The sequence below is a fragment of the Rhamphochromis sp. 'chilingali' genome (genome assembly GCF_963969265.1).
Source record: "Rhamphochromis sp. 'chilingali' genome assembly, chromosome: 2".
Classification (NCBI taxonomy): domain Eukaryota; kingdom Metazoa; phylum Chordata; class Actinopteri; order Cichliformes; family Cichlidae; genus Rhamphochromis; species Rhamphochromis sp. 'chilingali'.
This window is the reverse complement of record NC_137930.1, coordinates 14,100,030-14,388,387: the sequence shown is the minus strand read 5'-3', so window position 1 is coordinate 14,388,387 and position 288,358 is coordinate 14,100,030. Positions and strand designations below refer to the sequence as shown.

The 288,358-nt window shown below is 41.1% G+C and overlaps 9 protein-coding genes across 14 annotated transcripts in view; 5 read left to right on the top strand and 4 right to left on the bottom strand.

Moving 5' to 3' along the window:
* Nucleotides 1-815: 815 nt before the first annotated feature.
* Nucleotides 816-29,942, bottom strand: jmy (junction mediating and regulatory protein, p53 cofactor). Its single transcript, XM_080875125.1, has 10 exons — nucleotides 28,513-29,942; nucleotides 15,927-16,100; nucleotides 7,695-7,845; nucleotides 6,993-7,162; nucleotides 6,299-6,464; nucleotides 5,760-5,950; nucleotides 5,559-5,645; nucleotides 5,162-5,248; nucleotides 4,113-4,626; nucleotides 816-3,849 (listed from the first exon to the last, which is right to left on the bottom strand). The coding sequence occupies exons 1-10, from the start codon at nucleotides 29,380-29,382 to the stop codon at nucleotides 3,539-3,541; spliced, it is 2,721 nt and encodes a 906-aa protein (XP_080731251.1). The 5' UTR covers nucleotides 29,383-29,942; the 3' UTR covers nucleotides 816-3,538.
* Nucleotides 29,943-32,595: 2,653 nt separating this feature from the next.
* On the bottom strand, nucleotides 32,596-37,180 carry bhmt (betaine-homocysteine methyltransferase). The gene is made up of 8 exons (XM_080875511.1): nucleotides 37,037-37,180; nucleotides 36,699-36,831; nucleotides 36,500-36,612; nucleotides 36,179-36,370; nucleotides 35,323-35,470; nucleotides 33,535-33,717; nucleotides 33,196-33,424; nucleotides 32,596-33,109 (listed from the first exon to the last, which is right to left on the bottom strand). Exons 1-8 carry the CDS (start codon nucleotides 37,058-37,060, stop codon nucleotides 32,929-32,931), a joined length of 1,203 nt encoding a protein of 400 aa, XP_080731637.1. The 5' UTR covers nucleotides 37,061-37,180; the 3' UTR covers nucleotides 32,596-32,928.
* A 5,622-nt stretch (nucleotides 37,181-42,802) lies between these two features.
* Nucleotides 42,803-63,173, top strand: dmgdh (dimethylglycine dehydrogenase). The gene is made up of 16 exons (XM_080875294.1): nucleotides 42,803-42,984; nucleotides 43,290-43,458; nucleotides 45,253-45,351; nucleotides 45,431-45,595; nucleotides 47,884-48,088; nucleotides 54,674-54,922; nucleotides 55,010-55,208; nucleotides 55,505-55,674; nucleotides 55,780-55,933; nucleotides 58,088-58,253; nucleotides 58,384-58,514; nucleotides 59,415-59,632; nucleotides 60,735-60,892; nucleotides 62,213-62,272; nucleotides 62,356-62,490; nucleotides 62,588-63,173. Exons 1-16 carry the CDS (start codon nucleotides 42,866-42,868, stop codon nucleotides 62,798-62,800), a joined length of 2,610 nt encoding a protein of 869 aa, XP_080731420.1. The 5' UTR covers nucleotides 42,803-42,865; the 3' UTR covers nucleotides 62,801-63,173.
* Nucleotides 63,174-89,599: 26,426 nt separating this feature from the next.
* On the top strand, nucleotides 89,600-111,840 carry arsb (arylsulfatase B). Of its 2 annotated transcripts, XM_080875898.1 has the most exons (8): nucleotides 89,600-90,073; nucleotides 96,133-96,319; nucleotides 97,611-97,801; nucleotides 98,001-98,208; nucleotides 100,514-100,757; nucleotides 101,910-101,980; nucleotides 109,034-109,147; nucleotides 110,093-111,840. In XM_080875898.1, the coding sequence occupies exons 1-8, from the start codon at nucleotides 89,807-89,809 to the stop codon at nucleotides 110,356-110,358; spliced, it is 1,548 nt and encodes a 515-aa protein (XP_080732024.1). In that variant the 5' UTR covers nucleotides 89,600-89,806; the 3' UTR covers nucleotides 110,359-111,840. The 2 variants fall into 2 exon arrangements, with proteins under 2 accessions (XP_080732024.1, XP_080732025.1); XM_080875899.1 differs by lacking the exons at nucleotides 109,034-109,147; nucleotides 110,093-111,840 and adding an exon at nucleotides 104,535-106,224.
* Nucleotides 111,841-119,228: 7,388 nt separating this feature from the next.
* lhfpl2a (LHFPL tetraspan subfamily member 2a) lies at nucleotides 119,229-157,922 on the top strand. 4 transcript variants are annotated; one of them, XM_080868765.1, is made up of 5 exons: nucleotides 119,229-119,449; nucleotides 131,429-131,492; nucleotides 133,456-133,543; nucleotides 148,719-149,552; nucleotides 156,741-157,922. In XM_080868765.1, exons 4-5 carry the CDS (start codon nucleotides 149,135-149,137, stop codon nucleotides 156,995-156,997), a joined length of 675 nt encoding a protein of 224 aa, XP_080724891.1. In that variant the 5' UTR covers nucleotides 119,229-119,449; nucleotides 131,429-131,492; nucleotides 133,456-133,543; nucleotides 148,719-149,134; the 3' UTR covers nucleotides 156,998-157,922. The 4 variants fall into 4 exon arrangements, with proteins under 4 accessions (XP_080724891.1, XP_080724890.1, XP_080724892.1 ...); XM_080868764.1 differs by lacking the exon at nucleotides 131,429-131,492; XM_080868766.1 differs by lacking the exon at nucleotides 131,429-131,492 and having other exon boundaries at nucleotides 133,456-133,567.
* A 4,703-nt stretch (nucleotides 157,923-162,625) lies between these two features.
* On the bottom strand, nucleotides 162,626-176,133 carry LOC308389783 (secretory carrier-associated membrane protein 1-like). 2 transcript variants are annotated; one of them, XM_080871308.1, is made up of 10 exons: nucleotides 175,920-176,133; nucleotides 171,644-171,764; nucleotides 171,016-171,093; nucleotides 169,221-169,328; nucleotides 168,510-168,621; nucleotides 168,077-168,205; nucleotides 166,628-166,787; nucleotides 166,424-166,525; nucleotides 165,637-165,754; nucleotides 162,626-165,536 (listed from the first exon to the last, which is right to left on the bottom strand). In XM_080871308.1, exons 2-10 carry the CDS (start codon nucleotides 171,644-171,646, stop codon nucleotides 165,387-165,389), a joined length of 960 nt encoding a protein of 319 aa, XP_080727434.1. In that variant the 5' UTR covers nucleotides 171,647-171,764; nucleotides 175,920-176,133; the 3' UTR covers nucleotides 162,626-165,386. The 2 variants fall into 2 exon arrangements, with proteins under 2 accessions (XP_080727434.1, XP_080727433.1); XM_080871307.1 differs by lacking the exon at nucleotides 171,644-171,764.
* Nucleotides 176,134-176,706: 573 nt separating this feature from the next.
* Nucleotides 176,707-240,534, top strand: ap3b1a (adaptor related protein complex 3 subunit beta 1a). The gene is made up of 27 exons (XM_080874411.1): nucleotides 176,707-177,019; nucleotides 186,687-186,762; nucleotides 186,877-186,951; nucleotides 189,048-189,143; nucleotides 189,296-189,456; nucleotides 190,816-190,882; nucleotides 196,129-196,311; nucleotides 197,180-197,329; nucleotides 198,830-198,927; nucleotides 199,055-199,109; nucleotides 199,192-199,263; nucleotides 199,456-199,518; nucleotides 199,623-199,755; nucleotides 199,865-199,974; nucleotides 200,086-200,262; nucleotides 201,098-201,284; nucleotides 201,964-202,094; nucleotides 204,285-204,420; nucleotides 205,448-205,622; nucleotides 207,814-207,952; nucleotides 209,423-209,471; nucleotides 212,678-212,781; nucleotides 222,231-222,459; nucleotides 226,025-226,109; nucleotides 226,779-226,876; nucleotides 228,322-228,460; nucleotides 239,652-240,534. The coding sequence occupies exons 1-27, from the start codon at nucleotides 176,892-176,894 to the stop codon at nucleotides 239,803-239,805; spliced, it is 3,270 nt and encodes a 1,089-aa protein (XP_080730537.1). The 5' UTR covers nucleotides 176,707-176,891; the 3' UTR covers nucleotides 239,806-240,534.
* On the bottom strand, nucleotides 228,472-237,589 carry LOC308391715 (E3 SUMO-protein ligase ZBED1-like). The gene is made up of 3 exons (XM_080874412.1): nucleotides 234,279-237,589; nucleotides 233,850-234,102; nucleotides 228,472-233,679 (listed from the first exon to the last, which is right to left on the bottom strand). The coding sequence occupies exons 1-3, from the start codon at nucleotides 235,394-235,396 to the stop codon at nucleotides 233,263-233,265; spliced, it is 1,788 nt and encodes a 595-aa protein (XP_080730538.1). The 5' UTR covers nucleotides 235,397-237,589; the 3' UTR covers nucleotides 228,472-233,262.
* A 47,311-nt stretch (nucleotides 240,535-287,845) lies between the features above and the next one.
* Nucleotides 287,846-288,358, top strand: part of tbca (tubulin cofactor a) — a 16,727-nt gene continuing 16,214 nt past the window's right edge. The window contains exon 1 of the mRNA XM_080876361.1: nucleotides 287,846-288,001. Within this exon, the coding sequence (XP_080732487.1) occupies nucleotides 287,949-288,001 (53 nt within the window). The 5' untranslated portion in view covers nucleotides 287,846-287,948. The remainder of the gene's footprint in view (nucleotides 288,002-288,358) is intronic.

The following is a 288,358-nucleotide window of genomic DNA, read 5'->3' as shown; positions in this document are numbered from 1 at the left end:
AGCTCAATACGGGACGTGTACTTTTGTTTCTAAATACGGGACGATTCCGTATTTTAAGGGACGGTTGGCAACCCTAGCATATGTGAGAAGAAAAAAGAAGATATATATATATGACATGTTGCTCACTCAGTGCATGGCTTATCAAACAGGAAAATGTGGGATTAGTTTTTCAGTTAACAAGTTTTCTCAACAGATATTAAAAACCAAACCAAACCCCCCCCCCCCCACACACACACACACATCAACAACTCCAGTAAATAAGGTAAGGAAGCAAGCTCGGAAAACATCTTTCATAAAAGAAGGCAGTGGAAAGACAGCATCTCTCAGGTGAGGAAACTGACAGTAAAAACAACAAATGAGAACAGCACAATAAATAGAAACGTCACACATACTCCTAAAGCTCATCTATGAATCCCTGCCACACCGTGTAAAGCATCTGAATTATTACAAAATAATATGCTGGTTATTTTCATTGTGTGGAGATAATAGTAAAAAATAAAGACAAGAAGGAAGAACACCCATCACCGTTTCCTAAAGCCAAAAGCAATGTCTTCAAATGTGTCAAATATCTAGGTTACGGTTAGCTAATGTGCAGCTAACTATCACATGCTAAATGAAACAGAAAAAAAGAAACAAAACAAAAAACAAAAACAAATAAAATTCTAAAATTTCAACATATCAGCCAAATATCATTACACTACCAGCTGATATCGGCCCCTCTTGACTGACGCTACACCCCAAAAAAACAATTTTACCGATATTAATCAATATTTTCTTTTTGCCAGATCAATTTTGCACTGTTGAATTCTTTAAAAAAAAAAAAAAAAAAACACGATAAAGAGATTAAAAGGCAGTTATATTTTAAAATTAAGATGAATTTGTTTCTAGCACAAAAGCAGAAATAAACAAGAAAGAAATGTCAAATTCTTATTTTAGAGGATGTGAAATTCTAGACCGATAACAATCTGTGGATCTGTATCTAAAGAGCCGAGCTCCATTATAGTGATTCATATCTACTTTTTTTTGCTTTTTGGTTCTGCTATTTGTCAATGATGAATCAAGATCAAAGTAATAAATGAAAGGGAATCTGGTCCCAACAATATTTCCATCTGTAAGGTGGACAGTAAACTGCCAAACACAGAAAACATCCAAAGCTACATTCAAGAAATCATTTATACTTCAAATGGAGCTAAAATAGAAATGTCATACAGGTATACATCTGTCAAAATACTGACCTGGTGTTAACGGCATCCTTATAAAAGAAGTGGAGGATGCACAACAACAGATAAAGCTTGTTATGTAAAACCACAGCTCTTTGTGTGCTGATGATTACAGTGTTACAGTGTGACTATGACGGGAACACCAGGGGCCAGATGTGCTACTGGTCTACATCGGCACCAAGCTAAAAGACGCCGGCAGGTTTTCTTTGTGGCTGGCTTTATGTTTATGTATTAGACAGATTTTTCAGTTCAGAGTGCAAAGAAGAAAAAAATCGACAGATTTAAGAGAAAAACTAAAAAAATTGTGGCTTTTGTTTCAGTCAAAAAGCATCGCTTTACTTTTCAAGGTTCAGCTGATCTTCTGGGATCAATAACTCATTAGAACAACAACAACATCTTTTTTCCAGCATGTTCATGTTTTTCCAGTCATGCTCTGACCTGGACTAACAACACAGGGACCGTCTGCAAAGTGTAATGCCGAAACGTATAATACATAGATATCCCGTTAATCAAACCATATGTAAAAACGAGCTTCTATTGTTATCAATAATTGGCAATTTTTACAAGGGAAATTACTAAATGACTTTCAGTTAAGAGAACATTTAATATCATTTCCTTATAAGCTTTTTTATTTTTATTTTTTAACTATTTGCAGCAATGGAGCACCCAGAATCTACATGTTGGTGACATAAATGAGAACAAAGTTATTGCTGATATGAACGTCTTTTTTCAGTGTTGAACTTTATGATCCCAGTGCTGTCTGTACAGGTCAGAGGATGACTTTTAAATGCATGGAGTTGGTTTGGTATGCTTGAAAAAAGGCATACCGAACATATTTGTATGGCTTATTAGTCCCAGGAGTTCACATATCTGAATTTCTTCTAACTTAACCTGGAAACGTGTAACGACAGATTCCCTTTTCCGAGTTTTATTCTCGTAAATTTGTACTTTTTTTTTCTCCTCGTACATTTGACACTTTTTTCTAAAAAAAATGTACAACGTTTGTGTACATATATGAACCACCGTGACCCTAATACGCCTTTTAAGTTCAGGCATTTTTGAGTTGAATTTGTCATTTTATTGAACCTATTTGAGTCTTGTCTTTGTCCTGAATATGAGCAGCCTCACGCAGCATGCAGGAGTGAAACAGAGTCATGAGCACATTTACAGTTACAGTAAATTCGACAGACAGATGGTTTGGGGTTGGCCTTACTCTGGTCCTGCCTGAGACCATTATCCCAAGAACAGCTGTCCCAAACTCCAAGATCCCACGCAGACTTCATCGAGTTCTAACAGAAGAGTTTGTCTTTGTCTCAAAACATATAGATTCTCCTTCAGCTGTTTTAGAGTGAAAACCTACACTTGCTGGATTACTTGCTTCCTCGTCCGCTCTGCATGTTTTTGACCCACTCGTTTACACTGCCCTCAGGAGACTGCAATGGTTGAACTGGTGGTTAGATTTGCACATTATGAGCATTATCAGCACATTCTTGCATTAGTAGCATCACATCGAGTAAATCTGGCCCCAGGTCTGTTATTCTCACACATATTTAGAGCTGAAAAGCAGCAAATCTACAAGTTTGCGTTTGTCTTTGATGACCGGCCGAGTTGTCTCATCCTGTGTGAGGTGCAGGTAAACAGGGATTTTACACATTTGTAAGTTAACTGGATTATTTTCTAACAGCCCTCAGAGTATTTGGGGGCACTTTGTACTGCAATCAGGTGCTTTCACAGTTCTAAAGCCCTAAAACAGATGCTGGACGTTCAAATTGATTCCGATAAACTGCGTGGGTGATTACACAAAACCTCATCTCAAAGTCAAAGTTTGGCGATTTTGTAAATATGAATGTTAATACCACTCTCGTATGCACTCAGTCCAACTATTCCTTTAAAAAGATGTACAGTACAAATGCTTGTTGTGTAGTAAAATGTAAACGCTCAGACTGAAGGTTTACCATCACTGTGAGCAAAATTCGTGTCCTCAAACAAACCCGTCACAGCAAGCTACAGTACGACTCGGACGTGATGAGAGGTCAGAGGTTGTATCCTCGCCCAGAGAGCCACAGCAATGACATAAAAAAAAAAAAAGATTAGTGGTCCATCTTTACAAACAGCGTACATGAGTAAGAAAAAAATCCTCTAATATATATTAAAAAAAGAAAAATCGAGGGTTTTTGTTCAAATTGCACCAAGAAATCTCCAGGTGACTTAACCCTGGCTTGCCTGCTTAACTTGGTTTCACTTTGTTTAAACTCTTTGTGTTAAAAAAACAAAACAAAAAGGTGGGGGGGTTTAAAAGATTCCTTCGATGAACCGCATTAGTTTTCCCAGTCAGTGCAGGGAAGACCTTCATCCTCTGACTCTGACTCAGGAGAGGCCTCCTTGATTCTCCTCAGAGCCTCGTGAATGCTGCGGGTCAGAGCGTCGGCCGAGTGGGGGAAGCTTTTGGGATGACGCTGCTGCTCCGGTCTGGTCCGTACCTTCCTAAGCCGGACGCCCTGTCGGATTTGAGCCAGGATATTGTTGCTGTCGTCATCCGGATCCGGGCCCAAGACCCGCAGCTCAGCCTTCCTCAGGTGGAAACTGCCCCGCTTGAGTGATGCCAGCACCTCATCCATGGGAGAGCTCGCTGAGAACACAGGGCAGAGACAATTAGCTTCACAGTGTTTAGAGGCTTGGTTCGCCGTTTAGCACACAGCCAAACAACCTACTGCTGACACACAATTTAGCTCCAACCTCTGTTTAAATACACCATTTCCTGTGACTGATAAAATGCTTAAATTACCTCATTTAAAAGTAGGTACCGAATGAGTGTTATGTGCCTTACATTAAACATTTGTAGTATTAACCAACCATGAAGGTCTCTACTGCAATGAAAAGTTCCCTGCCCACCTCTCCTCCACTGCGACGAGTCCAGAGAAGCCGTCTTCCGCAGCTTTTTCCTCGCCGTTAACAGCTGGCTGCTGTCAAAGAATCGAGGGGAAAATGGAGCCAGCGGGAGCGAGGTGGAGTCAGACTCGCCTTTCTGGTGTTGAAGCGTGACGGCTGTGAGGTTCTTCTGCTGGTCGTCCTCTGAGGTGGGAAGTGGTGGAGGAGGCGGAGGAGGAGGCGGTGGAGGCGGGGGAGGGGGACCCAGTGAAAAGTTTGACGGCGTGGCTGAGAGTGGGGGCAGCGATAGGAAGGGAGGCGAGGGATCGAGGCCTTGGAGGTCGACCGCAGGTAAAGAGACGCTGTCGCAGCCGTACGCGTCCGGCGGGAGAGGAGCAGAGAGTTCTGGGAGATCTGAGATGCAGTCGGTCTGAACGCCGGCAGCCTGGGTGCTGGGCTGCTGCCCAGCACGCCTCCGACTGTGAGTCTGACTCAGGCGCAGGCGGCCTGACTTTAGAGTCACCTGGCCTGGATACCTCTGTGTGGGGAAGCAGCAAGAAAGAAAGTAAAGCTGAAGGACTGAGTGCAGTTTACGCAACATTACACACATGATTTTGCTTTAACCTCCTAGGACCTGGCGTACACATATGTGGACATCACAATTTGGGTTATTTAGACCAAAATACTACATTTTGCTCTACAAGTGCCTGATATCCACTTACGAGGACATTATACTGCCACTGTTTTATTGAAATTTTAAACAAATATCCTCATATGTGGCTCTCACTTTTCTTAGAAACAAAAATCAGGTTCTTTGTTTTTACATCCATCGGGTCCCAATCAGCCCAAATATCAAAGAGAAATTAAAAATGCATGCTGTGGAAGAGTTCGGGTCTTAGGAGGTTAATGTATCAAGACTATGTAGATGTCACTACAAGAACATAAAACACTGTGGACAAACACAAAATCATCTTTTAACTAAAAAAACGAAACGTTACTAATCATTGGTGTTTGAGGAGGATTCAGTGAAGGTTCCTCCTCAGATGACGTGTGTGTTTATGTTAAGTCCTCACCTGCTTGAGGCTGCGAAGCCTGTCAAGTGTCCTCTGCCTCTCCTGACTCACTCTGGCGTTTCGCTTAGCTTCATCATCTTCATCTCCCTTTTCACAGAAACAGCAAATGAGATGAATGTGTTGTAGCAGGGTGAGGAACAATTGCTGCTTTCACTGCTTTGGTATCGATATTTGAAATTTGTCTCGCAGCAAGCTCTAAATCAAAAAAGTTCGATCATTGCCACAGAATATTTGCCATGTCTGTGAGCATCAAAGTGGACTCCCTGTTTTCTTTCTGGTGCTATAAAAATAAAACTGCATTGAATTAACTGGTAATATCATCTCTTCATTTACTGACAGAGTAGAACAGTGAATATATAAATCCTATCCCTTGCAGCCACAGATAGAAGTTTCTTACCTGCTGCAGCTCCTGCAGGGATTTGCTGTCAGTATGGCTACCTTGGCGCTGTTGTATCTTCTGCTTGTGATTGATGATACAGATTTCCTATTTGAGGAAGAACAGAACACAAACATAATGTTATTATAGACAGACCTGTCAAACTGATCCTTAACCCACAGATAAAGCACACGACCGTATCTTTATCCATCGGTAATTCACCTTCTTATTTTTGAGGTAGACTTTCTTGGCAGTGATGCGGCCCCTGCGGGCCTCGAGCTGCCGGGTCCTCTGCTGCAGGGTGCAGAGTTCTTCTTCTCTGAGGGGTGACGGTGGGGTCGTGGGGTCTTCTACACCCTTCATGGCATCAGGACTCTCAAAGGTATCGTAGTACACCACCTCATCCTGTCGCTCTGGCAGAAAATCAGAAGACATTGAAGATCCAAATGCTGCTTGTGCAGCTTATACAGCTCGTAACAATGGCTCGAGGATTTGATCTCTGACTGACTATGAGTAGAAGAAAAAGTGGTACTGGTGATAAAGTCAAAGCAGGACAGCTGTGGTGCCACGGGATAAGCAAAGGACTTAACTGGAGGATGAGGTTGGAAACCAATGAGAAGCCAAAACATTTTGTTTTATACTTGAAAACCACATTTTTCAGCACATGTAAGCATCAGTCATGAGTCTGACACACTGAGCTATAACAGAAAAAGAGAAAGAAAAATAACAACCTGAACCAAACCATCTAAAGAGATGCTCACCTGTCATCTGCCTGCGCAGACTCTGCAGCTGGGCAGTGAGCAGCAGCTCCTCGCAGCGCAGCACCTCGGCCTGAATGTCATACAGCTGCAGCTGTAACTCATAGTACAGCGCCTCCAGCTGGTCCAGGCGAAGCATGGCATCCTCCCCACCCTGTAGACTCTGCATCTACAACAACAACCACAGAGACTATTTCAAAGGCCAAAGGGCACCGTCCACAGGATTTTCCAAAAGCTCTACCTGAGTGACTGTGCATTTATATTTCACATTAACAGATCCGGTGGAAGCTGAGCCAGTGTTTGTGTCTTCTCTAAGTGCTATGCTACAACACACTGACCAGGTACATTTTTAGTTTTAGTGTATTTTCAAATGCACAGCAAACATTTGACCTGACAGTCATTCCCAGTGAGTCATTTCCACTCCTGCAGACCAGGAAGTTGTTCCCTCCATTACAGGATGCCACAGCCATGAGCTCATTTTTCCAACACGGCTATTATCTCGAGTTCTTCTCTTCTGTTAACTTCACTATATCCATGTCCTCTTATTGTGGCTTCTTAAAAACAAACCTGACTGGACTGAGCACCACCTTTTCAGAACACACCCAGATACACTTCAGAATTTTGACACCGATCTTGGTCCACATGTGTGATTTGTTTTTGGGGGGTTTTTCAGCAGCATCAGCATGTTATGTTTTACCTCCTCCTTCAAGCCATGTTTCCTCTGTTCCAGGCAGATCTCTTTGGCCCTCATGAGCTGCAGAGTTTCTTTGGAAACGGCAAACTGCAGCCGCTCCATGCGTTCAACCGCCGCTGTCCACGCTGACTTCCCAAACTTTCTCTGGTCAGCTCGCATCCTCTCGTATAGAGCTATAACGCATACAGTAAAGAAGTAAGTGAAAAGGGCTAGAGCTGCAGAGATTAGTCAGCTAGTTATCTGGCAAATGATTAGACATTTAAACAGCAGTTTAATGACCATAATTGTGGTTAATAGTTTTGAATCATTTGGAGCAAAAAGAACATGTGAGAAAATGGTTTGGCCTAAACGCTATAGTTTATTTCTGGAGCGTTAAATGCCTAAAATGGACAAACCAGCAGTGCTTTGACTTGAAATCCGAAGTAAATAAAGCCCATTTGAGGAAAAACACATTTTTATTCCAATTCATAGCAGAGAAGGTTTGAGGATTAAAATGTGTCACGAGTCAGGGTGGAGTGTATGTTAATGACTTTGGTATGCCAGAGGTTGGAGATGAGAACAGAGCCAGAATGTTTTATTCTCACATGATCTCTAAGCGCTCTCTTATGAAGTAAACATACTTTTATAAAGGTTCAAAGGTCACCACAAAAACAACGCCACACATTGTTTTCTGAAGAGAGAAACTAGCCTCCTGTGTGTGTTTACCTTTCTGAGACCGAGTTGTGGTTTCAAAGAACTTGACAGTCAGGTCTTGAATGGAAAGCACTGCGGCGTGAGCCTTCTTCTGCCACTCCTCGTCCTCTTTTCTCAGGCTCTCCACACGACGAGGGCCGAGTCGCTCAGTCTCCAGAGAAATCTGGCAGGAGTTAAGGCAGCTTGTTAGAACAGCTTAAATGTACAGTACTTAGATCAGGTATCATCAGTGAGGTAACAAGAGTTTGTATAGGAAGATTTTGCAACACATGTTGGTATTTATGTCTTGGTCTTACTGTTCTTTAATAATGTTTTTTTTAGTCTATCTTTGTTTACATTTTGGCAAACAGGCTCCAATTAAATGATGCCAAACTAGCAGCTGTCGGTTCCTGTTTATGTATGTTTATGTATACTGGATTACTTTGAAACTGTAGAAAACTAAAAATATGTGTAAAGCACATTTCAGAGTTAGATGGAGATTCCCAGGCAGTTTTATGACCATCGTAGACTGTATATAAAAGATGGACGCAGCTTCCTGGTCTGAAACTTAAAGCAGACGAGGAAGCTCCTATTAGGCCACAGTTTTTTTTCCTGATGAGTTTATGGACTTGATAATTGAATTTCAAGCAAGAAGCAACATTCTTGTGCCAAAAACTTCAGCTCTAACCGCGATTTGAGCCAATCCCTCTAGACTCACACGTCACAAAACCCAACTTCAGAGCATCAGAGCATTAGAAGGCATGCACACACACACACACACACACACACACACACACACACACACACACACACACACACACACACACACACACACACACACACACACACACACACACACACACACACGTTTGTGTATATATAAATATAAAAGAGATCAATTTTTCAATCCCAGCTGGGCTAACTTGGCCCAAAGAGAAATCCATTGCCTTAACTGCCTCTTTGAGCTCCCTTTTGTTTGAAGAACACTGGCATGCACCTGTTCTGATCATTGTATGCCCCGCCTTCCTTTCTCCAAATGCCACTTCACCTCTGCCAGTTTGAAAACCACCACCAAAGACCATCTATAGCATTCTGAAATACCAGGAAGTCACAGCAGATGGTGATAACAAAAAGGAAATGGCTTAGGCGCGTCTGTGCACGCTTATACAGTGACACTGACCCAGTATACTTGTGAACAATAAATAAAACGATACATGCACAGAGGTCCTTTTTTTTCTTCCTCCTGCCATGTGAAAAAAAGAGTAAGAAAAAGAAAAGCGGTGTCACGTGGAGTTGTGTTCTGGGTGTTGAGGGAGAAATACAAGCCCCTCTAAGAGAGGGCAGGGAACAAAATGTACACACAATATAAGCTAAACTCCTTGCGAGGGCCTCCTGTGCATGCAGTCGTATTTCAATATCTTGATGCAAAACAGATGTGCGTAGGTGCTCAAAAATAAACAAGACTATAATAATCCCAATCAAAGCCCAAAGGCTTTGATTTATGTTAACCAGCATACTCTGTGCTTTTATTCTTGTACAAGTGAGGCACAAGAACAGGGAGTGGTTCGGGGGTGAAACCGGGAGCAAGCGGGGGAGGAGAGTCTACATCAAAAGAAAAGAAAAAGTCTGGCAGGAACAAATCTTAGAAAGTATATTATTTATTCACCTAAAAATTACAACAACATGAGGAAACAAGAGCAAGGTTGCCTTTTAGCAGGTCGATCCCACCTGGTGAGGATGGACAGACATTCACCAGCCTCCTTTCCTTTACCTCTTTGCATGCCATCACTGACTTTGTCCCTGCTGACCTCGGCAGCAAATCAAACTGAAGAAAACATCTCTGCATAAAGTTGGCTCTTGATCATCAGTCTGTTAGACTGGTTTTATGCAAAGCTGAAACGCATCCAGACAACTGACAAAATGCATCACCTGCTCTACAAGTAAAGCAGGCCAAAGCCTGTTGAAATGTAACACAAACACTAGCATTTGGGGAATTTCCTGAAATGTGCATTGTTTGAATATACTTTGTGTCTGATCAAAGTCTCAGTAAGTTATGGAAATAAAAGAAGTGCGGTGCAAACAAGTGATGATTCACACCTGTAAAGTTGCTCGGAAAAGGTGACACATTCCTATGACTAATATACATTTGGACTGTGAGCCAAACGTAGTAAAGGAGTTTTACATTTTAGTTACATGTCAGCTTTGAAATGCTTTCTGCATGTTTGGCTGTCTGAAAAACAGGCCAAGTAGCCACACAAATAAAATTAGCATCCTTTTTCCCCCAGCCTGCTCCCTTCTAGCATGCCATCACTCACTTCCTGCATACAGTTTAAAAATACAAAAAACAATGGTGGTGGGGGTTGGGGGGGAGTTACGTCTGTTAACACCTCTGGTCATGGTGTCATACAGTGATATGTCAGCCCTACTTAAAACAGAGGTGTGACGCCATTTCCCACGCTAAAGTGCTGGGATTACAGGACGGATGCTGTCATGGTCGCCCTTATCTCATTTGATTAAAATAGCATGACTGTGGTAGATACGAGGCAGTCTTCATCAAACAATTATTTATAATTATTTGAAAAACCTGCAGTTCCTTCAAAGAACCAATTTTAAACCGTATCGTGAGGCATTTTGTTACTAGCATCCTGTCGCAAAAACACAGGAGTGTGTGTATTAAAAAAAAAAAAAAAAAAAAAGACAACACAGTTAACCAGGGATAAAATATAATTTTTTGGACCAGGAAGGTGATTCTCAATCAGATATTAGCTGAAAACTTGACATGTGCAGCATGTCTTTCACATCTACAGGAAATGAACAGTATCTGAAAGTCACGTCCTGCAAAGAACTGACACAGGCCTGGGAAGTGCATCTGGCCTAACAGTTGATCAAGCAACTGTTTCCCGAAGCCTTATCAGAGATACTCTCAGTGGGAGGGTGGCCGCCAGGAATCAATCTTAAGGATGGGAAACAGGCCAAACTGCACAAGAACTGGATTGAAAATCAGTGCCAACATGTTTTATGAATTACTGGATCAAAATTTTACATCTTTAGTCATCAGTATGTATTGAGGAGGTAAAAACAGAAGTACAACAGTGAGTGTCTACAGTCATCTGTAAAACATGGTGGTGTCTTGGTCATGGTTTGGAGCTGCTGAGAAAGAAGTCCTTCAATATATGATTTATTTAATTAACTTTGAACTTAAACATTTAGACCACAAAGAAAAAATGAGGACTTCTATAACTAGTAAAAAAAACAATTAGATTAATTGCCTAATCAGCTAATTTATGTGCATAGAAATGTTTTCTCTTAGCCCCTTTCCAGTATTACCTACTCGGCTTGGCTCGGCTCAGTGTATAGGGTTTTCCATTAGATGGTATCAACAGACAGGCTTCCACACATTGGCGAGTCACTGACTTCACTCCATGAGTCATGAGAGCGACTACGTCACAAAACCCGCCATTTTTGAAAATGGCTACACAAAAAAAAAAAAAACCAACAACACCGCGGTCCCCAAGTTTGACGAAAAGCTGTACACCGAGCAGCAGGTATACCATCGCGTCGACGTCCTCCATTGTAGGGTTGTGTGTGTCGCATGCAAATGGCATCACAGGACTTTCAAGAGCATTGGTGTAATGACCCCAGGCACATTAGGTGACATTCATATGTAATGAAAGCCACCAAAACCGAGCCAAGTCGAGTCCCTTCGAGTCGAGTTGAGTAGGTACTAGTGGAAAATGGCTTTTTGAGTCACAGGAAATTAAAACAAAGCTGCCTCGGTGACACACTGAAGTAATGACAAAAGAAGTCGAGGAAATAAATGTTTTTCAGTGATGCAGGGCGGTGGAGAGGTGGAGCATAGATAAAAGAGCAGAAGAACTTAGCAGAGGTGAATCTAGTGTAGCATGTTGACAACTGTTGCCATGTTAGAATGAATACAATGTGAAACTGTAACTGGAGCTCACCATGGCACAAAACCATCTCTGCCATGCCACAGTGAAACCACATTTTTAATTCATGGCTGCCCTCTGACCTCCTGAGCAACAGGACACCCACGCTGGACTGCTCCGACATGCTACGGACAATGCACCGTTCACCAAAATGCCTGATGAGAGAACATTCATTCAATTTTCCATCAGCTTTTCGCTGTTTCTGGTAAGCTCAGATGTCTCCAGTTGAGAGCGTGAAACCCTTTAGCTGAAAATTCACAGCTGAGCAGTAACAATGGTCAAATTAATGATTAAACACATATATTCATACATCTCAGCTCCTAGTTTGTCAGCAATATTCACTGCTTTCTGACATTTTACAGGCTAAACCATTTTAAAGTTAATTTAGGAAAAATAATGATCTCCAAGAAGATTAACCTAACTTTTAAGTACCAAAAAATATATCATGCGAGTATTAAATAATTTTTTTCCAATTCTCTCTAATGTGTAATACCTCTACCTGACAAGATTACACCTTACTTAGATTACTTTCAGACAGTCATTTCCGCTTATGTGATTCCATCTGATTATGTTAGCTTCGTATATGAATGGCAGTCTGGTCACTTTTCAGTAAAGGTCAAACATGCATCACTTTAAACTTTCAATACATCCTGAGTCTGAATGCACGTAGTCACATTAACAGCATGCACAGAGCTCTCCTCTATCTTCAGTTGATTAGCTCACAAGGGGACAATTTTTTTTTTTAGAGAAATCATCATCATGTCAGGGGCAAAAAAGAAAGGAAAATAAACTGTTAGACTGTTTATTAAATATCCGGCTACTTCAACATTTGCAAACATATAAACAGAGTGAAAAAGATGGTTTGCTTGCTTTTAGTTGCCACATCCACTCACAGGCCTCTATTCTAACTATCACAGATTTAAGACGTTATCAAATAAAGCTTTACAATTTCAATAAGGAGAACAGAGTCTGGCTAATGAAACTCTTTCTGTTCTTTGGAATCTCATGTACAGAACATTATATACTGCAAGTACTATGCATGGTTACATTACTGTTGCAGGAACGCTTACATGAAGCCATAAAAGTGACATGTCTGAATAACAGGACGTCACCATTTAACAGACTGATGAAACCAGCATTGTTGTTTATTTAAAAGGGCTCCGCTGTAACATTGCAGCATGTAGGTCCTTGAAGCACTTTGGTCTTTTCACAATAACCTCATACATGCCATGTGTATTACTGCATTCACACTTGCAGATGAGGTCAGAACAGGTTATAATACTAGCACCCGTCTGCCTTTTTCCTCCTCATCTTTACGACAACAAGCAGGATGCAAACTGCATGTAAGTGACAATCTCCTATGTGCTGATTCCCTCTTACACCTCTTCCCCTTTCTTCACAAAGGAGAGAATCTCCACAAACCCCTGACTCATCAGTTTGAAAAAGGCCCGCTCCCTTTAGTCTGTGTCAAGGTATCATTTGCATACAGCTTTGTTTTCAGCCGTTGGATCGCCCTGAAGGGAGCAGGTGGTACAGCTGGAAAAACTTGGGCACATGAAGCACATGGAGAAAATAAAAAAGGTTTGAGGTAAAAGTTGAAATAGTTGCATTCATTAGACACTACATTAAAGTTCAGGTTTAACATCATACCACACACAGACTACCAAACAAATGCTGAAGGATTTGTTTTCAGCAATGTAGCAGATCTATAAAACCTGAGGAATTAAAAGAAAGTAACAGAAAGTCCGACTCTCAGACTCTCGCTGATTGTAAAACACCTGAAAAATCTTGGGGTAAAAAAAAAAAAAAAAAAGGAAGAAGAAGAAGAACAAGAAGAAGAACAAGAAGAACAAGAAGAGAGAAATGTAATCTTAGGAAAACATTTTGATGTTTACCTGTTTTTATTTATCTATTTTATTCACAATCACAAATTCTCTATTTCATATTTCAACAGTTAAAGCAATATTATAAACATTACTATGTAGTATATAAAAATGCTGTCATGGGCTAAGCTTGCCACATGCTGGACTACATTTCCCATAATGCAATTCATAAGCTCTTTAATTCAACAAAACGCCATGCTTTTACAGCCCCACCTACCCACCCACAGCACAACAGTTTGTATTGCAGCATTGTAGTAATCTACACAAAAATGTACAAAATGTCAGTGAAGGCTTCACACTTTGCACAGTTCATCAGAAACACATTGCTTATTTCTACTGATTTTTTTTTCCACAGCATAAACAAGACTGCTAATCTTAAAACATAAGACTGCCAACACAGCTTAAAGGATTAGTTAATCTGCATTAATGGGTTACACAACTTATAAGCAAAAAATATTCACTGGTCATGGCCGGTTGTGTCAAATGTAAAATATTCACAATTTTTACTATTTTCTACCTTTTTTTCCTTGGTGCTTTGCACTCTCTTGCTCAAAAGCAAGATACAAAAAATATAAATAACTAATTGGCTATAGCAAAATACCAGAAGCTTTGAAAGATAAAATACTTCTCTTAAATTTGAAAAAAGAAATCTGTAGATTTACTGATTCAGAAATATTTTTCTTATTGTCAATAAATAAAAAAGACCAACAATCAATGACGTGTTAGCCCTCCTCTAAAAACAGGTTGCGAAAAGAAAGATTTTTAGTAACACTAACTTTACACTTTATTTACAGGAAACTATTTTAGGTTATAGATAAATCCATAAAGCCTTTGGTAGCGAGACATTTATAACAACAAACTACAGTTTATATTTGACTCAGTTCCACTAAGTGCAACACTGATGTGTTTTTAATATATCTGACAACAGTGGAGCTTTGCGTACAGCGAGTAGAAAAATGTACTAACACTTAAAATTTAGATTTCTTTTTTCCTTTTTTCCTAACTATTGCAAATATTTAGACTTCTCCTTAAAAAAAAGTGCAAAGGGGAAAACAGTGAAATATCTCACTTAACATCAGCATCTGCCCAAGAACCATCATAACACACACACAGAAATCCCACCCAAGAGACACACACACACACACACACACACACACACACACACACACACACACACACACACACACACACACACACACACACGCACTTGTGTTGTTAGTGACAAGATGCCGAATAAGCATGCTGTGAAAGGCATGTTGACAATGTAAAATACTCACAGCCCAACTGTGGGTGAAAGACTGAGACAGTCTATGAAAGAGAACAAAAGACAGGTAGAGAGATAGTAATAGGGACTGTATGGGACATTATTTCTATTGTCCATTAAATTAATGTCCATGAAACGAAATGTGCTTATCAGTGTAGACTGACTCTGTTTAGAAATTAATGGCAATTATTTACAAACATTCACCAATCTGTCTGACAGTGTTTGCAATCAGTCTGAGCTAGACCACAACTATTTGGATACAGGATGACTCCCAAGAGACAACCCAGGCAGTCGCCTTGTGATCAAAAGTCAGGGATGCTGCATGACCAGTCTGTGGGCAATCAGGTGATCACCCTGACCACTTGCAATTTGTGGCTGAATGTAAAGAAATTCAATCACAGCAACCTGACCTAGTTGCAAGACAGTTGTTGTCCTATTTTTACTCTAGCTAACTTCTAGTCTGATTGTCTTGGTTGAAAATATGAACTATCATATTAGTGAGAAATCAGCTGACTTATCCAATTTTCTATTGAATTTCAATGTTATGTATATCACTTCTTATCCGCTGAGCTTTTGGACAAGTGTACGAGAAGCAGCTAGAACTCTGACCTACTGACTGAGCAGGCATGTGCCTCCTCCTCTCCATGAAGTCTGTGAGACAGTAGGGATTAGTCTGTGGATTTACTTCCCTTTCCAAGCCTAATGAAGAAAAGCAACAAAGACAGAGCAGAGAAAGAGAGTGGGAAACAGAAGGCTGTGCTGAGGCTGCAGAATTACTGAGTGGTTTAGTGACTGCTGCAATAATACTTATGCTGGTTAAGCTGCTCTGCGCTGGGGGAAAGCCTCTCTGCTGATCCTCTGACCTCCACAGCCCCCAGTAGCAAATGCATAGCGCAGAGCGGCTACTACCCAACCATCAATACCACTGCACCCAGCCTAAACACCTAACACTGCTGGTCAATGCACTTGGCTTAGAAGTGTAGGCTCATCATGCAGCGGTTCAGGGATCGTTTTCCAGCACTAATCAAACCATAGCAACAGCACTTTAACTGCTAACATGCACCACTGTAGAGCACGCCGACCAGTTAGTCGGCAATAGCTAGTGCTAAACCTACTTAAATCAAGCCCCTCAAACAGATGGTATTTGTATCAGTGTGCCTGTGTGTATTACCTTAATCTGCTGTCGGCGCAACATTGCCAGTTCCCTCATGTCCCTGAAGGGCTGAAGCAGGTAGTGATAGAGCTGAGTTGTGGCTTCCAGCAGCTCTCCATACGCTTCGTCCTCCTCCGGGTACACCTGCAGCAGCTCCACCATGCTGTCCATCGCTTTGTGTTTATCCAGCACCTGGAGGTAAAATGTGCATTGAACAGTATAGTCAGACAAACAGTCCACACAGTGAAAAATACTGCACTGGAGTAAAAGGTTGCTGATGCGAGAAATCTCTTTAATAAATTCCACAATAATAACCCAAAAGACTAAACATTTCAGGCTTTACAAAGCCCTAGTGGTTGCCAGTAAAGACCAAAATCTAGACTAAAAGTGCCACAAATAATAGTTTTATAGTTTTTACAGGCTTGTTAACCACTAATTACTGTACTCTGTAGCTTTTAGCTGGGTGTAAATACAGGGAGTGCAGAATTATTAGGCAAATGAGTATTTTGTCCACATCATCCTCTTCATGCATGTTGTCCTACTCCAAGCTGTATAGGCTCGAAAGCCTACTACCAATTAAGCATATTAGGTGATGTGCATCTCTGTAATGAGAAGGGGTGTGGTCTAATGACATCAACACCCTATATCAGGTGTGCATAATTATTAGGCAACGTCCTTTCCTTTGGCAAAATGGGTCAAAAGAAGGACTTGACAGGCTCAGAAAAGTCAAAAATAGTGAGATATCTTGCAGAGGGATGCAGCAGTCTCAAAATTGCAAAGCTTCTGAAGCGTGATCATCGAACAATCAAGCGTTTCATTCAAAATAGTCAACAGGGTCGCAAGAAGCGTGTGGAAAAACCAAGGCGCAAAATAACTGCCCATGAACTGAGAAAAGTCAAGCGTGCAGCTGCCAAGATGCCACTTGCCACCAGTTTGGCCATATTTCAGAGCTGCAACATCACTGGAGTGCCCAAAAGCACAAGGTGTGCAATACTCAGAGACATGGCCAAGGTAAGAAAGGCTGAAAGACGACCACCACTGAACAAGACACACAAGCTGAAACGTCAAGACTGGGCCAAGAAATATCTCAAGACTGGTTTTTCTAAGGTTTTATGGACTGATGAAATGAGAGTGAGTCTTGATGGGCCAGATGGATGGGCCCGTGGCTGGATTGGTAAAGGGCAGAGAGCTCCAGTCCGACTCAGATGCCAGCAAGGTGGAGGTGGAGTACTGGTTTGGGCTGGTATCATCAAAGATGAGCTTGTGGGGCCTTTTCGGGTTGAGGATGGAGTCAAGCTCAACTCCCAGTCCTACTGCCAGTTTCTGGAAGACACCTTCTTCAAGCAGTGGTACAGGAAGAAATCTGCATCCTTCAAGAAAAACATGATTTTCATGCAGGACAATGCTCCATCACACGCGTCCAAGTACTCCACAGCGTGGCTGGCAAGAAAGGGTATAAAAGAAGAAAAACTAATGACATGGCCTCCTTGTTCACCTGATCTGAACCCCATTGAGAACCTGTGGTCCATCATCAAATGTGAGATTTACAAGGAGGGAAAACAGTACACCTCTCTGAACAGTGTCTGGGAGGCTGTGGTTGCTGCTGCACGCAATGTTGATGGTGAACAGATCAAAACACTGACAGAATCCATGGATGGCAGGCTTTTGAGTGTCCTTGCAAAGAAAGGTGGCTATATTGGTCGCGGATTTGTTTTTGTTTTGTTTTTGAATGTCAGAAATTTATATTTGTGAATGTGGAGATGTTATATTGGTGTCACTGGTAAAAATAAATAATTGAAATGGGTATATATTTGTTTTTTGTTAAGTTGCCTAATAATTATGCACAGTAATAGTCACCTGCACACACAGATATCCCCCTAACATAGCTAAAACTAAAAACAAACTAAAAACTACTTCCAAAAACATTCAGCTTTGATATTAATGAGTTTTTTGGGTTCATTGTGGCATTGTAAAGCGCTTTGGGTGCCTTGAAAAGCGCTATATAAATCCAATCCATTATTATTATTATTATTATTATTGAGAACATGGTTGTTGTTCAATAATAATATTATTCCTCAAAAATACAACTTGCCTAATAATTCTGCACTCCCTGTATAGTTAAATCAATAGTTAGTCAATCAGCAACAGATTTAATGATTAAATAGTGACTTAAATCTTTTTTTTTTTAAGTAAAATTCTCTAAGTTGACTGGTTTCAGTTAAGGTGAATATTTGCTGGTTTCCTGATAGTAAAGTGAGTCTTTGGGGCCTTTAGCTCTATTACAGATCACCCAAAATACCTGAGAAAGTATCGGGCAGATATATTAGTAATGACACTGTTAGTCGTCCCTAATTTTCAGCAAGCATCACTCAAACCTGAGTGCATGGTGTATTTGTATTTGTTAAAGCTCTTAAGCTGTTTATCAGGTGCATGTTAGTGGGTGAAAAGAGCACCAGGACAGTGTATGAAAAATATCACCAGTGGGGTTTTTTTTTTTAATGACTGGATATGTGACCTATAAAATCAGCATGTGTATTAAATGGAGCAGGAGAAACCTGGTTATTCACATATCTATTTACATAGTAGATTTCTGATATTCTGTGTGCACCCATGTGTTGACTTCTCACCATCACAACCACTATCTTATTCACCCACAGAGACAGATCGGAACCAAGGATAAGAAGTTAATTATCCACTGTGTCCTGGTCCCGATTAGTACTACAAGTAACACAGGCACGTTTCTGAAAAGCAGAATGTGTACGTGTCTGCATGTTAGTCTGCTCAATAAAATACACAAAGATACCATGATTTCATATAACTAACATACTTGGAAAATATACCAACACACCTATTTGTCAGTCTACTTGTCCTGCAACTGGTGCATTGAGGACATTGGAAAGTTGTGTGAGCTCAGAAATATGTGCATGTTAGAAAAATTTGAACATTATCATTAAAAGCTTTAAATTGATTGTAATTTAATGCCAATGACATGCATCTTTTCATAATTAGGCATGTCATTTTGACTCTTTATAGATATTTTGGTCTAAGTAGTTTGAGTACTGAATTATTACTCAACTACAGTCCTGTGACAAAGTCTCAAATGACCCTAATTTCTGTATATTTTGCTAGGAGAATGGGAAATTGTTGCAAACATACATGGAAATACACTACAGAAGCAAATCGGAAAATCAAGATTGTATGACCATCTTTATTCAACATAGACTGAACTCGCTTATGCAAGCCTTCAGGTAATGTCTTCAAGAAATAGTTCTCTAGGCTTCTTGAAGGACATCCAAATCTCTTCTTTGGACCTTGACTGCCTTTTGTTGTGTTCAGAGCTGTGCAGCCAGTCAGACACTTTCCAGATAGTACTGCATGGTTTGATCAAAATATGGCACTTTACAATACTGATAAAAACCTGCTGCCACTGATTTTCAGTTCTTATGCAATTTCGCTTATCTCAGCCTTTCCTTCTAATTTACCTTAAGAAGGGCTTCTTGACAGTCACAACTGAGACCATTTCTGATATTCCGTTTCTGATATTCCGTTCACCAAGTTTCCAGCTAATAGCTCTTTGGGAATCATTGTTTTCTATATTCTATACCTATACTGGGAACAAATTCTGTGTTTTTGTGATAGTGTACTTGTAACAACAGTTTAAAATTGGCTCTTTGCTAGGTTATCTGTCATTTGTAGATAGGCTTTTTTGTCTGAAGGACAAGGATAAATGTAGTGGCTTAATAAACCAACACAAAAGAAAAACACTTCTCTGAAGTGGTCAAGTGCAAGGGCTGGACTGGAAAGAAGTGACAAAGCAGACAATGTCCAAGGAAAAACTTTGAAAGACCTTCAAAAAACTGGTAAAACTTTGTTCCAAAATACTTAACCTTCCTCTTGCATTAGGGTCGGCAGTGGCCCGTTTTTAGGTTTTAAATGCATAAAAGTGGATATTAAATTTGTTTATTTCAACAAGACATTAGACTTTGTCAGGAATCTCCATTTAAACAAAACAAAACAAAAAACTGAATTTAACTAAATTATAAAAAGTTCTGGTGAAAATGATGACCTTTGTGTGTTGGGGTTGGTTTCGACACAGTTATAATAGAAGACTATAAAACTAAAAAGTTTTATGATTTCGGTTTTAGTGCTAAAACTGAAATCATAAACACACTCTGAGCTCTCCCACACTATCAGAGAGAGAGAGAGTACACATCTCCAGTTTGTAGCATACAAAAATAAGAAGATTTACAATAAGCCAAACTCTTGATCGTATCTTTGCTAAAGATGAGAGGACACAAAAAGCATAGCAATATAATTGACCATCTTTCTGAGGACAATAGATTATCAACCAGAGGACAAAGATACATCTGATGATGTCGTCACATGTGCTAGAGCTGCTCTCACTTCTGCTGAAACATACAAATCCAGAAGTGTTGACATATCTCCATCCATCCATCTTCATCCGCTTTATCGGGGGCCGGGTCGCAGGGGCAGCAGCCTAAGCAGAGAAGCCCAGAACTCCCTCTCCCCAGCCACCTCCTCCAGCTTATCCGGGGGAACACCAAGGCGTTCCCAGGCCAGCCGAGAGATATAATCTCTCCAGCGTGTCCTGGGTCTGCCCCGGGGCCTCCTCCCGGTGGGACATGCCCGGAACACCAACCCCAGGAGGCATCCTTGTCAGATGCCCAAACCACCTCAGCTGGCTCCTTTCGATGTGGAGCAGCAGCTGCTCTACTCTGAGCCCCTCCCGGATGGCCAAACTTCTAACCCTATCTCTAAGGGAGAGGCCAGCCACCCTTCGGAGGAAGCTCATTTCCGCCTCTTGTATCCGCGAGTTCGTTCTTTCGGTCACTACCCACAGCTCGTGGCCATAGGTGAGGGTAGGGACGTAGATCGACCGGTAAATTGAGAGCTTTGCTTTTACACTCAGCTCCCTCTTCACCACGATGGACCGGTGTAGCGTCCGCATCACTGCAGCCGCCGCACCAATCCGTCTGTCGATCTCCGGCTCCCTTCTCCCATCACTCGCGAACAAGACCCCGAGATACTTGAACTCCTCCACTTGGGGCAGGAACTTGTCCTGACCTGGAGTGGGCACTCCACCCTTTTCCGGCTGAGAACCATGGCCTCAGATTTGGATGTGCTGATCCTCATTCCCGCTGCTTCACACTCGGCTGTGAACCGTTCCAGTGCGAGCTGGAGGCCATCACCCGATGAAGCCAACAGAACCACATCATCCGCGAAAAGCAGTTGTTGTTGACAAAAGCAGTTGTTGACATATCTTTTTAGTCCAATAACTCCTGGCTTACATGGTAGGGTAATTGCTACACATGTCATCAAAGTGACGCCTGGGATTACCTGGTTTGCTGTGACAAGAATAAGTGACATCAAGACACGTTTTGATCCGTTTATGCCATTGTCATTTTTTGAAGGAAAAAAAAGTCCATGGCAACATTTGGAATGGCATTGATGAGAATACCTGGATGCCTATAATGGTGTTCTTCTTGCTGGTGTGTACAGATCCAGCAATGAGAACACTGATAGTCTTAGGGACACATCAACAGGCAGAACTATTTTCCAGACTACAATGTCACTTCAGACCTTCGGAATAATATCAAGAGTCCTCAGACTTTACAACACCGATACTAGAGCAACATCTGACAAGCTTGTTCCCATTAGGAACGGATGCAGGTCTTTCCACTGACTGATGTTCAACCCTGAGGTGACAGTAGATGAACATTTTGCCCCTTCCCATGACAAATGCACCTTCTGGCAATACATGCCCAGTAAGTCAGGTAATATGACATTTTGTGATGTGATGCAAAAACTAGCTATGCATAGAACTGTGGAAGATGCGGAAAAGGAAAACCAGTGAGTGGCATCCCTGAGAAAATTCAGGGAAAACATCTAATCTTTGATACGATAACTGGACTGCAGGGGTCACAATGTGACAAATTCTTTACCATCTATGATACTGGACAAGAACTATCTGCCACAGATAAAAACAATACAGGTATAAAAGCTACTTTTGGCTGCTCCTTTATTCACCAGGGGTTGCCATAGGAGGTAGCTCCCATGTTTGATTTGGCAGATGTTTATACCAAATGCCCTTTCTGACACAACCCCCAAGAGGTTTGTGTTTCCCTTTGAAACAAAAAAAAGGTATAGGTATGATTACAACTAAGAGAGCCATTGAAAAGAAAAAAGAAATCCCTCTATAACATGTAATGTCAGTCATAAATTACACTACTTCATCACTGTAGTCACTAAAATAGTGTTCTCAGTTAAGGTTTATTGATTCTGGAGCTGCACAATTACACTGCAAGTTAGAAGAAAACAAAAAGAAACAAAAAAAACAAAAAACAAAACAAAACAAAAAAAAAACATTGTTGGTTTTAATTTGTTGACTTAAAATTTAAACACATCCTAAGAAGCTTTTGCACAGCTGACATTCAGACTTCAAAACACATGGCGGGGGATCCTATTACTATGCGTGCTGGTTCACCGTCAGGGCATACTGGGACACTCGGTGGAACTGGGTCATTATTAACATTAGTCACTCCACCCTTGTTTCCCTTCTGTCCGGCATATGTGATGTGAAAAAGGTCTATACTGTGGCTTATTCCATGACAACGTTAACCTTTGATTTTTTTTTTATTTTTTTTTTTACTAGAAACTATTGCCAAGTTAATTCTGTTATCTGTAGAAAAGGGCTAATGTTGCGACACTGGAGTCACTTGCTGCACCAAATGTGGGTCTAATTCTGATTCTTGATTACAGTCAGGTCCAAACAAAAGCCCTTTCAAAGCGCAAAGAAAAAAAATCCTAGTAATCATGTGTAAGTGCAGGCACACTAGTCTGCGTGGTCAGGAATGATGCCATAAAATACATTGTTTAAGTGCAGTACAAGATAAATTGGCCTCTACTGTTGCTGATGTCCAAGCGTCCACAGACACTTCATTGTTCCAGAGAAAATAACCATTAAAACAACTATTGTTCACAGGAAATACAATTCACCTCCCAGCTCTCAGAAGCCAGCAGCTTCAGTTCACACAGCATAATACTTCTCCTTCACGTCTGCCTCAGATAATATTGAAATGTACCACCACACCAATCGTCATCCAAAGTAGTGAATAAAGTGATCTCGCTCTGCAGAAACAGATAGATATGAATAGAGACTCCTATATTAACTGTGGGCTGAGTTTCCACAGCCCTCCACAGTGGGTACTGGGGTAGACACTACACGATTCAGCTCCAACACTGCTCCTACTGTTTACTTTAGCTCTGCGTAGCCCTGGAAACCAGTGCCCAGCCGTACACCCCCTGCAGCCACTGCTAGCCAGGAAAGCCCCTGAGCTAAATGAGCCGACTCTAATTCAGACTGGAGAATTTTAGAATAAATCGCTAAAGCTGGACTTGCACATTTTTCTTTTACAATTCCCATTTTTATAATGCAACAATTTCACTTCCTGCAGTGATGTCATTTTAATGGTCTGATATATTTGTTGGGAACAGTATAAGGCAAAGAGCTGCTGCTCTTGCCCTCCAAAGCCAACTGTATTACTTGTCTTAATTAGTTTTTGGGCAATTACCAATTAATCAATAAGTTAATGAACAGAAAAATACATGGGCTGCTGTTTTAATAACTGATTTTTCATCATTCATCATCACATTACAATCCTAGAATTAGGATTACAATACATTACAATCCTAGTATTGTAATGCTTATTTTTACCACAAGTGACATATTGATGATGAACTGAATGTTGTCAGGTGTGGGGTGTATAGGTGTGTTAAGCTTTTCTTTTTCTTTTTTTTTCTTTTTTAAACTGGGACCAGTAAAACAGTATACTGTGCAAGCTTTTTGGCCTGCTGCTGGCCTGTTTGGTGACTGACAGAAAAAAAGAAAAAGCAGGTGAACTGACAGATCTTAAGATTACTTGAGCTAACAGCTGCAACCCCGTTGCTTTCTAGTAGACATGCCTGTAGCATGCAGGGGTAAGTCTAAAGCTTATTTTATTGTACGGCACATGTGTCCTTAATTGTCTATAGTGAGCCTACCAAGAGGTGTTGTCAACCTACACAATCATGCTCCTGTGCAGTCCTCCAAAAACCCAACAGCATGTAGCTCAGGTGTCCTTACTGAGAGATATCTATTTCACTTCAGCTCTTTGTGTGTTATAACTTTACTCGTCTCCACAGCTGACTGAAGGGTCAAAAACATCAAAAGCTGAAGCAGCCCACAGACTGATTGTACCACATATTTTGGGGACTGCTTCCATCTGGCAACAGCCACTCTCTGCAGGTAGACGGGCTGTTCGTAGCTTCCTACAGCCTGCCAACACACCACCAATGGAAAGCCATGTTCACCCCATAAAAAAGGGGAACAACATTTACCCTACTGCATTTACTTTTAAGTTACTATTACCATGTTTTTTGCAGATACAGTTTTATAATATGAAATATAAATCTACTAATAAATTATGCTACATTCTTGTAGATTATGCTACCAGTATAACGTAATTACACATTTATAATGTAATTAAATGGGACTTTTTTGTGGGGGAAATAAATGGACTGGTATTCATATAACTACTACTCAAGTTGACCACTCAAAGCACTTTCTACTACAAGTCTCACTCACCCTATCACACACATTGATACAACGCTATTATCTATGCCGCTAAGTGCTTTGTCTAACACACGCACGCCACAATAAAAGCATGAACTACTGCTCCTGTGGGGAAAATAAATTATACTGAAAACTGCACAAATGAACTGGACTATTTGTTTGAACATCAGTCTGATATTGCCTAGTGTGATGTTGAGCATTTAGAATCCCCACGCACCGCATCCAAAAGCTCATCATTTAAGAACAATCCTATTAACTTTAATTTAAACTGTACTCAACTGCTGCGATCATAGTTTTTTGTTTTTTGACAAATTTAAAAGCTAACAATTATTATTTCACATTGTAAGACAAAATTACTGTAACCCCTGCTTGGTCCATTTTATTGTGTACCCAGACATCAAACACACAGCTGAAGGCACCATCCAGGATTTCAGGCATTGCTCTCTTTTAAGTGCCTCTTATTATTACTCTGACTAGTTTACATATCATTTGCTTATGCCTTATTAGTGTTCTGCTCTTACTCTTGTTATTCTATATCAGCCTGACAATAAGAGTATATTGTGTGTATGTTTGCTTGTCTGCTATGGATAAATATGCATGTTTTAAAGCAGTTTGCAAATGAATAAACATAAAACCTATGTTAAGCCTTGCTGTTAAACAGAAGGCCTTCCAATGTGAAATGAGTACATAATAATTACAGGGACATTCCTGGTAATATGCACTAGAGTATAGCTGCAGTATACCAGCTCTGTCATCAGGACTTACTCTTGCTGCTGCTACATCTGCTCAGTCTTGCTGAAGCAGTTTCCCTTCTGCCTTTTAATTGAGATGTGAGGCAGGAAGAGAACGCCCTGACTGAGCAGAGACTGGATTTTAAAGCTCATTTGAAACTGAATGCTGTTCAGGAGTCGTCAATCAACAGACCTCAGGCCTAAATCTTTCAGGCAACTTGATTGGTTCTGGCTTTCTCAGCACAAAAGTTTCATGTAGTGATAGATGAAAATAGTAATGCCACCTGTAATCAACAGAGGTAATGTCAACTGGTTAAACACAACGTTTAAGATGCATTTTTAATATCAATAATTTGCATATTGTAACTATTATTTTACTTATTTTTGAGGAGTTGCTCTGACAAAAAATTGTCAGAAAAGTACAGCTTCAGCTCTATGTGTTCCCATTTTTAGCTCCAACAAGACAATACCAGCAGGCAAAACAGCAATTGTTGTGAACGTATCAGTTTATGTACAACTAAAAAGATGTGAGTGACACAAAATATAAAATACCCCTATACATAAGTGTGAATGAAGTAAACTGCTCCGTTCAGTAACTGTACAGCAGACTAACAACACAGCTGTGCCTGAGGCAAACATGCAGACACACCATAACAAAAACTGTGGGCGTACACAAAACATGCAGAAGCCATGTTAACCTTCAACATACAAAGGTCAAGAGGTCGCCCAGCAAAGAAGAGAAACTTGATTATTGTACACATTTAGGCCTGAATTTCAAACCACCCAGAGGAGTAGTTTAACTGTCAAAAAATTTTACAATGGTTGTACAGATTTAAACGTCACAGAGAGAACGATTACAAAAGATGCTGCTTTTTCATATATATCACAACAATAATATATGTGATACATATATTTGCATTTATTCAAATGACAAGCATGTTGATTGCTGGATTCCTTCTTGACTGTTTTCTCAGACTACCAATCGCTACATAGACATTGGCAACTTGGGCATACAGGACTACACACATGAAACAAGCAACTAATCCCTTTTTCATTACTCTTTATTGTTTTGCTATATTTATTTGTACAAATGAAAAACTTTACATCAGTACTTTTGTCTTTGCCTCACAATATATTATAATCTAAACCTGACTTATAAAACTCTACTATTTTCACTGTTATAATTAGAGTATCATCTATAAACAACAGTCTAATTTCGATTGCACAATCTACTGATATTTTTGCTTTAATGGAAGAAATTGTCATATTTTTGTCATTTTGGTGACTACATATGGCTACATGGTTTATTTTGTCAAATATAACAGTTTACAATTCAGGAAATACTAAATTTTTAAGTATCTGAGAGGCCAGAGAAAATTTAAAGGTTTCATCTAGTCATGTTCAAATTGATCAAAACATACTGGAAGTGGGTCAATACACCTTTTTCCAAAAATAAACAAGTAAAACCTTTGAAATTATTTGATATATGGAGCTATAATTTCACAGCCTTATATATGTGCAAATTTTAAACCATAACATTTCCAGGCAAATCAGAGGTGCTTGAGCAGAAAATGTTCTGATCTGAGATAGAATGACTCTTATATGACCTTATATGACCTGTGGCTTAGATTTTATAGTAAACACTATAGCGTGGTTTTTTTTTTACGTATGCTTTCACTTTAATCTCTCTGCGCTACAATTGTAGTTAACCTCCCATCACCTTTTGTTCCCTTCACATCCTTGTCATCGCAGAACAAGAAACTATTAACTTGCAATATGTCAGGTCCCCTGGCAATAAGCTGGATTTCGTATGGCATCAGACCACAGATAAGGAAAAACTGGGAAAGTGTCAAAGTACAATTATTAAGAGCAGTGATTTTCAGTCTGAAGCTTTTCCAGACAATGGAAATTATCATTCTTGGCAAGGATTAAAAAGTAAAATTTTCTCTGTTTCTGTTGCTTGGATAGAGCAACGTAATTAGTGGAGTACGGAAGCACATTACTATAAGATCACCATATCTTTATGGTAAAAAACTGTAAATTTTACTTGAGGTAAAATGACATGCCCTCCTTTTCTCCCAATATCATCATGCAATTAAACCAACTACAGCCCTGAAAGTGTTGGAACCAGGTCAGCATACTTAAAGTCAAAGTTCATCATGACTGAACCTGGAAACTTGGGAACAAGTACAATCCAATAAAACAGAGTAAATATTACATCTGTTGTTGACACTATAGTGTTCCAACGTGAGGCTGCAGCTTATGATTTGAGCTAGATTATATTTTATTGTTATGTATTAGTAACTGAGTTCTTCCACATGAGTGTGTTGGATAAAATAACAAATAACACTAATTACACATCAAAGGAAGAGTCATCTTTGCTGCTACTAAGAGCTGCCCCATCTTTCACTTAGTTCCATTATCGATTAATCTAACAACTGTTTCCCCGACTAGATTTTAAACACCTGATGAGAGCTGTATGTAATGACTGCTGCTCTTTTTATAAAAACAAGTTCAAACAAAACTCATTCCTGTTTCCTCTGAAGATGTGCCCTGTCACATATGAATCACTAAAGTAATTAAGTATTCCTTGCTCCTTGATAACCAGCTGTTTACTGGTTTGGTGCATCAGTCAGTTAAAACACTCTGGAGGTTAACATTTTTTTCCTGAGGCTACAATTATGATCATAACTTACACCTTTAGAGTATCTGGCACTTCACCTTGCTTTGCCACTCACATCAGGCTACAGACATGAAATATAGCAACATAGCTGGGCTAAATATACACCTTCATCTGTGTAGGATTACACTGAAGCAATCTCGACAGCTGTGGTGACACATCATTCCTGTAACTCCACCTCTTTTTGTTCTCCTGTTTTTCTATGTAACTCCCTTCCAATGGTTCAGCCAACTGGAGTGTAATGTCTGGCCAGACCAGATCATATTACTGGCTTGTGAATGTGCAGCAACAGATGGTAGATCACAGGAGGGGAGGGGGACAAAGGAAGAGGAGGGAAGAGAACCAGCAGCCTTAAAATTATAAATGGACTTAAAATTAAACCAAAATTGCCCCGTTTATCAAAAAACAAAAAAAAAAAAAAAACTACCTTTCCATGTAATGTCAGGCTGCCATTAAGAGTGTACTTATCAGATCTCACATCATCAAGTACTAAAAAGCTTGATTCCCTGCTTTTATTTAAAAGCAAGTCAGACTTCATGACAACTGAATAAGTTACTTCACCTCTTGCATGCGTCTTTTGGCCCTCTCCAGAGCATCTTCATAGCCTTTCTGCCTCAGCTCACTCAGACTCTCGTAGTACTCCTCGGTGTCGTCGCTCTCTGAGAAAAGCACCTGTGAGAGGATCTTCCAGCCGCAGGTGTCCAGGGCATGACCCAGGTACACCTGCAACTGATAGCACAGGGCGTCCGTCTCCCGCTGTGACATCCCGGGCGGACCGAAAAGGACAGTCCACACGCCAGACTGCTCCTCCGGGAAAGAGGGCAAACAAGGCTCTAGGTCCGAGTTGACGGCGCATAGTTGGAGGTGGGCTGCTCTCAGTTCCTGGAAGGAGAACAGTCCAGCCCAGCTGAAGTCTTCGCGGTTACTGGCCTCGATGTCGCCTGGGTCTGCATCATCCGGAGACAGCGTGACATCCACTGGCTCCAGGATCTCCATATCCGTTATCTTGGGTGTCACAACGTCCCATGTCCCTAAAGTGTGACTTACGCACTCATATGACTTTGAACTACCGGCTTTTAAAGTCTTCCTGTCTGCGTTAGCATTTGTTGTGGGTTTCCCTTTGGGGACAGAGTGCGGTCTAACTTTACCCACTTGGCAGACTCCATCTTTCTTCGCCGTGACGGGACTTTTTGTGTGTTTTTCAGCCACGCAGGCACCGGTGGGAGGAAGCCCAGCGATTGGGCCACAGTCGACGTCCAGTAAAGTGCTCCGTCTCTGCACGGTTCTGTTGTGGCAGGTTATGGCGAACTTTCCCTCGACGTCGTTCCAGGCCACAATGAAAACAAATTTATGTCTCTCTTTTTCGTCGAAGACTTTGGGCCGGACGGACACCCATCCGGACTCTAAGTTATCCTCCATGATGAATGACATCTCATCCAGCCAGTAAAAAAAAGACACTTAGATATGCGTTAGCCAGAGGAAAAAAATCTTCCCTGATGTCGAGGCTAAATGCTACTCGTAGCCACCGACAGCAGACCCCACGTTTAAAAAAAACACAAAGTAAGATTTGGCAGAGCTACAGCGAACAAACCGACGAGCTAGATTAAGAGATGACACAAAGGCTTTCTTGCTTTGTTAACCCGCTGTCTGTTGCGTGTAAGCGGCCGAAAGCGCAGCCAACGTCGTTGTCCCTCCTCCAAATGGTCGGATTTGGGATTCCGACATGAAGAAGTTCAAGCAGCCAAACGCACTCGGACACCGCGGTCTAATCGAAGGAGAGAAGTCGGCTTCATATTGCGGCAGCTAATGTCCGTTGCCATGACACCTGGGCGCTCACCTGCCCGATGCTCGCGCTGTCTTGAATGTGCAGCTCTTTGTCCGCTCTCAGACAATGCCGTCGCGCGACGCACATCGGCTCTCGATGTCACGTGTGAGCTTCTGTTTACAAGCAGAAGGTGCGTGCGTGTTTGTCCGGGGAGGGATTTAACTGGTGACCCCCCCCCCCCCCCCTCCCTCCGGTGTTGCATTCCATCTCCACGATGAAAATGGTAAATATGATGCTCCTAGAAAATGTCGATACCGTACTGACATGCAAAACGATCTTTGAGCAAATTGTTAGTTAGTTGACTAATATTTCTTTATCTCTATAAAACTACAAAAATATCTCTTTATCTCCCAATAATATGCATTTTAAAAGACGTTTAATGATGCATATAATGTACAATATGCTAATGCTGGTTAACTATATCCGCTAGTCTCTCTTTATACCATGTGAACGTGAAATATATCAATTTATCATTAAAAAGCAATGCAAAGTCTAATATTTTATCAGATGCATTAAGCGTGACATGTCTTTCTATCACAAACTTTTATTCTTTTCACAATTCTTTTTATTTTTTGGATATTTTTAAACACAGTCCAGTTGTACATACTACATCCTTAAAATGTTTTGTTCATTACATTACAGTGTTTAACGTTTTTATTACGCGTACACTTTTTCCACATGAACCCTTGAAGGCAACATAACAGTCCGTTTCTTTTAACAGCTTAATAAACCAAACGGCACACAAAGACAGAAAACTGTTCCACGCAAACTACTTTTTAATTCAGTAACTTTACGTGTTTAATTTTTAAAAAGTGTTCATTACGAGTTGTACTCTTTTGTTTTTTTTTAATCTCTATTCCTCTGTCTCTTTTCCTCACTTGCATACGTGCACGAGGAGCATAAACATCTGCACGTGGGCAAATCCATGACGCAAATACGTACAGAACGTGTTTAGTGCCAGACTGCGTACGGTAAGCGAACTGGGTCAAAACAGGTTTATGCACCATTTATTCTCTAAGAAAGTTAATTTTCGCATGCAACTTTAAAATCAATCTAGCGACTAGAAAAAAAATGTAGAGTGGGGCAAAGATTACCTTTATGGTGCTTTTAAAGCTACTAGAAAAAACACCAAGTGGGTTAGTTTACTAAGGGCCTTTTCCAAAATCTTGCTGGTGCTTGACTTATATTTAGAATCTTTTCAACTTTTGATTTCCTCTGAGTGCAAACTTCAGTTCTGTTAGTCACTGCAGAGTATTTGTAGAAATATGCCAGCCTTTGTTGACAGTAAGCTTGAGATGGAAGATGTGCGAGGATTCAAAGTACGATGAGGCAAATCTCAAACGTGAATATGAATGTAAAATACAATCAACGGCAGAAATATTGGCATTGATTGTATTTTTTATATGTTTTGTTTTATTATTTTTTTTTATTATATTTGAGGGGGGAAAGTAATCTGAAAATAAATGCTTTTTAATTCTCTGCCTCTTCTGGTAAATCTTGTGAAAACACATTGAAAAGACATTTCAATGTAGTTCACCAGGTGAAGGTCATGCATTATTGCCATTAAAATTTGGATCAGTTGAGTCAGAGTGCGGAAAGAATACTTCAGCCTAATAAACACAGGAAACCAGAACTCCCTTTGGATTTCCATGGTTTAAAAACAGATAAGCTCTACAGAGCTTCGTAGATTGTTCCCTTATATGGAAATAGGCACATTGATGTCTGAGTAATAATCTGTTAAATTGACTCGATGTTTCACATTTGGTCTCACCCACTAAGGCATGTTCTCTTTCCAATAAAATAGCACCTCTCGTACACTGCCACATTCCCTGTTTTGACCTCACTTTATTTACTGCTCATTAATTTCCATAGTTAAGGTGTAAACAAAAAGAAAAACTTGTAATATTCCACTTTGAGACCAGTTTCATCATTTATCCTCTTGGAAAAGTAAGATGATTGAGAGATAGATAGAGATATATATATATATATATATATATATATATATATATATATATATATATATATATATATATATAAAACAAATAAATAGCCCTGCACCAACTTTGCACTTTGTCCTTGTTTTGCTGGTTTGTACTGAAGTTATTAACTGTTAAACCAAACTGATAAAACTTCTTAATTTTACTTCAAAGTCTGATTCCAAATATTTATGTGCACATCAAAAAGGGTGAAAAAGCACTTTAATTGCAACATAGCAACTTCAGACATTAAATTTGCACTATGGGAAGAAGGCAAACCAGCAGTGGCAGTGTGATGCTTTGGGTAATGTTCTGCTGGGAAACCTTGGGTCCTGCCATCCACGTGGATGTTACTTGCAGATCATGTACATGCAGACCATGTACACCCTTTTTAATGGAAATTGTACTCCCTGATGGCTGCGGAATCTTTCAGCAGGCTATATGCCCTGCCCCAAAAACAAACAAACAAACAAAAAAAAACAAAACAAAAAAAAAACAAAACAAAAAAAACAAAAAAAACAAAAAAACCCAAAGGTTTAGGAATGGATGAACAACAATTAATTTAAGGATTGACTGGGCCTCCGAACTCTTCAGACCTCAATCCAGTTGAGCATCTGTGCGACAAAAACAAAACCTATTTTAGGTGATAAGCAACACACCATTTCCTGAAGTTTGACTTTTATAGGTAAGGCTATGTCCATATTAATGCATTTTCGTTTGAAAACTCATTGTTTTCTCTCCGTTTTGGCCTCCCATCCACCCTGAGATGGCGTTTTCCCCTATCCGGGCTAGTGTGGACGTAGTCTAAATGACCCTTCCAAGGAACAAAACCACCAGTGCTGATTTCTTTGTTGCAGTTTGTCGTTTATTGCTGCCCACATCATTGTGACATTACTTGGGTGCTTTCACAAACAACTGTACATTTGTAATACAGTAATTTCACTTTTTTTCTTTAAACAGTTGTGATGGTCATAATAACACTGAAGGCTCAGTCTGGAAAGCCAGTTTCAAAGGTTAAGCATATGATGCCAGTCTTTCACATAGTAAAAATGGTCCTAAAAAAGAAAGAACTTCAGCATTTTAATCTTTTTTGGTACATAAACTTTGGGGAATGTGTGAGTATGCCTTCTCACGCCACCCCTTTGCTTCTCCTTGTCAAAGGCCTCAGACAGGAGCTCAGTGGCCTTGGCTGGCCTTGTCAAACAGAGCCTCCAGCTGCTCCTTGGAGGTAGCCTCCTTTTGCTGCATCAGGTCAGCGTGGCCTTTGGTGACTCCCCAGCTATCAGGTGTGGACATGGAGGGGCAGAAGGGGCGGCCAGAGGCGGGCTTCAGCTTCTCCCAGTAGTCACGGCGGGCCCTAAAAAGAGAAATGGCAAGCTGTCCTGAAAACAAAACAGTGGCAATAATCTTGAGGTGCTTTGAGAAAACTGAAATAACATCTACCTAGCTCTAACCCAAGGCTTGGTGTGCAATGACAGGCCACTACCCCAGCTGCCATGCTTCTCAGATCCAGCAGGAAGACAACCTCGCTCAGCTTCCAGCTCCTCAGCCAAGGCACGGATGTGATACGGTTCAAATCCGCAGCAGCCTCCAATGTAGCGAATCCCAGCATTATATGCTTCCCGGGCATATTTATGCATGTCCATTCTGGTCAGGATCCTTGGCTCCAGACCTGTTGGAAGAGGAGTTTATTTTTGAGGATTTCTTAAAAAAATGTTTTTATGTGGATTGAGAATTTTTAATTTTTTAAAACATTTTTTTTTTAAAAAGTAGGGTAATGACCAAACGGGAATTCCGGCAGGTCGATGAATCCTTGGCAGCCGCAGTCCGGAGTATGAAAGGCCAGTGGCTGGGACATGTAGTGAGCCTTCAGCCCAGCCTTCTCCACACCCTCCTTCATCAGTTTCACAGTCTTCACACAAGTCTCTGGGTCAAAGTGGCAGTTAATGCCAACAATATCAGCACCTACAGAGAAGATGTGCAGAACAGATCAGAACTGAGGCAATAAATTGTTGAGATTGTGGAAAATTCTTGTAAGAAATGGTAGCAATCCATGTTGGTTTCAGCTCAATGCTGGATGTATCAGTGCACATGGCTGATTACCTCAGCATCTGTTCATACCACCACTGGATGGCAGCAAAAATCTGATCTACACAGTGGCTTTAACAAGAAATCTAATGACTGAACATTAACACAGACTAAGACTTCAAATGAATACAAACTGCATGCATCGAGTTTAAGATGTCAGGTCCATACCACTAACATGCTAAAAATGCTTTCTTGGTGTATTTGGAGATTGTGACAAATGAAGTTTTGGACCACAAAAACACCAGAAGTCAAGATATTTTGAAACGTAGACACTTTGCAGACCTTGCAAGTCTTGATTTTTTTTTTCCCACATAACAAAACGAGATGTCCAAACACCCACATTTAGTTTTGCAGTGCTGTTGCGTAATAATATGCGCATTTGTATGACATACCCATGGTAGGCCTGATTGCATTGCTAGACTATATGCCATATGACATAGGACCCGAGCACTTCCCAAACCAACTAAAATTAGTCTTCTGGAAATGTGTAGATCAGCTAAATGTGAGCAAAAGATTGTCAGCATCTGATGTAGGAAACAAGAAAGATTGGTGCAAAGCTTCCACATGTGCCAATGGGAAAATTATACTGAATCCCACATGTCAGCTGAAGATAGCAGGTCCAAAAACAAGCTTGAGCGTAATGTAGCACTAAAACAGGGTGAACAGTTTCCCAGGAGGGTAAACAAGTGCAATGGATAATATTAATTACAGACCCACTGTGTCCCTCCAGTGTGCAGCATGCACTACACCCTGACTGGTCCAGCTACACAGAACAAGACCAGTTCATTTTAAACTGCTTGACCTGAATTTACCATAGTGTGACAAAAAAAAGCAGCTGTGAGGAGAGGTGCACTTAGCTCTGAATACGACATTGAAGCCCCATTAAGATACTGAATACACTGTATGTTGTCCACATGGTTCACCGTACCAGGAGGTGTGCGGACCACAAATGTGGGTTCTTACCAGACAGGGAGAGGGGAATGAAAGATGCTATAGAGTTTCATTACAGGAAACAACTTTAAGCACACAGGCTTTCTTTACAGAAGACGAATCGTAATACTCTAGGCCGAGTTAGCAGGAGAAGTCTGGAGTACGAACAAACCAGCCTTAAGTTCATAAGAGACATTTCAACATAGTTCATAGTTATTCATAGGCAGAACTGTGTGCAGCTGTTTGAGCTGATAATGAATTTGAAGTCTGCTTTTATCAGACCTGATCCAAGAGCTTCAATGACATGCAACAGGGTTCGCATCCTTTAGACAACAAGACATTCTGCAATTGTGACCACTGATGTGTGCATCCATTGCTCTGTAGTTACATTACCAAAACATTAGTTCTCAGGTAGTTTCTCTAAACTCTGCTGAGTTTCTTCATATACGTCAAACAATGGCGCCAAAATTAAATAATATTGTTGATTAAACATTTTTTTAAAGTCAACTTTTCTTAAATTCCTGTTACTCAACGTGCGGGAAATTGTCGTACCAGCTTTAACAAGTCTGACTGCACAGTCTCCAGGGCTGACGCCGTTCAGGTCCCCTTCAGGTCCAATGCACAGAGTCGCAGCGACTGGCTTACCGGAAGCCTTCAAAACCTGGACTGCCCACTCAGCCTCTTCCACGTGCTCAAAGTACTGCAAGGAAGCACAAAACGTAAAGACTGCTGAATTACTAAAACAGTTTAAAGCTGCTGTGGGAGCTCTTTGGGACCCCTCAACCTGAATTCAACATACCGGTCCATAAAGGCGTACAGTCATGAGTACAGTACAGAGTCATGAGAAACACATTCAAATACATTTTTTTGCAGGATACACTTATCTCAGTTACTTGTGCTATTTAAGCAAACAGAAGGGCCGTGTCTGCAACCAAGGGAGGTGACTTTGCTACTCACTGAGACGACTTTCTTTCTCAAGTCTAAGTGGAAAAAATATATAAAGTGGTCATTAGTAAACCTGGGCTCCAGCATTTAGATACTGAAATGTGAGCAGTTATACAATGACATGGTGTAACACCCCCTCCAGACTTCTTCAGAGTTCAGCACCTTACGAGAGGGGAATTACATGAATATATAGACATAAAATATATAAATGCATGAATAAATGCATTTCTAATTGCAAAAATGCCCAAGCTGAAAATGATTCATTATTAATAAAGTCATTCAGAGACAGGAGAAGAGATGATATTCTAACCTGCTGCAATGGTTTTGTTAACTTTGCTTTACTCCCAAATCTGCACTGAGACAGTTCTAGTTCAGGGACATCTCTTTAAATGTTGACCTAAGTGATCTCTTATCAAAAGTTGCTTTAAGTTTCCAGAAGGAAATGTTTAAGTTCACGGCATACCTCTGCAATCAAGAAGTCGACATTTTTCTGGACAAAGACATCGATCTGTTTCATGAAGATGGCCTTGACCTCCTCCTCGGTCTTGCCGCTGAGGTATGCCGGGGTCTGAGAGACTCCACCTGCCACCAGAGCGTCACCCTCATTGGCCACCTCTCTGGCCAGGTCACAAGCTGCTTCGTTTATTTGGCGTCCCTGTGGATGAAAGGAAATATTTTTTAAAACCACTTATAAATCAGTTCAACTTTCATGTTTTGAGTCCGTTTAAACCCCTCTGCATGCTTGATGAGAGCTCAGAGCAGCTGCACATGAAAACAAACTCACGGTGAAGCTCAGAGTCTGGCCCCTGTTCTCTAGTTTGTCATCGCTTGCGTAGAAAGTGAACGTCTGCATGACATTGGAACCAGCTCTCAGGAACTCTCTGTGCAGCTGCCGCACTGCAAACACAACACCCCCCATTCAGCACTCACAAAACTGGAACTTCAACATTTAAGCTTTAAATGGAGAGCAAGCAGAGTCCTACCCGCTTCGGGGTGCTCGGCAGCAGCTTCAGGTGTCCACGGCCCGGCTTTTACATAACCTCTCTTCTCGAGCGCGAAGACAAAGCCTCCGTCCCCAATAACGACCTCTCCTGCATCCAGGCGCTTCAAAATGTTCTGCCGTGAAGTTAACACGCAAATCAAATCAAAACAACACACAGAGCTGCACAACACCCATTTCATTGCATGAAGCGCGGACAAGCTGACTCAAGTTCAGAGCGCCCTTTACATTTTTTAATCATGCAACATGACGAGAAACATAATAAACAAAAACAAAATACAACGTGTGCATTATCCAGGACTGATCGGAGTGCACGCCTACCTTCTTTTCTCCCGCTGGTGCCATGATTACTGTAGCAGTGACCGCCTCACACTTCTCAGCAGCAGAGTCTTGAGTTTGGAAAAGGCTCGCTTACGGCACCCACGCTGCATTTATAATCCAAGATGGGTGTGTCGCTCCTGATGTCATCCGAATACCACCTCCCTCTTCCACTTCTGATCTTGTTGTTGTTGGTGACGGCGCAGAATCCGTAAAATCTCGGCTCTGTGGAGAGGCGTTGTTTGATCACTTTTGCGGAATAAAAGTACAGCATCTAACCTTTATAGGAAGTTTGAAACCATTACCTATAAAAAACTAAAAAACAAAAACCGTTTTCTAAAATGATTTTTCGCAGTGTTTGTGTAAGGACAGGTCAGGTAAGTGAACACACAGGGTCAGACAGCACTGCCTAATTTTTGTGTTTGTAGGTCAGTTATGCCTAAGAAAGAGCTGAATGAATTGTGTGTGTATGCTCACTGATGATGTTATGTCAATGGCAACTGGGAAAACAATTATGTGGTCACAAGGGAGTCACCAAGGGGGGCCAGGGGTGGCACTGCCCATCCCCCAAAATTTGCTGGCCCCTCCAGTGGCCTCCCCTGGCAAGGCTGTCCTATTTTGGTAATGATTCTAATAAACATGAGCACAAGAGAGAGGAAGACACCCCACAACGAGTTGAATGACATTAATTTGTTATTTATTCCTGCTTAAAACAGATTGTTATGGATTTCAAAATCTTATTAGATTTGTAATATGTACATGTTTTCAGTGATATCATCTTTGATAGCAGAAAATTAACTAGGCATATAATTCTTTTCTTTCTCCCTTTTTTTTTTTGCCATATTTTTCAAGTAGCCTATATTTGACAACATCATAATAAGACTGGAAATTCTGTTTTTGGTTTGCCACCCTAATATTTTTAGTGGCCCCCATACGGCCACCCCTATGTAAAAATTCTGGAGGCACCCCTGGTGATTACACCTTACAAACCAGTAAGGTGTAGGTTGTTTGGGTGTGACAGGGCTGAATATAGACAACAGTGATGTAAACTGGGGTCAGATCCTCAGGTTCAGGTCTTTGGCTCAAGTCTTCATTCGCCACACAACTGCCATGGTAACTGAGACCCTGTTCACCCAGCATGCCATGTTTTTAGGGTCCTAAACAGTTTTCTGTACTTGAATATGCAGTATTATATGAAAAGTCTAACTGTTTAGCAAAGTAATGAAAGAAGTATTTAAATCATTTACCTATGTAAAATAAGCAATACTCACATATTCACAGCAACCATCACCTCAAGGTGTTTATACTGCAAAGCACAGACCCTACATTATTTGTGAGAAAAATGCCAACAGCCAGATTCCCCATGAGCAAGTGCTTGGAGATGGTGGGAGAGAAAAACTCAATTTTAACAAGAAGAGACATACAGAAGAAATGCTCAGGGCATCACAGTGGAAGTAAAGTAGCAGTCTTGAGCATGTGGCAGCATGATTAAGAGATAGTTCAGGGTCACATGACCCAGCCCTAATGAGAAACGATAAAACAATAAAGTTTCATTCCAGTAAAATAAACTTGTGGACAAATGATGGAAAAATAGATCCACATATATCTGGGAATTTTTGAAATTGGAAAATATTGTTCTGTAAAGACAGAGTTAACTGATATTAGGCCGTAAATGACCAAAGAGATGATACCATATGTGGGGGGTGTAAGCTGGGTGGGGCTACTGCTCAGCTGCAGGAGGAGAGGTGGAGCAGTTGATTAAGGGACCAGAGAGGTTCAAGAACAATAGAGCAAATGTCTGTAAAAGCAAGAAATTACTGTTCCATCAATATAAAGAAAAACAGTAAATTGAGGATATGGATCAGTTACCAAAGTTTCGGTACAGGTCTGCTATTTCATGGTGATTTCTAGCCCTGGTTGCTATGGGTCTGATGTTGCCTGAGGAGTTTTATCTGTGTATGTTTGCATGTAGTAGAGTGGAGCCATCATTCCAGATCCAAAAAAACAAAACAAAAAAAACAATGGGAGGCAGCAACTCAAAGGCTTTGTCACATTGACAACACTAAAATCTATATGAATCTCTTCAGTCATTCAGCAGAATGACGTGTAATTGCTGTGCAGTGTGTGTTGTTTGGCAATTAGTTGCTAAATTTAAGAGCACCCTCACTGAAAAGTTGACAAAACCTCAAATCACAGGAAGAAAAAGAAAATGTCAGGCGCTACCACTGCCTTGGGCTTTCCATTATTGCCTTTACAAAAGAATCTGACCATAAAATAAACCCACCAGACATGGAGTTGGAGACTGAGACGGTATTCTCCTGGAGACAATTCTCTGGGTTTCTCAAGCCTTTAATTAACTGCCCTGTGCTCTTCAAATACCTGGTCTTCTATCTTGTCTCACTTTCCCATGCTACATTTATGCCACTGATCCCACATGCCTAGCTTATCTGATTGGCTTGTCGAGAGGAGTTGCCTGAGACTGAGACTCAACAGTGTGGGAGGCACAACCAGAGGCCTGCTTCTCTCTTACCTTAACTCAGGAGATGCAGAAAGTATTTGGCTAACCTTTCTATGAAAAACATGTGACTAAACTCCATCTCACTCTCTGCCAGGGCAAAATTAGTGGCTGAAATGACAAAGTCTTCAAAGCCAACTATATGATTGACTGCTGCTTGTTTCCTTGCCTTACCCATACTCCCCTCAGTGAATCAGAATCTTGGTCAATCACATCTTCATCTTTCATGGGATTCCATCATATTCTGTCTCTATAAAATGCATCTTTCATCTCATAAGTCTGGAAGACGTTGCATTTAGCCCTATGAGCCTCATACTGTACGTTCTCTGTTCTGGTTACCATCCTCATTCCTAAAGCTAACCAGGAGATGAGGACTGCCCTCTGACAATCCTTCCACCTGGAGTTCTCAGCTGCCCTGCCAATCTAATGTCTCCTTAAGTATTTCTCCTTTTTTGTCCTTTCTTGGCTATCAATCTCCCTCTACAGGGGTAAGAATTAGCTGTTGCATCAGCTAAACCTGCAGACATACACGAGCACAGGAAATGAGCCTGCACTGCCCCCCTCATCTCCTCAAGATCCAGAATCAAGCTAACTGCTGTTATATGCCTGTCCCCAGTTACAGACCAAAAGGTGCACATTCAAAAAGGACCAAAAGAGACAATCAGTGCTCTCTTAGTTGTCCTTGTATTTTTTTTTAATGTTCTTTAGGTCCTGTGATATGAAATCTGAGTTGTCCCTTGGAATTCACCCCAACAATTCCCACATCCGTGTAGTTTGTGTGTCCTTGTGAAGCAGAGCCACAGGAGGTGGACAGGAGGTGGCGGAGGCCATCAGCTTCTGCTGGGCTGCAACTTCTGCAGCCACAGCCATAAGTCTCTACCTCAGCAGACTGCCAGATTGTGTTTTACCACACTAATATCTTTTTTATTTATTCCTACTCATCAGCTCTTCTCTCTGAGCTCTGCTGCCCAGCCTTTCCTGCCTGATTATACTCTCTCCCCTGCCTGCAAAGTTTAAAAGAAAGAGATGAAATTATTACTTTTTTATATGTAAACAAAAGGCAACACATTTATTTAGTCACAAGCAAAACCAAAACTGCACAAATATTTTAGGTTAGTCTAGATCTCCATGGCACTCCTCTGGCAAACCAGCCCAGACTAACACAAGAGTCAACTAGGCCAAACAACCAGTGGAATGTTAATTCTGAGGGCGGCAGAGCAGACTTGTCATTATGAACTGAAGACAAAGCACACACAGGGAGAAATATATTTATATAATTTTCACTGTGTACAGATTACCATATAACATTTATTAAACACAAAAATTGCATGGATATGAAATCTGACTACATATTTACTCAATATATACAACTCAGGCACAGTCGGGGCCACAAGCCAGGTACTCCTAATGCCGATCCCTAGATCGGATAAATGGAGAGGGTTGCATCAGGAAGTGCATCCATCGTAACTAAAACATGTGGATCGCCATTAATGAGATTTCCATACTGGAAAATGTGTTAGAGGGCACCAAGAGAGAAGGACAGACAGGAGTATGATGGTGAGAGCAAAGATTTTAAATCTAGGGACTTTGACTGGTAAAGCGACAGAGCTGGCTGATATGGAGAATTTTGGTAAAGATGTATCACAGATATATCGTGTGTGCAGGAGACCAGATGAAAGAGAAGCAAGGCTGTGAAGCAAGGCTGTGAGCACTGGAGGTGGATTCAACCTGTTATGTTGATGGGAAGGCAAGTGGAGTAGGGGTAGTCTTGAAGGAAGATATGTGAAGATTGTTGTAAAGGTGAAGAGAGCCTGGAAGTCAAAGGTGTGAGGTTGAACACTGTCTGCCTTGGTGTATGCCCCAAAGTTGGATGTTAGTTAGAAGTGAAAGAATTATGAAGTAAGTTGAATTAAGTGGTAGAGAGTGTCGCCATTAAGGAAGAGATTGGCAAAGCAGACTTAAATGGATATGTAGGTGAAGGGAACAGAAGTGATGAGGAGGTAGTGTTAAGGAGAAGATAAGAAATGTAGATGGTGGTGGGTTTTGCAAAAAGAATGTGCAGCACATTATAGTCCAAACAGAAGCTGGCAGCCTATACACTGCTACAGTTTTATCTTCAGCACCATGTGTGGTGATGCCCAAAACCTGTCGTCCATGTTTGAGTTAATAATTAGTCCAGCAACAGCGGTGCTGTTCCTTTGTTGTTGTTATTTTGCAAGTGTTTGTGTAAAGTTATATATTTTTCCACTGCATGCGTTTGCGTAGACTCTGGCTTTTCTTTTTTGTGAGCTTAGCTATTACATGCACAACATGAATCAGTACTGTAGTGAATATCCTTTCTTCATTTCTGTGTTCATATAAAGCAGTTATCAGCACCCAGTTCAAACCTGCTGCAGCTGTCCCGCTTGGGTTACAGGCTCAAGGGCTACTCAGAGATAAATGCTTCTGAATGGATTGTTCAAACTGGATCTGACAGACATTTGTGAGTCGATTCTATTGACACAAAAAACCTGGTGATACAAACAACTGGTGCAAGGCTTTCTGTGAAAAACAGTGTTACTGTACTGCACTATGAATCAACAAGTTATGCACATTTTGGTATGTTTTATATCTCCCTAGAATCAGCAGCATTATAAGCATAATTTCTGCATGTTATGTTTTTGTGGCTTAAAGCGCTGCTGTCATTATGGCAGACCACAGGACTCTGTCACATTAATCACCTTTTCTGCAGAGCTTATGTAACCTCTGCAAACCTAAAGTGATTCCTGTTGTCTTCCTGTTCATAAAATAAACACATGGCACTGCTACATTTTTTTTAGATGTTGCTGAAAAAAACTGATCAAATGCTCACAATTTTTTTTTAAGTGCCATTAGTTTTTGTGCTAAAACGACATCCCTGTATAGATATAAAAACAGTCCTGCAACGGTTTTAACACCTACAAAAAAAACTCAGTGTGTGTTCAGAAACCAGTTACTGCAAAAACAAATACAGACTCTTACAGAATGTTAATGAGGGTTTTCTCTGACAGCACATTAGTTTAACCCTCAACAAAGTTTTTCTTCTTTCTTTCTTTCTTTCTTTTTTTTAAACCAGCCTAACTGACCTACATTTGAAGTCTCAGCACACAAAGCGTTAACTGCGTTAAACCTTCGTCCTGACTTGGTTCGCGAACTGTGGGCGTGCCAAAGCGGCTGTCAGTGCAAAAGTGGGATATTTGTAACTGCACTCGACAGTACAGGGACTCCGAGAGAGGGGGGCTGGTCATGCTTCGTGGTGCATTGGTAGTTTTTTTAAACATCAGTACTGTTTCTCAGTCATGGCTTGGATACTAAACCTCATCAGAGTTCAGTTGCGCAGAGATTTAGCCTCGTGTCGAGGCGTCGCTGGGCAGCCTCTGAGAACCATCAGCTGCACCTCAAGAAAACAAGAGGAGAGGTGAGACAGTTTAGTTTGATTCATTTTTAAGGATTCGTCTCATGCAGCCAGTTTTGGTCAGGGTAACGATCACAAATGAGGCTTTAAAAATGCCATGAAAGTGATCGATTTGTGCAGCAAAACTTAACGTGATATGCAAGCTTCACACAAAACTGTTGGACTTAACACACTTTAGTCTTATCTGACCTTAAAGTCTCAACTTGCTGACCTCAGTACATCATTATCAAGCTACTTTTGTAACTTGTGCATGTTGCATGGCGCTGTAGCTATTTTACCTGCAGTTAAATTTCTTCCTGTCCTGGCAGTGATGCATCTTCAGTTCTGGGAAAGCGGTGGAAGGACACTGCAGAGACTGTCATCATTGGTGGAGGGTGTGTGGGCGTCAGCTTGGCCTATCACCTGGCCAAAGCTGGGATGAAGGATGTGGTTCTGCTTGAGAAGACTGAGCTGACAGCTGGATCTACCTGGCATGCTGTAAGTTTACAAAAGTGCTGAGACCAAAGACCCTACAGGGGTCCGCAGGGTCCTGAATGTGAAGCCAGAGAAAGGCCAGGGTCACACATTTCAATTTCATGTTGGTTGGCGACCATTATTACCTTCATTAACGTTGAAAGGACCACAGCCCAAAGTCAATAAACCACTGCTCCCATTAAACTTGAATTTTACATCAGTTATTGAAAGAAATCTTTACATTTGGCTTCTTTCCTTCAGTTGAATTGTAATCTGACAGTTGGAGTTTTGCATAACAGAGAAGAATAAGCAAATGCTCAAAATTAAGAGACTGGAAAGAGGGTATATATGGCATTTGTGCTTGGAAAATGAGAAACAATTATTATTATTTTTTTCAAATTGCCTTTATTTTTATATTCTCTGAATGAGCTTTCTTAGCTTAATACTTAAGAAAAATATAATAAAATGACTCAATTTTGGGTCTTGGGTCAGTGATGTGGTGTAATGATAAGCATAACATGTCTCCAGAATAATTTGAAGGTACTGAGCCTTTAACCTCCTAAGACCTGAACTCTTTCACAGCATGCATTTTTAATTTCTCTTTGATATTTGGGCTGATTGAGGCCCGATGAATGTAAAAACAAAGAATTACCAGATTTTTTTTTACCTTATTTTTGTTTTTAAGAAAAATCAGAGCCACATATGAGGATATTTGTTTAAAATTTTGATAGAACAGTAGCAGTATAGTGTCCTCGTAAGAGGATATCAGGCCCATGTAGAGCAAAATTTAGTATTTTGGTCTAAATAACCCAAAATGTGATGTCCACATATGTGGACGCAGGGTCCTAGGAGGTTAATACTGCTAGAAAACTGAAGTCTGGCTCTTCCTTGACAGTGAAAGTGTTTAGATCGAGTACTGGCAAGTGGCTGTCATCCAGTTGTTACTCCCTTTCCAGTGAGAGCAACTGTTAAGTTTTCAAGGTACTTGTGGTCCTGATCCTCTTGCTCCTTACACTCCATGTTATTCATTTACAAAAACGCAACACTCCTATACTATTAATAGACATTTCACATGTCAGAGGGGAAACTTGCTCGTCACTTACTTGCCTCATTGGATGGGCAGGGACCCAGTGGACACTGGGTGAGGAATTAGGGTAGCTGCAGACTTATAATTGCCAACCAATATATGTAATTCGAATCAGAATCTGAATACTTTATTGATCCCTAGGGGAAATTATGTTGGTTACAGTGCTCCAGTACAAACGATAACAAAAATGGACAATACAAGAAGTAAGAAATAGCACAATATATAAAAAGGGTGTAGCTATAGCACTATACTGTGTATTAGGTGGATGAGTTGTACAGGGAGATGGCCACAGGCAGGAATGATTTCCTGTGTCGTTCAGTGGTTCAGTCTCTCACTGAACGTGCGCCTGTGGCTAGCCAGCACGTCATGGAGTGGGTGGGAGAAATTATCCAACACTGACTTTATCCTGGATAACATTCGCTTTTCCATCACCACCCCAAGAGAGTCCAGCTCCATCCCCACAACATTGCTGGCAGAAGTTGTGATTTCTTTTTTTAATGTTTAATGAAGAGCGATATTAGCGGTTCAGATTATGTATATTGCTATAATGCTCCTTAGAGCTCCCACAGCTTTAAGGAATATTTTAGTGTTTTGGCTCATTGATTTTTTTTTTTTTTTGCTGCCCCCAAGTGGCCAAAAAGCAGTTCTTGCAGCTTTAAGTTGGAATATGTGAAAGCAGTATCTTGCTGGGTGTATTTTCCAATTATCTTAATGGTGTGTTTGTATTTTAGGCTGGCTTGACAACATACTACCATCCAGGGATCAACCTCAAGAAAATCCATCATGACAGCATAAAATTATATGAGACCCTGGAGGCTGAAACTGGACAGGTGAGGTACTTTCCTTAGCTTTTACAAGCATAACTGTATTTGTATATTTGTATATCTTTTATATTGACTTTCTCTGCAGGCAGTGGGCTTGCACCAGCCTGGCAGCATTCGTATTGCTTCAACGCCGATTCGAGTGGATGAAATGAAGTACCAGATGACCCGCACACACTGGCATGTGACAGAACAGTACCTCATCGGACCAGAAAAAATCCAAGAACTCTTCCCTCTGCTTAATATGGATAAGGTCTGTATGCCTTTGTGGATTAGTCACATTAATGACTTCTGATAGCAAGAAGTCATAAATTCGATTGTTCTCAAACTTGTTCCTGCTCAATCTTTTTATTGTCTTGAAACAGAAACTGTGAAGAAGCACAGTGTTTATCTGAACCTTGACAGATGTGGTTTTTTGGTATTCAATTACCCAAAACTTTTAAAGCCAAATACTTGACTTCTTGACAAGAGTTAGAGAAGATAAATATCACTCTGCTAACTGTTCACTAATTATTACCTCTGCTATGGAGGATATGTTTTTTGCACACGTGCTTGCCATGCTTACTGTCTATAAGCGCAACAGCTCGAAAAGTTTTAGATTAATTTTGATAAAACTTTATAGGGGTGGAGAGTAAGTGCCTTAAAATTTTTCTTACATCCACCAAGGTCATTAAGGTCAGCGTAATAACCTATTGGTCAAGAAATAACCGTTTAACTTAGATGAGTCTTACAAGTGTGCTGTGTATTGTCAACATATAGAAAGTACTGTATAAAGATTTTAAGTATCACGTCACATTTGACCTCTGACCTTTTATAAAAGTCAGTAGATTAATCTGAAAGTCAGAGAGATGCTGTGCAGAGCTATTTAAAACCCTTTTTCCTTACTGCAGTTGTTTGTATTGACAGCATATAGAGAATGATATATGGGCATTCTAAATATCACATTACTTTTGGACTTCTGACTTCTTCTTCAACATCAAATATGGTCAAACTTTCATAAAATTATAAATAATAATGATATTATACAATAAGCTCTATATTGTATAAGTAATAATATTCATTCCCTGTTGATTACAAATCAATACCTATTATCCATTACCTTCTCCTGTTTGTGTAATTAAAGTAAACATTGGTCATGGTTTTTAGTGTGCTACAAACCTCTGAAAGCACGTTAAAAAAGATTAAAGAAAACAAAATAAATATAAATAAAATATAATGCTATTCCCTTAAAAGGAAACACTGCCCAGACAGTGAACTGCCTTGGCGGACATTTGCGTTCTTGGAGTGCTTCCTTTTCCATTATGAAACTACAGCAAGGAGATGTTTAACTTAGACTCCGACCAATACTGGATTTTTGCAGGCAATTCCAATACCAGCTTTTAGACAGTAAAAGGTTCTCATAACCCTCTATCAGCTGTTATATTGAAAATACAAGATAAAGTGATGAGCTCATTGTTTAACAGATTTCAAGCAATGTATTTCAAGAACTGGTTAGATACTTGCCATAAACATTCCCCCACTTAAGACCATGCATGCATCTGCTTAGTTGTAATGCTGCTCTGGTACATACTTTAAAAAGTGCTGAGAGTATTGTAACACTGGAGTGCTAGACTCTCAAATGGCACAAACTATGTGACATTTCTAAATGACTCTCTGCATCTTTTATTTGTAGCATGGTTTTGTAAACAAACTAGTTCCATCTAGTTCAGACATTTCAGATAATCATGTCAGTATAAATGTATCCCTGATCTATATCTGTATATCTATATCTATATTTAATGATTAAATTAGGTTTGTAGACTCTACAATAGAGAGAAAACCCCTACAGTAAGATGAACCCCATGTGAGCAAACACCTGGTGACAGTGGGAAGGAAAAACTCCCTTTTAACAGGAAGCAACCTCTGGCTTGGGGAAGGCCAGCCATCTGTCATGACCGGTTGGGAGTGATCCAAATCAAGAAATATGTAAAAATTATTACTTTATCTGAGCTTTAAACACGAGTAGAAATCTTGCTGAAAAATGGATGAGCTATTAAAGTTTAAAATAAATTTAGAAATGTTTTTATTATTATTTTATTGCTGAAACATGTCATTGTATGTTCCTGGTTTTGTGCTCTTGGCTCTGTCCAAAGTTCACAGTTTAGCATTAGATCCAAAGCTAAACATCTCGACGAGTGTTGTAAAGTTGGGCTTTAAAGTTGACCTGATCCAGCGCTCCTGAAATTTACCAAACACAGTTATGATAAGGGAATAATTAGTTGATCTAATATTAGGTTTTTGGTATGACATCAGCTTAGAAAGGTAAAACCTACAAACCTCTTAAGTTAAATGACCCAAAGAATGAGACATCTGTTGATATGTTGTTGACCTGCGTCTGCTTAAGTGCTTAGAGTCGATAGTTGAGTCGATAGAGTTGATATATTTCATTGTTAGCAATATATCTTCATGGAGCTGCTTGATCAGCTAATTATTAAGTTTATTATTATTATTATTGAATCACCATTTTGAATTTGTTGTGTGAAGGTTTCTGTTTAATCTTAGGTGTTGGCAGGTCTTTACACCCCAGGAGATGGCCACATCGACCCTTACTCTCTGACTATGGCTCTGGCTGCTGGAGCTCGTATGTATGGTGCCCAGATTTATAATAATGCCCCCGTGACGAGCCTCAAGCCAACGTCTGATGGCAAGTGGGACGTGCAGACCTCTCATGGAACAATTCGGGCAAACCGCATTGTCAACACAGCAGGTGAATATTCATAATCTCTATACGCATTTATTCAAAGGATAATAGGAGCGGTGATCCTGATATTTTAGATGGTAAACACTATATCCATGCAGAAAATGTAAGGAAAAGTACAAGGGAATAAGTGCAGTCTGCAACTCACATGTGAATATGTTCAAGTCCAGATTTTTCTTCTTTGTCTCAAGTTTCTTCGTGTGTATGTTGGTAAAAGAAGAATAGTTTTTGTTTTATTTGTTTCTTTTTTTGTGGGAAAAGGATAGATATCGGATTTCAGACCACAGCAAAACACCTTATCTATCTATAGATACTCTGGTAGGAGACCTTTGCCCACCCAGACCACTGGCTGAAAAGTTTAGAAAACAGAGTTTTTGGTCTGAACCGGGTCATACCAGTTCTTGGGGGATTTTGTTGGCCGCTGCTCTTTGCTGCTGTTGCCTGTTTTTCTGGCAGAAGTTCAAGAATGTGCTTCACTCTCTTTCTCCTGTCTGTGCTCCCCTGTGGAGTCATGCATTTCATTAGTCACCCTTTTTTTAATGTAATGCACAAACTTAGAAACAAATGGCAAATGAAATAGCGACTGTAGTCAAACAACCACCGCCAAAAAATAAATACAAGAATTTGAAAGATGTGCACAGTTTAAAAATAACAAACTAGAAACAAAACTATGTCTGTTCATGTGTTTTGGAGCACACACAAAGGTGTAAAGAAGCTGAAAATAGCAAATGTTTAGCAGCAGAGCATATTTACTACTTCATTCACATTTTCTTCCTTTCATATTTTCTTTACTCTGGTTGAATCCAGTTATGTTGAGGCCTTGCTGGCATTTCGCCATCACTGTAACAGCCAATCGACTTAGGGCAACAGGTCAGATTTCATCCAATCTTGAAGCAGCAGCACATGTAATCCTCCTCCTCCTGACATGCAGTTCTAAGCCTTTCACTACTGCTGTGCAGCTGCTCCTTCTTGCATGCAGGGACCTTGGGTTTGTGGTTTAGCTTTAACAAAAGGCAAAGTTTTACAAAATAAGTTTAAATTTATTCGATTAATATAATTTTTTGTGGTTCTTGAGTTTCTTCTGCTTCATGGGCAGTCTCACATAGCGTGGCAAAAAACTCCTTTACATTCTCAAACTCTATGCTTCTACAGCAAACATCTCTTTGTTGAAAACATCTCACAGTTGAAAGTGTGATCTGCAGTACAGCCTGTAAGTCCTCTTCCTATCAAAGCATCCTCCTTACCAAAGAGGGCTCAGTTGAAGCCAAAGCTCATGGTTGCCATGTGAACCTAATATACGAGGCGATCGTTTGATTATCTTCAGTGTTTTCTCAATGTTTCTGTCTGTAGTACTAGAGTCTGTTCATCATGTAAAATATGTGTGTACAGGCTGGTTTGGTTCTATTTACTTGGAATTTCATTTGTTGTTTCAGTGATTTTTGCATGTATTCATCTTCTTCACCATTGCATAACTTTCGATCTGTTATTAATAAAAACTGTTTCTAATACTTCACTAGTTATCATTTTTAGCTCTTACTTAATCGTTAGTCTTAAAAACTATTCATTAGCATTAGATCAGTAACTTGTAGCTCACCCTTTCATTTCCTTATCCATCCTTATTATAGCAGATCACATGATGAAATAGTGTAAATGTATGGCCAAACTAGCAAAGTTAAAACCTTGCTTTAGTTCATTGAGGTCTATGAGCGTTTGTTTTTGCACCACTCACTTAAGGCCCCGCCCACAGCCTTTCAGTCAGGAGTCTTGACTTTGATTGGGCCATTGCAGCAACTTGATTATTTTCTTTTTCGGTCATTCAGTTGCAGATTTTCTTATGTGCTTGGGATCACTGTCTTGTTGTATGACATAAATTTCAGCCAAGCACTAGCTGTTGAACAGATTGCCTCATGTTTGACTGTAGAAACTGCAATATGCAGAGGAATTCATGGTCGACTCAGGGACTGCAAGGTGCCCATGTCCTTTGGCTGCAAAACAAGCCCAGATTATTATCACCCCTCCACCTCCACAGTTGTTATGAGGTGTTTATGCTGTGACTACACTTTGTCTGTCCAAAGGACATTGTTGCAGAGGTCTTGTGGTTTGTTCATATGAGAAGAGAAGAGGCTTTCTTCTGGCAACCCTTCCAAACAAGTGATACCTGCTCAGTGGGGGTTTTTTTTGTTTTTTTTTTGTACTGTACTGTCATTAATTTTAAAATTTAGCATACTAACCAAGCCCTGTACAGTCTGAAATGTAGCTTTTGCTGGGGGGGTTCTTTTGCAGTCTATGCGAACATTGTAAATGGGCTGGTTCTTATATCTACTCTGAGCACTCAGAGCACTTCTGTTTAGCTCGCCTTAATCAATCATTCACACAAGCACTTTTTCTGTGCTTTTCTTATGTAAGTACTTTCTATCTAAAATTCATACACACTCATACTGCGATGGATACGTCGGAGAGCACCTTAGTATCTTAACCAAGTATATTTTGCATGCGGACTGGAACAGAGGGGCATCAAACCACCAAACTTCTAATTAGTAAGGGACCTGCTCTGCTTCCCGAGCCACAGCCACCCCAAAATGTACAATCTGACTTTGCAGCAATTGTGGCTTTGTGTTGACACAGCCCTGAATCTTCCAGACCAGCAAAATGCCAAAACTATATACAGGTGTTCACACTTTCTAATGATCCATAAATGAAGTGCATTTTTAGCAGCACCTGCTGCTACCTGCCCTCTGAATTCCTGTGGAAGCAGTAAGTGTGATTTGGCAGTTTTGCATTATGTTATCCTTTACATTTAGCTAATTATATAAACTACAGTCCATCACTTCTGGATATCTCTTCTGACCATTCAGTGCCTCACATTGTAACATATAAACTGGGTTAACCATTTTTTGTTTTGAATCGTTTAAGTATTACTTCTTGCTAACTTGAATCGCTCTCCCTCCAGTAGCTGATAATAAACTGAGTCTCTTCAAAGTTGTTTTACTCATACCACAGTTGACTAGCAGCACCCACTGAACTAGACATATTCTGAGCATGTGGCAAACAGCTGTTTAGCCTCTGATTTTACAGTAAATTGGTCTGACTATTATAATTCTCAGAGAAACAAACTTTACTCCATTAACCAATGTTTACTAGGTAACTCAGTAACTCTTAAAGTGTTGTGTATATGAAGCTCCAACCTGTAACCAACTGTAAATAGAATCTGCAATGTTATTATGCTGCAGACTTACATACGAGTACATAGATTGAATACAAATTCTTGTGAAGAGTTGCTGACAAGAGTATGTTGCAACACTTGGCTAAAGATAGCAGGGATCAACAGGTTTTTCTCTGGCTTTACACTCTGGGCCCCAGCAAAGGCATTAGTACACATCTGTGTTGCTTTCACGTGTCCCATCATATTTGTTTTGTGGCTATTAATTTATAAAACGGGTTATGCTGTACTTCAGGTGTATGCAAATTTATTTTTTTAAGAGAAAGAGTTGGGGAAACTCTAAGTGAACACATTCAAGTAAGCAACTTAACCAAAATGTTGTGATGTTGTAAATTAAGCTTAGTATTCCTTCTACACACTGAAGTGCCCTCTATGTGAAAAAACTGCTCTGGTGAATAATGTAGAGCTTTGAACCCTGAGGGTAACTTCTGATTCATGTCTGGTGTCATCTCATAACATGTGATTTTTATAGTTGTGACTTGTATTTTCTTTTTTGCTTCTAATGCTGTAATGCTTATACATTAGATTAGCGATAGGGCTCTTAAACTAGTTCCTCGTGGTTTATATTGAATCTATTTAATCTGTGCTGTCCTATTTATTCTTGCCTTCATTTTCGGGTCTTATGTGTGTCTGTCTTGCATATATCTATGTGTACACCTGTGTGTTTGCCCCTGTGATGTGACATTTTTATGAAATCTAATCCCTTAACCCTCCTTGCAAGTGATGAAATACTCCAGCAGTCAGTGTTATTAGAAATCCAGCTTGCACCAGTACTAGCACACCTTGCCAGTATTGGATTGGAGCACCTGCTGGTGGCATATTTTCAAAAACTGACCTCAGAGGTCAGTACTCACATTATAGCATCACATACAGTGGGGCAAAAAAGTATTTAGTCAGCCACCGATTGTGCAAGTTCCCCCACTTAAAATGATGACAGAGGTCAGTAATTTGCACCAGAGGTACACTTCAACTGTGAGAGACAGAATGTGAAAAAAAAATCCATGAATCCACATGGTAGGATTTGTAAAGAATTTATTCGTAAACTAGGGTGGAAAATAAGTATTTGGTCACCTCAAACAAGGAAAATCTCTGGCTCTCACAGACCTGTAACGTCTCCTGTAAGAAGCTTTTCTGTCCCCCACTCGTTACCTGTATGAATGGCACCTGTTTGAACTCATCATCTGTATAAAAGACACCTGTCCACAGCCTCAAACAGTCAGACTCCAAACTCCGCCATGGCCAAGACCAAAGAGCTTTGGAAGGACACCAGGAAAAGTATTGTAGACCTGCACCAGACTGGGAAGAGTGAATCTACAATAGGCAAGCAGCTTGGTGTGAAAAAATCAACTGTGGGAGCAATCATCAGAAAATGGAAGACATACAAGACCACTGATAATCTCCCTCGATCTGGGGCTCCACGCAAGATCTCATCCCGTGGGGTCAAAATGATCATGAGAACGGTGAGCAAAGATCCCAGAACCACACGGGGGGACCTGGTGAATGACCTGCAGAGAGCTGGGACCAAAGTAACAAAGGTCACCATCAGTAACACACTACAACGGCAGGGAATCAAATCCCGCAGTGCCAGACGTGTTCCGCTGCTGAAGCCAGTGCATGTCCAGGCCCGTCTGAAGTTTGCCAGAGAGCACATGGATGATACAGCAGAGGATTGGGAGAATGTCATGTGGTCAGATGAAACCAAAGTAGAACTTTTTGGTATAAACTCAACTCGTCGTGTTTGGAGGAAGAAGAATACTGAGTTGCATCCCAAGAACACCATACCTACTGTGAAGCATGGGGGTGGAAACATCATGCTATGGGGCTGTTTTTCTGCCAAGGGGACAGGACGACTGATCCGTGTTAAGGACAGAATGAATGGGGCCATGTATGGTGAGATTTTGAGCCAAAACCTCCTTCCATCAGTGAGAACTTTGAAGATGAAACGAGGCTGGGTCTTCCAACATGACAATGATCCAAAACACACCGCCCGGGCAACAAAGGAGTGGCTCCGTAAGAAGCATTTGAAAGTCCTGGAGTGGCCTAGCCAGTCTCCAGACCTCAACCCCATAGAAAATCTGTGGCGGGAGTTGAAAGTAGTTGGTGTAGATTTGTCAGCTGCACATCCTTTATATGAATTTCCCATTCTACCACATCCCAATGTTCTACTAGATTGAGATGTGGTGACTGTGGAGTACAATGAAATCATTGTCATGTTCAAGAAACCAGTTAGAGATGGACTTTCAACCTTGTGACCTGGTGTGTTATCCTGCTGAAAGCAGCCATCAGAAGATGGGTACAAATGTGATCATGACGGGATAGACGTGATCAGCGGCAATACTCAGGTAGACTGCCATTAAAACAATGCTTATTTGGTGTCAAAGTGCCAAATGTGTGCCAAGGAAATATTCCAGGAACCATTACACCACCGCTAGCATCAACCATTGTTTGATATAAAGCAGGATACATCCTTGTTTTCATGTTGTTTATGCAAAATTTGGATCTTACCCTCCAAATGTTGCAGCACTTCTATTGTCCAGTTTTGATTGTAGTTTCCTGGTCTTGGCTGACAGGAGTGGCAGCCAGACTCCCCCTGCTGCTGTAGCTCATGTGCTTCAAGTTTAGACACAATGAGCATTCAGGGATGCTCTTCTGCATATCTTGGTTGTAACAAATCGTTATTTGACTTGCTGTTACCTTCTTATCAGCTTGAAGCACTCTGGCCATTTTTCTTTCATCCTTCGCATGAACATTTTCACCCAAAGAACTGTTGCTCACTAGATATTCTTTTTCTGGATTATTGTCTGTAAACCCTAAAGATGGTTGTGTTGGAAAATCCCAGATAAGATACTCAGACCAGCCCATCTGGCAGTAACAACCATGCCCCATTCAAAGTCACTTAAATCACATTTCTTCCACAATCTGATCATGCCATGATAATGATAATAAATTGCTGTTTCAATTTAAAAACACAGAGACAACAGACCTTTTAAACATTCTGTAATCTGTTTGGTAGTTTTATAAAGAATCGAACAATAAAAGAAAAACATCCTTTAAAAAATGTTTCTTTAAATAGGAAGCCCAGTTTCATGCTGTGAGTAAGATGATTGTTACCACTCTGCTTCTGTAAATTTTTATGAGAAGCTACATTTTGGAAATGGCTGTTGTTTGCTAGCATCATGATTCCCCTTTATGCAAAGATAAGCTAGAAATCTTGAGCCTTCACCTTTAACTGACTGACATTTATGTTTTCATGAGACGACAATTCTGAACAAATATTTGTCAAAGATGCATTTAGAGATTGAGAGCGAGCCAACTCTATCTGTTGGCTGACTTCACCTCTTCAGCTGAACTGACTGCATCTAATTTGTTTTCAGGTTTCTGGGCCCGGGAGGTTGGCAAGATGATTGGGTTTGAACACCCTACTATTCCAGTGCATCACCAGTACATTGTGACAGCAACGATACCGGAGGTGAAGGCTCTGAAGGAGGAGCTGGCGGTCATCAGGGACCTGGAGGGGTCTTATTACCTGCGTCAGGAAAGAGATGGCCTGCTGTTTGGCCCCTATGAGAAGATGGAAAAGATGGTTTTACAGGACTCCTGGGTGAGAGATGGAGTACCACCAGGTCTGTCTGCCACATCAGATTTTCCAATCTAAATATTTCTACAAAGTTTTCATCTTCCTGTGCATGACTGTTTCTATCTGCCTGCAGGTTTTGGAAAGGAGCTGTTTGAGTCTGACTTGGACAGGATAATGGAGCATGTGGAAAAGGCCATGGAGATGGTCCCTGTACTAAAGAAAGCTGACATCATTAACATTGTTTCTGGACCAATCACATACACTCCTGACCTCCTGCCTATGGTTGGACCACACTGTGGAGTTCGCAACTACTGGACAGCGATTGGCTTTGGGTGTGTGTTTAGTCAGGTGTTGCTGAACCGTATCTATCTAAAATACTGCTAAGAGGTGAAAGACAGAAAAAATAGCTGATGTAGTATGAGTCATTGATTTGGCTAGCATTACAACATGCAGTTGGAGTTGCATCCCAACTATATGTAACTTACAAATGTGATGTGCATATTTTTAGATGCAGTGTGACTTAAACCTCTAGAAGACTTTGATTTTCTTTGAAAAGCTTTATTTTTTTTCTTAAAATCCATCAAAGCCAATCGATAGTACCTAAAGCTCTGATTTAATATTTGTTTAGGTATGGTATTATTCATGCTGGTGGCATAGGCAAGTTCCTGAGTGAATGGATCACGAACGGAGAACCTCCATACGACCTGATCGAATGTGACCCCAACCGCTATGGCAAGTGGACTGATGTACCCTTCATATGTGCCAAAGCTCGAGAATCCTATGGCTTCAACAATGTGGGTAAGAAGAACATGGGACAGCTGCACAGCATTTGTGGAACAGAGCCTTCTATTATATTGTTACTAAAAGCCTGCTGTGTCCTCCTCATGCTGTTGGTCACTGCAGTTGGTTACCCCAAGGAGGAGCGTTTTGCTGGCCGACCAACCTGCCGAACTAGCGGTGTTTATGAGCTGCTGAAAGACAAAGGATCTATGGGCTTTCATGCTGGCTGGGAGCAACCTCACTGGTTCTACAAACCTGGAGATGACATTGGATACAAGTAAGGTTTCTCTGTAAATTTCTAACAGTGTCTTTTTGATATGGAAAATCTGAATGCTAATTTTTTTCCACTTGAATCCACTGTGCATTACAACACCACATCCACCACCCTTCAAGCTCTTTCAGGTAGTACAGGTACAAGTTCGCCCGAGATCATCTAACAGGCTTTCTGACGATATTAGCACAAGAGGACCATTTAAATTCCCCACTGAAACTAAACAGCTGCTACTGTTCAAGAACACATGCAGCAGATGCACAAGTCTCTTTTACAAACCCACATGTCGATGAGCCTTTGGGTTGTCCAAACCTCAAACATATCCAGTTGGCCTTCTTGGCAGTTGCATATTTGGCTCTTTCTGAGACATAGTTATTTTAGTTTGTATGGAAGCTAAAAGCTGCGGTTATAATCTTGCAAAACCTTTATTGTGTCTTGCAATGCAACTTTCCGCTAGCCAGTTTTGCACAATAAAATGTATATTTTTAGCCAGACCGAATATCTCAAATAGTTGGACACACATTTTTTATTTTTTTTTTAGGCACTCTGGGTAATCTCATGATATCTCATGTAGAGCCTGACCGATCAGCCAGTTGATCCGAGCAGTCAGATCAGCTATAACATGGGAGTCTTTTAAAACATTATCTCTTTATCTGAATTGAGTGTAAATGAGTACTGGATAACTACACATGAGAAATGTTATGGAAAAAATATCAGCCTGTATATTGGAATACTCCGTTAAAAGACAGAATATTGGTAGTGGTATGAGTTTGTTTTGCTCAGGCTTTGTTCTCTAGTGTCAGCATGAGGTTATCATCAGCTGTGGGGGGTGGGGTTCTGCTTTGGACAACTTCTCTGATTTCATCCATGCTTCCATCCATCCATTTTCTTTAACACTTATCCAGTGGAGTGTAGTAGGGAGGTCAAAGATGTCACATGTCAAGAACATCTCACCTTTCCCTACTTGCTGAGCTTTCCTGCTGATATATTCATTTCTAATGCTGTCGATCATGGTCCCTCCCAATGAAAATCTGAGCACCTTCAACTCCACCTGTGTCCACCTGTGTGCCCCTGTCCTCCGCTCTTATATTTCACCCTCCTCTTCTTGAAACATATTCACCGCAGCTATTTCCATCCTTTTTGCAAAATCCACCACCATCCATATTCAACCACTACCCTTCCACATTTCTTTCCTGACGCCATACCTACCCAGGACCTCATGCTCTCTGTTCCTGGCACCTACATGTCCAGTGAATCTTTTGTCAGTCTCTCCTCCGTGGGAACACTCTACCACTAAATCCAACTTACTCCAGAATTCCTCTATCTCTTCCAACTATCCAACCTTTGGGGCATAAACACATTCAACAATTACCCCTTTGATTTCTAGTTTCAAACGCATGATCCTGTCTTGCACTCTCTTCACCTTTACAACCCTATTCACATAATCTTCCTTCAAAATTACCTCCAATGCTTCTGGCCTTGCTTCCCTTCCCCATAGTCCTCAGTCTTCACTTTCTCCATCATATCAGTCAGCTCTCTCTTTACCAGTCATAGTCCCTCCATTTAAAGTACTTATTCTCTCTGCCACACTCCTTCTCTTTCGCTGCCTCCAAACATGCCTTCCCTGTTTCCTTCTCTTTTATCTTCAGTCAACAGTAGCGCAGTTTTCACCAGCACCCTGTTGGCCAACAGCACTGCATGTGATTGTTGTTAAACTGGGCCTCAATCCATCTACTATGGTTTGGTCTGCCAATGATTTACCATTGGATGCCCTTCTTGATGCATTTATCCAGTCTTGGGGCCAGCAATGTGTTGGCTTGTATCAATTCTAACTAGAACTGCTTAAAAAGATTGTTGAATTTGCTCCAACATAAGCTTTGAACATTTTTCATGCAATAGCAATGGATAGTGTTGCTTTTTTTGATGTTACAGAATGCAGTGCCTGCACAGATGTTTGTATGTCTGCAAAACTTTAAAACTTTTATCAGTGTTTTTTTTTCTCTAGTCTTGTTTATATTTCATTCCCATTGGAACAATATTCACTCAGTGCACTGCCCTTTTACAGTGAAACGTATAACACTTTCAAATAGAAAAAGTAATAAAATAAGCAAATCACTAGTAAGTAAAATACATAGTTAACTGATTTTGTGTTGTGCTCAGACCCAGCTTCCAACGCACCAACTGGTTTGGACCAGTTGGAAGAGAGTGCAAGCTGGTGATGGAGAAGGTTGGAGTAATAGACCTGACACCTTTTGGCAAGTTCATAGTAAAGGGGAAGGACTCACACAAGCTTTTGGATCGCCTCTTTGCCAACACCATGCCCAAGGTAGAAGACCTAATGTAAACTGTTCAGCTCATAAAGTGATGATTGTGTTGGTCACATATCCAGTGCACTGTACTGCTGCACAAACGGTCCTGACCACACAGTTTTCTCAAACTCCATAACCTGTTTTCAGGTGGGCATGACCAACATCAGCCACATGCTGACACCCTCTGGGAAAGTATACGCTGAGGTTACCATCACCCAGCTGGCACCAGGAAGGTTTCTGCTCGTCACAGGTTCCGGTTCGGAGCTGCACGACCTCAGGTGAAATGGATCAAACCCTTTAAACTTTAAACTCTCTGTCAAATTCAGCCGTAGATAATTTAGCAGCAATAATTGTCCTGAATAGTTTCTTTAAATAAAAAATAGAAATTTAATTAAAAAGAATATTTTAAAACATTATCTCTTCATGCAGTTTCAGTGAACCTGGGCTCAATAGATTTTCCAGACTGGGTTCCTTATTACAGTCTTACTCAGAGAAATAAGGAGTTTTGTTGCATAGCACAGAAAAACACAGAGCTCTGTCTTAAGGCTGATACTTCAGATTTTCTCCAAGTTTGTGTTTTCCTTTCAGTTTGCTTTGGGTCAAAATACACCAATACCCATGAATCTCAGTTACTGAAGTGAGTTGCCAAGATGTGATTTAATATTGAAAATGAGTAAACTAATTAGCTCATCAAAAAAAATAACTCTGAAACTCTTTAAATGAAGTACTGCATCATACTAAGAGTAGCAGAACTGAATCAGTGCCGCATGTCTAAAACTCCACGCACATATTGATTTAGACTACATTTCAATATTTCAGTACCTGCACAGTGCTCATACTGTTAGCAGTTAAGCAAACACTGTTTTGCTCTCTGTCCTGCGCCCAGTTCAAGCTGTGCTGGCTTGCTGTCAGTTTTGTACTGCAGAAACTTAAAACCTATCTGCAGCTGTTAACACAACGCCCCTCGAGCTCCTCCAATCACGAGGCAGAATCGTAAACCATTTATTTTCATTCCTTCACTGTAATCAACTCTCTACCACAGTTTCAAAAAAGGAAGTTTTTTTTATGCCATGTAGCGACATCTAGTGGTAATTCACATATTTGCAAAGCCCATAAAATTTGTCTAGTCTATAAATGTATTAACGGCTCTTTGCCTTGTGGATTTGCACTTGCCACAGGTGGATAGAAACTGAAGTTGCACAAGGTGGATATGACGTTGACATTACAAATGTGACAGAAGACATAGGTGTGCTGGGCATTGCCGGACCAAACTCTCGCAAAGTTCTCCAGAAACTGACAAATGAGGATATGAGTGAAGCTGGATTTAAGTTTCTCCACTGCAAGTCCATCCAGCTTGCCGGCAAGCCTGTCCGTGCCATCAGGATCTCCTACACCGGTAGTGCAAGGCAGTTCATTTATTGCGTCTTGCAATGCAACTCTCCCTAGCTAGCTTTGCACAATAATATATATTTTTAGCCATGCCTAACAGCAGTGTTGGCCAGTGCTTCCTCCATACTGGTCCAGACCGAATATTTCAAATAGTGAAAAGAGTGAAATTTTCTACAGGCACTCTAGGTGAACCCCTGACATCTCATCTTTTGTGTCTAAACACAAAAGAAAAGAAATTCAAAAACATCAGTTTAGTGAATATAAAAAAATACGGAGGCTCATTTATCCCAAGAAACGAAAACTCCACGTGGATTTCGAGATACTTAGAATTATGAGATACCGAGTGAACATTTTTCACTTACTTTGACAAAAATGCAAGATTCTAATAAAGTAATGACATACTAAGTCAAATAATAAGTCATTATTATCTAGGGGAAAAAGAACAATGTCAAGTATTAAATATAAAATCAATATTATGAATTACTCAGACAAACTTATACCAAAACAAAAATTCTGACTTAATAATTCAAACTTTAGCCTAATTTATAAAATAAAATGCAAACTATGACTTATTACGAACAAAGTTTAGACATCAATTAAATATTATGACTTGCTAATGCAAAATTCTGAAATATTCATTAAGAGATTTTAGATGCAAACTCAATACGGGGACTTGTTATTTTTATAATTATTATCATTATTATTATTATTCGTAGTAGTAGTAGTAAAATTATGATAAGTCAAAATGATGGTTATTGGGTTAAAAGTAGAATTATGAGTTACTGAGATGTTTTATTTAAGAAAAATGTGAGCTGTTAAATAAAATTTTGAATTTACTCATTCAAACTAAAATCTTTCTTCAACTATTTCAACTACTTTAATTTTCATTTCATTAATTTTCCTTTTATTTTTATAAAACATGTACACTCCATGGTCTCAGTTCACGGTTTATGGATATTTTCTTTTATTTTTATGAATCTTTTACAGTGTGCATAGTCTCATAGTTTAGAGTTTATGACTGCCCCCATTCTTTTGTCTTTTCCTTTCAGTTGCATAGTTTTCAGTGCTGAGTATCGACATGCTCTTAAGTGTAAGTGTTTTGTGTCTAGGTGAGCTTGGCTGGGAGCTGTACACTGACCAGAAGGACTTGGCAGCTGTGTACCTGGCCATGATGGAAGCAGGAAAAGACGAGGGCATTGACAATTTCGGCACCTATGCCATGGCCTCGCTCCGACTGGAGAAGGGCTTTAGAGGGTGGGGAGCTGAGGTACATACATATATACATGAAGAAGAAAAAAAAAACTCCTTGTTTAAATGTGAAGCAGCATATTACGCAGTAACAGGGAGACAGAGGAAATGAAAACGTCACCTCTTGATAGCTGCGTCTTCCACAAAATCAGCTTCAGCAGGAAACTTTGAGTGTCATATTGTAACTTTTTATAACAATTTTGAATAAGTTTCTTGAAAGTATTCAACTGGTATAAAATATGCCTCGCAAAAAAGCAAGTCCTTGCAGCCATTCGGCCTCCTGTAATTCTCCTGTGAATCAAAGAGGCTTCGGTGTGGTAAGGCAGGCCACGCATGATGCTTTCTTCAGTATGAAGGCTGTCAAACTGTCGGGAATTCAAATCTTTGGCTGGGATGAAAATTACAGTTCACAAAACCTCACTCATGAATTCATCCACTTTTAAGGACAACACGGCGACACAAACAAACTACTTGTGACAAAATTCAAGAGAAAAATACAGGCTGCAAATGGAGGGATGCATTTTTTGGACTTTTCATAATGTTTTGGACGACAGCTGTCCTTTTTTGAAGTCAGGAGGGTGCTGCATCACCAGCCAGGCTGATTCAAAAAACACAAATCTTGTGGTTTTTCTCCATGATCTGTCTCATAGTGGTCCTTTAATATTATATTCCATCAGCGATGAAAACACCAAACGCACAGCTTCCCTTTTAGCCCAGTGAAAAACTATGATCTATGGTCCATTTTTTTCTCGCCAAACCCCAAACTGTGTCAATTTCTTCCTTTTATGATAAAGATATTTTCAAAAGAGGCCTCAAATAAACAGCAGCGTATGCTTCACAGTCTAACTTGTAGTGTTTATATTAGAATATCAGCCTTTGGCCTTGATACTGTCATTAGGAGAGTGTGACACCCAGTGGACCAATCGTGAATAGCATTGCATTGGAAGGGTTAGGGTTTTCACACTTTGCAAAGCCATCATGAGGGCTGGATTTCACTGTTCACTGGGGCCTTGGGTCATAAGATTGAAACCCCTGGATTAGAGGAACATCTGCAAAACAATGGAGATGAAAGAAAGACGTCTTTGTGTGACTTTGGAAAAGAATCTGAATCTTACAGAGTTGAATTTTTGAGAGAGAAGATGTTTTTTCTCTTATCTTTTTCACCTAGTCTGTATATGGTATACACTCCAAACACCTTTTATTAGACCCGCCTTAATAAAGTGAAGTTGCATTTCACTGTTTTTAATTTACAACAAATGACACAATTATATTGGTGAAAATATTACTTTATAAAGTACAGCTTATGATTTATTTATTTTTTAATCATTGATCTTTACAGATGAACTGTGACACTAACCCTCTGGAGGCAGGACTAGATTATTTTATTAAACTAAACAAGGTAACGTTGTTTCCTGCATGCATTCATATTCCAGTTTCAGTCATGCATTTCCTCTTTAACTGTTTGTGTCTGTGGTCCTGCAGCCTGCTGACTTCATCGGCAAAGCAGCTCTCCAGGAGATCAAAGCCAAGGGCCTGAACAGGAAGCTGTCCTACATTGCTGTGAACACAGATGATATCGACCCCGAAGGCAACGAGACTGTCTGGTACAATGGCAAGGTTAGCGACAACAGAAGATCAAAACTCAATTTCCAATTTAGCTTAGAGATTTGGTGATCATTCACACGACGCTGATGTCCCTTGACCTTCTCTTCAGGTGGTTGGCAACACAACCTCTGGAGCCTACAGCTACAGCAGCCAGCAGAGCCTGGCATTCGCTTATCTACCTCTGGACTTAAGCACTTTGGGCCAGAAGGTGGAGGTGGAACTGCTTGGGAAGAAGTACCCCGCCAACGTCATCCAAGAGCCCTTAATCCACACTGAGCCCACGCGGACCCGGCTGCAGAAGAAAGCTCAGAGCAAAGCATAAACACAGGCCGTCCTCTCATCAGTTTCCCACCAGTGAATGAAGAACAATCTTACTGTGAACAAGAGTCAGGGTGGTTCACATCCTGAGTTGCTTGTGTTCACGTCTGTGGCCAGTTCAGGTCAACTTTATTCCGTTTTCTTACAAGGAACAAGTCTGAAACAGGCGTGCGAAAGCTCAGCACAGTCTTATAAACTGGGGTGTTCCTGCACCACAGTGTCTTGCATTGTTGACGGAGTAATTTCATTTTTGTAATTTCATGAATGGTTGTCAAATGTTTACGCATCAACTGTTGTCTCTCTTATGAAGAAAAACTCATTTTCAGATTGAATGGTGCCCAAATAAGTCTTGACTTTTGTGCTTAAAAAAAGATCAGTGTTTGCAAAGCTGTACAAAGATTTAACCAAATGTGTTTTCTGTAAGTATAATTAAATGGATGTACATTGATAATTAAAGCACTCACTGTGTTCCCACTCCTTCCCTCTAACATTTAGTAGTTTACACAGTCAGCCGCGTATACTAACATTGCTTTACTGCATACTTTTAAGTATATAAAAATAAAAGTGCATCATAGTGAAGCATGTAAAATAAAATCATGATAAGTAATAATAGATTTTTAAATAGTAGCTCCATAGCAAAGTGGTTTACGCATCTGAACAACAAGTGAAAGACCCCGGGTTTGATCTGAGGAAAAGACACTGATACCTTCTGGGTTGGGTCGGGAGAGGCATCCAGTGTAAAAACTGCCAACTCGAACATGTTGTGGTGACCCCTTGTGACAGATGAGCACCAAAAAAGTAGCTTCTAATAGATAATTATAGTCCTATACCTGATATAAACTAATGCCAAATAATGGTTGATTTACTGCTAGTTAATAAACACAATGCAAATGCAGTACAAATTTTAAACTCAGCAGGAATTGAAAAAACAAAACAAAAAATGGGAATGTAGTTCTACAATCAAATAATCAACATTTAATATATTTCTACAGTGAAGTGGAACAGAGAAAATATATGAAATATATTTAGAAACCACTTAAAACACACAATTATTTTCAAGTCACAATTATCAGACAGGAACAACTAATATATACAAATAAATGACCATCCGTTCTCTTCTGCTTTTCCTTTTTCAGGGGGTCGCCAGTCTGTCGCAGGGCTAACACGTAGGAACAGACAACCATTCTCACTCACATTCACACCTGTGGGAAATTTAGAGTTACTAATTAACCTGACCCACTAACTGTGTTTCTAGTTTCGCTCCCCTGTCTCCTTAGGTCTCATTCCTCCCAGCTGTGTTCCCCTTCTGTCTCTAATTCCTTGATGACTTCCTCAGTGTATTTAAGCCCAGTGTTTCTTTGTGTCAGTGTTGTGTCATACCCTCAGATTGTACCTGTGTGTTTCTGTTCTCAGTATTCATTGTTCAGGACACAAACACAAGACTCACACGGTAAATGTAACTGAAAGTGGCAGCTTTATTGTTGGAAATTACTGCTATAAATGTAAAACAACTCAAAACTAGAAATAGGAAAACTCAAAGTAAGCCAGGAACCAGGAATTACTTAGAACACGGAGGGAAGAAACAGCATAGTGAGGATACGATGAGACCACCAACAGAGAGAAACACAGGTCTTAAGCAATGTCAGAAATCTTTCTCTACACAAATTTGTGTGTTTGTATTTTTCCATGCACACGTTCAAACACAGTCGCTGTAATTCTTTTTGTCTGTTTAGCCCCACCACACTGTCTTTGCCCTAATTTTGCCCTAAAATTCAAGTTTCTGGGTGTGCACATAGACACAGACCTCCAATGGAGCTCTAACACTTCTGCGGTCTTAAAGAAGGCCCAACAGCGTCTCCACTTTCTGAGAATCCTCAGAAAAATGGACCTGAAGAAGGAGCTGCTGACCGTCTTCTACCGCTGCTCCACTGAAAGTGTGCTGACATATTGCATCGGTGTGTGGTTCTCCAGCTGCACCACAGCACACAGAAAGGCACTCCAGAGGGTCATCAATATGGCCCAAAAAATCACAAATCCAACAACACAAAGCAAAGATGGTTTGGAGTGCATTACACACAACATTGAATATGATAGAGTTTAATTTGAGGCTTCATACTAAGTGATGCTGTTGAGCTGACCTCCTCTCCTTCTCTGTTGCTGCAGTGGGTAAGACGTGGACATGTCCCACATGCAATAAGAAATATCTGACAGAGTACATGCTGCAGAAGCACGTCCACCTGACCCATGAAAAGGTAGAGGCCCAGTCGTGTCACCTCTGCGGGACAAAGGTGTCCACTCGCGCTTCTATGAACCGACACCTGCGACGCAAACATCCCGAGGTGAGTGGGGTCAGACCTGAGAGGAAACAACCCATATTACAGCACCCTAAAGGCAGACTCGACCTGAAATGCTGTCCTTCTCCTATATGCCTACAGGTGGTGTCTGTGAGAATCGACGAGTTTGATGAACTTCAGGAAAATTTGTCAAAGGATGATTCATCTATCAGCATTGTGCAGGTTAGAATAAAATTCTGGATTTCTGACACCACAGACCAAAAACGATTCATTGTATTTGGTCTAGACCAGGCCTCCATCCATTGTCTTCAGATGGTCCAAAATGCAGCTGCTCGCCTGCTAACTGGTATCAAACGGAGAGAGCGTATAACCCTAGTTTTAGCTTCTTTACACTGGCTTCCTGTCTCTGACAGGATCCAATTTAAACTTTTACTTTTTGTTTTTAAGTCACTTAATGCCCGAGCGCCTTCTTACCTGTCTGAGCTCCTCTCTGTTTATGCTCCAGGAAAAACCATGAGGTCTAGCTCAAAATGAATGCTGTCCATCCCACGGACTTGTCTCCAATCTCGTGGTGATAGAGCCTTCTCTGTGACAGGTCCCAGACTCTGGAATAGTCTCCCCCTAAATATTAGATCTGCACAAACACTTGAGCAATTGAAATCACTACTAAAGACACATTTTATGCCCTGGCTTTTAACACACTATGACCCAAGCATTCTGGTCTTATTTTAAATAGTTTTAGTTATTGTTTTAATTCTTTTATTGTCCTATTATTGTTTTATATTGTTATTATTGTATTACATTGTTGCTTTTTATTGGCATTTTTATATTGTTAAGGACTTTGTGCAGCATCGGCTGTTTGAAATGTGCTACATAAATAGATTTGACCTTGACCTTGACCTTTGACCTTATTGACAAGTGAGGTGGTTTTAGGGAGGTGTAGCTATGGAAACACTGACAAACAACAAGAAACCATATTGGATTAAGTATGTCTGTGGTGTCAGCTGCCTTAAAATCTGCATTTTTCTGTACTCTAAAGATGTTTCACTTCCTTCTGCAGCCCTCTCTGACCATGGAAAAAGACGGGATGTGTCAGAAGCGGCCCAGTCGACCTTCCCGACACCCCAAGAAGAAGCAGAGAAGCTCAGCTGAGCCGGAGCTCTCTGAGTCCGATGAATACGTTGATTTTGCTGAATCAAGGCATTGTCGGTGATGAGACTGAGATGAGCTCTGCTGTACAGAGCATCCAGCAGGTACGTGTGCACATTTCCCCCAGAAGATTCTGTTTTGTTGCTACAATAACGTGTCCAACTTCTTTCCCCCCGAACACCACGATAAGTGGATAAAGGCAGGCGGCCTGATTAAAAAGGAAAACACAGACTGAAGTTTTTCTCCCTGAAGAGCCCTTAAGTCACCCACAGCGGCTGGCTCGACATTGCCGATGAAAGGCTGAATAAATCTGGATTTGCACTTGTTTTGTTGATTATTTGATATGAAATAACTGTGGCAGTTGTCTAATAAAGTTTTTTTGAATGGGCTATAATGTTACATAACCTAATAAATTGCTGACTTTGGTAATTGTTGACCTAGTAGTTATGACTTCATTGGGAATTGTAGGATAAAATGTGGATCTGTTGAGTAAAGCAGGTGTAAAATACACACAGTCAAACCACAAAATGATTACATTTATAATATCAAATTGTTTTCCTACTGTTAAGACAGTGTTATGAAATTACACAAATGCAGTGCAACGCTTGAAGCCACAATTGACAGCTAAGGCTTTGTGATTACAGATGTGCTCAAACACATTAGACCTTTAACAATTTTAATAATATAACTATACAAAGTGGCATGATGCTTAAATAGTTTGATTTAAAAATGTGAAATAAGACATAGTTTCTGATTTTATTTATTTATTTTTCAGATGTGTTTACTACATTATTTCTTGAGTCAATATAAGGCTGTTTTTCCAGCTGGAGTAATTTATATTTGGCCTCTGTTCTGGAACTTTCCTAACATGTGCAGTATGGAAAGCCAAGAGGCCGGGAGAGCGGCAGCATCAGTAACAACACGTTCCTTCCTGTTAAAAGGGAGTTTTTCCTTCCCGCTGTCACCGTGTACTTGATCACTGGGTGGTGTCTAATTGTTGGGGTTTTCTCTGCATTATTGTAAAGTCTTTACAATATAAATCACCTTGAAGTGACCGTTGTTGTCATTTCGTGCTATGTGAATGCAATAAAATTCAGTTCAGTTCAGTCAGCTGGTCTGCCAGGATCGCTGGCTGTGCTTGACTCACGGCCTCAGCCAGTTGCTGTTCCTTACAAACTTAGATTATAACAACAGTGTTGTGCTTTGGCACCAGATGAGCTGCTTTCATCATCAAGTTGCAATTGATTTCATTGTTGCCGTTTCAGGTGGTGGTTCTGACCGACCCCAGTGCTCCATCAGCCTCCTTCCCCAACAGCTCAGTGGGACTGGCCAACATCACAGTCACGCCCATCACCAGCCACGCCCCTGCCCAGTTTACCAGCCTGCAGCCTGTCGCCGTGGGCCACCTGACAGCCAGCGACCGGCCCCTCACACTGGACAACTCCATCCTCACGGTCACCTTTGACACAGTCAGTGGCTCCGCTGTGCTGCACAACCGGTCTGCAGAACTCATCCCAGAGACTGTAGGTCCTGCTGGAAGCGGGACACCCCAGTCCGTCGCCCATTTCATCAACTTCGCCACTCTGGTCAACCCCATGGGCCACCAGCTAGAGGCCCCGACTCTGGCATGGAGGCCTGTACCTGCAGCTGAGGGCAGCCAGGTCACTCCAGTGGTGGAGGGTGCACATGGGGAGAGTCAGGAGGCCCAGAGCCAGGGCCCAGATCCAGGCCGGCCCAGCCAGAGCCAGCCAGCCACCCCTCAGCAGCAAAGCAGTTCTGCGCAACAGATACTCAGCTACTGAGCAGACACTAGGGGTGCAGGTCACCTCACACAGATACTGTTACATAGTAGAGTAGATTTTTAACAAACTGTACAAAGTTGTGATCACTGTCACCCAGATGCCTCTCCAGCCCAATGGAAGCAAATGGTATTGTAATATTTTTTTAATAGTAAAACAGAAAACAAATTGACAGTTAGTGAATCTGTTTTTGAGAAAATAAGGGAAAAAAAAGTGCATTTAGCCACAATCACTGACGTCTGAAACCAAAGCAACGGTTGAATATTCTAACGCCTTACCAGCCTTGGGGGGAAAATGCATGTTTTCAAGATAAACCTGCTGCTTGAACAATGAGATGTGGAAATGCACCAACATGAAAAGCAGATGAACTTTGTGACAAATAAAGTGAAAATACGTTGACCACATTATAATAACACATGGTATTTGGTGTATTCCCTAAAACAGCTGAGTGGTGAACATAATTTTTGAAAGCTGTAAACTGTAATTATTGTCACACTGTCTGAAATAAATATTGGCAGCCATTTTTAAAAATGATATTTTTAAAGAAAATTCATCAGGTCGTCGTCCTTTTTGTATGTTGTCAGTTGTGACTGCAGCTGCAGAGAGAGAGCCTGATGGCTGGGCCTTTGCCCATGTGGCCTGGCCAAGTGCAGCCTAAAAAAGCTATATGGGCTCACCCTCCTGTAGGCCCATTTATTGTGGGCAGTCTAAGGCACACCTGTGCAATAGTCATGCTGTCTAATCAGCACCTTAATATGCCACACTTGTGAGGTGGGATGCAAAGGAGAAGTGCTCACTGACAGAGATTTAGACTGATTTGAGAGTAATGGGTGTTTTGTGCATGTAGAAAATGTTTCATATCTTTGAGTTCAGCTCATGAAAAATGGGAGCAAAAACCAAAGTGTTGCATTTATATTTTTGTTCAGTGTTTCTACAATTACACAACACATTTTGACACTCTGTTGAATGCTTTTATTTTCAAACTTGGCAATCCAGGAAGCCAAATGAAAAAGTTTAGATTTTATTTGAAGAACGGAGTCAGCGTCTAACGAATCAGAAGGTTTTTAGCCCATGAAGCAGTTCAGCAAACATGTAAAGCACCAAAAATGCACTTTAGGTAGAAAAGTGTTTAAAATAACTAATTACTGATGAAAGACTCGCTCTAGTTTCCTTAATTTAATTTAATATAATATAATTCAGCCAGAGAGGAAGCAGAAATCACGAGCCTGAATACTTTATGCAAAACACTCGTGGAGGGGTGTGAACAGAAACCAAACAGCCAACGGTATCAACTACGTGAAAAATGGCGCCATCTCGTGGCCTCTTTCTGTCACTATAATACCTTCAAAACTGTAAAAAAAAATGCTTCACCTGTAAAAGTTTCAAAGTGACGTTTTTTCACCAACAGAACGTTGAGCAGCTTCAATCGATGACGTCACCGAAGAGTCAGAACGCAAAACTAAAGTTAACCTGTAACGTTCATCTCATCGTCATTATATTTGAATAGTTGGTGGAGAAATATCAGTTACCAGTTGGCAGCGTTCCTCGCAGCATTCAGTGGCGATTAGTCTACATTTACTCCGCGTTTTTAAAGAGCTAAAAGATTTCACAGCATTTTAAGGACTGTGTCATAACTCTGGATAAGTTTGAGTCCGTAAAGTTTGAGAGCTGTACTGCTTTAGTTTCCTCCAGATTGTGTATCATCCCAGAAGAATGGACAGAGGAGACAGACTACCGATTCAAAGTAAGTGTGTGATAGTTTGGAAGACTACTGTTATTCCCCATAGGCAGTATCAAAAAGCTCAATACAGCTGTTATTCATAGGGTTTCACAACAAAGCAAAGGTGTATACAGTTAATACTAATTCATATTAGGTGCCATAAGCATAAAAACGATGTAAATACGATAAGAAAATTGTTATTATTTTTTTCATGTTGCATTAATGGTTGTCATTTTATTAGTCCATTACTAATCGCCTTTCTGGGATCAATTGTTAGTGACTCCATCCTCCACCAGGGGGCTTTCGCGCGCTCTCCTCTTTGCCGGTACCGGTCCGTGAGTCGTTTGGTACCGGGCCGCGAGAGTTGAGGCTGTGAAATTTATGGTTTTCAGGGTTTTTATCGGTTTTCCTGGGTCTTTTCCCCTGGTGTAGTTGTCTTATAGACGTCAATGGCAGTGAATGAGTTAATTATAACAAAATCCTAATAATTGAATTTAATAGTGCATTACAACAGTGAGTGAGGGCTGAGGAAAACTGACATGAGGACATTTACACGTTGCTGCTCATTGAATGAAGCCTTTTTTATTTGAAGGAGCAATCACACTGTAATAAGTGTAGTGGACGTATGTTTGTATGTTCCCTAAGTAGTTATTTTGCATAAATTGGAATTTGTGGACAGTTTTCTCATCATATGAATGATAACAATAATATATTTCTCTGTTTGTTGTTGTAGGGGTACCAGTCGATGAACTGGTTTTGGAACTGCAACAGCGTCCGGATTTTGAAGCGATTCGGCCGATGGTCCGCTGGCTTGAATACGGTGTGTTGAGCGGCCTCTTAACTGAGGAAAACCTCCGTGTTCTGGGCCAAGTTATTCATCAAGTGCAACAAAATGATGAGGAGGAGGACAGAGTTCAGGACAATGATCAAGAGGCTGATAACGAAGAGGAGGAACAGGCTGATGTTCCAGTAGCGGGGATAGAAATAAATCCACCTCAAGTTGAAGGACCCTGGGTCAATAACAGAGAAGAAATCCCAGCAGGAGAAATTGAAATACACCCGGCCCAGCAAGCAGAAGATCCCATTCCTGAAGAAATGAGGTGGTTCTGGGATGATGAGGAGGATGACAGCGACAATGAAAGTGACCCTGAGAGTGGTCCTGACAGTGACAGCGACCACAGTGACACTGATAACAACAACAATGATAACAATGACACTGATGAGAATGACGATGATGATGGCAGAGACAATGTTCAGGATGCCCCTGTGCCACTGCCCCCCAGCCCAGTACCAGGAGGTTCAAGGAGGAGACCAAGGGAGGAGGATGATGACGAAGAAGAAGATGGGGCACCTAGAAAACAACTCAAACTCTGAATTTTGCTCCTGGACATCTAGCAAACCCTTCAGAGTGTCATGGCGAGTGAGATGAGCCGTATAAAATAATAAATGAGGATCCAATCAGAATCATCAGAATCAGAATCAGAATACTTTATTGATCCCTGGGGGAAATTATTTTTTGTTACAGTGCTCCATTTTAAACCAACATTAAGACAAGACAGACAATACGCTAACTAAGAATAGTACAATATATACATATATATACATACATACATACATAAGTCACTTATAAATAAATATTTGGAAAAGAAACGTGTAGTTGTAGCAGCAAACAGTGTGTTAAGTGGATGCGTTGTACAGGGAGATGGCCACAGGCAGGAATGATTTCCTGTGTCGTTCAGTGGTGCTTTTCGGTAATCTCAGTCTCTCACTGAACGAGCTCCTGTGACTGACCAACATGTCATGGAGTGGGTGGGAGGTGTTATCCAACATTGTCTTTATCTTGGACAGCATCCGCCTCTCCGACACCACCTTGAGGGAGTCCAGCTCCATCCCCACAACATTGCTGGCCTTACGGATCAGTTTATTAAGTCTGTTGGCATCTGCGACCCTCAGCCTGCTCCCCCAGCATGCAACAGCATAGAGGATCGCACTGGCCACAACAGACTCATAGAAAATCCTCAGCATTTTCTGACGATTTTCTATGAGTCTGTTGTGGCCAGTGCGATCCTCTATGCTGTCGCAGGCACTCGCGAAGGTGAGGTGGTTTATTGAACACAAAAATAGACAAACGGCAAATGGAACAGAAGGCTATCTAAACTGAGAACAACTAAACTAGTGAACACAAACCAGGACATGAACATGAAGGAGGATGAGCAGCGGAGAATGACGACGGACAGCAGGGAGAACACACGGATGAAACATGGTGGATACACAGATGGACCAGCAACTACAAAGACAGAAGACACGACTTAAATGCACACAGAGAAACACAGGGAGATTACACACAGGTGGGGGACACAGCTGGGAGTAATCAACGGGACGAGACAAGAGGTAAAACTGAACACACTCACATGAGACGCAGACCTTCACAATAAAACAGGAACAAGAAACCATCACACAAAGACACAGACTTGACACTGAGAGACAGACAGAAAATGACACAACCGAAGAACAAATCCTAAACACAATTAAACAGAAACATGAAACTAATAATAAACATCATAATCATCATCATCATAAACACAACAAGAGAACAAGAAAACAGACCCTGATGCAAAATTAAACCAAAACACAATAAACTCAAAATACTGGGTAGAAACTGACCCAGAACCGTGACACAGAGGATTCAAAGATGTACGTTTCAGTGGCAGCTAAATCTGTGAGTCGTCTGCATAACAATGAAATGAGATGCCATGTTTTTAAAAAACTGAACCCATAGGGAGTATATAAATTGAAAAGAGAACTGGGCCAAGAATGGACCCCTAGGGGACCCCACAAGCGAGTGAGGTTTTTGAGGATTATGTATCCCCCAGTCTAACAGAAAAGCTTTGGTTGGACAGATAAGATTTAAACCACTCCAATGCAGTCCCTTTGACTCCGACAGTGTTCAAGCCGAGAGATAAGAATCCTATGATCTACGGTATCAAAGGCAGCACTGAGGTCTAATAGTATTAAAATGGCAGAATCTCCCAAGTCAGCAAAAGTGAAAAGGTCATTAAAACCTTTTTAAAAAGCAGTTTCAGTACAGTGGTGGGCTTTAAAACCAGACTGAAATACTTCACTAATGCCATTTTTATCTAGAAAGGTCTGGAGCTGTAGAATAGGTTCCACCACAGCATGTTTAAAGTCAGCAGGGACACACCCAGACTGAAGACTGCTATGGACAATAGACAGCAAACTCATACCCACAGTGTCGTAACATCTTTTAGTAAATGAAATGGAACAATATCCAGAGTACAAGTACAGTGAAGATTTTGAAGCAATTCACCCGATGGTCCACTGGCTTCAAATTGGTCTGCTGCGCGGCCTCTTAACTTAAGAAATTCTCTGTGTTCTGGGCCAAGTTATTAATCAACAGCAACAACATGATGTTGAGGAGGACAATCCTCAGAAGGATGAGGAAGAGGCTGATGAGGAAGAGGAGAAAGAGGCTGCTGTTCCAGCAGCTGGCACAGAAATAAATCCACCTCAAGTAGAAGGACCCTGGGTCAATAACAGAGCAGAGATCCCAGCAGGAGAAATTGAAATACACCCGGCCCAGCAAGCAGAAGATCCCATAGCTGAAGAAATGAGGTGGTTCTGGGATGATGAGGAGGCTGAGAGCAACAGTGACCCTGAGAGTGGTCCTCACAGTGACACCAATCACAGTGACACTGATGACAACGACAGTGATGATGATGGAGCCAAGAGTGTAAGAGAATGATGAAGAGACCCAGAAAACAATCCAAACACTGAATTTTGCTCCGGGACACTCAGTCTTGCACCCATCCTCCAAATGCACTGTCCCCCATCCTAACAAACTGAATCTCGGCTTTCCCTCCTCTGACGCACTGACTTAGTTTCCTGCCACCGGCGACCTGTTCACCTGACTGCCACGTACTACCTGTGGATATCTGTTCAGCCTGTGACCCACTATGATTGTGCATACAAGTGGAATACAACAAGTGTGTGTTTCATACCACTGGTACCTTTCATCTAATTAGAAATCCCAGTCTTCAATTAATTCAATACAAAATATTACATAGAGTGCACTATACAGGTCATCGGATGTTCAAGATGGGCTTTACGTCTACCAACAACTGCTCACACTGCCAAACCAATTCACCGGACAATTATATCCACGCTCTTTGGTTCTGTCCACCAGTTCAGAAGTTTTGGCGCGAGATATGTGAAGACTTATCGAAGTGTCTGAAATGTAACATTCCAACTTCCCCCTTAGTGTGTTTGTTGGGCAGCTTAGATAATGTCACTTCAGAAAAGAATATCGCCCATATGGTTTTCACTGCCCTATGCATAGCCAAGAAAACAGTCCTCATGAACTGGAAAAATAAAAATAATCTTAATTCTAACCAATATAGAAATTATCTATTAGATTACATTAGTCTTGATACAGCCTCTGCCACCACATCAGATCAATTGCTCTGGGCTCCTTTGATCAGCTCCATCACCTAGTGGGGGTGGGGGGTCATAGTTTGGTCCCGCCTTCACTGTTGTGATTGGTGTGGGGGTAGGGACAGGCTTAGGGCGTCGGGGGGTTCCCCGGAGGCATCTTCCTTGGGGGGCTCAACCCGGGGTAGCGGTCATGTCCGGTTAGGGGCTCTGTTGGCTCTCCGGTGACTGTTTCCTCGCGGCTGCGTGCAGCGGGGCTAGGGGAGGGTCTGTGCTGACGGACGTGGGTTACTGACCTGGTAGCCTGGCTGCCCCTGGGTGGGTCCGGGATGGGCGTGAGGTTCTGGGGGCGCTCCGTCTCTGGGCTGGGGCCCGGACCGGGCCTCGGGGGCATGGGTCCTGGTTGGTGTGTTGCCGGGGTTGTGGGCGGGTGGGTGCATGGGGGCCCAGCCCTGGAGCAGGGTGCCGCCGGTGCGTCGAGCCACCTGGGGGGCTCTTCAACTGGTGGGGGAGATTGTCACATCTTGCAGGAGCTTTCCTCTCCTCAGGAGCTCCCTCTGCAGGAGGGGGAGATACAGGAGAGGTGGAGGAAGATCTCAGCCTGGGTGTTTATTGTCTTATGTAGTCTGGAAGATGAGTGGATGGTGGGGTGGGTGCAGTTTTCTCTGTGGTGGGGTTGGGTGGACTGTCCCGGGCTCTGTGGGGCCGGGCGGCGCTGCTGCACTGGGCCCGGTCTGGATGGGCCTGGGCCCCCTTTCCCTGGCGGGTCGCGGAGTATGGGGGTGCCTACTGGGGTCAGCGGGGGAGCTGGCCCCAGGGAGGGGTCACTTGCCCCTCCCTTCCTTCCCTCCCCATCTCCAGCTGCCTCCCTCTTCCCGCTCCACCACAACCACCCACACATGCAGGGCCTTGGAGTAGGGGTATGTCACCAGGGTGCAGAGGAGGCTACCCCCCCCTCTGTCCCCTTCTGGCTGCCTCTGCCTCAATTTTATCCCACAACTTAGACATTCACATTACTCACACTCTCATTACACATACATATAGGATCTTGGGGGTGGGCACGATACACGGAGTCCAAAGTACCATCAGGGTGTACACCCCACCCCTGGCATCGTTGCCCACCTCTCAATTTTAAATACACGTAGACATTGAGGGCTAGCAGGAGGGACCATGCGCTTACCTGCTGCTCTCTGGCAGGTAGCTCCAAGCCCTCCTGGGTTTTAAATGCACCTTAGAACACACATGCATCAACATTACAATGAGCGGGTGGAGGGAGGTTCGGAGTCTTCTCTCACCCCCGTTCTCTGCGACCTGCTGGAGCAGGGGGGCTAGGACTAGGAGGAGGAGTTGGCCGTCCGACTGCGGTCTGGAGTGTGGAGCCTTCCTGCTGCTGCGGAGTCGGGGCGATCTGCCTCCCCCCACCGCAGGGAAAAGGGAAACACCACCTGGGTCTGGGTGCAGTTCCCCCCTCCAGGGGCGGGGGCACCTAGACCCGGTTTGTAGAGTACGCTTGGGGAGTGTGATCGTGTGTACAACGTCTCTTTATGTCTGTCTCCACGTTGGTTGAGTGTGGAGTAAGTGCATATGAGAGCATGAGGGGGGGGAATGGATGTTTGTATCTGTGTGTGCCTGTATGTCTGTGTCTATATGTCAGGTTGGGTGTCAGGCGCCACCTCTCTGGGGACATCTCAGGCCCTCCAAGGTTTGGAGGCCTATCTCCCCCTACCACCACTTCCCCTGCCAGTGGCGGACCCCCTCAGACATCGGTGCGTTGGTGGTTCTTTGTGTCCGGGGATGGGCGTCCAGGTACACACCGGCTCACTCCTTGGCGGCCGCTTATCGGGGCCTGGGGCTCGCTCGGGCCACTTCGGAGGTGGGGTGCCCCCGGCCTCTCGGCCTGGGGCTCGGTCACTCAGGCGCAGCTGGCTGCCGGCGGAGCTCACGGGCGCGTCACTGCAACTCCCCCTGGCTTCTGCTCCGCGGCTGCTGAGTGAGCCCTCATCTGGGACTCTCCTCAGCTCTTTCCGGGACAGTGGCGCAGCTGCCCCTCTGTTGGTCTTCCTTGGTCTCTTGTGTTCTGGGGGCCTCTGGATGTCTGGAGTTTTGATCTCCTCCACACCTGCTTCACGCCCTGGAGGACGGGGCTGTGGCCCCCCCACACCCTCTAGCAGATTATTACATGAAGGAACCTTTTAAAAACACAAAAAACAAGCGCATCCATGCTCACAGGTGTACACACGGGTGATCACACCCACAAACTACACCCTTTTTGGCTCCTACCTCAAAGCACACTGTGTTCTGTTGATCTTATGTGCTGCACAATAATGTTTAACATTTAGTATTTACTGTCATATTCCCATATATCATTGTGATGTTGTTTATTCTATTACTCTTGTTCTCTTCTGCTTGCTTTCTTTTTTCTTTCTCAGCAGGTGATCCAGGTGATTGATATATGCATTTTTTTTCTCTGCCCGTTCTGTTGGTTTTTGTCTTTTGGCCTTCTCCCCCGTCCCTCTTCTCAGCTGTTTCTCTTTCCCTCTTTCTTTCTCCCCTTCTTTCCCCCAGTCAAGTCTGTCCCGTATTCATTAAGTGAAAATAAAATAAACAAAAAAAAAAAGGAATACAACAAGTGTGTGTTTCATACCACTGGTACCTTGTTAGGTGGTGATGATCGTGCCCTTACTGGTCGCAGTTATGGAGTGAGTGGTCCTATTGGTTGGCTCCCACATTAGGAAGGCGGGGTTGGGGCCTTCCTATCATCATTAATATGGTTTGGTAAATGGCCTGTATTTGTATAGCGCTTTTCTAGTCCCTAATGACCCCAAAGCGCTTTACACAACCAGTCATCCACCCATTCACACACACATTCACACACTGGTGATGGCAAGCTACATTGTAGCCACAGCCACCCTGGGAGTGGTAGGGTCCCTGGGTCGTTGACCCAGTGATTTGTGTTTTTGGTTCTTTGATTTTGTTATTTCATTATATTCTAGCTTTGCTGTATGGGTTTTAGGATTATTCTTAGTTTAGGTTCTCTGGGTGGGGTTTGGTTAGAGTTTTTGTGTTCTGGTTTTCTGTCTGTGTTCCATGTTGCTGTCTCCCCTTTCTGCTGTATCCCCACATCCAGTCAGTGTCTGTGTCTGCCCTGGTCCCACGTCTCTGTTCCCTTTGCTATAGTGCCTGCCCGTGAGTCTGTGTTATGTTTCCTGTTTTACTTTGAAAGTCCATGTCTGATGTTAATGTGTCTGGTTTTGCTTCCCCTTGTCTCGTTAGGCCTGATTTGCCCCAGCTGTGTTTCCCTCCTGTTACCCATTCCCTGATTGCTCCCTCTGTGTATTTAAGCCCTGTGTTTCTCTGTGTCCATGTCGCGATCTACCGTTTATTTTGCTGTGTGTTTTGCCTGTCTACCGGTGTAAGTTTATTTTGAGTTTTTCTAGTTATGTCATGTTGCGTTCAGCATTAAAGCCTTTTTGAGTTCACGTCTGTCTCCGGAGTCTGCACCTTGGGTCCTATTCCTGACTGCACACAGCCTCACCTAACAGAAGATCACGACCAGAACATGGACCCTGCAGACTCTTCAGCTTTTGGATTCGATGCTGAGATGGAGCGGATGATTAGGCTCCTTGACCGCATTGCTCAGGCCAATGATTTGAGGACCATGGCAGTTGGGCTAAGTGCTGTGGATGCCATCATTCGGAGCAACCCTCGGCTTACTCAGTTTTCTATGGACACTGTGCTGGGCAGCTCCATAGCTGCCTGGAGGGAGCAAGTCAGGGCTGGCGAGCTTGCTCTCTCTACCTTCACTTCCACTTCTTCACCGCCGCCCCAGGACAACACACACTCACCACCTGCCTCGTCGCTACCTCAGACTGCCTCTCCTTCCTCACACCAGCCAGGACCTTGTTCGCCTGCCCATTCGCCTGCCTTTTTTCTGGCGGCCATGTGGTCGGATGAGGAGGAGGTCTCCGTATCTCCACCAGTTTCACTTCCCTCATCTAGAAGGAAGCAACGCCATCGTCACTCCTCTCCTCTGTCATCCGTCCAGCAATCTGCCTCCGCTGGAGGGTCCGAGGGACTGCTTCAGCCGTCTGTTCCCGCTGGAGGGTCCGAGGGGCCCGTTCAGCCTCCTGTCTCCGCTGGAGGGTCCGAGGGGCCCGTTCAGCCTCCTGTCTCCGCTGGAGGGTCCGAGGGGGGGCCCGTTCAGCCTCCTGTCTCCGCTGGAGGGCCCGAGGAGCCCGTTCAGCCACCTGTCTCGTCAGCTGGAGGGCCCGAGGAGCCCGTTCAGCCACCTGTCTCGTCAGCTGGAGGGCCCGAGGAGCCCGTTCAGCCTTCTGCCACGTCAGCTGGAGGGCCCGAGGAGCCCGTTCAGCCTCCTGCCACGTCAGCTGGAGGGCCCGAGGAGCCCGTTCAGCCTCCTGCCACGTCAGCTGGAGGGCCCGAGGAGCCCGTTCAGCCTCCTGCCACGTCAGCTGGAGGGCCCGAGGAGCCCGTTCAGCCACCTGTCTCGTCAGCTGGAGGGCCCGAGGAGCCCGTTCAGCCACCTGTCTCCGCTGGAGGGCCCGAGGAGCCCGTTCAGCCACCTGTCTCGTCAGCTGGAGGGCCCGAGGAGCCCGTTCAGCCTTCTGCCACGTCAGCTGGAGGGCCCGAGGAGTCCGTTCAGCCTCCTGCCACGTCAGCTGGAGGGCCCGAGGAGCCCGTTCAGCCACCTGTCTCCGCTGGAGGGCCCGAGGAGCCCGTTCAGCCACCTGTCTCGTCAGCTGGAGGGCCCGAGGAGCCCGTTCAGCCACCTGTCTCGTCAGCTGGAGGGCCCGAGGAGCCCGTTCAGCCTTCTGCCACGTCAGCTGGAGGGCCCGAGGAGCCCGTTCAGCCTCCTGCCACGTCAGCTGGAGGGCCCGAGGAGCCCGTTCAGCCTCCTGCCACGTCAGCTGGAGGGCCCGAGGAGCCCGTTCAGCCTCCTGCCACGTCAGCTGGAGGGCCCGAGGAGCCTGTTCAGCCTTCTGCCTCTGCTACGCCTGGTCCAGCCTCTGCCTCTGTTACGCCTGGTCCAGCCTCTGCCTCTGCAGCTCCGCCTGGTCCGGCCTCCGACTCTGCAGCTCCGCCTGGTCCGGCCTCTGACTCTGCAGCTCCGCCTGGTCCGGCCTCTGACTCTGCAGCTCCGCCTGGTCCAGCCTCCGAGGTTTCAGTTTTGTCTGCCCCTGAGGTCTCCAATCTGTCTGTTCCTGTCCGGCCTGCACGTCCTGTCCGGCCTGTCCGTCCTGCACGTCCTGCTCGGCCTGCACATCCTGCACGGCCTGCTCGTCCTGCACGGCCTGCACGTCCTGTCCAGCCTGCTCCTCCTGCACGGCCTGCACGTCCTGCCCGGCCTGCACGTCCTGCCCGGCCTGCACGTCCTGTCCGGCCTGCACGTCCTGTCCGGCCTGTCCGGCCTGCTCGTCCTGCACGTCCTGCTCGTCCTGCTCGTCCTGCTCGTCCTGTCCGGCCTGTACGTCCTGCTCGTCCTGCACGTTCTGTCCGGCCGATGACTGGACGTCGTTGCCGTCATGGACAGCCCACTGGACTACGCCGCCGTCAGTGCCTCCCGCCCGGCCGGCCTCCTGACCTGCTCCGCCGCCGTCGGTGCCTCCCGCCCGGCCGGCCTCCTGATCTGCTCCGCCGCCGTCGGTGCCTCCCGCCCGGCCGGCCTCCTGATCTGCTCCGTCGCCACCGGTGCCTTCTGCCCGGCCGGCCTCCTGAACTGTTTTCTGGGCTCTTGGACCATCAGCCTCCGGGCCGCCCCCCTGACCTACCCGGGTTTGGACTGTTGTGCCGTCAGCCTCCGGGCCGGCCCCCTAAACTTTTTTTTTTGAGACTATTGCCTGGGCCTCTGCGCCTTTCGTGAGCTCTTTTGTTTGTTTGCTTTTGGACTTTGCCTGGGCCTTGGTGCTGTTGTTTTGGACTTTGTTTCTGTGTTTTGTTCTGTTGCTTTCCGGGCTCCAGTGTTTGCACTTTTTTTTGTTTTGTTGTTTCTGGCTCCTTGTTTGGTTTTGTTTCGAGCCCTCCATCCTGTTTCCCCCACCGCCCGCCCTGGTTGGGTTGTTTTTTGTTTTTTAGTGTTCTGGTTTGGGCTGTCTGGAAGCCAGCCCTTAAGGGGGGGGGGAGGGGGGGGGGGGGTACTGTTAGGGTCCCTGGGTCGTTGACCCAGTGATTTGTGTTTTTGGTTCTTTGATTTTGTTATTTCATTATATTCTAGCTTTGCTGTATGGGTTTTAGGATTATTCTTAGTTTAGGTTCTCTGGGTGGGGTTTGGTTAGAGTTTTTGTGTTCTGGTTTTCTGTCTGTGTTCCATGTTGCTGTCTCCCCTTTCTGCTGTATCCCCACATCCAGTCAGTGTCTGTGTCTGCCCTGGTCCCACGTCTCTGTTCCCTTTGTTATAGTGCCTGCCCGTGAGTCTGTGTTATGTTTCCTGTTTTACTTTGAAAGTCCATGTCTGATGTTAATGTGTCTGGTTTTGCTTCCCCTTGTCTCGTTAGGCCTGATTTGCCCCAGCTGTGTTTCCCTCCTGTTACCCATTCCCTGATTGCTCCCTCTGTGTATTTAAGCCCTGTGTTTCTCTGTGTCCATGTCGCGATCTACCGTTTATTTTGCTGTGTGTTTTGCCTGTCCACCGGTGTAAGTTTATTTTGAGTTTTTCTAGTTATGTCATGTTGCGTTCAGCATTAAAGCCTTTTTGAGTTCACGTCTGTCTCCGGAGTCTGCACCTTGGGTCCTATTCCTGACTGCACACAGCCTCACCTAACAGGGAGGGCCCATACCAAGTGTTATTGACCACACCCACAGCCTGTAAAATAGCAGAGAGACCATCTTGGATTCATCAGAGCCACTGCAAGAAAGTAGAGCTTGAAGCCCAGACCACCAGAGATTCACAGAAGTGTAAAGGGGTGTTTCACCAGGTGTCAGTGAGTCCAGTGGCGAGGGAGGAGTGCTGATTGAGCTCAGCTCGCACTCTCATTCTCTCCAGCCACTGACCAACTTTAGGCTCACTGATACATTTGGGTGTGGCCAACCTCAAGCATGAAGTGTTCTCAGGTGATGACTGGCGTCTTACTACTGGCAACGGCTCTATTCATCAGACTATCCGACCTGGAAGACGGCAGAATCCCATACACGAGCCGAGATAAGAGACATGACAACTCACATCTACCGGACGTGACACAAGACCACATCCATCCTTGGATGAAAAATGCCTGATACAGATACGTGTTTAACAGAACCACAGAGAAAGACTGTTACGTCTGCTCGCACATGCCGAGCACATCGGTACAAACAACCATATATGGGAAACACCCTGGAACATGTGCACCAATTCTGATCTCTGACCACATCTTCAGAATGACTTGTGTAAAGTGCACATCAACATCACCATCCTCATCCAAGAAGAAACGCTCAACTTCAACAGTCAGACCACATGACTCAATCTGGGGAACCGACTGTACCTGAAGAGTTCAAGGCAGGCACAGAAATAAATCCACCTCAAGTTGAAGGAAACTGGGTCAATAACAGAGAAGAAATCCCAGCAGGAGAAATTGAAATACACCCGGCCCAGCAAGCAGAAGATCCCATTGCTGAAGAAATGAGGTGGTACTGGGATGATGAGGAGGATGAGAGTGACAACGAAAGTGTCCCTGAGAGTGGTCCTGACAGTGACGCCAATCACACTGACACTGACGACAACGACAGTGATGATGATGGAGCTAAGAGTGGAAGAGAATGATGAAGAGGAGGATGGGAGACCCAGAAAACAATCCAAACACTGAATTTTGCTCCGGGACACTCAGTCTTGCACCCATCCTCCAAACGCACTGTCCCCCATCCTAACAAACTGACTCTCGGCTTTCCCCCCTCTGACGCACTGACTTAGTTTCCTGCCACCGGCGACCTGTTCACCCGACTGCCACGTACTACCTGTGGATATCAGTTCAGCCTGTGACCCACTATGATTGTGCATACAAGTGGAATACAACAAGTGTGTGTTTCATACCACTGGTACCTTGTTAGGTGGTGATGATCGTGCCCTTACTGGTCGCAGTTATGGAGGGAGTGGTCCTATTGGTTGGCTCCCACATTAGGAAGGCGGGGTTGGGGCCTTCCTATCATCATTAATATGGTTTGGTAAATGGCCTGTATTTGTATAGCGCTTTTCTAGTCCCTAAGGACCCCAAAACGCTTTACACAACCAGTCATCCACCCATTCACACACACATTCACACACTGGTGATGGCAAGCTACATTGTAGCCACAGCCACCCTGGGAGGGCCCATACCAAGTGTTATTGACCACACCCACAGCCTGTAAAATAGCAGAGAGACCATCTTGGATTCATCAGAGCCACTGCAAGAAAGTAGAGCTTGAAGCCCAGACCACCAGAGATTCACAGAAGTGTAAAGGGGTGTTTCACCAGGTGTCAGTGAGTCCAGTGGCGAGGGAGGAGTGCTGATTGAGCTCAGCTCGCACTCTCATTCTCTCCAGCCACTGACCAACTTTAGGCTCACTGATACATTTGGGTGTGGCCAACCTCAAGCAATAAGTCTTCTCAGGTGATGACTGGTGTCTTACTACTGGCAACGGCTCTATTCATCAGACTATCCGACCTGGAAGACGGCAGAATCCCATACACGAGCCGAGATAAGAGACATGACAACTCACATCTACCGGACATGACACAAGACCACATCCAACCTATCTCTAATGATCGGCTATGTACCACAGGCCTTCAAGCTAGCTGTAGTTAAACCTTTACTCAAAAAGCCATCTCTAGACCCAGAAGTCTTAGCTAATTATAGGCCAATCTCCAACCTTCCTTTCATATCAAAAATCCTTGAAAGAGTAGTTGTCAACCAGCTAACAGATCATCTGCAGAGGAATGGTTTATTTGAAGAGTTTCAGTCAGGTTTCAGAGCTCATCATAGCACAGAAACAGCTTTAGTGAAGGTTACAAATGATTTTCTTATGGCCTCTGACAGTGGACTCATCTCTGTGCTTGTCCTGCTAGACCTTAGTGCAGCATTCGATACTGTCGACCATAATATCCTATTAGAGCGATTAGAACATGCTCTAGGTATTACAGGTACTGCACTGCAGTGGTTTGTATCATATCTATCTAATAGACTCCAATTTGTTCATGTAAATGGAGAGTCCTCTTCACACACTGAGGTTAATTATGGAGTTCCACAGGGTTCAGTGCTAGGACCAATTCTGTTTACATTATACATGCTTCCCTTAGGCAGTATCATTAGAAGACATAGCATACATTTTCACTGCTATGCAGATGACACCCAGCTCTATCTGTCCATGAAGCCAGATAACACACCCCAATTAGTTAAACTGCAGGAATGTCTTAAAGACATAAAGACCTGGATGGCCGCTAACTTTCTGCTTCTTAATTCAGAAAAAACTGAGGTTATTGTACTGGGCCCTGAAAAGCCTAGAAATATGGTATCTAACCAGATTCTTACTCTGGATGGCATTACCTTGGCCTCCAGTAACGCTGTGAGGAACCTTGGAGTCATTTTTGACCAGGACATGTCCTTCAATGCACATATTAAACAAATATGTAAGACTGCGTTCTTCCATTTGCGCAACATCTCTAAAATTAGAAATATCCTGTCCCAGAGTGACGCTGAAAAACTAGTTCATGCATTTATTACTTCCAGGCTGGACTACTGTAATTCATTATTATCAATATGTCCACAAAACTCGCTGAAAAGCCTTCAGCTAATCCAAAATGCTCCCTGTCAAGAGTACTGACAGGGACTAGAAAGAGAGAGCATATTTCTCCTGTTTTGGCTTCCCTTCATTGGCTTCCTGTTAAATCCAGAATTTAATTCAAAATCCTGCTCCTCACATACAAGGTCTTAAATAATCAGGCCCCATCTTATCTTAATGACCTTGTAGTACCATATCACCCTATTAGAGCACTTCGCTCTCGCTCTGCAGGCCTACTTGTTGTTCATAGAGTATTTAAAGGTAGAATGGGAGGGAGAGCCTTCAGTTTTCAGGCCCCTCTTCTGTGGAACCAGCTTCCAGTTTGGATTCAGGAGACAGACACTATCTCTACTTTTAAGATTAGGCTTAAAACTTTCCTTTTTGCTAAAACATATAGTTAGGGCTGGACCAGGTGACCCTGAATCCTCCCTTAGTTATGCTGCAATAGACATAGGCTGCCGGGGGATTCCCATGATGCATTGAGTTTTTCCTTTCCAGTCACCTTTCTCACTCACTATGTGTTAACAGACCTCTCTGCATTGAATCATATCTGTTATTAACCTCTGTCTCTCTTCCACAGCATGTCTTTTATCCTGTCTTCCTTCTCTCACCCCAACCGGTCGCAGCAGATGGCCGCCCCTCCCTGAGCCTGGTTCTGCCGGAGGTTTCTTCCTGTTAAAGTTTTTCCTTCCCGCTGTTACCAAAGTGCTTGCTCATAGGGTGTCATATGATTGTTGGGTTTTTTTTTCTTTATGTATTATTGTTTGGTCTAGGTTGCAATATAAAGTGCTTTGAGACGATGCTGTTGTGATTTGCCATGGTATAAATAAAATTGAATTGAACTGAATTGTTAAAACAGAACTGAACAGAAATGAAGTTGATGACTGGAAATATTTTTTACAATACTGTGTGTTTGGACAATAATTTCTTCCTGTTAAAAGGGAGTTTTTCCTTCCCACTGTCGCCAAAGTGCTTGCTCATAGGGGGTCATATGATTGTTGGGTTTTTCTCTGTATCTATGAAGCGCCTTGAGGCGACTTATGTTGTGATTTGGCGCTATATGAATAAAATTGAATTGAATTGAATTGAATCCATCCTTGGATGAAAAATGCCTGATACAGATACGTATTTAACAGAACCACAGAGAAAGACTGTTACGTCTGCTCGCACATGCTGAGCACATCAGTACAACCAACCATATATGGGAAACACCCTGGAACATGTGCACCAATTCTGATCTCTGACCACATCTTCAGAATGACTTGTGTAAAGTGCACATCAACATCACCATCCTCATCCAAGAAGAAACGCTCAACTTCAACAGTCAGACCACATGACTCAATCTGGGGAACCGACTGTACCTGAAGAATTCAAACTCTGGACAATTGGACAAAAGGCCCTCAACTCACTCTTCCCATGGGCAGGAGTTGGAAAACATGCTCTCGGAATTGAGACACTGGACTATAGATTCAGCTTGTTCCTCAATGCATCCTGAAAGGTCAACGAGGGACAAAACCAAGAAATAGACGCTCTCAGAATTGCTGTAATGCAACATCGTGTAGCATGAACATTAACCTGAGAAAGGAGGATTGTGCGTCTTATTCAACACCACATGCTGCACTTACATGCCAGATAATGTACATTCTTCAAAAATGGCTTCAGATTCTAAAGAGACTGTTGATCGGCATTGGAGTTTCCCTGGTTTTATTTTGCTTTTCTATACTTGTGTTATTCCTTGTTTAAAAGCTGTAATTTCACAGATGATAAGTTTATCACTCACAGCATATGCAGATGTACCACAAACCGATGAAGATTATGAAGAGTTCTTTTTCTATTTGGTAGATGAAGATGAAGTGCAACTAATGATGTAGTAACTGAAAATGTGAAAGACAAGTAGTTACTTACTGATAATATGTACATTTCATTTTCTGATCTTCAGGAGGGAATGTTAGGAGAAAATTGTACATAGTGTGATCAGCTTCATGAAATGTGTTCTTTTATTGATCATTAAGCAAATGTCTACGTGACTTTTGTACGGTGGCCCTGAAGTGCAAATCACACCAACAAATTGCTAAACACAACAACAAAATCGAGAAACAAAAAAACAAATGGAGAATCACAAAAACAAAATTGAGAAGCACAAAAACAAAACTGAGAATCACAAAAACAAAATTGAGAAGCACAAAAACAAAACTGAGAATCACAAAAACAAAATTGAGAAGCACAAAAACAAAACTGATTTGCACTTCAGGGCCTCTCAATTTTGTTGTTGTGTTTAGCAATTTGTTGGTGTGATTTGCACTTCAGGGCCACCGTACTTTTGACATGAACTCTTGTGTGATAAACAACTAACAGCTTCCTCTTTCTGTAAGAACATGCAGACTTAGAAAAGGGGAACCTCAGCTCTGAGTTCTTAGAATAACTCTGTTATCTTTGTACACACACACACACACACACACACACACACACACACACACACACACACACACAGATACAAGCTTGTATAAATAAAGAACGCAGACGGTGATACAGCGCGAGTCCATGAGTGCCTCCTGCGAGGAAGAGCGCTCTATGACCGTCCTCGCGAGTAAAAGACAACTGCAGTGTTGCGCCAGAGGGAGTGTTCGCCCAGGGTGCCAAACAGGCTAGGACCGCCACTGGCTGGGGGACTCCCATGATTTTCCTTTTCAGTCACCGTTTTCACTCACTCTGTGTTAATAGACCTCTCTGCATTGAATCATACTTGTTATGAATCTCTGTATCTCTTCCACAGCATGTCTTTATCCTGTCTTCCTTCTCTCACCCCAAGTGGTTCTTGGTGTCCGGGGCCTTTAAGGCGTGCAGACCCTGAATTGGGATACAGGGAGTGCAGAATTATTAGGCAAGTTGTATTTTTGAGGAATAATTTTATTATTGAACAACAACCATGTTCCCAATGAACCCAAAAAACTCATTATTATCAAAGCTGAATCTTTTTGGAAGTAGTTTTTAGTTTGTTTTTAGTTTTAGCTATTTTAGGGGGATATCTGTGTGTGCAGGTGACTATTACTGTGCATAATTATTAGGCAACTTAACAAAAAACAAATATATACCCATTTCAATTATTTATTTTTACCAGTGAAACCAATATAACATCTCCACATTCACAAATATACATTTCTGACATTCAAAAACAAAACAAAAACAAATCAGCGACCAATATAGCCACCTTTCTTTGCAAGGACACTCAAAAGCCTGCCATCCATGGATTCTGTCAGTGTTTTGATCTGTTCACCATCAACATTGCGTGCAGCAGCAACCACAGCCTCCCAGACACTGTTCAGAGAGGTGTACCGTTTCCCCTCCTTGTAAATCTCACATTTGATGATGGACCACAGGTTCTCATTGGGGTTCAGATCAGGTGAACGAGGAGGCCATGTCATTAGTTTTTCTTCTTTGATACCCTTTCTTGCCAGCCACGCTGTGGAGTACTTGGACGCGTGTGATGGAGCATTGTCCTGCATGAAAATCATGTTTTTCTTGAAGGATGCAGCCTTCTTCCTGTACCACTGCTTGAAGAAGGTGTCTTCCAGAAACTGGCAGTAGGACTGGGAGTTGAGCTTGACTCCATCCTCAACCCGAAAAGGCCCCACAAGCTCATCTTTGATGATACCAGCCCAAACCAGTACTCCACCTCCACCTTGCTGGCGTCTGAGTCGGACTGGAGCTCTCTGCCCTTTACCAATCCAGCCACGGGCCCATCCATCTGGCCCATCAAACTCACTCTCATTTCATCAGTCCATAAAACCTTAGAAAAACCAGTCTTGAGATGTTTCTTGGCCCAGTCTTGACGTTTCAGCTTGTGTGTCTTGTTCAGTGGTGGTCGTCTTTCAGCCTTTCTTACCTTGGCCATGTCTCTGAGTATTGCACACCTTGTGCTTTTGGGCACACCAGTGATGTTGCAGCTCTGAAATATGGCCAAACTGGTGGCAAGTGGCATCTTGGCAGCTGCACGCTTGACTTTTCTCAGTTCATGGGCAGTTATTTTGCGCCTTGGTTTTTCCACACGCTTCTTGCGACCCTGTTGACTATTTTGAATGAAACACTTGATTGTTCGATGATCACGCTTCAGAAGCTTTGCAGTTTTGAGACTGCTGCATCCCTCTGCAAGATATCTCACTATTTTTGACTTTTCTGAGCCTGTCAAGTCCTTCTTTTGACCCATTTTGCCAAAGGAAAGGAAGTTGCCTAATAATTATGCACACCTGATATAGGGTGTTGATGTCATTAGACCACACCCCTTCTCATTACAGAGATGCACATCACCTAATATGCTTAATTGGTAGTAGGCTTTCGAGCCTATACAGCTTGGAGTAAGACAACATGCATGAAGAGGATGATGTGGACAAAATACTCATTTGCCTAATAATTCTGCACTCCCTGTACAGCCTCTATGTCTTTGGACTGTGGGTGAGAACCCATGCAAACTCCACACAGAAAGACCCTGGTGGTGGTATTGAACTCAGGACCTTCTTGCTGTGAGGCAACAGTGCTAATCACCATTTATTACTGCCAGTAATGTACTTATTTATACTTTACTTTGTATTTTCTAATGTAATTTAGTTTGACAAATTTATCAAAAGATTTCCATTATGCTCAGTTTTCTACACTGAAGTATTAAATTTGTGTATTTAATTTAATTTAATTTAATTTAATAGCGCTTTTAGAGCTTCGCTTATCCGGTTGTTCAGTCTGACGTCACTAGCCGTGTCTGGGTCTAAACTCCGCTGCAGGTCCATATATCAAACGATCACTGTGGCATTACTGAGAGTTGAAAAACTGTCTAAAGTCTTTCATCTTTAATAAAATGATCAGCGTTCTGCTCTCCCAGGTGTAACAATTGAGTTTAACATCCAGGCATCCATGAAAACGGAATTTATGACATTTAACGGAGTTAGAAGTTAGCAGGGAGTTAGCTCGCTAGCTTCTATCTAAATACAATATAGCATGTCCTGACTGCGGGGTTTTGGAAACAAATTAAAACGTACAGCTCTGTTATTACTTCCAGCATAAATGAAGACAGAAAACTAAACAGCAGTAACGTTTGTAGGGTTACTGAAGTTGGGCTAGCTGGTATATAATGATGTGCTGCGTGACCGCTAGCGACACAGCTACGTTAGCATAATATAAACAAGCTAACTTTTTTTTCCACTCGATAAAAGTTACCGTGAGTGTTCTCGGTGGTCAGGAACAAATGTAATCGCATGGCAGGATGCTGTAAAAGGACCAAACTTCAGCCAGGAGAACAACTGAGATAATCCATCCACAATACGAGGTTAGTCATTCATATACTGCTGCATGGGCTGGGCTGTAGTTACATCCTAAGGTTTTAAAAACTGAGCTTAAATAAATGATTAGCGGTAATAAAAGCCGAGGGAGGTCAACAGTGATCACTGACTGTTTTAGGAGCTTTTTGAGATCAAATAGAAGAAAATACATAACATTAAACATGTTAACAACACAAAAGCCATATTAAACGCAGACTACTTTAGACCCGGAAGTAGGATTCGTCGCGTCATCACTGAACAACCGGATAGCGTCGGGCTTCCATACATCACGTGCTTCGCAATGTTTTTCGATCATCTGATTGGCTGCTGCAGTCTCGGCAGTGCTTTTAATCTGTGGAACAGGGAAGTGAAAGTTAGCTGCAGTTCATTATTGATGTGTGTAATCATTACACTGACACCTCATTAGTTACATTAACTCGTGAACAGCTGGTGCTACTTTACTCTTTCTTGGTTAGCTAAACGCGGCTGTACCGACTTCCTGTTTGATTTCAACGGAAAAAAAACTGTCCCATTGAGGTGATAAATAAGAAGATGACTGAAGGTAATGGCAAGGTGGTTTACTGGATCATTGCCTCGACTTTCATAGTAAATTTAGCTCAAACTTTAGCGGCTCGGCAGCCTCACGTCGTGTTTATCCTGGCCGATGACTTCGGCTGGTACGATATCGGCTACCACGGCTCCGAGATCAGGACGCCAAACCTGGACAAGCTGTCGTCCAGAGGAGTCCGCCTGGAGAACTACTATGTGCAGCCTCTGTGCACCCCCTCCAGGAACCAGCTCATGACCGGGAGGTATCAGGTGAGAACACAGACTGGATATAAAGATAGGTTAAATACAGTCGATATTTCTTAATGACCAATAAGCCAAACAGTCCTGATCTGAACTTAATTTTTCTGACACAAATTACCGGTGTAAACGATCAATCATTTTAAGAGGTGTTAAGTGAATATGCTAAATAAATCAGTGAAATGGCTACAATCGCATACAGGGGAACAAAATAATGAATCTATTCCAATATTTTAGAATCGTTATTGTCACTTCATTCGACGAGTTGGAAAATATCACATTAGTTACTTGGTAGGCTTAAAAATAAATAAAAGACGGACATCTATATAGAGTCAGGTAATAAGTATTTGGACAGTGAGGCATTTTTTTTATATTTTGTCCACAATTAAGCATATTTATGCAACATAATGCCATATTAGTGACGAGAGGAGCAAAAGCTTCAGGAGTGGTCAAATCAACAATCTGCTTTTCTAAAAAGACAGAATAAAGTGGCCAAGTTGGCAACACCCAAAGGTCTGAAGAAAAAAAAAAACACACACACACAAAAATTACTAAAGTGGAGGATTACAGAATCTCTCCTGCTAAACTGAAGACAGGGAGACCACAACTGATGGTGGCTGCATTAAAGGCATAGCAAATGGTTGGTAATAAAGCTTCTCAAGGGAGAACAGTCATCATGGGAAGCCCCCAGCAGCCTAAGACCTATTGCAGCACAGCTATAAGGGGGGGTTAAAGTCAACTCCTTTAAAGGAAGCTTTTAAGCCTAATCTTAAAGTAGAGAGGCCGTCTGTCTCCTGAATCCTAAGTGGTAACTGGTTCCACAGAAGGAGGGACTGAGGAAAAGAGTTCCCATTCTACTTTTAATTATCAGAGAAACCACAAACCAGCAGTCTGAGAGCAAAGAGCTCTATTTGGGTGATATGGTACTATAAGGTGTTTAAGATAAGATGTGGCCTGATTATTCAAGACCTGTATGTGAGCAGAAGGATTTAGAATTGAATTCTGAATTTAACAGGGAGCCAGTAAAAAAATAAGCCAATGTGGGAGAAATCTGCTCTTTCTTTCTAGTCCCTGTCAGGACTCTTGCTTCATCATTTTTGGATTAACTGAAGGCTCTTCATTGAGTTTTTATGACAGCCTGATTATAACGAATTATAATAGTTCACCCAAGAAGTAACACATTCACGAACTAGTGTCTTCAGCATCACTCTTAGATGGATGTATTTACGTGCATGAAAGCTGGTGCAACAACGGGACAATTATAAACAGTCACTGCTCCCCGAACCTCGAGTACATGTCGGTAAGATGCCGGCCTTTCTTTCTACCGAGAGAGCTAACAGTAGTGATCATCACGGCTGTGTACATTCCACCCGATGCCAACGTAAACACGGCGCTCTCTATCCTGCTGAACACCATTAACGAATAGCAGCGGGCCCACCCGGACGGTGTTCACATAATTGCAGGTGACTTTAATAAGGCCAACATAAAGACTGTACTCCCAAAGTTCTATCAGCATGTCAAATGTCCCACCAGAGGAGAAAACGCTCTAGATCATGTTTACTCCAACATCAAGCATGCATATAGAGCCATACCCCTCCCCCACCTCGGTCAGTCCGACCATCTCTCCCTCCTGCTCTCCCCAGCCTACACCCCCCTCAGGCGCAGTGCCAGGCCCACCACAAAGACTGTTACAACCTGGCTGGAAAATGCTCTCTCCAAACTACAGGACTGCTTCACAGAGACAGACTGGGACATATTTGAACACCAGGACCTAGAAACATTCACAGGATCAGCACTGGACTACATCAAGTTCTGTACTGCAAATGTGACAGTGGACAAAAGCATTCGGGTTTTCCCAAATCAAAAACCCTGGATGACCAGTGAGGTCCGCTCACTCCTCAAAGCCCGTGATGCCGCCTTCAGGTCAGGTGACAGAGCTCTGTACAGGGCTGCTCGAGTTGACCTGAAAAGGGGGATTAAAAAAGCCAAGTCAGACCATAAAAGGAACATCGAGTCCCACCTGTCCAGCAACAACACACGAGAGGTGTGGCAGGGAATGCAAGACATCATCAACCACAGAGGCAGTACTGCGAAAACATGTCTGTGAAGGTTCTCAGTCATCCAGGTCATCGTAGTCAAAGGAGCTTGCAAAGAAAAGCGTCTGGACTTCTTTAAGTTGCTTGAAGACGTTTCACCTCTCATCCGAGAAGCTTATTCAGTTCTAAGGTCAAATGGTGGAGAGTCCCAGATATAAATCTAGTGGGAGTGACCCCCCACAGAGGGACAAAAGGACCTCCTGATGATCCTCTAATTGCCTGAGCCAAGGTGGGAAACTGGGCGTGGGTCCCAATCAGCCAGAGTTTCGGGTGTGTTCATTGTGAAACCTGGCCCCACCTTATCATGCGAATTCCTGAGGTCAGATGGCCCAGGATGTGAGTGGGCGTTAAGGCGTCTGGGAAGGGATCTCAAAACTGGATTATAGATGGCAGACAGTTGGTGTCGTAAACCCCCGCCTCTGTTCAAAGATGGTCGCTCACAGTGGACATAGATGGCTTCTTTCACTCCTCTTTCAAACCATCTGTCCTCTCTGTCCAAAATGTGAACATTGGCATCCTCGAAAGAGTGTCCTTTATCCTTAAGATGCAGATGGACTGCTGAGTCTTGTCCTGTGGAGGTGGCTCTTCTGTGTTGTGCCATGCGCTTGTGAAGTGGCTGTTTGGTCTCTCCAATGTAGAGGTCTGAGCATTCCTCGCTGCACTGTACAGCATACACCACATTGTTAAGTTTGTGTTTTGGCGTTTTGTCTTTCGGGTGAACCAGTTTCTGTCTGAGCGTGTTGCTGGGTCTGAAATACACTGGGATGTCATGCTTGGAGAAAACTCTCCTGAGTTTCTCTGATACACCGGCTACATAGGGGATGACAATGTTGTTGCGTCTGTCCTTCTTATCCTCCCTCCCACTGAAGAAGCTTCTCGGATGAGAGGTGAAACGTCTTCAAGCAACTTAAAGAAATCCAGACGCTTTTCTTTGCAAGCTCCTTTGACTACTGCGAAAACAGAAAACCCGAGTGGGCAGCTGGCAGAGGAAATAAACAGCTTCTTCGCCCACTTTGAAACACCACAACAGCAACACTCATCTGCTTCAGCCCTGCTCCCATCCTCATCCTCACCTGGTTCCTGCACCGCTCCACTCACTGTAACAGAGCACGATGTCAGACGTGTGCTCCTAGCAGTGAACCACAGGAAGGCGGCCGGTCCAGATCGAGTACCTGGCAAGGTACTAAGAGCATGCGCACACCAGCTCACCCTCATCTTCACCAGACTCTTCAACCTCTCACTGGATCAGGCAGCCATCCCATCCTGTCTAAAATCGGCCACAATCATCCCAGTGCCGAAGAAGTCTCCCATCTCCAGCCTGAATGATTACCGCCCTGTGGCCCTCACACCGGTAATCATGAAATGCTTTGAGAGACTAGTCCTTCAGCACATCAAGGATTACCTCCCCCCCAGAATTCGACCCCCACCAGTTTGCATACCGTGCAAACAGATCCACAGAAGACGCCATCGCCACAGCCCTCCACGCTGTGCTGAGTCACCTAGAGCAGCGGCAAAGCTACGTCCGAATGCTCTTTGTGGACTACAGCTCAGCCTTTAATACAATCATCCCGGACATCCTCATCACCAAACTGGTCACTCTTGGCCTCCCTCCTCTCACGTGTGCCTGGATAAAGGATTTCCTCACAAACCGGCCCCAGACTGTAAGACTCGGCCCTCATCTCTCCTCCACTCGCACACTGAGCACCGGCTCCCCACAGGGCTGTGTGCTGAGCCCCCTCCTCTATTCTCTCTACACCCACGACTGCAGTTCGACCCACAACAGCACTCTCATCAAGTTTGCTGATGACACCACGGTAGTTGGACTCATCTCGAAGGGAGACGAGGCAGAGTACAGAGAGGAAGTCCTGAAGCTGGCAGCATGGTGTTCAGAAAACAATCTGGCACTGAACACTAAGAAAACCAAAGAGCTCATTGTTGACTTTAGGAGACACAGCACCGACTTGGCCCCCCCTCTACATCAACGGGGAGTGTGTGGAGAGGGTCCACACTTTCCGGTTCCTTGGTGTCCTCATCTTTGCTGACATCTCCTGGACAGGAAACATCTCAGCGGTCATCAAGAAGGCCCAACAGCGGCTGCACTTCCTGAGAGTCCTCAGGAAGTACAAGCTGAACTCCAACCTGCTGCTGACCTTCTACCGCTCGTCCATTGAGAGCCTGCTAACCTACTGCATCACGGTATGGTACGGCAGCTGCACCAAAGCAGATAGAGTGAGGCTTCAGAGTGTGGTCAAGACAGCACAAAAGATCATCGGCTGCCCTCTCCCCTCCCTGATGGACATTTATTCCTCCCGCTGCCTCAGCAGAGCAGCAAACATTATCAAGGACAGCTCCCACCCTGGCTTCAACATGTTCAGCCTGCTTCCCTCAGGGAAGTGCTACAGGTGCATCAACTATGTCCATATGTACATAGCGCTGCAGAACTGTACCCCCCCCCCAGCATGTTTACACTGAGTAGGAGATGCTCTGTATCTCATTGCCTTTATTGTCACTATACAGTTGTACATTCTATTCTGTTTTAATTTTAGAGAATATTGCGCAACTTAAAGAAAGTAGTCCTACATATTTTTTCAATATGGACATTGGAGGACAAATCCTGATCAAAATCACTCCAGGATTCCTCACAGTGTTACTGGAGGCCAAGGTAATGCCGTCCAGAGTAAGTATCTGGTTAGATAACATGTCTCTAAGATTTTTAGAGTTTTATCTGCAGCAGGAAATTAGAGTTGATCCAGGTCTTTATGTCTTTACCACATACTGCAGTTTACGTCATTGTTGTGTCATCTTCACGGATCGATAACAGGATATTTAATGAACAGATGATCAATTCTGTGGACAGAATCGAGATCAGGATGTGGGAGCCAGAATTCTGGCTAGGTTGTAGGTCACTCAGTGAAATGCAACTCAATTTACATATCGTTAGCTTCATAGCATAAGTGCCTAAGTCATTTTTTGGTCAAATTGAGATTTTTGCCTAACTTTACTCCCCTACCACTGCTGCATCATCCTGTCCGTCTGCCTATGTCATTGGCCAAAAATGACTTAGGCAATTATGCTATCAAGCTAACGATATTTAAGTAATGTGTGTTGGTTGTGTGTGGTTTTTTTTTTTTTTTTTTTTTTTCTGGATTTTTGGTTGATACCGTTTCTCTCTAAATTGAAACTACCATAATAATTAGAAACTTGTGATTTATTTGTAAGTGAGCAAACTTACAAATTCAGCAGGGGATGAGATAATTATTTCCCCCACTGTAAACTTTAATGCAACCAGATGTGGGTTTTTTTTTTTTTTTTTTTTAACCGCAGGAGTCATTCCCTGCTGGCCTTCATAAAGGCGTAAGCTGCACATCCACCCACAGCAAAAGTGGAAAGATCACCAAAGAATTTGCATCAGTAGCATGAAGAGTCACTGATGGAGGTCATTGTGATTCCAGCTAGCTAGCGAGCTAACACTCTTATGTCCGATGTTAACGTCACATGTTTCGTGGCATTATTTGGTGTTTATGCATGTTAAATTGTCTTTCCTGTAAGGAACAATCCCCGTTATTATAACCAACACTTCTAAACAATAGTTAGATTTTCATTTTCTTCTTTTTTTTCTTTTTTTTTTCTTGTGAAATTTGGTTAAGCCAATCACAGAGGACCCTTCCCTACACGATGAGAACAGTCTTCCTACAGGCTCTACTTTGGATTTGTAAACTTTATTTTAATGGAGTCTTTCTAGGGAATTACTTATTATTATTATTATTATTATTATTATTATTATTATTATAATAATAGATGTTGATGGAAAGGAGAACAAGACAAAGTCAGGACATTTATTTTGAAACTTCTGTTTGAGTCATCGCCACCACAAAGGCTGTTGTTTTCCTCTTTTCTGTTTTTTAACGATTTTGTTCCCTTTTTACTAAATTGCAAATTTCTTCTTAACCGTTTGTGTTTGTCTTTAAACTTCAGATCCACACCGGTATGCAGCACCAGATCATCTGGCCCTGCCAGCCTTACTGCGTTCCTCTGGATGAGAAACTGCTGCCTCAGCTCATGAAGGAGGCGGGGTATGCCACACACATGGTCGGCAAGTGGCACCTGGGCATGTACATGAAGGACTGCCTGCCCACACGCCGTGGCTTTGACACGTACCTTGGTTTGTATAATGTGGAAGAAACACTTCACGGAGCACATTTTGCATGAATGCTACTCAGTAACAGCTCATGTGTTTATCTTTGTGTAAAATCATGCACATAGTAAGTGACGATTGCCTTAGTTACACGTCACCTTCATGATACATTTGAATCTTTTGCATTTGAACTAAAAATATTAGATCGTGTATTAAAAGCGAAGTTACCCAACAGTTAATGCAAGGTTTTTGTTCACCCCAATCATTAATGCTGACACCTTAGATGCTAAGGCCACATGCTAAAAACTGAAGAGGGCTTAGATGAAGATGTTTGACTTCACTGAAGAGGACACTGTTAAGTGAATAAATCCAGTTCTAAACATGCAGAGGACAAAAGCACCGTTTGGACTAGAGCATAGCGCCTTAAGGGAGGACTGTTCTTGCGAAGGTTTAGCCATCTTGTTTTTTGCACAATTTTGTTGACAAATCAACACGTATACCTCTGCTGAGGAAACTTTCCTAACCGCTTGCTGCATTGCTCGCTGTGTGTCATGCCAAAGTCTGCAATTTCTTCACATGTGAAATGAGCTCCTCAGTAGCTGACCACAACTACAGCATTTTTATTGTAGCCTTTGTTTATCCCAGTAAAAGTCAAATTGAGAATTTAAGTCTTCTTGTTTTTTAAAGAGTGACATAAATTAAAAAAAACTGCGACTATTAAAAATGCTTCCCTATACTACTGGTCCAGAGGTCGAACAGTATTATAGACATTTTGCATTATTTTTAAATAACATTATGTATTTAATGATTTTTGTTTTTAATTTTTGAGCACATACAGTACTTTCCCATCTATATTTAAAGCCTAACAAAACTAGTGTCATTATTTATCTGGCATCTTGATCGTAGTCTCATAGATCACGTCCGTCTGTTCTCAAACTACCCAATATACACACACGTCTGAATGACACGTGCTATATAAACTGCCAGTACCAGAATTCTCATTATCTATGTGGTTTTTGGGAATCATTTCTGTCACATTCAGATCTTTACGAATGATAAAAATTCTGTGTCGTAGCAGACCTCAAAACAAACTGCGACATTACGTGTAAATTTTGCTAATAGTGTCTGTAATGGACAGTGAATATGTAGCTTACAGAGAAGAATAAATATTTAATATTCTTTGGTTTTTTGCCATCTCACTATATAAAGTGATATAATGAACATATAAAGAATAACAGGATAAATTACCATGCATGACTGTGCTTTCAATGTTTTTAAAGCTGTTTTTAATGTATTGATTACCCGCTGTGTGCCACAGGTTACCTGACAGGTGGTGAGGATTACTTCACTCACTTCCGCTGTTATCAAAGCCGCTCGCTGAACCTGAGCCGCTGTGCGTTGGACCTTAGAGATGGGGAAGACGTCGCCACAGGATACAAAGGGGTCTATTCCACTGAGCTGCTGAGCCAGAGGGCCATCAGCATCATTGAGAGACACAACTCTCAAAAGGTGACACACAACATCTCATCACATACATTAACTGTGAAACTGCTGGCCTAACCAATTCGTAGAGTTAACCTTAGTTATCTTAATCATAATCCTAGATTTAACATGTATAGAAGGTTATCAGCTCAGACATCGGGGGGCATTTAACGTCTGTAATGACAACAGTGTGAATGTTCTGTCCCCGTTTCCCTCTATCTTTCAGCCACTCTTCATGTATGTGGCGCTGCAGGCGGTCCATGCACCCCTGCAGGTGCCAGAGCGCTACGTGACTCCCTACAGTTTTATCACAGACACCAATCGCAGGCTCTATGCCGGCATGGTGTCAGCTATGGATGAGGCGGTGGGCAACATCACCCTGGCTTTACAGAAAGTGGGACTCTGGAACAACACGGTCCTTGTGTTCTCAACTGGTATGAGTTTAATTATTAGTTGTTGTTGTTGTTGTTTTTGGTTTTTTAAACTGAGATGCTAGATAAACCACTATTTGTTCTACAGTTGATGTTTTTATTTATTTATTTAGAAATTAATGCATTATATAGCTGAGCACTAATTAGAGCTGTGTCACAGTGCCGTCTATCTCTTCATGTAATCCCAAAATTGACTCCATGATGTTGAAATCAGTCTCCACGAGCTGAAAGAGATCTCAAATGTCCCAGATTTATTTATTTTAAGTTATCTTGGCTGACAGCTGTATTTCTGCGGATGCCCACTAGAGGGCGGTGTTTTGCCATGTTTGTTCAAACGTCACTGCCGGCTGATAGAAGTAAGGAAAACTTTTCTTAGCTCATGTCTTCGTGTAGAGCTCTACAGGCAACTCGCCGAGAAAAAGACAAAGGAAAAACATCTAATAAACCTTTGATGAAGAACGTAATGTGGCCAAGACGGGCCATAAACCACATCATTTAAACCTGTGCCTGCTCGCAGGTTTCCACACGTGGAACATCTAATGATTTGCATCTGAAGTAGGCAACTACGTTTGAGGGTTATTTTTAGGGGGTTTAGTGTTTTTAAAGGGTAATTAGAAGACAGGAACAATGCTGTGAAAGTAAAGTGTGAGCGTTTTTATGCCTGTGGTGGGCTACGGTAGGTGGCCTGTTTCATTGTTCCTTTACACATTTGGCTCGCTGTGATTCTGAGGATTGAGCCAACCATATGCTGGGCAGACACTGACTCTGCTGAGCTGAAGCAGTGGAAAAACTCAGAGTACTTCCTGCTTCTGTGTAAATGTGGTGCAGAGCTTATGTAATCTGTGATTTGACCAGATAAATGTTTAACTATAACTTACTGAAAGAAGGCTTATCAGTTGTTTGGTTAGTCACATTTCCAGCTCACACTTTGAATCCATCCTGGTCAAGCTGTTATCACTGACTAAGCTTAACAGGACAGAATTGGCAGAATTTGGTTTGGTTGGACTTTGAGTTTCCTTTATGATGACATTTTCTGTAAACTGACAGCCTCACTGGGAATTTACTGTAAGCAAATGAGCAACGAGGATGAAGGGACCTTTTGGGGGAGCTGGGAAAGACAGAGTTGGCCTGTAGAGAGGCGAAGCAGCTTGAAAAGACATTAAGAAGCAGACGGTCTCTTCCAAAAACCGTTCGGGAATCGACACAGACTACTTCCTGGACTTGGATGACACTTTGCCTGTGAAAGGGGAGCCTTGCCTGGATGTGACTGGTCAAGAGTATTTATACTGGATCGGCTTATTGGGATGATGACAGTCTAACCGCCCGTGTGTGCACTTGTGTAATGGTTGGATATTTTATAGGTGTATTTGTCAGACAGTGAGACAACATCGGCGTGTTGTTTTAATGTCTCAGCTGATCACTTGTTTTCAGCAATAGCAGCCCTGGGGAGTGCACTGACAGCTGCTTCATTGGTTGTTCAAACTGAAATCCTTCATCGCTTGGATGGATTGCTATTGAATTTTTACAGTCATATTACAGAGTACATGAATCCCCAATGACTTTAATGATGCTTTGACTTTAGCTCAGCACCACATGAAGTTTCCCAATAATTGCTGATCACTGGACTTTATGCAGTTTTATTAAAAAACAAAACAAAATTCATAGATTTGCAGTGAAATCTATAGAAGATTGTTCTTCACATGACTGTATGTCACACATCTGAAATTGACAACAACAAAATAAAACCCTGTGTAGCCCCCATAGCAAATTGGCACATTACATTGTGTCAGCTGTGAAACTTTGTAATGTTGCAGCTTGTTGATGCTGTTCATTTGCTATAAGGTTAAAGGCTACAGTTGCTGCTATAGTCACAGTTGACCTTATTGGCATACAGTGATCAGTGATTCAGCTCACTTGAATTAGGTAACATAAAGTGGAAGGATATCAGCTGACTGGATAAAATGTTATCAGGTGATAGGAGTTTCCTGTTGCTTTTTTGCCTTAAAAAAAAAAGAAGAAGAAAGAAAACAACTTTATGCATTTGCTTAAAGAGTATTTGACTCATCAAAACCTGAGCACATATCGCTTAGATGGGTTTTCCACCTTTAAATTCATTTTCATGGTTTCCCACATGTCTGCTGGAAATATAAAATGTTTGGCTGATGTACAATCAACATTCAGAAACCGAATTTCCACAGAGTGACATTGGAACCTGAACATATATGAAATCCAGACTCTGGGAAATTTTGAACATTGTTTCAGTATCTACAAATGATCTTCATACCTTTTGCCCCTGTGGTTGTTTCAGATAATGGAGGTCAAACGCTGTCTGGTGGCAGCAACTGGCCTCTGCGAGGGAGAAAGTGGTCACTATGGGAAGGAGGAGTCCGAGGCGTTGGATTTGTTGCCAGCCCGTTACTGAAACAGCCGGGTACCGTGAACCGTGAGCTCATCCACATCTCCGACTGGCTGCCTACACTTGTCGGCCTGGCAGGAGGAAACACCACAGGCACGAAGCCGCTGGACGGCTTCGATGTGTGGAACGCGATCAGGTGAGCTGGGCCGTTTTTTTTTTTTTTTTTTTTTTTTTTTTTTTTTACTGTCAAGATCTGTCACAGGACTTGAGGGGGAAGTTGGCTGTAGCCTGGAGGGTTTTTGTGAGTGATACCAGCTCTTAAGTTTGACAGCTTGCCCTCTCTTGGTGCCCCTTTCAGACCCTCCCCCACCCCCGCCCCATGCTCGCACTCTCCAGCTACCTCTGTCTTCTTCTCGTAGGAGCCCCTGCTTCTTCAATAAGCCCTTTGTTGCTGTGGCATTGAGAGCTCAAAGAGAAGGAAATTGCATCAGTCATTCTCACACAAATCTGTAGTCCATCCATCCCTCTGTTCTGCCCCCCCCCAGCTTCGCTTCAGACTAAAAATTAAGCTGTCCTCCTGTTAGATCAGCTAATTTGTTTTGCTGCAAATCCTTTTATGTCAGGACATGCCTGAGATGATGCAATTTTGTTAAATGTAATATATTCAATTAAACGTCTGGATGACCTCTTGTGTTTTGGAGAACTTTGCAAAGAAGCTATTAGTAAATCGATAAGTCACACGGAGCAGCTTGCAGACCACAGATGTGCTTTCCATGTGAGGCGAGCTGTCACTGTGTCCCATTTGACTGACGCATTATATTTGTAAACTAAATGCGGACACAGTGAAAGAGGTGAAATTGAGGGCTACAGCAGAGCCCCGGCAGAAAATCGAGGCTTAGCCAGGACCGCAAACTACTACTCGCAGCCTCCACTTGACTCGATTGGCCGTTGCGTGTCAGCTGACCACCAGCTGCTGGCACGGCCGTGTGAGCAGCACTACAGAGCACAAAACGCTGCTTTCATTGTGTTTTAATTGGACGTCCCAGTTGCAGAAAACAGCAGCCCCGACAGCACGGCCTGGGAAGGGTAAACCAAACGAAGGCCCAGAACAGGGAAGCACCCAGTGAGAGAGTGAGACTTATTTCAGTTGTGTTATCAGTCAGTGTGGTCAGAGAAAGTGGTGCGTTTTCTCTGTGGTGGAGTGCGGTCAGCGCATATGACCGCCTGGTGAGCAACAGCCAGCTGCTTCAGATTTACAGATCCCGGTGGGTTTCACAGCACATGAGTCAGCGTGGTGTGTTGGTTGTGTGTTCTCTTATTGAAGTGCAACACTGCTTTTATCTTACAGCAAAGGGTTTGCCTCACCCAGACTGGAGCTGCTGCACAACATCGACCCTCTGTATTATGACATTGCTCCATGTAAGTTCACATTTCTTTTTTCCACTTTAACATTATTGGAAATCTTTTTTTCAGTATGTCTGAAAATTTTCTCAATTAATTCAAACTGCTGATTTCACAGAATGTCCATTGTTAAAGTCAATTATGCCTTTCCCTAAAGGTTGAGTGAGTATTTTTTTTTTTAAGGTTATTTAATAGAAAATAGAAAATTATACTGGAAATATGGATTGATTTGTGTGTAATAATGTCTTCAACCATCTGATACATTGTCATGAACTTAGAATGAATCCATTGAAAATACATGAGTGGGCATTGCTTTGGGGAAGCTGCTAAACAGCTACATGTATGATGTCATAAATATCAGATAGCCCTGATATGATCAACTTGGAAACACTGTTTCGACTGTGAGCACAGAAGCTCCACCTACCTGTTGTTTATTAAAGCTTTTGTTTATGAGGGTGCAGCTAATCACAATAGTGCTGGTTTAAAGGACTGGTGGGATGACCCCACTGGTGGGAAATGACCCCAAGAAGAAAATCTTCAGTGAAGCTAAATTGAATGTATATGATTCATTAAAAAAAAAAATAGAAAGTATAAACTGACCATCACTGCTTATTCAGTTCGGTGTCTCCAGGTAGGTGGAGTCTATCCCAGCTGTCATAGCGTGAGGTCAGGGTACACCCTGGACTGGTCGCCAGTCCATCAAAGGGCTAACACATCGTATAATTGTGTCTTTGGGCTGTGGGAGAGAATACCCTGAGACAGGCAAGCCCCGCAGAGAAAGGTCCCAGCTGACCAGTGGATGTGACTATTTTGAGCTTTTAATTATTCAAAACTATTTTGGTAGAGCTAATGAAAAAAGATACAGATCTAGAAATGAGTGGCACGGTGGTTAGCACTGTTGCCGCACAGCAAGAAGGTCCTGAGTTCAATTCCACCATCAGGCCGGGGTCTTTCTGTGTGGAGTTTGCATGTTCTCCCCGTGTTTGCGTGGGTTCTCTCCGGGTACTCCGGCTTCCTCCCACCGTCCAAAGACATGCAGCTTGTGGGGATAGGTTAATTGATTAATCCAAATTGTCACTAGGTGTGAATGTGCGTGTGAATGGTTGTCTGTCCCTATGTGTTAGCCCTGCGACAGACTGGCGACCTGTCCAGGGTGTACCCTGCCTTTCGCCCTATGACAGCTGGGATAGGCTCCAGCGCCCCCCGCGACCCTGAAAAGGATAAGCGGAAGCGAATGGATGGATGGATCTAGAAATGAGTTTCCAAAGATCCATGTAACTCTTTATAATACAATAATTATGTTAAATTATTTTCTTTTCTGCACAGTGCAGATGATTAAAACATTATGCAGATTAGTTACATTCACTTGCATTTAAAAAAAAAAAAAAAAAAAAAATTAAGAGAAGTGATGGGCCCTGTGACGAACTGGTGACAGGTCTGGTGCTACCCAACCTCTTGCCCTATAACAGCTAGAGTATAGGTTGCTCGCCAGCGACCCTGAATTGAATAAGCAGTAAAGAACGATGGAGGGCTGACCTGTTATTGCAATAAATGTGACAGGTAATCATGATATGGATTTTAGCTGTTCTTAAGCGGCGCTGCTGTAAATCAGTCTGCTCGTCCTGTGCAGGGTCATGGGTATCTGGAGTGTACTCACATTGGGTCAAAGGTGGACTGCAGGCTGCCTGGCAGATCATCTGTTTATCACACACTGCAGGCAGTTTAGTGTCACGGCTAAGCCTAACCTGCATGCTTGTGTACTGAGGATGAAACTCACACAGGCAAGCTTAAACACTCTTAGTCATAATTCACATGCCAGTGAAGGTTTAAGATGATGAAAACCTCATGCACTGACCTCCTCCTCCTCTGTGTGCTTGCAGTGTAGGATATGTTCTCCTTTTCTTACTAACAATGTAATTCTGCTGTGTTTTCTCATTAAGCCTGTATGAAAGGATCATTGTTTGAGCTTAGACCTTAGAATAGAGTCTTATATAACATTTGAATAAAGCAAAAAGAGTGTTTGAAATTGTTAGGTTTGTAAAGAGTGTTTGGAATCTTAGTTAAAATGAGCTGAATCCAGAGAATTTTATCAGATTTTTTTTTTTCCCCTCACTGTTTCGTATATAACAGATATTTTGTTTTCTTCTGAGGAATGCTGATAACACGGGGGTGAAACTCTAATCATTCACTGTTGACACTGTAATCAGTCGCCAGGGAGGAAATCTGAGAAAGCTGATGTTAGAGGGCAGGGCGGGTGTTCGCTCTTTAACCTCTGATTGTAGGGAGGTTTTACAGGAAATCTGCTATGGGACTGCTTTTTTGGACTCATCCTTGTCTAAACCACTTAATATTTAGTGGACCAAACCGCTTCCATCTCTGGGGAGGTAGCAGGGCAGTTATCTGGGGCCGTGCTTTCTGACTTTTGGGGCGGATACTACACCTCAGTTACACATTTAAAAATAGTAAAGGTCCAAGGGGACTGAAATGGTAAAAAAAAAAAAAATCCTGCTTATATAGCACCTTTTTAACCTTGGTGGTTTTTCCAAAATGCTCTAAAGTGTTTCTCCTACAGCATTTTTAAAGCAGCAGAGACCTACAAGATGCCGTCCTGCCATAGGGAGCTACTTTTGGTTTAGTTTCTTGCCCAAGGACACGCAGACGTGTGGAGGAACTGCAACCTGAGCCACCAACCTTGCTATTAGTGGACAGCACACTCTACCAACTGAGCCTTGGTTGCTCTCTGTTTCTTTTTTTTGCAAACTTTTTTGGGACTGAAAAGCTTCACAGATGTATCAGACAGATATTAATATGTTGATCAAACATATGTGAAACAAACAGTCTTATGTATTAGGGGCTTTTCAAAATATTATCTGGATTTCTTTGAACAGCAGTCCTTTAGAGTTTGTACAAGTCACGCTCCTTCCCGAGTCCATATTCAACAATGAACGTCAGCCTGCTTTAATATGAGATTTTCAGTGTTCGACGTCAATCCGTATTTCAAGTCAGCTAAGCACTGCACAGATCTGGGCTTAATTTCAGGTTTAAGGGCAACTTTTGGTGTTCACTGGTGGGGGATCATGTTCACTTATCTACATTAGTGACTCTCTAGTGGGTGGGTTGGACCAGGCCTCAATGCTCACCAGTGAGTCCCTGTTTGTTCCGTTCTCTGTCAAGATGATGCAAGTGCGGAAATAATGTTGAGTTACGGGCCCCGGGGAGGCCAATCCATGATGTGTGTGTGTGTGTGTGTGTGTGTGTGTGTATTTCCAGGTATGCTTTTACTGTATTGCCAGTTTATCTGCTATCAATGTCACGCTGAAAAGAAGCCATTGTGAATCAGGTACTTTGGAGATGGTATTGCACAATGGATGAAAATCTGACGGTACTTTTCTTCGTTCGAAAGTCCTTCATTTTTCTTCCTAAAAACCACTGAATGAAATGCAGCCCAAAACCATGAAAGAGCCTCAACCATGTGTTACAGATGAGCATATAAACTCACGGGCCTCTACTGTCGACGTCTACTGACTGAAATTAGAATTCATGATCCCATAAGACCCGTTGGCACTGATTTTCAGTCCACTTCTTGTGTGTTTGGCATCCCCAGTCTTCTCTCTCTGCTTGCCTTCCTTAAGAATGGCTTTTTGACAACCATCTTTCCATAGAGACCATTTCTGATAAGGCTTCAGTGAACAGTAGATGGGTGAATTGATGACAGATGCTTTGCTCTGGCCCTGTGTTAGGTATCTGTGTTGTTTTTTTTTTTTCTTGTTTCTTAAAACTGTGTACAGCAGATGAACAATATCTGAAAGTCATGTCCATAAAGCCTGATTCTTATAATTTTGTCCTACTTGTCTTTTCCTCAAATTGTTTTAAAGGAACACTGCACACCATGGCAGGTTTGGCAGGTTTTTGTCAGTTAATGCCTGTCAAACTGTTTGATCTTTGGCATTTTTCTTAGATTCAACTTAAGTAGTGAAAGCAAACTGTTTTTGTGACAGGCTGACAGTAACACAGTGCTGAAAGAGCCAATTAAAAATTGGTTCTTTGCTAAGTTGTCTGTTGCATGTTCATACAATACTGATTATTCCTCGAGTTAGATGTCTTTTTCATCCTTGACTGATGGGTCGGTGTTAGGTATGCAGGTTAGGCTTAGACGTGACACTAAACCGCCTGCAGTGTGTTTCTAAAATGGCAGTGTACAGGATTAGACTGAAAATGAGTTAAAAAGCAGACCGTGTCCCAAGAAAACATCTAAGAGTTTGGAGAACTTTTGCTCAAGATAACTATCAAGGACCAAATTAGGTCCTTGGAAGCCAGATATAAAGAAATAAAGGATGGCTCAGGACTTTTACAAAGTACAGTATGTTCTGTCTTTAATGATGTGTAGTAGACATCAAAAATGAGGAACAAAACAATATTAGCATCCATCAGCAGTTCTTTAGGGGCAACCGTGGGCTCAGATTAACTGGTTGCTGATGTCTTTGGTGGGCTGTTTATTGCTGAGCAGGGAGTATACTTTGAGTTTATCAGGGCCTCTTGTACTGAACTAGAGTAACAAAAGTTTAAAGTTGCTGATTGTCAAACCAAAACAAGCTTAAAGACACAAAAACAATCATTGAAAAAATGTAATGTGAAAGCTGTAATAGTTGGTTGCACCAAGCTGAGAGGAAGAAAACCAAATACAAATATTGGTAAATGAAGCTTTAACTTAATAAAATCCCTCATTCGCAAACCTGTTTAAACGAATAATTCCAGAAAATCCAAACAGTGATTTATTGTCTGTTTTGAAACAGGCTGTTTGTACAGCTTCAGCCAGTGTTGCTCAAATTACCCTCAAAGTTTACTGGTGGTCATTAACATTTAAATCGTTGGCTTGATAAGGAAAGCACTGCTTTACAAGCTTTCAACCTCATGTTTTATGTTTGAAAGTTTATTGTCGGCCACCGCTTTGACACCCACCCTCCCTTCCAGGCTGAAATTCTTCTCTTTTTTCCCCTTTTTCTTCTTTCCTATTATAACCCAGCCCCTCTTTGAGACCTCCCTCTCCTTTCTCCTTCTCCTCTTCTCTCCTTTTCCTTCTCCTCTTCATGCTTTTTTTTTTTTTTTTTCACTCCTTTCAAGTCTCTTTTTCAAAATCTTCTTTGCTGTCGCTTTGTGAGTAAAAGGATTGTGGCTAAATGGGCCACAGAGGGGTCCCTGAACTTCTCACTTGCTGAGAGAACGATTCCTGGACTTCACCCAAGCCTTAAATCACTCCTCAGCTCTCCCTCTAGAAACTTCTCTTGCTCACTCGGGGTCTCTTCCCACTGTTCCTCCCTCCCTCCCTTCCTCCTGTTTGTATGTCATCCTGCTGTGGATCCAGATGAGTGCAGCCTCCTTTGTCCTGCAAAGAATGAATGTAAGAAATGGACATGTGTACACTGCGGGCAATCTGTTGGGGTTTGAGGTCCAGTCCCTTTTTAAGAATGGAAGAAGAAGCTCATGCGCAGCATAATTAATCAAGCCTGTCAATCATTAATCACCTGCTTACATAACTGTGTTCACACCTGAATCTGAACACCCCATTCTTACGCAACCATGTGAGCGATGCTGATCTGAGATGAGCTGAGCAGCTTAGCTCTGCATTTGGAAGTGTTTGAGATACCCACACGTCATTCGCACAACGATCAGCGAAGAATTCATTGTCGAAGCTTTTGTCATGTGGTCGCAAAAAAGCTGAGATCGGAAATGTTTTAATTCCCTCACTCATGTTGCTGCGGCGGGATCGGCTCTATTAAACAAGCCCCCATGGGGAACTTTGGCTTTGTGTGGGTGCGGATTTCTCTTTATGTGAAGAATGTTGAGGACATGCTTGTTTTTGACAGCGTTAGGAGGCTGAAATGACTTGGTTGTACTTGACTGTCTAACCAGGACCATATTGTTGGGGTCAACAGCGGTATGAACCTGAGAAGGCCAGATCTCCTGTGTTTGAAGGTGCGGAGATGTGTACTCACTCCTGGGAGACATTTTCCATAAGGGTTAGAAATACACAGTGTTGGGCAAGTTACTTTGAAAGGGTAATTGATTATAGTTACTAGTTACTACTTCAAAAAAAGAGTTACAAGATTCTAAAAGTAATTAATTACACACAACACAAAACTATCCACAACACTACACACTCCAAACACGCTAAACGTCACAAATCTCTCATTGTTTTGCCCCTTTAGCTCCAGGTGTTGTGCCAAAAAGTGATCGTCTACCAGAAAGTGATTGCCGTCCGTGGGAGCGCGCGCAGCTGTTTAAAGCTGTAGCGCCCGGATTACTTACAGCTACTTCCGTGTAACTGATATAAGGTGCAGTAAGCTGAACACAGCTTCAACCGTCTGTTTGTTGAAAAATAGTAACGCGACCGCATTTTCTTGTTAGTAACCGTAACGGCGTTGAAACGATAGGAATAGTAATTAGTTTAACCCGTTACTGAAAAAAGTAACGCCGTTACTTGTAACGCCGTTATTCCCATCACTGGAAGTTGCAGATATTTCTACACCATCAAAAGGAAGATCAGTTATTTACTTTGGCCCTATGAAACTGATAAAAGTGTGCTCATTGGTAACTGCGACCCTTGTTTCTGTCTTTGTGTCTGCACAACTGCACTAACAGCACATTATTCATTATATTTGGCAAACATGGAGGAATGGTGCTGAGTCGACCACATTACCACCGTATCTGTCAAATTCCTCCAGGCCCAAAGTTCTGTGTGTTTGCAGAAATGTATACATTTAAAAAAACAACTTTTGTTCTCGAACAGGAGGGATTTTCGTGGGGTTTGTTTATTTAAACTGTTCTATTTCACTGCAGATTTTGCAGCACAAGAGTCTGTTATTAGTACATTTATTTTCACACCCTTCACCTGATGCCAACTGTGATTGTCAAGTATGCTGATGCCAGTCCACCTTCTCATTTGGTTTCCGATCCACAGAAGGCGCTTTGTATCCAGGGGTGGACTAATATCATCTTAATCAGCGAACTGTAGTTTTTAAGATGGATGGTTTCCTTGAATCAGCTCTGTCCTCTGTCCTCCTCTGTCTACAGGTCCTGGCAGGCAGCGCGAGTTAACTTTGGCTCAGGTGGCCAACTCCGGCTTCAATGTGTCCATTCACGCAGCCATTCGATCTTCAAAGTGGAAGCTACTGACTGGGTACCCAGGTCAGTATCTTCTGTCACTTCTAATGTCATATTTAGTCTAAGTGGGACGTAGAATATGAAACACAGTAATGCACAGGAAGACATTCATTTCTTATCTTTATTTTTTTAAAAAGAAAAAAGAACTTAATACAATCAAACACTCCATCCCAAGTAAAAGTCCAACGTCATAAAGTAGCAATACATGAAGTAAAGTTTGGTAGTAGCAAATATTTGAATATATCTTATGTAAAATGGTAAAGTTGTTGTTGTCAGAGCTGACAGCATGTCCTCATTGTGCAGGAGGAAAATAGTTCTCTCTTCCTTCATTTTTGAGACCCAGAGACCATCTTTTATCTTCAGTCTGTGGTCTGGTCAATGAGCCAAAGTGCCATTAGCCGTGGCCCTGCCCACTGGGTACCACTTGGCCCATTACATTGTGATCACACTGTGGAAAATGTATATTTATATGGGGGGGGGGGGGTAAAAATGTATTCTGGGTCTTGGAGGATTTATTTATTTAGTTATTTTTTAAATTATTGTTCTAATACCAATACTAAGTGATCGATCTAACCAGTAAGAAGCAAGTTGCCTTATGGCTCAGTCATACTAGAGTAAAAAGATGGCAGCCTTGTTGCCACTAGGAAAAGCAGTGGTTGCCTGGTCATTTTTATTTATTTAAATTATTGTTCTTTTTTTTTTTTTTTTTCTCTGACTGATCTTAAGTGGACCGGACCAGTGAAACTCCCCTTTCTGTCAGTAAAGAAGTTTAACTACACATTTAATCCCTGAGATATTCTAATATAAGAAAAGTGCAATTTTAGCAGTGCGTCTCAGTTTTTGCACATGATAAAATTCATCTATAATAAGTAGGGCAGGAAAAAAGAACAAACAAGCTGAACAGAAAATGCAGATGGGGTTTTCTTCCCTTCTTAACAATACTGCTAATGTCCTTTTTGTTATCCCCAGGATGTGACGTTTGGTTCCCCCGACCTGACGGCAACACCTCCGACTCAAGCTCCTCTGAGGTAGATCAGCTGAAGCCTGTCATGCTGTTTAACATTGAAAAGGATCCAGAAGAGAGAAATGAGGTGTCTGCTCAGTTCCCCAAGGTAGTCGAGCATCTCCTCTGTAGACTAGAGCACCACCAAAAAAGTGCTCACCCCATAAACTTTCCTGACGATGACCCTAGATGTGACCCAGGCCCCACTGGAGCCTGGGGGCCCTGGGCTTAGGCGGATATTACCGATATTGTAGTGTTTTGTTTACTGTGAATTACAACAGTAGGAATTTTCCTTTGTGGGGAAAGGTGAAGTTTTACAACAATTTTTGTTTGTTTTTAAAAGAGAACAGCCAATACCAAAGAATTCAGAAAGTCATTAACAGCAGCACCTTTACTCTGCCTTACATAAATCTGGTTACAGCGGATTAGTTTAAATGAATCAACACCGCTAATTGTCCCATAAAAGCAAAGGCTGAGGAGGGTGGATGGCAGCAATCTTTCACTCCAGACACTTTAATTCATTTGGAAGCCTAATGTTTAGCCCCAACCATCCTTGCTGGAAAACTCAAAAACCAGTTTTATTTGTTATCTATCATCCACCTGGGCCTTACTCAGAGATTCTTATCTGCTCTCTCAGACGTTTTATCTTAGGCTGTATCAGGTTAGGGCTGGATCAAGTGACCCTGAATCCTCTCTTAGTTACTCTGCAACAGGTCTAGGCTGCTGGGGGCCCCTGATGGACTGAGTGTTTCTTTTTCACTCACCGTGTGTTTATAAATCACTAGTTATTATTAATCTCTGTCTATCTTCACCAGTGAATCTTCGTCAGATCACGACCGGTTGAGGTATATAAGTGCATAGTGTTGTCTCTGAGGGGAGCTACACTATACATTTGCATGTCTAGAATCTGAGCAGGAGAAACTAATTTCTTTCATATACGCATCCTCTTTGACCTTTGACCCCTAGGTGTTTGACCTTCCACTGAAAGCAGCATGCAGACTAGAGCAGGAAATGCTTCCTGCTGAGAGCAGGCGGCCGCTGTCCGAATGTGGGCCGCGACCCTTAACCTGCCCTGCATGTTGATTGACAGCTGAGCACAACAAACAACAATACTGCTGCTACAGAAAAACAGAGCCGTAGACCTATTTGTCATTAAGGAGTCAATGATGCTCGTGTTTTGTTTGTCACATTTCCCAGACTTGTCACTATAGAAACCAAAGCTGCAATGCTGTTTGCTCTCAGCTCCTTGCTCCATGTGACGTTTAACATATATCTTGCACTGTTACCCACTCAAATCTGTCCTTTAAATGTGAAGGATATGCCAATACGTTTATGCAAAGTTGTGAGGGTTTGAACTCGTGTTTCAGTTTAAATGGTTTGTTTTGAAATGTTCTTTTGTTACGCTAAAAGCAAATCAGTGGATTGATTTTTGTTTTGTAATTTAACATAAGGAAATGGATACCTTGGCTTCCTTAATTTATAATTATTAATATTTGTTCCATAAATACCAGCACCACAAAAAGTCTGTATGAAGTATATTATCTTTATTAACATGTTTCCAAATCCTGGTCGGTGTGCCTAAATATGTGACATCACTTTTTTGTAAGTAAAAAGTACTTGGAATAAAAGAGTATAGTGTTTTGAGATTAATCTTTTACTGTGTTGCACAGTATAAAGCTGATTGAGAGTAAAGTATATTTTAAAACACTGTAAATCTCTTTTCTATCTGTTTTAATACACTCAGTTTACTTCAATATCATCTCTTTAAAGCACAAAACTGATCATAATTCAAAAGTGTTACATTGACTTTCTCAGCGTCTTCACTTGTCTGTGGTCCAAAGTAAGTCCTACTTAGTTAAACTGAATTTTGATGCTTAATTGATGAGTGGCCTTTGAGATTTTTTTAGGGCAAATTTCACTAAATTATTTATTAAATAACAGTCAGCCCAGATGGCATGCCCATGTCCACTGCCAATTTCTTACTTAAATTTTTAAAACCTACTCTACATTTTTGTTTTCTAAGTTATTTATTTGGTGTCTAAGTCTGTCATGGTACCACATGCTAAAGTAAAATGGCATTTGTGGCAGTTAAATGGAGTTCAAACTGGGATTTTGGTAACAGCAAATACCATAGTACCACATGATTATTTTATGTTTCTGAGAAAGTGCTTCTTACTTTGCTGAGGCTGTAAATTTGTCACTTTGTCAGTTTACTCTACAATCAAAACTCTGCGTTTCAGTATGATGGGATAGTCTATTTAATTAGACGTTACTAGTGTTTGCAATTCATGTAAAACCAGGGCCTGTAAGTTTCTCAGCTCGACTGCAGACCACTTTTGCACTTCTCATGCCCCGTTTGTGGTGAAGTGCCCCTCCTGACAGGCTGCTCAGTCTTCCCCTACGTGTCATTATGATCAGGGTGCCCCTGCGGTGTCACAGCTCGTCTCCTCCTCATAGTTTTCAAAGTGGTTTTGGTGTGTCTTTCGCACTTAATTCTGCACTTTGACTCAACACCGTGAGTGTCGAGCACAGTCTTCAGCTCTGATGTGCCTCCGCTGTATCAACACTGCGATTCGCTGACTCTGATGTCACCCCACGTTGTTGTTTTTTCAGCTGCAATGACAAAGTTATGTGTGGCTCCAGAGAGATGCCCCTGAAAGATATGACAGGGTAAAGATATGATATCCCAGTGTTGGGCTCAGATGTTTTTCCAGTGAGCACATGTGGGATGCATACAAAAAAGCAGGCTGCCACCCTTGATTCCTTTCTGGTATGTTCACAAGATGAGACTGAAGGTCTCACAGTCAAGTGGGACGAGAATTCCAAACAAGATTGTCTGTCTGTGCCGCCAGCCTGTGAAAACAGATTAAAATCATACTGACCAGTGCAGTCAGGAATGTGTTGAACCTTGAGCCTCGAAGAGGGGAAACCCAACGGCTTATCGCACCTAATTAAAAACGGCTATGTAGATATTTTGTACCGTATGTTGTTGAGGGTCGCAAAGGTGTTTGTGTGGGATATCGATGAAATTTTAAAAACTTTACATAAATAAAATGATCACATTACATCAGCAAACAGTGGACTTTGAAAAACATCACACTTAATGTAATTTATATACACATTAACAGCTCTGTTGGGCTTTACCTAGCATTAGCACTGGGGCGCTCTCAGCTAAATGCTAACACATTGCTTTAACAAGCTAACATTTGCTCATTAGCTTCCTGCCAATGAACTTTTGGGACCACAGTCTTGTTTTTATTTTTATTTTTTAAAGCTATCGGTTTACTTTTATTATGTGGCTTAAGATGGTTTTGTATTGTTCTGGTTTTATTGTATCTTTTCCTACCTCGGTCAACGAAATTTACTGACATTCAAAGAAAAACTTGCGCATTAACCCTCTGTAGGACCTACAGCCATTTTTCATCCACAGCGTTTTTTAATATTAGGCCATTTTCACTGTGTTGAATAGAATATAGCCAAACCTTCCAACCCTTTTTTTTTTTCTTTTTTCTTTAGAATTGCCGTCTCCGTTTATTAGATTAGCTTAAAGTGGCTAAGCTACAAACCGCCATCCACATGAGGTCCTAGAGCCATAAATCGCCCCATTGAAACCCATTATAAACGCTATTTTTCACTGCAGGATTTATACCGTTAACATCTGGGTGATGGCTTAGGTTTCGTTTTTGTTTTGAAGAAGAGGCCTTAGAATTGTAATTTTTTTTTATTTGTCCACCGGGTGGCGCCCTTGCTCCACATTTGACCCGGGGCTGGAAAACAGCGGGCTGCTTAGACAGACCTGCCGGGAATGAAGCCTCATTTCCGGCGTGCAGCAGCGGCTTCGCCCGCTGATCGGGCGGGACCATTTTTTGGTCCCTAGGACCGTTAGAGGGTGGTTTTTTTGTTTTTTGTTTTTTTTAAGTCAACAGGAAATGACGTATTTGTTGTCACGTGGTATCGTACGTGTGTGCTGGAAAAAGGAGTCCCCGGTGATCGTGCCCCGGTCATCGTCGCGACGTACCCCGGGAAGATGCACTTATTTCGGCCTAGAGGAGGAGCATTTGCCGCCTGGAGACCATTTTCTGGTCCTGAAAAAAAATAAATAAAAGGCGATCGAAATGAATGTTGGTACCAATCTTTAGTCCATCCAAAGGCCTAATTAAAAGTACAATAAAATATAACTTTCAAATGTATTTTATGGAAAATATTTAATTTTTTCATTTTTTTCGCCAAAAACGGCCGTGCGCTCATGTGACAAAACCGGGATATAGAGGGTTAAAATCCGCGAAATGTAATTAAAACTTGACATGAATATTTCAAGGAGAAGTAGGTCTAAAAGATTGGCTAATTTAAAGTGGAAAAAAATATTAATGTATAATCTTTTTATAGCACTTTTTATGGCGTGGTCGATTTTTGGCTCTAGGACCTCATAAGGGGTACTTACCAAGGGTTAAAAGGACGCGATCTGTGAGAGATGCATCAGGTCACTGGGAGTGGTTTGACTGGAAAAAAGGGAGTGCTTATTCCAGATAAGTCTTAGGAGAGATTACAAAGAGATGTTCCAAGGTTTTGGTTTTTTTTGGTTTTTTGTTTTCAATACAACAGGGGTTGGTTATTTTGCAATGCCAAGGATGATACTCACAGGGGGACTGCTGGGGTCGTACGAGGGTGAACAGCCAGGTGAGTTGCTGAGGTGAGTATTTCAGAAGGAACTGGTCAGCTCGAGACAGGTAAGTAGTCCTGGTAAGAGAACTGCTCTTTAGCCACACAGGGAATACCGGGAAGCTACAACATCAGTTTGCAGGAACGCAGTTGCACAATAAATCTCAGAGACAGGCAGAGAAGCTGAGTGCTGGAGGTGGTCCTTGCATACTGGCTGCTGATGAGGCTGATTGGGTTGACAAGACTCCAACACAACCTCGGCCGAAGCACCAGAACAAAAGCAAACCAGTGCGGGACTTTCTGAATTGTTTGAAAGCACTTCATAAATAAACTTTATTACTTGCAGTACTGTGCAGTATTTCATTGGTTCAAATGGTGGCCTTTACTGCTAGAGGAGCCAAAACTTTATCAGAAACTTTCATGCAATTTGTGATATGCTAATTATTGTTTATTTTCTGTTGGATGTTGTTCAGATTGGATCTATGTATCTACTTTAAAAAAAAAACATGCACAATATATTCTGTAAGTCCAAGCTTTGTAGTTATAAAAGTAAATACCCAGGTACAGTTCAAATATGGGCTTATAATGAATTATAACACAGATTATGAGAATGATCCTGTTTTTAAAAGCTTAAGCTCAGCTCTCGGCTTTAAGATTTAGCAATACACTATGTGCCATTACAAAATCAATGCCATTCACTAAGTTTACTTTTTTTTTTTTTTCTTTCTTCCTGCATTGTCACACAGCTTAGTTTACCTTGTATTTATTTTGCAAATATGCCAGAAACATTTGTACATTTTCCCACCTTTTTCCCTATGTCCTCTCTGGAATTAGCACTTGTCGCAGTGTATGCTAAGGAAGAACACAGTAATTTGTGGGCTGCTATTTATAGAAAAAACAAAGCCTCTAAATGTAACTTCTTAATTGCTGCTTCTCATACAAGATTTTGCACTGAACAGACTGGAGACCACGTTGAGTGCGGTGCATTTTTGCACAAACTTGTAATTCACTTGTTTTGCCTCTGTTTAGCACTTTAGGCTACCCTTTCCTCTACATGGTGTTAACAACAGAACCATTCTACGATGTAAATCCTTTCTGTAATTATTCATTATTTATCTCAAGTTCTAAACTTGTGCGTTCATTGATGAAGAGTTGGATTCCTGGTACAAAGTCACTCAGATCTTAGAGAAGCTAACCTTGTAGATCAAACTAGATAAATTAAATTTACAGATTATAAGTTAAACTATTTCTACAGTGAATTTTTGCACTTTCAGTCTGGCTTTCAAACCAAAGGTCAGTCAGAGTAGCAGTGATCCCAAGAACTGAAAGGATAACATCAGGGCTGCTATCATTGTCAATAACTGCAGTTGTTTAGCCAGAAACTCCATGACCGAGTCATGGGACTTCCCTTGTGTTTCCATTTTATTCCAGTTTCATTTGACTGACCAAGAAGCACAAATAGGTGGGGCACTGAAGTCCTGGCAGCAGTTGCTCCCCTCCTAGTCACAACACTCTCAAAATAGTGCATTCACACTTGTTCACTGTTGTGCAAAGTGCACACAAACATACAAAACTGTTTGAAACTATTGTTCTTCAAATGAACTGACTGAGCAATCTTACACTAACTCAACATATAATTCTATTGACAATGAAAAGAATATAAGACTGGCGATGCGAGATGGTCCATTCACATGTCTGAAAATATTGCAAGTATGGCTCTCTGCTGTGTAGCCTTCAGACTGTTGGACCTTCAGTATGTGACCCTTCTGTATTGATTGATGATGTGTCTAAGACTCAGCTGTTAGCCTCCCAGTCAAGGTTGAGCCTCAGATTTAGAGAGAATGTGACGGGTAGCCACAGTAACACTGTGTGAATGACTTGTCGATACAAAGTGAGTGTAATAAACGGACATTTTAATTGGGAAACAGTTCACCTTTTAGAAACATAGAAATTTCACATTTATTAACCTTAACTGAGTTTTTATTTGTTTGACTTTTGCTTTTATGTTACAAGTAAAGGTCAATGGAGTTACTCAGAAAATATGGATAGAAACCATATAAACTCTGTAGCTGTAATAGTGTCCTATTTGTCTTACATAGTAAGTCATGGGAGGTCAGCTTTGGTGTTTGTTAATTTTTTTTATTAAATCCTCATGGAGGAGCAACTTGCAGTAACTGAATATGCCCTTGTTCACTTTTGACTAAAGAATATCACCCACCTGCTATATCCTTAATAGGTGTTGAGTCCTTTGTTATTGGCTATTTATTGTGTCACATACAAAGCAATCCCATTCTAAAAAAAATACCCTGCTTTCCACCTTTTGATTTTAATAGGGACCATAATTTACACAATGAAGATGGTGTTGTTATGAGACTTGCAATTAGAACCATAGACTCATCTGGAAAGTGTTTCATCATAAATCCAGTGAGCTGAAGGCTTGTTTTCTCTAAAGCTTTGATTAAACTCTGTTGGGGACACAGGCATGGACAGCTTGAAAAAATTACAGCCAAGAAGCGATTGCTGCTATGCTTCTAAAAAGTCCACTGCCAGGAGCTGTTGCACAGTTGGTACATTGTAATGTAACATCTCCACAGACGAGTCTCACAGTTTTAAAAAGATTGGCAGGTAAGTCCACATGGACCCACGCTCACTGTCTGATGAGGACACTATGTCGCTGATTCCTACAGACTCACAAACACGGAAAGTATAACTGTGGACTTAGACTACTGCTGTGAATCTTTGTAGAGCCTACAGTGTAACGCACGTAGTGGCCGATGCCATCGCCAGCATTCATGCTTGTGCATGATTTCCGTTACATCCGGGGTTTTTTTTTTTTTGTTTTTGTTTTTTTGTTTTTTCTGCGGTGCTAGAAACAAATTCCTGGGACTTTGTCCCTCCTGGATCCCCACTGTTTGTTGTGATCAGTTTTTCTTTTCATACGTTCCTTCCTGTCCATTCCAATAGTTTCCGAAATCTCCCTCCAGGAATTTTTTGACATATGTGAGTCTTTATATTGAGGTTATAATTATGAGCTGTTATGACATAACTAAGGCATAGGTGTAACACAAAGGGGTAAATCTCCTTTCAGACTCCATGAGTCTCCTCCTATTGGTTATTCAAGAGAATGCAGCTTTAAGGTATTCCCATATTAGCTACGTTTTTCATATACAGTTGAGGGAAGTAACTAGATGCAAAAACCTTTATGGAATAACAGATCCAAATTAAAAGAAAATATCCCAAACAGATTATCATCCTTAGAATTTAACAAACTATCATGCACATTAGTGGGGGATTAATTACAATCACACACACACACACACAAAGCCCGTTCAGCTATCTTAGTGAGCACCTTCACTGAAATAATGGTTTCCCTAGCCCCTCACCCTAACCATTAAAAATGAATGCCTAACCATAACCGAATTGTAACCCTGACACTAAAACCACATTTTGAGCCTCAAAAAGGCCTTCAAACTTGTGAGGACCGGCGAGTGTGTCCTCACAAGTGACTGTTGGTTCTCACAAGTATAGTAGGATGCAGATTTCGGTCCCCACAAAGAGAGCTAGACAGGAACACACACACACACCCAGTTGCCCCTTTGAACAGCAGGTGGGTAGGCCTTATTAGAAATGACCATATTAGAAATATCTCCTCTGTGTGACATCATAAAGGTCCAAATTTAGAAAAGTTAAGAGTTTGCTGCCTGAGGTTTGGCCTCACAGGGATTACTGGTACATACTCTGACCTCATTATTTCAAACTTCAGCAATGTTTAATATTAGCACCCACCTCTGAAATAATCTATTTATAACAGAAAATTAAGGAAACACACATCAGGACTGCTTTAAATTACTTTAAATCATAATGGTTAGATATCTTTACTCAAAAACAAGATTGTTCACTCTCAGTAAACATGAAGCAATAATTTTGACTAAAATGCAACTGAAACATATAAAACTCAAAGGTTTATGTATTCAAATACTTTATCTTTTAGGAAAATGTACTCGGTATAAACTAAATGGATACCAATCACGTACATTTCATTTGACCAAATTTCATTAAATGTAACATTTTACATTGTACATATGTAAGAAAACATGGAAAAATTTACATATAATTAAATTGGCTAAAATCAGCATTTTGGGCAGAAATGTTTTGCCTGGTGCTTACAGGCTGATATACGACCCCTGAGTGAAGAAAGTCTATTTTTTCTGATATTAATACTTATTAATTAATACAGTGTTTTGTCCAGTTTTTCAATTAGTTGGTGAAAAAAAATGAAAATACACCAAATTCAGAAATATATTGGTGACACATTAGACTACATTTAATACAATTAAAAAATTATCATCGGTTTTCAAGAGTCCGCTGAGAGTTGCAGAGAGGCAGTAACTGGTGGGTTTGGGGCGGGCTCTAGCGGAGCAGTCACTCCCATCCATCCTAACAGCAGTCCTGTCTGGGTAGAGGGTCGGACGCAGGGAGCCATTCATTCTTCTCCGGTGAAAACGTGGAGTAGGATGAATAGTCTGTGAGGGAGAAAATCAAACTCGAATCGAAACAGATAGTCAAGGCAAAACCTGCACAAACTTCAGAGAAGGCACAAAAAGAGATCATCCCACTGTGAGGATTTCACAGCTCCAGATCCGCGCCGACTGCAGCTTTTACACGTAAGTACGTGCGCAAAGGGGGAATGTTTTAAACAGTACTGTTCTTCCCTTAACAATGGAGTGGTTATTCTTTTCTGAAACAAGCCTGAAAGTGGAGAATCTCTTCCAGACGTAAGTGACTTTCACGGGACTTTGGCTGGTTTTTGTATTTCTCTCGGAGCACTGACGGGGAAACTCGTGGCAGAAAAGCCGAGTAGTCGGTTTCTTTGCCATGTAATGAAGCGCACTGGGACCCCAAAATGATGTCACTGTGACACCAGTCTGTTGGGTTTAGTTCTTTTATTAAAAGTCTCACCCGCGGATGACGCACGCGATACAATAAAATGCGTAAATTTGAGGTTTTTATTTTATTTTATTTTTTTAAGGTTAGATAAAACGATCATCAGTAGTTGTACCCATTTATGCAAATTCCAGTTTTAAAAATTAAAAATCCCTTCTTTTCTTGGTGTTTTGTTACACCTTGTTTGCAAGTTGTTAAGAACCATGAAACCTTAAAACTCGCATTTGGTCCTTAAAATGTCATGTGGTGGTGATGATGATGATGATGGGAAATGTCACACAGGTCTTGTTTGCTCAATAGTCACAAGTCAGTTTACTGTCAAAGAGGTCGATATGCAACAAATCACATTTGAGAATCTTTGATAACTGATTCATCTTTGTGTGATCTAGCTCTAAAGCAACACAGCATGATTTTTATTAATATTTTTTCAATGAAAACGTGCCATCAAAAGGCGTCATTAACCCCAAACACCTGATCCCTGCCCGGATTTCCTGTGTCAGTGGGCATATTGAAAGTTTAAAGTTGCTACGCTATTGAAACTCTAAGAGAAAGTCTGTCAGCGGTCTTGACAAAGTGCTACACAGATCGTTGGCTTGTGTTTCAGCAGTAAACCTGAGAACCGGTTGAAACCTCTGAACCAGAGCCTGAGAGGGACAAAGAGCAGCGACAACTGGCTTTTGAGCTCTCTGCACACAATAGATTTCAAAAATGTTGTTTTTTGCTCTAATACATAGTATTGTTGTCACTTTATAGCTGGGAAGGTCTTGTTTATATTCTGTAACTTAATGATGCTTAGTGAATGAATGACTGCAGCATTAAAGACAGCGGTTGCTTGAGGTCCACTGTCAGGGCTTGCCAGTGGTTTGAGTTTATGTGCCAGCACACGTGGTCCCTCAGGGCTCTGTGTTTGGCCCATTAAAAAAAGGAAAGAAAAGCACGAGCTTCATTCGTTACAACCCGGCAGAACTCTCCTTTTCCCCCCATTCAGGCCACAAGAAAAGCAAAATTCTACCAATTTTTTTTCTTTCCTTTGGAACAGTTCTTACTTTTTTTCCCTCTCCTTTCCTAGACTAAATGGTAAACTTTCAAAGCATGGGGAAAAAAAGACACTGCCTGCCTCCTTTCTCCCACCGATGCAGATGATGCAGTTGGCGATGCTTTTTAATGCACGATACGAAAACATAAAACAAGAGCTTTAACTGCTAAGCCATTTACGCAGACCACATCATCTGCCTTTCGTGCCTCTCTGAGCTTTGATGGTAGTGCCTTTGTCATTAATCCAGGATTCTGGCTGCAGTTTATGGGATTGGTCAGTATATTTCTCCTGGAATGAGGGCTATTTTCAGTAGAGGATTTTGATCTACATCTTCCCTGTGCATTTGGATCCTAAATAAATACTGTGAGAGTAAATGTTGCCGAGTGGTCTGCTGATAGAAATCAGACCTGGGCTCTATCAGTGTTTGCTTGAAACCAAAGCCAGGACCATAGTGTCACTATGACCAGAGTGTGAAATCCACTAATTGAACGGCTGCTCCCGTGTCAAAGGTTAAACCAGATGACTCCAGCAGGCTGGGATTAACATCTGGAATACAGTTTGTTCCAGCAGAGGCCTCCAGTGTAGATGGCCGAGATAACGAGGCCGGTTTATTTGCATGGCACTTCCTCGGACTACTGTAACTGCTGCACGTGTACATTAGATCATTCGCTCACACATCTGTTTTTCCACAATCTGTGCTCTTTTTTTATTCCTTTTTTGTCTCCCCACCTCACCACCACCAATTGTATTCTTTTGTGTCTGCAAGTGTGGCCAGTAAAACTTTCAACAGGAGCATCCAGGAGGAAGCGCTCTATGAAACCAAACATCACAGGTTTTATTTAATATGCCTCTTGTTACCCTAAAGTTTGTTTATTTGCTTATAAAGTTGACGTAATGTGAGGAAGACAGTCTTAAAATCTTGACAAACCCAAAGTGGGTCACATTACGTTATACCGTTTCCATTCCAAGCTTCTAAAAAGAGTATTGAATTGAAAGCAGCCGTGAGTCTGACTTTTGTTGATTTTTTTCATAGCATGGCCTCGGAGACAGGCTGCTTGATCAGTGCTAGGAGAACTGTCTTTCACAGTCTGACACAAAAGCAACTGAGATGTTTTGTCATATGATCACATATTTTCCCCCGTTCTCCATCTTAGTGCTTTCACTTTTTAATTGATTAACGAACTTCAGTACCAGCTACTTCCTAAACTACCATCATTAATGTTGTAATCTGGTCTGATACTGACGACTAAAACAGTGTTTTTGGCTAAAAGATGGCTGTAGCTTAAGTGAAGTCCTGTTTGGAAACCTTGAGATGACCGCTTTTCTCTGCCACCTTCTCGGTGAAACCTGATTTTGTGAGCAAAATGTGCTCATAGGCTAGCTTGTAAAGCTAAAGTTGTTAGCTAATAAGTTTATGCCCTGGTGGCCACTGGAAGGAATGCATATTTAAGACACTTTCTTGTTGGCTTTACTTTTCATGCTTGGAAGCCATCTTTAATGCTGTTTTCATGTGTGCATAACTTTTAGACAACCCTTATTTAACAACTAATGAACGGTGGTTCCTTGTCCTGTCTTCTGATTTGTAAACACAACTTCAGAAGGGCACTGTGGTAGTCTACAAGACTGACCTTTCCTAATGTGTCTTTAATGTTGTCAGAGCTTTTAAACCTAACTATGACTTTCCTAACTGACATTCCCAAAACTGACCAAAGTAAGAAAACAGCGAGGGAAAGTGACATTTACAAACGGTCCTCTTTATGAGTCAAACTCCAGTGTCATGGTTGAAAGTCACCTGTGCCCTCTCCACCCCACCTACCTCCTCAGATTCCTTAAGTGGGGTGTGCAAACACTAAGGCTGGTGGTTTTTCCTCTCATACTTCTTTGAAGTCCATGAGAAGGCCGCCTAAAAGGAGGCATGCACAGTTGGTGCATTATAGTTCACTAGCATGGTCATAAGAAACTGTCACTCGCATGGATGTCTGCATCAAGCCTGGTGCTCGCCTTCTGATGATCCACGTTCTGTCACTAAAACCTAAGCACACCCAAGAAGATTCACATAAATGTGAATTCTGTTTTCCTCTGACTCTCTCCGCCCTTCATGCCCCCACATTGTTCCTGGAGATGAGTCTCTCCTGGGGGTACCTATGCTTCCAGCAGCTCTCCTGTTTACTGGGAAATCAGCATGGTGGGGTCACAATAAGAAATCCCTCATCTTACACTGGAAATAAAGACCTGTCCAAAGAAATGACTAGTAGAGGAAGGAGGAGTTGGTGGGGGTTGAGGCGGAGGGGTGTTGGGTAAAATGAGGAGAAGGAATCTGCACTGGGTTTTGTCCCTTTGTAACGAGCTGTGGGTCAGTCTCAGGGGAATGGACGGCAGACAGGCGGAGGGTTCTGCAGCTGCTTGGCCTGAAGCACTTCATCTAGTCCCTGAGCAACTGCAGGCTCATTAAACTGCACTGTTTCTACTCAACATTAACTTCAGTTTATGTCTCCTGTTTTCGTCCATGCCATCCATCGTTGCTCTTTACTGGCAAATGTTGTATGAGACATGCTTAAATATTGATTAGGCTGGAACTGGAGTCACCCTGGGACTTGGTCTGACAGCTGTATGCTAATGATAAAAGGGTATAACCTCCCACAATAGGCAGTCTGTGTGCGATGTGCGATAAGATGGTTTGTGTTCAGCTTGGCTGTGGACATGGAACACGTTTTGTGTGAACAAGATTAGTCTACATTGTGTGTTGCGTGTGTGTGTGTGTGTGTTTCTAATTCACACAGTATAACAGAAGATCTGCAATGACGACAAAGTCATTGTAACTGAAAAACGAATTATTGTCTGTCTGTTTCAGTTTTGGGAGGAATTTTCATCCACATTACTGAAGTTCTTTCACTTGTTTAATGTTGATAAATATTGGGGAATACTGCTAGTAAATTCCCCTGCTTTTTCTTTTATACTAGTCTGCTCAAGAATCCTTTCATTTTCACTCACATTCATTGCTAAATCCCAGAACAGCTGAAGGATCCTCCAGCTGGTCTGAGCCAATTTTTCTCAAAACCACACATCTGATTTTCTCTGTTTGAGTCAAGGTTCCAGCAGCACTATGGAAACCTTACTTTGGTTTGGACTGGCAGGCTGTCACTGGTCATTATCGCCACTGTACGCTGGTCCAGAGCAAAGCGAATCCAATGGCTGTAACACCCTCTGGCTGCATTCTGCCTTGGCACACCTACTTTGAATAGAGATGAGTCATTCTAAAAGTAAGGCAGGTCACTGGTTTGAGCTAATCCTGTTCATGTTACTGACTGTATTAACAGTAAATTGCTGTTTGCCCCCTTTGGAACTGTTGCTATGCAAGTCAAGCTTTATGTCAGTTTACAGCAAGTTACTTCTGAGTAATTTTTTTTTTTTTTAAACAGTGGGTCTTGTCCCCAACAAGTGAAAAGCTCAAATGGCAACTGTTACTAATTATAGTTTATGAAGCAGATGAACACTGAACAGTCATTATTTTGCTGTAGTGGTTTTTTTTGCTTTTGGGACGGCTAACAAGTCGATGTCTCAGGGGAAAAATATTTAAAAGATTGTATATAATATGTATTATCTCTTAAGTGTATAATTTAAGCATATAAATGTCTTATAAACCCATTGAAACTGGTTACTACACATCTATCTAAAAGAGTTGTTGCTTCCATGCATACAAATATGCTACGGCCCACTTGGTTCAACTGTATGTGTATGAATTTTTGTGATGCAGAAACGCTTAACTGCACTACTTGAGCTCTGCACATGTCCTTCAGGCAGATTAAGTGGACTTTAGAGAAGCATAACTGGAAGGACTATTTGTCCATGGTGTTTGCAGCTGTTTATGTTTGCAACCAAGTGTAATCCCTTCTTAATGTTATTGCAAAAACATATGCTCTTTAAATAAAAAAAACAAAACATTATTACTGTTTCTTTTCATCGGGCTTATCTATTTAAGAAAAATACTGTCAAGGCTATAGCTTAAATAAGGACATAAATAAAGACCAAACCTCCGGCATATATAATGAGCTGACGTGACTAGGCTAAACGGATTTGGAGACAGGACAGATTTCCAAGTTGCAGCCTCATTATTAGATGGATTCTGTTTAATATGTCTAGTTAAATCAAGACCAACACAGTTTTGGCTGAAGTTGGTGTCATCTCTCTCTCAATCTTAAGTCATAAGTAAACATTTATGCAGTTGCAGGACTTTGTTAAATTTGACTTTATTTAATTTACCTTTGCTTTTATTCCAACACCTTTATGAAATGTGCATATTTGCTTTGGAGAAAGCAAAAAGAATGCAGAGAATGAGGCATTTCTTTGTTTGCTCTTGTCATTTGGGGCGGTCCTGCACAGCTAAGTGGTATTTGCCAGCTTAAGACGGCAGGGATTGTGTATTGGCTCTCTGTGTGGAGAGGGTAAACAAAGGCATGACAAAGTGGATAACAGAAGACTTTAATAATAGGAGTTGGAAGCACAGACAAGTCATAAAGGACATATGTTTCAGAGCGCACCATGGATCAGAGAAAACAAAGATATTAAACAAAAGAGTGCAAAGAGTAAGCATAAAGATAGTAAGATTAACTGGAATTTTCTTGTTATACCCACTGATGAAACCACTAGTTGTCCCACAGAACACTTACTCAGAGGGGTATCGCTTTCTGAAAAGCTGCCTCTGACTAGGGCTGCTCAATTAATCGAATTTTAATCACGATTACGATCTGGGCTTTCAACGATCATTAAAAATGACTGAGCCGATTATTAGCCCCTCCCTCATTTATCCGCGACACCTTAAAGGCCGGTCCGTGAAAATATTGTCGGGCATAAACCGGTCCTTGGCGCAAAAAAGGTTGGAGACGCTGATTAAGAGGACCCGAGGGAAGCTCGGAAAGCTAAGCAGAAGTTATTTGGAGAGTGACTGCTGTTGGTTGAAAAGAGAGTTTAAAAAAAAAAAAAAACTTCAGTGGTGTTGCACACTATTTTATATTATTTTTTTAAAGTCACTGTTAACCCTTTAAAGCCAGTCAGAGCAGCACGCTCCGTTTTGTGTAACTATTTTTTAAATCCCTGTAGAACCTGAACCGAGTAAGCTAGCGCAATAATTTGTTTTGCATATGAAACCAGAAGAGTTGTACTTACATCTTATGCCATCAGCTTGTCCTCGGTCACGGTTTCCTTTCACATAAAGCTTTGCAAAAATTGCATAAAAAGGCTTGCAGGAACAAAAACATAATATTCCAGAAACACGCTTTGCCGATCCGATCAGCTGTTCGTAACACTTCCCACAGTGAAACAGAGGTCAGCGCGAACTATCACATGTCCGCCATTTCCTGGCCGAAACCGGAGGTGATGTCATTTTCGCGGAAATTGTAGTTTTTTACTTGTAGGCCTTAAACCTATACTGGTCATGTTTGACTTTTCTGTGTCGTTTCTGGGATGCTTAGAACTCGAATTGCACTGCTGGAAATAGTTTATTTTGATGCACATGCTGTTTTCTTTGCAAATTTGCATCATAGGATTGTTTTTTCTTTTTTCCTGCAGTATATAAAAATTGCTGTATCTCCAAAATAAAACTATGAAGACACTCAAAATAAATTTCCTGTTGTTGTAAACTATTTTTTGCAACTTTTTTGTATTTAAAGCTTTGAGGGATAAACCTCTTAAATTTCTCCAAGTAATATATGTAAAAAATACAAAAAACGATTTTCAATTTTTTTGTAGTTTATTGCACTTTTTTTGCAATTAATGTAGTTACTATGGACTTAATGCATACATATTATTAAAATATGGGCTATAACAGTTGTATAGCAACTTGAAATGCTCCCACAAATGGCACTACAACATGTAAAAAAAATAATATAAGCTCTGGCGGACTTGGTTCTATAGTAGGTCTTAAAGGGTTAAATAAATATCGTCAAATAATCGAGATCTCAATTTCAGTGAAAATAATCGTGATTATCATTTTTGCCATAATCGAGCAGCCCTACCTCTGACCTCTGACCATTCATCTGTCCATCTACAGCTTGGCTAAAAAAATGCCCATAGAGAGGTGATCATGTCCACACCAAGATGAGTTTAAAAACAGCTTGTATACTTTTGAACATTTAGGGCTTCCCAGGGCTCATGTGGTGTAAGAAAGCATTCAGGTGACAATCTGCGGGAACTGATCAATAGACTGCTTGTGTGTACTGGCAAACTGAGCGTGCAGATTCAACTTCCTGACCTTAGCACCAGTGGATTTACACAGTGAGGTCCATTTTCAGAATCCATACACTACTATAAACACAGTTTTGGCTCAATATAGCACCAGGGCAATGATTGGTTGACTTTACTCAATTCCAGCAAGGAGTAACATTGCACTTGTGCAGCATTGACACATAGCTGAACTGTTTTCATCGCACTACCTACCACTAGAGGTAAATAACAGTATAAATAACTGTGATCTGACCTTTTTAAAAGCCACCTGAAATGTAAATGAAGGCCCCTTAACAGCAATTTCAGATTGTTGTTGACAGTTTAAGGGCAGACATGCACTTAACCAGATCTTATCCTCTTCTCTGGATCATTAGGCATGTTGAAGAAACCGTTAAGCTTTTCTCACTGAAGAGCCATCAGATTCCTGGTGGTCGATGGCCTGTGGTGCTCAGTGGGAATCTTTATCACCTCAGGCTCAGGGATTCACCAGGGAGACAGAGAAGAGCTTGGTTTTCCAGACATGATAACAGAACCTGGCAAACATTAGCCAGGCTGCAGTGCATATACAGATGAGGGCAGGAGGGGTGTGTGTGTGTGTGTGTGTGTGTGTGTGTGTGTGTGTGTGTGTGTGTGTGTGTGTGTGTGTGTGTGTGTGTGTGTGTGAGAACTCATGTGAAACTTTTTTGCCCATTATATCTGTCATCATGTCTGGGAGAGACTTGGCTCTCATCCAATCCAGAGAAATTACCCTCCTATCCACATTAGGAGAGCACTTAATACACCTGTCTTCTGTTATTAGGGAGAGGTCGATGACTTCATCGGATTTGAACAAAGGCGACACACACACACACACAAAGCATTTTGAAATCTCTTCTTTCTCTTTGATTCAATTTCTCTTGTTTTTATGAAACTGCTGCAGCTGTAACCATCTGTTATGTTCCACGTTGCTCTAACACACTAATCACTGTAAGGTGACATCATCTCTGTGTGCTCTGTGCGGTCTGTGGTTTACAAGCAGGACACACATGCATCCACGCACACGCGCGCGCACACACACACACACAAGGACATGAGGAAATTGGATCGAGTATGGATAATCATTGCATTAGTGCAGTGTGTGTAATCAGTGTGTGCCTAAGGGAGTAAAACACACCTTGTGTTTTTACTTTACACACCGAGCGCTCTCATAGCAGTTCAGCTTGTGCTCCAGTGTTGAGGGTTTTTGTTGAATGGAAAGGGTGTATGCTTGCATCGAAAGGAAGTGGGGGCTAAAGGAGATACTAGCGTGATGTCACTGAAAAGGATCAATTTCCGTGTCCTTATAATTATTGTGAAGAATTCTGAGAGTAAATGTTCGGATTTTTAATTGTGTTTTTGAATGTTTCAGAAAAACACCATGGACAAAGTTACAGTTAGCATGCCTGACTAATTATCTGATTACCTCAGTGTGAATGCCTGGGTGCACATGACACGGCTCTGTTTTCAACAGGGCAAATGCTAACTTAATTAGTTAGCTATTAATAACTAACTGAATATATGATTAACAGATGTGGTCAAATCAATTGTGGAGTTAGTGCTTTTCTATCTCTGTCATACAATAAGTGATTAATCGGGTACTTAATGACCAGATTAATCAGACAAGGTTATCTCGTACGCAACGTTCACAGAGGTGTGTAGGGCACACCTAATGGTCTCTGTTTCTGTCTTTCTGTTGCCATCAGTTGATCCCCTCATCCCCAAGCAGTCGCGGCAGGTTGTTGCCCGTACATTAGCCTGTTTCTCAAAGGGGTTTTTCCTTCCCACTGTCACCAAGTGCTTTATCATAGAGGGGTTGTCGAATTGTTGCAGTTTTCTCTGTATTATTGCAGGGTCTTTACCCTACAACATAAAGCATCTTGAGGTGACTGTTGTGATTTTGCACTATATAAAACTGAATTGAAGTGAAACGAGTGTGCACTCAATGTGGAAGCTCCACAGGAACCAGCAACCCAATGTTTTTGTGTTGTTTTTTTTTTGTTTTTTTCTTGTCCCTGTTTGAAGACCTCCTGGTGAGGCTTTCAAAGCCCTTCTGTTTCAGCGCTACAGCTACAGTAAATGTAACACAGCTGAGCAGGAACAAGCAACACTCATTATTCTCCGCAACCGTAATGGCTTACTTCGTGTTTTTGTGTGTTACTTTTTTTTTTGCACATTTCATACATTTTGCATAACTAAATAAAGTCTCACTGTCAGCTGCCACTTGTATTTGATTTTAGCACTAGTGAATAAATCTGGGACTCTCCACCATTTGACCCTAGAGCTGAAGAAGCTTCTCGGATGAGAGGTGAAACGTCTTCAGGCAACTTAAAGAAGTCCAGACGCTTTTCTTTCCAAGCTCCTTAGACTACGATGACCTGGATGACTGAGAACCTTCACAGACACTAGTGAATAACATTAGTGCGCTTGTCCCATAAGCACAATACTGAATGCACTGTGCTGCCACTGAGCGGTTTCTGTGGTGCTGATGCAGCAGCAGTTTGATAGTCATATAAAAATGTTCCAGTCTCACACACATACACACTGGCTGCTGTCTGCTATGATGAGGTCATAGTTGGTCAAGTCTGTTTTGTATTGTATGAACAGAGAGCAGCTGTAATGCCCATTCAACTCTGGACTTAAGATAGAGGGCTTATATAACCCAGTGTACACTGACAATATCTATTGTGTTTCTGTAAACTCTGCAAACACATGTTCCCGCTGGGTTTACAATGGCAAATATTTCCCAGTGTTCATGCCTTTTGAAGTTGACCTTTCAGACCACAAAGGTGAGTTGCAGCTTTGAGTTCCAGAAAAATCTGCTCTAGTGCCTGATCTTCAGCACTCTTTAAATATTTACTCACTGACGTGCTTCAGCGATTGCTCATAATCGCTTTGCAGTTTGCAGTGCATTACAGTGATTACTGTTCAGAGAGTGAATTGGGTTCGGGGTGCTGGCTGTTTCCTGACACCTGTGTTGTATGTGTGCGTTAGCCTGAGGGATGGGGCTACCGAGCTGCTTATTTTTAATGAGAATGCTCTCTGCTTAGCCTCACATGCCTCTCATTACTGCCCGCAGACCCAGAGAGTGAAGAAAAGACGAGGATGGGAGAAATAAATATAAAACAGATGGAAAATGGTAATGAAAGATCCTTCTGATTTTGATCCTCACTGCCAAATACAGTATCAGTGCTTGGTGTGTCACAGCCTTGATGGAGAGTAACGTATGATTTACATCAAACAGCATCCAACTTGGGTCCTGCATGTGCAGCTACAGAAACATTTGAAGTAATAATTACACAGGACCAATACAAGTGGTTCCATACCTGATGTGAAGCTATAGGTAACCGGATGTTAGCTTAGCATGCAGTGCACAGTTTTCACTGTTTTCAATCGAGATGTTAAGAGAATCTAACAAGCAGATTTTTTTCTGATTTTGCAAATATGGGTGCGCTGATCTTCTCATCAGAGTCTGTGCAAAAAGAAAAAATCATCTAAAAAAATCTATTCCATTGGAAAATGGCAAACCTCTTTTGTCCCTTCCATTCAGCTCCCCTGTTCCCAAAGCTCTTAAATGCTATAAGAAAGACCCTTTTGTGGCGGACCTGGCTGCAGTGAAATTGCCTATGGTTCCCACATAATAGCCTGCCATCTAGTCTGGAAGGATTCAACAGCTGAGCTCCAAACACCGACATCTAGCTCACCTAAACTAAGAGGTATTAGGTTAAATGTGTGTTGGGGCATTTTTTTGGCAATGCTTTAGAGAGGTAAAAATAGTAGTTGGTCTGTAACACTTGGGGAAAATCCCCTCAGCTGTGCAATTTGGAAAATAATTCACACTGTTGAGTTTCCCCAGAGGACAAAACTGAACTCAGAACATCAATCTGAAGTCTTTTCCTTATCTGTTATTATGTATTTCAGGGCACTTTTCTGTAAAGTTGTTCTTCCTGTTTTCCAGCCAACATATTGATTCTAAATTCATCCAAAATCACAGCCAAAGGATCAGATTAAGTCATAGCAAGTGCGCTTTCAGTTTTGACTCTCTGCGAAAAATTGAACTTAGCTCGGGGGAATATCATTGACTGAGAGGCCTACTGGCCTGTGGTTTATTAGTGTAAGTCCCAGTGATCCCAGAGAAGCTGCTGTGTGTGTCTTGTATTATTTCAAGCTTACGCCAAGTTTTTGTGGCAGGATACTGCTTGTTTTCCCACTGTTCATAAAGTCGATGCTAGTGTCGATTAGATCTTATTTGATTGAGAGATTTCAACACAAACACAATCTCTCTTTTAGCCACAGCTGTTGCTTTGAATGGCTAACGGAGGCATATTAGTTTATTAAAGATCATTTTTTGTGTACCTTGTAGCTTATCAAATTCTTGTAGAATTTTTACAAAATATTTCATCAGTGCTTTTTTGTCCCCATTGGTCAGGCTACAGAACAATCCCAGTGGAAATGATGTTTTCTCAGGTATAGAAGAAATGAGATGGCTTATGGTGAGTACTGGAAGTAAAGTGATTGGATAGTATTGGATTATTTTACTGGTTTTACTGGAAAATCTGGTGTAACTGAGATAAAAGTTTAAGACATGATGAAGTGTACATAATTAAAGAAACAGCACCAACTGCACAAGCATGACAAGCTTGTCGAGTTCAGTAACTCCAGTTAGTGGAAAGAGGGCCTAGCAGCAACCTATTGGCCCTAGTTGCATACCTATCAATCAAAGTGGACACGCCCCTACAAGAACAATTGTATAAGAACAATTCTCTCACTTTAGAGTTGTTATGAATTGTTATGAAGGGTGAATCTGTCCATGGAGGTTAGAAATGTTTTTTTAAAGTGTCCCTAGTGTCCCAGGAACCCTCACCTTTCAGCTTTGGAGTTTGCTGCTCGGTCAGTTTGGAAGCTAAAACATCATGAAATAGAGATTGTGGATAAGTAATTTGAATTGAATTTGAATTGCTGACAGTGGATCCCAAAGAAACTGCATGTAATCATCTTGGAATTTGTGAAAATGTAGGTGGTCTCTGTCTCCACTGTTTGAATCAGTCATGGATTAAGAGCATTGTCAATCCAATGCTGGCAGAGAAAAGGTGTCCTTTACCGTCACAATCTATCATTCTGCCATCTGCACACAAACAAGCAAACAAACAAAACTTCTGCTTCCTTTTGAGACAGTCTCTGTGTTTGCTGACCTGTTATCATCACCTAATCTGGTCCACTTATCCTGTGTTGGTGTTTCTGTGCAGTCTTGTTATGTCAGAGTACTGACCTGATCATTAACTTAGCTGAGTGCTATCTCTGGACAGTAACCATTAAAAGGCCCCAACATCACTGAATAAAAGGGAAGAGAGACTGCCATTAGTCAGTTATCTGCAGCCTGTAGAGTGTGTCTGCCGTCAGTATGAAGAGGGTAGAGAAAGCTGAATGTACTGCTGACAGCTGAAACATGTTTAATTAATCACTGTCAGTGGTGCTGTTGAGATTTATTTTGTTAGCTCCAAAGTGATTACTTTCTTGCTCCTTGTATCGACTGATAATGTAACGATTTAGTATTATTTTTTTATTAGTTCTTGTTTTACTCATGAGTGTGTTTCTGCTGTGACTTTTAGATCATAGGATCAGAATTTGGCACTAACAACTTAAAACCATCACGGTTTGTATCAACAGCTCAGGCTGCTGCTGCTGGGACCACCATATTTTTTTGGCACACTTTGGGCCCTGCAGTCCAAACTAAGCATTGTTTAAACACCACACCATGCCTACCTGATTATTGGTGCTGACCACGTCCATCCCTTTATGATCCCTGTCATAAAGAGCTTATATATATAAAATATGGTCATTTGAGTCAATATTGATGGAACAATAAACACAAATGTGACCATTGTAAGGACTCTGGATTGAGCTAGCTGACAGAACAGACACACTGCGTGTAGCTAAAGTAAAAATGTTCTAAAAATACAGGTTTTTCAACTTTTGAATATGAATAGAAGTAATATGATAAAGCCGGCACGATAAGGTTGGAAACACGAAGAATACAAGCAGAGTAGTCAAACACTGGGTTGAAGTTGGTTTTAAGTTTTCCTGAACTGAGGGAGTGATTCAATAGTTGGAGTTTGTACTGCAAACCTAACATCTGGACAGAAGATATTGTAATTTCTTTGATGCACACAGAGCTTAAGAGTTTGCACTGTGGTTGTAAACATTATGCAACTTTGCTACTGAGCCCCAACTGAGGCTGCACCTCTTCTCTTTTTTTATGAACATGTGAACCAGTTTAAGAGTTTCTCCAGGTGCAGTTGCTCCGTAGTCTCGGGTTTAAATGGAAAATACCAGTGAGCAATGAGGAAAGGATGCTCATTATTGTTGGGGAGCCAACAATGACTGAACTATAGCCCTCTGGAGATGGTGTGTTTTTGTCATTTGGACTCATCACTGCTTCGTTCTTGCTCTCTACAGGTTGTGACGATCTGAGAGAAGAGCCTTACGTCTGGATTTCACCGAAGAGATTTTGCCTCTGCATCCACTGCCGGGTCCTGCACAGGAGGTCGGTGTTGTCGTTTGTTGTCACGTGCGTTTTTCCTTTCATTTCATCTGTGCTCTTTGGTCAACTGTAAATATATAGCTTTTCCTCTGGAGCAAAACAAAACAAACAGAAGCATGATTTCCTGCTTTTCTTGTCATGATATTATTGCAGTTCCTGGCACCTTTCTGTTTCTAGTGGAAACAAACTGTTCCCATGGTCCTATTGTTCCAGGCAAGTGTTAGGTAAATCTTGTAAATCCCAATTTTAATGGATGCTTAAAAGTTTCATTGCAACACCTAAGCTGATCATTTTGCTGGTGTTAAAAGTCAGCAATGCTTTTATAGTTTCTGAAGTTTCTTGCTCAACAAGCAACCTGATATGTGGGTTTAAGACTTTCCATGGTAACACAGCGACCTCCACCAATCAGAAATGTCGCTGTTCCAATTTGTTTAGATTGTTGGTCGAGGAGGGTTTTTTGTGACACTGCAAATAAAACAAGGTTTCTACTGGAGTGCTCACCACCACTTCACAATGTCGTAGCTCACAGTAAGTCTGCTTTGAACAACAATATGAATCACTGTTCATATTGTGCTTTTTACTGGCCCTCATTGAATCTGCTCTGAGGTAGCATAGGTAGTTGGCGCACTTGTACTGTTGTGTCTGTGCTGCAACAGAGCAGATAGGTATCTGCACGGAAACTGCATGTTCCCACACTGACAACAAAATCTGTGTCAGATCCTCATGTGCTCATGGACGTGGAAACTGCTGCGCCGGTACCAGTAGAATCCTCGTCTCTGTGCAGCCAGAGACCTACGCAAACTGACACCAATGCAAGGCTGTTAATCCAGCTGCATATTCAGCAAATGTGATTCAGTGTATGACTTTCTTTTTTCTTCTTTGCTTCACCGCGAATCGTCTTGTGACCCCAGAGATTTATGAACCATGAACTTTGATTTAACTGAGGGCAGAAAAGCATCTTCAGCAGCTACACTCAGTCTTTTCATTGTCTGCCATGCTGACTCTTAAAATCTGTTTGATATATGTCTTTCTGGATGAAGTAAGGAAGTTGGGGGGTGTCCGGATGGAGAAGCGTGTTTTTCCAATATGGAGGAAAACAATGGAGTCGGAGATATTGTGCAGGAGACCACCTGTGAAGGTCATTTCAAAGTGGAAAGCCCCAACTAACACAATAAACAAAAAAGTGTTTGTCACTTTGCTCTTTAAATAGGGAGACTTTGTGTCAAGCACTCACTTCCTGTTATCTCATACTTGTTTTGACTGAACCTCATTTGTCTTCACGCTCTGTTTTAAACACATCCAGTTTAACTGAATCTGAAGTGTTCAGTCATAATTCAATCTGAAAGCTTTTATTTCCACTCATGTTTTTTTCAGTTAAATTTCATTTTAAAGAAGGATGTCTGAGGTTGTTATTCTTCCAGTATGAAGCATGATGGTTTTTATCCTCACGTCAGCTCCAATTTAGACCGATTTTTATCTATTGTGTCTGCGGGATGCAACAGTGGTACAATCTGACAAGAACAGGGTTTTTGCTTGGTATTCATAAGAAAAGCATGACTTTTCAACACTCATCTCTTTGTCCGCAAGTGAAAGCACCTACACATCTCACTTTCCTCCCCCAAAACCAGTCTGACAAAAGCAACACGCTTCTTCATTTCCCACCTCTTCTTTTTGTTCTCAGCATCTCCTCATTTGTCTCCGTCCCTCATCTACTCACCTCCTACACATGCTGTGTTTTCCCAAGGGCCTGAAAGTGGGGGATGATATCACTTGACACTTTTATTATCCCAAACTCAAGTGAGAGCGAGTCTGGTGCCAGCATTCCTTGGTAGTGCTTACTTTTGATTTTGAGCAGAGTATCAGGTTAAGTGCCCTCAACAGCCATGGCTGTGTCCCCCAGGGGTGTTCGGATAAAGCAGGTAGAGCAGTCTCCGTTTGCAGGGGGAGTTTTTGTTACTCTGAGCTATAGTGGGAAACTCAGCTGGGAGTAGCAGGTCAGCACCACAGGGAAGTTAGGATTAAACTGCACTCATCCCGAGCACAAAACACAGTGAGAACAATGCTTTTGGCCCTTTCTAGAAGGAGGGACAAATGGCGTCGACCCAGCTTAGCACAGTGACTGATTTCCTGAGTCTGGGGGAGAAAATAGGATTTGAAGTGGAAGGACTTTTCCCCCCACCACGACCCCCTGCGTTTTTGGACCCCAGGGCAGTTTGCAGAGCTAAGGTGGGGCTAGAAATGGTTAAGCACAATGGAGACAGTGTTAGGCCTGAGGGGCCCAAACGCTGCAGCTCTCTTAACAGTGAGGAAACAGGAGTGCTGGTGACTCCTCAGGGCTCTCAAGTCCATCAGCAGCCAGAGGAAATAGGTGTGAAGAATGTGGCCCCTAATTTCTTAAAGTGGTATTTTCTCTTAGTGGAATATTTTCATTTTTTACTGCACCAACACTGAATCCCTGGAGTCTGGCCAGAACTCTTAAGTCAAGATCATGCTTTATTAATTTCAAATAGTACATCTAAGGTGTCTGTTTTTCTTCATTTCCTTCAATTTTCCAAAACATAACATAAAAAGTGTAATTAGTTTGCTTTGATTTCAATATCAACTTGCAAAATCTAAATAGTCACAGTGAAAAATGCAACAGCTTAACAGTTTTAACATTAAGTATAAGTTTTAAGCAGATACAGCACTATAAAAGTTTGTTTAAGGTCCCACTGAAATACAAGACTGAGTCGGTTACCATATAGCTATCAGTAAAGGATAACTTACAATCCTGGATATTTCCTCCAGATTTGCTATGTAACAGTTTTGAATTGAATCTAGCTGATTCTCAGCTGTATTACAGTTCATCTCCTCAGGTTATAGCAACACTGCTGAAGCCAAAAAAGGACTATTACAAGTACTAAACGTATTAGACATTACTCATTACTTGACAGAGAAAGTAATTTGTTACATTACTCATTACAATACTTTCTCATTACTCTGTTAAATGATTTTTTTTCTATCTTTCTGTCTATCTGCACAGATAATTAAGCTTTGTCAAGTAACAACATAACTTGAATTGAATTTAGTATAATAACGCATTACATTACTGATTTAGTGAATGTGATTACAGTAGCACTCCTGAGTAATGCTAGTAGCACAACAAAACATATGAGATGGCTAAGCTGGAAACCCTGGAGATGAAAAAGTGGTGCTGTTGTGGAAGTGCCAAAAACCACAGTTCATAGCCATTTGTGACTGACTCCAAAACTGAGTGAAACACTGTAGAAAACTGTGTTAAAAAAAACGTAGGATGCCACATCTTGTCTGATTTTTGAAGCTAAGGACGGTCATGCCTGGTTAGTAGTTGGATAGGAGACTCCTCAGCCACTTATTCTCAGCTTCTTAACTGCTAAGATATAGCAATCTGGAGTCAGAGCCGAGCCAAGAAGAAAAAAAAACCTGTCTTCTGTGGCAGGCAGAGAGAATAATCTCTAACCCCTCCTCTTCTGTGGCGATCCGGTTGGCCACCCACTTTGACGCCAAGCTGTGATATGTCAGATGGTCGTTGTTTTCCTTCACCCTCTTAACCCTCATGGCGCTGGCTAACCGTACGCCGCTTGTGATATGGTCAATATGAGAAGATGAGAGATTGTTGACCTCTGGCTTCCTCCACAGAGGCGCAGCTGAAGAATGACTTTGTCCTAAACTGGATGTGGATCACAGTGTAATTCCCCTGCAGAAGACTTAGGTCTACCAGAATCACTCCTGCTCCACCTCAGCAGTGACACACAATCTGTCAAGATTACATAAACAGATGTTTCTGGGGCGAAATGGTGACCGCATGCACAGAGATCAAACAGAGGTGTGCATGTTTAGATCCAAATGTGAATGTGTGAACCGTTGGTATTTTATGATGTTCTTCGTGTTAAAAAAAAAATACTGTTGTTCTGTTCTGTGGGGGACATGTTATAGCGCCACACCTCTCACAGGTGTGCCCCCTGCTGACCACTAGCTGTGGCTTCTGTAAACCGTACCACCATTATTCCTTTTCCCTCCTTGTTTCTTTCCCACACTCCCGCCTTACTTCCTCCCGAGCTCAGTGTTGTGATTCCCTCACCTCCAACACACATGTGTGTTTTTGCTCCAGCGGTACTCCCGAGAAAGTTGATAAAATAGCAAATATGCTGCAGAGATAACACTCCCACGCTAAGATGCGGGGAAGTAAAAGCACCGCTGACGAGAGCTGAATGGATAAAAACGAGCGGTGTGATCTCGCTGGGGAGATTTATCTGTCTCCTGACCTCAGCTGTCGCATTAGATAAATGGATCGCTGTCAAATGTGTGAATAAGACGCTGAGGTTGTGAGTGACGATGAGCCAGTGTCAGTGGAAACTTACATCATGTTTGGCATTGCGTAGCATGAAATGAGATGGCACAGGCTACACATACCCAAATATTGTGATCAAAGTGTATCTATAGCATAGAATAAAGTAGTACTAAGATCCTAATTTTAAAAAACAGATTGTGACGAACTCAGTCAGTATGCTGCTTGATATTTGCTGACCTGTTAAGAAAGTTAATGCCTGCTTGTTTTTTTAGCTAAAGAATCAGTATTCTTCAGCTGACACCGTACAGTCCTGCCCAGAATGTTATTTCAGTAGATGTGGACCTCGTCCCCTGTGTGTGCGTGTCGAACATCTGTCTCCATGTGCCTGCTGATGGGCCTCAAGCAGCCGTGGCCTTGAAGTGGCAGATGGTCATAGCGGCTCCCTCTGTGGGATTCAAACTCAGCTCAGGCTTCTCCGATTGCGCAGAAGCAAATGTACATCACTGCAGTCTCCCTACATACATTTGTCACCCCTGAGCTGCTTTTAGGCTGCACTGATGACCCCGAGGTGCTTTTTTTGGATAACTAAGGAAGGTTATAAAAACAGGGATAACATTTTCTTCCATGTGCTACCATCATGTGCAAGATGCTCTGTTTTTGTCTGGGTGTTTGTTTAGTGCTTTAGAGATTTTTGTGTAGCAAACTGCATCTGATTTCAGCACTCAGTAAGCTGTCCCCCCCCCCAAACTGGAAACTCCATAGGCTCTCATCAGAGCCAGATATTCCATCTGTCCATCCATTGCCTCCAACTCTTTCCATATTTCTCTCCTAATGCCATCTCTTTCCACCGCAGTTCTTAAAAGCGAACTCGGGGCAGCCTCTTAAGGGTGGCTGGACGTTGGAGTGACATAACATGTGCAGGCAGAGCTCAGATTGAAAACATGTGGAGATAAAGCCTCAATGAGATATCTGTGGCATGTCTGGGAAGCACGCATTGACACGAGCCCAAATAAAGCATTTGGTTTCTCTACTATGAAATCAGTTCCTTCCTGACTCAAACTGGGGCTTGGGCACACCTGAGTATTCAGGTCACAAGTGCATACACAGTCATGTTAATAAGTTGTTTGTTTGTTTTTTATCATTATTAATGCAAGTGTATAAAATCAGAACATGCTTCGGGTGGATAAACAATAGAGTTCTCTATAAGTACACCAGGCAGTAGTAGCTCTTTCAGGGACCACATTTAGCCATGACTCGCAAGATAGAAGAAACACCATTCAATCTGTCACAGTCAGCTGGGATATATAAAGCACTCCCAAACTTGGTTTCAAATCCAAAAGCTTGCAGATTTTTACACATTTATTTTGTTTATTGGGCTACTTGGGGTCAACAGAAGAAGCACTGACACGTTATAACACTACACAGCTGCTTCATGTTCAGTGTTGTGTTTCTGTCTCTGAATGGATGTAAGAAGAGTGTATATTTCTTTTTGCTCTTTGTTCACTTTCCACCAGCTCTAGAATGAAACATGTGGCTCTAAATGCTTCATTAGCTACTATTATTCACTTTGTGAGTCCAAGCAGACAGAACACATTTGGATTTGAGACTTTTCTCATAGTGAGTGTGAGTTAAAACTGTAAAGTGATGAGATGTCCCGGCCCATCAGATTTTACTTATTTTCTTATCTTTCTTATCTTCCATGTTTCAGAGTTAGTTTTTTTGTCTTTTGGTTACTTTGTTACTTTGAAGTTCACTTTTCCCATGTACCTTGTGATTTTCTGTGTTTGCTTGTTTCCTCCTGTGTCACATTTGCTCCCATGTCTAATTGCCAGTCATCTGTGGATGTATTCCTGTCTCATTATTAACTCACTGAACTTTACATTTCCTGGATGAGCCCAACAAAGACTTGACATTTGTTGTTCCGTCCTGCATTGATATTCCATTTGGAGAACCAAAACAATAACCTGCAAGCCTGAAAAAGGCTGTCAACCTCCTTTTAAAAGGAATAAGGGCTCAGGTGATAGCTTTTTGTGCATGTGTAACTATATACATCATGAATCCATATATATGTAAATGTTTTTAAGTTTTTATGAAGAATTAGGGCTGTTTAGACACATTCATTTCTAATTTTAATGATTATTACAATTTAAATATATGTCATTTTTTTCTGTTGATCAAAACAAATGTATTTAAATACTTTTTATATTTATTGTGGGAGGCTAATGAGAGCATTTTTTGTAATTGGGCGAAAAAATTCTTGTTTAGGTTTTCCCAAAAAAAACAGACAATCTGGCTCCACTGTCCGTTGGATTTCTTTTATCAGTCGCCACCCCACTTTTTATTCTCTTCCTTTAAGTCTTCATGATTCCACAGACAAAAGTCTGTCGAGGAAAGATGAATGACTAGCAGCTCAAAGCAAGACACCTTATGTTCTATTTGGATCTGTATGAATGATGTTTTAGCCTGGCAGGCGTCTGGTGTGTACATGTAGATGGTTACTCCCTGCTGATCCACTGGTCTTTGATGTGAGCGTCTGTGCTTTGTCAGAGCTCCTGAGGCTGCCAGGAGAAATCTCTGAGATGTTGGTAGCTTTCTCTTTGTCTGTGAGAATCAATTGAAGTCTCTGGGTGTTCTGAGTTTGTATCTCTACATAACAAATATCGTATCTGAGAACTAGGCCCACTCACAGTCAGGATAATGAGTAAAAATATTAACTGAAAGTGGAACTGATTGGTGTCTTTTCGGAGGACTTTTCGCCCCAACATCTTGAAACAGCGATTATCTGGATAAAAGCTTAAGCAACAGCCAGTGTGCAGTGACTCTGTGTGCAGTACATGGAGGTCTGATAACAAAACCAAACCACAGGAGTATAAAAGAAGTAAATTGAACAGTGTGTCTTTTCTGATGTAAACCGCCAACCTAAGTGTATCCAGCTAGTTCTACTACATTAGTATTCGAAGCAGTAAATGGCAAGAAGCACATAACCGATTAATATTAGTTAAAATAATTAAAGATTATAAAAATAATATAATAATAAATAGCACATATAATGATTATTATTATTAAGTAATTTCTGCTTAAGATTCTTGAACCATCTATATTGTGATTACACTGCCCCTTAAATTTGTTTTTCATTTATGTACCTGTGCATATTTTGTGACATAAAACACCTAAATATTGAGTAAAATGAGGAGTACCATAGTATCTGACCTTTGACCTGGGGGTGGAGCAATCCTTTCTAGTGCCAAATCTGGATGTGGCACAGTGCTAGCTACTGCTAAGACTACTAACATTTTTTATGTATGTTTGAATTGAAATGAGTATATTTAAGAAAATATGTGCATGTGCAAGAATATCTGAAGAATTACTTTTAGTTGATTAGAGACAGACTCTGATTTCCGAATCAGAATCTGTTTTATATTTTAGGGGTTTCTCCACTCCAAAACACCTGGTTCAAATGATCAGTCAGGCAGTTGCAGCCCAGCAGGACATTTGAAGGAGGTATGTTGGAGCAGGGATTGAGATCACTTTTTGAGAGCATTGATTGATGTGATGTGTAAGCAATCAAATCATGCACTAAAATGATAATGTACAAAGCTGCAGGAAATGAGCACAAGCAGCTTTCATAGGAGGATAAAATTTGATTGGACGGTTAGGGTAATAAGTACACTCCCTCGGTGAGGACAGCGAACTGGATGAGAGTGACAGCGAGTACAAGAGGGTCCCAGAATCAGGTCTGAGGTACAGTTAGGAGATCAGGGGTCAAACTCCCAAAAGAAAAGGGTGATTTTTTTTTCTCTGAAAAACAAAAATGCACGCTGTGTAGTTTTCTTTTCTTCATTGTTGTAGTTTTTTGTATTATTTTTATTCATTTATAGATTCTAACAATTACTGCTTACTATAGTAGTAGCTAGTAGTTAGTTAGCTAGTAGTTACAGTGTTACATTTAACTTTAGTCTTGTCTTTACTTTTGTCTTGTAATCCTAAAAATAAAGAAAACTGTAAATTACTTTTTAATATAAAGAATAATGAAAGCTTATATTAAACAAACAAGGTTAACCTGTTAATTAGCTAGCTACAGCTTTTCACTTCTGCTGGATGCTGCGATCACACTGTTGGACGGATATGAGTGCTCTGGTTTCTAAAATCATTTGACATAAAGCGCCACTGTATCAAGAAATAATAAGAATTTTGAATTGTATCACTGCTATTACAGAAAACTGTATGTTCACAGTATAAAAAAAATTAAAAAGCCTGGAGCCTTCGTAGCTGTTTTGTTGAGTGTGACTGGGTTGAATTAAAATGGCTCATTTAACTTCTTCCCATACAACTCTACCGTAGGAGGAGGATGAGTCACCAGGGTTTATTAGAAAATAGGTTGAAGTTTTATTAGGTCTAGCATGTATACATCTGCATTCACAGGCTGCATTTTTGAACTGTTCTGGCCTGACTTTAATTGAAAGTGATAAGAAAGGCCTCTTCCTCATGCTTTGCAGGTTGCATTCAAGTGTCTAACTGACCTATTGGCTTCTCTTCCTGTTTGCCTCCTGCCCCCCCCCCCCCCCCCCCCCCCCCCCCCATTTTATTATTTTTTTGTCTTCATATGGATCTCATTTGCGAGTGAACACAAAAGTCAGAGAAACACTGTGGCTGAGTGCACTGTTGGCTGAATGCACACAGTGCTGCTGTAAGCAATCCCAGGGCACTTTTCTCCCATCAGCCAGAAAGGTTAATCCATTAGTCAGACATCAAACCATCTGCTCAATCAGTCAGTTAACAAGCATCGAGGCAGCTATCTTTTACAGCAGTCTGATGTAACAGGATCTGTGTGTGTCATCGTTCATGGACCCCTTTTTAATAGAAACAAGCCTGATTACAATTTTTGAGTTTTACAAACTAAATAGCAAAACCTATTTATATTCAGTGTGCCATTTTATACATTAGTGAACAAATCCTGCACTTCAAAGGTTACGTATATATAAGCTATATAAGTAATTGTTTTCTTTAGGTATACTTGCATACATACTTATTCCTTCCCTCTCACCCAGCATATGCTACAATCTCCCAGCTGTTCTAGGGGGGATACTGAAACATTCCGAAATCAGCCAATAGACGTAATCTCTTCCTGGGTCTGCTGTGGGATATCTTCTCAGCTGGATGTACCCCAAGCACCTCACCTGTGACAGACACCCAAACCATTCCAGCTGTGCTCCCACCAAATAATCAAGCTCCATATCTATACGACTGAGCTCAGCTGTCAGTTCCTTGCTCCATTCATCCTTGACTCATATATAATGAGCTTCTCCACCTGAGGCAGCCACTCGTCCCCACACAGGAGCAGGCAATCCATCCTTTTCCTGCTGAGAACCATCATTTCAGACTTGGAGATGCTTATTTGCATCCCAGCTGTTTTGCACTTTGTGGCAAGTGGTCAATCAGGTCAGCATGACCACCCACATTCAGTCCCAAGCCCAGCGAGCTTGGCACTGCAGCTAACTCCACCTAGAATTTCTATCCATAAATGTTCCCAACACATCCAGTAAAAATGGATGCAACCAAAATATGTAATTTACAAACCAAATTATAGAAATGCCATATTGTAGTTTATTATTAACATGGATAAATAAGTGTTAAACCAGTCTATTTTGAAGTGATGCTCACACAGCTGTATGTTACCCAAATGCTTAAAGTTATATATTTCAGATTTAAGAAATTGAAAATGCAAATCTTATTGAAGCTGATAGTGAAATGTTGGGCTTGGATGATTGAGAAGGTGCAGTGAGCCATGAAAACAGAGCGAGAAGGTGAGAGAAACTGAAACCAAGAGAGAAAGAGGAGAGAAACCCTGGGCAGCTCCACATCTTGTTATTTTAACCCAGATTCAGCACTGAAATATGGCCACCATGTGGACCCTTTCAGAAAGTTTGGATCTGCTGTCAGTCTAGCCAATCAGAGCAGATGCATTGGTCCAAGAGGAGGGACGGTGGGAGGGTCCTGGAGTCTCGAGCGTGAGGGAGGTTATTAAAGTGTGTGAGCAGAGGAGAGCAGGGGCACAGAGGCCGCATTTACAGGAGAGCTGGACTATCCACAAGCCAATGGAGACAGGTTGGACTATTGTCTCATTTCTCTTAATTTTCCTGATTTCATTTCCTGTTTAAACAACTGGGTTGACTCCTGGGGTAAACTAAATCTAAAGAACTGCCTTGCTGATGCAGTAAAATAGCATACCTTGGTCTTAATCACAGACTATTTATAGTGTTTCGGAGCTCCGGGATTCTGAGCAGATGTGCAGAAGTGGTGAGAAACAAACTCCTTTGTTAGTGACAGAAACTGTAATTTTCCTTAAATAAACAAAGGAAAGTCTTGAAATACAAAGAAAGACAGATGATGTGCTTTCATTGCAACTTATTTACAGAGTTGACGTTGACCCAAATATTATATTTGTAAGACTGCTTGTCATCTTTTCACTATGTGGTTTATCTTGAATGGTTATTAGTTATTTAAGACCAATCACAGCCTGCATTCCCCCTCTGTAGCTGCGGGGGCTTCTCATTCAAACAGATCCTCACAGATAAAATCAGCACACGAGAGGTGTGGCTGGGAATGCAGGGAACCCAAAAAATAAACAGGATTTGTGATTTGTCACTATGGTGGCATTACCAGAATGACACCAGAGGGTTATAAGTGCTTTGTATTAATTGTATCTGATCTTTTTGGCTCTTTCTTAATGAATAAACTCTTTAAATTTCTTTAGGCAGGTTGAAGCAGTGGTGGGATGGGATTTTAGTTGCAACAAGTCCATACAGTAGATATGTAGATTGCTTCCTGTCAGGGGCAGTGTGGAAAGGCGTTTCCTTCTGTTTTGCTGTTGTGATTAGGGAAAAGCTGAATGGATGCTCTCAGCAGGAGCCGTAGTGTTAAGCTTTTCAGGCCTATAAACAGCTTAGTTTTTTGGTTTACAATGAATGTCTCAACAACTACTGGGTAGATGGAGTTGTTTTCAGAGCCATTCATGACCCCATGACTTAGGTGAACATCTAAATTTTGCTTAAGTCCCATTATGAGTGGAATTATAATCTTGCCATGAAATTGGTGTCCACGAAATCCAGAGGATAAAAGTACTCCACAGAGTCAGCTAAACGTAATTGTAGTGGGAGACTGTTTCAAAGGGTTGGAAAGGAAGCCACACTGCTAAAGCTCAGTCCACACCTAGTCTTCAGGCTTGTACGTAGAATGACCAGCAGATTCTGAGATTCTCATAGAAAACTATGAGTAGCAGTGTGTTTGATATAAAGATGGACTAAATAGTTTAGTTCTTTGTAATGTGAACGTATTAATAGTCTGGCCGCAGCTTTCTGTATCGTTTGGATGCATGAGAGATCAATTGTTCAAGTTAGTAATCGTAATTGTGATGAATATGTTCCTCTAGTTCCACCAAAGATCAATTTAGAAATGTTCCTTAAATGAGAAAAACAGGAACAAGAAAGGTTTTTACATGAGAGTCAAACCCAGAGAGGAATCAGATATTTCTCCAAGTTTTCAAACAAAGGATTTACTGGTTAAACAAAATGAAGTTTTGTTGGTGTCTAAAACGAAGTAATTGATAGAGAGCCAATCATTAATCCTGGGTAAATGCTGGACTAGAGTGGACAACGTATCCAACTGGTGAGGCGTAAAAGACATACACAGCTGAATGTCATCAGCATAGAAAAGATAAGAAAAGACTGAATGATGCGAGCTGAAGGGAAGAAATGTAGAAATAAAATAGTATTGGTATTAATGGTTTCAAGAGGATGATGCTCAGTGACTTAAACAATCCATTAATCTTTTCTTCTAGCTACACCATGAGTTTTTTTTTGAGTTTTTTAGTGAAGTGTCTCCATAGCTTTGAGATTAAATGCTATGGAATTTAGTAGACATAATCAAGTTAAAATTTGGTTTGCGTCCAAGTGTAGTTTGGTCTAAATGTCATATGCAAGTATGCTAATGTGATTGTGTGTAGATTTGAAGGGCATTGGCATCGGCATCAGGAGCATTTTAGCATTAGCTTAGGAGTGTACCCTAAGCTAATGCAGCTGAGGCGTGTTCCTCTTTATTTGTTCATTTGTTTCAACAAGCACAATATTTAATGGCTGCAGGACAACTGAGATGAAACTCTGGAGAAGTTCCTTTTCTTTCTAACAGCTGGTTACTTGCTCACACTTTATGGGAGTATGTGTCAGATGCAGGGAGTCTTGTAGATGGGGATTAGTGTTGGGTGTCACTATCGTGGCAGGTGCAGTCTGAGGGCTGTTAACTCTTTTGTGTATGTAAACTGATCCTCAAATAATCCTCTATCTCCTGCCTGGTTACTCTGGGAGTATAAAAGACATCATAAATCCACCTCAAGCCTCACATTTATGGACTACCATGCTCCACTCTAGCTTGGGAAACCTGCGTTCTTCATACCTGTTCAAATCTGTCTGTCTGGGAACAGGAAGCAGACGTCTGGGTATATATTGTCACAAATACCAGGTGCATTAATTGAACCAGACTTGTTTAAGTACCCAAATTCAAAGAAACTTCACAGACATAGAAACCTGCTAGTTGCCTTTGTGCATCTGAGAGGCATGTGGTGCAGACACACTATGGCTGAGCAAGGTCAAAGTTTAAGGCTCAAGGTCTTCAAATATTTTCCAGCTGGTTTAGATTTTTTTTTTTTGGCTCCAGTGTGTTTTCAACAATATTTCTGTCAGGGAAGAAATAGTCTTTGCAACTAGCTAGGAAATGTTTGACTAAATACTTTAGAGTCAAATATTAAATCTTAAATCTTTATGTCAGACATTATTCAAAACACCCCTGAGACATCATCAGTTTAAGGCCTGGGAAGAGTTCTTCAAAAAAGTGAACTGTATAAGTGTGCATATGTTCTCGCAATTGTTCACGGTGAAGCAACGAAAATGCTTGTGATTCATAAAACTAACTCTGGTCCAACTCCACTGAAGCAGCTCTCTGTGCCTGTTCTTATGATCTCATCTGCTTTACACAGTCCAAACATATTGTACGTCAGCTCACACACATACACAAGGACCACAGATCTGGCTCATTTTCTCCACTGGAAAAGACAGGGGGGTTGAGGAAGGCGAACCGCTGTTGATATCTCAACAGGGTGACAAAGATCAAAGTTTGTGATGTGCTCTTACACACACTTACACACACACACACACACACACACACACACACACACACACACACACACACACACACACACACACACACACACACACACACACACACACACATACTGAGTGTTACACAACGGGATGTAACCACAAGGGGACGAACGTCTGTCCCGACCCTCTCTGTAAGGGCACTCCAAGGGCTGGGCAATGGAAACCTCACAGTGCGGGCGGCACACGTGTCAACAGTGGCCCCCGGCTCCCTTTGCTGCTCTGCCAAACATTGGTTGGAGAATGACTAACAGACTCCCCAGAGGCAGCAGGGAAACCATGGCACAAAAAACCCTCAAAGAAAAGAAACAACTCTCAGCTTTAACCTAGAGCTGTATTTAGCACATGAGCACAAATACTTAAAAGCTCCTATATAAGCTCCTTTTAATCTTTTCTGGCGTTCCTGCTTACATTTGTTAGACAAAAACTCTCTGTAGGTTATCTACAGGTTGACATTTTATCCATCTAGTCTTGAGACAGCCTTGGGTAGGGAAACCATTTTTTTCTGTGTAGTAAAATGAATGATATCTCTCACCCGAAAGGGGTTTTATTGCAGTGTAATTATGATATGTAAAAGGTTTGCAATAAAATAAAACTTGGCGATAGCAGGAAGGAAGAACTTCTTTTTAACAGGAAGTTTACAGCTCAATTAAAAACGCTTTTGGAAATTGATAAATGGAGAATTCAATAGGAAAATTCAACTATTATTGCTAGTGGAAGAACAATCAGATGAATCCACTTAGTAGTAAGACCACATTATAAAGAATGACTATGAGTCTTGAATTCAAAATTATGAAGTATATATAAGATTTTTCAAGAGAACATATGCCATTTATAATAATCTATTAATGTGCATTAAACTAGTTCAAATTAGTTATAGCTTGTGATAAAGTATAGAGGGTTTCAAATGGAAACACCCATGCATGAGGTTTGGAGCTTGAGTAGCAGTGTATATTTCATCCGTGTGCTGTGCCAGATGTGCATTTGAGACCACCTGCTGCTTCCTGTTTGTATCATCTTTGACTCTGCAGAATTGCTGCCACTGAGGTTATCAGTGGTTGTGTGACAGCCGGACGGCCGTTACGCTATCAGCCATTGACTGACCCCAGGTCAGCTGTGTGGGCTGCTTGATGAGAGGCCTCGGGCTTGTTTTTCTCTTCGTCTGCATCCGCTCCTCATTCCTCTTTTTTCCAAGTCTATTTTAACCTTTCCCCTCTTCCCCCACAGCACACACACATATGCACAAACGAGCACAGGCATAGATAGAAATGTTCTGTTTTTCAACACTTTAAAATTTTGCTGCCTCAATCACAAAACTTTACAGGGAGTGCAGAGCCTGATCTGTGGCCTGATCACAAATCATTCAACATAAACACAGCGAATGAGGCCCACTTCAAACGAGCATGTCTCTTCACAACTCATTAGACTCCCCTCTTAAAGATCTACACCAGGAGCCTCCCTGCCTCTTTTCTCTGTTCCTTCTGCACACTCTTTTCATCCTCCACACTCCTGCTTTTGTAAAATATGATGGGAAACCGGGAGGCGTAACTCTGACCTGCACTTCCTCAAGCACAGCAGAAATGACTGATCATCTTTGAGCCTTTATATGTGCAATTAAAGCACTAACCCTGTTCTTGTCCCTCCCTGTTTTATCTTTTAGGTGTGTTTGATGTGACGCCAGCGGGCTGGCTCAGGGAACACAACTTCAATACAATGTAGACACCAAAAACCAAGCACAATAAGAGTCTGAAGACCGCACCGACAGGAGGGTGAGCTCAAGGAGGAGGAACCTGCTGTACTGAGACAACACCAGGTTAAGATAAGGAGTGAGAGAAGTGGAGAGAAAAACAGAGAAGGAGCAGGCTGTGAATCATTGACGTGAACCTTTTGTGTACAGCGGTGTCACCTTCTTCTTCCTCTGAAGGGTTTTCACTCGCTCTCACGTCTTCGCTGCAGAACGATCACAACCTTTGCTCTCTGTCTTTTGAGGACTTTCTATCCACAATCCAGCGTTTCATCTCTCAGCAAGTAAAGGTCTTAAATCGCAACAGAGGGAGCCATCCAGCCACCGTCAGCATGTGCCATGTTATTGTCACCTGTCGCTCCATGCTGTGGACTCTGCTGAGTATTGTTGCCGCGTTCGGAGAGCTCATCGCCTTCATGAGCACCGACTGGCTCGTTGGATTCCCCCGTGCATCCGATGCAGTTTTCGGCCCCCATGGGGCCACCACAGCCGGAGAGGCTTACAGGCCCACTTTAGGCATCTATGGTCGCTGTATAAAACTGCCTCAACTGCGGGGAATACTGTGCGGACCGTACGCAGTCCACTTTGGAGAGATTGCCAGCGGGTTCTGGCAGGCTACTTCTATCTTCCTGGCTGCAGGGATCCTGTTGCTGTGTGCCGTGGCATTCATTTCCGTCTTCACCATGTGCTTTCAAAGCATCATGAAGAAGAGCATCTTTAATGTGTGCGGACTGCTGCAGGGAATTGCAGGTGAGATTCTCACACAATTTATATAAAACAGTTTTGATATTTAACACGACTTTGAAAGGTTTGGCGCCCATACTGGTTTTTGGTCAGATGCTCAAATTTGTCTGATGGATGGAGAGCTTTAGAAAAGCACACGCCTTTATGGGCAGTAGCTTTCCGAAAGTAACAATCTGACATCCACACTTTGGCAATGATTGACCAGATCTGGAGGTGAGAAAGTAAACGAGGTCTTAAACTGCCTTACTTTTCACATCAGTGATACAAAGAACATATAAGCCGTATTTAACAAATATTTGTCTGCTTTCTGTAATGCCAAAACACTGTGACTGAACGACTTTAATCTTCCTCGTGCTTGTTTTTCTCGTACCTAATGAGGAGTCAGTTTAGACTGAGGACATGGAGTTGAGAAATACGTGTTCAAGTTTTGTAATCTGAAAGAAAGTTTGTTCATCTGAACCGTATTGTTTCTGTTCATTCCTGCGGCGTCCACGGTTCATCAAGGTAAATGAAACGCTGTGCTCTCAGTTAAACACATTCATTATGAGCACCACAACTCCCACTGCTGGAATTATGTGTTTTATTCTTGTGGAGCCCTCAGTGAGTCTTAACCCAAGCAGAAGTTTAAAGGGCATGGTGACTCTTTGTCATCAACTGGAGCAACTACCGCCCAAATATTTATTCTTCACGCAGTCAGCTGGAGCTTTCTGACACTCCTCTGGTCTCCAAAGGGGTCGAGTACGCATGCGTATCTCTCTTTATGTGTGACGGCCGTACATTCTGTGTCTGTGCCTGTGCACATGAGGTCAGATCCCGGGCCACTTTGACTCACTGTGGTGAATTATGGAAGGGAGGAGGCCATGAGATCATGCTCGCTGAACCTCATCTTTTTTTCACAGAGTGTAGCCTTCAGCTCTCCGGTGATTATGGCTGTCCTCCCCCACAGTTGTTTATTTGTGGGAGGCCCAAACAGAAACGGTGGGTGTGTAGACAAGGATAAGCCAAGCTGTACCCTCAGATCTATGCAGGCCTGCTGACCTGAAAGAGCAAAATCCATTCAGCCAGTGGGTGGCTCCTTTGAATGCATTTCTTTTCATTAAGATTAAGTTGCTCAATGTTTATTTAGGACAAAACATTCATTTACCAATGCCTCTATTCAGCGGCATAACCTTAACTCAGTGAGTTAATGTATAGGAGACAGATGACTCTTTGTCAGCTATCTTAAATTTATTATGCTGCTGATACTGAGGAACTAAACATAGATTTCTCTGGCTATTATAGGCCATATTGAACAAGCAGAAATCCTTCAAAACACTATTTGTAATGCCAGTCATTAGGGCTGAACGATTATGGAAAATAATCTAATTGCGATTTTTTGCCCCAATATTGCGATTGCGATGCGATATGCGATTATTTTTTAAGGTCTTTGTCTTCTGTATTATTAAACAAAGACAAGCAATACATCATATAGTATGGCCAATACTATATTACATTAATTTTAAACTGTTCTTTCCTGGAAGACAGACCTCTGTTATGATGACATGAGGTGATGCATGAATTGATGACTGACATTTTTATTTAACTTCTTCAATCACAACAGTATATTTGAACATACACAATAGTTTATTTTTAGCTTACAAACATCTGAGCATAAAGTGCTGACAAGGAACCCTGGTGTAAACATTAAAATGAAAGTCAGTACAATGTGCAGATTGCAGAAATATACATAAACAAAATCAGTGGCTTTACCACACTCAGTTTTTCGACATCTGTGAACTACTAGACAGTCATTCAATTAAAAAATAATATTAAATAAATAAAACTAATAAATAAAAAATACACACATCTTACTGATCTCTGCAGTCAGTAACATTACACATAAAGTGCAAACATAATAGCAATTGTATAAACACACACACACAAACACGCCTTTAAAATTTAAAGGCGTGAAACTGGACGGTCTAGCCTTCTGAATCAGAAGGCTAGTTCTGATTAGCGTCACCGCTGTCTCGGTGGAGTTTAATAAACTCGGCCGTCTGCTTCTTGCTATCTAAAATATAACCAGACACTGGTGTAAATTCTCGACTGTCTCATACTTCTGTTTAATAAGTTTTCTGTTTGACGTTTAGTCAGCTGTGTGAAAACCAAGGAGGAACCCACCCGGGGGATTAATAAAGTTTTATTTTATCTAATCTAATAACTTTAATCTCAGCCAAACCGATTTACTCACGAACAAACAAAACACTGAAAAAAGCCCAACAATAACATTTTTAGGTTGTCTAAGTGACTTATATATTACGTTTAACCCGAGCAGCGAAACTCCGCGGTGATCTGAAAATGATGTGCCGGGAGTTGTGCCGTTCTCGGCCGCATCAGTAACCCTCGAGCTCCCGGCTAGCTGTCGAGCTGGTGGGTAGCAGACGCCTCTGAAAACGTCGAAGCACTTTTGCAAATATGGGATATCTTGATAAACCGAGCAGATATTTGATGTTTACACAACTACTTTCTCGCCTGAAAATATGTTAAAAGTTTATTTTGTGACCCAGAAAGATTAGTATGAGTAATTTTAAAACTTAGTAGCGGCCGCCATTGTTGGAAACTGGAGTTTGGCTGGGCCGCGCTATGAATTCTGGGATATGGTAGTAATTTGGACAGCCTTCGGCGCGTCGCTGTGACGTAATCGGTCTACAAATGCGGCCTCAGGAGGATGCAGCCCATGAATTTGGACATGTCCAGAGTATAATCGCAGCCTTTGCGGTTAGAAAATTGCACTTGATCATGTCGCGATATTATCGCAAATGCGATATATCGTTCAGCCCTACCAGTCATTCTTTCTTTAGCTTTCTACATATGAGGAGGTGGCGGTGTGGCAGAACTACTTGGTTTTATAATATACATAAAAGTCAGTCCTATACTATTTTCAGCTTGAAAATAAATGAACATTTCAAAGTCATCTTGAAAGCCTACAGAAATTAAAAAACAAAACAGAACTCCCTACTCCCAAGTACCTATTTGACCCATCACTAAGTCATACAGTGACTTGATCAGTTTAAATGAGTTTACCAATAAAATTTGTTGCAATTTGAAGTGATCGGGTGACAAGTAAGTTTGCTTCCTATTTTGGTAAAACAGCATTTGCGAGCAGGATTCAGGATTTAGCATTAAAGATTGTTTCCTGAGATCCTTGCATGTTGCTTTCCAGCTGATGTTCAGTTCAAACAGTTTTCAGTAACAGATTGAGGTTAGAGTAAATGCAAAATGAATGTCTGTTTCCATCCGCTGCCATTATGAGAAAGCCACATGTGTTTATAACTAGACTAGTTGTTGCAAGGAAACTCCAACTAAAGAGCCACTTTGGAAGTCAACAAGGAAGTGGTAATTAATAGACTCAAAAGAATTTTGGTGGGGTACACATTTAAGTAAGCAGTTGAACATTTGCTAAGCCGTACAGCGTCTCAGACTTCTTCTTTGGACATGTTCATATTCACTTCAGAATAAGTTGGTCATATATCATTCGAACTTAGTTGCAATTTTTTTTTAAAGTAGATAATAGCCTAATAGCCACCAAAGTAATGACAAGAGGTTTTTGGGTGCAGCGCTGTAAACCTGTTTGTGGCCAATTTCACGCTAGCAACTGCCAGGAAACACTCACCAGCTTATCAGGGCATACACATTTTTACCTAGGGAATGCTAGTTACCAGGGAGTCGCTCAATTTGTTCCCCATAACACACATTACTGACTAGCATGGTAAACTACAGTTTACACTGAGAAGTATATTAATGATTGGATTGAATCCATTCATTTTACCTCTGTTTATGTTCCAAAGAGTGATGAAAAACAAACCATCCTCCACACTGAGCCCAGATTGACGGTCATATGTCAGGTGATCTATAAAAGTGGATTCATGGCCCCACAAAGCACAGTGTTACATAACCGTAAAGTCCTCTATTTACATATTAAGTCATTGGATTGCGGGAGACATGGTTGAGATAAAGAAAAGGGGAGAAATGCACCCCTGAGTTTCCTCTTTGTTGAGAGGATGAGGATGTGAAAGAGGAAAGGGGGCGAGGAAAGCATCAAACAGTTGAGGAGGCGGGAGAGTTTCTTTTGTGCTTCCGAAGCACTGTTTTCAGCCACAGGATGAGAAAGGAGATGGTCAACTGCATCGGTATCTTAACAGTGTCACTACTTCCTACATTAGTCAGCCATTGTGCTCTACAGCCTTCTACTCTACTTTTCACGAGGCCAGTGAATGATATCACAATCACTTGATATCCATCACCAAGGCTACCACACCGACTTTTCTACTATCATTATTTCCACAATGCGTGCCGACCCTCCGGTAATGAGAAAACTGGAGCCAGACGGCAGATGTTTGGGGAAATGATTGACCTCAGATAGGAAGATTGCGACTCTCTTGCCAGAGACGGTCACGTCATTTCACTGGAGTGACTCCCAAACCTATTAACCTCGTCTTCACATTCGTTGATGTCACTTGGACTTTGTACTTCAGCCTCTGCAGTCTTTTTTATACGACGCCTTTCTGATGGCCGCAGTGTCCCAGATGCAATTTAAACAGACAAATAGTTTAAGCTCAGATGGTTTTGAGATTTCAGGAGAAGTTCAAGTCATTCCTTTCACCTTATGCAATCAGATAGCTAAAACAGACAGACTCCTGTTGAAGGTCAGCCGGGTTAAACTTTGCATCCTGCAGGCGCACACTTTAGGGGCCCTAAAGACTTGTTATACCCCAGTTAAACTTGCTGTACATTTACTAAAATGACGTACTCACTCATCGTCACTCAAGCTGAAAGGGATTACAGATAGAGCGGCAAACAAACAGGGCCATAAAACTGTCTCAGATTCTTGCACGTTCTGTGTCAAATACTTTTATTACCTTCCATAAACTTAAACAGGTTTAATCGGTGACTGTGACTAAGCTCCAGGCTGGAGGAGAAACAAAATAAAGCAGCGTCTTGCGGGAATTTAAGCTGTGCTGTTGAGTAATGATGACTCTCACACAAGATATCACGTTACATAAAAGAGGGAAGCAGACTTGTCAGCTCTGAATGATAAGAGATGCGATTCCCATGCACTGATTAGCTTTTCCTGTGGTTACAGCGGAGGTGTGGATGTTTCATAATGATGGTAAACAACTTTTAAAACCAAACTAACAACCTCTCTTACTGAAGACAGAACTGACAGTTTGGAAGTGAACAGAGACGCAAGCCAGTGCAGAGAGAATAGGGTGGAGCACACTGGGATATTAGGTTAGAAGGTCCAGCTTGAAGGTGGAATGGGAATGAGTGTGTGTGTGTGGAGTGGGGGTCTTTGGAGGGGTGGGGTTGTGAATTAAAACCATGCCTTCAATCCATCAGCAGAGCCGGTCTGGCCGTTAGGGCAAGGCAGCAACATGTGGAAAGAATTTATGACCTAGTTTTCATTTCCCTGTTTAATACGATATTGGGTGCTTTAGAGAATGGGAGGAGGAAGAAAGAGGAAGAGAGATTAGAAGAGAAAAGGCATGTTCTCCGCCAGACTTGAAGCAGGCTACACGTGAGGTTTTCATGGAGCGAAGCTAACAGGACCTGCTTGTTGAAAGAGAGCTAAATCCTCGTTCCCTGTCTGGCTGTTTTATTGTCAGTAATTGTATTACTGTAAATGCTTCCTCCTGAGCTTTGATTGAAGGCAGACTCCTCGTCCGGCCATCTGACCTCGTCCGCTGTCATGGCAGAGCAGAGTAGAAGAAACGACGCAAACGCATTTAGAACGAAGGTTGCCTTTCCATCTATGAGACAAGCCGTGCGTGCCGAGGGGCTGAAGCCAAGCTGAAGAGGCAGAGTGGTAGAAGTGGGTCATGGTAACACAGGAAGCGACCCCCCTCCTCCTACAAAGACTCAGGACGCCGGAGGGTTGGCCAGTGACCGGGCCAGGCGGGAAAGTCCATCGGCTACTTTTATCCTGTTGATCTAGTCTCTGCTTTGTGCACAGGATTGAGAGGTCTTTCTGTCATACATCAGACAGGAAATCATTTCTGCCAGTTTAAACGTTTTCTTCTTCTTTGTGTCCTGATAGGATGCTTGAGCTGCCAGCACGCCGCTGCGGCCGGAAATGTTTTTTATTTTCAAGAAAATAATCTGCCCGAGTCTCTTGCAACAGTGACACTTTACTTTCACCGTCACCTACTTAGCACCTATGCGGCAAGCACTGCTTAATACATGTTTAGAGCACAGGAGGTCTTCTCGATGCACTGGTGAATCCACATTGAGTTTATGGAGTCACTGCTTTATCATGTCCTCTTTGATGGATTTTCTTGATGCCGTCCCCTAGATTTCATTTAAAAAGTCTTGACAAGAATGTGTCCAAACCTGCAGATGTCCCTCCTACCGTTGAAGCAACCCTGGCCGCTGCATAAACAGACGCAGTAAAACAAAGCTGTAATCATATTTAACCATATGTGATTAGAATCACGGACAAATACTGACAATGTGTTTATATATGTGCACGGATTTATAAACATGCAGACGAGATGACGTGGCGCTCCTCGGTTAATTGTTCACATTGAAAATAACGTTTCACTCAAAAGCCACTTGGTAGATTTTCCATGTGCGTTCAGCTGCTTCTCGTGGATGAAGTTCAGCTGGCACAGAAGTATTTCTGATGCTTTTTCTTCCCTCTTTATTTATGTGTGTAGACATTTTTAAGATTGCAGCTGTTCTATATTGTAAAAGTCATCTGAGCAAGAGGCCTGAATGTTGGCCAAGATAAGGAGCTGTGCTGACGCTGTGTTTTGGGTGTTTTGGGTTTTCTTTGTAAAGAAAACTCATCTTTCTTGACGCCACTGTTACAGAGTGTTGTGCAGGCTAACTGCTATTCCTTCTGCTTGATACAAGCATGCCGTGAAAGCTAGTCTGTCTCTGAAATGAATCCACTCCTAAACTGTTGATATGATGTGTTCGCTTACTGACGTACATCATGACGTTACTGCTTAGCTTAGGAAATTTGGGATTTCCATCTGTAGCATGCAGGATTAAAATTAAAAAGCTGGTGAAAGCCTGCTTTGAGTTAAAAGCTCTTCTGCTGTTGAAGCGCACCGTATTTCAAGGTATAATAAGCACAGGGCTGCTACATATGCTGGATTTCATTACAAACACTTGAGTTATGATGTCTTTTATTTGTTTCCCTTCTTGCAGGTCTGTTCCTGATCCTAGGTCTGATGCTGTACCCTGCTGGCTGGGGTTCAGACAAGGTCCAGCTGTACTGCGGACCAGACGCGGCGCCGTACCGCGCCGGTCTCTGCTCCATGGGCTGGGCCTTTTACACCGCCATGGGTGGCACTGTGCTCACCTTTGTCTGCGCTGTCTTCTCTGCTCAGGCTGAGATCGCCACCTCCAGCGATAAGGTTCAGGAGGAGATCGAGGAGGGCAAGAGCCTGATCTGCCTCCTGTGAAGCTCAGATAACACTTATTGTGCAGGTGGGGGGAGAGAAGAAGGATGAGGCAGAGATGTGCCACTTATGATCTGGCCCTCTTCTGCCTATTCAAAAATAAAAAAGCTGGCCTGTGAAATTGAGGGCCCATTCATTGTTTACCACTAATACTGACTCTTATTTTGTCTCAGTTTTCTGTTTGAAGTGGGAGAAACTTATAAGTGCCAAGTTTGTTTGTTTTATTTCTAAGTTTCTGTCTTTGTCTTTCTGCCACTAGAGGTGCTGTGTCTGTTATGTATTCATTTTAAGCATGTGGATGCCCTGCGAGGCATTGTCTGTTACCACATGTTCTGTAAATAAGCGTGATTATATATATTTTGTACATAGTTATGATCGCAGAATGATGGTCAGCTGGATCCAGGCTGGGCTGATGATGTCACTCTTGCCTTAAAAAAAAAAAAACTATGAAAAAAAACTTTAAAAAAATAAACCTGGATCTGTTAACTGTCAACAAGGGAACCACTAGTCAGTCAGAATAAACTGCTCATAAAAATAAATGGCCTTTAGCTCAGAGTGGATGTTCTTTAGAGCTTACAGAATGTACTATTTGATTAATTAATGTGTTTGTAGACGCTTGAAATGTATCGGTGGAAACGATTCTTCACATGGACTGCACAAGGACGAGCAAAGGAGGCTCTTCGGTGCATTTTGTTTGTCAAATCCTAACATGAAGTGGGCTTAATCCTAACCAGTTGACCTGTGAAGTGTCTGGTGCTCCTCAGCAGACATCCTGTAATCTGTGCACATGGACTGAATGATGAGGACACATAAATAAATGAAGTATTGCTGTTGTTAAGTAACTGGTTCTGGGAGTGTGTCATACAGAGTGTCCTGTCTATTCCCATTTGTTTCTGCCAAACAAATAAAAAGGAGGGGGGAAAAATAAGTTTGGTTTCAGTTCTTATCCAGGGAGAGCCTTGCTGTGGGGAAGGGGGGAGAAGGAGGCCCAGCAAGTGGAGCAGCCAGCTTGAGACCTCGGTTTGGCCCTTGAGGTGGGGGTGGGTGCATTTTCCAACCAGTGGGTGATCAGTTTTTCCACTGATGCAGAACTCAGCTCTCCATGTGTGTACCTCGTTTTCAGTGGTGTAATGTAACTAAGTATATTTAGTGAAGTATAGCTTTGAAATACATGTTCTTTAGAACTCTGAGCTACTGAACTGCAGAAGAAAACAATATATTTTATACAGTTAAATAATAAACCAGTTTGATTAGCGTCTAGCTAGGATTCATTATCATGTACAGATCTATCATCTAAATTAATATTGTTTTGGTTATATATGGTATATTGGGTATTTTGTTGACAACTTGATTTTGTAAAACTATAGACTGTATGTAAAGGATGAATGTTGCCACCTTTGCATTACTTAGCCTTTTGTGAACTCCAGTTTGGAAGCCTTTAAATTAAGCATCTCCAGAAGTGGATATATTAGGTCAAGAGAGCAGATAATGAAGTTAAAAGCTAATATTAGCCACCTTGTTTATCAACAAGATTTCTTGAACAAGTTCTTAGCGCAAACTAATGCACAGTAAGCCATATTATTTGTGAGACGAGTGCATTAAAATGCTCCCAAAGGTAAAACGCACAATAAAACATGTTCAAAAGGCCCAATTCAATGACTGGATTTAGCAAAAGTGACTACTAGCATTCAGTTAGCGACCTAGTCTGTACTTACCGTGTGCTTAATGCAAAAACCTTTCACTGCCTAAATGGACAACAACACATTTCTCACCTCTAGCATCTGTTTGGCCCTTTTCCTCCCCCAGCACTGAATGCCAATACTTGCACTCAACCTGAGTGTATTTGGAGTTCCTTCCACAGATGTCCCGGCCTCCATGTGGACTACAGAGAAGCTTCTAGCTCAACCCTGTGGCTCCCTTCCTCCACTTCAGACTTAGCTCAAACTAAACACAGTGCTTGATGACTTCCAGATTAGGCACATGACAAATAGTGCAATCTGAAGAGCGCAGCAGAAAGTCAGGCCTGCTTTGCTGCCATAGGCTTTTACTTTTCGCTTCTCATTTTCCTTTTGAGTCAGGAAAAAAAAAACTTAAAGAAAAGAGCCAGAACTTGTGAGCTTTGTTTCCTTTCAAACCAGGAAGAGGAAAATTTCAGTCTCACATGTTGATAAGTCATGTTAGAGAGGGACTTACACATGATTGTATGAGAATCTGGTTCAAATTTAAAACTGAAAAAGCCTGGACTGATGTCAGATTTTACCTTGACACACACAAAAAACTGTTTTTATATTGATATCCTGTCCCTATATGTAATGTTAATAAGGGTGGTTTGTAACGAGAAACCTCCCTCACTGCTGCTTTACTCAGATCCAAGAAGCTAATTAGTGACGTTCTGCTCATTGTTTTAATTTTTTGGAAATAATAACGCAACTGTAATCATCCAGGGGCAGCTGACAGTCAGAGGAAGCCCATGTGACAGCACGGACAGAGCAGCCAACAGCACATTGGGTTTTCACACACTCCTAGAAAATGTTTCAAATGCATTAAAGAATGGCTGTTATTTCTCCTCTGTGCCCCTTCCTGTTGGCAGTGAGTCTGGTCTGCTAAAAGTTTCCTCCTTTGCGAGAGTGTCGTCCTGCTTTATTTCACGCAGATCTGTTTCAGACTCAGCAACTTGTCGCTGATGTTGGAGGACATCTTCAACTTCATAAAAGCGTTCAAGGGACTGGATGGAGATAATTTCAGCTAGTTTTTCTTTGAAAATTGTTGTTTAAAATCATCATTATAAGAATTAAAAGACTTACAGGTGGATATATTTTTTAATTAAAGTGGTCAGCAACAATATTCAGGTAGGCTGTGGTTTACAGCAGGTCATCTTAACCAGGTCTAAATGCCTATATGCACTGCGTTGTTGCCATGTGGTCTAATGAAGTGGCCACTTGAGCAGCTAGCTGTCAGCCAGACCTATGTCAGTGCGAATTAGCATCTCAGTCTTTACTGAAGCTGAAGCAGAGGCGCAAATGTTACTTACATTTTTACACGTAGCAAAGGGACTTATTTTGTCAATCACATAACAATGAACTGGTTTCCAGCAAACATTTAAAGACTCACAGATGAGCCATGTACACACAAAACCCAATTATTCTTTTTAATAATTATTATATTATTATAAACCCACTTTCTGTTGGGTCCAATTCTTTTATAAAGGTCAGAATTGTTTCAAATGTCTTTGTTTAGTAGACATATTTCTGCCCGTCTTTCAGTATATGTCGTTCATTGTAGTAAAACATTTGATATGATTTGTCTTCCCCATTGTTTCACTTTTGATATACGAGTTTCCTTTTTATTTTCACAAAACATGTTATTAGATTTTCAGCATTTAAAAAGTTGAAACTTTGATCTCTGTCCGGAATGTTTTATTAATCCTAAATTGTTAAACAAAGTGAAACATTGTTCCTTTAGCCTCTTCATATTTAGTACTACACTGAGTGTTGTTATTTTATTGATAATCTTACAGTCTTTCTCAGATGTGGCCCCTTTCTTCTGCCTACCTACAGTTTGAACCTCTTAAATGAACTCAGATTAATTTTCTTGTAAAACAAAATCTGATGCTGTTGGCTGGAAGTCACTCTAGCCATATTTACTCTGAGGTGACTCTGATCTTTACATCCTTTGATAAATACTGACCTCATCTGGTTTTCGACAGATAGTGCAAGCTCATTTCCCCCCCTGCTTTTTTCCCAGCTTCAAGTCTTATTCTTGGAATCTGCTGAATAGTTTTGCTTGACTGAGGGTTAAAAATATCTAAACTTATTCCGGGCTTTTGTGCAACTTTAATGCAATGTTGTTGTTGTTTTTTTTAATCCAAAAAACATTTAAAGCTGTTGTTAGCTGGAGTGGATTTCAGTGGGGATGAATCCATCACTTGTCTCTTCGTGAGATTATTATTTTTTTTTGTGTGTGAAATTCACAAACAGCTGACAAAAACAGGAAAAATTTTGAATTTTTGGAAGACTTTATTTATAATCCACAATCTGCATACTTGTGGTTCACCATAAGCAGCAAGGTGGTGAAATGTTAACCTGCAGGATAAACCATTCACTTAAAGTCCCACTCAGGAAAACTAATAACCCACCTCCTCTCCTTTTATGGCATCATTCTCTTCTCTTTGGTTCCCTCTCAGTAACAAAAGGTTTGTGGGTGGGTGGGGAGTCTGTACTCGTAGCCAGTGCTCATGCTGTGCTTGAGTTGACCATGTACTTAATGACATCATGCAACGTTTTTAAGGAAGTTTGGTACTTTTGTCTCACAGCTAATACTTTTAGCCAGTAGTTAATACTCATTTGAAAATTTGGTCATGCTTAATATATTAAGACATACTCTTCTTAGATGAGACCACATTTTTAGCACCTATGAAATTTGAAGTTTTTCATAATTTTTTTTTTTAAACAGTGCAAAGGATTTTCAACATAGCTTTTCTAAATTCGTTTTCATTAGAAATCATAAATTAACAGAACTGACTACGAGAATTAAATTACTAGGGTCAATATTATTAGCCTCCTGAGAAATGGCTCTTTTATTGAGCCACAGCACAAACCACTGCTGTGCAATGATGAATTTTAACTTTGCAATGCTCAAAGCTGGTAAAACCAAGTTAAAACTGAGGGTTACCTTCCAATTTACACACAGTATAAAAACTTCAGCGAGGGTGTGAGCTGTCACTTGTCATCATGCCAAAAACAAGAGAAATGACTTTAGACTTCAGTTTAGAGAAAAAAATTCGTTGATGCTCGCAAAGCAAGAGATGGATGTACAAAGCTATCACAGCATTTCAAAGTGTCAAGAACTGAAGGGAGAAATTTCATCAAGAATCAAGAAAGAGTCGCACAGTACAGAACAAGTCTCGCAGAAGTAGGAAGCCAAAGATTTGAAAGACTTGGGAAAGAAAACTCATGAGAGATGAGTCTAAAGACCCCAGAACAACTGCTAAGACACGAGCGAATGACTTAGCCAAGTTGGGAATTACAGCCTCAAAAAAGATAGTCACTTAAACCCTGCACAGTAATGAACTGTGAGCTTACAGACCAAGAAACACTCCACTTCTGAAGAAACAATGGAGAGGTGTAGAACCCAAAGTCACCATCGTCACAGGGGTGAGAGTGCCATTACTGTCAGGAAGGACTCATGAAGAAATTAAAGGCATGAGAAGATTCTGAAAGAAAACCGATCAGCATCAAAACTTGATCTGGGCCATTGCTGTGTCTTCCAACATAATAACGACCCAAAACATACGTTGGTCCTTGTGAGGAACTACCTCCAGAAGACCATTAAATCTGGAGAAGCTTGAGAGAATTACCAAAGAATGGACTGGGATTGACAAGACAATATAAGAAGGCAATAAAAAAATCCAAAATAAATTTAGGATGTTTGGAAAGGCTGTCTAATAATAATAATAATAATAATAATAATAATTCCTTGCTCTGTTTAACAGCATGGAAATTCTTACATTTTCATCTATATGTCTGTGTGTGACACAGAAGATAAGTATAATGGGTACCTTTTAACGTTTTTCTCTACAATGCAAATATGAGCATAATTTCATACAAAGAGAAGCCATGAAACATATAGAAGAAGAATTTTATTCAGCGTTAATACAATAAATATACAAAACTCAAACTACTGGTCATGCGATTGTAGGTGAAACCTTAAAATTGCACAAACATTTAGAGCAGATAGTCTACCATTTGTAAACTGCACAAAACATACACACATCCCTTCATATTTCATCTCAAAAACATTGATATATATTAATATATATATAAAATTTAAGAGATGTGGATCAGCATTTTAATTTTCATTGTTTTTATACCACAATTCATGACTCTAAAGCACAGCTTGAAGCCACAGTCGGTCTACAGTACAACGCACAGTTCACATTGCATTGCAGCTTCATGTTTATATTAAAACTAACAGCAAAACCTGGAAGTGTAATTCAGCCTGATGCTTTTTAACTACTGTACTGGCCCAAATTAAGCCAGTGTGTAGGGAGAAAACAACTTAAAGAAATACAGAAAAGGCAAGAAGGAACCCACAGCCAGACTGTCCTGCACACACATTAAAAATTAAAGACCCAACTCCCTCCGTCCACACCCACCCACACACACACACGCACGCACACAAAATGCAAAATCAAGGAAAGTGTTTTGCAGTTTGAATAACACATAGAAAGACAGATTCAAAGACATTTTAGCAGGTGGAATTGTATTGTTAAATCTGATCACAAAAACGAGAGAGTAAAAGAACAGATGTGGTTGTAGTTTTGCTTGACTTGTACATAGATTTATTAGTTTCAGGTTGGCCATTCTTGTATTTTGCTCGTTTGTGTTGTTGTGTTTGCACATCTCTGTTGCTTGTGGGGCTCGCACACAAGAATTTCACTCGCATGTGCTGTGCCAGTGTGCCTGCACATGTGATGTGACAATAAAAAGTGATTTGATTTGATTTGACTTCCAAAAAATTAAGAATACACAAGTGTCACAACACAACATCAATGTACTGGCCCCTTTTGTCAAATTTAAGTCACTTTTATTGTGATTACAACATACTGATACTGATTTACAAGACATACTTAAAACCAGAGGCCTGTCAAATTTTGTACAATCTTGTATAATATTTAACCTCGTCATGCAAGCGGAGAGCATCCTGAGTAAAGCTGAGGTAAATCTCCAGCACTGAAGGGAAGCTAGAGACGAATTACACTTTCCTTGCTGATAAATCGTGCAGCTGTGTGTATGGAGTAGTGGCTCTCTTTAGCAAAGGACACAAAATGGTAGGCTTCAGGTGAAAATCAAGCTGACTCAGCTAATGCAATAAAAAAGCAAGTTAAGCATCTAGACTACTGAGCAGGAAGGCCTGAGGGCACTGTTAGAAGTATCTGTACTGACTGCCAACGTCAGAGAAAGAACCCCAAGTCCAGATTTAAAATGCGACTTGCTGAGATATGCAGATCAATAGAAGCAGAAGATTTCAGTCAAATAAATACTTGACAATTACCTTTAAAGTGATACTCTAATATCAGACACTGCTTGTGGATTGTAGCTTTTGCAGAATGACAATTGTTGTCTGCTTAGATGGCAAAACAGTGCCATCAATCTGTGATCACAATCTACTTCTGTCCATCCCTGTACTAACGACGCAGACTATAAACGATGGCGTAGCCACTGTGATGTTGCCCACTGCTTTGTCAACTCTGAGTTTTGAAACTTGATTGTTAGCACTTCCACAGCGCCAAAGCTGGATTTGGAGCCAAAAGTGACCATATTTGGATGAAAGGGTGGAGTGGCTGATGTTAGCGAGCAAGTAAAGTTGTCGCGGCTCAACCCGTTTCTTGTTTAAAGCTACAAACACGTTAATCTAATGGCTACACTTGGAGATTTTACATTGGGAATCTATGGGGGCTGACTCGCCTTTGGAGCGTTTTTGGCACTTCGGTGTGTTTCGGCCCCGGAAGTTGCCGTTTGCCTAAAATTGAAGGGTTAATTATATTATTTTATTTCTTGCTTCATTCTAATTGTAATATTTCATTAATGACAGAAATATCTTCCTTCTGTTATTCACCAGTCTCCACCGGTGAGTGCTGATACTTGGGTAGGTAAGATTTTAGATGAGATATCACTTTAAGGAATTTCAGGCTAAATACTTTTTACATACCCAATTCTAAGTTGAGCGAAGAGAGTAGAAAGCAAAGCAGCGGAGTGGAATGCACAGCATTCATCTTCAGCAGTATAAAGTTACTCCATTGGGGGTCAGCAGTGTTAGGCCATACACTCATGAAAGAAGAAAGCACCGAAACAGATCAAATAATGCTGCTTTAACTCAAAGATAACTTCCTTTTGCCAGATAAATAAATAAATTCAGAAAGAGAAAGTGGTGATTAGGTTGATAAACACACAGAAAGCAAGCATCTGTTCATGGTGAGAAATGCCCAGGTAACTTCAAACAGTCGGTTCAGCTACATTAGAATCTGCCTGAAGACGAGCAGGCCTCGAGGACAGCAACAACATTTAAAAAAAAGGCACACAAACCTTCATTTAATTGGCCATACATCCACACAAACCCTGAAATCCACACAGAGACAAGAAAGTTGAGCACTCTAGTTAAAGGACTCCTAGAGTGCACGGTGTTGCAGGAGCAGGTAGACTGGGACAAGAGAGCCTGTTTGAAGGTTGAGAGGCTAAAGATTGTAGATGAGTGGATGTTCAGCTGTAGCACCCCCACAAAAACCCCTTCAGTAGTGTCAGAAAGATGGGGAGGGGGGCGTAACTTGTTCAAACAAGGCAGTTATAAGTGGAAGCTGGATACAGAGGAGGGTCAGATGAGCGAGCTCTCTGCTTCAGACTTGCTCCTTGAAGGCTCCTTGTGCAGCCCTGGAAGCAGCATTAGCAGTGGCCGTTTGTACAGTTTTGTTAGACATGACGCCCGTGGCAAACTCCTGCTGTGCCTTCTCAAAACTGGCACCGGTGGTACGGTACATCCCATGGACCTGAGGGGAGAAGGAAAGGCGGAAAAGAGGGTAAAATTAGGGCCTGAAGAGTCTGTAACAGACATCACTCAGATATCTTATAGGCTGACTGTGCATTTACCTTTTTGAACATGATGAGAGACAGGACAGCCAGAGCGGTAAAGAGAGCAGCAACGAGGATCATTATAATGCCCACTGGGATGCTTTTATTCAGGCCAGTCAAAGCTGAGATCCACCCGCTAGGGATAAGAAAATCATTAACACACAACAACGACGTGACAACTAACCAGTCTCACTACCATCTCAATCCTCTGAGAGAACTACTTGTTTAAAATGCTGTAGTTTACTTGGGTGAAGTCACACACCAGGAGCACTCAAACTACAGAGGGTAAAGCAAAGACCCGGCCTCCACACTACCTAGACCTAAAGGATGTGCCACCATAGACACTTACAGTGGCACAACAGGGACCTAGACAGTGTTATCCATGTGGCATGTTGTAGCTGTTCACTGTAAATACTCACTAGACTAAATGTATATTCTAATAAATTTTTTTTTTTTTAAATGGTTCTTAACTAATGCAGGGTTTCCTCCTGCTTTCCTCCTAAAAGCAAAACAAAAACTGCAAGAAGAAAAAAAAAAAAAGACAAGTTCAATATCTAATTAACACAAATATAGAAATATTTCAGGCTTGGTCTTAATCATCGCATTATCTGATCAGTTCATGAGATCTACGATATAGAGTACTGATACTTTTCTCAGTATAATACTAAGACCAAAATCTAGACTAAATGCAAAGCCAACCACCTCACTAAGTAACCCCAGATGTGTCTTTGTAACATCTGTCTTACCTAAAAATGTCATAAAAATACAATGCTATGGAAATTTATTTTAAGTCGTGTTATCTTACCTGGCTCCCCAGCCAGCGATGCCAATAGACTGGATGACATAGATGCCAATCTGACAGACGTAAATGAAGAAGAAAATAAAGAACCTGAACGAGCTGTCGATCCTGTAGAAAGATGAAAGTGGAGGATATGAAGAGCACAGTGGGCACAGGAGGGTCATCGTGATTGTTGTACTTGTGGACACAATTTTGGATCATGTTGTTTACCTGAATGCAGCATAAAGCGGTCTGTACCAACAGACAAAAGAACACGGCGTGAAAAGCAGAAGCCAGAGGATCGACAAGCCAAAGTCCACACCTCGGTTTCCATCCACAGCAAACCAGGAGAGGCAGGCGATCAGGTTTGCAAGCAGAGTCCCAGTGTGCACTGAAAGGTCAAGAGAGAGAGAAAAAAAATACAGTAAATATGTGGAGGGGGACTTCGGCTTAAGTGTGACGGTGTGCCAGAACGGCTGTTTAAGTGTACATGCCAAAACATGGAAAATAAGCTGAAGGAGAAGTGTCCAATCAAGTCCTACCAAATCAAGCCTTGGATGGAAGAGGAGGAAACACTGAAACTTAATATTTAAACATGTAACACAGTGCAGGACTGGAAACAACATACGCACACACACGCGCACACAGTTAATAATTCATTACCATTTGCTCTCGAGGGCCTAACAGTGTCTGCAAAGTTAAAGGTATTACACATTCACTGAGTCAGTTTGACTGCAGGGATTTTACAGCACAGTGTGAAATATGACAATAGCCCGCTAGCTGACATAGCAGTGGTACCGAGACCCTTCACCTGAGCTTGAAAAAGATACAGCCGGTTGATTTAAAAATCAAAGTCTTTGTACTTATTAGTAAAAACGACTGAATTCTGTAAACCAGCCTTATAGCAAATCATATGATCAAGCTGCTTCATCAGGTTGCAAGACTGCGGCACGTGCATTTGTCATGTGGCTACTGAATTCTACTTGAAGTCTTGACTCCACCCCCCACATACACCAACAGAGAGTATTTTTCACCATCAGGAGCTATGAGGTTTTGACTCGGGGAGTTGGTGGATTAAACTACTCAGGACTGCTTTAAATGAGTCATCTGAAACAGCAGATTATCAGCTCATTAACAATTTCATTATTTCAGCAGATGTGGTTCTACGTGTTTGCACGTATGAACGTAGTTTAGAATGCAGTTTGCTAAAAAAGTTTGCTAGTATTAGCTGATAATTTAGCACAAATGTTTAATGCAAACAAGGCCACTTCATTGGCAAGTGCAGAATCAATGGGTGATCTCACAGTGTCTAAGTCCATCTTTTAGATACAGTCTGTGGGGAACATGCATAAAACTATGTATGCAAGCAGGAATAAAAATGCAGATGCTATCTTTTTATCAGATACGTAAGTTTATAGTCATTTCGAGTCCTTTCTTTAGTTGTAAATGGATATACACACCCTCTCTTGTCATTTTGCACAAAAAAAAAAAAGAAAAAAAGAAAAAAGGAACTAAAGAGCATGAGTAATCTGAGCTGCAGTGGCCGTCCCTGTAAGTACAAGTAGGCCACAGGTGATGCACTACTTATAGCCTAGCTCTGAAATCCAGAGGATAAAAAACTCCAGACTTGGTACAAGACAGCAAATTTCTTCTGTCAATTTTAAGAAAAAGTTTACTTACACATCCAGAGGTAGTACATGATTTTGACTGTCTTCTGAAACTCTACGGGAATGTCTACAGTAATATCGTGGTAGAAACACGGAGCCACAGGAAACCTCTCTGGGAGAGGAGGCCAGTTGTTTTTCCTGCCTACAATAGCAGGAAAAAAAAAAAAAAAATCAAAGTCAAGCTTGTGAGTTACTTCAACATCTTTTTGAAAGTGTCGCTCAGGTTTTACGTGCTGCTCTTCTGTCAGATGACAGTTAGCAGTTACTGAGTGCAAATACTGATTCCCGCTTATTTTTTGTGTGCATGAGAATTAACATTTAAATTAACATGTAGTCATTGCTTGGCATATAATGAGCCATTCTGTGGATTTATAAGCGTCATCATTATCTGTAATGCTTTGCTATGACAGCACTGATCTGTGGCTGTGTTGTGATGACATACTAACCCCCAGATACGTTGATTGACTGCATCTCTCGCTCCCGGCGGTCCAGCTCTGCAGCCTTATTTTCCAGCTCTTCCTGTCTCCTTAGCAGCTCAGCAGCTGCCTGCGACTGCTCCTGCAAACACACACACAAACAAATGTCAACACATTGGAAATAGTACACAAACTTTTTGGCCAATTACTTTCCCCCTCCCTGCTCACTAGAAATGCTCCATTTCTACTTTTGGAATAAATCCAATTCTCTGCAGAGACAGCACCAGCAGGAGAACAGACATCATAACAACACATTCCCCAGAGTCTGCTTCACAAACGAGATGCTCAATCTCAAGTTATTTCCTCCACCAACCATGATTTCCCTCTGACTCTGTGTCTACTTCTGCTACAAAGGCCAATCACAGATAGAGGCGGTCTCCCGCAGAGCCACTTTTCTGTCCACAAACTCAGTGTGAAATCAGCCGTGGTGTTAATACATTTTCTCTCAGTCTCTGCTGGTGTTGCTGGACTAAAACAATAGATGCACCACAGTCTGTAATGCTCTCACCTCAGTTCCAATAGCTTTGGTAACTCAATCAGCATTTCTTTGTGTAAAAATAAGAATGCCTTTGTATAATCTGAAAAGAAAGTGGCAGAAACTACAGCAGCAGCTGTAAGCATAGCCAAAAGTTCTACTGAAATAACTGCTGTTATTTGGCTGTATACCATCAACACATATACCTGTGGTTGAGCTTGTGAGTAGGCTGGGGGCTCCTCTGTGGGTTTCATGATGGCTGGCTGAGTGCTGACAGCAGGGCCTGTAGTCTTGGGGGCCATACTTGCAGGTGTCTATAAAGTACACATGGTTAGAGCAAAACTACATGATTCCTATAACTGCTAATGATGTGACCTCACAGTTAATCAGAGGTTTGTATTGCAATACTCAAAACACAACTAAATCTCATATTTTATTAGAGCATTAATAAAGATGCACAGCAAAACAACAAAAAAAAAAACAAATGAAAGCAACAAACGGTGAAGAGCACATGTATGAAAAAAAAAACCGTACAATACAAATTTGTGAAATTGATGAGGTTGTACTGTAGAGAGAGAGAAGCCTGTGTAAGCTCTTAAGAGAAACAAAAATGTTTGAGCCAAGCTAAGCAGTGATACAATATCCATGCTCAAAGATCTAGTGCCCAACCTTTTGCAGCCCTATAACAACATCTTTTCAAGGCCATTTCTTCACAAAGCTTCAAAAAGCTAAACTGACCACAATACTTCAGTCTCTTGGCTTCCAAACTTTTTATTGAAACAGTCTTCTTACAGCCCTTTGTCACTGATAAAGTTGCTTCTCAGATGGATTCAGTCAAATAACATTTAGATGGCTGAAAATGATTACACTGATGCAGTCACATATCTTGCGACTGCTGAAAGCGATCTTGAATTCCAAGGTGGGAACCACTGCTCAATGTTAGGATTTAGTCTTATGTAACTGCATGTGTGTATGTGCTAAGATATGTGCAGTTGGAAGGCACAAAACAACAGTGAAGCTGTTGGCAGTGAAGCTATCAAAGAATGGCTGAGCCTGTTGGGCTGCACGGGTAAAGGCTTAATAATCGGGGTCTTGCCAATGGACCCTAACCCAAGGTCTGAAGGATTCCTAGTATTCCTCTCCTGGGGAGGATAACAGAGGTCCCAAGTTTCTTACCCATCGCCATCTTTTGAATACTTTGCTACTGGAGACCCTACCAGGGGCAAGTCAAAACTCCAGCTCAATAAGGTGGCAATTCTTAGAGTGGAAGCTTTCAGGACACATGTCTTGGTGGCTTTAGGAGCTGAGCATGTGAACCACGTGATCACTATGTTCTAGCAGTTGCCTATATATACAGACTGGGCAGCGACTCATAACAAGACGACAGCTACAGACAAGAGAAAGAAACAGAGACAGGGTGAGATTAGTGATTTGGAAGAGGCTCAGAGTCGAACAATACTGGGATGGATATTTCTCAGCATTTAGATAAGGTGTTCTGGCCATGTCTAGCTGAAACAACAGGGCAGTGACATCAGCAACAAAGAGAGGTCCAGTTTGCCTGGTCTGTACCCACGACCAATAACATAGCTAAGTGCATAGAATATATGTCTGAACTATACAAAACTGTAATTGTATATTCCATTATTAGCTTGGGATCCATTAATATGATGAAATATTTTATTTAAAAAAACCCCCAAAACTAAAGCATAAACTGAGACTGAATAATCATCAGCTGCTCTTCTCTGACTGAAGAGTGTGGCATTTTACAGATAAAGCACAACTCTTTGTTGTCACACTTGTCTGCCTTGGCGGACAGATGTGGGATTTATTAGTCTTTTATTCTGCTGAATATAATTTTAAAGGAATGTGATTTTCACATGATATATTACAAAGCTGGAAAAATAAGTAAAACTTTAGGCTCAAATACCTACTGAGTAATTCTGGTGGACCTACCTGATCTTTAACCTCACTGCTACTAAATGCAAATATCCAAGTACTCACCGATTTGCCATCTGCAAAGGGATTGTACTCCTCTAACCCTGGAGGAGATGTCTGTCTCACTTGTGTCACTGATGGATCCTAAAAAAAAAAGGAAGAAAAAAGGATTAAAAGGGAATGCTTTACATGAGATAAATGTAATTGAGTAATACTATAAAGCAATACATTTTGTTTGATCTGTCTTGTCTTTGTGTTTCAACCAGGGATAGCAGTAGAAATCCCTACAGAGTAAAACCCTCCATTATTCTGCTGAGATCCAGGCCAAAGCTCTCTGTATTCAAAATGCAACAGGCCTATAATTCAATACTGGCAAAGACAAGATGATTCCAATAATTTTCACGAGAACGTCGTTATAAATAGCCAAGACCACGAGTTTCTTGAGCTGCTCTGGCAGCCAAAGACCGAAATAAAAAGACATACTTTGGTTATTCTTTGTGCTCCTAAACTGCTAAAGCACTCCATGCTTCTTTTAACTACAGTCCTAATTTGCCAGACTGACATATCAAAACTACTTTCAAAATAAAGCAAGCCACTACTTTATATTCTACCTCCATTTGCATGCAAAACTCCTTTTTCCTGTCAGTGTCAGCTAAGCTACACTGTCATACATCTCTTTTGATAATAAGCTCACCATCAGCTGCCGTCAGTCACGCACGAATTTCAAATTGTTGCTCAAGATTAACATCTAATCCGTATAGTCCGAAGTGCTGTCCTTATCCCGTCTCAGTGCAGTCCTCTCCGTCTCCCTGACTCTTAAATTTCCACACACACACACACACACACACACACACACACTAAATATTTCAGGGCCTGTCGTGTTTAAAATTTAACGCTGCACTAGTGCGTGGCTGGACAAACACATACTGCAGATTCAACGAAGTCTTCATTTTGAAACCTCCAGCTCTGGAGTTCCTGCTCCAGAACATTAAAAAACAAAAACAAAAAACAAAACAAAACAACAACCCCCCCCACCCCCACCCAAAAAACACAAGGAGAATCAGCAAACGTGTGTTCACCATGATCTTGATTAAAGTGCAGGATTCAAAAAAGGTGCACAGTTCAACCACCTGACGACACCATATCTAAGACTTCAACTCTCTGTGGTTTCTACTCATTTCACGTTTGATTAAGCTACAAACCTTACAAAGTGAGCTCTTAGCTGCCTTACAAAGTTTTTTTTATTCGCTAACATAGAGCCTAATGTCTGAGCCCACATCCAGAGAAATAGGCCAAAACAGCCTCAACAATCTGATGCATGACTGCGAGTGATGAAGCTTAGTAGGAAAGGAGCCAACGAGTACCCTGGAACCACATGTCACCATATGATTTCATGAACTATTGAACATAGCTCAGAGAAGGGAAAAAGCTCCCATTATCCTGAGGCAAGGCAGCCAGAGCCAACGCATGACAGAGAAGTGGGAGGACAGCAGGGCTTCAGCACTCGTGTTAGTATGTTAATGAACCCAATTAATTATTCACTCTCCTTGCGTCTGTGTGGTCAGCCTGTACCATCTTCCCATCAACGCTGGGTTCTTTTAAGTCTGTGCAATGAATCAAACCAACTAAAATAGATTTTTTTTAATATAGTATTCTCTGACAAAAACAAACAAAAAACACACATGCTTTCCTTGTACTGTGTAGAACCAAGCAGGCACAGATATATCACAATTAACAAATACATTGTCTGAGGTTAAAGAACCACAGGTCTAATTCTGGATTAGTCTGATTCTGACTCAGAAATTAGATCTGTTATTTATGACAAAAGGCTGATCCATTTAGTTCAGCTGTATACTGCTCTGTTTTATACTGCTAAATATCAGCAGTAGTGTGCTGTGGCTACTGAGAGGAAGTTAACAGCAAACTACCAACAAATGAGATGACCGGTATAAAAAACTTAGATAACTGTGGCTTTGGCTTCTCTTTTTGTTGTTATAACACTTGCAGGGAAGTATTTACTGCATTTACAGTAGAACAAGGTGTTGTCATCTATCAATTACTGCTATTTTACTTCCTGCTTCTTACCAGCAACATAACACGTGTTGTGTGTGGATGTGCACAATATTGACTTTTAGACTGAGCTTAAATTAAGCTTACTGTAAATAAATTACAGGATTACTACAAATACGTGGGTTCAACCACTAGTTTAATATCAAACAGATAACACCATTATGTGCATTTTGTAAATTATCCTCATTTAAAGAGCATAATTTATAATGTTCTTTGAATGAGCAATATTATTTGAGGGCTTCTAGTTTCCAAATATGAAGTTTTACTCATGTTATTTGTTGTGTATGACAAAAAAAGTTGATTTTAAGCTTTTGATGGACATAACAAGCACACTGAAGATGTTACTGCTGAGTTCAAGAAACTCAAAATGACGTCCAGATGAACAGAATCAACTTTTGGAGATCTAAATGACAGTCCATTTATTTATCTTTTAAGCATTTCATAGAAAATACTAAAAACTAGAGATGGCACGATACCACTTTTTTATGTCCGATACCGATATCATAAATTTGGATATCTGCCGATACCGATATGAATCCGATATAGTATTTTTTAATCAACAAAACTGTTTTTTAAATATCTTGCTGCATTTTGTATAAGTTCATACTCAAGTTTAAAACAACAACTACACTAAAGCTATTCTGTTATACCTGTATGCAAAAAAAAAATTTCATAGTTCAGCAATACTGATCAATCTAATAAACTTAAACCTACACCATCCTCCCTATTCTGGTATTTTAAAGAGTACTTAGCATAAATATTAAGCAACCTAACTAATAGGGTTCCAACTCCCAGCAACAACAAAAATAAATAAAAAATAGGGAACCACCCCTCACGCTCCACCTCATGATGCTTAATCGACGTAATCAACCTTAATTTGATGCAGTGTGAAAAAAAAAAATGCACAGAAATCAATTATTTTTCAAAAAATATTAAATAGATTCAACATCTTTCTTCAACAAAATTGCAGACTGCACAGATGGTACCTTCCCAAAGGAAAAAGTACTATAGCTTACTAGGGTGTGTATATATATATATATATATATATATATATATATATATATATATATATATATATATATATATATATATATATATATATATATATATATATATATATATATATTAGACTTAATAGTTACTATATACAGTAATTGACTTCTATTCATTTTACATCAAATTAAAACTTTGGGTGTCAGATAATTATTTATTAAAAGCTAGACATTTTAAATGAGAATAAGAAAGAAAAGTATGTCTTTGTGCCCCCTTTTCCCTGTTAATGCCCTATCAGCCCCCCTGGCTAAACTTTGCTAGATCCGCCCCTGCACAGTTACCAGCCGTCAGCTACATAGAAAAAGATCCTCGAGTAGAAAGTAATATTAAATACATTCTAACAACAGCTGATCAAGCTTAAACGTGCTGCTGTTGTTCAGCCGCTGGTTTCCTCTTTCTGGTGCAAAATGGGCCAAAAGCAAACTAGAGACACGGACTCGCGACAGAAAAGCCGATCAGCTGATCGTTAAGCAGTTTCATGATTGAAGTAGCAGCAGGAGAGGCAGTCGCTTGTTAAGCTTAACGCAGGAATGCTTTACAAACATTCAGAGATGGACTTACACACTTGCTTTACTTCTCTCGGGATAACTTTGTCGGAGATGAAATGCCGGGTTGCTAGCGAAACTCCACATGCTATCCAGACCACCGACAGGTCCCGCATGCCACAGCCGCTCTATCACGTGATGCATACTGCTCCGACGTGCTAACGTTCTGAGGTGAGTTACGGGGTGTTGCAAGTTTTGTGAGGTGCTTTCGTGATATTTAATGGATCGGATTACATTTTTTATTTTTCTCCGATATCCGATCCAGTAATTTAGGTCAGTATCGGACCGATACCGATACCTAATATCGGATCGGTCCATCTCTACTAAAAACAGCATTAAACGTTTAGATTCCCAATCAACTGCTAAAGACATAAACCCAGTTTGGCTGGTTGATGTTAAACAAACAAACAAACAAACAAACAAACAAACAAACACTTCTTTAGCTTATTCTTAGCATGCTCCAATCAAACAATCAATGTTAAAACAATCAATGTGGTCTTAATGAAACTGAGGGAAGCACCTCGTGATTATTTTAATTATTAAATAGTCTTATGTTTTTGGTCCATTAATGTTAGAAATTTCAGAAAATAGCAAAACTTGATTGTTTTGATGAGTACACCTGATATGAGCGGAGGAGGATAGGCCTGGAAATACCAAGGAGCACATGATCACATGAATGCTTTCATTATGACACAACACTGTGTGAGCGTAAACACAAGACGTCTTCAGTCAGACGCCTAAATAAAGACAACAGCACAATAAAGGCAAGGGAAAGGATGTTTGTCTCTGTTTTTACGTTCCTACACAGCATTACATGATCAGGTGATCAGTTTTTAACATTATCGTCTCCAGGTTGGCAAGTTAAGTCAATCACTCTAACGTAATGTCAAACATAAAAGAAACAATACGCAACATCTGAGCATAAGTTGTTTAACTAGGTCGTAAATGTGAGGAAATATGTCGAGCAGGTGGGAATTTAAAGGGATGGGGGATAATTATAACAGAACCCAGCGACCCAACCTGCTTCAGTTTGAATCAGAGCCAACACCTGGAAGCATAGCCTCATATCTTTTAATGTTATGTCACTTCTGCCAGTCAGAGTGCGGCAACATTAAGTGACAGTTCAACTGAAACCGAGCGGGAGGGTTTTGGCAGCAGCTAATTTAAAGTCGCCTTATCAGAGCAGGTTTATTCAAACCAACCCCATGCCAGTCTTTCCTAGCCACGCAGTCTTAATGTAAAATGATACGGCAGCTAAAGTTAAAGTGGCTAATGTAGGCTAATGTAGGCTGTTAAGGTTACCTGAAACGGGTTGCTGAAGTCCGGGTCCGCGAAGGGGTTGCTGTCGAAATCTGACATTGTCCAAATAGGACGACTTATTCCGCTAAATGTGTCTTAAGGCTAATATTTATAGCCAAAGTCGGCGCAGAGAGTTACAAAAGACCAACTGTTTCGAACAAATTGTAATAGAAAAGACAAGGGCTGAAGTCAAACGTCAGACTGTCCAGGTGGGGGATTGGTCACCAGCAGCGGAACACACGTGACATAACGAGACGTCAGGCGGAAGTAGGGAAACGTAAAAAAAAAAAAAAAGATCCAAAAAGTAATTTTTAAAAAAAATAATGTTTTATTTAGAAATAATTTAACGCTTTACTCACACTCATTTTTACATTTTGTCATAGAATTGTGATATTTTATCTGCGATTAAATGTCAGGTCGTACATCGACTTATCTACGTAAAATGAAAGAATTAAAAATATCCCAAAGTTATTTTAAAAAATAATATTATTACTTGGAAAATATTTGATTTATTTTTTTATACCCGCACTCATTTAGACTTTTTGTCATACTTTATTTTTACACTTAAAGTGTAAAAATAAAGTATGACAACAATAGCACAAACTTCAGGAAAACTCACTTTTCTTGAAAATATCCTGGTCTTGACAAAAATGTTGCTGTTTTGACCTTGTGGACTTTATCGTGATACTTTGGCTATTCAACATTGTGGCAACATCAATTTTTTGGCCGAGTCTCTTCTAGTTGCCATAGATCTATGAGCTCTCTGCCTCTGAATCCCTGTCATGTGACGTTCACTTGTCCAACTCACACTTCCGCTACTGCGTGTAAAAAGTTGGGTGATACATTAAAGAAGTTTTTGCAGGAACTTTAGCGTCAACATTAAGTTAACATTATCACCAACTTTATGAACATTTCATAGCTCGTAAGAAAAGGCGAGTAAGTTTTCTTTGTCGGCCGTTTGCCTTAAAGCTCAGCATGTCGACAGGAGTCTCATACAACGACCAAGGAGGAGCGGAGGCTGCGGTGGAAGCGGGTCAAGAAAGCACCCCGACCTCCTCGAGCACCGGAGCTGCCTTCGGACTGTTCAGCGCCGACTTTAAAAAGTAAGCTAGCTCAGCGTGTGTTCCGTTTCTCGTCACGGTGGTTGTTTTTGGCACAGTTGGGTTGTTTTTGTTGAACTCCATATGGCTAACTTCCAGTTTCGTAGTCTTGAAAAGAGGCCAGTAGCATCCACAGGCAGGGCAATGGTGGCAAATGACAGCCCCCTGTCTCTTCTGCAGTAAGCAAAGTTGAGCGATAAAATGGCAAGACGTGGCTTGGACGTGTTTGTGATTGTGATCACTGAGTTTTCCTTTTTCTGGTTGGTTTTTCCAGTTGCTTTGCACCTTTCTGTGTGCTCAGGGTGTACTTGTATTGCCTGTTTTTTGCTGTTGTTTTTTTCCATCTCGTGGTTGTTTTTCGTATTGTAGTGTACACTTTTTGTCACGTTTTGTCATTTTTGCGATCATTTTTTTTTTACTATCTCCACCTGATTACTTTGTATTTTACTGTGATTATGAATTTTGGTGGCTCTTTTGTGTATTCATCTCTGTCCGCTTTGTGATTGTTTGGGTTAGTTAGTTCAGTAAGGCTCCAGTCATTGCAATCACTGCACAGGGAGAGCTTGATAAAATATCAACTGCAGTGGCTTCATCACAGAATCTTCGGATACCGGTATTTATTGTGAAACAGCAGAAAGTGCTTGCATGTTTTTAAGCGGATGCTACACACTTCACTGTTAAAAGGGACGCAATCCTCCCCACTGTCGCAAAGTGGGTGGTTATAGTGGAACACCTGATCGTTGGAGTTCTCTTCCAAATCTTTCAAAAGTTTTTACCAGTTTAAAGCACTTTAAGATGAGAGCTGCTGTGAATTTGCTGGCTGTAAATGAACAAGCGCTGGGACACACGTCTAGTCCTGTTCCTGCAGGTGGATTGCGCTGACCCTATTACACAGTGGTCAAAAGGCTTAAAGAAAATGTCGAAAACTTCATTTTTTTATGCTCATTAAAGCTGCTGTTATCCAGCTCTAAGCAAGTAAAGGAATCCTTGGAAAGATAAGTTTGTTGTATTTCTTGTCTGTACTTTATTCACCTCTTTCTGTCTCAACCTTTATAAAACTGTATGAGAATATTTCTATGTTTTATCTACAATTCAGTTTACTGCTGTATTAGCTACTTTTTTTTTTAAACCAATGTTTTTCAAATGTCATACTGGGCCTATTGACTTGTCAACAAGTAAGATGGTGTTTTACTTATATCGTTGATCTTTGTTGCATCAGTTTTGTGCTGCATAACGCTTAGTTTATACTTCTGCTGTAAATCTATCTAGAGCCTATGATGTAGCCCACATAAGTGCCCCATACATTTGCAAGCATTTATACCTGTGCTGAAAGTAAATGATCAAATATGGAATGATGATAAAATGAAAAGTTTCAAAATGTATTTTTTATCATGAGAATTTCTTTGTTTTGCACAATAACTAGCAAAACATAATATACCACCAAAAAAAGGAAATAAATACTGGACCCAGAATTTGACAGTCAGTACATTTCTTTCTAAGACCAGCAAATGGAGAAATGCTATTAAGTTGCCTTCATAAGCTTGTGTTGCTCATGTATTTTAAGTTCCATGTCTGCATTCTACCACTAGAGGGCAGCCAATAACCAATTTAATCATCTTTTGACTTTGGAAATTTCTTGCAAATTCTGTGACTATGCATCTCAGTTGTTCTAGTGTAACAGTCTGTGTTTGAAGGTACATACACAGGGTACCAGATTCTCTGGTCTAGACTTGACTGCAGTACTTAAAATCTGAGGAGCTCTAACTTGATTTAGACTTATGCATTAAGCCTATGTCCCTGCGACGTAACCGGAAACCCCTCTTAACCATACACTGCATCTACTGTGCTTTAGTAAATTTCCTACTAAAGCGTAATTCAGGCCTCAGTCTGTTAGTAAGTTTTATACATTCATAAAAGTTTTGGGTCACAGTTCAGCTTCTGATTTGATTTTAAGCGTTTCCTGCAGGAACCATCCTCATGTATCCTTTTGCTTTTCATAACTGTAGATCTTGGTTTTCTGAAATGTTTCTTATTAAGTTGAAATAAACCTTAACACTGTCTCACATGATCATCTACCCAGTTGGGGGAGGTTTGGTCATGTGTTTGGCCACCTCAGGGCCAAGCTGAGGGACCAGAAGAATATGAAAGGGCTTGAATGATCCTTCTGTTTGTATGTCTGTCAGACACAATTCACAATGACCAAGTCTGTGAATCCAAAATGCATTTTGTGCTAGTGCCATTATCTGTGTCTCATATTAGTGCTGCACGCAAGGCTTGTCAACTTCACCATGTCCGTGCTTGGAGAATACATCGCATATTTGTTCATTAATGTTTTAATAGCTGAGGATATATTTAGAGTCAGTTCTTTTAAAATTAGATCAAATTTGGAAGTTTAGTTAAAATTGCTGAATGTGTGTTGCACGTGATGAGAGATGCAACTTTGCTCTAATATGTTCTAGTGTTTAAAGGGCGCTTGTTTCTGTTTGAGAGCTCTGTGCTAGGGTTCAACAAATCATAGAAACATAAGGCTAATTTATTATCTGAGACCAAAGAGATGTCTCACTGTGGCTGAGCAGTTTGGTTGTATCGACTTATTGTATTTCTCTGTGTTGGAAGCAGTCACAAAAAAATAAAAGGAGCGATGGATTTAAATGGAATTATACTATTTTCACTTCCCTAATCTTGGGAAGTGCTGGAAGATTGAATTTTGTATTTGAGGCTGGTTGTGCATGTTAAATGGTTATTTGGTATTTCCAGCCTACTGGCATTAGTCTGGGTAGAGCAGGGCGATATGGCCAAAAATATTTATCATGATATATATTTGAAAATTTGCAATAACGATATAACCGACGATATAATTGATGCGAGACAAAATACAACTCCACAACATTACTAGCGCAAAAAGACAACCTTCCATTTATATTCACTTAAACAAGAAGCTGGTTTTTATGTACATTAAAGCTTTATAAAAATGTAACAGTGCAAATGCAAATTCCTTGCTGAAAGTTTAACCAAAAGGCATTTCCACTAGAAATGGGCTGACATGTCCTGAGCATAACCATGTATAATATCCACTGAAGTTAAAAAGAGGTGCTTTGCAACATTAAACTGCAGTGTGCAGTACGCATTTTTCGGACCATAAGGTGCACGGGATTATAAGGCACATTAAGCGAAACAAAGCAGTCAGATAAATCAAACTTTATTAAACTCATTCTTCTTGCTTCCTCCATTTCTGTACCATTGATTCCTTAATGTTGAATTCTCTGGCAGCTGCTCCATTCCCATGTTGTTGCAGTATATTAATGACTAACCTCGTATTGTGGATGGATTATCTCAGTTGTTCTCCTGACTGAAGTTTGGTCCGTTTACAGCATCCTGCCATGCGATTGCATTTGTCTCTAACCATGAAGAACCTTCACGTTAACTTTTATAAGTGGAAAAGTGTTAGTGTTCGTCCTCCAGCTTCACTGTTTATGTTATGCTAACATAGCTGTGTCGCTAGCGATCACGTAGCACATCATTATATACCAGCTAGCCCAACTTCAGTAACCCTACAAACGTCACTGCTGTTTAGGTTCCTGTCTTCATTTATGTTGCAAGTGATAGCAGAGGTGTACGTTTGATTTTTTTCAGAAATCTCTCAGTCAGAACATGCAATATCATGCTTAGGTAACTAGCGAAACTAGCGAGCTAACTTCTGCTAGCTTCCTGCTAACTTCTAACTCCGTTAAATGTAATAACTTTTGTTTTCATGGATGCCTGGAAGTTAAACTTTATAGTTACACCTGGTAAAGCAGCAATGCTGATCGTTTTATTAAAGATGAAAGAATTTAGACAGTTTTTAACTCTTAGTGATGCTGCAGTGTTGTTTGACCTGAAGTATACGGAGTTTAGGACCCAGATTACTCCCAGATTTAAGAGCATCTTAGTCCGACAAATACGACAATAACAACGGCCGCTTGCATGTTCTGCAAAAAAATGTGCTTTGACGGACAAACACCAAACCAGTTCCACATCACGGAAGTTGCACCATTTTTACAAACCAATTCTGGATCATCTGTTTCACTCAACAATCGGCCATGTGCGTATGAAAACAAAGGCACTGCGCATGCGCGTTTTACTCCCATTCTATCGCGATATTTCATTTTCCTATCGTTGCCTAACATTATACCGGTATTACCGTGAACGGTATAATATGGCCCAGCCCTAGTCAGGAGTCATGCAAATTTAGCCTTGCTACTTTTTTTTTTTTTTTGTATTGCTGCTGCCAGTTTATCCCTGAATCAGCTGATAATTCCCACTTGCAAATTTTTTTTTTTACAGTTCTTCTTTTATTACTGCTGTTCCAGTATTGTAGACTAGTCTTGCTTTTCCCAACCTGTTGATAATGTGGATCATAATATTTTAACAACCTTGCATCGTAGATTTAACTTCAGGGTGATTCCACGTAAAATAACCAAATGTGAAAAAAGTTCACATCTGATGTCCTCAGGGTCAGCTGTTTATTCTTCCCAGTAACTTCAGCTCACAGTAGAAAACGGTACCATCATATTATGAATATTTTCCGAGTTGCAGCGCTTAAAGGACATAGAGGTGCAATGAAATTTAGTGCTTTTAAATTTTGCCAGCATTTTTCAGCCCCTTTGACATAAACTATGTTATGTCACATGATATTGATGCTAAAGTTTGGTCATAGCAAAAACAAAACAAAATCATGATTTTGCTTTTAGGATGGGACCATTGGTGTGGGTGTGTAATTGAACTGGTTACAACTGCTGACGACAGATTAAATGTGCTTTACAGGTTTGAAAATTTCACCGGAAGAGCTCCTGTTCTTACGAAGTTATGATGGCTCAAAAATGCTGGAAATGCTGCAAAATTTGGCACCCATTTAGTAACCACCTTTTTTTTTTTTTTTTTTTTTTTTTTTTTTTTTATAAGATCTGGCACTTCAGACTCTTTTCCATGTTAGTTTAAATTGATGATGATTGAGTGCCAAGAAATATTTTCACCATGAAAATATTTTATTTTCTAATTTTATACAAGTTATTTTCTATACACATCATAAGGTCTGTGTTCAGATTTCTGCAAAAAGGAGAGACTACATAATAAAATGTGTTTGCGTTCACATATTACAACACAGCATTAAATGAGATGGATACACATGTGGCCTGTTTGTGATAAATATTCATTAGGAGACTGCCATGGGTGTATTATATTCTAATCAATCTCAGCAGTGATGGGGAAAAAAGATTTGAAAAGCTAATAATCAGCCACACGTGATGCAGCTCTTCTTCTTTCTTTTTTTTTTAACTATTTGAGTTGTTTAGGTTTTCAGTGTAAACAGAAAAAAATTGGATGCTATGTTTTTTTTTGTTTGCTTTTTTTTTTTTAAAAAGGAAAGAAAATTGGATATTTCTGTCGCTACCAAACACAGATTTGTTCCGCTCATGTGCAAATATGTACTATTGTACTTAGTGCTCACTGAAGCCTGGATTATACTCTGTTGTGGACACATACAGCTGGTGACCCGACAGCCAAGTAGTGATTGCCGTTTTATACTTTTCATGTTCACGGGTCCACTTGGGTCCCTGTGTTGTGAATTTCGTCCACAGAGAATTTATATTACAATGCACCAAGCAAGCATGTGCCCAGGCGGCGGATTACAAAGAACTATAACGGGAATAACTTTTTGGCCGTTAGGTCTCCTGCTGTCTGTGTTCTGCAACAGAGTATATTTAAATGGTTACTATAGATGGTGCAAAGGATCAATTTAGATTAAAGTGTAGCAAGCACACACTTTAATTGTGCATTCTTTTTGTGACCATCGTGTGGTCGTGATACCTGTGTTTGCAAAAAGATGTCTGGTCCCATAAAAGTGTAGGAAGGTTGACTTTGTAAACATTTGTCGATGGGCTCAGTTACTCATTGTAGTTTCTACTAAATTCAGCAGTAAGTTGACTGTGGAAATTATCCACATTATGCTCACTGGCTAACAACCTGTCAATCAGAAGTCCCCAGCCAATGAGAGCGTGATTTCAGTCAGATTCATCCATGGCTTGTTTCAAAACACAGAAGATGGCAACAGTGAAAATGCTCACCTTGAGACTTTAGAACAGGACTTCAACATGGTAGCTATGTCCTTGTCCTTTTTACTTTCTATCATGTTACTCAAGAAAATCTTTTGGAAGAGGGAGCTTTGGATATACCTGCCAAAATAATCCTCTGTCATATTGCGTGTGATGAATGTGATACTGTGTAGAGCAAAAACTTTTCCCAATTTGCGCCAATGTTGCTTACGAAACATTTCAAAGTCGAGTCATTACTCAGTCAGGCCCTCATGTTACTCATCTACTCCGGAATAAAGTCCACATTTCTCCCTCTTCAAAACCCTTTTGTACCATTCACATCTTCAGGAGTATTTCCTGACATTCAGCTCGGTGCTGTTATCTTTGATGTCGGCCTGTCCTGTTGGCATTGTCAGTAAAACTTGGCAGACGCATGTGCTCTAAGTGGTGCCAATTTAAAGTGATTATTGTGCAGTGGTGGTGATGAAAAGTAGCTCAGTGTTTACCCACCAGAGATAAGGCCCTCCTTTTTCCTCTAGAGGGAAGTGACCATAGTCACACAGAGGCAGAGTCACATACACAACCAGGAGCCAGGTGAGACAGCTTTCCATATGAAAGTCAGCATTTTTCAGAATAGAGGAGTAACAGTTTAATATAGTAATGGCTAATTAGCCAAGTAAGTGGTCATTACCCTCAGGCATAAGGATGACTTGCCATTAGTGAGCTGACGGGGCATCTTGTGACTTTTTTTTCCCCCTTTGCCCAACAGAAGAGGAAGGGAGTACCGGTGAATGACAGTGACAAAGCAGTGGAGCCTGTGCTGTTTTTCCACAGTTCCTAGCTTTGACAGTTATGAACTGGACAAGAAGACAGCTGTAAATAAAGCCAAGAGAACTTGGGAGTACACTCTGAAGGAAAGTAATTACCACAGCTCTCTTTGGTCCGTGGAAATTCAGTCAGCCGTGGTTTTGTGGACTCTGTTCTTTAGACAGCTAACACACACGCACAGACACCACTGAATGGACTGCAGCGGTATGGACGCTGGTTTCTCTTCTTTGCGCTCGGAGGCAGCAGGAGCCATGAGGACAGTGTTGGTGTCTGCTGAGAACTTACAGCTTACTCTGAAGCCTGAACTCAGTCAGGAAGAACAGTCACTCACACACACCAACAGTAGCCCTAAGGACTCACACAAAGCCGGGTACTGTAGTAAGACAACACAGGTCATTGTTTTCTTGTAACATCTGACAGCTAAATATATGCGTTTTCCTTTAAATAACACTGAAATCTTTAGATGTAACTAATACAGGTAACAAATTTTTAAAATGATGACTATTTGTGGATGGAAACTGAATTTTCAGATTACCATTACAAATTATTCCTTTAGAATTAAGATTATCATATGAAAAAAAAAGTATGAACAACAGTCATTGACTTGAGTGCAGTCTTTTTAACTTGGCAATGTTTAAAGTGGATTTAAATAAAATACTGAAAACCTATAATGAATTAAAAGTAAAGCTGTTTTCACTCCTGAATGCTAAAAAATGTCACAGGATCAGGTCTAGTTGTGACCAAAGTTGTAGAAGCGTAGATGCTGTTTTCTTTCCCGTCACCTCTGAACTAGGCCGATGGCTTCCCCTCCCTGAGCTCGGTGCTGTCAGAGGTTTCTTTCTGTTAAAAGGGAGTTCTTCCTTCCCAAAGTTGCCCATTCTCACCTTTGGAAAGACTGCTAGGCGTTGGTGAGTTTGATGCCTGGGTGTTACACAGGCGAGTTCAGCATCTCATGGACTTTGTACAAGGGAGCAGTTAAAGACAGTTTAAAGTTTGATCTAAATGTTTGGACAAGTTCACATATCATGGTAGCAGATCTGACATGTCAGTGTTTTTAACGAAATGCTTGTTAACAGCGTAAATTGACAGTTTTTATATCATTTAACAGTGTCACCATTTGTCTATTACAGTAAGATATAAAGTAAAATCAAGGTTGTTGGGAATTTCATTAGTTACGTTTGCTTCTCAGTGGTGTAAACTGACTAAAGTGATACTGAAGTCATACCAAACAATATCAGATATTACAGATTCACATGCAGTGGAGCTTTTTTCAAATTTAGTTCAATCATTTTGAGGCTCTATATAAAATATTGTTAAGGTTTCAAAGATTTAGTTGCTGTCCTACAAAAACTATTTTTTTTGTTTACAGATTAAGAAACTAAAGTTTGACCTTTTTGAGCTTTAGGATATAAAATATAATTGCTCATTTTATCCTATGAGACATCTCATATGGAAAAGAAATAGTAAAAACTTATAAAAGACTTGCATAAGATGTGGCCCACTTCATATAGTGAATCATATAAGGCTTATTTGATTTACTCATGAAAGTGGCCACTTTCTCATTACTTTCATATATTGTTTTAGTAAGTATCCAAAACATACAAGTTTCATTTATATCATTTTTCAAGGGATCTTATATCTGTTTTCACTCTTGTATGCTTTTCATACAAGTTTCACACAAGACAGATACAAACTTTGTAAGATTTATATATATCTTTTCCATATGGGATTTGTGTGAAATAATTAGCATGTAAATTCCTGAGTTCGAGATAAAGTCTTGACCCTTGACCTTAGATCACCAAATTGTAATAGGTTTTTGCCTAAATTCAATTTGGAGGTTTGTGTTTTTCAAATTCACTTAATGTTTTTAAGACCTCGCTTCCTCACAATGGGCAGACCCAAAGCTCATAAACACAATGCATCTGTGTCAGTGATAAATAATGTCATGCATCTGGATTGCAGCTCAAGCGCCATGTTGTTGAGTCACTACTGCTAAATATTGGCAGATTTGATCTTGTCATTAATTTTGATCATTTTGGATAAGCACCAGGTTATTATATACCTAAAATAAAACAGAACATATCTGCACTCCTTATTTTTGTCTGCAGCTTGCTTTCCATCCTGCACAGCATCTCTGTGGAACAAGCATCCTGTTGTGTGGGTTGTTTTTGAGCAACATTGCCTGGTTGAATTAGTCAAGGAATTAATGTGGTGATCATGTGATTGCTGAGTAGCATCATTGTTATGATGCAGTTGTGTTGTTGTTTAGGACACCATTGTTGCTGCATTGTGAGCAGACACCTCATCCATTTACATATTCTTTTGTATTTGTGCCCATGTTATGTACAAGCATGAGTTATCTTCAAATCTAAAAACTTATAACCCGAAACCCCAGGGGTGTTCCTCCTCTAGCTCAGCAGGTAGAGCAGCTCATCTATTAATTGGAGGGTTGGTGGTTCAATCCCTGGCTGCTCAAAGTGCTTGTCTGCTCTCTAAATAGTGAATCTGTAAAGCACTTTGAGTGCTCAGGTAGAGTAGAAAAGTGCTATATAAGAACCAGTCCATTTACCATTTACGATCTTAACCCGAGGCTGTAACATTCCAGTCTGCGTTGATCCAACATGTAGTTACGTTTTTCTAGAGGTGCACAAACTGTTAGGCGGATGGTTACTGCTTAAGTTGCAACCTAGATTTCCCGCTGAATCATAATTCGGACATAAGTAAAGCAACTAACCACTGACTACAATAACATCCAGGATGTCTTCTGTCCTCAGGAATGAAGACCTTAAAGAGATGTTGGAGAGCAACAAGGAGTCTCTCAAACTGGAGGCCATGAAGAGAATTGTCGGGGTGAGTGCATCACAGGAATCCACTAAAGCATTTCTTTTAAGTAACTGAGCTGTTTTGTGCTGGTAATAATTTTTTTTTTTTTAAATTGTTTCTTTCTTCTTTTTTTTTCTCCAGCTCATTGCCAAGGGCAAAAGTGCCTCTGAGTTGTTTCCTGCTGTGGTGAAGAATGTTGCGAGTAAAAATATTGAGGTATGACACGATTGAGAAATAACGCGCACTACTTCATTTATTTTAATGCAGTTCACTGTTATGATTCATTTCGTTCTCACGCAACGCAGCACGTGACTTCCCAAAGCATGACGCCCAAAGGGGGAACTTACAGAACAATAGTTAGATCCACTGAGAATCTTTTTCTTGCTTTAGACGCATGCATGTGCTTGAACATTTAAAGTTAGTGTTTCTACAGAAAGCAAAGCAAGGAAACGGGAAATGGTCGCAGCAGATTGAGATAATATTGTTAAATAGACTCTGTGTAAGAATACAGTCTGTGTTATGGAAATAAATACCTAATACATCTCTTCAGTTGTAAGAAAATGCACCTCTTTGTTAGGTGTATTACATTTCAAGCAAGTTCACAAAGTTGCACTGACTTCTGTGTCTTAGACCGCAAAGTATGATAAAACAGCAGCATTATTATGCAGAGCTAATTAAAATTAGATTATTTCTCAGCCCTACTTTGAGCCATAAATTGGTACAGCAGTAGCAACAGCATAAATATTCTGTAAAGCTGCTGTGAGCTTGCGCCAACATGCCACTGAATCCTGCGAGCCTTGGAAAAACTCAACCACCGCCTATTCCAGTGAATGACCGAACATTAAGCAGCAGCAGCTCAAGAGGCGCTCCCATGCCCAGAGCCTGTGAATATTGATTAGCAGCAGCAGAATAATCAGGTAGCATGAGAGGCAGCATGTAAGCCGGTGTGGAGGGGGGTCCAGCCAGGCCAGGCGCTGTGTGCGAGGCATGCAGCCGAACCAGCTCGTGGCAGGGGTATGGGAGCAGGTGGGTGGATGTAATTGGGGGAAGAGAGCTCCGAGTCACATCTTCTCTCTCCTGCCTCATACACACCAGCTGCTAAGGTAGTGTGAGGTCTTGGTCTGTGCTTTCTCTCTCTTCTCAGTTTCTGCTCAGCTACAGTATGTCGTGCTAAAAATGGCCTCTTATTTCGCTCCCGCCGTCATCCCTTCTACTTCGTGTCATCTCGAGCTGCCCATGAGCCCCAACAATTAGAGCGTGAGCGTAACTGCACAAGAACATGCAGTTTATTGATAGCGTTTTGTGGTTTAATGTTGGTGCTCTTTGTTTTATTTACTGAATTTTACACTGAAATTCAGGGACAAAATAAAATAACACGAGATGGAGCAAGTTTCATCTGTACTGCACGTAATTGCCTATTTAGCAGTTCAAAACGAAGTCCGTTGCATGCTCTGTGGTCACACAAACCCGATCCTTGAGGGCAGATGGGTTTTGTCTCCTTTTTTTTATAGTGAGTAATGCCATTACTTTCAGCAGTAATGGCCTCAATGATGATTGAGAACTGTGCTGTGAAACCACAGGTCAATACTCGTTGCATTAGAAAGCATGGTGCTGATTACCAGCTAAAGCGCTTGGTGATTTGTACCTAAAATGTAACCTTAGACCTGACCTCCAGCTTAAATCAGGTTATAAATTAAAAATAGTTCCTTAGGTAAATCATTTTTCATAACCCTTTCCTCCCAGTTTCATGGTCTCCAACCCAACAGGCTCATAGGAAGAAAATTAGCTCCGTCTATTCTCTCTCGGAATAGCTGATGTGAATCAGCAGGCAAAGCACCTTTGACCTCTAGTTAAACCTGTCAGAATCCAGAACAAATATTATCTCAGGCTTTCCGGTGAGCAAAGAATAGGTGAGGGAGCCAAAGCACAAGACTCGGGAGGGAAATATAAACACATAATACAGCTCCTCTGTCTGAAACCATTCTCTATTGAGAGTGCAGGTTTTGAAATTAAAACAGGAAAGCTTTCCACCTCCATCGACCCGCCCCCAACTGCCAACCCCCAGTCTTTTAAAATAATAAACTCAAATTTTTCCCTTAGAAAAATCAACGTAAAGGAAGCCGATTTTTGTATTGTGTTATATTTTGTACTCTTCTTGTCTGTAAAAAAACAAAACGGTGTGTCCTCACACAAACCTGCTTAAATTTTCCAACACAGCTGGTTTGCTTGATTAGTTTCATGTCTGCTGCAGTGGTTTTTCTTTTATAGCCGTTTCGTTTTATTGCTGTTTTTGATGTCATTGTTCTTCGCAGCTCAAGAAACTTGTGTACGTGTACCTGGTGAGGTATGCAGAGAAGCAGCAGGACTTGGCATTGCTGTCTATTAGCACATTCCAGCGGGCCCTTAAGGTAACATTCAGTCTCTCTGGATGCGGATAGATGAATGTGTTGATGATCAGAGGATGATAAATGTCTCACTTCTCCCTGCTTTTCTCTTGGTGCTGGGAGGCACTGTTTTTGTTGTGGCACACTGTCTCGCTGACAATTTGTTTCTGTGCCAGGACCCAAACCAGTTCATCCGGGCTAGTGCTCTGAGGGTTTTGTCCAGTATCCGCGTCCCCATTATTGTCCCCATTATGATGCTGGCCATCAAGGAGGCTGCAGCTGACCTGTCCCCATATGTGAGGAAGACTTCAGCACATGCGATCCAAAAGCTGTACAGGTAAAGACATCAATGGTAAAGACTTGTAAGTTTTACTGGCTCGTCTTACTGCCTCAACAGTGAACTGAGCAGTAAATGCAGTGAAGGTTGGGCAATGTTGGCATAAGGGGCTTTGCCCCGCTTTTATTGCTCTCTTATCTTAGTAGTAGGTGCATGTTTGATGATCAGTGATGGTTCTTTAGAAAACCTGGCACAGTTTTGCTATTTATCTGCACTGCTTCTATCAGATTCTTGAAATTCCTTCATGCTCTATATACCGTAGACCTCTTATGCTTTTCCTTATGTTCTGTTCTATATTGTAGAGACTTGGCAAAAGGCTTTGTGAGTTTATTCCAGTGTACACATAGAAGACAGAAACCGCCCTTACAAAGTGATAAGTTTGGGGTAATAAGTTTACTGTGAGCTGTAGAAGTCCATACATTTGGAAAAAGCTTCAACACATTTTAAAATGCCTGTCTTCAAACAAAAAACACCTCTAAAATAATCGTTGCTACTTGATTTTGAAGCCTGTATGGCATGGATCAGTCAATACTTTGCTCTACGTGAGGCTTATCCTATCGTTTTCATGTGCCACTGTCTAGATGTATTGGATTTTTAAAAATGTTTTTATTTTATGATTCCTACGGCAATCGTAGGATATTTAGTGATTCTTTTTGGTATGATAATGTACATTTGGAATTGTATATATATTTGCTGTTTGTTACCTGATTTTATGCAACTCGTAGGCTTTGGGGAAGCCTGTTTCACAAAGAACGATCTTATGTTCAGTTTGGAATTTGTATTTTAATTGATTTTTTTTAAATAAAATGAATGAAAACTGAATATAGGGCTACATACTACTACTCATATTAAACATGGCATGCAACCTGTTTGTGTGAGCACAGCAACTTGTGAAGAGCTGCCAATCACAGGTAAGCGGTTTTAGGAGGTAGGGTTGCCTTAAAAGGGGAGGGGCTAAAACAGCTTGTTTCAGACAGAGGATAAACTGAGGGGCTGTATCAAGCTCTGGATTAGTAGTAGTTTCGGGCTACTGGATTTAATTGGTTATGAAAATGTTTCGTGCTGATCTAACTGGTCTCTGTTAATCAAAAGCAGCTACTCTCCTGTCTGCTAACATACCAGCAGTGTAACCTAGAGTGTTTTACAGGTTAAAAATATGGTCAATGATGATGTTTTACAGTAGTCTAAAGTGAAGCAGTGACGGATTGATGCAGGGAGTGGCTTTGGTTAAACACGCACAGACATCTTTGTATTCTGAACGCACAGCAGGGACATGATTTAATTTGTTAGTCTGTATGTGAATAATTGCCATTCTGTAGTTGACAATTAGTTTCCAACCTCTTTGTCTTTTGTCCTCAGCCTCGACCCAGATCAGAAGGAGCAGCTGATCGAAGTGATCGAGAAACTATTGAAAGACAAAAGCACGGTAAGCAGACACAGAGTACCGTAGTGGTTCACAGTACACCTCCCATGTTTGACAACGAAGACCACTGGAGGGCGCCCCAGTCAAGTGATTCTTCTCTTAGCTCTCCATCCCACAGCTCATTCGGCAATGCCACGGTTTGTTAACACCCACTTAAACCCACACATCTTCAGATGCTCCTTGTTAAGTGTCCATTTGGAAGGAATTTTCGCACTGATGCTAGTGTCAGCTTAATTTTCTCAAAGGCCAGCTTCTTCTTTTTTTCAAATTTTCTCCCAAAATGGACCGTAAATGACTTGGATTCTCAAATTCTGCAATTTGGCCAATCACAGACACAATGCAGAAGGTGCATTAGAAGTCAGCAGGCAGCGCATTAATTTGACGAGGTCACAGTGAATACTAAGGGTGCTGAAATGCCAATTTCAAATATGTAGACACTGGCTGGAGGATGCAGTGCGTTGTGTTTGCATGTGCAAATCATGCACAGTTTGTTATAATTATGTATTCATACAGTATGCCTACCATTATATAAACAAAGCAAAGCGGCTTAGGCCAAACGGGAATGGGGGGGGGAGTGGAAGCCCAGTACCAGATGCATAGCATATTTAGCCCCAGACGCTAACGAAGACAGATGACTTCTCCCTGTTGGAGCCCACATTGTGAGGCAGGGGACAGAGAGAGAGGGCACTATCATCACACAGACGCACAAGCACATCAGTCGGTGATGAATGGTGAAAAACCTAAATGCAGTGGATGCTGAATAGCTTTCAAGTGAGGCGATGCATTCGACGATGCCATGTAGAATTTACAAGTCCCACAATAATGTCCAGAGCTGAATCGGTGCCATCAGAGGTTCTTGTTATATTATATGTAATGGAAAGGATTACTCCTGCTACTACATTCAAGTGTTAGTGTACTAGCTGGATGGCTGTTTTGTGCTGCCTTCAAAAACTTTCTAGGATCTTTGTAAGTGTGAAATAAAAACCCTGATGATGACATCAGTTGTTATGTATCAGCTGGATTGATTGCGATTGTGAATATTTGTTATGTAGGTTCTGTTATGAACTCAGCGGTCGTACTTACTTTGGGGTGGCAAAGTATTTTTTAATCCTTGTCTCATATTAAGAAAATATCTCACATTATGACTGCCTTAAGTTTACAAAGGCGAATATCTCACAAAATACGTGTGGTCCAAACAAACAAATGTGCCGATCTATGATCTTCATCCCTGCTGAAATCTAAAAGTGAAAACAAGACTGCAGTTTAAATAAAAGGGAACAGTTTTAACAGGTATGTTAACACTTGAACACTATTTTCATACAGTTTTGCCAAAAATTAACTGTATATGTCCAAATTTCAAATTACAGACAGCATTAGCTCTCAGCATTAGAAATCTGGACTATTTTGCTTGTCTACTAGAGACTGAGTTGATATATCTCAGCTTTTGCTGGTTTGATTTTCTTCATCAAAATCACATCTGTTGATGTTTGCAGACATGAAATGCTAATTTTCCAGGCTAGCCTCTCGATAATGTTGCTTATAATATTGGAGAAAAAGAAAAGGCATTTGGAGCGGTTGTAAATGACTAAAGATTACATATCTAATTCGTAAAAATAACACAGGCCAGATCGCCATCCTCTGTATGTAATTTTTGCATTTTGTATCATTTTTTTATTTTAATAAAAATATCAGAATGTCATTGCTTATGACTAGTCATAACTAGTTCTGGCTTGGATATATGAACATTGGTTGAATATCACATGAATTTGTCAAAAATCCATCTTCTCCTGCTATGAAAAAATGTCATAGTTAAGTTAAAAATTGCAGTTTAGAAAAGAGGCCAATTCCCCAAACTGTGTTTGTCACAAGGTGACTGGAAAGGTCACTATTACCTCTTTTAATTTCGCACGTTCCCACGAGATCAGGGAAGTTTGCTAAGGAGATGTCCTTGGGTTATTTGTCTTGTTGTCCAGGGTGAAACATAGAGGAGACTGAGCCTTTCGAATAGCTGTTCCTAACCCCCGGTAAACCCCATTCACCAACAAAGACTGTTTTTAAAGACCTGGTTGAAAACTCATTTTAATTCCTTTGCCTGTAAATCAGATCGAGTTTTGATGGGGGTTTTTGTGGATGTTTTTTAACGCTGTATCACACTTTGATCAATGCCAGTTGTTATTAGATGTGCTTATAAATAATTTAATGAGACTTGACTATAAAGGGTATCCATATGCATTCATGCCTAGACATTTAGGTGTGCTAATGTTTAATGTAGACGAGTCAGCATGTACAGCAGGGTTACGGATCTGGTTTTACATAACGAAAAACATATTTTGTATTTATAAAGCTATCGAAATTTCAGTTTTTAACAACAACTCTATTGGAACCTTACGTTTTTCTGGCAGCTTTTCAGTCAGATTTCAATTTGTTGCACAGTTTTTCTTCATACTAAGTTAGCTGTGTGGCTTAAAGCTGTTGAACTGGTATTACAATGGTGTTAGTGGGAGATGGAAGCATTTGGTTATCATTCAGGCTATGGCGTTGTCCAGGCCTGCTGACATTTACCTTTACAGATGTGCCTCTTTGGTTAAATGGCTGTGACACATGTGGTGGTGGGTGGGGGGGCTGCTTATAGGCAGGATGGTTTAAAGAGAAAATGGGAAGGCCTGATGACAGAGACAACACAGGAGTTTATGCAGCTGTTTTACCGTGATGGATCTATTATCCAGCCATTACAAGATAAATGATCGATCTCTCCCGTCCTCTCCCCCATGCACCTTCTGCAAAATTGAAATGAGAAGAGAAAGGAGGAGCAGTTGGGGGGAGTGGCAGTGGGGGTACTATGATTAGGGGCTAGGTGAGATGCCCATTAATTTAAGAGAAAAAGGAGAGAGGGAGGGAGGGAGAAAGAAGAGAGTAAGCAGAGGGAGGATAGGCCGACCCCACACCGGGCCATCAATCAAAAAGGCGCGCGTTGTCTCTGACGTGATGACCCAGCACTCTGCCTTCCTGGCACCCTAATTAGAATTCATAGCAAAATAGATGCAAGGAAACGGTTTGAGCCCTTCATAATTTTATAGGAAATTTATTGTTATTAGAAGAACCATTTGCTTAGTGTGATTTTTCCATTACCGGCTTGTCATGCAGGGTAGATAATATGGCCGAGGTAGGGGACGGGGAGGAGGTGTATGAACTCCATAGATTGGGGTGTCAGTTTTGTTGATGGTGCATGTAGTTTACCTTGGAGCTGTGTCTAATGGGGGAAGTTGGTAGAGAATGCACAAAGCCTTGCTGCAGGATGCACGTGCTAAGGAGTGTTGCTTTTAATAGCCTCAGAGACAGGAGAGGGTCAGAAGAAGACAAAAATACACACGACATACTTAAAAATCCATGTTTTACTAAATGCTTTGACTAAGTTAGTCTGCTGTAAAATGTTATTGACACTGATGCTTAAATGAAGGTTGCTGGAAAGATTTATGCTACCGGTCAGACTCTATGAATAGTTTTCATTGGAACGTCTTTCTATATATTACAGTGGTTGTACAAGTGCTTTAAATTCTTTTTAAATTCTGAAATGATTGGATAGAGGTGTGATGATTCAATTTTTGTGGCTTTAACTAATTATTTTTTCTTAAAGTTCCATTTAGACTCATGATGATGATGATGATGATGATAGGATATAGTGAAACATGGTTTAGGGTTATACTTTCAAACTGATTTTTGTGTGAACTACAATTAAAAGTAAGTATAATAATTAGTTTTCAGCAGTTGTTGAAGACCAGATTCAGTTAACCCGGTGGGCTGATGACGGCAGAAAGTTTAAGCGGTACAACCTCAAAGGTGTGGTTGCCTCTGTATTTAAAACAGAGTGTGGACCTGATGATTGAACAGGCTGACTACTGGAAAGACTTGTCAACAGTTTTGCTATATATACAGGAGCCTGGCATTATAGAACTTTGTACAGTGTATCCGCAAAGTATTAGAAGTGCGTCACTTATTCCACATTTGATCATGTTTCAGCCTTTTTTCCAAAATTGATTAAATTCATTTTTCACCTTATAATTCTACACAGTGCTGCGAATACTTTCTGGATACACTGATGTAAATAATAACATTTTAAAATTCTCAATTTCACTGAAGCAAGTGAAGCAGTAATAGGGGTGACAGGAGTATGTGTTGTTTTTTGTTGGCAGCCTAACTGCTGCATTCTGGGTTATTTGAAGACATGCAAAGGAGGACTGAGAAATGCACATGAAAAATGAGTTGGAATAATCAAGACAGGAAAAATGAAAGTTAGAATTATGCATGTGTCTGTGTGTGTTACTATTGGCCTTAGTACATTAATCACTGTCCGGAGCGCCATGTCATTCCTTGAATATACATAAAATTCCTGTGCATATCATGAAATATAACTATATATACAGCACTGCAGTATAGTAAAACATACTTGTTTGTGTGTGATTTCTGTGGGAATCTACAGACGGCAGCTATGCACATGCACATCTCTCACACTCACGCAATCAATGCAGGCTCATGACAGTGCTGATGGGTAAATGCTCTGGGTTCCCACAGGGCCACCAGGGGCCAGAAGGCTTTAATTGGGAAGACTGAATTCTGCTCCCTTTCTCTTCATCTTCACCTGCCTGCGATAATGCTGTTTGCATATTAATACACTGCCGTGTCACTCACTCAGCCTTGCAGTCAGTCAGCGAGGCAGCAGGCAGTTGGGTGATGGTGTGGGTGGGAGTGGGAGGTGAGCAACAGTCAAATGGGTTTTTTCCCTTTACCAATAAAGCATAGTTGATTATTGGATCTCTCAGCTGCTGCTTCCTCCTTGGCTTGCTTTCCACATGAACTGAACACTTATGCTTGAGAAAAACACTCTGACTGATGGGCTTCTCTCAAACACAAAGCAGTAGAAAACTTATGTTTTTAAGTGCAAACAATTTACTTTCAATTATCAACTAACTGCTTACAGGATGAACTGTGTATTTTAATCAAAGCTGTAAATTGCCATTGCTTTTTTGAAAGTGCAATTATAATACTTTGCATCCAGGGTCACGTCTGTTAACCAGTGTTTTATTTCTCTAGAGTTTGTGTATATTGCAGCTTAGCCAATTTGCTTAACAAATCTATACAACCCTCATTAACTCACATGTTAACAGTGGAGTGAAATAAATGGGGGGGGGGGACATTTTCCTCACGAGTTTGCTTCTCTCTGTTCTTTGTTTTAATTTTGATCCTTTCTATAGCTGGTGGCTGGGAGTGTGGTCATGGCCTTTGAGGAGGTGTGCCCAGATCGCATCGATCTGATCCACAAGAACTACAGAAAACTGTGTAATCTGCTGGTGGATGTGGAGGAGTGGGGCCAGGTGGTCATCATCTCTATGCTGACCCGCTATGCCAGGACACAGTTCACCAGTCCCTGGACGGAGGTAAGGGTTTCATGGGCCAAAAAGCAATAGTGATTCACATTTGTAAAGTACCAGTTACATAGACTGTATGTAAAAGATGTGCAAAGCCAGTGTGACGCCACCTGTTGATTTTTTTTGGACTGCACATTTGTGAAACAGTTGACTGCTGTTATGTTTTTGGAGACAGAAGTTACCATATTAAGACAACAGGGTTGGATTATGCTAAGAAGCTTGGTTAGCACACTGCATCTATAAACTGCATGGGTGCATCACACGGGCACAGGCTATTTAGTGCTATCAAACAGACTAATAACTCTCCTTGTACTTCACACCAAACCACATTACTTGATAGCTATTGCCTTTTTAAGCATTCTCCAAAGTGAACCATGAGCTTAAATGCACTCGAGATCACCAGTTCAGTGACTTAAATTAGAGGAAGTGAGGCCTAGCAGACAGTTGGCCACAGCTGCCTGTGTCAGCACATCTGTCAAAGTGGTCCGTGCCAAAAATGGCAGTTCCTGGAATAGCCACTTAACACCAGCTCTGAAAGAGAGTCAGTCTCTATAAACATCCAGGTTAAAAAGCATAAATTTAGAGCATTAAAACACACGGTTTAAGTTATCTGACAAATAGTACAGTCCACATGTTTGTGCTTCATTTTTTATGACAGTCTTACTTATGAATTAATTGGACATTTACAGTTTATAGATGCATCTCACCAACCAAGCACTCCAACAAGACTTAAAAGGCAGTGTTCCTTCAGCTTGAGGGCTGGGCATTTTTAGTTCACAAGAATCCAATAAAAATCATTAATTGTAATTTTGTTAGAGGGTTATTTTTATTAAAATAGTTTTGTGCATTAGTTTGATGTACTATGCTTGTGTTTCAGGGTGCTGAGTTTGATGAGAATAAAGCCTTCTATGACTCTGACTCTGAGGAAAAAAAAGACCAGACAGAAGCAAAGCCTTACATCATGGATCCAGATCACAGGCTGCTGCTCAGGAACACCAAACCTCTACTGCAGAGCAGGAACACCGCTGTGAGTCACTCAAACGCTGACATGTAGACACAAGTTCAGGTTTAACCCTGGGTTTTCATGGTTACTAATGTGGTTCACATTGCCATGGTAACTCATGCTCCATCAATAAGAATCTGTATCGCTGATTGATTAGCATCAGTGTGAGATGCAGAGAAACAGACTGGTGCAGTCGGGCGGTATCTGCAGAAAGATAGGAGGTAAATTTACTGTTTTAGTTTTTGTTAAAACAGTGTCACTGGTCTATAGTTATATGCCAAGTCTCTATGAAATGAGTTGCAAAAGTTTTATTCATGCAGGCCTGGAGAACAGTCGGTAACAGCTGGTCATTGGGGAAAAGGGTATATTCTGCAACCATTTGATGGGTGGATGCTGAAGGTTGCTGGAAGCATGAAATTGGTGGCAAAGAGGTATACAGTACTGCACCAAAAACCCTCTTTGTGATTGCTGTAGTTGTTAAAATATTGCCACAGCACATATTTTAATTTACTTACTTTACTTTTACTTTGAAGGAGAACATTCTTCGTTTCAAGTTTCAGTATAGCTTGGAGAGAATATAGCGAGTGTTTGCAGTGTGTAGGAATTATAGGTAACTGCAGCAGCCTTCTAGCAGCCAAAATGATCATGCAGTGTTTTTCATCTGGAGACAGTGGGCAACATTCAGCAACAATCATCCCTGATCAGTTGGGAAGTGAGAGACCAGAGGTTGCCTGTCACAGACAGACCTCTAGACCTGTTTGATTCAGACGTCAGGCTAACAAACTGTAACACCATCTGTAGAAGCAGTCCCCTCATAAACAAGTTACAGGCTCCATTCACACATTATTATGGCACTTTTTTTAATGGTATGCAAACATGCATAGACTAATACGACTGTTTTTAGTCGAATGAACACACATCCAAAGTTGATGGACATAGTAGGAAACACAGCGTCTCTTTGTGTCTGTTGCCTACTGAACACATCAGCTAATGCTGTTGTAACCCTGGAAGGACACATTTATGTGCAATAACACATTCACTCAAAGTACTACATACAAAGGACACGCCACACACACAAAGACACGAGAATACCTGTCTTAATGCGCCACACAAGCCTGAATAAAAGCGATAAAAACCAGAGTGAGTGCGGGTCTCCATCATCCGGGAGCCTCAAGGTCTCTGTCGCTATGTAGCAGCGGGAAGGAAAAATGCTCCCAAATGAAAGTGTTGATTAAAATGTGACATGCTGTGTCTTTACTCATGACAACACGGTGACATCCTCAATCTTCATAGACGCCCGAAGCCTCTCATTGTGCCTGCAACGACGGACACACGTCCTCCTGCTATTTAAAGCGCTTCTGAAAAATGACTTTTAGAGTCTCTTTGAGAGTGCCGGTGTAGAGCCTGAGCAAATGCATGTGAAGGAAGACGATTTTAGTGTGAGCAGACAGAAAGTAACAAGTTTGTTTTAATAAGATGCTGTGAGATAATCTACTTATTATCTTATTGGGTTGATATTTTTAGGTAGTGATGGCTGTTGCTCAGCTTTACTGGCATCTGGCTCCTAAACATGAAGTCAGTATTGTCACCAAGTCACTGGTTCGACTCCTGAGAAGCCACAGGTAAATAATAATAATAATAATAATGATAATACATATATATGTGTGTATATTTATACAGCATTTGCGTATTTGCTGCTAGTGACTATGTCCATGTGTGAATGTGCTGTCTTCTTGCTGTTGTGTGCAGAGAAGTGCAGTACATTGTGCTTCAGAACATCGCCACGATGTCTATACAGAGAAAGGTGAGTGCTCATGGATAGCAGAGGGATGAGAGTGTGTTGGGTTGATGCAGCCTGTGTAGTAACACGAGTTCTCTTCAAACAGGGGATGTTTGAGCCCTTCATTAAGAGTTTCTATGTGAGATCGACAGATGCCACGCATATCAAAACACTAAAGGTAGCCCCTGTTTTATTTTCTGCATTATGTACATGTAAGCTCAAATAAGAATACTGAGCTTAGTATTATGTGTAATAGTATAATATTATGTACAAGCTTGACACATTTAAATACTGCCATATTGGCTTTTGAGCCTCTTTGACCTTTTCGTGAACCTAACAACAGTCACCTTTCTGTTTATGATTTTTCCAGTTGGAGATCCTGACCAATCTAGCTAATGAAGCTAACATCTCCACAATTCTGAGAGAATTCCAGGTTTGTTGTTTTCTTTGTGTGATTAGATGTGTTACCTACTTTCCAGTTGGGGTATTACACTAAGTACATCTGATCTTTCTTTTTATTTATTTATTTTTTCCAAGACCTACGTGAAGAGTCAGGACAAGGCGTTCGCAGCAGCTACCATCCAGGCCATCGGCAGGTGCGCCACCAACATCTCTGAGGTGACGGACACATGCCTCAACGGTCTGGTGTTGCTGCTTTCTAATAGAGACGGTAAAAAGCCCTCACTGAATAGTTACCTGAATCCATATTTGCACTTTGAGCTCGTCATTAGAGATGTCGGCTCTGTCCAGTTTTGTGAAGACTTGTTTCGGTTCTCCAGAGACCGTGGTGGCCGAGAGCATCGTGGTCATCAAGAAGCTGCTTCAGACTCAACCCACTCAGCACGGTGACATCATCAAACACATGGCCAAGCTCTTCGATAACGTCACTGTACGGTTCATGATTGTGCTGCTCGTGAAAGTTATCACTGGAGCATTGTGTCTGAAATAACACTGTGACAGGTGCTGCTCTTTGTCTCTGATATGTCACCCTCAACTGCAGGTTCCCATGGCCCGAGCCAGCATCCTGTGGCTGATGGGAGAGTACTGCGAGAAGGTGCCAAAGATTGCGCCCGATGTACTGCGCAAGATGGCAAAGACGTTCACAGCAGAGGAGGACATCGTCAAGCTGCAGACTGTCAATCTAGCTGCAAAGCTCTACCTGACCAACTCTAAGCAGGTGCAAAATAAGACATGCAGAGAAAAATCAAGTGTGTGTGTGTGTGTGTGTGTGTGTGTGTGTGTGTGTGTGTGTGTGTGTGTGTGTGTGTGTGTGTGTGTGTGTGTGTGTGTGTGTGTGTGTGTGTGTGTGTGTGTGTGTGTGTGTGTGTGTGTGTGTGTGTGTGTGTGTGCAGACCCATTGAGTCAGATGAGGTAAAATTGGTGTGTGAGCTGATTTTATGAGCCCAGACGCTGCCTTCTCAAAGCACATTATCACACCTCTTGCTCCTTGTAATGACAATTCAGTAAAAGATTGGGGCGATAATGCTGCTGTCACGACAGGAGCAGATTTTGTTTTTATGTCTACCTAAATCATTTATGTTGGTGCAAGTGCTCTGTCTCCCTGTGCTTGGGTGAGACGGGGGTTTTGAAGTAAGGACTCTAGCCTTGTGGAGAAGGAGATGCCTGTTGATGAGCGACACTCACATTTGCTCCTGGCTCAGTTCAGCTGGTTGTACACCAGGTTTGCAGGCATCACTGAAAGAGTTCATTGATTTCTAAAGTGTTAGTTGGATGTTATGCAAACGTGTCTGCTTTATGCTTCCACAGCTCTGTCCAAAACAGCACCTCTAATGATATATTTTTAATTATTTTATTTATTTATTTTTAACTGGTTTCATCTTCCTCTTAAATACTTGAATTGTTTCCTTGACATTTTTTGTTGTGCTTGACTTTTTCAAATATTCACAACCTAATGGTCTGTCTTGGGTTGGTCTCCTTTCAAGTTTCTAATCTCGTGGGGACCTGCTGGTTAAGTACATAAAGCATTGAAACACCCACACTTTTGTCCCCAGACCAAGCTGCTGACCCAGTACATCCTGAACCTCGGCAAATACGACCAGAACTACGACATCAGAGACCGAACACGATTCATACGGCAGCTGATAGTGCCCAACGAGAAGAGCGGTGCGCTCAGCAAGTACGCTCGACGCATCTTACTGGCCCCCAAACCGGCTCCAGGGCTCGAGTCTGCCTTCAAAGGTACTTTTAAATACCTTTTCCATTTTCAGATTAAATTTCATTCCTCTCCCGCATCACTGAATACATATTAGCTGCTCATCTATTTCAAACCTAGTGGCTCTATTTCCTGCAGTATGCAAAGTTGATTCAGGCTGAGGTTTTATTATTCTGCTGTGTGTGTGTCTCTCTGAAGGGCAGTTAGGTCAGAAACCTTTACCTCACACTAATGAGATGGGTAAATTATTGCGCTCATGCTAACCTTTTTTCCGGCTTTCTCATTTAGCTGTCTTTTCTTTCTCTCCCCCGCTTGACACCAGAGAAAAGCTGCCTTCTACAACATTAACATTCCAGCTCAGTTTGCACTTACTGGATGTTTATGAATGTGTTAACGGCCTCTGTCATTCTTAATATTGAGAAGTAGTCCTTTTTTGTGGTTGGCAAATCACACCTCCCAGAGCACACGCACTGATTGTCTTCTTGTGCCGCCATTTGGGAAGGCAGAGCAGGGAGTGTGATCACGTGTTATCATAGACAGAGAGGTGACGGTGCTTGGTGGAGAAGATGCCACTATAAGCTGTTTCCTTCATTTAGAACACAGTGAGGTCATTGCTGCCCCATCCCATTTCTCCACCACTTATTAAACTTTTTTTTAAAAACTTTTTTATTTTTTCCCCATAATTTTTCTTCTTGATACTTTCAGATCGAGACCGTTACCAGCTGGGCACTCTCTCCCACAGTCTTAACCTTAAAGCCACTGGGTACCAGGAGCTCCCAGACTGGCCTGCTGTTGCTCCCGACCAGTCTGTGAGAAACGTGGAGATTGTTGAACCAGTAAGAAATCCACCTTCCTAAACGTCTTTACACACCAGATGTGTAAAATTCAGGAGACTATTTTACGCATTAAAAATGTTTTTTTGGACTCACTTATATTTAATGCGGTCACTTTTTGTTGTTGTGTTTTTCACAGTGGGTTTTTTGAATACACATTTTCTGCAAAAACACAACACACTGAGTGTGTGTATATGTTACATGACAAGTTCAGATGTGTTGCTTTTTTGCCTTTTACACACTCCTCATCATATTTGCAGTATTCAAGATGTGTAAAGAAAAACGTGAGCCAAATCAGACATTCAAAACTAGCTCAAATGTGAGGAAACTCATGCCCTTAGGGGAGGAAAGAGAATGCACCACATCTAGGGCTGCCACGATTTGTCGACTAGTCACGATTACGTCGACTATCAAAATCGTCGACGACTGATTTAATAGTCGACGTGTCGTTTGAAGCTTTGTAAGATCGCAAAAGACGCAGGAATAATAGCAGGATTTAAGAGTGTAATAACGGACTGAAACAGAAGATGGCAGCACTGCATGTACAAGGATTCCAGCTGCCGTTAAACCCCGAAGAAGAAGAAGTAGCTGTGTCCCAGAATTCATAGCGCGGCCCAGCTTAGTTTCCAACAATGGCAGTAGCTAGTTAGTTTTAATATTACTCTTATTATTCTTTCTGGGTCACAAAATAAACGTTTAACATATTTTCAGGCGAGAATGTAGCTGTGTAAACCTCAAATATCGGCTCAGTTTATCAGGACACCACATATTTTCAAAAGCGCTCCGACGTTTTCGGAGACGTCTGTTACCCACTAGCTCGATAGCTAGCCGGGGGCTAGGTCACTAGCGCCGTGAGAACACCGGACTCCCGGCAAATTGTTTTCAAACCCACCGCCGCCTTTCGCGACTCAGGTTAAATATATATGAGTCACTTAGATAAATTAAAAATGTTGTTGTTTGGCTTTTTCTTTTTTTTTTTTTTTAGTATTTTATTTGTTCCTGAGTAAATCGGTTTGGCTGAGATTAAAGTTATAGTTTTTACACAGCTGAATAAACGTCAAGCAGACAGCTGATTATCAGAAGTGTGAGATGCTGGAGAATATACCCCGGTGTCCTGTTATATTTTAGATAGCAAGGAGTTTATTAAACTTTACCGAAACAATCTGCAAATTTCATTAAAATTGAATAAACTATCATCTTGTCTTTATTTTTAGTTAGCACCTTAAAAGCTTAAAGCTGTAAGCTAATGATAGTTATATAAGCTGTAGTTTTACGTCCAGTGGATGATGATCTGATTAGTCGACTAATCGCAAAAATAATCGGTGACTAGTCGACTATCAAAATAATCGTTTGTGGCAGCCCTAACCACATCTCAGTCCTGATTCTAGAAGTCATAGGCTCTCTGTTAACATTATGAAGCATTTGTCAGGAAAAAATGAGAAGATCATTGGTTTTACCTCCAACTATTACTTGGCTGACTGGAGGGGAACTCCAAACTGACTGTTTTTAAAGGTGACAAGTTTTCCTAATTTCCAGCTGCAAATCTTTATTCTTGTTTTCAAATTACACTTCAAAGTAGTTCTCATTTGCTGCATACTTGGCCTTTGTGCAGCACCTTAGATTATTCTGTGAGGATTTATGAAGTGGTGCATTTTTCTCATTTTTCCCACATTTTATCAGTCAACCAATGACTGAGCAACACAGAAAATATAGAAAAGAAAACGTAGAAAAGATTTATTTATATTTTAAGCATGATCATTTACAACCTTTATAGAATTATTCTTGTGTTTAGTTTAGTTTTTATTTTGTGAGGGACATTATTGCTTTAGCATTTTCTCTCAGGTTTATCACTGTTACTTTGTGTGTCTCCTGATGCAACAATAAGCAGCAATAAAGCGGTGGTGTCAACAAACTTAAGTCTGAGCTTTAGCAGAAACATATTTGGGGATTTGGTGGTGACGACATACTGCTAAAAATTCCTTTAATTGAAAAAGCCACTGCTGGTTTTGCTTAATTGAGTACATTTAGGAAGCCTGTGTGGAGTGACCAGCAGCTACACAACGTGCAAAATGTGAACATGCCTCTGTTACGTGTTAGGAATCAGATTTTTATAGATTCTAACTCATGCTTAAATTGCAAGGCTTGGATTCTGTAGTTTAACCGGTCCATCTTCCCTCTGCTGTGTCCATTTAGCTGAGAGAGTCGGCACCAATAGTTGGGAAGACCAAACAGCCTAAATCTGACAAGTTCTACTCAGATGATGAAGATGAGAAAGAGGAGGAAGGATCCGACAGCAGCGGCAGTGGAAGTGAAGACAGCAGCAGCGAAGGTTTGTTTCTATCTGTCCGATTTAAAGTTTCCCCTTTTATGAGGCTAAGTTAATGTTGTTGGTTATTAGCATAACCAACATTAGCATGACTGGTTGATTTAGTGATACACTCATTATTTGAGGCCATGATCCGACTATCCTGCACGGGGCAAAGCATATCAAAGTTTGGTATCTTGTTTAGAAGCTGGAGGTGTAAAGCACAGCAAAATTTTCACTGCGTTAAAACTTCCTGTGTGTATGGTTCTCGATCCATGCATCCATTTTTATTTTTATTTTTTTTACCATTTATCAAATCAAATCTGAGATGCAGGATCAGCAGTGTTGTAGACACAAGCAAAATAGAACACACAACATTTTACTAAGCATAATAACATTAAACTATACAGATTTGTTAATGTGTTTTTCATTTTGATGTGTTTTCAAAAGTGTTTGATTTTAGAAATGTGTCTCTAATTTTATCCTTCCGTCTATTTTTCTGATGTTTATCCAGGTCTGGCTAACTGATCATTTTGAGAATTTACAAATTTGAGCTGAACAACATTTGATGTTGTTGTGCTTTTGGTTTGGAATATATTAGTGTTGAGCAGCAGTCATTTCAGAGTCCTGATGATTGACAAGCTGTTAGCCAGTGAAGTTTTAGATCCATCCCTCATTCATCACGTGCAGTTGCAAAACAACCAACTAAAACTTAAAGAGGGGCCTTCAGAAATAAGTAGTAGCTGCAGCACAGATCAGAGTCAGCAGCAAACAGTGAGGCTGGTAATTGATAAATAAAATGACAAAAATCGTTTGTATTTGATATACAGGTGGAAATGGTGCCCCCCCCCCCCCCCCCCCCCCCCCCCCAAAAAAAAAAAAAAAAAAAAGCTATAAATGCATACTATAAGGTGCTAATTGACTGTCAGTACATTTAGTGGCTGTTGCTGAAGAAATTAAGATCATAAGTAATATGAAAGGAAATTTCAGCAAAGAATAAAGTCTGATTTGTTTTGGGTTTAATATGTACAGTGTCCATGTGTCTGTACAGAATCGGGCAGTGAGAGCGAGGAGGAAAGCAGTGAGGATTCAGAGAAGACCTCCAGTGATTCTGGAAAAAGCTCCAGTGGATCTGAAAAGAGCTCCAGTGAGTCTGAATCAGATCAAAAGAAGAAGAAAAAGACCAAGAAAGCACCGCAGAAGAAAAGCAAGCCTGCTGGTGACAGGTACACTGAAATCCCTGCTGTCTGTCACAATCTGAAAGCATAATTTTTCTTCCCTGCAAAGGCGGCGTGTCCAGATGTTACCTGCGTCTTTCTCTTCTTCTCTTTCTGGCTTTGCTAATTAAGCAGGTGTGTGTTTGCCAGAAACACGTAGTCAGCAACAAATGTGCCCACGATTCTGCTGCATCCGAGCAAACTCCATCTGTTGAAAGATTCAGCAGTTTATATTATTCATCACAGCCCACTCACAGTTACAGTTCTTAATGCTCAGTTGTAGCTTTCCTCCACTAAACCCCTCAGACTTGATATGTCAGGATTTACATTAGCACCTATAGTGTGGATAGAGGATGCAAAATTTGCTCAATCATATTTAAAAAAAAAAGGACATTCAAAACAAAATGTGACAATCAGAAAATGTTGTAAAATCTCAACTTAAAAAAAGGTATAGCTGTATTCAAACTGGCATGTTTATGGATACCGGAGTAAAGCCTAGCAGTCGTCCAGCTCGAAGCCATGGTCTTTGTGCCAGAGTCTTTGTCTCATCTACTTCTAAGATATGCGAGGGGCATGGAAACTAAATCCAGTGGATCTCTTAGAAGGAAAAAACCAAACATTATAATGGTCTGTAGCTACGCAGCCCCATACACAACCAACTGTACTGCACGGTGTATTTTGACATCTTTCTGTCAAAACCAGCATGAACTTTTTCTGCAGTTTGAGCTGCAGTAGCTCCTCGTCTGTTGGATCGGACAACACGGGCCAGCGACCTTGGCCACCCATGACTGTAGTTTGTGTTTTTTAGCACTGTTACTTGGATCAGTTTTCATAGATACTGACCACTGCAGACCAGGAACACCTGACGAGAGCTGCAGTTTTGGAGAAGCTCTGATCCAGTCGTCCAGCCATCACAATTTGGCTCTTGTCAAACTCTGAAATCTTTATGCTTGACAATTATTTTCATCAACTTTGATAACAAAATGTCCACCTACTCCCTAATGTGTTGTCCCACCCATTAGCAGGTGCTATGATGAAGAGATGATCAGTGTTACTCACGTCACCTGTCAGTGGTCAGAATCCTTTGCCTGATCGTTTATGTTTCTAGTTAAAGTCTTCTGGGAGATTCACATGGAGGGAAAAAAACATCATACACACCTGTTACACTCTATATGCACCATCTCCCTCTCTCTCACACACACACACACACACACACACACACACATGATGGCAGCACTGCTGGAATATTGTTAGCGCGAGTTCCATTAACAAGCTAATCAATGAGAATTTTCCTCCAGTAGCGTAACCCACATTTACATGGCTAATGGATAATGACTTTTGATTGGTCATTTAACAGCCCGGTGTTACCAGTGAATGAGATTTGAGTCATTACTACTGAGTATGCTCACGTACACTCTCTTACACACTAGCAAATTTAGTTTCTTATGCACTCTACTTCATTTGCTCATGGACACACAAACTCACACCGAATGTACCTGATTTCACTGTGTGACAGGCCGGCGGCTGACCCTGTTCTCTCCATTAGAGAGTATAATTAGAGCAACTCACCCCAGTGCTCAAACACACACAAACACGCGCACACACACATACACACGGTAATTAGAGCAGCTCACCCCAGTGCTTCCACAACAAACACAGCATAATGCCCTCATTATGGCCCAGTCATTTCAGGCAGGGCCTAATCAGGCCCACAGTGATTTATATCACTTTTTCCTGTTCGCAGCAAATGAAATCTGTAGGCCAAATTAATACTGGCTTTTCATCATCGCCCAAGTTAAAAAGCCAGTTACCGTCACAATTCCCCTCATTAATTTAACGGCTGAAAATCCCAGGCAGGCGGAGTAAACACTCATTATCGGGACAAATTGAAGAGGGATAGCAAGACTGAAAGAGAGAGGAGAAAGATGGAAAAAATCTTTTTGAGTAAATGCAACATTGAATTAACTTCACAAACAAAAACAGATTGATCTTTGTTGTTCTAATCGGGGCTGAAGCTTTCAAGTTGGATGCAAAATAGGAAAACAATAGCACCAAGTTTGTTTTATTTGTTGGCTTCCAGACTGTTTTATATTATGGAATAAATAAATATTTTACTTTTAAGAAATAATGGAGAGTGTTGGGTTTTTCTGTTTTAATGTGTATTCTCTGACTACTAAGCTCATTTTGTTTTCTTCTTCAGTGACTCTGATGAAAATGGCAATGGACCTGTAGGCCAAGCTAGCAGCTCATCCTCTGAAAGCTCCTCAGACTCTGAGTCAGACTCTGAGTCAGACTCGCCCGCACCCAAGAAGAAGACTGAAGAAAAGGCCAAGCCCAAGGTGACGATATAATGCATGGATGAAGTGGGCCTATTTGGATTTAACTGCGAGTGAGAGTTTCTAACTTTGAGAACAGAGGCTGCCAACAGCATCAGTGCAGTTCCACCAAAAATAAAATGCATTTGCTTTTTCCAAAGATGGTGGGGTCGTGGGTTGTTTGCAGTTCGTTGATCTGTCGTTTCAGCCTGGATCAAATGACCCTCAACTACTGCTTTGTTGTACAAGGTTGAGGCTGATTCTGCCCACACCGCTTATCTTCTGTTGGACAGTAGCGCATGCCAAAAATCATGTCGCATCCACTGGCACGCACCACTGTTTTGCCTTGGCTTTTTATTACGTGATTATAGGATTACTGGGGATCGCTCTGTGTCATTGCAATATCTCTAAATTGAATGCAATTGAATTGAACTTCAACTTATTGGTCGCTGTAGTTGCACACGTTTGCAATAATGGCCTTGAATCAGTGTCTTTGTAGAACTTCTTAGACTATTAAAAATACACATTATAAATGAAATTTAAGGGGAGAAAGATTCATTATGCAGTGCTAAAGAGAAGATAATGGTATAAAACAATACAGGAAAACACACCTTTGTCACATTAAAATGTATGATATTGTACTATATTTACAATGCATAATGTCTAAATCAGTATAGAGTATGATATTAGGATAATGGCCCTGCTCTGCTTAGCCTTCTAAATATTAATGTGCAGTTCTCGCAGCGAGTTTTTGTTCTGTAGGTGCACAAGAGCTTCTAAATCAGGATTTATACCTTGGGATATGATTTGGCTCCACTATACCACCTTTTGTTTTTTCCCTTCCAGCCTTTCATTTGGCCCCTTTCAGCTCTTACAATCTTTTTCTTATCTGTTTTGCTCATCACATTATTTCTCGCCCTCCGTTTGCTTTTCTGCACTATGAAATTCTCATTTCATACACTTTGTCATTTGGGCATGGCTTATGAATTATGCATCTCTACTTTTCTTTCTACACCTCTCTCTCTGTCTGTCTTGCTCTATCACAACACCCTTTAGTAACAAGGTTTCCGTCTCTATTACCACCACCGAGCGTCAATCAGAGAAAATCTGATAAGATACGGCCTCTAACTTTATGGTTTGTTTTCACTCATATCACATTGGTTTTTTTCCCCCCTCCCTATCTGCTCAGCTTGGGCTATGCAGAGTGGAATTTTATGGCTCTTTATGCGATGTGAGTGGTGCCAGGTTGGTTAGTAGGGTATGGAGAAGGAGCGATAAAAGCCCTCTTACGTTTAAGCACTGTTTTATTGTCAACACCGTACAAGCCTGACTCAGTTGCAGAGGGTGGTGAGTAGCAGTTGTGACTCAAAATGACATGTGACCGGTCACTGAAAATTCCAGACATGTTACCCGTGAACGTGGGATGAATGTGTTCAGAGACACTGTTGGTGAAATTGAAATTGAAACCATCATGTTGTTGTGCTTTCTTTTTAGGTGGCAGTGAACTCCAAGAAGGAAGTCTCTTTACTGGATCTAGATGACTGTGAGTTTTCCTACAGTTTCCGCTTGCATAAACTCACATTAACAAGAGCAGCAGGCTTCACAAAAAAACCTCTGATGTGTATTCTATTTCCCCACCGCCCAAAGTAGCAAGCAGACATAGATGATCAAGTCCTGGTGAGGAGAACTGAATTGTACCAGTTAGAGGTAGAAAAAATATTGGACTTGCATTAATCGCTTGGCTAAAAATAAAGTGCAGTTCATTGGAGAACTGTAGTGTAGGCATTCACAACATCACGTTAGAATTTGTAGTAGAGTTTAAATATTTACAACGTGTGGACCAAGAGGCGGAAACCTCAGCTGAAAAAATGAAGCCAGAGTGCCAAAAACTGCAGTTTAGTTCAGACACTCCCAACTTTGCAGCATGGAAAAGCCTTTTTAACTGTATAGCTAGTTTCCCACCTCATAACAGCTCTGAGTGAGGTGAATTTATGTATAACTCGTCCATCTGGAGGATTATGTCCAGATGTCCTGACACAGGCAGCTGCAGCTGGTCGCTATCATCTCACCTACTGAGTCACTGACCTGCAGCCCTCTATTTTGCGCCTTTGAAGCATCTTAATGGATTGTCTTGCTAATATTGCTGTGAGGTAAAGACTGCCCAAGAAGTTTTAGCTTCAGGTCTGTTGAATGAAATTCGAGTGTTTTATTGGTCTATTACTTTGCACTAATTAGCTGATATGTGTATATGTCTGATGCATCTGCACAGTTTATGGAGACAGCTTGCTAACCAATTTTCCTGGAGTTATTTGATAAATCGCTTCTCCTCCAAATGAGATCATCTCTGGCTCCAAAAGCTAACAAAGCATTGAGGTTTCAAAATGTGTTCCATCTTTTATACTCTCTACAGGGAGTGCAGAATTATTAGGCAAGTTGTATTTTTGAGGAATAATTTTATTATTGAACAACAACCATGTTCCCAATGAACCCAAAAAACTCATTATTATCAAAGCTGAATCTTTTTGGAAGTAGTTTTTAGTTTGTTTTTAGTTTTAGCTATGTTAGGGGGATATCTGTGTGTGCAGGTGACTATTACTGTGCATAATTATTAGGCAACTTAACAAAAAACAAATATATACCCATTTCAATTATTTATTTTTACCAGTGACACCAATATAACATCTCCACATTCACAAATATACATTTCTGACATTCAAAAACAAAAACAAATCAGCGACCAATATAGCCACCTTTCTTTGCAAGGACACTCAAAAGCCTGCCATCCATGGATTCTGTCAGTGTTTTGATCTGTTCACCATCAACATTGCGTGCAGCAGCAACCACAGCCTCCCAGACACTGTTCAGAGAGGTGTACTGTTTTCCCTCCTTGTAAATCTCACATTTGATAATGGACCACAGGTTCTCAATGGGGTTCAGATCAGGTGAACAAGGAGGCCATGTCATTAGTTTTTCTTCTTTTATACCCTTTCTTGCCAGCCACGCTGTGGAGTACTTGGACGCGTGTGATGGAGCATTGTCCTGCATGAAAATCATGTTTTTCTTGAAGGATGCAGACTTCTTCCTGTACCACTGCTTGAAGAAGGTGTCTTCCAGAAACTGGCAGTAGGACTGGGAGTTGAGCTTGACTCCATCCTCAACCCGAAAAGGCCCCACAAGCTCATCTTTGATGATACCAGCCCAAACCAGTACTCCACCTCCACCTTGCTGGCGTCTGAGTCGGACTGGAGCTCTCTGCCCTTTACCAATCCAGCCACGGGCCCATCCATCTGGCCCATCAAGACTCACTCTCATTTCATCAGTCCATAAAACCTTAGAAAAACCAGTCTTGACGTTTCAGCTTGTGTGTCTTGTTCAGTGGTGGTCGTCTTTCAGCCTTTCTTACCTTGGCCATGTCTCTGAGTATTGCACACCTTGTGCTTTTGGGCACTCCAGTGATGCTGCAGCTCTGAAATATGGCCAAACTGGTGGCAAGTGGCATCTTGGCAGCTGCACGCTTGACTTTTCTCAGTTCATGGGCAGTTATTTTGCGCCTTGGTTTTTCCACACGCTTCTTGCGACCCTGTTGACTATTTTGAATGAAACGCTTGATTGTTCGATGATCACGCTTCAGAAGCTTTTCAATTTTGAGACTGCTGCATCCCTCTGCAAGATATCTCACTATTTTTGACTTTTCTGAGCCTGTCAAGTCCTTCTTTTGACCCATTTTGCCAAAGGAAAGGACGTTGCCTAATAATTATGCACACCTGATATATGGTGTTGATGTCATTAGACCACACCCCTTCTCATTACAGAGATGCACATCACCTAATATGCTTAATTGGTAGTAGGCTTTCGAGCCTATACAGCTTGGAGTAAGACAACATGCATGAAGAGGATGATGTGGACAAAATACTCATTTGCCTAATAATTCTGCACTCCCTGTATGGTGTGGGACTGTATTTAACCATATAGATGTCAGTTCATGTATCGGCTTACAATTTGTAGGTAATCATCCTGTAGAAAACCTTTGCTGAAACTCATCTCACATGTCCGTGCACACATTTGCTGCACGTTTATCTGTGACTGATGCAAGCTATCAAATATAGAAAGCAAAAATGTCATTAACTTCTGCCTTGGACATAACTCAGTATCTGTGGAACTCAAGGGAGGCATAAAAGACGAATGCTTACAGGGATTTGTAGGATGATGATGAAAAAGAGCTCTAAACTTTTTGTTCATTTCTTCAGTGGCAAAAAGAATTCAGTGTTTACAGTTCCAACTTCCAAAATCAATGCAAAGTAAAACACCACAGTTTTTATGTGATATTAAAAAGTGCCGTTCAGCTTGTGTGGAACAGGAGAATCACAGTTTGAGGAGTAGTTTATGTTAAATTGTGTGTCTAACTCTGCATCCAGATAAGCTTCATGTTTTGGGGTTTGAATCAGGTTTTCCTAAATTACTTTTTGACACAAGATCCCATGACCCTGTTGACATTTATATCAGTATGACTGCTCACGTTCAATGCTGAAATATTTTTATACGTCAGTTTGCTCTGACATGTTGTGACGTGACTTAATAATAACACTGGAGTAAAAGTTAAACAGCCTTCAGTTGCTTTCTTTTGTCATAAAGTATTATTATTATTAATATTGTAATTATATTTTAAAAAGTAACTTTGTGTGCGACATCGCTGTAGTACCGTAGCTTTAATAATCTTTACGTTGTTGTTGTTTTCTTTGCGTTCTTTAGTTTCTCCTGCACCCACCAACGCACCAAAGCCTTCTGTGCTCTCTCAAAGTCTGCTGTCCGACCTCGAAGGCCTTTCTCTCTCCAACATCTCCTCCACTGTGCAGGTTAGTGTGTGTGTGTGTGTGTGTGTGTGTGTGTGTGTGTGTGTGTGTGTGTGTGTGTGTGTGTGTGTGTGTGTGTGTGTGTGTGTGTGTGTGTGTGTGTGTGTGTGCGCGTGTGTGCATGCGTGTATTAGATGCACACAGGCTGACATTTCCTCCATCAATGTGTGTTGAGAGTCAGTCGTTCCTTTCTGTCTGACACTGACAGTACAGCAGAGCAGCATATGAGATGGTGAAATGAGCCTCACTCCCTTGTGGAACATTTCTGCTCCAGACGCCAACTATTGACCTTTTCTGCCTTGTTATATTTATAGCAAGTCAGGATGGTCCAACAGCTCTCGTTGTTTCCTGTATCTCTTATAGTCTGTCTTTCTCACCGTCACTGTCTTTTGCACTTCCACACCCTTGATCTCTATTTCTCTCTCGTCTCTGAGTCCATCCCCTCGCTCTCTCGCGCGCTCTCTCTCTCTCTCGCTCTCTCTCTCTCCCTTATTTCTCTCCTCCTCCTGTGTCACCCTCCATCTCTCTCTGTCAGATGTTGTGTCCCTTGTGTCCTCATGTTGTGTATATCTGATGGTTGACCTTTCCCAGTGTGACGGCTCCTTTCTCTCCTCAGTATATGAGCGACTCTGCATGTCTGTGTATTTTGTATCTTGTCTCCCTCCTGGGAGGGAAATGTCCAGACTATTCTTTGTGCTGTTGCTGTGTCTTATTTTGTGACACAGCTGTATGGAAACTCTGCTCTTTGACAATGTCACATCAGAAGGTTAGAATCTAATTGAGTAGTTTTGTTGTTTGTGGGCTGTGAGTAATGATTATCGTTCTAATACAAAGCTATTTATTGATTTCAACCTTGTAAGCATGGCATAGCTTGCTTTTCCCAAAGATATTAGTTGGTGAAATAAATAACAGATAATCTATTAACGTTTTTATTTTTATTTTTATTTTTTCAGTGAATGAATTCCTTAAACCGCTTAGTTGTTGTTATATTTTATTACTTCAGTGTCTAGTTCCACTTGTTTTTGGGGATTTTTATAGCTTCTTTGTACATGCAAAGGGTAATTTACTACTTCAAAAAAAGCTGAAGCTGAATTACCTAAAGTTTTTAGTCTAGGTGTTTTCCCCCATTACTTCTTTGCCACTATAATCCATTACTAGAAGCTCTTCTACTAACTAACAATTGCCTTTTGCTCACTTTTGTCACCCTCACCAAAAGTGACATCAAAACTGCTCACTGTGCTTTAGTGTCATTTCAACTTGTCATTCACAGTTTTTGTCCCAGCTCAAAGACGTGAGCACGATTTTTGTCGCACTTTACTGCGATTTCAACGACAGGAGCTCAGAGATTCTCACGTTACACAGAAGCAGAACAACAGTAAAAAAAAAAAGAGGAGACAGTCAGGTGAAGTGTTTGAAAAACAAAAAACAGTTGCTGTGCTTCCTGTTTTGACTTCGTCTTGCATACAGTGCTGATACAGAGGTTTTTATGTGAGTGGTGAAACCTATTGTTCATGAGAAGACTGCAGTGGGCCCTCTGGCACCACAGCACCACAGTTGGCACGCAACACAATGAATACAGTGACCGTAATCGAGGCATAAAATAACTGTATAAATGTAATTTGTTGACTATAAACGTGAACCCCGACTCTTCCTGAACTACTGGCATCCAAGGAACTGAAGACTGAAGTGGATTGCTATAATAAAGAAGGGCTGAGCATGGGTTACTATGTTTTTATGTTGCATTTTGTTTTGTTTTTTTGCTTTTTGCTCTGTAAACTCCGCTGACTTTTTGTTGTCATCACAGGCGTGTAAATGAGCTTCCTTTGGTCTCCTTAAAAGTGACTTTAGGCTGTCTCTAACTTTTTGTACACCCAGATTTAACTGTGTGTGTCTGTGTGCGCACTCCCAGCTTATGTGAATGGCCTCTGCTGCTGTGCGTTGGTCTGTATTCTAAGTTTGCCCGTCAGTTCTGCTCGCCTGTCAGTCAGTATGATTGACAGCTGCTCTCAGGCCAGCATTTATGCAGCACAAGTCTTGTTAGCCAATCTCTCCTCAGGTGAAGGCCAGGGAGTAATAGAGAATAGAAATGCAGATTAGAACAGGGAACTTTTTGCACATCAACATCTGATTTAGAGTCAATTCTATGCATAAATACATGATGGGCAACGGGATTCATAGACAAGGGTAAATAACCTCACCTTTATTCACGCACGCCCCTCCCCATGCATGCTCTTCAACAACAGCTCTTTCCCACACCCACACACACACACGTTGGCCCCAGTGTCATTTCTATTTCTCAGCAATCTGCCCACAGAGGCAGCGAGTCTGTCTCAGCTGAGTGCTCGGGCCTTTTTAGAGAATTACTGCATGGTTATCAAAGGCATTTAGATTAACCCTGGCCACTGTCTTTGACCCACCTCCTCCTCTGTCTCCTCCTCCTCTCCTCAGCTTCTTCATGCTACCGCTCTCTCTAATAACATTTTGACATTAGGATCTCTCACAAATGCCTCTTAAATCCTCCCCACCATCGCACCTCACCCCCAAACCTCTTCCGACCGCTGTCCGTGTGTGCGGCGGGGTGGCTGAGGCTGATAACTTTTCATTCATAATTAGCAGTCAGCGAATGGGGCTGCGCTGGGGGGAAATTGAACTGTCAGCGGCGGGGCGCGGGGCATTTGACCCCATCACACCCAGAGGGGGCCATCATAATTTGTTCATTTGGTGTCCATCAGGCGGACGCCGGCTCGCCCCCTCCTCCTCCCTCGCCTCCCTCCTCACCCTTCTGACCTCCCCCGTAGTGGGCGCTCTGGGTTCACATCTAATTATGAATCAGCAAAAGGACCTCGAGCGCCACGAATATAGAAGCTCCTGCCCTCCAAACCTCCTGCTGCCACTCAAACTGCGGAGATTGCGGCTTAAGTAGGAATAAATGCCCACACGGAAGCAGCCAGTCAGTGTAGCCAGCAGGTAGTTTGGGAAATGTTTGTATTTTAATGGCGACTGCCTTAGCCACTTCTTGCTTATTAATAAGTTTGTTTCAGGCGCAATTCATTTTTCTATATCTATTTTTATATATATAAGCATTTTATCTTTTTCATATAGGTTTTGTTGACGCCATTGGTCTGGCGTGATTAAGGTTATGACCGTGTTCTCTCAAACCTCTAATGATCATATGTGTGTTTTCATTAACAGTTGACACCTAAACTTGTCTTAGCAAAAACACTTTGCCATTTAATTAATGGGGGCCACTGCTGTAAGCTCTTAAATCTTTATTTTTACAGTTATTAACATAATTGCTAGGCTATTTTTCTGCCTTTTACTGTCCATTTCTCACAATACATCATGTTTTCTCATCCTCAAGTTAAGGTTACAATAGCATTAAAATGCTTGTGAAGATTTGACCTCCATAAATAATTGGACTTTAATAAAATATGTGATTATAAGTGTATTTTCTGAATTGAACTACAGTACGTTTTTCCTATTGTGTTTCTCAAATAAATGTGCAGCTGACACCTACATAGCTAACTGTCAACTGCTTTCCCTTAACCAGATGTTAAAATATTAATTAAAATGACAGTAAAGCATAACATCTAAATCAATTGTAATTGACTTGCAATTGCTTCAGACTACAAGTCACATTTTTCATATACTTATAGCTGTTTAGCCATGGATGTGAGACAGACAGCTGAATTACCAATTAACCTAGTATGCATGGCAGTGGGACTTTGGGAGAAAGCTGGAGTACCCACAGTGGCAAAGAAAAGCCCCACCTGGGGTATGAACCAGGAACTTTCTTGCTGTGAGGCAACACAGTTAATCCCTACAGCACGGTGCCATGCATAAGTAGTAGTGGGTTACTATTTGTGGGTGACCCACAATACCATGTGGGACAGTGTGACAAACACAGACATAAAGCAAATGAGAGTATGCAAGGCAGATGTGCTGTAACTTGATATGATGTCAAGTTTTAATGGCTTTTTGCTTTTAACATAACAAACCTAAGGATACAAGAATTGTGTTCCCCCAGTAGTGTCCAATAAAGAAAAAACACAGACAATATTTGGGTCAGCAGTGCTTTGTAGGAGTTGAGTGCTTGAATGGCTGACAAGTTTGTTTGAAGAAGTGAATAAGGTAACCGTGTCAGTAGTACACTCTGTCTTCTCTGCAGCAATGGCTATGTTAGAGGAGCAGCATGTTGAGTGCTTAAAAGTAAGTGTTGAAGATTTAATAGAAGCTCTTATCATGAAAGCTTTGTGACCAAATCACGAAGTCTTTCTGTGAATAACAATGTGTACTGTTGGGAAAATATCCAAGTATATGCGAGTTGCTTCCTTATTCTTATGCCAGAGTAAATGTATACTCTTATCATCCACTAGTATCTGTGATTTATAAGCACGTGCATACATCTGTTAGTATTCTTTAATCCTGATCAGAGTGTCTGTGAAAGTTGTGTCTAGTTAAAATTCATGTTTTTGTATTTGGCTCTGAGTAGAGCTGAAATGATTATCTGATTAGAATCGGTCATCAAAAAAGGTTTCGGCACACAATTTTAATAGTCAAATGGTTCAAATTTGACGGCTGCAGCTATTAAATCCGAACACTTGCTTTCGTAGTCTTCAGTTCTAGTGTTTTGATTCAATTATTGTCCAAGTTATTAAGTGTTAATGCAGAAAATAATCAGTTGCAGTTGAAGATCTTTTGACTATGATGCTAATTCAAAGAAAGTGTTGACAGGCTGTTAACAGCACTTGCAAAACTCGATGAAGGACACCTCTGTTTCTGAATAACAGTCCTCTATTATTGCTAATAGTCTTTAATGGAAAATTTCAAAATTAATCATTTTAGAATACCTAATTTACAGACAAATTGGCATAAATGAACTAACCTCTGTCTATATGCGCCAGAGAGACTTCTTGTTACATTAAAGTAGTTTTAGGAGGCTGTAGTAACATTTATTTAATTCAATTTGCAGTCAAGGTCCTTGTGACGGCCCTCAATTAATTGTCATCTCCTGACTGAAGGGAACAATTAGGCCCTAAAGTCAAACACATGTCCCTCACCTTAATCCTCACAACTCTTGTAGAGCATAATGGAATCCGGTGTCTGAAAAACAGAAATGGATTTTCAATATATGCCCATACATCTCTGTACGCCTCACCCTGCTTTCTTTGAAATTGGCCTTCTAATACACACAGCACAAGGCTGCCCGGCTCTGGTTAGCCCTTTTGAATATGTCAGCGGGATTTTCAGGTCATTTGCCAGAGAGGATGCTGGGAACGTGTCGTCCGGGTTCTGAAGGTGACTGGTGTCTGTGTCATCCATCACGGGAGCTTCCTTTAAGTTGATGCATAATAGAGCCTCTCAATCAACTTCCTCGCTCATTGTCACCTCCCTCCTTCCTGTCCAAGGTGGAGACTGAGAGCCAAGCTCAGAGAGGCGGGGAGGGAAAAAAGGCAGACTGACAGAGAAGTCAAGGTTACATTCCTCTTCCCTTCTTATTTACACTTGAGGTGTTATGGGCTTGCACCGCATAACAGGACAACAATGGATGGAAGGGTGAAGCGGCTTGCGTGGGCACTTGTGTCAGGCTCTAACTGTCCGCTGTGTCAAATTGGTGATAATAAGCAGTTTGAAACCCTGTCCTATCGCTGTCCGTCCCTCCTGCCGCCTGCTTGGGGCGAGGCGACAGATAAGACCTTGAAACAGGATGTGTCTGTCAGGGAGGTAAATCTCTGCTGTGATGGGGTGGCAAACATTACGACGAGCTTTATCGACACCGACTGCTCTGACACATCCAAAAGTGGCCCAATAAATTTGCGGGCTGGCGGTGGCGTGACGGGCGCTTGTGGGGGCAGAGCAGCGTTACAGCGCAGCAACAAATGTTTGTTTGACCTCCTTTAGAGACAGCGGTCTGGGGACAAGAGACGCTGCGAGCATGTCACGAGGCCGAGGGGAGATGATGGTGTTGTTGTCAGAAGAGTTTATTCTGTATGTGTTCGTGGTTATGAATTTGTTGATACTGGTGGCAATAAAATACATAAATGGCCAAAAGTCTTTTGTTACTACTGAAGAAGTAAATAATTGAAAATAAGCCACAGATGTCATACTTAGTAAAAGTAATACTTGATATAATATTTATTGAATCCTACTATTAGCAGCAGATGAATGTTAAAGCTCTGATGTTTACTTACCTGTATACTTGCAGAGGCACTTACCTATTTAAAGGTGACTGTTTTAGCTTTTATTTGTTTCTGAAATGGCAGAGTTGAATCCAGTTGAATTCATTTTTATTTATATTGCGCCAAATCACAGCGACAGTCGCCTTAAGGCACTCTGTAAGGTAAAGGCCCTAAAACAATAGAAAGAAAACATATGACTTTCTATGAGCAAGCTCTTGGCGACAGTCGGAAGAAAAAACTTTTTAACAGGAAGAAACCTCCAAGAGAACCAGGCTCAGGGAGGGGCAGCTATCTGCCATGGCCGGTTAGGGGTGAGGGGAGGGACACGGGGCAAAAGACACACTGTGGACGAGAGCCAGAGATGAACAGTAACTAATGATTCAATGCAGAGTGGTATATAAACAGAGAGAGTGAAAAGAAGTGAGTGAAGAACAAATACAGTGCATTATGGGAAGCCCCCAGCAGCCTAGGCCTATTGCAGTGTAGCTAATGGAAGGGCCTAGGAAGCATAACTAAGCCAGCAGTCTCAGCAAAGGTCTACAATGAGGTGATTATAAAAGCAAAAGAATGAATTCAGTGTATTACCATTTATCTGACTCAGCCAACAGCGCAGGCTTCAGACTGATCTTTGGTTTCTCCTCTTGTACCAAGGCGACATCAGCTTGGAAGGGATTTACGTGCATCTGAGGCAGAGCTGAGTTTACCTGAGTCCACAAGCACTGGGTTCTCTTTCTGGGCATCCTGGACGTTATTTGAAGTTGCAGAATGTCATGGTCACGGCGTGGTCTCTGGTTGACATGCTGCTACTAATCTGTGGATGTCCCTTTTAAAGCAGGGGTGGGCAACTCCAGGCCTCAAGGGCTGGTGTCCTGCAGGTTTTAGATCTCACCCTGGGTAAACACACCTGAATCACATGATTAGTCTTTTACCAAGCCGCTGGTGAACTTCAGGACACATTGAGGAGGTCATTTTGCCATTTGAATTAGCTGTGTTGGATCAAGGACACATCTAAAACCTGCAGGACACCAGCCTGGATTTGCCCACCACTACTTTAAAGAGATGAGAGCTACTAGCTAACCTTTAAGGCCTGGGAAAAGAAACTTATGTCCCATGGGTTAATGTTAATCCAGGGTCAATCCACTGTGTACATCAGATTTTAGGCTCAATCTGCCGTACTCGTTAGCTGAATAAAGCTGTTAAATTTTGTTTGTATAGTATTTGTTGAAACATATAGAGTTTTCTGTCATATATACACTAAAGTGATGAGTGGCCACATTGAACAAGTTTCATATGATGGTCAGTGTATAAGTGATCCCTGTGAGCAAAAACTCTGAAAACTTGATTTCAGATGTTTTTTTGTTTTTTCTTTCAATCTTTGGTTTGTATGATGTCACTAAGAGGAGATATCCTTAATGCGGTCATCTCAGGCACACAGCTCTGGATGTTAAAGGGAGAGGTACTGAGAAAGTTATTCTGAGCCTTCAGTCTCATAAAGCTTCTCTAATAGTCCCGAGATGGAGCGTATGCAGTAGGAAATAAGCAAAGAAGACTATGATGCTGTCTAATTTACATTTTGTGTCTTTGTTTGTTCATCAAATTTATCCAAACTGTCAGACTTTTTGCTTCTCAGCACGTTGCTCCAAGAGTACAGCGATAGTGTCTGATTTCGTCTGATCGCTTCCTCGAAAGCGAGCACATTCAGACTCGTCTCGGCAGCTCTCGTCGTATGTCAAAGCGATTCTTCATCCTCACGCAGCACATGACAAGGCGAAGGATTCCTTTTACATTTCCCACCCAACTGAGAGCGCTCTGGCAGCGCGTTCTACTTTAATAAAACAATGCACGCTGACACTACTCAACACGCTGAGATATACCATCAAGCCCGCCCCTTTCCACAGTTTCCTCGCATTATATTCTTAGTCATATTCAATTAACTCAGTTAGTTGAAACACCTCGCTTAATCATTTATTTACAGGATCTGTTTTTCTTCCACTGCTTGTTTTGTTTGTTTTTTTTCTTTTGCCATTCATTTTGTTACTCTTGTGACTTATTTGAGTTTGTTTTTTTTGTTTTTTATCTCTTTCAGGTGATAAATAGATTTATTTATTTATTTTTTTTTTTTTTGTTAAGTCTCTGTACTCATCATTATTTTCACCAGAATGACATGCATCTGTTTAGGCTCTGTGCTGGTGTGTGAGTGCATTCAGGTGCTAATTGTTTCAGAGGGTGTGAAAAGGCTATATCTGTCTCATGTTTTTAACTAATTAGTGCTGTCATTCCAGACAGAAGAGCCTTTGACTTCTATTGACTGTTAAACTACTGAAAGCTGTTATACTTTGGAGATTTTTTTTTTTTTTCAAACTTAGTGTTTTTTTCCTCCTACAGCAGAGGTGTGTCTGGTGTTTGTGCACATGATGATTTTCCCCCCCACTTTGCATTGTGTAGTGTACCACTGCTGGCTGTCCTATCTTCTCTTTCGAGAGCATCTGATAAAAATCTCAGCCGCACCGGTTGTTAACAATTTTTATTCTAGTAATGAGATGTTTAATTTTTACATTTTTTTAAAAAAAACATTCAACCACACTCTTCCCCCTCATTTCATGTCTGTATGTTTTTTAAGTTAATGCTGTTTTCTGCCTCTGAAAAGGTAAAAGCCCCTTTAAAAGGCCAGCGAATGGCAGTTTTGGCCCATGCAGGCACTTGTGTTTCTTTTCATTAGAGGTTGTTTTTATTCAGCCTGGGTTGACTGAGCATCCAGCCCATTTCCACCTAACTGGGCTGATTGGAGGGCATTTCTTAAATGTGCTCCTCTTTATCCTACAGAGTTAATAAAGGGAGCTTTGGGGTAGGAGAGCGGGCAGCCAACACTTCGTCCCACATCGCTAAAAATGCAGCCTTTTGGCCGCTGATTGGATGAAATAAATTGTGTGAATATAGGTGATGGGCAAACCGAGGATTTGTATTAATTTGACTTTTTGTGTTGATGCATTTGCGCTGTAATGTACAAAGCAGTCTCTGGTTTTGTGTTGATTCAGGAAGCTTTACGCTGTTGGGTAATGTGCTGCATTTGCGGTTTTGTTGGGTGTTTGTTTTTGTTTTTTAATCATCAGCAGGCTTTGGTTCATTCCTGCCCAAACTGGAGTTTATTACTATAATGATCATTTTTTTATGATTTGATTTTTTTTTTGTCAGCATTGTTTGTTTCCTCAAAATGACTCCAAAAAACCCACATTTAGAACCAGTGGTATATCCCTGTTTTATATGTCCTTCCAGGTCACCACTTCATCTTTTGGCCCTTTGAAAACCTATGAGCTGCTTCACCATATGACAGGAAAAGGTCTGTCGGCCAAGTACCATTTCCCCAGGCAGCCATGTTTGTACCAGCCCAGTATGGTTGCAGTACAGGTCATACTGACCAACAGCTCAGACCACGCCCTGGAGGAGATCCATATAGGAGACCAGAGCCCTGCAAGCCTGAACATCCACTGCTTTAACACCATTGGTGAGTTTGATTTCAGTAAATACTCCACAGTGGGTCATCACAAACCCAGTAAATAGTAAGCACACTACTTATTTTTAATCAGGATGGCACATGTTCAGCATTGTCTTATAATTAAAGTAGGTCATGGATTTACATCAGTGCTAACAAAAGAAATTCTGTAATTCTTCTACACTAAGGATTACAGTTTTAAATCTGTGCTAATGATGTATCGTCTCCTGAAGTGTTCTTCCTTAGCATGCTTTGTTGTGCTTCTGCAAGCTGTTTTTAGTTGCTTATAAACAAAACTTTTACTACTTTTAGTAATTTAGTTACAATACATGTGTCGAGGGGTTTCACTGGAAGAAGCTTTTTTTCTCACAAGCAAAAAAGATCAGTGACCCAAAGTGTGTGAGTGGCAGCGATAATAAGAGCTGTTAGAATTCTGCAAATACTAACAAAAATACTATCACTGCTTCCTTTATTACTTCCTTTAGCTTTTAATACACTGGGCTAGCTTTTATTACAAGAAAGGAGATAATTCTATCCCTTGTACTTTTAATCTGGCAGATGTGCTGAGAACCTGTCAGGGAGCAGTGCAAGTTTACTCAGATTCTCTGCTCTTCTCTTTTGCTCAGTCCTGATAAGTCTTTCTTCACACCTTGTTTGAGTCAGCAGCCACTTCAGTCTGAGTTTAGGCCTCCTAGAGTCTGCCTGTAGGACAAGCAATGACCATACCACAAACCTGACTTTTAAACCAGAACAGCACTCTAAGCTTTAGATGTTTTTCATGTTGTGTAAACTCATTTAAATGTTTTTTTTTTCTTCTTGCCGTTTTATGTCATCCTGCATTAGTTAAAGTGTTTGTGGCAGTATTACTGTCACTGAGTCCTTGATGTTCTGGCAGCGGTGGTGAGGTCTTTGTTTTTCAGTCAGTGGATTAACCGTTGGTCTGGATAGTGACTTAAAAGAATTCCTTGATCTGACCAGTACACTCACAATCAGGTCACTCCTGATTGTGCACAATCATCTTGTGCAGTTGTTTGTTTTTGTTAAATGGATATTAATGAATGTAATAAAAAAAAAAACTGTAACCTCTCATCAGCTAATGACACCATCTCATTCCCTGAGCCTGAAAACAGCCAACGTTACTTCAGCTAATCCCTTTTCTAATCATTACAAACAAACATACACTCACACCTATTGCCCTTACACACTCTTGTATGATGACTACACTTGGTATATTCCATTTGTGTAGACACACACACACACAAAGAGAACTGCTGTGCGTCAGAGCATGTTAAAACTGTCAGTTTCGGGGAGATTGATTGGGCATTGAAGAAACTCGAGCAGCCAAACAGTTTCTAATTTGGATCAACTGAGCCCGGCGAGTGGGCGGCTGAACTTTATTTGGATAATTTGCAGAGGACGAATGCAGACAAACCTTAATGTGTGGTGAGGAGAAATACATGACACAGTTTGTATTTAATATGAAATCTTGCCCTTTGATTACTTGATTTGTTTACCGACATGTTCCTAAACCAATTAACAGCTTTTCTGTTAACTCATTTGGAACAAGTACTTTACATGTAGCTTATCTCAATATGGCCAAAACAATTATTGTAGATTTAGATTAGTGGATATGTACATTACATGTGTAGGTGTAATGTAGATTATCTTCTTCCCCAGTCCGTGTTAGATTATCTCCAATTTTTACCCTGTGTTAGAATAAAAAATTTTAAATACTAAAACAAGAATAAACTGTTCCTTTGCTACTTGTTTAGAGGTCCTTACACCCAGCTGAGTGTTCACAACCCAGTCGATATTCTTCTTAAAATAAAATAAATAGCTAATAGTAGAGCTGGGCGATATAAGATTTTTTCTTATCATGATATGTTTTTTTTTTTCATTTCAGGCGATAACGATATCTATCACGATATAAGCCAAATAACTATATTTGTAAGATTTAAATGTGCTGTTGCTCACAAGTAAAATGTGAAATAATCAGCAGCTTGTTTTGATTTAAATATTTATTTCCCATAATAAGTTCAACAGGGTAGATGTACTTGAGGAACATGAGACTTTTTCAGATAAATAAAGGCAAATATTGCAAACTACACAAAAGGCAGCCGCTAAAGCGTTTAAGTTTCAAAATAGAACAAACGAAACAGACTAAATTGTCAATTCCACTTAGAAACAAAATATTAATTCTAAAAATAAATCTTAGTTTGTTTTACAGAAGAACAGACAAAACTGACTAACTTTTGTCAATATCAAATAAACTGAAAACTCAAAGGAAATTCTCAATCTCTCCTTGTTGTATAGCTTAGCTTTTCAAACAGTTTTAACAGTTACTTTAGTCTGACAAAAGCCGAATGACGAATTAGCGCTTCCAGTCAGAGATTGAGCATGCACCGCTTTATTGCATTTCCAGACTTGCTTTCGGCACAATTTACAGTGCGCGCTACTCTGTTTTTTGTCAGACTTGAAATAGCAGAAATACCTTCACACTACGGAACTTCTATGGCTCTTCCGTTCAACAATCTCTCCGGCGTTGGAACCATCATCTGTTTTCTCTTCGGTAACCTTCGGTCACGCTCTCGGTTGATTTTTCTCTAGTCAGCACACTCATTTCCTCCATTACCCGGGCGGCACGGCGGCTGGCTGCTTACCAAACAAATACGCATGTGCGGCTTGGCACTTGTGCTGTACGTAACAAAATCACGTGACGTGACGCTGCGGCTGTGATTGGTTCGGCTCTGCACTATTTAATTTGGATTGGCTGTTCTTCTTCTTCTACTTCTTTTTTTTCTTTTTTTTTGTTTTAAGAGGACGAGAGATGAGGCCTATCGCAATAGTTTAACTTTTCTATCGAGAAAAAGTTATTTCGCAATACATATCGTTATCGTTCTATCTCCCAGCTCTAGCTAATAGTGCACATTGCTTATTTATTTGTGTACAGACTCAAAGACCCTAAAGACAAAGCAAACACTTTACTTGATTTAGAGCCCATCACAGAAGGCTGGATTGGAGGGCGTCCATGACGGCTCTGTTTTTCACTGGGTTTCCACTTCCTCCTCCTCTTCTATCTGTGGAAAGAGTTGTACAGTAAACGGGCCTGCTCCACAGAGAGAGAAACGCAGGCCGAGTAGGGAGGCGTGCAGGATGTTTCTGTCTCTCTGTGTTCTTCTCATCGTTAACCTCCCACTCCTCCTCTTCCTCCATCACCTCTAGCATTCAGCTGTCCAGATTCACTCTTCAGCATTTTTGGCTTTGCTTCACTTCTGTCTCTCTCTCTGTGCTCCCTTTGACAAGCCTGTTGTTTTGGAAATATGCTAGTCCTTCATGTTTTTTGTTTTTTGTAGCTGAGGCTGAGGTGTGTGGAATGAGATTGAAGGATAGATTTCTCACACACGGTGGCCTTGCTTTGTGAAGTAGAAAACACAAGTGGTGTGGATGCCTGTCTGTTCCACTCTGCTGCTGCCCCCACCTCCCTTCTCTCCACCTTCCCCACACTGCACACTGTGCCCTTGTCACTCACTGATTCCTTTGCTCCTCTTGTCTTCCCTCCCCTCTTTTCCACTCTCAGAGCGGTTGGAGCCAGGGGCCTCGGTGACGGTATCCATGGGTATTGACTTCAGTGACTCGACACAAGCAGCCAACTTCCAGTTGTGGTAAGACAGCCTGACATCCACTCATATTCAGTCAGGTGTGGTTCCCCCCCACCCCCACCCCAAAGACCTTCAGTTGTACATCTTCCTCACCACCTTTTTTCTGCTCCTGTTCATCATCGCAGCACCCTTACATGTCATTTTCTCTTATGTTCCTTTTTCCTCTCTTTGTGTTCTTTGTTAATTCTCCTTTTCCTACCTTTCTCTGTGCCAGCACTCCTAGGTGAGACATCAGGCACAATTGATCCTGGTTCACTGGAATAACAATTATTCCTCCAGTAATCAGCCCTAGCCCAATCAACCTGCTGAATGCCATTGGCACCGCTGTGCAGCCGATCAATAACCTTATCAGAAAATCAGTTTGAGATTGGGCGGACGGGGGGATCAATGTGGCCCAAAATGCCATTCACCCAGCATGGTTTACAAGATGATCAGAGAAACATTTCATACACAAACCGAGCATACATACACAAAAGTGCACAGATGTCTTAAATTATGCAGCAAAAAAGCAGTAAAGTGTTTTTGTTTGTTTGGTTTTTTGTTTGTTTGGTTTTTTTTGGGGGGGGGGGGGGGGGCATTTTTGCTTATTTCTTTGTAAGAATCTGTTTTTGCTTTTTCTTCTGTAAATAAATCATTTGCTACTGTGGTATGTGTGTGTTTATCCTTCCTCAGCACCAAGGAGGACCAGTTTAGTGTGTCCATCCAGCCTGCTGTAGGAGAGTTGTTAATGGCCAGCACCATGACAGAACAAGACTTCTGCAAGGAGCAAGGTGAATTACTGTGTGACTCAAAGATTATTGTCGAACGAAGTAAAAGTGTGTCTTGTTTTTCCGTTCTGTTAGCTGAAATGAAACAAGGTGTTTAACACACAGAAGCAAACAAATTGAACCAAATTGAATCAAATCACCATATTTTGAGATGGAAATGTCAATTCATGATATATACTGAAATTATTATAATCTCACAAGCACATTAGCAAAACTGGCTGATGAATTTGAGAGAAGCAAATACATTTAATAGATCATATTTAAGATTTTGCTGCGCTTATCAGCAAATTTCACTTTGTGTATTACCTTCAAATGAAACCATTTAAACTGTTTTTCCTCTACTGAGGATAGTTGAGTTTTTCAGATGTTGTACTGTCAGGGTGTTAAAATATTTGGCATCAGGCACTGCTCGAAGCAGTCAGGAGCTCTGAACGGCTCAGAAACTGAGCAGACACGGTCAGAACAGCAAAAGAGATTTTAGCCACCTGAAGGAAGCCGTAGGTTTTTGCTGTATTTAGAAGATTTCTGCTGCTGTAACTGCCATCAGGCCACGCTATGGCAAGATGTTTTTGACAAATCGGTAATGAAGCTTCACAGAAAATGAGAAATATGAATGACTTGATTGGTTAGTTTGCAATATTGTGACTTTGTTGTTCTGATTGTGATTGATAGATAGATACAAAATACACACACACACACACACACACACACACACACACACACACACACACACACACACACACACACACACACACACACACAGGCAAATGTTAAATTTAGTCAATCACTAATCAGCATTTCCTTTCCTTTTCTTTCTTGGTCATTAAAACACTGCTTGCTTCTTTGAGGCACTTAACAGTATTTCCAGCACATACAAACACCTGTAGAAGTGCATGCTGTTGTCGCTATTGAGACTGGAGAGTGTACTCTCATATCTGAGCCATCAGTGTGCTCTTAAGTGCCTCCTAAATGCTGCTCCTGCATTAATTAAGTTTCATTCAATGTGCTTTTTTTTTCCTTTGAGTGCCTCTGAAACGCAGACAAAAGAATTTAAAAAGAACAACTTGCTTTTCAGGACCATTTTCTCTCTAGCAGATTTATCATTCTTAAAACCAAATGAGTGGAGTTTAATTCTTATGGTAATAGGTTTTTAATATATTTGTCTCTTTTATTTTTACCTCACCAGTGATTTTCTTTTAAACTGCTTGCTCATTGCTGAGTGTTCATGAACCAACCAGGGAGTCTGTTTTTGCTTTATTGATGAAGGCATTATTTCATTGGGAGGTTTTAATCTTGAAACCTGATTCCACAGTACTGCACAGCTAGGGTTGTGTTTTTTTTTTTTTTTTTCTATACTTGACTGTGGACTTTTGTGTAATTTTGCACTTACTGATTTAAAAATGCCGAACTATATTTTTATTGGTGGCTAAACATTTTGATCTTCTCAGGTAAGCTCCAGGGCATGAATGAAGCATCTGCAACCATCACCATGGCAACAGCTAATGCATCCAGGCAAGCCATCAACAAGCAGGTCCTGTCTGTAGCCAACGTAGGAGAAGTGCCTTCCAGTCAAAACAACTTCAGCAGGTAAAGGTCATTCACATCTCCATTATTATCAAGCTCTTTTTCTTGCTATAGATTGGACCTGCAAATAGATTTGAGATTTTCTTATATAAGCACTATGATTTTTTTTTTTTTTTCAGATGTGTGTTTTTTGGGTTGTCTACCACCAACAGTTGGTTAGCTTAGCAAAAAGACGTGAAATAACGTTTGTGTGCCAAGTCAGTACAGACTCGGATGGCTTTAGCGTTTGGCTTAAGGGTCACTGTTAATTGTCCTTTACCAAAGTTAACTTGAACTGTAGTTATTCCTTCAAATACAAGGTGATTTTATTTCATCACTTAAGTCTTGTTGAGGTCTTATTTTCAAGGGAGAATACTAGTTACATAAAAGATTAAAAGAACCACTGTGACGACACCCACTGGATTATGGAATATCAGTTTGAAGCCTTGAGATTACACATGGCACACTGCAGCAACTCAATTCATTTAGGCATGTAGTCAGGATGTTCTGCTGAACTTCAAACTGAGCATTAGAATGAGAAAGAAAGGTGATTGAAGTTACTTTGAATGTGGTATGGTGGTTGGTGTCAGATTTATCCAAGTCAACCAGCTCTAGAGTTTAGAGAAATGCTACATCCAGTGAGCAGCAGTTCTCTGGGCGATAATGGTGGTTGGTGCTAGAAGTCAGAGGAGATTGAGCTTATAGAAAGGTGACAAACTTTTTAACAACGTTTTGCATAACAGCATCTTTGAATGTGCAACAGATTAAGCCTTGAAGCAAGATGGGCGACAGCATCAGAAGACATTCCTGTCACCTAAAAACAAGAAACTCAAGCTACAGTTTGCATTGGCTCACCAAAATTGGATAGAAGATTGCAAAAACATCGTCTAGACTGATGAGTCTTGATTTCTGCTGCGATACTTGGATGGCAGGTTCAGAATTGGGTCTAAACAGCATGATGGTGTTGGTTTATTCTGTCTGATATCAATGGATCAGGCTGATGATGGTGGTCTTATAATTCTACTTTTTTCGGACACTTTGGGATCCTTAGAAGCAAGTGTTGTTGCTGTCTCCATCCCTTTCTGGACACTTTGTGTACTCAAATAGCTCCAGAGCCACCAGATCTCAATCCAATAACACCTTTGAGATTTTGGTCCATGTTACCGTTCTGTTGTTCCACCACATCTCAGAGGAGTGTTTCCTGCAGCTTGTTGAATCTTTGAAGAATGTCGTAAACGTCAAGGCAGATGGTGAAAGGAGATCCAAGTAAAGTGTACCTAATAGTAAAAGAGTTATCACGTTAAAGTACATTATAATGAACCTTTCCCCCCTAATATTAGTATTACATTTTGACTGGATGCTGCATTCTAAAAAAACAAACCAACACTTACGAGCAAGTCTTTCCTCACCAAAAAAAAAGATGTTTGTGCAGCTAACATCAACGATAAGGACTCATATCAGACATTTAGTAGTCTTACACTACTGTCTGCGAGTTGTTCCCGGGCGCCCGGTGCATTTTAGGCCGAGTTTGGTTAAGCAGCGTGCATGTGGGTGTCACTGAGTGGAAGTGCTTGTTTGTCCCCAGCAGCCTCACATAGACATGCCAGGGGAATGCCCTGAGAAGCCTGGCTGTGTAATTGGTGTACACAGAGTGTGCTAATGAGCTTCCTCCTCTGTCACGCACACCCGAACACCTGATAGATAATTACACCTCCCTCTCTCCCTCTGTTTCCTGCTCCGTCTCTCTTTCAATTCATCTCTGCACCCCCATCTGTCTCTCCCTCTGCGCTGCTGTCTCTCTTTCACTTCCTCTTTGTCTTTCACTCCATCCCTCTGCACCGCGCTCCGACCTCCTCACGGTCTCTGTGTCTGTCTGTTAATACCGGCCCGTGTCTCTGTCTGCTCATCTCTGAGTGATCTTGTGATAATTTCTTTATGGATTAAGGCCACAATAGAGGAGAAATGTTGGAGAAGCTGGCTAAATAAGGGACAAGCGAAGAAGAGGGACACATTTGCACAAGGGTACAGGGAGCTGAAAGAGTGAGTGGAAATCAATGTTAGCCAGTAGGAAAGACGTGCATCCAATAAGCCCATACTTCATTCAGAATAACCGATAGCTCAAATGACTCCACGCTATCAATCTCCCTGCTGCATTTGTGACTGCTGAAGAAGAGGACAGCGTCCCAGCATTACCCTGTACCCTTCTAGTGATAAAGACGCTCTTCCATATGGTCTGCTGCTGTCCATACGGTGACCACCTCTTCCACACTTGCTTCCCATGGAGGTCTGTCTGATGGAGAAGGTGGTGTTCCTCTCTGACAGTCTCCTCAAACATAACTGACATCTTTGACAGCGTGATCTGTAAGAGGTGGTTATATGTGGTAACCTAATAAAATGGAAAACATATAATAATCATAAAGTGATTTGGCAAGAGTAATGCTAAATGTGCTTGTCTAGTCTAATCACACACACACACACACACACACACACACACACACACACACACACACACACACACAGAAATGGACTGGTTCTGTAGTGCTTTTCGACTCTACTTGAGCATTCTAAGGGTTTTATACAACATGCCTCTTTCCAATGAACGCTCAGGGTTCAGGATACTTTTTCATGCAGACTGGAGCAGCCAGGAATTGAACCACCAACCTTTCAATTAGCAGATGACCTGCTCTACCTGCTGACCCCACTGATGAATGCGTTGGGACAGTTTATGGTTCAGTAACACACAGGATGGAGGAGCTCAGGAAGTGGACTGCTGAACTTCTCTTTTCCTCCTGAGCTGCTCCTGAGCTGCAAAAGTGATTTTTTTTCAATACAGACTTAACATACAGTTTTAAGGTTAATTATGAAAATAGTTTTGAAAAGCACAAAAGTGCTGCTTTTGGCTATTCAGATGTAGATATTTTGTTTGGTCGGCCAGACAATGAGCAGTCTGAAGTTTGCAGATGTGTCTTTCTTTAACAATGTCAGCAGACTGCTTTTAATCATCATTTCCCAACCCTGTGGTTTCGGAGGTAGAGCGGGTTGTCTGCTAAAGAGAAGGTCTGTAGTTTGATCCCCAACTATTTCTGGGCAAGATACTGAACCCTAAGCTAATTAATCTGTTGAAACAGTTTGTATAAAGTAGTGAAACTCGCCCATCAGAAGTCCAGCATTTCTTCTGAATCCCCCAAACAGTCAAATATATCTAGGGCTGGTCACTGATTTCTAGAATCTATTCGATTACGATTCACAAGGTCCCGAATCGATTTGATCGACGATTCGATTCGATTTGAATCGGGGAAATTTTGCCTCAGACAGTCAAAAATATTATAATTCAGATCATGCATCAGCACATTTCCATATTTTTGTATCTATAAAAAGAGAGCTGAAGCTTGTGAAACTTTATCAAAGGTGTGAGCATCACAGTAGATGCCTTTGTGTCAAAGTAGCTGAGGATAAAACACAGAAAAACATGAAGGTGATTTTCCTGGCCTGGGATTTTATAAAAATATTCTGCAGTAGATCAAAAACGAAAGAAAACCATTAACCAACATATGAACATTACCTGATGCTGCTGAAGTGAAGCAGAGCAAAGTTACAGAGGTTTTATTAGAGATGCAGCTAAGCGTTTTGCATAAATGTTTTTTTTTAAGTTTAATTTTGTTCAGAAGCCTATTGAACAGCAGAAATTAGGCTTTCTTTTCAGAAGTAAGTAAAAGGAAAAAACAGCGGCCGGCAGCGCTGTAAACAACGGTAGACTTGTGCATAATAAGCAAGAGAATAATGCAGAAAACGGATTTTTAGACAGGAAACTGTTCTTGAAGTACACTGAGAGAGAGAGAGAGCTGTGCATGAAGTGTGATTTTTATCGTGATGGAAGCAAAACAACAAAAATAAGAAAGAATTCATGACGATGTTTATGTGAAGCGTAGTTTGGATCTTCTTTTGCTGCTGGTTCAGTCAATATTGTTTGGAGAGAGATAAAACCTACAGCTTCAGAATCAGCGCAAAAGGGGCGTGAACACAAAGCGCAGACCCGCCGAAACATCAGAATCGGCGAGCTGTCGTCTTTCAGCCCCGACCGTGTCCGTGCCGTCGGGTGAGAAAGGCGACATCTCACTGATTCTGATCCGTCGGCAGGTCCGAGCTTTGTGTTTACGTCTTTGTGCAGGATCCGTGTTCCTGCTCTCATTTACTGTTTTAGCTGTTTGGTGGTTGTTGAAATTTTGTGAGTTTTAACCTGAGATTCTGGCATCTCAGGCAAAATAAATTTATATTAAAAAATCGATTCAGGATTTTAATGAATCGATATCACGTTATCCAAGCTAGAATCGATTTTAATTAGTGCTGTCAAGAGATTAAAAACAATAGAGATTAATTAATTATGATTTTTAATTAATTGATCTAATTAATCTCTTTTTTAATCTCACCTAAAAATAGCTGAGGAAAGCCCTCAACTTATTGTGGCAGACCAAAAGACTGATATAACAAAGAAAGTGACTTTATAAAGTCATTTATTGTTTAACAAACGTTAAACAGATGCAACCATTTACATACTGTTGTATTCTTTTGTAAAATAAGTGGAAAAATAAATACAAATAAAATCAAATAAATTAAGTGCTGCAAGTTAGCACATCAGAGTTGCTCTTTTCTGAGCAATACAGCACTGAAATTCCTCTGCTTCAGATAATGAAAAATAAAACTGACATTGCAGTGCTGCAAGTTAGCACATCAAAGTATTCTTCCATCACAAAAAAAAGTGCTGAACATCAAGCAATCTATTCTAGTAGGCTACAAATGACACAGCAGCTATGCTGACCACATGTGTCTCATTTCTTCTTCCTCAGCCAGTCGCTAAGACACACCAGCCTGGTAACATTTTCTGGAAGCAAGGCTGCCCTTTTCTTTTGCACTATGTGGCCTGCAAGGCTAAAGAGTCTCTCACAGGGTACAGAGGTAGCTGGGGAGGCCAGGTACTTTTGTGCTAGGACTGACAGCTTTTCATAGACTCCTGAGTGAGCATACCACCACTGCAGGGGACAGTCATCAATACTGATGCTGAGTTCTGCTCTGTAGCGCTGCAGCTCTCCAGACTCAATTCCATCTTCTGAGTCAGAGTCAGACCCCAGAAGGAGTTCGCTCCTCCTCTTCTTCTGAGCTGGTCCATCATCCTCTGTGGAGGGCTGGAGACTATCTGCTCTTCTGGGCTCTGCTGCCTGGAGCATATTCTCCAGAATGGTCCACACCTGAATGAATGAATGAATGAATGAATGAATGAATGATTGTGATTAAAACTAAGTGCTTTTTTTTAAATTTTATTTAATCTTGTAAAGAACTTTGTGTTCCATATAATAAATAAAAGTTTGATTTGATAATGAATTGGACTCATTAGTCCAGCTTAACCTTATTGTCCTACCTGTTCCCTCTTTTCTCTTGGAAGACATTTCAAATCCTTAAACCGTGGATCCAATGCTGTGGCCACCTCGAACCATATCTCGTTGCCATTAGCTCGTCGTGCTGCCAGATCCTTCTGGAAGGCATTCTTGAACTTCACCACGTAGGCAGGATCATCATCAGTAATGTCCATGACACGGTACAGATGGCGAAAAGCAGGCAGCACTACAGAGCAAGAGACGTAGGCCTCACCACCCAGCAGCTCTGTCACATACCTGCAGAGGTGGAGAGGTTTGCTAAATAAACCTAGCTGGATTCATTTAAATCAAAGTGTAACTGATTTCCAATTTAATTGTCCTTAAAAGTTCCTTGTTATGTTCATTAATTTTGATTTTACACATGTAACAGTAGTTTATATAATTAAAATGGGAAGGTGTTTATTTGAACTTACTTGCATGGTTCAAGCAGGAGCTCCAGCCTCTGCAGTTTCGCCCACTCAGCTTCGGTTGGCAAGACCAACCTGTGGTTCTGTTGGTCCAACGTAGCCTGGACAGCCTCTCGGTTACATAGGAGGCGTGAGACCATTGCGAGAGTCGAGTTCCACCTGGTGGGTACATCCTGTATAAGTTGATCGCTCTTCTTTCCGAGTGCTACTTGTTGTTGGTTAAGTTCTGTGGTACTCGCAGGGCTTTGTTTAAAATGACCAACAATCTTGCGGCACTTTGCCAGTACACCGACAAAACCACTGCTATCGAGACATACCGTGATGGTCCTCTGGAGAATGTGAGCATTGCAGGCGATGTGCTCATATGGAAGTGCTCTCATAGCAGCCAGCATGTTTGCTGCGCTGTCTGTGCCAATGGTGGATATCTTGTTTTCAATACCCCAGTCATTTGCTACCTTGAGGAACTGTTCGGCGCATTTATCAGCAAAGTGCCTGGTTTCTGTTCTCATGACGGTCAGTGCAAATGAGTTGAGGTTCCACTCACTATCAATAAAGTGTCCAGTCACCCCAAAATAGCTGTGGTTGCCAGCTGAGGTCCAGTGATCTCCGGTTATAGCAACACAGTTGGGAGAATCCTCCGCCAAAATCTCAAGTTTGTTTTTCTTTTCGCCGTCGTACATTTTGCTGATTTTGGTCGTTACTGTAGTCCTGCACGGCGGCTTGTATGACGGGTCATTGGACGCAATTTGCAACACCTCTGTCAATCCTTCGTCCTCTACTATATTTATCGGCCTACAGTTCATCGCTATCCACTTGGCAATAACATTAGTCAGCCTGTCGGTCGCAGACTTGCTCATACGAGGGGTATTCTCTAGTTTTGTTTGGCGAAAAGCTTTGCTCTGGCTTGCTATATTGCTAACGTCTTCACTGCTAGCTGTTGCTGCACTCGCGGCTGGGTGCTTTGCGTTGAGGTGATAGGCCAAACTTGAGCTGCTTCGGTGGTAAGCAAACTCCTTCTTACACTCTAGGCAGACCACTTTACCTTTGTCAATGGTGCCGTCGGGGCGTTTATGAAATACAAATTTCCCGTTCATTGGGCCAACAACTCTCAGATGCGCCTCCATATCCACACTGTAAGCTAATCACCACTTCTCACCTTGACCTCACGACGTGACTCCACCCCCAACAAGTCAAGCACAAGGAGCCCAGCACATAAAAACGGATTTTATAACATAGCAACTCTCATACAAAATCAATGACGTCAAGAGATTAAAAATTAGATTAACGAGATTAAAAAACATAACGCGCTAAATAGCATTGTAATTAATTAATCGCAATTAACGCGATAATTTGACACCCCTAATTTTAATCAATAAATCGATAATCAAAACCCACCCCTAAATATATCATGGAGCCTGGTAAAGTGAAAAGCATTTGCAGTCTTGTTACAGTCCAGTGTCCTGCTGGGAGACCATGTGGATGTGACTTACCCAACATTAGACGGTGGTTTTAATGTTGTGACAGATCAGTGCATGAAGCAGTGTAAAGCAATAAATCTTTATATTTCAGAATCTGCAGTGAAAAAAAAAGAAGCATAATATTAGCACCGTGTTTGAGCACTGGTGATCATTTTACTTGTGGTATTTGTGTGTTACTGTTTCCCCCCTGAATAACACCCCAACCCACACACACAAAGCCGAGTGATCGATCAGATCGGATACACCCACTGAGAGCTTATTGTAGAGGTCACTCTGCATTAAATGTGGTATGTGAGGTGACCTCCAATCCAGGCCCTGTTTTTCTGCTCTGATCTCCCTGGAGAAAGGACTCTCTAATCTTGGTAAGATCACACAGGAATCTCCCCTTTGCAGAGTGAGACTTGGGCTTTAATGTAGAAATAATGGATGGGATTTCAATATCAAGCCCAAGAATGATACAGTTCACAACACACACTTCTTGCTCATGAGGCTTTGTGTTATAGATCACAGCGCTCTAGTCGGCACAGGTGCTTTTTAACAAAGTAACAGCCTGCCTCCTCCCAACCCCCCCGCCTCCCATCTACATCCCTGCATTCCCCTTGTTTATCAGCAGGGTGCAGCACTGCTTTTCCCAAACAGGCGTGAAGGCTGAGCGGAGGTGGAGGGGTGGGGATGCCACTGAAACACAAAAATTGATTGCTGGAAAGGAGGATGGCAATAAATCAAGCAGGAAAGCAAATGTAGAAAACGCTGTTCTTGTTTATGTCTAAACAGGCGGAATAGAATAAATGTGCTCTATTTTTCAGTCCGTTTGAAAGCAAATTTGATCGAATTTTGCATGCATTGCCAATCCCTCCTGTTAGAGGCTAATTTTGAAAAGCAAAAAATAAATAAATAAATAAAAACCTCAGGCGCTTGATTTATAAGCTGTTCATTCTCTTTACTTTACAATTTGATATTATTATTTTTTTTGTCTAAACACTGGATTTTCCTCTATTTCACTGAAGTTGTCTCTGTTTAAAACCGGCCTAATTACACAAATGTCCTCTGTGGCAGGTTTATTTTATCTTTTATCTTCTTGTTCTGGTCTGTGTTTGTCCTCTGCTGTCTGTCTGTCCCTCTGCCCTTTGAGTGCAGTGCTGCAGTTTGTCTGTATGGCTTAGCTCTGGAGATGCGCGGAGGGTTCCTGGTTCTAACCGGGGCTAATAGCTTTGGCCATCTGCCTGGCCACGGTTGAGTCTGCTCGCTTGTGTTCAGCTCTGGTCTGGCCTCACTGACCACTCAGTTGAAGGACACTTGTCCACCTGGCCAAGAACCAGCATGGCTCTAGCATCCAGCTGTAGTCTCCACACAGTCAGCTTCAGCCTTTCTGATTTTGGTGAAAACATACATGATGGTTTTTTGTTTTTTTTCTTTAATCAAACATGGTTGCATGTTTAGTTGAGATGCGGGTGAGGAGTGTGTACTTAATCCATTCTTGCGTGCCGAGCCGTATCCTCTGGGCCTTCGCTGTCTTCTCCGCGTGAGGCTGAATATAAAGGTGAAGCCGACGTTGTGTTTCCAGTGACGGGGTGGAGGGGAGGCAGATGGCACACACAGGCTCTCTGCACTGAGGAGAATCACAGATAATTGGAGAGTGATGCTTAGCCGCAGCCCTGCCGATCGATGCCAATCCACCTGCTCTAAGTCCAGGGGTTATGCTTTGCTTTTCTTTCCATACACTGCAATTAATCCAGTGTTTAGCCCGATATGTGAAGAGTGCAGGAGAATACCAATGGCCCATTTAAGGCGCGCTTGACCTTAATCTTTCCCCCTTTTAGTCCTTAAAAACGCGCAGAGATTGTCTGATGTTTATGGGGGGGGGGGGGGGGGGTTGTTGTTTGTTTTGTTTTTTGCACCTGCACACAGCTACAGACGGCAAAGTGAGAGTATTCAAAGCAAATACGCTCAGAAATCAAACCCAATCATGTTTCTTTCAGTCGCTCTTATTACCACACGTGAACAAAAGCCCATGGCAGCGTCTCCTGAGACGAAATAAAAGCAGCCTCGGGGTAGTGTTAACTGTCGGAGTAAATAAAAGATTTATATCCTAAATCTATTAGCAAAGCCACAGGGACCACATAGACACCTTAGGCTGTTTGACAGTGGGGGGAGGGAGGGTTAGGGAACAGGGCAAGGGACAAGCGTTTATGTTTAGATTTGTTCGTGATTCTCCGGTGAAAAAAGAAGAAAACATTTCCTTAGCACAAGTAGGATTTTGTTGTTTTGATTGGAATGCAGTGCAGCTGCAGACACATCCTGCACACAGCTGGAAACCTAGATGAATACACATGCCCGGAATTATTTAAAGAAATAAGAGCGGGGCAAAAGAGGTTGGTACTTTTGCAAGAGAGAAATTCATCCTCTTCATGAATGGCTGCTGTTTCCTGCTGAAGTGGCTAATATTTTAATTAAGCCTGAGGAGGACTCTCTCTCTCCTCCCTGAGAGCTCCCTGATAAACTCCCTCTTCTCTGTTTATGGTAATTTAGCAGCATCCCCAGAGACACACCACAGACACACTGGGCTTCATTGTGTACGCATGTGCCCCCCACCCCCCTTCCCATCTTTAACGTGTGCGCGCTAATTGGTAGATGTGCTAGTCGCTCCCACCACGCACCCTCTGTGACGGCGCCTGTTCACGGGCCATCCTGTGGGGGCTCTTCACAGGCTTTAGTCAGGCCTAAGTGGAGCTCTTTGTGGGCTGTTTGTCAGGCCTAAGCGGGCTGCCACGGGGGGTCTTTGTTGCGCGATGTAGTGCTAAATGGAGGCAGATGGCTGAGAGTTAGCCACGTGAGGCTCAGAGATGCAGAGGGCCAAAGGGGGGCAGGAGAGGGAGCCCGGCACCCTCAAAGAGGGTCACACTGGGTCATAGCCCCTGTCTGCCTCTTGTTAGCCCTCTCAATGGGGACCATGTGTGCACAGATATGCCCCCAGTCTACAGGGGATGGTATCCAAGGAAACGGGAGGCTGAGAATTCTCCTCACTGCCCACAGGGAGTTGGTTGGACGGAGCGTCCCCCATACTGGTCTCAGGGCTCCCACACACTCACAGACACTCGGAGTCCATAAAAACAGGAGAAATTGAGTTTGACTGACTGCAGGGCGTGTCTCCTCCCTAATGAACTGTCTGTTGCATTGCTCTCTGTATTTCCTGTCACATCGTTTTCCTCTTTTGTCTCATTGCCTAATTTAGGGTAATTACAAGGTGTGAGATGTTAGAGAAGCTTCCATTGCAAAGATTTATGAGTTTGGGGAAACAATGCAATTATCATTTATCATTTATCAGTGTTTATGTGGATCTGAAGGGGTAAAATGTTAGTAAAGTTGTTGTTTTTGTGCGTACAGTAGAGATTAATAGATATATGAGCTGATATCACAATAACATTTTTAAAAAGATACTTGCCGACATCTGTGCTAATGTTTCTGTTTCAGTTTTTTGCAGACAAATGTTCAGATGGTGTGATTAATGTTTGAAAGACTTTAAAGTTATCGGGTATGGAATGACACAAACTAATCAAGCAGACAAAAATGTCAGCGCTGGGGTCAGCGATCAGCTGAATCTGCATTTTTAATTGCAGTATTGGCTTAATATCTTTGTTTACTTATGGGGGGCAATGTCATTCGCCTGGTTTATCTGTTTTTATCAGCTCTACACTGGACAGGTTCAAAGATGGTCATCAAATAAGATCAGTAATCATAAAAATTATATAAATTTTTATTTATCGGTGGTATAGAATTAAACAGTCGCTCATAGTATGACCCATATGTGCCTTTTAAGGTCCCACTTTCAGCCTTGCACTTCAGTTCCTGGTTTCTTCTTTGGTTGTTTGAAACTGATCCAAGTGTTCCTCCTCTCCTGCAGGTTTGCTGGGCAGACAGTCAGCAGCAGAGCTCTGGTCTTGGTGTCTCTAGAACTGAGCGAATCCTCGGGAGCGCTGCTTACCATCAACACAGAAAAGAGCGTCATGGCCTCCATGCTGCTCCAAGACCTCAAACAAGCCCTCGCCCAGGCGTAGGATCCTCCCCTCTTTTCATCTCGCTGTAATAAAAAATAAACAGGGGCAACGCTTAATTGAAGATTTCACCAAAATGCAGAAGTGTTCACAAAGAATGAAGTGTAAACAACTGAAAAATGCTATTCAGTGTTTATTTCTGTGGCCTATGTGTTTGGAAACAGAATATCTTCAAACACGAGAATAATTGAAATCTTAAATCTTTAGAAGCCTCATGGAAGTTAGAATAAATTAGAATTAAACTGAACTTGCTGTCGTTGTGTTTAAGTATTTCCAGACACAACTCCATGGTAAAAATATCCGACTAACTGGCCATTTTCCTCGGCAGTAATTACTTAAATCTCATGCTGTTTATGGTTTGATGAAGCATGATAATGTACCAACATCTGTACATACATTTGGGGGGAAGAACTGCATCACCGCTCCACTCACAGTGCCAACATGTCTGTGCCTCTGCGATGTTTCATTCGACTTCTTTGCCACCAATAACAGGCGAGAGGGGGGGATGCTCTGTGGCATTTTGACCCACAAACACAATGTCAAATCATAAAACTGTATGAATACTGTGACACCAAACACTGATTTAGTTTTACATTCTAGCCTTGAAACATTACCAAATCACATTTGTTACAGTGCCTGACATTATCAAGAAAACCAAACATCAGACTCGGATGTCCAAGAGTGTTTTTTATCTGTACTGCTACATCTCAACAATAAAAATGTGACTTTATTAAAACTAAGCTGTGTCATGCAGTCTAGTCATTTAACAGAATGTGGCTGAAACAAAAATTGAGCTCTAATTGGCAGGCTGAGGCTGGTAATGTTTGCAAAAGCCCCTACTTGTTTGCACTTGTTTTAAACTAAAGAGGTTGATTCCTCTTGAATCACTGCCCTCCTACAAGCTAAGGTCATTCACTTTTAAAAGAGAGTGCATTATATGTGGAAGCAGAGTCAGTATAAACATGAGAAGAACACCAAATTTAGTTGTAGCTTAGTTGCAAACTGAGAAAAGTAAAAGTAAGGTGCAAGATTAGGTGCACCATAAAAAATGTTTTATGGTAATTTTTGCAGCAAGATGCATGAGGACTTTGTGTATGTACAGCCATGAAAAGGCTTCAACTTGACTGTTGAGCAAAGCTGCTTCTTGCAAACTAAAACCTCTGTGCCGTCTGAAGGCAGTTCTGCCGTGTCGCTCATTGTTGAGTAAAGTTGTGCAGATGTACGTGATGTGTTTGAGCACTGAGGAGGCCGGTGGCGGAGTGTGCTTTTGCGTCTGGCTGTCTTTTCCGGCTCATAAATAGCGTCTCTCTGAGGGCTGTGGTGAACACCTGTTAGCTCATCTGTCACAGGAGCTCCACTTGCATCCATCACCTCTCCCTCTGTACTCATTCCCTGAGCCAGCTGTTCCCATTACACACACACACTGTGTCAGGCCTGCCAGACACACACACCTTGCATTTCATCATGCAGATCCACACAGAGAAGGTTTCCAAAAATACTTGCATGCTTTACAAGTTTTCACACAAAAAGAAAGACTTTCTTTCAAATGAGGCCCACAGGAAGCAGTGGGTTGGGCAACTTGTTGGTGATTATATGATTGTGTCTATGTGACTGGCTCTGACACAATCAGCCCAGATTTCTGCCTAAAAGAAGACTCGTTTAAGTTACAATTTCATTGTGTGTGTAAAAATCGGATTCGTCAGAGGCTGAATGAGGATATCTATATCTGAGATAGTGAGTGACTTAGCTGGTAAACTAGAGGTGTTAAATGAGGACAGAATCATCCACTCATTCAGTAAGTCAAGCACCTAACCCTTTAAACGTGTACCTGTCCTTGCTAATGACTAGCCTCCATTGGCAAGATATTCACAACCATATGGACCATTTAAATAAACAATCATCATAACACACAGGTGATGCTCAAATTACAATTTTCTTCTCAGAGTAACAAAGTGAGCAGGTAGCTCCTCCACCATTTCAGAACCAGAAGCAACCATATTTGGATGAGAGAGTGGGGTGCAAACGAACAAGCTAGCACTAGCAAGCTTAGCAAGTGGTTTTACCAGATAGAGATACCTGATAATTAGTGCATATAGGATGAAATATGTGGAATATATGGAACATATGAATAAAATAAACCGTAACCAAACAATTATCAGGTAACTGTTTTTTTTAAAGCTTCAGAAATCACTAACACCATCAACATGACCGAGAGGGTCAGATTAGCTGATGTTGAAGCCTAGAAAGCAGCTAGCGGTGGCTACAGACTGAGCAGCCAAGCCTGTAATAAAGGGTTTAATAGAGTTTAAATGACTGGGATCTTAACATGTTAGATGCTCCACATGTTAGAGCAGAATTTTAGCGGCATGACTGCATGCAGGTTAACAGTCGATGTGGAGAGCAAAAGAGATATTGCTCTTAATGCGCTATTATCTGACAATGAAGTAACTTTCTTAATTTTTTATGATCTAATTATATTCTTAAACAACACTGATGGATAGAACTTGAGGATACCTGCTGGCTCCCCCAGAACCACAGAAAAATTTCCAGTTGCCCCCCATACACTCAGTCAGCAGATTACCTTACTGACTGAGATATTTCCCAAAAAAGAGATATGTGTTGGTTTTCACAAAACAATATTGAATATTAAAGAATATTATTATAATTTTGTGATTTAGGTTCAGTCTGAAAACACTAGAGTACAAATCCTGAGGTTATTTTAAGTAAATAGCCCATGTCCATGTCACAGTATTGCGACTGTAGTCAGAAGCCACGAATACCTGGTTGGTAACATGTCATAATGTCATAATGTGTGATAGAAAAGAACCTTCAGCGGCCTAAAATATAAACGGGTGTCAAATCTAGTTGCTGAACTCCTGATCGTGTAGGTGACGTTGGCGTTAATATGTTGGTGTATTATCGTACGATGATGAGCATAAACGGAAGAAGAGAGCAGCAAATGGTGGAAAGGTTTGAATAAACATTAGAGCCTTACATCAGCGCTTGCTGACTTAAATAATCCCTTAGAAAGAGACTAATTCATCTTTCGTTTATTAATTTAATTTTTAAAATTATTTCCAGCTAAGGAAATAACTCGTTTAACATCCTGGTGATGAATAGATGACTTTTGTCTGACTTCAACTTCATAATGTGCATTTAATTAACGGAAGCTTAGCTGGCTCTGGTTTATTGTCTTTTTATAGCTGTGCAAACAGAATCACTTTGGAAACCTCAGCATAACAACAATATAAGACTCACAGATACTAGAGCAGAGCCGAAGGCCCCTACATATAGGCCAGGTGCAGGATAACTGATATTGTGAAGAAAAATGTCATTATGCTGTCAATAGGTTGTATATGGACATTTTTAAGTAACTGGACTGATCACATGTCAAATCATCAGAGGTTAATGTAAACACAAGGATGATTGATATCGGATAAATAGCTATGAAATCTTGTACAGACACATTAACTGTGGTGATCATCTTACTTTCAATAAGCAACTTTATTTTCCTTAGCATGTGGCCATAAAGCAAATACTAAGGAAAAGAGCACCACTGCACTGGATTTTCTATCAATCAATATGCGACTGAAGTAGAGACTAGTGATCATGTTACACCTCCCAGCAACCTCGAAATCCAAAGCTCATCTATTGGCCAACTGAGGCTGGCTCCTAAAGCGCGTTGATCCCAACAGATTCAGATGTTCAAATGCTCAACTTCAAGCATCATTAAAGATTTTCTTTAGCATTTTTAATTCATATTCTGGAACAAAAAAAACAAAACAAAACAAAGCATATGTATAGTAATTGTGTGGGAACATGACCTGCTGTGAACTGCAGACATTTAAAAAGTTTGTGCTTCAGCTTTAGTGAGTAAAGCTTTAGTATGTCATCACTAATTATCTGATATCTGTGTGTGCGTGTTCCCTACTGAGTCCCTAGTTCCCTAATGAGTGTGACTTGCTAGCTAAGCTTACTAATGATAGCATTAGCATTTCACCTTCTCACCAAAATAAGGTAACTTTTTAGGGTAAATAAAATGTAGAAAAAAAAAAACAACACATGACAGAGGCTAAGATGCTGACACTGAGATTAAAAAATGGGTCTGTGCTACTCTGTGCTAGTAGCTCATCGCCTGCTAGATTTCAATCATATAACTTTGAAGAAAGAATGCTAACAAGCTAAACTAAAGCAGACATGGTAATATAGCAGAATAGAATTACCTTTATTTTCATTGTACAACCTCACTTGGGCTGACAAAATCAAGTCGTCATAACATAAAACATTACATTTTCAGGGTGAAGACTTGGTTTAAGGTTGGATAAGTTTCTAGAAGATGAATGTAAGTCAGTGCCATGTGCTCTGAAGTAATGGAAACAACACTGTGTGTGTGAGTGTGAGAGTGTGTGTGCATGCGTCTCCCAGTGTTGGCACCTGCTATAATGGGCTCTGTGGAGGGAATGGGAGAACAGGCGGCTACCTCTCTTCCCCTTCACCTCTCCCTCAACACTCCTGCACGGTGACAGCTTGATTCGGTTCCCCTCACTGGGCTGCAGCACAGTGACATGATGGGCCTGTTCACTTGGTCTTATCACAGCCTCTGTTTGAACAGAGCAGAGTGAGATGAAGGGAACGATGGCGCAGAGAAAAAGAAGAGCCCGGCTCGGGAAACGCCTGTCTGACCTTACCACCGAGAGCGACTTCTCATTAGCCTGTGCAGTCTGATCAACCCCTCGTTCATCTGACAAGGAGCCACGGATAGTGCAGACAAAGATACAGCACGCATAAGCAAAGATGGCAGTGGCAGTCCAAATTATTCCTTCGCTACATTTCGAGTTTTAGTTCTGTCATAACAATAAAATTACATTTACATTTGTTTAATCAACATGTCAGCTTCTCATACAGACTCAAACAAAGCAAATAGTACTCTTAGCAGCTCTTTCTTTATCATCGTCTGCCACTTATTTGATTTATCAGTACCTAAAAAGCCATTCACAGACAACACATGAGCTCTCTCGCTTTATAACCCTTTGGAAGTCTTTACTGTTCAGTTATCTTTTACGGTGTGCTCTCTTCCACTCTTACAAAAACCAATAAAGGTCATGTTGTGAATTATAGTTATCCAACACTTTTCATATCCCCTCTCGTCCACGGGTGAAGGCTGAGCTCTAACAGCACGGATGTATTATAAAGTGATGGTAACATATTCATACTGTATACTAGCCGTAACTGGGACTTCTACAGCTATGACCCACTGGTTTTTAATGGGTTTTTAATGACATCATTAGAACCACAATGATTCTCACTATTGCCATCCTGTTCACCATTATTGTCACCACCACAATCATTATCACCAACATCACCCATTGCCATAATCTTTGCTATCATCATCAGTGCTGTCTTCATTACCATCATAGTCACTATTATCACCATTATCATCATCATCATAAACAACGCCATAACCAGTACTATGAGTAGTAGTGTAAGTGGTTTGGAAGAACTATCCCTTACGCAACATTTTAAGCGCTTGGTCAGGCATTGGAGTTAAATGTGCACACACACATAATAATATATGTATATTATCCAAGTCATTAGCTTACTCGCTAATGGCTTGCGATTGATAAGTTAATAGCTAGTAAGTGTGGGTTTCATAATAAGATCTGCCTGTTGCTAGTCACTTCCTGTCTCTAGAAACACTCATCTTGAGGTTTTAAAATAGGACTTCACAGCAGCTGCCTCCATCTCTTTAACTATCTGTGGTTTGCACACATGAGCCCCGGACAGTGTCGGGAGAATCCGATTAGAGACTGTTGGCCTTCTTCATCTGATGCACACGACAGGTGTGCTTCAGCTATGTTCTTACTACTGAAAATTCTTTGGTTTAAGTGGGGGAGTTGTCCGGGCACAGCGTGGAGGCTACAAAACACATGGTGACCCCTCGCTTGCTGTGAATTAACCGGACTACTACCTGTGCTCATCTCACATGGGTGATCAGACTTCACACAGACTTTGTACCAAGGTAATGGCAGATTAGAGACTATTTAATGTCCAGGCCAAGTCCCTCAGACATTTCTGGTGTCACGTTTACCCTTGTTGAGTAATCTATATGGGGGGAAAAAAATCAGGGTTGCACAACAGCTTCATGTTTCCGAGGGTTCAGTTGTTGTTATAGCAGGTTAACGTTATCAATGCAATACATTATCAATGGTTAGAAAAAGAATAGGGGAATGCCTACAGTCAGATTTGAGATATTCATTAAGATATTTTCCCCCAATATTTATTTATCTTTTTCCTTTTAAGAAGCTGATTGAGATCGCCCATTGGCTGATTCCAGCCCTCAGGCCATGTTTGGCTCACGTGTGGCCTACAACAAATAATATCACATAAGACTTAAAGTTCTGAAAGTAAAAAATGTTTCAGGAAAGTACATTATGTCAAAAATAAAGGTGACACTTCTTGTAAAGAACCTCACATTTTGTTTCGATTTTTCAGTTATTGCCGTTATTATCCTTAAAGGTACAGTGTGCAAAATCTCACCACTAGATGTCAGTAGATTGCAGATGGCAGTCGGCTAAGTTCTGTTTCCTGACCCATCCCAATTTAAGTGCATAATCCTGGCTATGGTGGCTGCTGTAGGACAAACAACTCGTTCATCTATTCAGTTTTTTTAATACATGGTAAAATGGTAAATGGCCTGTATTTGTATAGCGCTTCACTAGTCCCTAAGGACCCCAAAGCGCTTTACACACTCAGTCATCCACCCGTTCACACACACTCACACAATGGTGATGGCAGCTACATTGTAGCCACAGCCACCCTGGGGCGCACTGACAGAGGCAAGGCTGCTGGACACTGGCGCCACCGGGCTCTCTGACCACCACCAGTGGGTGAAGTGTCTTGCCCAAGGACACAACGACCGAGACTGTCCAAGCCGGGGCTCGAACCGGCAACCTTCCGATTACAAGGCGAACTCCCAACTCTTGAGACTCTTAAAACTATACAGGGCCCAATCACAACAACAGTCACCTCAAGGTGCTTTATGTTGTAAGGTAGACCCTATACTGTACTGTAGTGAGTCTGAGCTGAGTCCTCTGTTTACCTCAGCTGGTGTCCACGTCTATTCGCTGTGGAAGAGGCTATACAACTTTGTGAAAGGAGTTGGATATGAGGCGATGAGTCAGTAAGTGACTCATTGTCATGATCATTGACAATGATCATCATCGACAGTGATACTGAGGTGAGTTGTTTAGGTTATCCTGAATTTTTCAAACATAAAATGTAGCTATTTTTGCTGCTGTTAGCTACTATTAGTGAAACTTTCTTTGAAATGGATCCACTTCAAAGACAGTTAGCAAATAAACTCATACAATGTGAGAAGAATGTAATCAAAATGTTTATCAGAGGGAAAGAAACTCGAGCCTAAAATTAGATGATATAATGTTAGCTCATAACCAGCTGTTGTTGTTTAAGACAGGAGGATAGCGTGCCTGATCTGCTGTCAATAAATAACTGTCACAATATCGTGACCTGACTTTAATTCAGGAGATGAGGCCTGAGGTGTGGAGGAAGAGGATGAAGTGGAAATGAGGGAGGAGAGAGGCAGAATGAGAAAGAGATGATAAAAATATACACGTACAAATGTTAAATGGTCATATATAGTTTAAAGAGGTATTTTTAAACTTTGAATTAAAAGGAACTTAAACCGATCTGTAACCACAAACCTTAAAACACAATTAAGTGGGATGGTGATGTTGATCTTACCCACGTTTCTATTGTATAACCTCAAAAAAAAAAAAAAATCACCTACTGTGCCTTTAATGCTGTTAGCCCATGAGTTTAGCTTTAATAATTCTGCTTTCTGACACAAAGAATGGCCAGACATTCCTAAGCTTTATAACCACAATTATTACCCAAGCTTCGTGAAAGAGAGCTGACTTAAAAGAAGGGGCGAGGAAGTGAACTGAGGGGCTGGACCAAGACCTAGTATGAGATACAAAAGGAAAGTTACTGGAGTCCCAGAAGAGTCACATTACCTCAAAAACGTTAAGCTAAGAACTTTAAGCAGAGTAGATTTGCTCCTTTCTCAGATTTAGATTACATAAATGTGGTTTGATCGCTAAGGCCATATTTTATAGATTGACTTACCACAAGCTGTTGTTAGATGTGTAAAAACAATTAAGGGTGACAGAAGACTGATAGGATACAAACAAAACAAAGCTTAAAAAAATGCTCAGGCCTGGCAGATTAATTTATGCCCAGTGGGCTAGACTGCTGTGGAAGTGAAAAAATATTCTGGGTGGTTAAATTGATGCCTGGATATGTTAAAGGTTTCCAACTCAGGGCAATGGGAGATCATTTAGGACGACGATGATATTTTTGTTTTCTTTTCACTTTAGCAAACACATTTAGAAAATCTCCTTAAACTCAGTCAAAAACTCCCATTTTTACTACGCTGTTCACTTTGGAAGTGTTATTTTCCAGACAGCATATATTTTCACTTTTCACATGTATTTACAACACAATTCTTTCCTTAGATTTCATTTAAGTTGCCATAAAAAGTTAATTTAAACAAAACGATGTCTGTAATTTCCTTGAACTGACCCTTTAAACTATCTCATGAAACACACACATATGCACGCGTATTTGATTTGTTTCTCAGGCTGATTGGTAAAAGTCTGCAGTGCATAAACAGCAACTGATCATTTCACAACACGCTAATGCAGTTAATCCTCTGGAAACACAAAATTATGCTCCCTTGATGAGCTGAATGCACTTAAAACACAGACCCGCACAGCAACGAGAAGATGTGTGACATCTGAGGAATAGGTGTCATATCTTCGCAAAGACGTTTTCTTTCTTCTTCTTCCCTGAAAACAATCACAGTGTAACTTCAGTAGACCCATGGGAGCAGTAATTGTGGTGATTATGCTTAAATTGATGCTTCACAGCTATTCCTGTGACTCCTGTATTGTAATTTGATTTTTTTTTCTCCTACTGAAGTTTCTTTTAAATGCTTCCTTGGAGCACAGAGACTAATGACTACATGTTTGCCCAGTGAAATGTTCAATCAGAGGCTCATTATGAGGACAGACACATTCAGATCTGCTGATTTGATTTTTCACTTTCTTTTTTGGTTTCCCACATTTATCGATCTACAGTCCAGAGGAGATGAGGAGCGAAGGGTTTCTGATAGGTTACTTGCTGAAATATGCTTTTAAAGATGTCACTGATGTAGTCTGAAAAAGTACTTACATGGTATTTCATAAGTGACGCTATAAATGAAATGTGTGATAACAGTTAACAGGTATTTTCTATACTAATATATTTTTACTTTTTTAGTGAAAATAAAATACAAAGTAGAATACATATATCGGTTTGTGCTTGTCTTTTAGATGTTTCAAAAATAAAAAAAGTGCCTTAATCTTAGTAAAAAGAGTATTCGCTGCCCGCTTGACCACAGTTTGGTCAGCCGTCTCCTGTTCTACCGTATCCCAAAGCTGCTCTGTTGGATTGAGATCTGGTGACTGTGGAAGCCGTTTGTGTACATTATCATGTCTGAGATGATCTGAGTTTTGTTACACGGTGTTGAAAGATTCCTACCCATCAGAGGATGGGCACACTGTTTTGACAAGGACTGGGAGTAGTCAGCAACAATTCTCAGGAAGGCTTGGGTGTTTTAGCAATGCTCAGTTGGTACTAAGGGGCCCAAAGTGCACCAAGACAATATCCCCCACACAGTTATACTACCACCAGCCTGACCCTTTGATATAAGACATGATGGATGCAAGCTTTCATGCTGTTTATATCAAATTCTGATCCTACAGTCCAAACGTTGCAGCAGAAATTAGCACTCATCATACCAGGCACTGTTTTTACAATCTTCTATCATCCAATTTTGATGAGGCTGTGCAAATTGTAGTTTCAGTTTCATGCTCTTAGCTTACCGTCTAACTCAGCGGTCCCCAACCTTTTCTTTTGCCATGGACCAGTTTATGTCCAACAATATGTTCACAGACCAGCCTTTGAGGTGTTGCGGATAAATACAACAAAATAAAACCAGTAGCGGTACCCAAAAAAAGAAGATTTATTCATAACACACGGTAAAAGACCTGGGGAAACTGAGTTAACAATAAAAATGATAAATATTTAACGATAAAAACCCTTAAAACCATACATTTCACACCCAAGCCTCAACTCTCGTGGCCCGGCACCAAACAACTCATGGACTGGTACCGGTCCATGGCCCGGGGATTGGGGACCACTGGTCTAACTTGCACTCAGTGTGGGCTTCTGATGCTGTAGCTCCTCTGCTTCAGTTGCTATGTGTTCAGGTTGTAACGAGTGGCTGTTTAAGCTACTGTTGCTTTCCCATCAGGTTGATGCAGTCTGTATATTCTTTTCTGACCTCTTACATCAACAAGGGTCTTTCTCCCAGAGAACTGGTGTGCAATTGGGAAAATCCCAGTAGATCAGCAATTCAACACGACATGTTCAACGTTACTTAAATCACTTTTCTTCCTCATTCTGAAGCTCGGTTTAAAGATCAGCACCTCATCTTGATCATACCTAAATACCTAACTGCACTGGGTTTCTTTCATATGTTTGGCTGAGTAAATGTTTGCATTCACAAGCTGTTGAACAGATGTATCTAAAGAAGTGGACAAATAAGAGTACGTTCCAATTTGTTTTTTAAAAAGAAAAAAGAAATCACAGTGAATCCCATTTTTCACAATGAGTTTTTTTCTCTCTCAAAATCTCCAGAAATCTCCACGTGACCATCCAGTTTGATTTCTATCAATACTGCGAACATTTCAACAGGTGATGTTTGCTCAGATATCATTCAGGCTGCAATTTGCCGAACATTGAATTCTTAAAAACATGATGATTTTTTTTTCTGGCTGTTAAATTTCTAACGTTCCAACAAAATGAAACAAGAATTCAATATGGCTTCAGATTTTCTTCTGAATTTCGTATTCAAATTGGCTCATATGTAGGTACATAATCGCTTGTTTTCATCATTTATAATTGTTATACAACAGAATTTGTTTTAACTGGGTGAGAAAACTGAATAAGATTCATTGTGAAATCTGCCAATAAAAATAGTTGCAGTTTCTCATCTGAACTGAACATTTTAATATGATTTTCTTAAAAGAAAATGTGGAACATACTTGAGGTTTAAAGGCCTATGCTCTAGTTTACCCACCCTTCAAATGAAAAAGAAAGCCCGGCCACTTGCTAATTCTTTCAAAGGCGACGTTCTTCACCTTCTATTTTCTTATTCTTTCAAAAGAAGCACAGCTCACCGAGGGCCGTCTTGCAGGTGCTTTTAACAATTGACTCATGCTTGTAGTTCCCCCTTGTTACAGTGAAAGCGTGCACAAAAAGAAAACACATTTATGGTCAGGCTTTAAGAGAAAAAACCCCCGCCACTAGCCTTTAATTAGCATTTTATTGCACTTTAAAAACCACTCAAGTGCATTAAAAAGTGATCACGCAGTCAAAATGGAGATTGGCTGCTTTAGTAGTGACTAGGGGGTAGTGGGGGAGGTGGTGGGGGAGGTGTGTGGGTGGGTGTTTTTAAAAAAGGCTTGATTGTGTGTGTCTTCACACAGGGGTAAACACATTTTGCACTGAGATACACTCTTTTGCACGCACCGCTGTGATTTATTTGGGGATACACACGCAGCGCAGTTGACAGGTTAAAATGAGTTAATATAAGTTAATAAGTTAAAAGGGGTGAGAAGAAGGTGAGTGCTGTTAAAGTGCTCCGCTGTCCTATTCGCCACCAATTTGCCCCCATAAAGGCTTGCACTAAAGCAGACTCCATCTGACATAGTGGCATATTAGTGGTGCAAAAAGACACATAAACCTCAGTGATTCACGCGCACAAAAGCCCCCTTGCCAAGTCTCTCGACGCTCCTAATGAAGACCTGTATGTGACAGCGAGCGCACAATAAAGCACAGCGAGCAGAGTGCCAGGGCTCTCTGCCTGCAAACACTTTGCATCTGCATCAGCCTTCCGTTCCTCTCAATGATTATAAAAGCCAGAGCGGAGCCTGGAAATCAGAGAAGAAGTGCCTCTGTGTGTGTGTTTGTTTCTGCTTTCAGTGAATGGGATGTTCATTCAAGGAATTTAGTGGCATTTAGAAAATTGACTGTGCCCTTCCTCATGATTTGGTTACTGACAGCGGTCGTATCTGCTGTTTTTCTTCTTGTTACACAGTGCATTATGTTTGCATGAGTTTATTTCCCCTTAGAACACAGTGAATTTCTGCAGTTATTGCTAATAATCGGAGCTTCAACCACGCAGATGAGAACAGTGAGGATTTGTACCTTTTGTTTATTGGTCTTAATGTGCATTCTGGACTGTCTGCCTCTAACACCTCCGGGAAGTAGAGAGTTTACACTTAACAATTCACTGATTAACTGAGAAAATAAACAGCATCAAATTATTTTTGTTGGTATTAGCATCTCTTAAATCTTACTGAACCTACCTGCATTTATCGTGAGGTTTACCAAATGCGCTTTCATATTAAAAAACATATAGATTTTGCCAATACTTAACTACTTTATGAATACACCATGATAAAACCTGCCAAATTTGTGATCTCTGACTATCTTCGGACTTAAACTCATAAATTTATAACTGATGAGCGCCAAGGTAAAAAAAGAAAAAAAATATTGTAAATTATAATAATGAAATAAAACATTAAAAAAACATAAAATAAAATCAAATCAAATCTGACTGCATGGTTTCCCACCATCAAAGTCAACCCCCCGCTCATGAATCATCATAAATATCCATGAACAGAATCTGTTTTGTGGGAACAATGATAGCAGTTTCTTTTAATTGTACAAGCTTTGCAAGTAAATACAGGAAACGTCTAATGGAGATGCTGCTTGCATGGATCCAAACATTTGAATCACTCCACATAATGGAGTGACTTCTAGGCCGAAGACTGTGTATACTGAGTGCTACAGGGGGCTGATGGTCAGCTAATCACCGCCATGCGTGGCACTGACACTGTGGAGCTGCTGTGAAGCATTTTTAAGTGTTGTGGCCCGCAGACTCGCGCTCACTTGTTTGTGATGCGTTCACGCATGACTACTGCGCAAATATGGAAACAAACCTCTGCTCAACTGTTTCACTGTGCACCGCTGAATTCTTAAACCCCGGCATGCTGACATTGCTGTGCATCAGTGTTAACTTTAGATGATGTGAGGCTGAAGAAGATGTATTGACCTCTAGTCATTAGATGGAGAAAATGAACGCCTCCCCTCCCCGTGGAAATAAGATAGTGAAGGCAATTTCAGACTGAAGATGGAAACGGAAAGGGTAATCAGCTGATAATTCTTTCTCGAGGAAGTTACTAAATTCACTACATTACTTTTTTCCGATCTGCACTGTGAATGAATACGGAGTGTGTTTGATAAATGCATGAAAAGAACAGCTGCTCTTATCAGATAACTGTAACTATCACTTTTTTTTTAAATAATTTTTTTCTGCTCTACCTGAGCATTCAAACTGCTCATTGACACCCATTCATACAAGCGCTTTATTTTCCCTATGCATGCTTTCTATATAACATTCACACTCTAGTGGATGAATCAGAGAACAGCTTGTCAGAGGTTTCTTCCTGTTAAAAGGGAGTTTTTCCTTCCTCCTGTTGCCAAGTGCTCCCTCAGACTGAAAAAAGGGATTGCCCATCTCTTGGATTTATGTAAGCATTTATGTATTTAACACAATTGCATCATGCTTTAAAGTTAAGCGTAACTATATAGTGTAGATACTACATGATATGCAGAGAGGGTATATTAAATTGTTCATATCATGTTCAAGTGAAGTAAGTCAATAATAAAGCAATGTTAAATCTTGCAACACCGCACGTGATTTTGGCTCGCGCACTTTGGATCTTGGTTTGAGGAAGGCATCCATCTCATTCAAGTTGAGCAGCCACCTCTACTTTTTTTTTGGAATACTGAAAAAAAAAGAAAATGGGTGGTTGTTTTATTTACAAATTTGTACAAAATAATTTCGTGTTTCTATCTTGAACGTAATTAAATCATGTAGGATCTGTATGAAATTCAACAACTTAATTTGATCTCGTTGAGATGTCATGATACAGTCTAGTAAGAGTGGTTAGTTGCTAGTTATTAGAGTTAGGTTAACTGGTGAATGTAAGTGGAAATGGTTGTTTGTCTCTATGTGATAGACTGTTGAGCTGTCCAGGGTGTACCCTGCCTCTTAACCTATCACTTCGGGGTTATTTCCCTGCAACCCAGGTAAAGAAAGGAGGAAGGAAGTTGTTGCAAATCCATTCAATTTTTATGTTAACCAGACTCTAGACTTTGTTGAACAATATGTTAATATGAAGACAACATGTAGTATTTAAGTAACCAATTAGTATTGGGGTAAAAGTTATTGAATAGTGCTGGAATAAAATGACAAATTTGTGAAGGATTAAAATATTCCAAGAGCTCAACTTACTTCATCTAAACATGTTTCAATCATGTTTTATAAACACAAAATGCACAGGTTTATTAAATATGAATAAGTTGTGTTGCTTTAACTTAAACAAGTTTCTGCCAAAGCAAAACATCTGTGTGCAACTAATGTCCACTATTGAATTAAGTAAATCTAACATGCTCTTTTTTTCAGTGCAGGGTGGGTCACCTGATTGTTGAGGGTTTCTCTATAGCTGGTTCTTCACCTGACAATATAAAACACCTGGAGGTGACTGTTGTCGTGATTTGATGGGTTATAAAAAAAACTGAATTGAATTAAATACAGTGTCTTCCTGTCCATCTTGGGCCCACACACGTTGCAGCTCTTCTTTTTGTTGTTACTGGATCTGGAACATCCCAGTATCAGGGATAGCAAAGTTCAAAATCAGATTTGATGGCACATGAGTAACCATCATTTATATTGGCTCTGGTTGCACCACGCTGGCAGTCATGCAGGGTGGCCCAGAGTGTACCCTGCCTCTTAACCTATCACTAACCTAAACCAATCTTTGGGCAAGAGGGCCAATCAATTTCATAATTTCACAATTTTTTGGCATCCATACTTCTCTCCTTAATGGTTGCTGATGAGCTTGTTTTGTAGTTGACAGACTCTGAACTGACAATGCTGCTATAGCTCACCTGTTAAGCTGATGACCCATGTCCTGAAGGTGAGTGACCTCACTGCAGGGCCTGGATTATACCCCAGACCATTTCCTGTGTGTCATCCCTCCTCACTCCCCACTCTCCTGTCTAAAGTCTGCATTGTCCTGTCCAAGAAAGGCGAAAAAAGCCTCTTGCTCTGAAAACTCTTCCTCTTTATCATGTTCCAGATCTTTACTCTCTTCTAAAATCACTCCTGTCTGAGCAGGGACTCTTTTTGGCATCTTGATCGATTAAGAGCCACCCCAGCAAAGCTATTTGTTGTTTCCCAACTTGAAATTTGCAGCTGGGATAGAGTATGAGAAAACAAAGGCTGGGTCCGGCAAACACAAAGTGTAAAACGTGTGGCATTGTAGGAGGAAAAGGTGTAGGTGCTTGAAATGTGACAATGTTCAAACATTGTGAAGGAATAGCAGCTGCACAAAGAAAACATACACATCGTAAGAGCAGGGTGTGAAGGAAGACAAGAGAGTGGAGGGACACCGCGTTTCCACACCTTTCTAACCCAAATGCAACGTATGTAATGTTAACGTGTGCATGTGTGGCAGAAAATAAGCGAAAGGCAAGGAACCTGAAGATGAAATAGTGATCAATCACATCATTTTTTCTTTTAGTTAAATACTGAAAAGAAAGACCACAAGATTAGATTACAAGAAAAAAAAAAAAAAGACAAAAACTTTGCCTCGTGAATGCAGGCTGTGTCACAAGCACTCATCAGTATCTTCCCCTGGACATAAAAATGTATCATCTTTAACTCTTCCTCTGTCCCGCTCTGCAGCCCAGCGCTGTAATGCACCTCATCTGAATGCTAATTTACTGTTTAAAAATCCTCCCTTTATACGCAATGGGGGGGGGGGGGGGGGGGGGGGGGGGATGAATTTGCTAGGAATCACAGATGTAGAGAGAATCAAACCTGAACTCTCCTTCTCTTGCAGCTCTGAAGGCCGCTTAATTAACCCCCAGGCGGGGCAGGTTTCCTGGCAGCGCATGGCCACAGGCGGCGGACACTGCTCTCAGATTTAAATGCGCATCTCATTTCCACGGTGCTGATCACGCACAGACAGGGCCTCTTTAGCGCAAAGAGAAAAGAAATAGTTGGGGGAAAGAGAGTGTTGCAACCTCAATTCTTCTCCTAAATCCAGCATCTAATCCCCTGAGATGGCCTTTGAGTGGGCGGATCTAGGTCGACCGGAGTCACTTTTTTGGGGCGTGGGCGGGGAGGCTAAACGCTTTGGAAAGATCCTTTTGTTTGCGCCACGCACACAGCGGAGATCCTTTGAGGCGGCTTAAATAGAAAGCAACTGGCCTTTAATTGGAGTGGTCTGTGAGCAGTTGTCATATGGAAATATTTGAATAGAGATCGTGTGCAGCACTTGAGCCCAAATCCACTGGCGGTTTGGAGAGTTTGAGGACAGCGAGGAAACTGAGGGATTAGATAAATGGACTCGTTCAGCCAATTAACAATTTAAGCGGCTTCAAGAACATGCTGGTTAACATTTGAAAGGAGTTTAAAGGCCCGGCCCCCTCAGACCGACACCTTTGTCACATGTGCTAATAACAGATGTGTCATAATACTGCGGGGGGATTACACGAGAGGGCGGCGGTAATCTTGTTAGGTTAAGATTACAACTGTGATCTGGACGCGATCGTGTGGATTTCGGTTTCGTGCCTCGCGAACGCTATTTGAAGTTCACAGAGAGGGACCCAGTGTTTGGTTTAAGTGTCAACTTGTTCCATTTAGTTTCATTTCTCATTGAAGATGATTTCATATCAGCTCGCCGGGCTGACAAGGTTACACGCTGCATTTGTTTGAGTTTGGCATCTCTAATCATGGCGTTTCCAATTGTGTGATTTATGTTCGCCGTCCAAATGCGGACTATGATTACGAGGCCTGGTGGCGAGCGCAGTTTGGATGTCTGTGGTGGGCGAATGCGGGGGGTGGGGGGTGGGGGGGAGTAAATGGGCGTTTTATTTATCACCGGTGCCACAGCCCCCCTGGAGCGGAAGAGCGCCCTCCCAAATTGAAATATAGCGGAGTTTACTCTCCTGATTAGGGCTCTCTCCGCCGTGCGCAACCCAAGGCTATCATCAAACTGCGAACAGCGGCGCGCTGACACCTAATTGCGTGTGGATTAATGTGGCCCAGAATGACAGCCAAGACACCCCCTCCCCTGCCCAAACCAGTCAGTGCACCTCCTCTGTGGGGACAATGAATTCAAGAAAATCACTGGATTTACGAGCTTCTCCGAGAAATAAAGTACACATTAATGCGTCTATGTGTTGCCTCATTTGAGATCATTGAGCTAAGTGTTATCCACTTCTTAAAATTATTATTATAAAAATAATAATAATAAAACAAGTGTGGACCTGTGCAGCAAGCAAACATAAATCTGACTAATATCAGTTCTGAAAACATCTTCTGTGATCCTTGAGATTAAGTTGCCACCAAGACACAAATCTACAAAACTATTTCAGCATGAAAGCAATACAGTAACCTATATTACAACAGCAGCCTGGATCTGGTTCTGGTACCTGTTGGGTGTCTAGGTATTTGATCTTTAGGCTTTAAAAATGTGTAATTAGCAATAAAAATAGACATGATAAAAAGTTTTGTTATTAAGCTTTCTAAACAAAGGATGCAAGCAATAATAAATATAATTGACAGTGTAGTACTTGCTCAGATGTTGGAGATCACAGATTTCCTCACTCAGCTTCATCTATTTGACTTCTCAGACCTGAACTTCACCAAAGCTCTGAAGGTTCCCTGGTGCACATTTTACATGGCATTATTAATATAGATGTTATAATAGCCGGATATTGTAATTTTTAAAAATGTAAACCCCCAAATCAAGAAAGAACAGAGCCAAACTGGACTACAGACTGAACATGTTTAATCACCACTGACTGTTGTTTTCTTTTAATAAATGTATTGTACTCATGTATTGTCAGCAAGTAAATTACTTAGGAAAGAGTTCTGCGTTGGGTAGTTTGACAATATTACATTACACAATTAAAATAAAGATTGGCTTTATTATAACCACATAACCCCAGAGTAAGTCTGCAGAGGTTAAAGTGACGAGTATCTGAAGTTTATTATTATAAGTGCTTCCTCCTCCTCACACTCACCGATATTCTTCTACAACTTGTTGCCAGAACAACAAACACCATACAGTTACTGTCGGTACACTGCTGGTAATGTGGTAATTGCAATTACAGTAACTGTGTGTTTGCTTTTTTTAAGTACAGTTGAGTACCACTGTGTACATTATGTGTCTACATCATGTTCCTGTTGAAATTAAATTTTATTCTTATGAATTTATAAGAATATAGAATATATAAGCATATATAAGAATGACAATAAAAAACTCATTGAACTTGAGTTTGTTAAAGGCTGATGAACTTGGATGATAATGTGACTGTGATGTCTAAAAAGCAGATGATTTTAAGATAAAGTCTGGGTAAAATGAGATCCACAGGGGGAACAAACATGTTCACACATGACTTAACTACTTCTTTAGTAATGTTCATATTTAAAAAGATATAACAAATTATTATCATCTTATAAGTTACAAACATTTAAAGGTTTATACGTGCAATGAATACGTTTATTACAGTTACAGGTACATTAAAAATGTTTGCACATCCTGATTTACTGTCATAATAAGAAAAAAATCAATGTTGTGTTTGGATGACACGTTAAGTGTTAAATAGAACTTTATATATATCAACCAACCAGCTATAGCCAAGGAACATGTCTTTATTACCATTACAAATAAATACATAAAAAAATCAACTGTAAATGTGCAGGAAAAATAAGGTTGATATAGCACTGGGTTTTTTTTGGGTCTTTCATTTTTATAGCGCATGAAAGATTAACACCAATAACAAGAGAAATACTGATGTACTATCAATAATCACATAAAATTATAATTCCTCTTCTTGTACACTTACAGAATTAAAAATCTGATATCTAAACCAACAATGTGAGCTTCCTCTGGTTCATTGGAAAGTCATGGATAATGAAGAATTCCAGTACAACACTTTTTACTGAACTCCGTGATTTATAGCACAGAGGGATTGGAAATGTATAGATATATATTTTCTAATAAACAAAACTTCCTGTTTATTTCTTTTACTTTCAAAACTGAGGGCTGTTTATCTCACTTGTTTGTTTCCCATATGCTGAACTTAAATGTAAATAGGAAAGGTAAAGTTGTGTTATCAAAAAAGTGACCCCACCTCCACTTTTTTTTCCTCTTGAGATCAAAAACCTCCAACCTGATGGTTTATGTGTGAGTGTGCGAGGTACCTGCCTGGCTGGCCAGCCGACCCTGGAGGCAATCACCTGAGCGTTAACATACAAACCCTCCATAAAGCACCAGCAGGCTATGACCTTTACTATAATTCATCACACGGCGCGAAGACAGAGGGGCCCTTCACAGGCCAGTAATTTGATTACTATAACATCTGTAACATCAATAATGTCCGATGAGATTGTTTTGCGCAACCAAACATGCAGAGGCCATAAAGGATTGCTGTGGCGGGGAGGGGGGAATGAGGGTTTGTGACATTTAACCGCGTGCAGCCAGTGTATAGCTTTATGAGTGGAAGATGATGGTCGTGCTGATAGTGATGACGATGGTGATTCAGCATGATTTGGCATCACCTTTTACGCACAAGTGTCAGTGCGGGTCAGGGATGTAGACTCAGTAGGAGTAGGAGCCCTTAGCCACGAAGTCGTGAATGAATTCGGATCACTCAAAAACAAGCAAAGCCAAATTATTGCGCATGGCCTAGAGAAGGGTGAGCAATTAAGCACGCGCTCCCGCAGAGCTGTTTGTGACGTAACAGCGACAGTATGAGAGAGAGGGAGAGAGAGGGAGAGATTGTGGGATATAAATGTTTTGCTTAACCAGAGGAAACACTGTGCCCGCTAACCGATCGTCGAATCCATTAAGCTAATTTATTAAATGCAATTTGCCGTGTGTCATTGAGCTGAGTAATGCCGGGGAGAGCTGAAAACGGGGGCGACAAAGGGCCATTGGGCGGGACAGCGGGGATGCAAAGCCCTGACACACGGAATTAGAGAGGAATTAAGAGACTCATTGAAGAGCTGCTTCCAGGATAAACAGCACAGCCATCAGACAGACAGACAGACAGACAGACTCAGGGAAAAAAAATCCAGCGGCCTCTGAGCCCCTCAGTGGATTTCTGCTCTCTTTTCCAAGGTAGTTTGATTATTGAATTTCCATGTCCAATAAAGCCTATATTTAGCCAAGCATACAGCTTTGATTTGCAGGCGCTTATTCCCACTGGCGACCATGCATGATTAGCACTTCTCTCTAGAAGCTAATATGCTCGAGGTTGTTTTCCTCCACGCACCTTGCATTAAATCATCTTCCAGTGTGTTTTGCAATCCTCTTTGTTCTGCTCTGCAGATTCCTTTATTCCGCAGGTATCCCCGGTGTCACCAGGAGGCATTCAAGGCCCCTATTTAACCCACAAATGCAAGTTTGACATTTTCCCCCCAACTAAATAGTTTTTTTCCTCTCTCTTCGAATTCCTCTCTCAAATCCTGAGCAGGCTTTTAGTCTCACCCGTCACAAAAGCGTCTTATGTTTCATCGTTTTGACCAGTGCAAAAAAGAAATGTGTTCCAATTCCCACCCTGGAGAAATAAAAAGAAAAAAAATCTAATGCGCCCCGGTTATTAGCTCAGGCAATCTATTTGTGTGTCAGAAAACAAGAAGAGCAGAAAAAAAAAGAATATATAGGCTTTCTTTTTCATTACCAAACATTACAACCTTATTTCCATCACTGCACCGTTAAGTAATTTGCGGGGGAAAAAAGCCAACACAGCCTGGCGGCATTTTCGCTGCGTGTGTTTAAACCCATTACTTTGCCTTTTAATCAAACGGCGCGCTGGTGTCAAAAAGCACTATTTTCTCCATGCATCCCCCCGGTTCCAGTTCACTTGGTGACCTTGAAAATGTTTGCTCTTCTAAACGTCTCCCTTCGCCATCCCCTGCATCCCCTCTGGGCTCCGAACCTCTCATCAATCTCGGGGAAAAAAAAAAAAATTATATATATATATATATATATTCGCGGATTCATGGCTGGACAGCCCGGGCGCGGTAATCAAGTTTAAGATGATGACGGTGCCGACGATGGTGTGGGGCTTTGAGGTGGAGCCATGATTAGGTGAGCAAATGACCTCGTGGGATTATCAAGATACTAATATCAACAAAAAATATATTATAGTTCCAGAAAGGCGCGAGTTAAAGCCCCCCCCCCAAAATGATTGATCGCATTCATTTATGTCATTTAGATTTATACGAGTTTCAAAAGGGCCCGGATTATTCATGAGAATTTGAGGAAAGGACGACGACAGGAGACTTCACCTGTGCTCATGCTATCTATCTATCTATCTATCTATCTATCTATCTATCTATCTATCTATCTATCTATCTATCTATATATATATATATATATATATATATATATATATATATATATATATACAAATGTGTGTGTGTGTGTGTGTCGATTAGCCCAAAGAATCAGATGTAAATTAATAAAAGGGAATAACTGTTTTGCTGTCACCATATCAGATGATGGACTAGTGCTTCAATTACACTGCTGATCGGTTGATTTAACCCTGCGAGTGCAAAGGTGAGAGAGAAGCGCGTGGCCAGGCAGCACGTGATACTCTACTACTAGTGAGCGTGCGCGTGCCAAAGCGAGACTGATGTTGGGAGGGAGGGGTAAAAAGAGGGAGGGCATGATGTGAGTGTGAGTGGAACAACATTGGGCCGTATGATTTATCGCAATGGGAACGCGGCTCCCGTTTTTTGGTGCCCGGCCTGTCCTAACGCATTTCGCTCCAGCCATCAGCTATGATTAAACACCTGCTTTTGCGGGGGAACAAAGCGCACTAATCCAATATGTATTTCTGACATCTTAAATATCACCCAATCCCCTGACATCACGGGCTGGGCTTTTTCCAGGGGATGGAATTCTAAAACATATTTTTCTAATTTATGGACGGACTATAAATCAAAATTAAGGCCGGCGCACAGCAAAATATACATCAGTGCAAAAAAAAAAAAAAGTCTGGAAAAAAAACTGACGATGAAGGAGGCTTTCACAGCTATCGCACACACAACACTGAATGCCCTTGTATGCTCTCTCTATCTCACAAACACACTGTGGTGCCTCTTGATAGATTCCTTGATGTGTCACATTGTTCGTAGTGAAATACTGATCCAGTTTTTTGTGATGATGATGTGTAACATATATATTTATTTGGTCAGAACCTAATGGCAGCACACAACCTGCTTTGTGCTAAGAGCCCATTCAGCCATTTGAAACCCTTCAAATGTTCATTTAGCTCCACAAATCGAATCAGGACTAGTGATAAGTCACTCATTCGCGCCTTTTAAACGTGCTCTCAGTCGATTAGACACAATTTAAAAGCTAAACTGGACAGGGACCTGTGGGCTCTTCCTTAATTAGTCTGCGATTTACATCCCTCTCTGTTGCCTATACACACCATGCACCATGGGGAGCTTTCATCGATGGTTTCAGAGGCACATTTGGTATTGTGTTGCACTTTTTATCAAGTAGCTGAGTACTTTTACATGGTTGTGAAGTACTTGTAATCCACCTAAGGGGATCAATGCATCAATACATGCAAAACCTAAATGGAACATAAAACGATGCCAACACGATGGCCGTGACATTAAATAAATACTTTATTTCTATTTCCTGACAATTTTCTATTGGAAATGTCAAGATATTTTGAAGATAAGCCCATCTTAGTAACCTAGGCACCACAAATGTTGCATTTTTCTATTGTAAATGTTAGCAAGACACTGATCATAGTCAGATTTCAGAAACATGGAGCAAAAAATTAAGGTGTGTTTGTTAGTGGTTGACATTTGGTTGACAGTTGTAGTAAGATGACACTCATCAACAATCCTGTCATTTCTTGTACTGCATTGGTTTCAACCCCAAGTCGGCCTTTTACATTGTTTCAATAAATATCAGCTTTACTTCTTTAATTTAAGAAAAACCAATTTTTCTGTCATTGCTGCAAAGTTGCAGCAGTGTTTCCAAAGGTAATGCTGAATTTGCCCCCCGGGCTCCCCCACCCTCCCACCCGCGGTCACTGTCCCCCACCCCACCGCTAAGGTGACACTTATTGTATGTGACTCTTCAATTTCGCTGCTTCCCTGCATTTACAGCACATTTCTGCCGCTGTATTACCGCACTATGAACTATCTCGACAACCGCTGTTTGCACCAGGTAATGGATTGTTTTTTTCCTTATCCTCTGGACCCCACTGCTATTGTGCTGAGAAGCCATTTCTGCCACAAAAAGAAGAAGAAGAAAAAAAACACCCATAAAGCACAAACATTATTCCATTTGTTCTTTTACTTGCTGCTGGAATTCATGCCCTTTGTGCTGTCCTAAGTAGCTCTGTGTAGAAATTAGTCTCACCGTGGTGCTGATTCCATCACAACAATGACCCATTCAAGGAATACTGAGAAACTAACCCAGATAATTGTTTATAGTGGCCTTAATTAATGCACTAATGACTGCATTTCATGCCTCCTAATGAAAATAAAGTATATTTTCAAGCATATAAAGTTTGTGGCCAATAGGGCGGATAATTGTCATAATGTCTGCTTATTGATATTTATGTAAATAAGCGAGTTTCTTTAATCCAACAATTTGAATCTAGTGAAAATGTTCATTACAATGCACACACGGTGAATCAATGCAGCATTAAATTTTAGCACCACAGACAGCGCACTTTAAGCTGAGGACGTATTGGCCAATTTGCATCTAAAACGACTCTGTCAAACATGTTTTGGTAATGCGTTTATGAATGTTATTCAAGCATTAGTGTTGTGGATAAAGAGTGATATTAAGGTGGGTTATTTTCCCTCATAAACACACGCTTCAGTTAAATAGTCTGGACTGGGAGAATGTTAAGTCCTTTAAAGTGGGCTGAAGTTACAGACTTTAGTGCTGACAAACTGGATAATATCCCTACTTGGCACACAAATAACAAAGTCAGATGAAGACTTTGGAACATAATAGTCCCGTTGGATCTCTTCTGGGCTTTTGGGCTTTTTTGTAGGGAAGCCAGTAACACAGCAGGTGATCCGTTTCTCTCCTTCAGAAATGATTCTAAAAGGTTTTGGGGAAACAGGTGGCATTAATTAAGAGAAGAGTGAAAAATGTTGACGTTCCCATCCATTCAGCGACTTTTATGTCAGACAGCACAATTTAATGGTGATGTCGATGTACACAAAATGAATCCTTTAACTATGATTTTCATCTCCCTGACAAATTGGGTTTCTTTTGCCTAACATGTGTCCCAGTGAAGCTGTTTTTCATTTTTCACCCTTGCGGCTCCCATCATCCACCTTTCTCCTTCCTAAAACTCCTAGTACTGAATTACTGCAAGTGTCCTTTTCTGTCTCATCTCATCTCAAGGCTTTATCACAAATATGCAATGTTAAAAAGCAGTGCGTTTGATTTAGTATTGCAGTTAATCAATTAATATACTTTCACGTTACATTAATACCAACTTCACTTATTTCACAGCTATCTATCTAGTTACTTAAAAAACTCTTACATTAATAATTAGCTAAATTTACCCTTTTTAAGCAGGAATTGGCATTAATTATAGCTCATTACTTTATATAGTGCAGTATTGGTGCTTTCAATTGAAGATCAGTGTATTCACATATGTGTGCCAACCAAAGACATTTTACATATACAATTTACAAGGTTATAGTTTACTTGTACTTCTTTTCATTCTTTGAAAAAAATTAATTCTACTGCACATAATTTGCGAATGAGTGGTTGGTGAATATTCAAGGTTTTCCTAAACCTACGATGAACTCATCACATAGTTATATGTTAGCATAACTTGTAAATCACTAAAAACCAGCAATCAGTGACTGGAACTTAAGATAATTATAGATGAATAATAATATAATCAGAGGCATAAGTAGCTTTTATAAATTATTGAGGTCCAGATTTTTTTTACTCTTTATGCACCATAATAAAAATGCTCCAATGAACAGTAGAAAAAGCTACACTTTAGAAGAGGCTGGGTCCTGGAGTTGCAATACAACCAAAACTTAAACTCAAAATCAAAACCAGAGACAAAGAAATATAGAAGATGACTGTTGTGTTTATAAAACAATGAAAAAAAGTAATAAAAGTTATTTCATTGCTTGAAATGAAAATGGCACGATGAAAAAAGTTCCTTACTTCCCTGTGGGGTTTGTATAATTTGTAGAATTCCCAAAGAGTCTTTCACATTAAAAGTCACGTTGAAAATCAGACATTGATTCATGGCATTTTTTACTGTCTTTGTTTAAAAAAGCATACTGTAGTTCAGACCTTGATGACATCGTAGGTGGTTACAACCATGAATATAATTATATGTACATGACTCTAAATAATACTTTTATAGAGTGAAATATAACGTTATAATAGAACTCTTAGATTATCCAAACATCTCAGTCACCACTGAATACATGTACTTTTACATTTTATTTCTTTTATATGACATAATAGTGAATTTTTTTGCATGCATTCACCATTGGTGGAAAATAAGTTATTAGAAGTGCTATAAATACACACACAGGTATATTTTGCACCAGGAATCGTTGTGCAAAAATTAAGGATAGGGATGAAATCAGCTTTATGATTATGGACTGAGATGATTGAGCTTAAACTAATGTGCTTCTTTGAATAGTGGCAGTATTATTTTTTTGACAGTGACTGACTGAATGTGAGAAAGCTGAACCATACTGCACACATGAACTATAATCAGGTCATCACGTGTGATTTAATAAAGTAACATTTTATACAATATTTTGCTCATTATACTAAATCAAAAACAATGAAACAAAGTATCAAATACTACTCATATAGTAGTCACCATTTGTTCTAACTTGAGATGATAAAATGATAAACTACTGGCTACACAGTGATGCCACAATTATAATAATAAAAACAATAAATTTAAAATATAAGATGTTTATGTATCATCAGTGGCATCAGTGCAGTCACACGGATAAAGTAATGAAATACTTCTTGCACAGCTGCATTTTTAAAAATACACGGCATTATGTAAATTAATGTGTTTGTATATATTTTCCAAAAAGCCACAGATAGTAACAACACATGTACAATGTCAAGTAACTGCTAAAACATTCAAACACAGGCATCCATGAATCTGTGTGCAAGAGAAATGAGAAGTGCGTGGGGAGATGATTTTTCATTTGGTGTTTCGCTTCAGCTCTGCCCCCTTCTACAGAGGATCCAATCAATCTGCCAGCTATTAAGTTTGTTAATTGATAATGCATACTAATTAGGCTGTGCGCAGTTACTTTGGAGACTCTGAGGAGGTAATTGTAGGCACGAGTCCAAATGGAGTTTAAAACAGCCTGTGCCAGGTAAAAATTCATTAGGCGGATAGATTGGAGAGGACGAGGAGTGGGAGGAGGCGTGGAGCAGAACAGGTGGAGGTGGGGGAGGGAGGAGGATGGGGGTCAATGCTAATGCCAGTCTATGGAGAAATTTCCCGCCGTGATCCAATCATTGTTTCTTTGCTGCGCGGTTCAACACTTATGGAAAGAATTTGTTGTTGTTCTATAAACTTCTCCATTCAGCTGGGAGGTCAAGAAAGAAACGCTGAACTGACTTTTCTATTCTGCGTAAGTGAAACTTGTTTGATCGTTTCAAACACTGCAAAATATGTCATTCTTTGGAACTCACATTTAGGGCCGCGGTTCTCTAACTCGCTTCTCTCCAGCACCGCCTCCTTCGCTTTGTTGCCCTGAGGCTTGTGTGATTGACATCCATTTAACATAATGAGACCTATCTTTGGGATCCATGCGTGACAGCTGTGAATCAGCTGCTAATTGAGACGGTTGTGGTGTGTTTACTGTCCCCTTTTGGTGTCAGCCCGATGACCCTTTGAACTGTCTGTCAGTCTCCTCGACAAATGAATGTGTCCCTCACCGTGAGAGGCATGTCTGGGGATCATGTCAAAAGCATGTTTTACAGCTCGGCTCAGTGTCTTTGTCACTGAGACAGAGTGACAGAGATATACTGTGCAGGAGTGGAAATAGATTTGGCTTAGAAGCATCTCCACATCCCTTTAGGACTCAGAGATTGCAAATGGGAATTGTATTATAGTGGACAAGAGTGCATGGATTGTTGTACTATAACTCACTTGAATCCAAATCAGCGGTATAAATGGCCTACTCCAGAGGGAACTTCTGCAGTAGACAGGGCCTACATGGAAAGATGAGCAACTGTAAGCAGACCTGAACAAGTCTGAGCAGAACAGTTAACTAGATCAAAATAATAAGTAGAGAAGAGTAGCTCAAAGAAATGCATAAAATATTAAAGGAGATAATCTTTAAAAAGTGAGTAAAATGTTAGAAAGAGTTTTGTAAAAGTCTAATAGCTGAAATTATTAGCTAGGGGTACAGATAAATAAATAGACTACACACATATGCTTTTCTACTCTGAGCACTCAAAACACTTTCCTACTTCCTCCTTAACACAGTCATTTTATTTTTGTTTTTTAAACAAATTCAACATTCACAAACACATTTAAATAGATGATGCTATGATGATGATGCTACTTGCAGCTAGCTTGCACAGGGATACTTCAAAAATAAAGAATAGAGGAGCCAGGAATTGAACCATTAAACTTCTAGTTAGTAGACCGCTATCTCCTACGGCAAAATTAGGAATTAATGTTTAAATACAGTAGTTACCTAAAACTTAAATAAAATGTTATCAATTAGCTAACTAAAGTTATAGCTAGAAGTTGAATTCTTTAGCAATATCATTATAGATAAGCAAAGAGAAAAATAGTAGCTAGCTAAAATTATGAATAACATGTAGCTTATATAGTAGCTGTTCAGTTCTTTAGCAATATCATTAGGCCTATGAATAAATTAAATATAGTAGCCAGCTGACTAAAATTGTGAACAAAATATAAATTACCTAGCTAAATTCACGGCTAGCATGTCAGTTATTTAGAAAGAATATCATGGATTAATAGTTCAAATTGCAGGATAAAAATACTGACTCAGTTATCTAAAAGTGCTAATGAAATATTAGTTGAACATAGGAAACAGGTGAAATTGGTCGCTAAAAACTACAAGTAAAGATATGAATAAAATAGTAGCTAAAACCAACACCGTAAAGTATGTATGGACTGTTAATACTAATAAATCTAGCAATTACTGAAAAAGGGTTGACTAAAGGTTATCCAGACCCAGTTTAAAATGACTCCAGCTGAACTCATTTGAACATGAAAGATGTTGAGGGAGCAGACATTCCTGAGTCCATCTCACAGGGCTGAGTGAGTAGATAAAAACAATGGGGACCATCGGCCTAACTGAAGAGAAAATAATCCAAGTACACACAAAAGCAGGCATCTTGAGTACAGTGTTGATGGGACTTTTTCTGTCAGACAGTCACCTTTGTTTTTGTCTGTTTCCCTGTTTTTGTAGCTGACAAAGTGAATTAGCTATTCTGCTGCTGTAATATGAAAAAGCAGGACAATTTATGGCATCCCAAACTCGATGAAGAGAGACCGTAAACTCTACAAATTGCTTTGATGTTCTGCTGTTGTCACATTATTTATCCAGCAATATCCTCCATTTTAAATATCGACGGCCGCCTTTTGTTGCGTTAATAATAATTCATAGTGAGAGATTTCACTTGCAGTGTGAGCCTATCCTTCACTCTTTTCCCCCCAGTGGTCACTTGTTAAATAATCTCTCTCTTTCTCTCTCTCTCAGTTTCTGTTTCTCAGTTTTGTTTGTTTCACGCTCGCCTCACGGGACACCCAGAGACAGACAGCCTTGCCAGATTCATTTTCTGATCAAAGCTGTTTGATTTGGTCAATTTTGCCACATTGGAGACGTTCTCTATTACTGAGATAAATAGCCTCGGGCTAACTGTCAACGAAAACTTGTAAGCTAATAAATTATTCCAATTTCTTCCAGCTGGATTTCTCTTGGGAGTCAGCCTCTAGGAAATACACTTTTTGATTAGTAAATTTCTGCCCGAGTGTGTGTGTGTGTCTGTTTGGGCGTGCAAGCATGCGCATGTGTGTATGTCCGGACATTCGGATGTGTCGTTTTTGATTAGCGGGCAGGCTTCTGGAGTGGAAGGCGGCAGAGGGGGCTGTCAGGAGAAGGAGGCCTCTAATGCATTATGCATTGACAAGGCTTTGGATCCTGCCACCTTCGCTGGCACGCCTGGGAGAGGAGGCTGAGTCTGGCTCACCTAAGGGGCTGCTGCTGCTATATGCTCTCCTCCTCCCTTCTTCTCAGTCCTCACTTGTACTCGTGGGAGAGGAAACTTTGACAGAAGCCAGCCCCCGCCGTCTTCAGCACTTCTCCCCTTGGACAACCCCCAGGTGTGTGCTCTCTCTCACTCTCTCACTCTGTTTCAGACTGACACACACACAAACATGCACATTCAAGACAAACACACACAGCTAGACTTTCTTTTCTCGCTCTTGGCCTGGAAATGGGCCGATGGGCAGAGAAAGTGTGTCATCAGCAGAAACGGACAGAGTGAGAGGACATGACTGATAGGCTGGAGGAGAAAATTGATCGGCTCCACGTCTCCGAGCCAGGCGGTCTGTCCTCTTTCCATCGCTCCATCCCTCCACCCCCTCCCATCCTCCTCCTCCTCCCCTGGCCTGTCTCCTCACTCAGCTAGCCCTGGTGACTCAATAAGGCTCAGCATGCTCCACATCTCTAGCCCTGCTCGGCTGGGTTTGGGCCGGAGCAGATAAATAGGTGTGCATGTGCGTACGAGCACCAAAGCCACACACACCATTCATCAACCTACCAAAACTGTCCCTAGATGATTACCTCTTCCAAGCTCCCCAAAACCAGGGGGAGGGAGATAGAAGGGGGGAGATGGTAAATGAAAATTTTGAGGGGTCAGTGGTTTTGTACTTTGGCTATTCATCTTCTCTCTCACCTCGCAGGGCTGCAGAACGGCAGGAGTGCTGCTGGGTAATTACCTCTCAGCGTGCCGCACTGCTTCATTATGTCCTGCAACTCCAATCCACTGAAACATTTGTAATTTAGTCTGGGAAGCTTCGCGCAGGCCATGCTGAGAGCAAGATGGTTGTGTGTAGATGCCTGCAAATGTGTGTGTGTGTGTGTGTGCGAGAGCAGCCGTGTATGGTGTCTGTGTGCCTCTGAGGGTAATATGTGCATGCATATTATTGGTTGGGATCACTTCTATCTCTAGCTAGCCCATTTAGGAAATGATTTGAAATTTAATTCATCAGCGGCAAAGATTGCCCATTATTTTCGATGAGTATTGTTTTTCAAATCTGCGATTGAATTTGCATCCACCAATCCTGCTAGAGTGCCGTATACATGATGCTTATGGAAGAACAACTTCATCTTAATATTGTATTATTTTGACACGCTCTGCAACTAGTACTTGAGGTAATTGACCAAAACAACCATTCTTCATGCTTGACTTCAGGAGAGACTCTGGAAATCAAGCTGGACTACAACAGCTATGTCTCCAAGTTCCACATCTTACCTGTCATGACCTCTAAACCAGGAATGAACCCCTACCATACACACAGACCAGTCATAACATACCTCCAGCCCCCACAGAGCTGTCGTCCATGCTGAGGCCCGGCGTCTCAGATGTGGACTCAGATGAGAGGACTGATGGATGAACAGGCCTTTGTTTTGACAGAACCGACGGGACTGAGGTTACAGTCCCTGGCACAAGTTGTTTTTTTCGTATCTTCTCTCTGAGAGAAAACACAGCGCTGTCACTCAAATGTATATGATACGTGTTTTACCTCTTACTTATCTCAAAGACTGCTCAAACCTTGTGTACCAGGTGCAAGGGAAATATGCTTAAGAATAAGACTCTTAAAGCTCACTGAGCACTCAGTACTTAGAAATACGTAGATAATTTCATTATTTTATCATGTTCTTTGTGCATCATTACTTTGAATTTGTCAGCAACTAAAGCAATGTACTACTGCTCAAAGAATTAAAAAAAGTGTCCAGAACTCTGGGGTCCACTTTGGTGGAATACTCACAAATTGTGAGTATTTCAGATAGCACTTAACTCAATAAACTAATGTGTTTTAATAAGAATGTTGATGTATGTATGTTGATCTATAATTTTAAATGACAGTAATGAAAACACATTAGCCACTCGGTACTTCATGATTTCCCTTCACAATTTGTATGATATTGCCCTAACTCCCTGATAGATGCCATCCATCCATCCATCCATCCATCCATCAGTAGCCTTGGTCTGCTCTGGGGGCTTCTGCCAGTACGACATGGGAAAACCTCTCCCTAGAAGGCATTCTCCCTTGGGAAAAAACTCATTTTCATTGTTTGTAACCGCAATCTTATTCTTTCAGTCATTACAGACAAACAGCGATTCACATGACCTCAAAGAAAAACAAAATCCAAATGATCCTGCCTGGGACCAAGGTTCCCAGGAACCTGCCCTGGAGCCTGGCCTGGGGTGGGAGATTGAGGGTGATTGGCTGGTTGTCAGGTCTTCGTTCTTGGGGCCCAGCCAGGCGCAGCCCAAAGAGGTAACATGGGCCTGCCTTTCTGCAGGAGGCCCGGCAGTCCGAGCCCCAGCTTCTGAGGCTGTCTGTAGAGACAGTGGAAGATACAAGTCTTGTACCTGCCATTTTTAATTAATTTGACTTACTTTAACTAACTTAAATTTGTTGGAAACTGTTTTCATCAGCAGTATAATGCACATTTATTGATTTATTTAACTTTATACTGTATATAAAATAATCATAATCTTTGGATCTGAAACATAAAACCAGTGCAGAAGTACCTTATACCTGCATTTTTTCTAATTTCCAGTAAGGCGTGACCCCTATGGTCGGCAAAGAGAACCCTAATTCTGTAGAAGTCTTGAAGAATGTCATATTTTTACTCCATCTCTAACCTTTAAAACTTTACTAATGAGTTTATAGCCTCTAGCAGTTTCAAGTCTTCTTTAATGAAACACAGTGTTCATTGTGTATATCTATGCCCATTTAAAGTAAAATAGACAAGAAAGCAAGGAGGTGGCCACCTCGAAATGCCCCCCCACACACACACACAATCACACACACACAATCACACACACCCTCCCTCTAACTAAGCAACTCCCAGACAAGTCCCTATTAGAAACCGTTGGCCTCTAATCTGCTAATCAGAAAACTCATTTTTCCCTTATCCATGAAGTCCCAGCAGGCCACAAGCGCACACACATTATGCTTCTTCACTTGGATGTTTACACACACACACACACACACACACACACACACACACACACACACACACACACACACACACACACACACACACACACACACACACACACACACACACGGTGTTGTTCCTGTTAGAGGTGTGGCCTTACAGTAGGAAGAAGACCCCACTTCAATTCCTCCTCCTCTCACCCTCAGTGGAGAGGAGAGAGTGTAGGGAGGGCAGGAGCAGCCAGCTGGGTTGTAGGAGTAATAAAGAAGGAGAATCAATAGGGCATGCAATGGAGCCAAGGTGCTGCCATTCATCACGCCGCCTCCCTGACTCCCATCATTCATCATGCTCAATGAGGCAGCAAATAGGAAAATGACTATTTGTATCAAACACATCTGCACTCATCCACCAAGGTATTTTATTCCCATTAACTCTCAGAGTAAAATACGCACAGGGTTGTTGTTTTTCCCCCCCTCCCTGTGTGTGTTTGAGTGCGTGCCGTCTCTGTGTTGCATGTGTCTCTCTGTTTGTAAAGAACGGTCGTGAAAAATTTCTCGGGAAAAGAACATATTTGTGGTGGCGTTAGCTTCCGTCCCTTTTTTGTCTCATTTCTTCTCTGTCTTTTTTTTTGAGGGGGGACTTTTTATGATTTCACCACACCCACATCCCCACCCACCTCAACCCCTCCCAGGTCTCACATCCGCCTCCCCATCATCCTTTATGAGCTGTCACTGGTGGATTCTTGTGGATGTCTTTATTCTTGAACGGGAAATAGAGGAAACACACACACACACACACACACACACACACACACACACACACACACACACACACACACACACACACACACACACACACACACACACACACACACACACACACACACACCCAGCATGTCGATCCTATTTGCCTTTTGGGTTTACACTCCCATAATAAATCTCTGCGGCTGACTCTAAGTGCTGGTTGTATTATTCCAGAGCGGCTTATTCACGCCTTCGCTCTATAAATTACCCGTGCCAGGTAAGATGGTGGTGCAGCTCAGCAGCTAAAGGCTGGATGGGATGCAAATGTCGAGGACTATCATCATTATAGTGTAATACCCCATGAAATGGTGGGATCATTACAGTCTATGGCAGGATCATTATCGTCTATGAGCTTTATGAGGTTCTGGAGGTGGGGGTGGCAGAGAAGCACGATACGATGAAAACAGGCTCGTGTGCACGTACGCTCGCATAAACTTGTGCCTCCTGTTCGAGCTTTTGTGATCCAGCCCCTCAACCTTTACATTAAACCAGTGCTGTTTGTTTTGAGGCTGCTCCCCTGGTGGCAACCCCATCACATCATTATGGGCCCACAATTTTAATTGGATCTGTCAAATTCTAATTAATGTGGATGATCCTCAAAACACACAACATAAACAACCAGATTCTCATTAAGATCAAAATAATGCAATATGAGCTTTGAGGGACTCTTTTTTTAATTTAATATTAATAGAGTGGCCAAACAGTAGGTAGGCAGTGAACAACTGATCAGCTGAGCATATATACTATCTGTATTTCACAAGGCCTGTAGGTAACATTTTAGCATTTCTAAATAAAGTTTTAATAAATATCCTCTAAATCTTTAAGTCATATACAGCAAAAGTCCTTTAACTGTTCTGGAGATACAGAGCAGTGTAAAATATGCCTTGATTAGAGATTATAGTGCTGACAAATACTGAAAGACAGCATATCTGTTTACAATTACATTATGCTTTTTTATGTAATTCTAGACTTAAAGAAGTTAACTTGTTGTTTATTTTTTATGATACCGTATAATTAAAAATACTATGAATTTAAAAGGAGGAATAACTGATTAAAGTTAAAGCTACAAATAACAGCTAAAACAACAACAACAAAGCCCCCCAAGAAGTTAGTAAAAAAGTTTTTTGTAATCATGTTTTTTTTTTTAAATGATTTTGATCCTGATCTTTTTCTTTTTATATTTTTACTTGCCTTCATACTTAGAGCAGAATGAAACCAAGTTCAGATGAGGTGAGGCCGGTGGTAAAGTAGCTCTTCACTTCTTAAATAAACTGCATCCTTGTTTTGGTTCTTAGAGGGTGACTGCAGGACTCAGAGAGACACTGATGTTCAATCATATATAGAACATAACCTGAACATGCTTTTGAGATCAATCGTGGGCCATTTAAAACATACAGACAGCAGTTTTTACACTGAGTAATGATTTGAAAGAAAATTTTAACTGTTAGTCAGCTCTGACATAAATCTTTAAACCAAGTATGTTGTGTTCTTGAGTAAGTGTTCCAATTAAAGCAGCAAGATATTAAGGCTGCAACAGTGAAATGTGCAATTCACTTGTATTTTTATTTTTTATTTTTATTTTTTATTCCTATTTATTCTATTTATCCCCTTTGTATATTTTATTTATATTTGTTTCTGTATTTATATATATATGTGTGTGTGTGTGTGTGTGTGTGTGTGTGTGTGTGTGTGTGTGTGTGTGTGTGTGTGTGTGTGTATATATATATATATATATATAACAATTCTGTAACTGTAACTTCGGTCGTTGCTGTGCTTTTTTTGGAAATCGAATTTCCCAGAGGAACCCACCCGAGGGATTAATAAAGTTCTATCTTATCTTATCTTATCTTATCTTGACTGCGAACACGCCCAGCCTTTGACATACTGTAAGTGTTGCTAAACATTTGCAGAACACTAACGCACACAGAAGTTTCTGATTAGTGTTAAGAGCTGACCTTATCACAGTTCTCACCCAGACTCATTTTGCTGCTGTGCAGCTAGATGTCCCAGTGACATCGTGGAAAGTCAAGGGGAAATCTAAACTAAGAAGATGTAAATTAAAAAATATATACTTACTTTTTAAAAACAGATTAGTGTAAATAATGCAGCTACATCTGCTCTGGTGGACAATGTTGAAGTTGTAACAAGTTATCAGAGGAAAATATGATGTTTGCAATGTTTGCTTTAACAAAATCGCCACTGCCCACCTCAATCAGGGACATTGTAGTTGAGGGAATGGTGACTGACTGCCCGGGGCCTCCAGTGGAGGGGCCCCTACAAGCATGGAATGAAAATTTGTTTTTGTTTGCAAAAAAAAAACTGTGAGCATCATAAGTTGCAAAGTTGCATGAATAAATTGGACAAAGCTGGAATATCACAAAAAAAGAAAAAAGCACACATAAAAAGAAATGGGAGGCAGAGAAAGCAAACTGAGAGAAGTCAGCTATAACACTATAACTGTTAAATGATGCAGCACAACTGAAACACATGGTTCTTGCACACATGGGTCTGAACTCATATAGTGGCAACTAAAAATTATTGAAAGATTTGTACCGTTTTAACTGAAAGTTGTGCAACACCAACATTGAGCAGCATTAAGCTTTATTGTGTGCTGGACCAGCAGTTCTCAGCTGGTGTGTTATAAGGTAAGCAAAGCATTCTGCAGAGGCATTTTAAAATACCACAATGACGCGGCTTCTTAATTAAAAAAATAAATACGTTTGCAGTTAGTTACTTGAATGCTGATTTGATTTGTTTAGTGCACAAACGTACCCGAGTACACGCTCGTGAACATTTTGATGTATTACTAAATCACCCAGAATATCCACAAGTCTAATTTAGTGCAATATATAGCAAATGTAACCACTGACAGAAAATACAATTTATGTTTCAAATCACTACTCAACAATTTAATCTAATGCATTTTAAAGTACTGCTATTGGGTCTATTTAAACAAGAGTTTTAGTGTTACACTTTCATAAACACAACTATGATTGGACATTTATTTAAACTTTAAGATAATTGCTTTGTTTCTAATTGTTATGGTGTACCTTGACCTCTGACCTCTGATGGGCATAAAAAAAACTCCTGTATTTTTCCTTCTGTGTAGCACAGTGAACAAGAAAATGTGATAGAGGATGATGAAAGTGCATTTTTAAATTATTTCTATCTATCTATCTATCTATCTATACACCTTTTGAACTGTTATTTGAAGAGGATTCTTTTTGTCTGTTTCTCAAAATAAAACATGTTTCTAGTCTTGCTTAATTGCATTTTTCATGCTGTATAGTATTTTCTCAGTGTGAAGGTTATAGACAGAGACAGAGACCGCCTATGTTTTTAGGGGCTAGAGTTCTATGCTATGCCACTGTGCATAACTCAGCAACCTAATGTTACTGACTTAGAAATCCAATTACTGAAATATGATGCTGTTAAATTACAACATTATGGGAATACATACGTTTTAAATGGTAATGTAAATGACGTTACTGCAGGTAAATGTTATTGTGGTCTTTCTACTGAAACTGATTACAGATAATAGCCTGCTGAATGGTAGGTTATGTTTAAAGATAGCAATTATCGTTGTGCCAAAAGGGTGCAAATGGAGCTATAGGCATGTCTTAAACAATATTAATAAAAGTGTTTTTAGTGCTCAACAGTGTGATCAAACTTTCTGACCTTTTCTGCCAATGACCTGGAGTCTAGTGGTCTACCCGCATATACATAGTTGAATTTTGTCAAATTCTTTAGGGACAGTTTTTATTTGTACAATATGCAAAAACACCTTTTGTGTCTTAGCATAGACTTTAAGTAATAATAATAATAATAATGATAATAGGGTTTACAGAAAGATGGATTTATCATTGACATGACATGATAACTACTTGCATTTCTAACAGTAGAACTGTGCTGCTCCAAAAGTATATTTAACTTCAGTGAATGTAACAAATAAATGTGCTCAATATATAAAATTTAAAAACAAAAACAAAAACGTGATATTTAAAGGTGTAAAATTAAATGATTTTATGTTTAATGGAAAATCTAAATTTGTGTTTGTGTCTGCCATTATTCCAGCTGTGAACATTATCATTATTGCATATTACACATAGCTAAAAAAACAAACTAACCCTAACTTTCTCAGATGCTTTCTTGCTTAAATGGCATCTAAGCATCTTCCAGTATGATCAAACAGCTCTTTTTGTTCCTATGACTAAATCTGGCTATTTTAAACTCTCAGTTATCTTAGACTGCAGACATAAAGTTCTGTAAAAACCTTTCTGCTCCCTCTTTCTCTTTTAAATCACCTCCATTTGGCCTGCTCCCTGTGCCCTACTTTCCCCCGGCTCCTCGGGGAGCAGCTAGCAAAGTCACAGACTGCAGGAACAGACCTTTCAAATTCATAAAATTCATAGGATTTTTCACAAATGAATGAACACAATTTTCTACCAATTTCCTCATTATGCAAATATGCAAAATATCGCATTTAGGCCAATTAAGGCTCCACACAGTTCCAAATTTAACCGTTTAAGCCGTAATTGCAGAAACTATCAAATAATTACCGCCGCTAATTGTGAATATTTGTGACAGATACAACAAATTCTCACACAAATTACATTTTATTCAAGAAGCCACTGAATGCCACTGCAATTTCTTTCTTTTTTTGTGTAAAGTCTAATTTAACGTACATAATAAAGCAGATTGAGTGCTTGTTATCGTATCTGAACAATTCATAAGGCTGTAATGCGGAATGATGAAGTAAATTGGTTAGAGATCGGCGCAGTATTTTACTGATCTTCTTCACTGGCCTTTTCATTTATGGGAAGAATGTCTCCCATGATTACTGTAGGTGTCACAAAATCCTTCAGTCTGTGATAGAAGCTAGTAAGTGGGATAGTCTCTCGTCGCCAAGCCTCACCCCTCCTTTCAGAACTGCTGCTCTCTATATTTTTTTGATGAAACAAGCCTGTTAATAACAATATAATAAAGCCTTTTGTGACAAAGTCTGTCTTTCTTTCTTTTTTCTTCTTTCTTTTTTCTCCCTTTTCTATAATAAACTGCAGGGAGCACTGAGCTCTGCATTCAGGGAAGGTCATCTTTGGACGTGGACATTTATCCTACCCCCAGTAGTAGACACAGGCATTTATAACTGTCTTGCTGGTGACCCGTTAGTGGATTATGGATGTCCCCCTCGGGCAGTGATTTGTTTAATCCGTGGAAATGGTCCTGGTGCTATGTAAACAAGCCAAGTGCGGAATGAAGGTGGCCACCCAAGCGTAGCAGGGAGGCCCTATTTGTCAGGAACCCTTCAAAAATATGGGGATGGTGCTGGAGATGTGATGTCTTCATTTTATACAGAGGGCAAAAAAGACTCAAAGGCTATTTCAGTGAATTTAATAGGTTCTGTTCTGTTCTTAGCCACTGAGTGGAATGAAAGTATTTTAGAGTTAATTATCTGGTTAGAATATATTTTTAGATTACACTGAAGTTAATTAGTTAACATTTGCAAAGTCGAATTATTTTTTTGTGTGTTTTCTAACCTTGATCAAAATTACTTCATTTATCTCACTGACCTTTTTTTTTTATTTTTATTTTTTTATTTCTTGTAGTTTTATAGGTTTTCTTATGCCAGTACTGTTATTTAAAGATATATTTCAGGATTTTAGTATCTGTCTTTCTTGCTGAAAATACAACAACCAGTAAGTTGCCAGGTGGCTAGCATAAAGGTTGCTAGCAGAGAAAAACAGGCAGTCTCAGCAGAAACCATCAAAACTGATGTATTTAATCTGTAATTGTATCTGTCAGTGCCTATTCACTTTAGCTGGTTTGCATATCTATTCACACTGATGAAGGCTGTGACGGTAATGACGGTAATACTGAGATGAGATGTTGAGGATAGCCTACACTTTTCTGTCAGTAAGCGCTGCTGTTTTTGTCCGTGTTAGCTGCTGTTAGCTAGCGTTCATATCAACTTTAAAAAAAAATGTATGGAACATTGTTAGACTCAGTCATTAAACTCTCATACAATGTGTGAATCTAATCAAAATGTTTAACAGAAGGAAAGTGTGATTTGTAGGGCATTCGAGCCTAACATTAGCTAGCATATTAGCTTATATATGAGCTTATAACAGCTGTTGTGAAGGAGGAAGAGGATGAGGTTAAAATGAGGGAGGATAGAGGAAAAACACATGATGACAAAAAAGTTGATGAAAATATACATGTACAAATGTTAAATGATCATATATAAAATACTGTTTGTGTTCTTTAACTAGCTTTAACTAGCTAAGTACATAAAATTTCCATCTCTGCCACTGTGTTTAAGATGGCAGGGCAACGTGGTGGCTCCCAGAAACCGGCTCCTGCTCGTATTTATTTTTTCGTGGATTAATTATAACGTCATAAGACCAGACCAATTAATGTATATTTGTGAATACAATGTTCTTGTTTCCTATTAAATAACCTGAAAAAATTACTTGATGTACCTTTAAGTCTATTTTACAAATTATGATCTTCCTGAGTTCCAAAAAGGACTATTATTCAAAGCATGCTCAAGCAATTTCACAATCAGATCAGTTAGATCACTCGTCACACCTGACTTTTAAAATACAAAGTCATCGTGTTAGCTAAGACCAGGTTTTATACTGTCTTTGATCGGGCAAGGACACTCATTTATCACCTAAACAATACATGATATTAGTAGTCTTGCATTCAGTTTCATTTTACATGTTTGGATCCAATTTACATGTGAGGATCATAAAGGTACAAGCAAGCAGATGAATACCACATCTGATCCTGCTTCATAACCCCTCAGTCACCCTCTTATACACACACACACACACACACACACACACACACACACACACACACACACACACACACACACACACACACACACACACACACACACACAGAGGATCCTCACAGAGAATGATTTTGGGAGTGAATATAGATGAAGGAAGGGATATTAAGTCACTCTATATAACATCCAGGACACAATGCTGCAGTGATTGATGGGGACAAAGTGGGAACAGCAGGACACAGGGGGGGTGGGGGGGTCCTCAGCAGACAGGAACAGTATATATGGAAAAGGAAGGAGAGGAGAAGAGAGAAAGAAGAGAGTGAATAGAGAGAAAACACATTTCGGGAGGGACCAGGCAGACTTTGGAGTCTATTTGTATGAGTAATCAGACGACCATCTACCATCCAACACACCCACATACACACTCACAGCTCTCTCACCCTCTCTCTCTGTCAGCCGTGTTTACTCACTGATTTTCTCAACAAGACAGCCATTGACACTGGATGGATGGGGCTAATCCGACACAGAGAGGAACAGCTCTGCCAGGGTTACAGGTCTGAGATAGAGCGCCCTAGACACACTCTCTTCACCTAATCTTCCGGCAAATATTTATCACTATCAATTTGGCGTGACTCCATGACATTAAAATACCACGTATAGATAACCTCTTGCTGGAGAATCGATTGTGGACTCCTGCTGGCTCTTCCAGCCCTATCTCCCTGTACAGCAAAGGATCAGGTGGCGAAGGTCAGTAGTGGCACATCACACCTGATACCAAACAGGTCATCCATGCTACTGATGCTGCTGCTGTGCCCACGGAGGCCCTATGCATTTTAATAGGGGTTTTATTATACAGCAGTGAGTCCCAAAAAGAGATTCAGGTGCCAATTGAGTTCCTAAGGAGAGGGGAACACCAAGGGCTAGATGGCAAGAAAACTGAGGAACTCATCACAATGGAGTTTAAAAGCCACGGTCTATGCATTTAAACAATTCAGAGCCTCCTTATTAAAGGTGGGATTTACAGAGTAACACTTACCTCAACACTGTTTCATATATTGCTTAGATACATCAAAATACGACTCTGCAATAAACTGACAGATATTACAATATCAGTTTAACAGGACGAGGAAAACCATAATAATTATTCATGACTTTATAGAAGTTTTCTAACGTGCTTTTCTAAAATAATACATTCATGTCATTTTTTTGTTGATGTGTGGCTGTTTTCTTTATTATTATATTTAAATATTAGTCCAGTTCAACTAATTTGCTGTTTGATTTGCATCCCCTCACTGTCAGCCGTATCGACACTGTGAAATTACAGGTGAGAAGCTGGACTGATACTTTACCCTCAATTATTTGAAGAGTCAAGATGTAGTGACTCTGGTCAGTCAGAAAGAAAATCTGTTTACAGCAATGGTATGATTGGATACAAATATTGATATCTGGCACTAGTGCATCAATAACATAATGCAGGAGGAAGTATGACGTCCAGCCTTATTGATATTTTGCGACACATATTGTCCTTATTTTTGGCACAAACTCAACACAAACTCATGCATAAAAAAATTAAGCCCATCATACACACACATTCATATATATACATATGGAAAAATTGTAGCTTGAGATACAGCTGTTCTACACATTTTTCTTTGAGTGTGTTTTTTTAAACAAACAAACAAACAAACAAACAAACAAACAAACAAACAAACAAACAAACAAACAAACAAACAAACAAACAAACAACCTTTTTTGGGTTTTACCATCACAGAAAGGCTTTATTTCCCCATAGCTATTGTTGAACAATCATTTTTAAAATATTTTAATTAGTTTATTTGTAAACCTATTATAAACCTACATAGGTTTTTATGTTTTTATTTTCTGTGCTAAATGCATTGAATTTAAGTATCATTAAATGTGCTATATCAATAAAACTGCCATTGCTATATGTGTAGTTTTGAGTAATAAGGTCACTCGAGTGAGAATACTTTTCATGTGCTTGCACTGTGTTTGAGAATTAAACAAATTCTGAAGTAACTTTGACTGCACTACATCGTGGTTAGTTACATTATAGATTTTAAATAAACAAAAAATATATATATAACAAAAAATCTGTGCTTTTTGTATAATGACACATTATACAAAGGGCAGAGATACAAATTTGGGTAATGGATATCTGACAAATGAATCTTGCATGCCTAGATGTCACTAGTGGCAGGGTTTGCTTAATTTGAGTGAAATAGCACTTTAAGGTCTGTGGGAAAAGAAAAAAAAATCACATTTCACTAATGTAGGTCTAGGAGATGCAAACAGCCAATACAAAACAATTGTCTTTTGTCATCACGGCCACAGAGGTTATTTCTCCAACTTTATTAAAATACAGAGAAAATCACATAAAGCTTCTGAGATGGAGGGTGTGTGTGTGTACTCTCCGGACAAATGTTCACTATGAGAATACCAGCTCTTCCTCTCGCTTGTCGCTAATTGACTGACAGCGTTCATGCGCACATTTCTCACTAATTTCGCATTTGCTATTCCAGCAGTGGCCGAAGCGCGTCTCGAGGAATACATTCCACCCTCACGGCAGCGGAGTCCGTCATCGACGTCCCCTCCCCTCTTACAAATGTGATGTTTTGTTTGATAATCAAATCTCTGCGATTTAGACACACACACACACACACACACACACACACACACACACACACACACACACACACACACACACACACACACACACAAGCTTTCACAAACTGTTTCTTATAGAAAAAAACCGCCAGCATTAAATTTGGGATTTTTCGATTTTTTAAAGCCAGTTGGAGAAAATGTGCGCGCATACTCTGATTTAAAATATAAAGAGTACAAGGGCGCAGAGAGACATGCGCACAGGCAAGGCAACACATTTAGAAAACTCCAAAGTCATCCAGTTTGCTCTAATCATTACAATTAGTCGTGAATTATCACCGGACTCTGACAGACGTTCCTTGTAACTCTCTTTTATTTCCACCCCGCGCTAATCAGCGGCTCTCATTACAAACGCTGATTAAACTGCAAATTACCCAGCAGCGGCCCCGTCCGCGCCTACCAGTGCCTCGCTCAATATCAATTAAGTCTAGCAGCCCGTCTGTAGTCTCACGGCGCCTCCAAATGCTTGATAGTGCCACTTATTAGTTTGGAAAACTCGGAAAATACCAATAATCAACGGCCATGAAGCTGTAGGGAAGGAGCCCGGGGTTTTCCCACCACTCAAATGCAATCACAGCAGCTTTGCCCAGTAAAGGATTTCTCCTCCGCTGCTGAAGGAACACCCATCATCTTTTATTCATGTTTACTCGGGAAGACGAGGAAATAATATATACTACAGGAGCTTATATCTTTAGCTTAGAAGAAAAAAAAAAGACATCCATGGCAGATCTCCAATTTAGCATCATTAGATCGATCTGGTTGCAGAGAAAATGAAACACTCTCTACCCTCTTATGCTAACCGATTTAGCCTTGGTATAGTACAATTTAAGAATAACTAATTATAATGATTTTGTATTGGAAGAGAATCCCTGTCTTGCCCCTTTAGTGCTGCTCAACAAGAGAGCTTTGAAAACATCTACACAAGCAGTGGAAATAGTATTCACACTACTTTTTATATAGTAGGGAAACATGGAGGTAAATCACTACATTACTAGCACAAGTCTTCAATTAAAATAAATTCTATATTGATTAATCATTAATAATCCAATGATAATAATAATAATAATACCATAGTAATGAATTATTTTTCATATGATGCTGGGTTTTTTGTACTATAAATGCAGTAGGAAGTGTCATATGCAAGTATTCAAGTACAAGCAAATTCCACTTAATTAGCGTGTTTTAACATAATTATCATATTTGTAATCATATATTAAACACTGCTATGTAAAAGTATCAAATAACTTACCTTTACCATGTTAGTTTAGCTGTGGTTAAACTATGTTTGGTTTCACATTTGGTTGTATAGCAATATGTTTATTTTATCATATTTTGGGGACTGAGCATGTGCAGTGATTAATGAGTCACCATGTGCCAGGGTTTAAAAGTGCCACATCTAAATGAAAATCTTAAGTTCAGGTGGTAGAGTATCAAATGTAATCACATATAAACTAAGTCTGCAGATTTTTGGCAGCACAAATATTAGTGCCGTAAGTCAACACAGCATGTAGATTTTATCCACTTGTACATATTTTGAGGCAGGATATATAAAAAACAAACTAACAACCAAATTAAAAAATAGATATTGTATATTGAATAAAGGCAAATTGCTTCACAAGAAACAACACCACCCCTAGCCTGTAAGTCTTTCGACCTACTGCCTACAACAATTAAATGGTAAATGGTATCACATTTACTTTATGCTAAGGTAAAAAATATTCCATTGTAACAAGTAAAAGTCTTGAATTCAAATGTAAACAAAGCAAAATTATTACATTTAAGAGAACTGTACCATAATAATAATAAAGTTTTTCTTTGGACGTTGGCTGCCTGTTCACTCATTTTCAAGCCATTCCTTGAATCTGACTGCAGACTTCAGACTAATATTTTTCTTTGTTTGTTGAATGATTATGAATCGTTCAAGCTTAAAAGAGGCTCCTAACTCAAGGAGTCAACCAGTGTTGTGTCTACACACGTAATTGACAACTTAGCAGAGAAGTAATTTTATATATACCTTTAGGCACTAGCACTAAACATTTTGAGGAAACTAGACAAAAGAAGAAGCATCAGGCTTAAAAGATATCTGCATCAGATATACAGATCTGAAAGTTACATCCTTAAAAAATAGGAAAAAATATAGCATAGACCTGACACAGGACCTAAGAGATGCATCTGACCCTTCAGTTGATCCATCTACCTTAGCCTCATCAGAAATGGTCTCAGTGGAAGGGTGGCTGTCGAGAAGCCATTCTTAAGAAAAGCAAACAGAGAGAAAAGGCTGAGATATGCCTAACTACACGAGCACAGGACTGAAAATCAGTGGTAAAAACATCTTTAGTGAGCATCTAAGGCCTTCTGTCTTCTAGCCAACATCCAAAGAAGAGCTTCAATAAGCCTGGAGAATTATTCCTGAAGATTACTTCAAGAAATTACAAGAAAGCTTACCTAAGATATTTCAGACTGAATTGTAATAACTCTGGGGGGGTTTTTTTTCGCCTCGTATTTCCATTTAAGTCTGTACCTAGATTACCACCTTTACTTTACTACTTTCCAAGCAAAATATAATGAAATCAAGGGTGGCTCAAGAGTTTTTCACAGTACTGTATGTTTGAATTTCTACATAATTTGAGTATGTGCACATTAAAAGATCTATATGACCCAAAACTGGGATTTATTAGATGAAGTGGAATTGCATTATGAGACACAACACCATCACTGCAAACCTGATTACTGCCTCTAATCCAATTTGACCTGATACATACAACAATCTGTTGTGTGGCCCTGTTTCCTTTTATTTCACTTTATTCTGAATGTTTCTTACTTAAATTATGCTTGTGTGCATAATTCTATCAGTGACAAGATTCAATTAAATTCACCCTAGTGCATGAAAAACAAGACTACTGAAGCTGTATTTAGCACAGTTTCTCTTTTATGGATAATGCGGGACATTAGGTGTCTTTTTGCATTTTGTGAGAGTGGGTCTCACAGGTGGAAACTTTTTCTCTTGCTCAAATAAAAGAAGTTGTACTCCTTTCCCAGCACTAACTTCACAAGTGTGCTGCTGTTCCAAAGCTTTTAATGTGCAAGAATATTGTAAACCCTTAATGTTATTGGGAAAGCTGAGGTCTCTAGTATATAAATATATATATTTTGATACAGGCAGCCATGTAAAGTACTGTGAAATTGATTCATTTTGTTATAGATCACACAAATCAATATTAAATACACAAAGATTCAAATGATATTGAATTTTGTGTCTTTGTAACACAGCTTTATAAGGCATGTCAATCGTATCATTTAAGTGATCTATTGGGTAAATAAAAAAAGGCTGATTTTGAGGCGTATAAACCTTAACTTACACACACAATATTTGTGTATACACAGTTTAATTCTTAAAGAAACTAAATATACAAATCTTGTGAAAAATAGCAAGGAATAATATTATGGACATTTCTTTCTTTTGCTTTAGAAAAAGAAGATGCATTAATCCATGCAAATCTATAATCTGACATCATTAGATTATTAGAGTCTTATTCTCTATTCAATTCCATTCAGTTCAATTAAATTCAGTTGAGTTCCATTCAATTGTTTCTTCTTCACTCGCCTTTTTCATTCACTGTGTTTATACACAACTCTGAATTGCATCATTAGTTATTATTAACATTTGGCTCTTTTAGACAGTGTCTTTTGTCCTGTCTTCCCCCATCAACCACAACAGGTCATGGCAGGTGAGCCTGGTTATGCTGGAGGTTTCTTCCTGTTAAACGGGAGTTTTTTCTTCCAACTATTGCCTAGTGCTTACACAAAGGGGGTCATTTGATTGTTGGGGTTTTCTTTACCTTCTGGCTGTAGCTCAGGATGCAGAGCAGGCCATCTACCAATATTGTTCAATTGGTGGCTGCTCCAGCATGCATGTCAAATATCCTTGGGCAAGATACTAACCCCAAGTTGCTCTCCGATACATCTGGGTCTGAATGTGTGTGTATGTCAGATAAAAAGTACTCAAGCATGGAAAAAAGTGCTTGTATGACAGGGTGAATGAGATACGTTGTATAAAGTTTTGAGTGCTCACGTAGAGTAGAAATGTGCTATATAAGAGCGATTTATTGTGGGGTCTTTAGCTTACTGTGATTTGGCACAATATAAAACATCAAATGCAAGTATTCAAGTACCAATAAATTGTACATGTGAGATATTTCCAAAAGTCTCCATATTATTAAATTATAATGAAATATTACATATATAATGAAATATTTAAATCTTCATAATATTAAACTCACACCAATCAAACAGTGATGGTTGATTAGTTTGGGTGTTTTTTTGTTTTGTTTTTCTTTTAGATTAGGTTTTTAAAGTTACCCAAAATATTTATTTGTTGTATATTGAGAGGCTCATGTGTAATTGTAACTAACATTGTTAATTGGTATTAGTGTAACCAAATGCTTTGGTCCCTTTTAGTATCGAAGGCTTAGGTTAGGCTTGCAAACTTGGAGTACAAGGCCAAGCTTAATGGAAGAGAGGGATCTTTCATATTAGTTACCCTGTACTGTTCCTGTTATGTATAAATGTTTCCTGGAAATGTCTTCAGTTTTCTTCAATGCCGCAGCACTACCTATGCAGACACACAACAAAGCTACTTTACTTTAGACAGTTGAATATGTTTAGTTTTTCTTTCCTGAAAAAAAAAAGGCATCAGGTCAACATTTCAAATGATCCTTTTCTTCGCAATCCCTACCAATCATATAACTACAGATGTAGCTCTGACTGGCTTAGATACTCATATTTTGGTGCTTACATAGTATTGATGCCCACAAAGTGATGCTGACAGATATCTTCATTTCCTTACCCAGAGTATCTCAGCTGATTTCTCTTATCTAGAGGGGCAGTAGTTGGCCATTAATTCCTTTGTTACAGCTTCATGAGGTAACCTTACTTTACCCCAAATTTGGGATCACTGATGAGCAGGTAGCTGAAATGGGCTAGCTGTCTTTTACAACAATTATCAGACTTTGTGGAAAACCAACTACATATAACATAGAGCTCCCAGTCTCCGTAATTGCTCCTGATTTAATTAACTTAACCACCACAGTATTTATTTATTTTTGTCATTTTATGATTTCGGTTTATCGAGGTGTAATTTGAAGAAAAATAGCAAAAGCATGCACAAGAACCAGAGAAACACACTCACGAAACTGTATTACCTACCAGATCTGTCATTCAGACCAGAAAACTCGACAATGAGCTTCTCTAACGATCGATTTATCTGCCAGCAGCTCATCATCCTTCCTTCCACTTCCACCTGCACACCGTTAACACAGTAAGCTAGCGACAACACGTTACTTCCCAGTAATACATTGCATCTACAGCCATGGCAGATCCAAGAACACGGCAGATTAAGATTAAAACTGGTATTGTTAAACGGTAAGGCTGGCTCTTCGTTTAACTTAACTAGTATTTCGTATGTTATGCAAGCTACTTATAGATGCTAACGTGAGGTCGGCGTTTTTGAGCTAACTAAGTTAGCCGGGCGGCCAGGCGAAAACCTACGCCGCAGGTCGAAATGTGTTACCAACCACATTTTAACTTTAGTGCGGTGTTGGGGCGCGGCCTATAGCTAGCGGCTTGAATGATAAGAAAGTGTATTCTGTTCAAAGCGGCTATTTCTTACCGTCGCTTAACCCTGAGTAGCTAATAGTTATAATGTGGGGGTTAGAGTTCACTGTTTGTTCAACCATAGCGCTGTATCATAATTGTAGTGTGTGTAATTCAGCTCAATTC

What these genes read in the sequence shown, in the direction of transcription:
- jmy (XM_080875125.1), bottom strand. Translation starts at nt 29,382, where the DNA reads ATGTCATTCATCATGGAGGATAACTTAGAGTCCGGATGGGTGTCCGTC. An exon ending in CACAACTCGGTCTCAGAAAG is followed by an intron (nt 7,163 to 7,694) that starts GTAAACACACAC and finishes TATGCGTTATAG; the next exon opens with CTCTATACGAGAGGATGCGA. An exon ending in AACATGGCTTGAAGGAGGAG is followed by an intron (nt 6,465 to 6,992) that starts GTAAAACATAAC and finishes TTGTTGTTGTAG; the next exon opens with ATGCAGAGTCTACAGGGTGG.
- dmgdh (XM_080875294.1), top strand. Translation starts at nt 42,866, where the DNA reads ATGGCTTGGATACTAAACCTCATCAGAGTTCAGTTGCGCAGAGATTTA. An exon ending in GAGAGATGGAGTACCACCAG is followed by an intron (nt 54,923 to 55,009) that starts GTCTGTCTGCCA and finishes ATCTGCCTGCAG; the next exon opens with GTTTTGGAAAGGAGCTGTTT. An exon ending in CTGTCTGGTACAATGGCAAG is followed by an intron (nt 62,491 to 62,587) that starts GTTAGCGACAAC and finishes CCTTCTCTTCAG; the next exon opens with GTGGTTGGCAACACAACCTC.
- arsb (XM_080875898.1), top strand. Translation starts at nt 89,807, where the DNA reads ATGACTGAAGGTAATGGCAAGGTGGTTTACTGGATCATTGCCTCGACT. An exon ending in GATGTGTGGAACGCGATCAG is followed by an intron (nt 100,758 to 101,909) that starts GTGAGCTGGGCC and finishes TTTATCTTACAG; the next exon opens with CAAAGGGTTTGCCTCACCCA. An exon ending in GCTACTGACTGGGTACCCAG is followed by an intron (nt 109,148 to 110,092) that starts GTCAGTATCTTC and finishes TGTTATCCCCAG; the next exon opens with GATGTGACGTTTGGTTCCCC.
- lhfpl2a (XM_080868764.1), top strand. Translation starts at nt 149,135, where the DNA reads ATGTGCCATGTTATTGTCACCTGTCGCTCCATGCTGTGGACTCTGCTG. An exon ending in ACTGCTGCAGGGAATTGCAG is followed by an intron (nt 149,553 to 156,740) that starts GTGAGATTCTCA and finishes CCCTTCTTGCAG; the next exon opens with GTCTGTTCCTGATCCTAGGT.
- bhmt (XM_080875511.1), bottom strand. Translation starts at nt 37,060, where the DNA reads ATGGCACCAGCGGGAGAAAAGAAG. An exon ending in CCTGCCGGAATTCCCGTTTG is followed by an intron (nt 33,425 to 33,534) that starts GTCATTACCCTA and finishes CTCTTCCAACAG; the next exon opens with GTCTGGAGCCAAGGATCCTG. An exon ending in AAGCCTTGGGTTAGAGCTAG is followed by an intron (nt 33,110 to 33,195) that starts GTAGATGTTATT and finishes TTCTCTTTTTAG; the next exon opens with GGCCCGCCGTGACTACTGGG.
- LOC308389783 (XM_080871307.1), bottom strand. Translation starts at nt 175,976, where the DNA reads ATGTCAGATTTCGACAGCAACCCCTTCGCGGACCCGGACTTCAGCAAC. An exon ending in GTCAATCAACGTATCTGGGG is followed by an intron (nt 168,206 to 168,509) that starts GTTAGTATGTCA and finishes CTGCTATTGTAG; the next exon opens with GCAGGAAAAACAACTGGCCT. An exon ending in ATCGCTGGCTGGGGAGCCAG is followed by an intron (nt 165,755 to 166,423) that starts GTAAGATAACAC and finishes TCTTATCCCTAG; the next exon opens with CGGGTGGATCTCAGCTTTGA.
- LOC308391715 (XM_080874412.1), bottom strand. Translation starts at nt 235,396, where the DNA reads ATGGAGGCGCATCTGAGAGTTGTTGGCCCAATGAACGGGAAATTTGTA. An exon ending in CTCCTGCTTGAACCATGCAA is followed by an intron (nt 234,103 to 234,278) that starts GTAAGTTCAAAT and finishes CCACCTCTGCAG; the next exon opens with GTATGTGACAGAGCTGCTGG. An exon ending in CAAGAGAAAAGAGGGAACAG is followed by an intron (nt 233,680 to 233,849) that starts GTAGGACAATAA and finishes TCATTCATTCAG; the next exon opens with GTGTGGACCATTCTGGAGAA.
- ap3b1a (XM_080874411.1), top strand. Translation starts at nt 176,892, where the DNA reads ATGTCGACAGGAGTCTCATACAACGACCAAGGAGGAGCGGAGGCTGCG. An exon ending in CATTCCAGCGGGCCCTTAAG is followed by an intron (nt 189,144 to 189,295) that starts GTAACATTCAGT and finishes TTTCTGTGCCAG; the next exon opens with GACCCAAACCAGTTCATCCG. An exon ending in ACCTGACCAACTCTAAGCAG is followed by an intron (nt 200,263 to 201,097) that starts GTGCAAAATAAG and finishes TTTTGTCCCCAG; the next exon opens with ACCAAGCTGCTGACCCAGTA.